The sequence below is a fragment of the Molossus molossus genome, unplaced genomic scaffold, assembly GCF_014108415.1.
Source record: "Molossus molossus isolate mMolMol1 unplaced genomic scaffold, mMolMol1.p scaffold_m16_p_10, whole genome shotgun sequence".
Taxonomy (NCBI): Eukaryota; Metazoa; Chordata; class Mammalia; order Chiroptera; family Molossidae; genus Molossus; species Molossus molossus.
Window position 1 is genome coordinate 12,462,853 of NW_023425345.1, and position 261,664 is coordinate 12,724,516.

A 261,664-nucleotide genomic window follows, 5' to 3' on the forward strand; every position below is an offset into this window, starting at 1 on the left:
TGTCAGAATTGAATTGAACGACAGGACACCCAGGTGGTGTTGAAGAATTGTTTGTTGGTGTCAGGAAAAAAAAAAAATCCACCAGCCCTGGCCAGTTTGGCTCAGCGGTTAGAGCGTCGGCCTGCGGTCCGGAGAGACCCGGGTTCGGTTCCCGCTAAGGGCACGTACTTCGGTTGCAGTTTGTCCCCGGCCCTGGTTGGTCATGCGGGTGGCAGCCACTCGATGTGTCCCTTCACGTCAATGTTTCTCTCTCTCTCTCCCTTCCTCTCTCTCCCTCCCACTCTATCTGTACAAAAAATGGAAAAATATCCTCGGGTGAGGATAAAAAAAAAAAAAAAAATCCACCAGAGTTTTTTTTTTCAATCCATTGTGAATGATACCTTTGTAAAATACATTAAAATATATTCTTTCCCTGGCTGGTGTGCTTCAGTTGGTTGGGCATCATCCCAGGCACCAAAAGGTTGCTGGTTCAATTCCCAGTCTGGACACATGCCTGAGTTGTGGGCTTCTCTCTCATATTGATGTTTCTCTTTCCCTCTTCCTTTCTCTCTCTCTCTCAATTTAAATACTTTTTTTTTTAATGTACTACTAAATCAGTGTGATAGTGGCATAAAGAAAAACATATTAGATAAATGGAACAAAATTAAAAGTCCAGAAACAAACCCCAATACTTATGGACAATTGGCTTTCAGTAAGGGTGCCAAAAAAAATTCAATGGGGCCCTGGCCGGTTTGGCTCAGCGGTTAGAGCGTCGGCCTGCGGTCCTGAGAGACCCGGGTTCGGTTCCCGCTAAGGGCTCATACCTCGGTTGCAGTTTGTCCCCGGCCCTGGTCGGTTGTGCGGGTGGCAGCCACTCGATGTGTCCCTTTCACGTCGATGTTTCTCTCTCTCTCCCTGTTCCTCTCTCTCCCTCCCACTCTACCTGAACAAAAGATGGAAAAATGTCCTCGGGTGAGGATTAAAAAAAAAAAAAAAATTCAATGGGGAAATAGTACTCTTTTTAATAAATGGTGCTGGAACCTGGATATTCACATGTGAAAGATGAAGCTGGACCCCCTTCCATACACCATGCACAAAAATTAACTCAAAATTGATCACAGACCTAAAGGTAAAGGTTTTTCTTAGAAGAAAATATAAGAGTAAGTTTTTGGAAACTTGGGTTAGACAAAGACTTATTAGATTCAACACCAAAAGCACTAGAGACAAAGAAAAAAAAAATAGGTAATTACATACATTTCATTAAATGAAAAACTTTTGTCTTCAAAGGACACCATCAAGAGAGTGAAAAGACATCCCATAGAATAGAAGAAGATATTTGCAAATCATAATTTGATCAGGACCTTATTCTTAGAATATATAAAGAACTCTTACAACTCAATGAGAAAAAAGATTAAGTGGCCCAATTTAAAAATGGGCAAAGAGTCTGAATAGATATTTCTCCAAAGAAGATATACAGGTAGCCAAAGATATGAACAGGGTTTAGGAAAACTAATAGGAAACCGTTGTTTCCCTGGGGTTAACAAAAGCAGGAAACCATGAGCACTCCTAGGTCTGCTGCAGCAAGGGAAGGGAGTAGTTTCAGAACCTATGGAGAGTAGTCAAATGCACAGGGCTGCCCAGACAGGAGGTAAACGGAGGCCGAGAATTCACAGCTTCCAGTGGGAAAGGAACCAGGGTATAAATACCCCAACCCCACTCTCTTCCCACCTTTGATCTCCTGCTGATACCACCCCCACTGGCCAAACTCAAGAGTGGAGCTTGACCTCCACGGTTGGAAGAAAGTGGTGGAAACAAGTGAGCAGAGGCAAATGTGTGCTAGAGAGTAGGAGGTAGAGGTAAGATTTATGCCATGGGCTATGGACATGGGAAATCAAAATGAAATACAAATTAAGGTGAGTAGCAGGGCAGGAGCAGGGAACCAGATGTCCTGCCGATAGATAGGGTAAGGACAAGGCTGCTCACTGGGCACCAGGATGTTCCCTGATGGACAGATCCATTGGGCCAGTTCACTTTGGAGCAGATGTGGCTGAAAAACTGTTGTGACTCTGGATCTGTTGTTTCAAGCATTGCCCTAGGCTAGAGGTCAGCAAATTTTTTCTTTTTCTTTTCTTTTTTAATATGTTTTATTGATTAGAGAGAGAGAGAGAAAACAACCACCACCACCATCAATGGTAGAGAAACATCTGTCAGCTGCCTTCTGCATACCCCTACTGGGGGTCAAGCCTGCAACCTGGGCATGTGCCCTGACCAGGAGTCCTACCAGTGATCTCTTGGTGCATGGGTCAATGCTCAACCAACAGAGTCACACCCGCCAGGGCAGCAAATTTTTTTCTTAAATGGACAGGTAGTAAATATTTTAAGTTTTGCATCACAATGACTCAGTGGGAAAACAGCCATGGTCCATACGTAAATGAACTGTGTGGCTCTGTTCCAATACAACTTTATTTATCCAAACAGGCAGCAAGCCATAGTTGACCAACCCCTGCCCTAGACACTTAAGAACTTTTTCATCATTTTGCCTTCAGATAGACTTTTGATGTGTCTATTGGAATGGGCCTTCCCCCAGTTCTGGCTTCTGACAGATGAACAATCTGGACCTCTTACAAAGTACCAGGAATGAGTGAGTCAGGAACTCCTGCTTTAATTCCTATGGATGTCTAAGAAAGGATGCATCTGTAGCTGATGAATCACTCATAATACATATGGGGCAGGAATTTCCAGCTCCAACGCCTTCATTTCAATATTTTCCTGAAAATATATTGAGTTAAAGGAAGGTTTCCTTTTCTTTTCTTTTAAAATTTATTTACTTATTTATTTTTGTTACAAATGGTTCTCTTTTTTCTTCCCAATCCCGCCCCACCACCAGCATTGTTGTCTATGTCCTTGTCTACCCATACATGCATATAAGTTCTGTGGTTTATCTCTTCCTTCCCCCTACATCCACCTCTTCTGAGGTTTGTCAGTCTGCACCCCAATTCCATGTCTCTGGGTCTATTTTGTTCCTCAGCTTGTTTTGTTCATTATATTCCACAAATATGTGAGATCATGTGATACTTGTCTTTCTCTGATTGGCTCATTTCGCTTAGGATAATACTCTCCAGGTCCCTCCATGTCAACTCAAAGGATAAGAGATCTTTCTTACAGCTGCATAGTATTCCATTGTGTACATGTACCACACTTTTTTTATCCACTCCTCTATTGATGAACACGTGGGCTGTTTCCAGATCTTAGCAATTGTAAATAGTGCTGCTATGAACATGGGGGTACATATATTCTTTCTGATTGGTGTTTCAGGCTTCTTAGGGTATATTCTTAGAAGTGGAATCACTGGGCCAAATGGCAGTTCAATTTTTAATTTTTTGTGGAAACACCATATTGTTTTCCATAGTGGCTACACCAGTCTGCATTCCCACCAGCAGTGTACTAGAGTCCCCTTTTCTCCACACCCTTGCCAGGACTTGTTGTTTGATGATTTGTTGATGGCAGCCATTCTGGCAGGTGTGAAGTGATACCTCATAGTTGTTTTAATTAGGAAAGTTTCCTTTTCATGTAAGGAACATGCCGTAGTCTGGTGAAATGAAGAGTAAGCTTTGAAATCCTACAGACCTGAGTTGAAACCGGTCACTTAGTCGCTGTTTGGCCTTGCTGAGAGTTTTCTCACCTGTAAAATGAAGATGATACTCACCCCATAGGTAACAAGAGCTACTATTATTACAAGGAGTAACAAAAATGTTCATACTGTCCAATTTTATCTCTCTCGCTCTTTTTCTACTGCCTTCCTGAAGACTGTTGGTTCTTAAAGTTTGTTCCCAATCTACAGGCTTTTCATGTGGGTTCTCTAAATGCTCGTCAGCCCTGGCTGGGTAGTTCAGTTGGTTAGAGCATCATCCCGATAAGCCAAGGTTTGGCGTTTGATCCCCAGTCAGGGCGCATACAAGAATCAACCAATAAATGCATAAATAAATGGAATAACAAACACTGATGTTTCCTTCTCTCTGTCTCTGTCTCTCTCTCCCCTTCCTCTCTTTCTTTCAAATTAATCAATCAATAAATTTATTAAAAAATAAAAATAAATAATTGCTCCTCAGGCATATCCAAAACAGATCCCAGACAATTTTTTTTTTTCATCCTCACCTGAGGACATTTTTCCATTTTTTTGTACAGATAGAGTGGGAGAGGAAGAGAGAGAGAGAGAGAGAAACATCGATGTGAAAGGGACACATCGAGCGGCTGCCACCCGCACGACCCAACCAGGGCCGGGGACAAACTGCAACCGAGGTACGTGCCCTTAGCGGGAACCGAACCCGGGTCTCTCTGGACCGCAGGCCGACGCTCTAACCGCTGAGCCAAACCGGCCAGGGCCCAGACAATTTATATATTGATCACGAAGGAGTCTTTGAATGCCAGCAATAAAAACGGAATTCAAACTCATGCAAGGGGAAAACAGGACGGTGGGGGAGGGGTGATTTAGAGGACACAGGAGCAGTTCTGCGAATCGAAGCCTAACAACTCAGCCTCAGGAAAGCAGGACTAGGAACGCCCAGGAATTTCAGAGGCTGAACTCAAACCGCCCTCTCTTTCTCTGCATTTCTTTTTCTTTGTGGACTAGTCCTTTTTTAAAAAATTTATTTTAGAGAGAGGAAGGGAGAGAGAGAGAGAGATGGAAACATTGATGAGAGAAAACATCGACTGGCCGCCTCCTGCATGACCCCCACTGGGGATCGGGCCCACAACCTGGGCATGTGCCCTGACCAGGAATCGAACCGGTGAAACTATTGGTGCATGGGTCAAGGCTCAACCACTGAGCCACGCCGGCCAGGCTGGACTAGTCTTTTCTATTGTTCAAGGGACTTGCCAATTGAGAACTCTTGGTGACATAGTTTTATCACCTACAAAGAGAGTTCTTCTTCCCCTAGATCTTTAAAAGTCCCATGAAGGGTCCTGTCTACTCTGATTTAGGTGGCATGTCCACTCAAGCTAAGTACTGTGGCTGTGGAGGTGGCGTCCTAAGACCTGCTTAGCTTGTGCCAACTACCACATGTTGCGCTTGGCCACACACCTGGTTGCAGCAGGGGAACAGCCACTGCCCCAGAGGCGGAGAGTGACGTCCCTGGAGAGAGTGGAAGGGCACGCTGGGCAGCCAGGTGCGCACTGTCTTCGCAGATGGTGTCAGCACAACAGTGTTTCCTACGTGCCTGCCGTGATCAGTGCTAAGGGCCTCAGAGTGAGCTGCAGGACCGCCCTGGCCACCTGACTCCTGCCCTCCTCAGTTGTCCGAGGAGGGGGCCGTGAAGAGGACATCTGGAACCATTCAGTTTAAGGTACAGCGTAGGTATTCCAATGAACAGTTTTCCAAGTGATCAAGCCAGACCTGTAAAAATTGGATTCTGATGCCATAAAAAATTTAATTTTCACCTGAAAGTTTTAAAAAATGGAAGTCTAGTTCACTATGTCTCCCTCTTTGGACTTTCTTACTGTGTCTCTCACTCTCTGTGTACCTCCTTCCCCCTTTCTTGGCTCTCTCTTGAATACTAGTCGGCCTCCCTACTTACAAGCTTTGTAATGATTCTTTGCATTGGATATCACCTGGGGTGCTGGAGAGGGGGCATACAGGGTGGGGCAAACGTAGGTTTACAGTTGCAAGTATGAAAAACACAGAAGTTAGTCCTGGCTGATGTGGCTCCATGGTTAGAGCATCAACCCATATACTGGAGGGTCACAGGTTAGATTCCTGGTCAAGAGCAAGTACCTGGGTTACAGGTTCGATCCCCGGCCCCAGTCGGGGCTGGTTCGGGAAGCAACCAGTCTCACATCAATGTCTCTCTCTCTCTCTCTCTCTCCCCCCTTCTTCCTCCCTTCCACTCTCTCTAAAAATCAATGGAAAAATATCCTCATAGTCCATCCAGTGTGGCTCAGTGGATTGAGCATCCTCCCATGGACTGAGGTCCCAATTCGATTCCTGGTCAGGGCACATGCCCGGATTTCGGGCTCGATCCCAGTTGGGGGTGTGCAGGAAACAACCGATTGATGTTTTCCTTGTATCGATGTTTCCATCTCTCCCTTCCTCTCTCTCTAAAAAAAAGTCAATAAAAAAGTTTAAAAAATATATCCTTGAGTGAGGATTAACAAAATAATGATAATAATAATAAAATAAAAAACATGGTTTATCCTTGAATTATTATTTATTCATCATCGTATTATTTTCCATACAAAGAACTGTAAACCTACTCTGGCCCCACCCTGTACATATTAACTCAGATGAACTTCCTCTTTGTGGTTATGACGTGTGGGACTGTGCTAGACACAGGATGCATCACTCAGGACTCAATTTCAAGGTCAGAAACCAGCGGACACTAGCTCAGACAAAAGGGAGAACCAGAGACTAGAGCTCTGTGGGGACTGTCCTCTGTGCTCTCTGCTTCCCTCTTTGTGCTGGCTTTCCCCAGGGCTCCTCCCAGCTTTGACACCAGAGGGAGGCTGACATTTGCTCTCCTCGGTGTCCAGTTTACAATCCTGGGTAAGGGTTTTTACTTGGGATGGGTTGGAGGTTGAACGAGAGCGTTGTGAGCAAGGGAGCATCCCCAAAGAGAGTCACTCAACATGTCTGTGTCTCTCCACAGTGCCAGGGTTACTAGGGGAGACCTCCCCAGTAAGCCAATAGAGTCACGCGCAGGTTACACAGAGAGAAGCAGAGTGGGAGAGGAGGGGGCGGGTCCCAAGCCAGGCGCTGCAGCAGCTGCACGTGATGGTGGAGTGGAAGCCGGCAGGGCTCTGAGCGTGACCTGTGGTACAGCCGAGCTCCAGCATCGAGTGCTGGAAGCTCCGAGTTCTCCTAGCCCCCAAGGGGTGGGGGTCCCACTCATACCGGTGTCCAGATGGAGTCCTTATCCAAGTCCGCAGACTATGTTTTTGGATGTTTCGGGCTATGGGCGTTCCTGTTACATCCCATTCCCTTAGTCTTGATACAGCACTTGACATAACAGTCATGGCTGACTGTGACTCCAAGTTGGATTGTCAAAGGTGTCCAGGAAGTCTGTTCTTCTCTTGCTCTATACACAGCAGCAGTGGCCAAATCTCAGAGCTGTCTTCAGAGGTCAGGCGGGTCACATAAATATGATAAATAGCCTGGTAGGAGTCAGGGGTTGGTGGGGTGAGTGGCAAACAAAGGAAGGCATCTACCCTAAACTACTTACGTTCCTCCTCCCCACTCCAAACCTTGTATGGGTGAAATGAAACCGTGTGCTGCCTCCGAAGACCACACTGGCTGGGTAGGAGTTTGCAACCTTTGAGCTGGAAGATCTCAAAAATTTCTTAGCAATTTTGCAAATGAAACTGTGACTTTGATTATAGGTAAACAAAAGTGGGAGGTGCTCTGGCCGGTTTGGCTCAGCGGTTAGAGTGTTGGTCTGCAGTCCAGAGAGATCAGGGTTCAGTTCCTGCTGGGGGCGCATGCCTCGGTTGCAGTTTGTCCCCAGCCCTGGTTAGTCATGCGGGAGGCGGCCACTCGATGTGTCTCTTTCACGTCAATGTTTCTCTCTTTCCCTCTATTCCTCTCTCTCTCCCTCCCACTCTATCTGAACAAAAAATGAAAAAATGTCCTTGGGTGAGGTTAAAAAAAAAATGTAGGAGGAAATTTTCCAGATTGGGGAAAACCCCAATGATAATTGCCACCCTGGACTCATAGCTCAGTTAGGGCATCATTTGGATATTCCAAGGTTGTAAATTCAATCCCTTGTCAGGGCACATACTAGAATACAAGAATCATCTAGTGAATGCATAAATAAGTGGAACAGCAAATTGATGTGTCTCTCTCTCTCTAAAATAAAATTTTTTTTAAAAGGTCCTTTAAAAAAAGCCCTGGCAGGTGTGGCTAAATTGGTTGGGTGTTACCCAATGCACAGAAATGTTGCTGGTTGATTCCAGGTCAGGGCACATATCTGGGTTGCAGGCTCAATCCCCAGTAGGAATTATGTAGGAGGCAGCCACCTGACATTTCTCTCCGACATTGATGTTTCTCTCTCACATCAGTGTTTCTCTCTCTCCCCCTCTCCCTTATTCCCTCTCTAAAAATCAATTTAAAAAAAAATTTTTTTATCCTCACCCGAGGACATTTTTCTGTTTTTTGTTCAGAGAGAGTGGGAGGGAGAGAGAGAAAAACATCAATGTGAAAGGGACACATTGAGTGGCTGCCACCCGCACAACCCAACCAGGGCCGGGGACAAACTGCAACCGAGGTACATGCCCCCAGTGAGAACTGAACCTGGGTCTCTCTGGACCACAGGTCAAAGCTCTAACCAATGAGCCAAACCGGCCAGGGCCAATTTAAAAATTTTTTAAAGAAAAAAAGAATAAGAAGAAGGATAATTGCCAAGTTGGAAGTGGCATTTGGCAAGGTATCCTTTACATTTCATGAGTGAGGTTAAAAATGCCCTTTTTTAAAAAAAATAAAACTGTACCACTCTAGGCTCAGAAAATTCAGTCATGTAATTCAGTATGTGCTTTATAATTTTGTATCTTTCAGTTAGTTTGGATTGTCGTTGGACTCAATCAGCGTCAAATCAAAGGCATGGGGGAGGGTCTCTGACTCTGGCGGGGGGTGCAGGATAAGGGTCCCGGAGACAGGTTGGAATGACCGCCACAGGGCTGGCAAATAACTTTGTCCAGGCGCTTGTTGGGGTGGGACTGGAGGAGGGGAGTCAAGGGGGCCCGGGGGCGGGGTGGGTCACTCATTCAGTGATTTCATCATTCAGTAAGCATTCAGCTTTGAGGCGGGCACTGTTCTGGGGTGCAGTGATGAACAAGGAAGACATGGCTCTGTGCTTACAGAATCTACATTCCAGAGGAGGTTGTGCTTTAGTAGACAAGATGCATGTAATTCTAAGGCGTAGAATTAGGGGTGAAATCTAAGTTAAATTCTGAAGGATGTGTGTCAGCCAGGTAAATGGCTCATTTGTTATAAAGGATATTATAACGAAAACAGTTGAACAGCCAGATGGAAGAGATACATAGGGCAAGATATGTGTGGGAAGGCAGCCAACTGATGTTTCTCTCTCACATGGAAGTTTCTATCTCTCCCTCCCTTCCTCTCTCTCTCTCTAAAAAATCAATAAAAATATATTTTAAAAACATTTTTAAATAAAATAAGATAAAAAGGGGATGGGGACTGGATGAAAGAAGGTGAAGAGATTAGCCGAAGAACATATATGCATAGCTCATGGACACAGACAGCAGTGTGGTGATGGCCGGAGGAAGGAGGAGTGGGGGCTGGGAGAGATGGGCAAATGGGAAAAATATAGGGGGCATCTGTAATAGTGTCAACGATAAAAATAAAGTAAAAAAGAGAGAGAGAGAGAGAGAGAGAGAGAGAGAGCGACAGGTTGATCAAACAAAAAACAAAGAAAATGAGAGAAATTTTTTAGGAAAAAAAATTAGATCAAATTTGATCAATAGATCAAAGTGCCCATTTTGGAGACAGCAGAACTTTGTGAGACTGCCATCCATGTATTTTGCAGTGAAACATCCTTTTTATTTTGAATTACATACAGGAGACATGGCATCATAATTTTTTTCGGTCCGCAGGTGCTGTCCCGGTCCCAGGGGTGGACAGAGGTCCGTGGCCTCCCATTTCCTGCCTTCGGTGCCTCCCTCAGCAGTTCCTTCCCCTCCCGGCTCAGCCTTCCTCACCCACCTCCCCTATAGGACCATTTCCTAAAGTCCCCATTAAAATTTACTGCCTTTTATTCTTTCCCCAGGCACCTCTAATCCACAATGACGATGGGTGTTAATGATCACATTGCATATAAATTACTCCCATAACTGGGTAAACCAGAAAACCTTTAAACATGGCATCACTTCATTGTAATAACAAAAGATGAATAACTGTTACACTTCCTAAATACTCACAGTCATTCTTAATTTTGATTTTTTTTTCAGTCATCCCCCTTCGTAATAATCATAACAATGACTATAATGGCTAACACTTTTGGCCATTTTTCAAGGTGCCGGGCACTCTTCTGAGCTCTTTATACTAATGTGTGCCTCCCAACAACCCTGTGAGTTAGGTTGCTATCTCCAAAATGGATGAGGAAAGGCATCACTTCGCAGATGAAGAGATTGTGGTATACAGAGATTATGTAGCCTGCAGACCCAAATTCACTCAGTTGGTAGTTGATAACACCAGAATTTTATACCAAGGAATCCAGCTCTAGAGCCCATCCACCCAACAGTAAACCCTATTTACTCACTATTCCTTTTTGGCACCAAAAAGGCCAACCCAAGCCAACCACCCAAGAGTAAACCCTATTTATTCACTATTTCTTTTTGGCACCAAAAAGGCCAACCCAAGCCAACCACCCAAGAGTAAACCCTATTTATTCACTATTTTTTTTTTTGGCAACAAACTGTTCTCCCTCTAAAATGTATCGCCAATCTATCCACTACTCTCCATCTGTGTGTCTCCAGCCCTGCCACCATAGAAGAAACCGCCATGGCTGACACATTGGAGGTAGTCAATAAAAACGGACTAAATAAATGATTTCCTAACTGAAATCAATAAGCATGCATTGAGCAGTTATTCTGTTTTTCAAAGAAAACTGTGACTTTCAACAGAATTACTTGCAGATCTTTGCTGTTGATTTTCACATAGACTTACAAAACTGGGTTTGTATTATATATCATTTCTGTAGTTTGCCGTATTTGCAATATTCTAAACATCTTCCCATGTTATTAAAAAGTCTTTAAATTGTTTAATAGCAGTATAATATTTTATTTCATGACATAGTTTATTCAACCATTTTCAAATTCTTAGACAATTAGGTTGTATTATTTATCTGTTGCTGTGTAACAGATTACCCCAAAACTCAATGGCTTAAAACAACAAATATTTTCTATCATAGTTTCTATGGAGCAGGAATCTGGGAGAGCCTTTGGCTCAGGGTTTCTCAAGGCTGCAAACAAGGTCTCAGGTGAGATGCAGGCACCTTGAAGTTCAACTGGAGGAAGACCCACTTCCTAACTTCCCTGGTTATTGGCAGAATTTGGTGCTTTGCTGGCTGTAGGCTGGAGATCTCTCTCTCTCTCTCTCTCTCTCCCCCCCCCCTCTCTCTCTCTCTCTCCCCCCCCCTCTCTCTCTCTCTCTCGATATTTATATACATATCTATAAATATCTATATTTATATCTCTATATACCTATCTTTATATCTATTTATCTATCAAAAAGTTACCCAAGATGGAACTCATAGTCTTTCTGTAATCTAATGTCACCTGCTGTATTCTATTCATTCAAAGTGAGTCAGCCCATGGCCGGTTTGGCTCAGCAGTTAAAGCGTCGGCCCACGGACCAGAGAGGCCCGGGTTCAGTTCCCGCTAAGGGCACGTACCTTGGTTGTGGTTTGTCCCCGGCCCTGGCTGGGGTTGTGTGTGTGGCAACCAGTCGATGTGTCTCTCTCACATCAATGTTTCTCTCTCTCTTCCCCCTCTCTCTCTTCCTCCTCTCTCCCTCCCATTCGATCTGAAGGTAAATGCAAGAATGACCTCGGGTAAGGATTAAAAAAAAAAAAAAAAGTGAGTCAGTAGGCCCAGCCCACACTCCAGAGCAGGGGATTACACAAAGGTGAGAACACCAAGAGGTGGAGTCATTGGAGGCCATGTTAGGGTTTGCCTAACTACTTAGTTTTTCCTATTTTTTCCCTACTACTAACAGCGTTCTTCTGAACATCTTATTACCTAATTGTCTTATTACCTGCATTACAAATTATTTCTTTATCATACATTTATTGATGAAAAGGGTGAGAACACCTTAAAGGCTCTTCATGCACACTGACTAATTGCTTTCTAGAAAGCTTCCCATCATCAGCATGTGAAAACACCCATCTTGATGCATCTTCATCTTTGTTGTAACATTTTTTGCCTATTTCATCGGTTTCTCCTTTTGATTTGCATTTGAGGGTAAATCATTTTTATCAGTCATTTGCATTTTTATATGAATTTTCTATTTTATGTCCTTTGCTCATTTTTCTATTGGAGATAGTGTTTTTCTTATCAATTTGTATGTGCTTCGCACATAAAGATATTAGCTATGGGTAAGATTTTTTGGGTAACAGTTTTATTGAGATAGCACTTAAACACCATACAATTCACCCATTTAGAGCATACAAGTTAATACTTTTTAGGTTATTGACAGATTTGTGCAATCATCACCACAATCAATTTTAGAACATTTTTATCACCTCGGAAAGAAACCCCGTGCCCTATAGCTATCATCCCCACGCTCCCCTCCCCTCCCCCAGACCTAAGCAACCACTAGTTGACTTTCTGTCTCTATGGATTTGCCTATTCTGGACATTTAAAATAAATGAAATAACATATTCGGTGGCCTTTTGTGTCTGGCTTCTTTCACTTTGATAATGTTTTCAAGGTTCATCCATGTTGTAGCAGGTATCAGAACTTTATTCCTTGTTTTGACTGAATAATATTCCGTTGTACGAATATACCACATGTGTTTATTCATTCATCAGTTGATGGACATTGAGTTTTCCCCACATTTTGGCTATTAGAGATAATACTGCTATGAACCTTCATGTAAGAGTTATTGTGTGGACATTTTTTAATCATCACTTGAGGATATGTGTGTTTTCTGTATTTTATTTTATAATTTGAGAGAGAGAGAGAGAAAGGCAGAGGGCGAGAGAGAGAGAAACATCAATGTGAGAGAGAAACATGGATCAGTTGCCTCTCGTACGAGCCCTGACCGGGGGTGGAACCCACAACCTGGGTATGTGCCCTGATTGGGAATCAAACCCTCGACCCTTTAATGCACAGGATGATGTTTCCAACCAACTGAGCCGTAACAGCAAGGTCTGGACATATTTTTACATTTTTCTTGGATTTATACCTAGGAGTGGAATTAGTGGTCTCTGTGTTTAACTGTTTGAGGAAATGCCAGACTATTTTTCCACAGTGGCTGCACTATTTTACATTCCCTCCAGAAGTGGATGAGTGCTCAGATTTCTCCACATCCTCAACAACACTTGTTATCATGTCTTTTTTTATTATAGCTAAACTAATGGGCGTGAATTAGTATCTCATTGTGGTTTTCATTTGAGGTTTTCAACACCTTATGATGAATGGTGTTGAGCATCTTTTCATGTGCATACTGGCCTTCTAAATATCTGCTAAAAGCAGCAATTTTCAACCTTCTTCATCTCATGGCACCTATAAACCACCAAAATTCTGCGGCATATCAAAAATATATACTTTTTGCCGATCTGAGAAAAAATAGACACAATTTTGATTCATTCACACAGAAAGGCTATAGTTGTGTTGCTGTTATCATTATTATTACTATTATTTTTTATCTGACAATAAGGGAAAAGAGGTCAGTACCCCTGACCAAATAGTCAAGTATTGCATGTTTTAAAATTTTTGCGGCATACCAGTTGAAAATCACTGGCTGAGAGAAATGTCTCTTCAGATCCTGTGAATGTATAAGATTTTTATAAGAGATTAGGGCTAGCCCTGGCTGGTTTGGCTCAGCAGGAGGAACGTCAGCTCTTCCTTCCTCCCTCCCTCCCACTCTATCTGAAGATAAATGAAAAAGATATCCTTAGGTGAGGATTAAAATAATAATAATAATAATAATACAAATAAAAGGTAGTAACGTGATAAGAACTGTGTTTTAGAAAGATTAATCTGGCCATGTTACAGTAGATTAAAAAGAGATTGCAGACAGGGGCACCAGTTCAGAGAAGAAACCAAAGTTTAAGCAAGCCCTGGCCAGTGTGCTCAGTTGGTTGGGCGTTGTCCTATGCACTGAAAGGTTGCTGGCTCATCTGCTGTCAGGGTACATGCCCACATTGCAGACTTGATCCTGGGTTGCAGACCTGATCCCAGGTAGGGGGTGTGCAGGAGGCAGTGGATATAGATGTTATGCGCTCACATCGATATTTCTCTCTTCTCCCGTCTTTTCTCTCTAAAAATCAATAAACTATTCTTTTTTTTATCCTCACCTGAGGACATTTTTCCATTTTTGTTCAGATAGAGTGGGAGGGAGAGAGAGGAAGAGAAAGAGAAAGAAACATTGACGTAAAAGGGACACATCGAGTGGTTGCCTCCTGCTTGACCCCAACCAGGGCCAGGAACGGATCGCAACCGAGATACGTGCCCTTGACTAGAATCGAACCCGAGACTCATTGGTCCACGGGCTGATGTTCTAACCACTGAGAAAACTGGCCATGGCAATAAACTGTTCTTTAAAAAAAATTTTTTTTAAGCAAGCCTGGCAGGGTGGTTCAGTTGGTTGGAGCCTAGTCCTGTATGCCACAAGGCTGCAGGTTTGATCTCCTGGTCAGGGAGCATACGCCAGGCAACCAATCGATGTTTCTCTCTCTTATTGATGCTTCTCTTTCTCTCTCTTTCCCTTCCTCTCTCTAAAATCAACAAAACTATATTCTTGGGTGAAGATTAAAAAAAAAAAAAGAAGTTTAAACAAAAAGCAAACAAAATGAGAAATGGATGCTCTCTGGCTTTTCTTTCTATTAAAGACCAGTTTTTCTTCCTGTTCTTCGCCTGAGCAGCCTTAGAAAGGAGAGTGATCTTGTTGCTTTTTCAGGATTATCAAGGATGTTTTAATCATTTTTGTATTTTTAACTCATCTAATTCATGGCGCAATGGTAATTAGTATGTTTTAAATATTTTGATTAACAATTTATAATAACTTACTTAAGCTTTAAGTTTGCTTATTAATTCTGTTTCACTGGAGAAAGATGATACAAAGATTTGGTGATTGAAAAGTCATTTACATTATCAATTAAAATACAGTTTTCCAATGCCTGCTCATGCACTCATTTCATACATATTTATGGAGAGCCTACTCTGTGCCAGGCACTGTGCCAGGAACTGAGTATACAGTGGTGAACACAAGGTCTTTGCACTCAAGAAGTTCATATCCCAATAAGGTGAAATATTAAAAATCCATGCGTTCAACAAATGTTTATTGAGTTATGCTTGGGATGCATTAGTAAACAAAACAAAAATCCTTGTCATAGAGTTTACTTTCTAGTAGGAAGACAGACAATAAAACATAAACAAAATGAGTAAGAATGTCTAGTTTGTTAGAAAGTGATAAGTGGGCCCTGGCCGGTTTGGCTCAGCGGTTGGAGCGTCGGCCTGCGGTACAGAGAGACCCGGGTTCGGTTCCCGCTAAGGGCACGTACCTCGGTTGCAGTTTGTCCCCGGCCCTGGTTGGTCATGCGGGTGGCAGCCACTCGATGTGTCCCTTCACATTGATGTTTCTCTCTCTCTCTCTCTCTTCCTCTCTCTCCCTCCTGCTCTATCTGCACAAAAAATGGAAAAATGTCCTCGGGTGAGGATAAAAAAAAAAAAAAAATCTGTGAAAAAAAAAAGAAAGTGATAAGTAGTATTGAAAAATAAAATAAAGTAATTAACATCCAATCTGACTTCCGGTCAAGATGGCAGTGTAGGTAAGTGCGGTCTTGTCTCCTCCCACAACCACATCAAAGTTACAACTAAACTACAGAACAACCATCATTCAAAACCGCCCGAAATCGAGCTGAATGGAAGTCCTACAACTACGGAATTAAAGAAGCAGCTGCATTGAGACTGGTAGGAGGGGCGGAGGCGGAGGGGCTGGCCCCACACCCACGTGTGGTGGATAAAAATCAGGAGGACACCTTGGCGGGGAAGGTCCTCCCTGAGGAGTGAGAGGTCCCTGTCCCACACGAGGCACCTAGCTCAGGGTTCCAGTGCCAGAAAGAGAAGTTACCATAACTTCTGGTTGTAAAACCAGTGGGAACTGAGGCTGAGGGAGGCTGAGGCTTCTGGAGCCCCAGGCAGATCCTCTTAAAGGGCGTGCACAGACTTACTCAGACTTGCACCCTCCAGGCTCCAGCGTGGGAAGGCAGCTTGAAAGGCACCAAAGACATACCAACAAGAACTGAGTTGTTTGGCACTGGGGCAAGAGCTGGAGGGGCATCTTTCTCTTGGAGAGACGTGCTGGCAGAGGCTGATGTTCCCTTGGTGAGTCATCCCTCACGAGGCCAGCAGACAGCCACCATATCTTGGACTCCAGCAACCTGGCTCATACTGTTGGCCCCACCCTGGGGATTCCCTGAGGCCCTGCCCTACCCAACTTTCGGGCCCACCCAAGCTGTTTCCAAAGGCTTTACCACAGGATTGGCCTGTCTTGGATCCTGCTCCAGAGTTTCCTAAAATATCTCAAACAAGCAGCATCTGGTCTCAGTGAGCCCTATACCTCTCATTAAGTGGCATCAGGTCCAGCACTAGAAGCAGCCAACCTTGGTTCACAACTTGGCTTTTCCTGGGCACCTCTAAGCTCAGCACAAGAAGCAGCCATCAGCAGATCATTTTGTAGCTTATGCCGGGTGGCCCCGGGTAGAACAGAGGCAGTGGCTGGCCTTTCCCCAGAGCCAGCACACCCAGTAAACAGCTCAGACCACATCCAAGCACCACCACCCAATCACCTCCACAGGTGACACACTCAGTGAATGGACTCAGTGGGTACCAGAATCCTGCTGAAGTCCGTCTTGCTCTGTGTGGTAGGCCCCTATATAGCTGATCCTCCAAGGTAGTCAGAGGCCAGTGGTCAGTGGGCATAGCCAGTCCTTGTAGCTAATCAGCCTGAGTAAATCCCTCCCATTGATGTGCTAACATCAATCAAGACTCAGTTACAACAGAAGGTGGACAGTCCACACTAGGGGTACACCTCAAGGGCACAGCTGGGGTGATCAGGGAGGCTGTGCCACTGGACCCTAAAGGACACCTACAATAATAGGCCACTTAGGAGACATAGCAACTCTACTTAATACATAGAAACAAACACAGGAAAACAGCCAAAATGAAGAGACAAAGAAACATGTCCCGAATGAAAGAAAAGAACAAAAGTCCAGGAAAAGAACTAAATAAAATGGAGATAAGCAATCAATTAGATGCAGAGTTCAAAACACTGGTTATAAGGATCCTCAAGGAACTTAGTGAGACCTTCAAGGAACTTAAGGAGCACTCTAGAGAACTTAGTGAGAACATCAACAACATAAAAAAGGACCAGTCAGAAATGAAGGATGCACTAACTGAAATAAAGAATAATTTCCAGGAAATCAATAGTAGAGTAGGTAAAGCCAAGAAGCTAACCATTGATTTGGAATATAAGAAGCAAAAAACACCCAATCAGAACAGCAAAAAGAAAAAAGAATTTTAAAAAATTGAGGATAGTGTAAGGAGCCTCTGGGACAACTTTAAGCACACTGACATTTGCATCATAGGGGTGCCAGAAGGAGAAGAGAGCGAGCAAGAAATTGAAAATCTATTTGAAAAAATAATGACAGAAAATTTCCCTACCTTGGTGAAGGAAACAGACATACAGTCCAGGAAGCACAGAGAGTCCCAAACAAGATGAACCTAGGAGGCCCACACCAAGATACATCATAATCAAAATGCAAAAGGTTAAAGACAAAAAGAGAAGCTTAAAAGCATCAGGAGAAAAGCAGTTTGTTACCTACAAAGGAGCTCCCATAAGACTGTCAGCTGATTTCTCAAAAGAAACTTTGCAGGCCAGAAAGAAGTGGCAAGAAATATTCAAAGTGATGAAAAGCAAGAACCTACAACCAAGATTACTCTATCCTGCAAAGCTATCATTTAGAATCGATGGATATAAAAGAGTTTCCCAGACAAGAAAAAGCTAAAGGAGTTCATCACCACCAAACCATTATTATATGAATTGTTGAAGGGTCTTCTTGAAGGAGAAGAACAAAAATATGAACAATAAAATGGCAATTAATACATATCAAAATTGAATCTACAAACAAAATGAACAAGCAGAACAGAAACAGACTCATAGATACAGAGAACTTTTTGTTGCTTGCTAGATGGGAGGGGTTGGGGGGATGGGTGAAAAAAATGAAGGGATTAAGAATTACAAATTGGTTGTTAGACTGATGAACCTCAAAGGGAAGTGGGGAGGGAGGGTGGGAGAAGATAAACCAAAGAACTTCTATGCATATATGCATAACCAATGGACACTGACAATAGTGTGGGGAAGGCAGGAGGGGGGCGGGATTGGGAAGGAGGGGTCATTGGGGGAAGAAAAGAGGGGACATCTGTAATACATTCAACAATAAAAATTAGTTAAATAAATAAATTAAATTAAGCAATTAAAGGAGAGTGGGGTAGGGGCTGAAATTACTATTTTTAGATAAGTGATCAGAGTTGCCTCATTAAGAAATAGAAGTAGGTGAAGTGAGCTATGTGGATATCTGAGGGAAGCATGTACTAGGCAGATGGAACCACCAATGCAAAGGCACTGAGGCAGAAGTGTTCCTGCCTGAAATAAGGACAAAGAGTAGAGTGAGGAAAGGAGAAACTAGGAAGAGATTAAGTTAGATGGGGAGTAGAAAGGGGACAGATCATAGATGCCATAGGGCTTTGTCCAGTGAAGAAGCCACCATTCATATCTGAAAGAAACAAAAAGTGCCCAGCTCTGGCCAGTTTGGCTCAGTGGTTAAAGCATTGGCCTGCGGATCAAAGAGTCACAGGTTCAATTCCAGTCAAGGGCACGTACCTCTGTTGTGGTTCAGTTTCTGGCCCTGGTCAGGGTCGTGCAGGAAGCAAACAGTCGATGTGTCTCTCTCACTTCGATGTCTCTCTCTCTCTCTCTCTCTACCCCTCACACTCTGTCTGAAAATAAACGGAAAAATATCCTCGGGTGAGGATTTTAAAAAAAAAGTGCCAAATACATTTCTTGCTAAGCAGCATTGTAAGGCAGAGTATCTCTGAACAAACAAATCTGTGGTCTTAGTGTTTTGGGAAGCATGGAGTTTAGAGATTAGCACTTTCAGAAGCTGAACTGTTTCGAGTTGAGTTGAACTTTAGGAAGCAGCAGGATTATTAGAGTGTGGCGATTGCTGATTCACTAACTTTCCAAAGCAAGGACTGTCACTGGGAGTTTGTCACTGATTGATTAAAATAGAATCTGGCACTGGCCAGTTTGGCTCAGCGGTTAGAGCGTCAGCCTGTGGACCAGAGAGTCCCAGGTTCGATTCCCGCTAAGGGCACGTACCTAGGTTGCAGTTTGTCCCGGGTCCTGACTGGGGTCGTGTGGGTGGCAACCAGTCCATGTGTCTCTCTCACATCGATGTTTCTCTCTCTCTCTTCCTCCCCCTCTTTCTGAAGATAGATGCAAAAGTGTCCTTGGGTGAGGATAAAAAAATAAATAAAATAAATAAATAAATAAATAAATAGAATAGAATTTGGGGGTTACCTGTACTATGACCAAAGGACAATTAGTTTTTTCCCTTTGTTCAACTTGGAAGGATCACTCTGGTTGCTGTGTAGGCCAGGGCCGAAGCAGAGAGACACATTAGGAGGTGAGAGATGTGTTTTGAACCATGGTGGTAGTGGTGGGGGTAATCAGAACTGTTCCCACTTGGGATATATCTATGCCAACAAAACAAACAAGATAATCCAGTTAAGGGTTAGTGTGTTGGCGTGAACATAATATTTGCCTTCACATAGGATGAAATGACTGGATGACGTACAGAGAGTAACTGGGTGGGGCTGCTTCAGGAGTCAGAGAAAGCCTTTTTGAAGAGGTGAGGCCTCGAAGATGAAAAGAAGCCAGGTAAGACCTTAAGGCAAGAGGCTGGTGTGTGTATGTCTAGAAGGTGGTGAGGTTAGGGGCAGGGGAGAAGGGAAGCAGGAGCCAGATGCCTCCAGGCCTTTGATGCATAGAATGGATTGCGAAGAGGGGCGAGAGTCCAATGGAGACAATACTGTAATAGACACCGTCATCATGGGAATTCTATGAGGCCTCACTAAAGTAATAAAGTAAAACCCAACTGAGAAGTCTTCATTGTGCCAGAGATTGTTTCATTGTTTGCTAAATTATGACTCATAAATAATGGTATAAACTAAGGGGCAGCTGTGGTGTGCATACACCATACAGTCACCTGTCCTTTGTCCTCTGACTTTAATGCAAGGTCTAGATTAGCTATGTCTTTCCCAAGGCTAAATTGTGATCCACATCTCTCTTTCCCCAAGTGATCATGGAAAATGGTTAACATTTATTGGGGGCTTTCTGAATACAGGTAGAAAAGGACAGGTGTCAAGGCAGGAAGACCTGGGATTCAACTGCAGAGAGGGTGTGGATTAGGTGCCCTGGATAGCTCTCAGGGGAAGGAGAGTGCTTTATTCACTTTTTAGCCCTAGGGTTCCTAGCATAGTGCCTGGTAAACAGTAGAAGCTGAATAACCTTTTTGTTGAATCTGAATTAAGCATGTACATTAGATCAACGGTACTGAAATAATACATTAACTCAGAGAAAACAGTCATCTTTGCATCTTTTGGTTCATCATCCAGTGTGTGGATTAGTCATACTTCTGATTCTACTACTTTGTTTTTGTATTTCCTGCCTTTGAGTACATCATTTCACTCCAGAAACTCTACTTTATGGGTAATCTTAGAGAAAGGGAGAAATGAAACGCAGAACAATTTTACTTACTCTCTTTCTTTTCAGTAAACAGCTATTTTAAAAAGTTTGGAGATTAAAATTCATATCACATAAAGATCTTGAAATAATGAGCCAAAAATCTCAGGGCTTTCTATGCATATTTATGTTAATTCCAAACAAGCTAAGAAGTCGCTAGTATTACCCCCATTATGGAGGTGAGGAAACTATCACAAAGAGGTAAAGTTATATGGCCAGAGTCACATTCTTCCAAGAGGAGCTGGAATTCAAATCAGGTTGTCTGTTTCCACAGTGGCATTGCTCCACATTGCTCTTGGAGTAATTTGGAGACTTTCATTTGTCTTTGCTTCTTTATTTGCTCCGGAAATGTTAAAATATGCGGAGAAACAAAGGGGCTCTATAAATAAAACATGGCTATATATTTCTAAATGATTAAAGCTGGAAAGTTTAATGTGGCACTATGCCACTTGTTTAGTGGGAGTAAAGGAAAGGCAATTCCCGGCTCCCTTTGCAGAAATCCTGCCCCCCTTTGCAGTGAGTGGCTATTGGCTCCGCGCCCATCGTGATGGTTGCAGCCCAGGGAAGTCCGACCCAGACTGCAGTCGGGGAAAGACAGCGGGAGAGCTTGGCTGCACCGAGGAAAGCACGGGCCATGCATTCTGGCAGCCTAAATGTCATCTGGTTGGGAAAACCCACATGTCAGATTGCAACTACTATGGGTGGAGTTGGGGGAGGGTGTGGACGCAACATTTTAAGTGGGGGCGAAGGCAGGCTAGGCATCGTCTTTGGATTAAATCTGAAATGCGAACACCGAAGCTAGTGACCAAATCAGAGGGAGTGTTGTGCACTTGGCAAAGTTAACAGGGAGGGACACAAGGAAAACACGAGGTGCTGAAGGCGGTCCAGGAGATAACTGCCATTCAAATGCACCCGGTGGCTCAGGTGTCGCCCTGGCCGGCAGCTTCTGCCCTTGGTTTCCCCTTTTTAAGAATCGAGGCGCAGGCCGGCTGCACTCAGGCAGGTGAGACACTTCCACGTGGGAGGAGGTGGGGGCTGGAGAGAGAGAGATCTGAGAAATCACGCTTCGCAGAGGCCCGGGGAAACACCGTGGGAAGAAAGCCCGCAGAGACCTTAGCAGCGAGCCGGATCCTGGCCCCTGGAAGCCCCGGCTCCGCAAATAGACCGCGGGCCTCCCAGACCCACGCCCCGCGGCCCGCACCCGCTCCGCAAGCCCGCGCAGGGGTGGCGACTCCGCGCACGCGGCGGGGCCGGGGCGGAGCCAAGGAGGGCGGGCGCGCGGGAGGAGCGGAGGGAGGGTGTCGGGCCGAGGGAAGCGGCCCGCGGCGGAGGGAGGGGAGGCCGAGTGCTGGAAGCGGAGCTCCGCGCTGGGACTGGTTCCTTCGCAGCCATTTTCTGTCCAACCAAACAGCCGATTGGAGACGGGAGCCAACCAGGGCTGCATTGGAGGTTTGTGTCTCGCTTCGGCCAATGATCGCTCCTAAACCGACTCCACTTTAGCTCGAATGAAATGTCCGTCTCCTCCCGGCGCCGTCCCCGCCGCCAACGCCGCTGCGGCCGGGGGCACTCGCCTCCCTCCCGCCCGCCTCCCGCCCGGCCGGGGCCGGTTCGGCGCCTGCGAGGCCGCTCCCGCTGCGGGCCCGGTCGGGGAGCGGGCGCGGGGCCGCGGCGCGGCTCTTTGTGCGCCGAGCCGAGGAGCGGCGGGACGCGGGCCAGGCCGCCTCCCGCTCGCCGCTGCTGAGCTCCGGGCCGGAGGCCGAGGAAGGGGCACGGGGCACCGTCGGGCCCCCTGTCGGCGGCGCCCCGGCCGGCTCCATTTTGTGCGGAGAGCCAGCCAGGGGGCGGGGGGACGCGGTTCGGACCCCCGGCCCCGACCCTGCCCCTTCGGCCTGGCAGCCGCGCGGGGGTCCCCGGGAGCGCCCCTCTTCCGCCCGCGGGGCCGTGCGGGGCCGGGCCGCTTTGTCTGCCCGGGCGCCTGGGGCACCGCGCGGCGGGCGGGCGGCAGGCGTTGGGCGCGGGCGCGGGCCCTGGGCCGGGCGAGTCGGGGGGATGCGCGCCAGGAGCGTCCGCCCCGCGCTGGCGGGACTGACAGATCGGCCGGGCTGTGGGGCCAGGGTCGGCCCGCGCACCTTCGTGGGGAGGAAGCGCGGTCCCGGGAAGGAGCCATGGATGTGGTGCCCCCGCAGTCCGGCTTGCACGTCAAGAATGCTGCCTTCTGGCGGCTTGCGGTCTCTGGGCTTGCCCCGAAGGTGGGAAGGAAGCCTCTTGGATTGGACTGAGGTTTAATCTTGGGTGGGAGGCGGGGAGGATGTGTCAGGCCTTAGGAGCAGTCGTCTCCGAGAACAAAGAATTACTGAGCACCCACAAGTCGTAATCTCCCCCAAAGTACTACAAGATAATTTAAACAAGCCTAGGTAGTATACGACCTTAAAAAAGGCAGCATCCCACTAACCCTCTTGGACTTCACAGTCCCGTAGGTCGTGCCACCAAAGACGGGTGGTTGGGCCCTCAGTATGCAAACTGATCAACAGAAAGTGATGAGGTAAACCAGTCAATATAATTGGCATTAATAGGGTTTTTTAAAAATAAAGTAAAGTTTAACCAGCGTTCCTTAAAAGGCAGTTCAGTTACTCCTTTTCCGCACTGCTCTTGTAGCTTAATGTAAGGACTATTATTGATGCAAAACTCTGGTTGTTGATGCAGAGGAAGGGAGGGTGGAGGAAGGGTCTGCTGCTTTTCTTGGATACAGATTTGCATTTTTTCAAACATTAAACAGATGTATGCATTCCCTTGAGCTTTCACATATATCATAACCTGCCTTTAAGAAAATATATACCATATGAGGTGATAGCGTTTTTCTTTAATATACTGAATCTAAATACTCAACTATTTGGGTGAGTGACTGTGGTGAGGTGTAGACCCACCCCCACCCCCAAGCACAATATACAAATATATATACGGCTCTTAAATTTTAAGTGTTGTGAGGATTTTTTTCCCCCAAAGACATCCTTAAAAAAATACTTCTAGCTACAGGAAGGGATTTTCTGGGCAATTTGGGGGAGAAAGAGGACAGTATTTGAAAAGAAATTAAAAATTGCTTTTACAATTATAGCAGGAAAATGTCAGCTTGTCTTTGCTGCCTCTACCCTTGTAATGGCTTTTTAAAAATTCAGTTCAGTGGCTACAGTTTTTTTCTGTTTACTGGATTTCATGCTGGAATGCTTATGATTATTTTTTATTCCCTTAAAATGAACACTAAAAGGGTGTTTTTGTTTTGACACCCCTCCTTTATTGTTTCACTTGATAACAGGAAAAGAACAAATGAGAATGAAGATTGTAACATTAGTTATTGATACCAATTTATTGAGCTATTTACAGTGAGAATGAAGAGCTATTCAGATGCAATTTTAGTCCAGAATGATAGTGCTTTAGAATTATAAATAGAGGTCTTAATTGATTGTGTTGTTGTTCTGTGTGTGTTCTCTGGGCCGCATGTATCTTCTTTCAGTATAATCTGAGATATTTAATTTAAAAGCATTATATTCTGAGATAAATTTGTCTCCCCCATTGAGCTTTTGGACCTCTGAATCGCATTCTAAAACATTAAGAAAACCATCCCCCCCAAATTAAGTCAATATTGTGTCTTGGGGGTTAATATTTTAAGTAGTTTAGATGTATAATTTTTGGTCTCTTGCATATTATATAATTTGGCATGTTGTGATGAATATTTATGGTGAGCATGACTAAATTCAGGGTTATGTTGGAAAAGCAATCCCCACCCCCCAACTCCAAAATAGAATCAACTTTTTAAATTTGAATTCTCCAAAATAAATCTTCCAATTTAACATACATTTATTGGGTGCCTGCTTTTTGCACCATTTTACACCATGCACTCCATTGAATAAGAATAGTAGGTAAAATTATATGTGCCTTTTAAAATTTTACAAAGAAGAAAGCTTGTAGGCTATACATTTTTACTACTAATACATGTTTATCTTCTAGGTTGAAATTGGGCAAAGATTAGATACCGATTTAGACAGGTGTTCTTGAACACCACTGAAAACACAATTCTGACAGTATTTCATGACAGTAAGTATGTTTTACCTTTTTGGTTGTTAATTCGATTGCACAGTAATTAGCTGGAAACAAATTATAACTGATTTTATATTGGAGATTTCCTGATAGGATGAATGCCTTTCAAGTCTAGACAGACAGTACTTATACTTATTCTCGATGCTTCCTTCCTTTTAGTGACTTGGCACGTAGTGTTTTCAGTGGGCCCCTAAGTGTTGTAAAAGCTACAGGATAAAAAGCTTGTCCCAGCTCTTCAGAGGCTGTTTATCTGGTAGGGCTTTAGTCGAATTGAATACTTCGAGGACAGTTATTATGTGCGGAATGGCAAGTGCTGGTTGTAAGAATAGTAGGAGTGCACAGATGAGAGGTGTGGTAAGCCTGGGTAGTGGAGATGTCATGGAGGGAACCTGTAGGCCTCCACAAGAGCCTTGAAGAATGAATGGGATTTGGATACAAAAGAATGAAGATGAGTAACTTATTTATGTTTAGGGAATGGAGAGTAGATCTGCATGGTCCAACTGGGGATTTCACAGGATAATCCAATGAAGAGATGCCACTTGGCCTGTCTGGGTGCTTAGTACTGGATCTGCTACTGGATCTGTGACATCAGGCATGTCACAATTTCCTTAAGCAGCGATTGCCTCACTGCTCAAATAAAAGAACTGCATCCACTGATCCCCGAGTAAGGCACATTCTAGCACTAAGATTTTTATCAGCTCTTAAGATAGAGTAGGTAGGTTAAGTTGGGGATCCATTCTTTATGCCTGGAAAGAATAATGAGAACTGTATTTGAAGGGACAATAATCATACAAGGTTTCATTTGTTGAGTTTTTACTACGTATCATGCTCTTTGCTAAGTGCTAAAAAAAAAAAAAAAAAAAAGGCACAATAACTTCACTTTTCATAGCAACCCCATTTTAAAAATAGGGAGACTGAAGCACAAAGAGGTTGGTACATAAAGACATACAGCTAGTAAGTGGGTGGCCCAGCTTCAAACTCAGGGTCTGTTGTAAGAGCCAGTGTTCCATCACTGCCTCCTGGTAAGATGTATCCGAAACCAGGTGCATTTCTCACCATTTCACAATATTGTCCTTGTTTGAGAAGCAACTTTAAATGTTTTCAATATGCAGTCAGTAGACTTCGAATTTAGAAGGGGCAAATTAAAGATTTAGCATAAGGACTACTGGAAAAACTATCAGGAACAAATACTGTAAAGTACTGGCATCTGACACTCTGGATTTTAGTCCCATGTACTGGGTCCCCTTCACAGGGTTGTGAACTTTGCCTGAGATATTTAGAAAGTGTTCAATAAATGTTAAACTTATTAAAGAGAGCACTGTTTACAACAAATTATTAGTATAGTTTAAATGAAAAAATTAGAATAAAAATTTATTAGCTTAGCCAGCTGACCATTAATTTCACATATTTTAGAGAACACTGTTTTCAACTAAATAATTAGAATAGTTACTAAATTAATTTAATGAGATTTAATTACTCTTTGTTCATAATTACCAGTTCCCTTAAACCTAGCGATTCATCATTTTACCCGTTCTCTTCATTTTCCTACATGCTGTTCCCTTTTTGCTGTCTGCACGAGACTGAGTACTTTAGCTTCTCTGTTCTTGTTCCGGGCCTGTAAGTGTCACAGTAGACATACTGGTCCCACTGTAGTCATGGTCACCAACGTCAGCCAGGCTCTTGTCACTGCCCAGCACTCACGCTCTTCCTTTCCATTCTCTCAGTGGTGGCCATCTGTCTCCCCGGCTGTAAGAATCCAGCTTTACCGTTGGCTCTTCCTCCAGCTCTGGTTCAGCCAGTTACCATGTCTGCTGCTGTAACCTACTGCTAAAATCTCTTCAGTCTCTCTCCATCTGCAGATACTTGGCATGACCATCATCTTGCCTGAATTCCTGCCCTGACTGCAGCATTGTGGTTCTTACTGGTCTGCCCCCTTCTCGCTCCCCCTTCAGTTCATTTTTGCACTGGACTGTAGCCAGAGTGATCTTTTAAAAAAGAAATCTGATTTGCCTCTTTGCTAAAACTCTTCTTGGATTTTTTTTTTTTTAATTCTCACCCAAGGACATTTTTCTGTTTTTTGTTCAGGTAGAGTGGGAGGGAGAGAGAGGGAGAGAAACATCGATGGACACATCAAGTGGCTGCCACCCGCACGACCATCCAGGGCCGGGGACAGACTGCAACAGAGGTACATGCCCTTAGTGGGAACCGAACCCGGGTCTCTCGGGACCGCAGGCCGATGCTCTAACTGCTGAGCCAAACCAGCCAGGGCACTCTTCTTGGATTTGCTCGTGTCCACAGGCACTGCTTGATCTAGCCCCTACTTAGCTCGTACTAATCCACCAGGACTGTGTTTCCCTACTTCCTCTTGCTGGAACATTCTTTTCTCATCTTTCCTTGCCTGACTGATTTCTGTTCATCTTTTAGTCTCAGTTTAAATATTATTTCCTAAGACAGCCTTCCCTAACTCCTCAAGACTAGTGAGGTCCCTTTCGAAATAAACTCCCAAAGCATATAACAAAACATCTTTGTTTTCCTTAGCACTAACAATTAATTATTTAATAGCTATATATAACATTTACTGAGTACTATTGTACGACGCTGTCTTTACATGGTAAGTTCTATTCTCATTCTACTTGCTCAAGGTCTCATGACCAGTAAGTGGAAGGGAATTCAAACCAGGTGATCCAATTCAGTACCTGTTCTTGAAAGTACTGATAGGCTATGCTTGCCACCCCTTCCCCTTGCCCCCAGTTTATGTAGCAATTGTCTTCTCTGCAAGATGAGGGCAGAGGCTTGTCTGTGCTGTTGACTGCTTCACCACCAGCACATAGCACGGACCTGTTAAGTACTAAGTGTTTATTTGGTAACTGTTTGTTGACTGGCTTACCTACAATCCATAATCTATTTTGTAAATTTTTATAGGATGTTTTAGACCTAGAAAAAAACCTTTGGGATATATGTAACAAGTTTTTCCCGTCATTCCCTATATATGGGTAGCATATTTTAAGCATCAAAGATGAGGCTAATTTATTGATTGGAAGATACTAAGTGTCTTGGGGATGGAGAGAAGGGAACACTAATGTTTGGCTTGCAGAATGGAGTAAACCCAAAAGATTCAGGAGGATGGGGGAACAAGGTTTAAAGTGTGGGGCACAGGTTGTTATGGTGGAAAGCTAGAGGGAGGAAGACAGAGGCTGTGGTGAAATGACAGGAAAGCTAAAACTTGTGGAACCAAAGACACAAACAGCTAAGTAGGTGATGGGGTGGCTTATCTTCAAAGGCAGGAGGGTGATATCTGATGTCTCCTGAGTATGTGCCAAATACTGTCCTTAGCAGGTTTCTGTTCTTTAATTCTGACAACTCTGAAATACAGTCAGAAGTATTCTTTAGAAGACTGAGTTTTCGAGGCTAATTCTGTTAATCCAAATGATGCTCTTGCTGCTCATTCCAGTGCATGACAAGATAATGAGATTTAAACTTTTTGCCTTTAATATTTTTTGTTATATGTATAAATTAATCTCCCAGATCCTGGTTATTTGAACAGGGTCCTGCAGATCAGCTAATTTAAAAAGACTCATGGTATCCTGTGGACATTCATTTTAGAAAGAATTTGTTACTGTTGTTGTTTTCTTTCCCATTAAAAAGATTTATTTTCAGTTGTATGTTCTGAAACAACCACTGGTCCTGTCTCCTGCACCTCGATCTCCCCTAGGGTATTGTAAATTCACAGTCAATTCACAGCTATTTTAATTGAGATCTTTTTTATGGTTTATAAAATCCATCATCATATTTATCTGTTAAAGATTACACTCCCTGCCCTGACCAGTTTGGCTAAGTGGTTAGAGGGTCGGTCCTCATCGGGTTTGACTCCCGGTCAAGGGCACATGCCTGGGTTGCAGGTTCAATCTCTGGCCCCAGACAGGGTCGTGCAGGAGGCAACCAATGGATGCATCTCTCACATCCATGTTTTCTTCCCTCTCCCCACTCCCTCCCTTCAGTTCTGTCTAAAAGTCAATGGAAAAATATCCTGGGGTGAGGATTAACAACAAAATCAAGATTACTCCCCTAGTAGCTTGTTTGCATTTTAGGATCGATGTAGCATTTTATATTTGGGTAATGTTCCACATTCATTTATTTAGCTGTTTAAGATGGGGAAGGTGATGTTATTTCCATTTTATATAGAAATACATTTAACCAGTAGGGATGCTTGTTTTCAGAGATCAGTAGGAAAATCAGAGTCAGAGCTCACTGACTGTTTATCAATTCTGAGAGGCCCTGGCTGGGTAGCTCAGTTGGTTAGAGCATCATCCTGATACATCAGGGTTGTAGGTTTGATCCCCGGTCAGGGCACATACAAGAATCAACCATTGAGTGCATAAACAAGTAGAACAACAAATCAATGTTTCTCTCTCTCCCTTCCTCTCTCTCTAAAATGAATCAATAAATAAAAACAGTTTTTTAAAAAATATCAGTAAAGCCCTGGCCGGTTTGGCTCAGCAGTTAGAGCATTGGCCTGTGGTCCTGAGAGACCCGGGTTCAGTTCCCGCTAAGGGCATGTACCTTGGCTGCAGTTTGTCCCCGGCCCTGGTTGGGTTGTGTGGGTGGCAGCCACTCGACGTGTCCCTTTCACATCGATGTTTCTCTCTCTCCCTCCCACTCTATCTGAACAAAAAATGGAAAAAAATGTCCTCGGGTGAGGATAAAAAAAAAAAAAATCAGTAAATAGGTACCTATACTTTCATAAATTATTAAAGGTAGGTGAATTCTGTTCTCTGCCCCCTTAAAACAACTATATAAATTATGGAAATGTATATGTATCTACAATTAAATTAGATACCTCAGTCAACAGATGCATCAAAGAAATGCCATGTTATTGAAGATTTGGAAACTAGCCTGGTATTTTAGTATTAGGTAAAAATTCAACAGATGGAAAAGAAGACGTGTTACACGAGGAATCAAATACTGCAATTAATAACATTAAGTGTGAGCTGGATCCTGGGCCTTGATGAACATTTAGGATCAAGTGTCTCTTGATTTGGCCTGAAAGCATGTATAAATTACACCTAAATTTTGCGACACTGTTTATTCAGATAATGCATTAAAAATTTTTTTACCTACAACTAGCCAGTCCCTTGGTTTTTGTTTTTTTCTTTCTCTTTTTTCAGTATTATCTGCAGAGCAGGTAGACTTTCAGGATTTGCCATGTTGATGAAATGGAAAGTATTCAATTTAAAACTAATGGTTCTGTTTTTTTCCCCAGATTTTCCCTCTTAAAATTTTTTTAGCTCTGAGCAAAATTAATTAAGCAGGCATCTTTTCAAATAGTCTTTTTAACTCTCACTCTTGCCTGTGGTTAAAGTTTTCCTATCCTTATATGCAGATCTCCAATCTCCTTGGCCTCTTCTTTTCTCATTTCTTTAGAGAATCAAAAGTTTGAGGGTAGGGGAAAGAGAAAACAAACTTTTGGCTAGAATTAGAGGTTGATGGACTTATTCACAATGTTGGGTGTACGTTTGGTTACATGGGTACAGATTGTGCAAGGAATCCATATGCTTCTTATCCTAAATGACAGGTTGAACCAAGACATTGTCTATTATGGAACTTCTGTGAGACCACAAAGAAAATTTGCAGCAAGAACAAAAGGGTTTTCTGGGAATATTAGGCTTTAGCAGGAGAGCGCTGAAAGTGATGCATATATGTAGGTGATTTTCAGGAAACTACTAATTTTGATTTTTCTTGTTGATCCAGGGGTAAGTTAGGGTATAAATCAGGGTTGCCTATACTATACTTGAGGATTATACAGTTGAAAAGGAAGAGGTGTGTGTTTTAGATTCATTCCCTTATTTTGTTGCCCTTTTGGTCTTAAGTTTATCACTTGCGGAGGATGGATAGGGGACTCTTGGATACTTGGCAGATTATCATAAGGTTTCCAAATAAAGAAATGTGTTTCTTTTAGTAAGTTCAAGCTATGAAAAATGTAATCGACCCATCCTATGACCTTTCATGAGCACTGAATCTGTTGTTTTTTTAGACAAGTTTTACTGAAGAATATTGAAAAACTTTTTCCTCATAGATGGATGGTGACAGTTCTACAACAGATGCTTCTCAATTAGGAATTTCTGCAGACTACATTGGCGGAAGTCATTATGTTATACAGCCTCATGATGGTAAGACAGCCAGTTACAACAAGTGCACAAGTAGAAACAAGTTAGGATGTGGACATCTTATTAATATGTTCTAGGTTACTTTTGTTTTTACAGGGAAATTAGCCATCTTGCATCACTGTTCAGTTAAAAAGTCAAAAAAGGTGTCCTGTGCTACTTTAATTAGCAATAGTCTTCAAAGAGTGATAAGCTGTAGAAAAGAATTCTGTAAAAGTATGCCTTTTAAAAGTTTCTTTAAACAGTTGTTATTGATTTCCTATTTGAGAATTAAATATGGAAAAATTTTACTCAGTTGATACAGTGAATAAAATAGTTCTTTAGAGGGTGAGTTGCTAGCTATTATTTTTAGTACTTATAAACAGATTTTTGTTTTTTATTCAATATTAAGTTTGAGCTATGCAGGTATTAGAATGGCAGCACTATGCTGGCCTATCAGAAATAATTTAGCTTTGTGGCATTCTGATTTGTAAGATTAAAAATGTTAAGACAGGCTTCCAGTCAAGATGGCGGGTAGGTAAACACGGTATCGTCTCTTCCTACAAACACATCAAAATTACAACTAAACTACAGCACAACCATCATTCAGAACTGCCTGATATTGAGCTGAATGGAAGTCCTACAACTTCTAAATTAAAGCAGCAGCCACACGAGACTGGTAGGAGGGGCGGAGGCAGACAGGCTGGTCCCACACCCACGTGTGGCGGATAAAAATTAGAACACCTCGCCTGGGAAGGTCCTCCCTGAGGACTGAGGGGTCCCCGTGCCACACCAGGTGCCCCGCTCAGGGTTCCAGTGCCAGGAAGAGAATCCCCATAACCTCTGTCTAGAAAAACCAGGGGGAACTGAGGCTGAGGGAGGCTGAGGCTACGGGAATCCCAGGCAGCTCCTCTTAAAGGGCCCGCGCACGGACTTACTCAGACCACTCCCTCCAGGCTCCAGCATTGGGGAGGCAGCTTGAACAGCACCAGAGACATACCAACAAGAACTGAGTTGTTTGGCATTGGAGCTGTTTGGAAGAGCTGGAGAGGCAGCTTTCTGCCTCTGGGACAACTTCAAGTGTACCAACATTCCCATCATGGGGGTGCCAGGAGGAGAAGAGAGCAAGAAATTGAAAACCTACTTGAAAAAATAATGACAGAAAACTTCCCTAACTTGGTGAAGGAAACAGACATACACGTCCAGGAAGCACAGAGAGTCCCAAACAAGATGAACCTAAGAGGCCCACACCAAGATACATCATAATCAAAATGCAAAAGGTTAAAGACAAAGAGAAGCTTAAAAGCAGCAAGGGAAAAGCAGTTCATTACCTACAAAGGAGCTCCCATAAGACTGTCAGCTGATTTCTCAAAAGAAACTTTGCAGGCCAGAAAGGAATGGCAAGAGATATTCAAAGTGATGAAAAGCAAGAACCTATAGCCAAGATTACTCTATCCTGCAAAGCTATCATTTAGAATCAATGGACATGTAAAGTTTCCCAGACAAGAAAAAGCTAAAGGAATTCATCACCAAATCAGTATTATATGAAATGTTGAAGGGTCTTCTTGAAGAAAAAGATGAAAAATATGAATAGTAAAATGGCAATAAATACATATCTGTCAACAGTTGAATCTACAAACAAAATAAACAGAACAGAAACAGACTCATAGATACAGAGAACTTTTTGTTGCTTGCCAGATGGGAGGGGGGTTGGGGGGAATAGGTAAAAAAGGGGAAGGGATTAAGAAATACAAATTGGTTGTTAGACTGACAAACCTCAGAGAGAAGGGGGAGGTGGGGCAGGAAAGATAAACTAAAGAACTGACATGCATATATGCATAGCCAATGGACGCAGACAGTAGTGTGGGGAAGGCAGGAGGGGGCCAGGAGCAGGGAGGAGGTGGTCAGTAGGTGAAAAAGGAAAGACATCTGTAATGCATTCAACAATAAAGGTAAGATTAAAAAATATATAAATAAATTAAAAATAACGTTAAGATACATTTTTGTAGAAGGCAATTAGAGGAGGACAATTACTTCATTCTAAAACATACTTAAACAAGTTAATTTTGATAACATTTTAAACACATAAAAATGTATATTGAATCAGCTTAAGTGCCTTTCCTATTTAACTCATATAAAGAATGGGAAGTTTCTTTTTTTTTTTTTTTTTTTTTTTTTTTTTTTTTTTTTATCCTCACCTGAGGACATTTTTCCATTTTTTGTACAGATAGAGTGGGAGGGAGAGAGAGGAAGGGAGAGAGAGAGAGAAACATCGATGTGAAGGGACACATCGAGTGGCTGCCACCCGCACGACCAACCAGGGCCCGGGACAAACTTGCAACCGAAGTACGTGCCCTTAGCGGGAACCGAACCCGGGTCTCTCCGGACCGCAGGCCGACGCTCTAACCGCTGAGCCAAACTGGCCAGGGCAAGAATGGGAAGTTTCTTTACAAGATAATGCATTTAATCATAAAAGGATATTATTGGTACTGTGAAAGCTTCAGTTATATCTAAATACATAATTTAAAAATTCATTTTTTATATGATCACTGATATAGCTTGTTCAAACACTATTACTATATTAGTAATAATCCAATTGAGTCAGTAATATTCAAGTCCAGTTTTTCCTTTCTATATAAATTTGGCTTTGGATAAGCATACAAACGCTCAATCCAGCAATATTCAAGGAGCCATCATCATAGGTCAAGGTCTGTAAGTTTTATAGCTCGGTCATGTGACATCTTTATGAGCACTCCTCCGTGGAAGGTGCTACCAAGTGCTAGGAAGGACACAAAGCTGACCCCTGGTCTCAAGTAGGAAAAATCTAATTGAGGGAATCAGAAATGAAAATTTCACAATGTGCCAGAGAAGGTGCAGAGAGGCACTTGTGTGTGTGAAAGGAGAGAGCACTTCTGGAAGCGCTGTGAGAGATTTTGAGCTTTTTGGAGAATGAGCAGGTGGGATTGGAGTAGGCAGAGTTGAGGACCAAAGTGTGTTCTAGACAGTGGGTTTGAAATTATGAGTAGGTTGAGCTCTGGCCCTGAGAGAGTGGTGAAAAGAACTACTATCCTAATCTCTAAAGAGGGTTAGGAAATGAGCAGAATGGTTGTCATCTTAGATCACTGTAGACAGTCTTTCTTCCCTACCTTGAAGTAAAACTTATGAGAAGCCTTAAACTAAATTATTTTTATTTCTTTAGATACTGAGGATAGCATGAACGATCACGAAGACACAAATGGTTCAAAAGAAAGTTTCAGAGAACAGGATATATATCTTCCCATTGCAAATGTGGCAAGGATAATGAAAAACGCCATACCTCAGACGGGAAAGGTAACGTGGGGAGGACAAGCTTAAATAGGCTCTTTGGGGGGTGGGGAGGATGTAAAACTACATGAGCACATAGTTTATGAGTACAGTTAGCTATTGATTTCAGTCTTTCAGCAAATCAAATATTTCTTTCAGTTCTAATACTTACTTATGGAACTATGTTCCATATTCAGTTCTGTCATGTCCCCAAAATGTGTCCCCTCCTCCACCTATTAGAAGCAAATGAAATATAAAAATCTTAAAAAATAGGTGCATTGTCAGAATTGAACCGGCAACCCTTGGTCCTCAGATCAACGCTCTAAGCACTTAGCAACACCAGCCAGGGCATAAACAACTATTTTTTAAATTTATTTTATTTTTTTTATCCTCACCCGAGGATATTTTTGCATCCATCTTGATAGAGCGGGAGGGAGAAAGGGAGGAAGAGAGAGAGAAACATCAATGTGAGAGAGATACATCGAGTGGTTGCCACCCACATGACCCCAACCTGGGCCAGAGACAAACCGCAACTGAGATACGTGTCCTTAGCGGGAACCAAACCCAGGCCTCTCTGGTCTGCGGGCCAAGCGCAGCCAGTCAGGGCAACAACTATTTTCTTTTTTTTTTTTTTTAATCCTCACCGGAGGACATTTTTCCATTTTTTGTTCAGGTAGAGTGGGAGGGAGAGAGAGGAACAGAGAGAGAGAGGGAAACATCGATGTGAAAGGGACACATCGAGTGGCTGCCACCCGCACAACCGACCAGGGCCGGGGACAAACTGCAACAACTGAGGTACGTGCCCTTAGCGGGAACCGAACCCGGGTCTCTCAGGACCGCAGGCCGACGCTCTAACCGCTGAGCCAAACCGGCCAGGGCAACAACTATTTTCTAAAAAAATTTTTTGTCATCATCTTATGTGAGAAAATATTTTTTAAGTTGATTTTTAGAGAGAGAGGAAGGGAGAGAAACATTGATTAGTTGCCTCCCATAAGCACCTTGACCAGTATTTGAACCCACAGCCTGGGCTTGTGCCCTGACTGGGAATCAAACACAAAACCTTTTGGTGTACAGGACCATGCTCCAGACAAATTGAACCACCTGGCCAGGGAAAAACAACTGTTTTTTATAAAATTATAGATAATAACATACATTTAAATTCAACTGGTATTTTTTTAAGTAGTTTTGTTAGAACAGCTTTAAAATCTCATTGTCACTGTACTCATCACTTGGTCTTAAATAAAATTCACACTTTATATATTTTATATTGCATAATCAACTTTTCTGTCATTTTATTGTAGCTTATAAAGTACGTAAGAAAGTAATAAATTTTATAAATTCATTATTAAAATACATCACCCAGCCTACAAGTTCGTTTGAGAGGTCCTCGTTGTTTTAAGGGGGGCGAGCACAACTGCTGCTTATGGCTGAAGGAGGTGAGGCCTGCGCTGTCCAGCAGCACCGCCCCAGCCACAAGCAGGCGTTGAGCAGTTGAAATGTTATGGAGCGAATTGAGGTGTGCTTGTACAGGTAAACGTACACCAGACTTTAAAACTTGTATGAGCCCTGGCTGGTTTGGCTCAGTGGTTAGAGCGTTGGCCTATGGTCCAGAGAGACCAGGGTTCGAATCCCGCTAAGGGCATGTACCTCGGTTGCAGTTTGTCCCTGGCCCTGATTGGGTCGTGTGGGTGGCAACCACTTGATGTGTCCCTTTCACGTCGATGTTTCTTTCTCTCCCCCCCCCCCCCCACACACACTCTATCAGAACAAAAAATGGAAAAATGTCCTCGGGTGAGGATAAAAAAAAAAAAAAACTTGTATGAAAAAAAGAATGAAATATCTCAATTAAAAAAATTTTTTTTTATTATTTAGAGAGAGAGGAAGGGAGAGGAGAGAGAAACATCGATGAGAGAGAACATCAGTTGGCTGCCTCCCGCATGCCCACCACTGGGGATTTGGCCCACAACCTGGGCATGTGCCTTGACCAGGAATTGAGCCGGTAACCTCTTGGTGCATGGGTTGACGCTCAATTACTGAGCTATACTGGCCGGGTGAAAATATCTCAATTTTTAAATTAACTTGTGTTTAAAGAATACTTTAGGTTTATTGGGTTAAATAAAGTGTAATTAAAATTAACTTACCTGTTTCTTTTAACATGACTACTAAACAATCTAAAGTTCTATATATAGCTCTCATATTATATTGCTTGACTGCCTTATGCAACTCTTGTTTACTTTTCTCCTGGATGTCACATAGGCATGGGGATGAAAGGCAGTATGTTTCAGCAAGGATTTTGAGTGTTATTCCTGTTAGAAGTGGCTTTGGAATTGCATGATTTAGTCCATTAGAGTTTTACTTTCAAACCCCAGGCCCTTACGAGAAATAATTGTTTTTATGAAGTGTGCTTCTTTAGGTAGGCTTTTTAATAAACTCTAAACCTATACCTGACACTTGGTATCTTCAATAGGAAATAGTCACCAGATGTCATTATTTCACTCCCTTGTAAGCCTTATGTGAATTCAGTGTTCACCTTTTTAAATTCTGGTGTCCTCATTCATGGAAATGGTAGCGCAGAGAGCTGGTACCTAAGTCTGTAGCCCACTACACACCTAATTACATCTGTTTTCTGTGAATAGTTGTCAAAGCTTCTCTCGCTTATATTTGAGTTTTTAATTCTCATTCTGAGGATTGAAATTTTAATAGCACAAATTGTGTTATTAGCATATATTTCAAAGATTAAAGGTTAACAGTCGTAAACTGAAGTTTGTATTCTTCTGATGAGCCTTTTACTTTTGCAGGTTGTTAGGCAGATGATGATTATATTCCTGCAAATCTACCTATGATTTTTCTCTCCAGATTGCAAAAGATGCCAAAGAATGTGTTCAAGAATGTGTGAGTGAGTTCATCAGCTTTATAACATCTGAGGCCAGTGAAAGATGCCATCAGGAGAAACGGAAGACAATCAATGGAGAAGATATTCTCTTTGCCATGTCTACCTTAGGCTTTGACAGTTATGTAGAACCTTTAAAATTATACCTTCAGAAATTCAGAGAGGTAAGCTTCCATTATGCCTTTAAGAAAACAAGGTACACTATTCACTAGCTTTTAAAATGTATTATTAAAAATTCATTTTATAGCAAATTATGTAACATTTCTCAGATGTATGTAATCACGTTACTGTACTTAAATAGTAAATCCTTTTTCCTTTGTTTATTAATAATGGCAGCATACTTATGTAATGATTAAGAACGTGGACTCTGGAGGGTGAATCCCAGCTTCACCACAAGTGAACTCTGTGACCCTGGACAGATTGTTTAACTACTTTAGGCCTTGGTTTCCTGGTCATAAAGTGAGACTAATAATAGTACCTGCCTCCCTGCATTATTGAGAGGACTAAGTAGAACAGTCTATGTACTGCACTTAACTTGGCATATAATGAATGCTCAGTTATTGTTATTGTTATTGTTATCAATTCGCAAGAGGTAGCACCTCAAAGCTTGGGGCCTTTTAGATAAGAAAAGTAGGGAATTATAACTATATTCCTTTCTTATTGATTGAATTCTTCTACACTTCCTAGTTAGTTTATCCTTGCCTATGAATTTTGTGAAAATGAGTTCAGATCAGGGTATTTATTTCCATACTACAACGTGAGTGTAAGATTCACATTGCTTTCCAAATATTTTCTTAGTATCTTTAGTGTTAGGATACCATTAAATTAGGGATATCTGTGTGGAATGATTAGGAAGAGAATATGTAAATTCTTCACAGTATTTTTCCAAATATTCAGCGTTATAGAACCTTAGAGTGGTTGGTAACATAGAGGTTTTTGTCCAAACTGTAATTTTGATTTAGAAATTTTAAACTCCATCTACCTGAGGAAAATAAAGTCCTAGAAAGGTAAATAAATCCTCCTCCCCCCTATCTTAGTTCATGTAATAAAGGTGTTTGTTTAAAAAAAAAAAAAGAGCCCTGGCCGGTTTGGCTCAGCGGTTAGAGCGTCGGCCTGTGGTCCTGAGAGACCCGGGTTCGGTTCCCGCTAGGGGCACGTACCTCGGTTGCAGTTTGTCCCCGGCCCTGGTCGGTTGTGCGGGAGGCAGCCACTCGATGTGTTCCTTTCGCATCGATGTTTCTCTCTCTCTCTCTCTGTTCCTCTCTCTCCCTCCCACTCTACCTGAACAAAAGATGGAAAAATGTCCTCGGGTGAGGATAAAAAAAAAAAGAAAATTTAAATCCTAAACTTGCTGTTACAGTACTGCCCAGTTGGCTGAGAGCTGTATATATAATTGATAAATTAGATTATTTGTAGTAGATTCATAAGCTGAATTACTTATAGTATTTTACAGACTATTTCATCTGTAAGTAGAGTTCTGTTTTCCTTTTGATGTAGTGTGGAATTAGAATAATTTCTTTAATTTTACCCACAAATTTTTTAGATTTTCTAGGTCATTATTAAGACTGTCTTGTGATGATTACTATTTCTATAAAAAAGTTAGCATTTTGAAGGACCTCTTCATGTGTAATTAACCAGAAGTGTTGATAAATACTCTGTGTAGTGTTTGTAAAAATGGAAGCTCCTAATTTTAGGAATATGTTCTCATTTAGAAACTTACTGAATAGCAATGATTATTTGTTTGGTTCTCCTTCCCCAGGCAATGAAAGGAGAGAAGGGAATCGGTGGAGCAGTCACAACCGCAGATGGACTAAGTGAAGAACTAACAGAGGAGGCCTTTAGTAAGCAGTGTTGTGATACGTTTATGCAGCTGACTGTCTGTAGTGGTACTTTAGGAATATCAGCACTGAGTGTTTTGACATAGGACTGTCTTGAATAGTTGCTTAGTTAGTGTCTGTATATTTCAAGTCAGTACGGGCTAAGTGTAAAATTTAACTTCTGCAGACATAATCTTTCTCCAATAGTTCTGATTGCCATAGTCCCCGCTTTTTTGGTTTAAGATTCACACAAGATAGGAATGTTGAGAATTGCAGTTTGCAATATAAAAATCTTGTGATTTAAATAAAATTGAACTGGTTTATTTTTTTTAAATTGAGTATCATATTGTCGTATGGTAAAATAAAAGGTCTATAGTGGTTATTTCTCATATAAACTTTATACGCATATATTTTATATTTCTCATATGTAAAATACATGCTGCTTAGTTATATAACGTTGCTTCCAGCTAACCCTCATAGTGTAGGTCTACCTGCGAATCAGAAACTCAGTTCTGCAGATTTCTACACATGAGTAGTTAGCTTAAATACACTGTAGAGAAATGAAGATTCAGAAAATAAAAATGCTATAAAAGAAATGTGCATTTTAGGAAGATTTTAAAAAAATATATAAGTATGGGCCCTGGCCAGTGTGGCTAGGTGGATAGAGCGTCTTGGCTCGTACACAGAAGAGTTGAGGGTTTAATTCCCAGTCGAGGGCACATAACTGGGTTGCAGGTTCAATCCCCACGGGCCCTGGTCCCAGTGTGTGCAGGAGGCAACCAAATGATGTGCCCCCCCCCCCCCTTAAAATCAATGGAAAAAATATCTTCAGGTGAGGATTAACAACAACAAAAAGTTAAAAAAAAAAAGAAAATTTGGGGGTTTATCATTTGGCCCAAGATTACATTGATAAGTAGCAGAACTGTAATGAGACAGTTCAGGTCAAAAAAGTCAATGCAGGTCTTTTCTCACTTTAACTTTTTTCTGTCTTTTAGCTAACCAGTTACCAGCTGGCTTAATAACTGCAGATGGCCAACAACAAAATGTTATGGTTTACACAACATCATATCAACAGGTAGAGTACCTTCTTTGTATTTTAAATTATTTTTAAAACTGATTAACTTTTTAAAAGCTAATTGATTTTGATCATAGGTTGTTAATTTCAACACATTATTATTATTATTATTATTATTATTATTATTAACCTGATTTAAAAAAGGTTAAATAGCTCTGGTCGGTTTGGCTCAGCAGTTAGAGCGTCGGCCCATGGACCAGTGAGTTCCAGGTTTGATTCTGGTCAAGGGCACGTACCTCAGTTGCGGTTTGTCCCTGGTCTGGGTCGTGAGGGAGGCAACCAGTCGAGGTGTCCCTCTCATGTCGATGTTTCTCTCTTTCCCTTTCCCTCCCTCTTTCTTCCTTTCCCTCCCGCTCTCTCCCTCCCACTCTATCTGAAGATAAATAGAAAAATATCCTCAGGTGAGGATTAAAATAACAAAAAATAAATAAAATAAAAAAGGTTAAATACTGTTTTCTCAAATATATATAACTATTTGGTATTCTTTTAATGGTTAAAAATATATATACACACATGTTCATATTTTCACAGAAGATTTATAGAAAGATACATAAGAAATTGATAAAGTAGCTCCCTTGGGTAGAGAGTAGAGATTTGGGGAGAGAAGTAGACTCATTTTTCATCTTCTGTTGCTTTTTATTTTTTATTATTGTTTTTATTCATTGAATGTTTATAATATGCATGTTATTATTAAACTAATTTTTCCTTAATTCTTCTAATATTAGATTTCTGGTGTTCAACAAATTCAGTTTTCATGATCTGAAGAAATGGTGGAGTGTGGAGTATAGAGAAGCAAGTCTGCACGATACCGAGGCTGAGGCAGCAGGAAGGACTGGAAGGGTGTCTCTCTGTACGTTAAATAGCTGTAATGTAGCTTCCTGATGCTTGACTAATTGAGGTGTTAATTCTGACTTGAGAATCTTTTTCATGAATGATTTTAAAGAAAAATTTGGATTTTAAAGGTATTAAAATATTTTTGTTTTGTACGAGAGTTTGTTGCTCTGTATGACTCCTGTATGCATTGTATATTGCAATTTATTACTGTCAGAGATTTGTAGACAGTTTCTTATTTTCATATTGAATCATGTTACTTTTGTAATTCAAGTAAGCAGCTGGGTTAATTCATGATGTTTACCCTTTTAATAAAATATAAGGGTAGAGTTCATTTTGAATGCAAGTTGCCTTTATTATAAATTTGAGTTTGTCTTGGTTATATAATATCTTGCATGGTAACCTAGCTAGATTTTTGGCATTTGCCATATTTATTAAAATTAATTTTTTGTAAAACATTCATAGCTGAAGCAGCACCATTTTTTAAAAATGTAATTGAAAAATTGTGTGAATGCAGAAGCAAATATTGTCTGCCCTATTAAACTTTGTGCCCATTAACAGTGTTTACACTGTTCATGTGCCTGTTAAGATAATTTTTGCTTATTGGAGCTTTTGTTAAGACTACACTTATTTATTATGAGTGTTGGAATTCATTTAAGTTAATGTAGTCCTAGTGCTCTTGAAATGGTGCCCCTTTCATTTTGTGTATGATTTTTCCAAAACATATCTTCAAATACCATAGTATCCCTCCTCTCTTCCAGAAGAGGAATTTTATAGTCTGATGGTAAATGTCCTCATTTTACCTTTTTAATTGAAGTGTCAATTCCCTATTATACTATGGGAACCAAGAAACATCAGACATCACTGTCTGTATACTGGCATCTTTTGCATGGGCGAGCGAATGAGATGAAGAATTGAGTGAGTGCTCTGAATGATGTGAAACAGAAGCCCCAACTTCTAGTGTGCTGTCTCAATCTTTGCAATAAACTAAACTTAGATAATATAACTTTGTATAATTTAGTATTATGTACTTAGGTTGTTCCTTTTTTTTTTTAAAGTGAGGATTTGTATTCTTTCATCTTTTCTTTTAGGTGATAATTAACTTGAGTGTGGTTATATATTATAAGTAATTGCTATTGTACAGTTTGCCTAAAAGGGAGAGAGTTTGCGTGAATGTGATCTTGGAAGGACACTCATGTATAAGGTAGAAGCAGTTTCCCAGATGCAGGCTGAACAGAAAACATTTACTTTGCCAGAAGGCACCTTTGGGAGCATATTTGGGCTAATCTGAGGTTAATAACTCCCTTCCTACCCCTCCCATTTAAAAAATCATCATCATAGAGTTCAAATAAGAAAAGAAAAACAACGGGAGAGGAGGGGTGGTTAAACAAAACCAACCATTATCCTACTATGTTGAAATAACCCGTGTTAATATTTTGTATCATTTGTCCTTTTACTTTGCTAAATATGTATATTTTTATACAAATAGGCTCATACTTGCTTGCATACTGTTTCATAACCTGCTTTTTTTCACTGAATATATTGTGAACATCTTTTCCAGGTTATTAGTCTTCTATTTTTATTCCTCTATTCTGTCATATGGCTGAACCATAACTTATTTAATCCTCTATAGGACATTTTGACTGTATACATCTTTTCACAGTTATAAATAACACTTCACCAAACCTTGTGTATATCCATGACTGTTTTCTTAAAGAAGTTGAATTGCTGGCTTAACAGATATACAAACTTTTTAGGCTTCTGATACTTACATGAGAGTGTATTTTTTAAATATCTTCCATTTGATCCAGGCAGTATGTCACTATATAATTGATAAAAAGCACTTGGTCTTTGGTTATCAGATTCTTTCTCTAAAATTAGTTTAAAGATTGGGTTACATTTAAGAATCAAGAAAAATTAGATGATTTTATAATTTATATCAAATATATACCAAATCATTTCTAAATTTAATAATTCGCTGGTAGTACTAAAAGCTATAAAGTAGGTAAAATCAGGTCAGCTTAGGGTTGTGTGGCTTCATGCTCTGAAAGAATCTTAGCATTCTGCATGTGTCAGGTACATAATACCCTTCTATGCATGTGAGAGGTAGTGATGACTTCTTTCCTGGCTTATGTTGCACCGAACTGAATGTCATGTTTTCTTTCTCTCTGGAACTTTGTAAGTATATAAGTTCCTACACTAACCTAAAAGTGTGTGTTTTTAAAAAAAAAAAAATAACTTTGTACATACTGGTTTTATGAATATCTAAGAGAGAAATGGGCTTCAGAGACTGTCATAGATAGATTATATATAATAATTAATATATAAATTATCTATTTCAGGAAGAACAAAAATATGCATTTAAAATAGACTAGCTTGCCCTGGCCGGTTTTGCTCAGTGGTTAGAGTGTCAGCCTGTGGACCAATGAGTCACAAGTTCAATTCCAGTCAAGGGCATGTACCTTGGTTGCGATTTGTCCCTGGCCCTGGTTGGGGTCGTGTAGGAGGCGGCTACTCAGTGTGTCCCTTTCACATTGATGTTTCTCTCTCCCTCCCACTCTATCCAAACAAAAGTGGAAAAATGTCCTTGGGTTAGGATAAAAAAAAAAACAGACTAGCTTTTGGTGTAGATCTTACCCAGTATCACGTATTTGAGTGACTCAGAAGTATATTTTATTTTTTAAATTTTTTATCCTCACCCGAGGACATTTTTTGTTCAGATAGAGTGGGAGGGAGAGAGGAAGAGAGAGAGAGAGAGAGAGAGAGAGAGAGAGAGAGAGAGAGAGAGAGAGAGAAACATTGACATGAAAGGGACACATCGACCAACCAGGGCTGGGGACAAACTGCAACCGAGGTACGCGCCCTTAGTAGGAACTGAACTCGGATCTCTCTGGATCGCAGGCCGACACTCTCAGAAGTATATTTTATCACATAAAGCAACAAATACTGTCTTGTTTCAAAGTGTTCATAAAATAACTTTCCCTAAGAGAAAAAAAATACATATTTTAAAAAAATCTTGAACAACAAGATTTCACTTTTAGCAAATGGTAGAAGCCTTTTTTCCCCCATGTTTCATGTCTAATTGCTAACTGCTGTAGAAATTCTTTTAGTAGAAGCTTCAAAATTATATTCAGTTAGCATTATTAAAGGTAACTGGTATCCCTTTAACCCACCAAGGCAATCCAGAAAACAGGCAAAGAGGCATGTTTTTGAAGAAAGGAAAATATTAAATATTATACTGTAGGTGAAAAGGAAATAAGAAATTGCTTAAAATAGCATCATCCCCACATTAAGCAGGTGAAAGTCTCTCTGCAGTCAAGTGTCTCCAGTATAATGAGGTAGTGAGGGGTTAGATAGGAGCTACTAAAGAAGCTATAGCCTCAAGGCTGTGTTTTTATTTATACCTGATTTTAAGGATTTTAAAACCATAAGGCAGAATCCCTTCAAAGCATGTGCCACAGGTGGCACTGGGAGGGAGTCATTTCTCTGGCTTCTGGTCGTTACTTTCAAGATGCCGAATAGTACAGTTACAGCCCTCTCTGACTTACCTCCAGAAACAGATTTCTTTTGCACTGCATATTAAATGATACTTGTGCAACGCAATGTGTTATAAGAACTCCTATGCAAGGTTAATGCCAGCAAGTGTGCCCAAAAAGTAAAGTCAGTGGTGGCTCTGTCTGTAGTAACCTCTGATGGCCATGGGTTAGTTTTAGGGGGTGGAAGTTATAAGTTGATAGGTAACTCCTACATCTTCCACAAAAATACATAAGATTAAAAAATTTGGACACAGCATAAACTTTTGCCTCTTTAAGTGTAAGTTAGGTCTTCTTTGAGTGTTCTCTAGAACAAAATAACAATTTTGTGTCTTACTTTTGCACCTGTTTTCCAGAGTTCAGTTTCAGAGGACGTGTGAATGAAAAGATATTTTTGAACCTTAAATGTTGGGTAATTGATGGAAAACAAGTTGTTGGGCAAAGATAAGTCATCACAGACAGTGCCTTTCAGCCAGGACAGGTTTGCCCAGAGGTTTATTCATGCATATATAATCCTAATGCTAGGTTTACAAGAAACCAAATCCTTTTTTCAGGCCAAAGCAATGACTAATCAAAGAACACAAAGGAGTAATATTTGGACTAACAGCCATTTAAGGAAATGGCTGAGCTGTTTCTTTGGAGAAAGAATACAACTTTAAAAAAATGATTTCTTGTCCTGGCCAGTTTGGCTCAGCGGTTAGAGCGTCGGCCTGTGGTCCAGAGAGACCCGGGTTCAGTTCCTGCTAAGGGCACATACCTCGGTTGCAATTTGTCCCCAGCCCTGGTTGGTTGCGGAGGTGGCAGCGACTTGATGTGTCCCTTTCATGTCGATGTTTCTCTCTCTTCCTCTCTCTCCCTCCCACTCTATCTGAACAAAAAAGGGAAAAATGTCCTCAGGTGAGGATTAAAAAAAAAAAAGATTTCTTTCTGTACATTTCTAAGCTTGCAAGTAGCAGTTGCATAAGAGTGCTATCATTTTGTGTGTTTTTTAAAAAATATTTTCTTTACTGATGTTAGAGAAAGAGGAAGGGAGAAATAGAAACATCGATAAGAGAGAATATCTATTGGCCGCCTCTTGCACGCCCCCCACAGGGGATGGGGCCCACAACCCAGGCATGTGCCCTGACCGGAAATCAAACCAGCAACCTCTTGGTGCATGGGTCGACGCTCAACCACTGAGCCACACCGGCTGGGCAAGAGTACTATCTTGCAGGACAGTATAAAGCAGAGAGCTTGGCACCCTGCAATTCTGTATAGACTACAAACTACCATGTTTCCTACTTATATCAATGCCAAAGTAAAGCAAAATTTTAATTTAGACTTCATTTCCCATTGTAAGGCAGTCTAGATACCCGCAATAACTCTCAGTTCACCAAACCAAATGCTGGATAAAATATAAACAATGCAAAGTAATAATAATACATAATATCTTTTAAAATGTTAAAATATATCACTGAGTTGACATGAGAGTAAGTCATCACAAAACTCTAAAACTGAAGTGAAAATATGAAACCTGTGAGGTAATTCTGTTCAACTCTGGAAACCGTGAAACAGCGGTCGGGGGGGGGGGGGGGAGTTTGAATCTAAAGCCTGAGGCTCCCTGGAGTCTAGAAGGGCCACCACAGAGAAGTGTCCATTTCGGTGCTGGGTGGAGAGGGATGAATCACCAACACCCTCAAGTTCACACAGGCCAGCCCTCAAGGTTTGTGATCTGAAATCCCAGAACCTTCAAGCTGATAGTGTTTTCAGGTTGGTAGCCCCACAGTGTCTGGCAGAGCAAATTCTCTCAAAGATCTCAATTTCAGTCCATGCTTCAGTTCCTATTTTCCAAGGAAAATAAGTTTAAAATATCACTGAACTCAAAGGAATATGGCACTACGAGTGAAAACAGTTTATACAACAGTGGCTCACCCACAAAGACTCTACAGGAGAAAGTAATGATGGGTAAAGGAACAGAAGCATGGAAAATAGGAACAATGAGCAAAAGATTACACAGAGAGCAAACAAGGAGATTTGTAAACCACATAGACTCATAAGAAAAAATATAATTAAAAAGAAAGACTTGGCCAAGTGGCTCAGTTGGTTGGAGTGTCATCCCATACACCAGAAGGTTGTGGGTTCAATCATTCCCAGTCAGGGCACATAACTAGGCTGTGGGTTTGATTCCCGGTCAGGGAACATACGGGAGGCCACAATTCAATGTTTCTATCTCACATCAATGTTTCTCTCCCTCTCTCTCTCTGAAAAAATAATAACATCTTCCAGGGGGGATTTAAAAAGAAAAGAAAAAAACCAACAAACAGAGAGAAAAAATAATAATAATAAAGACAACACAAAGGGGGGAAAGTGGATCAAAACTAAACAAAAAACCCCAAGACAATTTATTATGAGGACCTAGAAATAAACCCAACTTATATTTGTAATAACAATAAACACAAATGTACAAAATTACCCAGTTAAAACGATTCTCTTTGGTCTTTTAAGGGTGTCTGCTGCAAATTCAAAATATAAAACCAAAGAAATCTAAGACATTCAGATAAAGACCAACCCAAATCTTGCTATAGTAATAAACAAAACTAAGGCAAGAAGCATTCATAGAGACAGAGTCACTGCATGATTATAAAGGCTTCAGTTCACCAGGGAAGATGGAATACTAAATTAATATGCATCTAATAATAAAGCCAAAAAAGAAAGCAAGCAAATGATGACAACTTCAAGAGACACTGAGATCTTCAAGAGATAATGAAATCTTGAGACTTCAGGAAATAAGCCAAGTTAAGGTGAATCAGTACAGAGAAGATCTGCACAGCACAACTGACAAGTCTGATCTAATGGACACTGGACTCCACAGCTGGGGAATACACATTCAAGTAGAAGTGGAACACGTATGAAAACTGATCACATGACAAATCATAAAGGTATTCTCAAATTTCAGAAAACTGAAACCTTATAGCTCATATTTTCTGGCAAAATAAAGATTAAAACAAATATTAACACTTCAGTCCCCGGCATCTCCACCAAGAAACAAATAACTATAACACACCTGGCATTTGGGAATAACTTTAAAATGAACTAATGGAGCCCTGGCCCATTTGGCTCAGTGGTTAAAGCATTGGCCCACGGACCAGAGAGTCCCGGGTTCGGTTCCCACTGGGGGCACATACCTCGGTTGCAGTTTATCCCTGGCCTTGGTTGGGGTCATGTGGGTGGCAGCCAGTCGATGTGTCTCTCACATCGGTGTTTCTCTTTCTCTCTCCCTCCCACTCTATCTGAAGATAAATGCAAAAGTGTCCTCTGGTGAGGATAAAAAAATAAAATGAACTAATGGATTAAATATTCAAAGCCCTGGAATGATTAATTTTTTTTTAAAGAAGGCGCAAATAAACTAACAGGAATGAGAAAGAGTCATAACTACAGATGCTGTAGGAACTAAAAAGGTAGATAATATGGCTAATTTCATATAAAAAATGTTAAACTAAGATGAAATGGAGAAATCACTAGAAAAAAAATCAAAACTGATTCTGCACGCTTGGTTCGGCAGTATATAAAAAAAACTCACTATAAAACCCTAATGATGCTATAACTCCTGACCAAGCAGTGGTTAAAATTCTTCTCTTAATGACAAATGGCTTTAAAGACAAGGTCCAATTTGATACTCTTCCAGAAAATTGAAAAACTCATTTTATGTGGTTAGTCTAACCTTGACACCACAACCAGACATGAAAGGAGTATTACAGGCCGATTTTACTCACCAATATAGGCGCAAATATCCTAAACAAAACATTGGCCAATTGAGTCCAGCAATGTATTAAAATGCATGAGCGTGCACACGCCCATGACCAAGTTAAGTTTATCCTAGGAATTAAGGATTGGTTGAATATTTTAGAAAGTCAACTGTAAGCCCAGCAGGTGTGGCTCAGTGGTTGAGTGTTGACCTATGCACCAAGAGGTTGCCAGTTCGATTCCTGGTCAGGGCACATGCCCAGGTTGTGGGCCCAATCCCCAGTGGGGGGCATGCAGGAGGCGGCCAATCGATGTTCTCTCTCATCAATGTTTCCATCTCTCTCTCCCTCTCCCTTCCTCTCTAAAATCAATAAAAGAAAAAAAACTACTTAAAAAAAGTTAACTACTATAATTTTATACATTAATATTAAAAAGAAAACAATTCCACCATTTAAATAGATGATAAAAAGCAATAAAATTCAATATCCATTCTTAATAAAACTATTAGCAAACTAGAATCAGAAGGGAATCTCCTTAACTCGGTAAAGGCCTTTTGTGGGGGAATGGGGGGAATACTGAATTGAAATGTTGAAAGCAGTCCCTTTAAATCAGGGTTAAGACATGGATGTTCATTATCAGTTCTTTTTGACTATACTGCAGGTCCTAGCCAGTGCATAAATTTAAGAAGAAATTTTAAAAATATGTTTTTAATGATTTTTAGAGAGAAATAAAGAAACATCAACGTGAGAAACATTGATCGGCTGTCTCCTGCACGCCCCCCTATTGGGGATTGAGCCCGCAACCTGGGCATGTGCCCTGACTGGGAATCAAACCGGAACCTCTCAGTCCACAGGATGACGCTTAATCCACTGAGCCACACTGGCCAGTCAGAAGAAATTTTTAAAAAGGTATAAGGATCAGAAAGGAAGAAAACTTCACTATTTGCAGATGATTATATAAAAAATCCAAAAGAACGTCTAGATACATTATTAAAACTAATAAAAGTTTAGCATGGTTGCTGGATCCAAAATCAACACATAGCAACAATATATCTATAATCAGCAACAACCAGTTAGAATAGAAAGTATAATTTTTAAAAACTTACCACAGCATTTAAAAAATACAAAACTCCTACAAAGAAATCTAATGTAAGACATGAAGGCTTTTATGGAGAAAAATTATTAAAGTTTATTGACAGATATTAAAAGACCAAATAAATGGAGAGACATACAATGTTTTTGGCTAGGAAGACTCATTATTGAAAAGATAAATCAATTTTCTCCAAGTCGGTCAACAGATTCAATACAATTACAAAAGATAATACACAAATTGGGAGAAGATATATGCAACATGTTTCAATAACAAAGGATTGGTATCTGGAATATATAAAGAAATCATATGAATCAATGAAAAAAGACACACACCCAACAGAAAAATGGGCAAAAGACATGAATAGGTATTTCACAGAAGAGGAAACATTTTTATATATGGGGGAAAAAATACATTTCATTAGTAATCAGGGAAATGCGAACTAAACCCACAGATACAATAGCCATCCAACTGACAAGTATGAAAGACAGTCAAGACCAAGGGGCTAAGATGTGGAGAGAGGCCCCTCAACCACGCCAGTGGGAGTGAGAACTGGGCCAAGTGCTTTAGAAAACAGTTCAGTGTGGCTGAGTAAAACCTGCTTCTTAGAGCAGTGGTTCTCAAATTTTTGGTCTTAGGACCTCTTTACATCCTTGAAAATTACTGAGGATCTCAAATTGCTGTTGTTCACATGGGTTATATTTATCAACATTTGCTATCAGATATTAAGAGACATTTTCAAAACACAAAAATACCCAAGTACACACCTGATTAGCTGTCAGCATGATGATGTCACCATAAATCTGGAAAACATTTAAACTCGTGAAGAATGAACGTGAAAAGGACAAATAATGTCTTAGTATTTTAAATAATTTTGTCCTCACAGACCCCCTTAGAGGTCCCTGGACCACACTTTGAAAACAACTGCCCTAGAGCAACTCTTGCACATGTGCCACGAGGATACATGTACAAGAATTCATTCATTCCTCAAATCTATGTGGAGCATCTACCATGTGCCAGGCTTTGTTCTAGACATTGTGAAGGTCTAAACAGACAAGATCCCTGCCCACACGGAGCTTACATTGTAACTGGGAGAATGTTTATAGCAGTATTATTGGTAATGGCAAAAAACTGGAAAGAACCCACATCTCCATGAACAGAACAGCTACATTGTGGTATAGTCATGAAATGGAACACTATACAGAAGTGAAAACAAATGAAATACAGTTACATGCATAAACATGAATGGGAATCTCAAAAACCGTTGTTGGAAAAAAGTCACAAGAATACATACTGCATAACAACACTTACATAACGGCCAGAAACAGTCAAATCTAAACAACATATTAGGGATACAGACACAGATGGTATAAGCATAAATAAAAACATGGGAATTACTAACAAAAAATTCAGAATGATGTTTACCTCATATGGTGTGTGTGGACAATGGAGGATTCTAGGCATCTGAGGATGTTCTAGTTCTTAAGCTGATGGTTGAGCATATGCATGATCATTTATTTCACAACAAATATAAAAGAAAAAAGGTATAAGGTTATGTAATGCATAATTTCATCAACAAAGAAAGGGAACATCTCCCCACCGTTTAAGCCGCTGCTGTGCACTGCAAATGAGCCCACTATTGTAACTGGTGGGGAAGAAGTACACGATCATGTGAAAAAAGGAATGAGCATGGGCGATTCCTCACAGAGGTTAACTGAGCTACCATAGGGTCAGGATCCTACAAGATTCTATTATAAGCAGTGTTACAGTACTACTCTGCAAGTAGTCTCGGAGTCACTGGGATCATTCTGGTGAACTAGTTACTTTTCACTGGGTATAATTATTTGTATAAAGCAAGAATAAAATGATGGATGGTGCCAAGTCCAAAGTAAACTGACAATGCCTTGGCCGGTTTGGCTCAGTGGTTGGAGCATCGACCTGCGGACCAGAGAGTCCCGGGTTCAGTTCCCGCTGGGGCACGTACAAAAAAAAAACCCAAAGTAAACTGGCAAGGACACCGCCTCCTTACTGAAATCTGTTGACTTTCGAAAGTACAAATTCCCTTTGGCACATTCTTCCAATAATGCATTTATGTGTTAAGTAATCCAAAAACACAGAAAGTGCACAGCTATCGACAGTTTCTCCACATCGATCGGTCACAGGTGCCAGGCTGGTCACACAAATGTCATAAACAATTTTGCAATCATGTCTTTTGCCAAGGTCATCACTGGCAGTAACACTTTGTGGATTAAACAAGACACAATTAAGGTGCAATTTCTCCTGATTCAGGGTATTAGCTCTCAATTTCAGTATACAATTTAAAAATCTGAAAGAAAGAAAAAGATCTTGATACATTTGCTCTATCCCCTGTACCCAAGAAGGGCAGGCTCAAGTTATAACCTCGAGTTAGGGAGTTCTTGCAAGAGGTAGACCAAGCCCAGCAGCAAACGGCTGGCAAACCACTCTCTGGAAATGGGGAAGTAGAAAGTAGATATCTCAGGTCCAGTTTCCCCAACTGGGTCTAACACAAGGGTGTCAACTCATCAGAAAGTTCCAGACACTGCTATAGCTATTTTTAAAAATCTCAGGCGGCTTCAAATCTTGCCCTATTTAAGCTGGAATGGGCAATGCCACCAGGGGGTGCTAGCCTGCAATTGATAGCAAGATGATTTTGGACCATCAGTTGGACCTTCAAAACAATGCCCACTCTCTTACAAGCTCTGCTCCCACGAGGGGCACACACACCCTTTTGTTATACTGGATGGCAATTATCACACCTGTGGCTGTTCCCTCCCTCTCTTATAAAGAAGAGAGAAGGAGGAGGGAACTTTTCCCAAGTTCTCAGAGAACGTCTACTCTATCTCCCAGGAGAGGAGCAGGAATGGGTAATACTCTTGGTCAGAGCTGGACATCTATTGGACCATGACTTACTAGTGGAAAGAGTTAACTCTATGTCCAAAAACAAACAGCAGCTGCTACCTTTTATTTTTAACTTGTGTATGCTCAGACACAGAGGGTTCTTTCTCTTTGTACTTTCCTCAATCCTTATGCTGAGGGATGAATGAAATCTCCTTTAGCTTCTTGTCTCTGGGTGGTAAGGAGACCAGGGAGGTGGAGTGGATAGGATAAGGAGCCATTTCCTTCTCTGTTACAGCTTTCATACTGATATGCCACTATTCATACTTTTTACACTTGTATCTTCAGAGGTTGTATGTAAACACCCTGACATCTCTGAGTACTCTGCAAAGACTTCTTGCTGAACCAGGCAAAAAAATCAAATCAGGAGATAGGAAATCCTTCTGTTGCCTTCACAGCCTCATACCTATGACTTCCTAGCCTTTTCTCTATTCAAAGCCAAAGGCTTCATAACTTTGTATTCTCAAGACTTTTGAATTTGAAGTACTGGCATGAGCAGTAGTCAGACTGTGAATGTGATAAAACTTTAAGTCACTTGCTCAATTCAAGTTATCCAAGATACCAACTATACAAAACAAAAGAACCTGATCACACTCATTTCCAGATGCCTTTGCCGAGAGTAACCGTCCCACAAGTGGGCATTTTCCTGATTCTAGTTCTGGAGAGGTCAGAAAAGAAGCAAATGGATACTAAGAAGATAAATTTATTTTGAACAAGGAGACTGGTATCCTTGCATTTTATAGCCTTTTCTTTCTTCATTCAGTTTGTGGAATTTATTGTTTCTACCCAGAATGCTGTAGTTCATGTTTTTTAATCCATGCATGATAAAAAATAAAAAAAAAAGTCTTTTTGTGAGTTACAGGAATATATAAGTATAGGGATTCCCAACTGTAACTGGGAAAATTGGAAGGAAAGTTGTGCCAATGTTATTTTGTTTTCCAGTAGTGTAAGCACCCTTTGTCCCACAAGCTCAGAGATGACAACAGTGCCCTGACTTGATATGTGTCAGAATCCAGGGTGGTTCTAATGCTAGTTCTAGTGTGTTCTGTGTCCTCCAGCAGTTCCCTGTGCTTAAGTATTACAAGTACATAGTGTTTTCCAATGTTAGACAATTTCCTATATGGAAATCTGAAGATTAACTTTGAAAATAGTCTTAGCTCACTCTCCTGCTCATCCAATGTTAAAAATCATACTTCAGCAATCCCCACTGATTTCACTAAATGCTCAGATCTTTTTAGACCAAGGACTTCTTCTTGAGACCTATACATACCTATATTAAATCCCCTTTAGCCTAGTAAATATGTGACATATCCCTTATTTATCCCCAAACTTCTCCTAGGAACCTAAGTAGTAACAGCAGGACAGGAGAAGACAAAGCTGGAAATGACATTTCCTCCGAAGCCTTATCAAATCTGCTAAAAACTCCCTTTCAAAGCCTCCCTTCCATTTTGAGCCCAATTTGAGAAGGAGGAGTGAGAGTACGGAGAGATGTAAAGGCAATACCTTTTTTCAATAGTTTGTTAAAATATTTATTATCATTATTATTTTTATCCTTACCCAAGGACATTTTTCCATTTTTTGTTCAGATAGAGTGGGAGGGAGGGAGAGAGAGAGAAACACCGCACGACCAACCAGGGCCGGGGAAAAACTGCAACCAGGGCCGGGGACAAACTGCAACTGAGGTACATGCCCTTAGCGGGAACCGAACCCAGGTCTCTCTGGACTGCAGGCCAACGCTCTAACCGCTGCGCCAAACTGGCCAGGGCTGTTAAGATGTTTAAATGCAAGCTGAATGCGTGACATGGGAGAGACACAGAGACCCAGCCTCTGCCTCAGAGACGGACCATCTGACAGAGGGAAGGGACAATCCTAACCAATACGGGCACACAGTACAGAGGCTGCTGTGAAAGCAGGTTTAACAAAGGACAGTGGAGAACAAGACAAAGTGGTCAACTCCACCTGGAAACGGAGTATGTCAGGAGAGGCTTTATCAGGTTGGCAATATTCGACCTGAATCTTGAAAAAAAAAGGATGGGGTTCAGCAGGGGTGGCAAGGGGCTGGAAGGTGCATAAAGAAAGGCAGAGCACAGTATCACAGAAACTGTGCAAATGTCAGAGAGAGAGAGAGAGAGAGAGAGAGAGAGAGAGAGACAAAAGTTTCAAATGACAGGAGTAGTATAATCAAAGAATTCACTGCATTTGGGAAATGAGACGTTATCCCTGACCTTTGCTAGAGCCATTTTGATGCTGTAGCAGGACAGAAGCCTGGCTGCTGTGAGTTAAAAACGGGTGAAAAGCCTGGCTGGTGTGGCTCAGTGGACTGAGCGCCGTTCCATGGACTGAGAGGTCCCAGTTCCATCCCCGGTCAGGGCATATGCCGAGTTGCGGGCTGGATCCCCAGTAGGGGGCGTGCAGGAGGCAGCTAATCATGATTTCTCACATTCATGTTTCTATCTTTTTCTCCCTTCCTCTCTCTCTAAAAAATCAATAAAAACATATTTTTTAAAAATGGGTGAAAAGCGTAAGAAAAAAAACTGAGATTAAACAGATCTCACTTGTATCTGGAATCTAAAAAAAAGTTAGAACAAATGAATAAACAGGACAAAAAAGAAACAGACTCACAGATAACAGAGGACAAACTGATGGCTGCCAGGGGTGTGGACATGGGTGAAAGGTGAATGGGAATAAGAGGTACAAAATTCCAGTTATAAATTAATATGCCACGGGGATGTATAGTGTACAGCACAGGGAACAGTCAATTGTGTCCTAATGACTGCATGGTGACAGATGGGTACTACTTCTCTTGGTGATCACTTTGTAAGTTACATAAAGGTCAAAGCACTGTGTTGTACACCTGAAACTAATATAATATTGTAGGCCAACTATACTTTAAACAATGTAAAGAGTAAACAGAAAAGAGCTGACAAGTATAGACTGTTTTGGAGACATTTGCCTTTTTACTTTCAAACATACTAGTTCAACTACAGTTAGAGTTAGGCTTTACATTTCTATAACAAAACGACTCCCTAACACAATCCACTAACTTAAAAACAAGTTTTTAGCCACAATCCACTTTTTTAAAATCCTCACCGAGGGATATTTTTCTATTTCTCTTCAGATAGAGTAGGAGGAAGGGAGGGAGAGAAAGGGAGACAGAGAGAAACATCGATGTGTGAGAGACACATCAACTGGTTGCCTCCTGTACGACCCAACAGGGTCAGGGATAAACCGCAACGGAGGTATGTGCCCTTGACTGCAATCAAACCCACAACTCTTTGGTCCATAGGCCAATACTCTAACCGCTGAGCCAAACCAGCCAGGGCCACAATCCATTCTTTATGAACCTGCCTATTACTTTAAGTGACTAATATAAAAATCAACATTTCTACAGATTTACTCTGCTATCACTACTTTTTCTTTCATAAAGATCAAAATAAATAACACCTATAATTGGTTATAGTAGAAAAGGTGCTTTATTTTACATATCATTGGTACACAATACATAAAACTGCCTAAAATAAGTCTTGGAAAACATAACTGTCAGTTATACCTTAAGTGCTCAAAGACCAAGTCTATTTTGCAACTTACTTCATTTACGACCAGATGACTACAATAATTTTAAATACTAACAATTAACAATCTCTTCATATTCAACGTTACAAATGATTTTTATGCTACAAGTGCTGTAATTTTAAAAAATAAAGACATCTTCAGTTATAATAGACCACATCGCTAATCAGAACAAATCTTTGCTATTCTACAAGTCTTTGAAATAATGGATCAACAGTTTCACCTTCTTATAGATGATTATATTTATGTAATTGGGTTATAGGTCAAGGGGTGCCTTATACATATAATCAGATTATTTCCATTAAAAAAAAAATGTAGGTGAAAGTGAGTTTCTAATGCCCTATTTATAGTTAAAATGCCAGAAGTTTACTAAATCAAAATAAAACCAATTCAATATTTTAGAAAACATAATTCTAACAGCATGCAACATCAAAATCTTTTTTCTACATATGTGAATTGTTTACTCAGCTGGGAGATATAAAGAAACCAATTTAACTCAGTGTAAATGCTCTTATGACACCTGCATAACAAAGCCCACTGCTACTCAAAGGGATCTCCACCTACAAATATGCCAATCATAAGAAGTTAAATATACTTCTCTTATTTTTTACCCCAATCCATTCTAGTCATGAACACACAACTCAAAGATCTCTTATTAACATTCATGTCAAAGCCACAGAGATTTCTCAATGGCATCTTTCAGTTACCAGTCACTTATTAGAGAGAGAAATATGACTAGTACTTAAAGTATGAATGCCAAAAAATGGTAACAGATTCTGGGCTAACTCTCAAAGTAAAAACATTAGTTATTTTAACAAATCCCTTGGTAGAGAAAGAATGCCTTTCTCTCTAGAAAATAAGATAGATGTTAGAACCAAAGGTTCATATTCACCTCCTGGTCTAGAACAGTAGAGGCATATAAGCAAAGTTAACTAAACCAAATACTAAGTAGGTATAAATATGCACACTCAAACAAATACCCCATTTTTTGCTCAAAATCAGCTTATTCCTTGTCATTAAGAGAAGTGCTTCAAGATGCAAACTGCTAATTAATGTAGAGAATAAAGAGTTAAAAGCCAGATCTTTTTCTAATAAAGCAAACAGATCATTAAAATAATTGGGCTTGAAACATATTACTTACAACTTTCCATTCTTACTTTTTTATAACTAAACGCGCACACATACATAATAAACCCTAGCATATAATATGTGCAAAATTGCTTACCATTTATTTTAACTTTGGTTAAGTGTTTGTTTAGCCTATATCAGACACATTATGGAAGCTATACAAATGATTACAAACATAATAATGAGGTAAGTTAAAATTCTACTAGTGCAAAAAGCAAGCATATGCCAAAAGCAAAGCATATGAGTTAAACAGATGCAGAATGAAGCTCTCATCGAGGGAGGTGCTGGGATAACAAACCAGAGAAGCTCCTTGTAAACATTGTTTGTAAAGTACACATTTAAAGATTAAGGATTCATACAGCCACAAAAAAGGTATTCTAATAACACCAAAGTAGTGCATTTATTTTACCTTTAGAGTTTGGAAATCACTCATTACACATCTAACAATTTGCATATTTTCTTCAAGAGAAAATTAGTGAGACACATTAATTACAAATACTGTAGTATAAAAATCCCAGTTCTTTACAAAAATTATATATTAAAATATTCTATACACTTTAAATTAGTAACTGGAACATACATATATATCAATTCTGCACAATTAAATCTATCTTTGCTGGGAATATTATACATGAAGTTGGAGAACATAGCTACTCAGTCAACCTAAACTGGCATAAGGTTATATGGTATAAAAAAGACAGACCTGTGCCCCTGCATTAACTGCAGCACTTAGTTTGAAATATCTTTTCTGCCATTATTGCTCTGTATCTATTCCCAATTTGAACAGGCAGTGAAACCATAAAGTTCCTAAAAGGTTTAAAACAGGTTACCTGTAGCAAAGTATCCATAATGCCTATCTGCATCTTTAAGGTTGTAATGGAACCTGAGTAAGCTATCTAATGCTTATATTTCAGTTGTAAAAAAGTTTATACAATTTTGAGGTAAAAACAATGCAAAAATAAAACATTTAGAGCATTTACAAAAATCTTACAAATGTTTAAAACACTATTTCAAAATTTGTGTCCTTTTAAGGTGCTTCTTTCTTTCTGCAATAAGGGAGATATATACTTTAATTTTGAATTTTAAATTACGAATGTTTTAATTTCAGCAAAAGCAAAGTTAGGGCCATGACAACAAATGTTAAAATGTTCAGGGATATACTTTACTTGTGATAAGAGTATAGAATTTAAGTGCTGAAAGGGACCTTAAAGGTAAATTTTTAAAACTTCCTCATCTATTGACGAGGAAATTGAGGGCCAGATAAGTGCTTTGGCCAAAAATATTTTCCAATATATCACCCTGGTATGAATCAAGAAAACCCATTATATTTTGCCATCATTCTTGGAAAATAATAAAAATTCAAAAGCAGAGTTTCTGAACTTGTCTCTCTCTTCAATTTCATTAAGTTCTGTGCTAACTGTAGATAAACAAAGAAATCAAATGGCTGCTAAAATTAGTATCACAAATATTATCCAGTAGAAGATAGTTGTTGGAGGATCAGTGCTCATACACAATAAAGTTAGAGGGAATACTCGTAGACAGGCCTTTACAATGTAGAGAACATTTACTGTATAAGACAGCACACTGTACAGCCAGTTACTAGAATCACCTCAATAACTCTAGGATGACTGAGTTACATGGCCTTTATAAAATATATCCGGGTAATAATGCCTTCTAGCTTTTATCTTAATTTTACCATATTCTTTTATAAAAGAGCTAAAACTAAGAATCCATATACTATAACAAAGAATCCATATACTAATTCTCAGAGTCTTTGCTTCTTTTCTATTTTTATTTGGATCTAGAAGTGAGCAAATACATTTTAAGAATGACTTACAAATTCAAATTCATAACTGCCAGAAATACAAAGAATACTCTTTTAAATGACAAATCTTCATAACCAGTTACTAATAAATAATCATAATCACAATAGCTTTAGTAAAAACAATTTAATTTAAAGGTGCTTTTTTATTGTTACCTTGAAGCCATCGAACTTGTGTAGCTGGTCCATATCCCTTTTCATTCTTTGCTGATATCCTGAACACAATGGCAGGTCTGGATGTATAATCAATATGTGCATTTGCAAGTTGCCCAGCAGTCACTATACAGGATGTCTTAAGACCACAATAAATCCTCATAAACACAAGTTGACTTGGATTATCTTGTATTTGTGCTGTGCGAATCGCCAAGTAGGCTGAATATTCCAAAATATTTCCAGACGGTGAAGTTGGAGGTTCCCAGGAAAGGTGGATACCCTCAACATTCTTGAAGAGAGGAGAGAAAAAAACAGGTAAAAGTTCTGAAGTTTTCTCTACTATCACTTACGTTGATTCTATCTTTAGAACACAAAATGCTTTTTGCATTAGATGTTAGAACTTTTATTGCTGAGTTTTAAAAACCTACCTTAATTGAATATGCAATATTTAATTCATGCCCACTTTTCAAAAACTTAATTTGGCTTAAATGTCTGCCTGTACTATCCCAAGAAAGGGACTTTTCTTGCTTGAAAGCAGACATTTTCTTCTCTAAGGAGGGGCAGGACCTTAGGATAAAATGTAATCCAATTTCATGTATTTTATTAAAATTTTATAGCACAAACCTTTTGGTTCCATAATCAACAAGAACAAAATTAATATTAGGAAGCATACAGATTTCCCTGACTTTCTGTAATTTGGATGCTATAATTCTGCTTAATGTTTTGTCCTTAAAAACACTGTGATTGATTAGCAAAAAATATTTTTTAACCTTTTCATCCACTCCTTCCAAATCTCTCTCATTTCATCAGACACTAACAAGACTCTCTAAACTGACAGTTTTACTTCATGTACAAAGTTCCAAATAATTTAAATCACCAAGTCTTGACCTGACATCTCACCTTTGAAATTCTGACTGCAGAAGGAGCTCCAGGGAAACCGGGAATACAAGTTTTAAATTCACTAATTTTGCTGAAAGGGCCTATTCCACAACCATTGATAGCAGCAACCCTGAATCTGTATCCTGTGCCTGGAACAAGATCTTGCTTCTTAAGTAAACTGTAGTCAGGTACGTCTGCATTTCCTATCTAAAATGCAATATACGCAAAAGTAAAGAAAAGGTGTAATTAATTATTTTTTAATTAAACACAACTTTTAAAGAAGGAACTGCTTTAAGGTTCAAGTTCACATTTCTGTATTTCCACACATGGAATGAGCTCTCCAATACAAAAACAACTAAGCCCATAAATTGGTGATTCTTATTCAGAGGAAAAGTGCCCTTCCAGTTGAGAATCATTGATTATAAAAAGAAATGGAAGGGTATTCTGCACATGAAGAGTATGTAGGTAGTAAAAATTAACAACTACTATAAACAAAGTAACAACTATCTCATCTCCACACTGCATAAATATTAAATAATCGAGTTTTATACTCTAGGTAAGAACATTACAACATTTACAACTTCCAAACAATTTTTACATATTCTCTCTCTTACTACACCTCTGTGAAAACATGTAGCACCAATGAATCATTCCATTTTAAGGGAGCTATGTCATCTCCATGTTATAGATAAGGAAACTGAATCTCAGAGAGGTTAAACCAGTGTCCAATGTCACACTGTTGAGTGCTGGAACTAATCATGCAAACCCAAGTTTAGTGGTTCTAAATGTTAAGCTCTTTTTACTTTTTGGAAAAAACAGGTGTAGCTGCTAGGACCTTATATGGCTACTTCCTTATATATGGAACCAAACTGCATCCAGAAATTTCATTAGGCATAATACTAACAAATTACTAACCAAGATTTCTATTTTTTTCCATAAATTGAAAGAATTCAATATGAAAAAGAGGAATATCAGAAGTAATATAAGAAAAGCTAAAATACAAAGATAAATGATATATTCTCCATTTCTGCAGATCTTTGGGAGATTCGAACTGAATATCTATTTTCTTGGCAATTCCCTCTCTGAAATTCCCCATTCTAGATAAAAATTAATTCAATATGCTTTGAGGCTGTTATCTATTTCACAATTCTCGGAGGGTTAATGTCTCATATATATGAGGTCCTCTTTAAGGGATTTCAGAATCAAGGGAAAATTAAATTGTATTCACTAGCTTACAGGGGCTTTTAAATTTGTTAAATTGTGAAATCAGAAATAAAGTTCAGAGTAAAAAAATATTCTATTTTCTAAACACATCACATAACAAAATTAGAGATATTTCAAAAACCTCTTATCTGTACTGGCCAGATTATATTATTTACAACTCAAACTCCATCCCAGTGATTGTACAAGATTTTTAAATGACCTGCTTGTGATATCCTGTAAAAAGATCCTTTAAAAATGATACAACATAACTAGGTATATGGCATTCTCAATTACACATTGTGAACAGATCCCAATTCCATGCATTCAAGTAACTTCAATCAAAAAAAAAAAAAAATCTCATTCTTGAGGCTTGTAACTTACAGTGTAGAAATTTATCAATAGCTACCTTTGAGATGCTTTGCTTCCCTTTTGGCAGCAAATAAAACTGGCTCACCAAAGCTGTATTATTTTTAAAAATTCCTACATCACACCACTGTCGTTCTCCTGCTTTCATTGTGGCCACTGGATTTGAAGGAGTCTCTTTCTAATTTCAGAGAAAGAAAATTTTATGAAGACTCTTATTGAGCATATAATACATTTCAAGATTTAATAAATCCATGCAGTGATCTACAAGTAGGTATATGGGTAAACACCACAACATTAATAGTTCATAAGTAAATAAACTCTTAACAGATTAGGTCACCTGAAAGTGAGACAGGGATGCCAATTCAAACACAGGGAGTGACAGGCATTCTCCAAGTCAACAGCTCTGTACTATCAGCCTAGCTGGAGTTAGCATGCTTTCCAATCAGTGATATGTTAAAATGCCAGCTGTTTTATAGAACATTGTCATTTCAGAGACTCTCTCAGAAAACATAATCCCTTTAGTGTGACAATACAACTTGCCCCAAAAGGAGCTAATAAGAAAAAATTCATTCCAAGCTGGCTTATTTCTAGATTCCAAAACAACTAGCAGAAATTCAGTGATCTTTGCACTTGAAATACCTGTGATTCTCCAAACCTAAAAGGAGAAAAAATGTTCAAAACTAAAATGCAATTTGAATATACTTTAGTATATATACTAAAGAGGAGCAGATTAAACAGCTTTACATTTTTTTACCTTACTTTAAAACAAATAAACTTCCTCTACCTTAAGCTACTTTTAGTGGTAAGTGAGTTATACTTATTCCTGGAACTAACCTTTTTAAGCCATCTTCTTTATAAATGAGACACTGTTTCCAGAAGCTCAAAACAAATGTGCACTTCAGTTATTAATGTCTGTCTTAAATATATAACAGCAGAGGTACATACTTATAATTGACATTATTTGTTATTTAGGCTATCACACATGACAAAGTGAGCTAAAACTAAGAGTCTTTAAGGTGTTTTATAAAAAAGGAATAGCTTTGCCCTGGCTGGTTTAGCTCAGCAGTTAGAGCGCTGGCCCACAGACCAATGAGTTGCAGGTTCAATTCTGGTCAAGGGCATGTACCTCGGTTGCGGTTCGTCCCCGGTCCTGATCGGGTCATGCAGGAGGCAACCAGTTGATGTGTCTCTCTCACATCGATATTTCTCTCCTTCCCTCCTACTCTGTCTGATGATAAATGGAAAAATATCCTCAGGTGAGGATTAAAATAAATAAATAAAAAATAAATAGCTTTGAACTTGTCCTCATTTTTAAAGTTGCATAAATGCTCTTCAACAACTTTTATAAAACAACTGGCTCCACCTGAAACAACAAATACCATTCTGGCTGATGCATTGCAAAATAGATTTAAGAGGGAAAAAAGTTCATTTTAATAATTCTTCCCTGAGTGGAGTGTAAGAACACTAGGACTTAATATTCTGTAAAGGTAGAAGCTGATGGAGGTAAATATATGATCAAAATCCATAAAATCATGATTGAAAAAAAACTGAAACTATGGAAAATGCTTGTAGACTCTAAAAAGTAAATATTAGGTAAAATAAAATCTCTTATTCATAGCAACAAAGTTGAAATGACTAATAATTTAAAAATAAATTAAAAAGTATAGACACACACATGCACACAAACATGTATTGTCCTTATACTTATCTAATGAAGACAATCTTGGTATATTTGTGAGGCACATTCCTAGGGTTTTAAGTTTGGTGCCACGCAGACCAATTCTGGCTTTCCATAAAACAATCCAACATCAGAGAATATTGGGCTACCCTATGGGTATGTCTAACCCAATACTGTAATATTCTGTTGTTCTCCTATTAAGTAGCTAGCTATAGAGCCATTCAAGTTTTATGTCCCATAACATTTCCTTTTACTCTTAAAACCATTAATGCAATTTACATATATACATATATATGCACACACACATTCCTAATTATGAAAGTAACACATTTCATTATAAATAATTATTGAAAGCATAAAGAGGAAAGTAAAATTATTTGTGGCTTCACAACCTGGAAAAATTCATCTAGCATTGTAGTGTAGATGTGTGTAAACTCATGTGATATATGAATGTATATACTGGGTGTATTTTTTAAATAAAATTGAGACCACAGTATGTATGTATCTGTGTGTGTGTTTGTATCATTTTTATCCAGCTTTTTCACTTAACATTACTGTGAACATTTTTTCTAATCAACCCTCCATTTCTCAATCTATGTCAAATCATTACTAGAGAACACGCACAAATCTTTCTGTGAATGTATGTCAAAGCTGTGTAGCTTTTAAGGAATATGTAACCATCCGTAAACACACATCACCTCCAGGTCATATACTTACAGAAAATGGCATCGCTGCAGCATGTGCCTCCACACGGCTGATCTTAGTTGCAGGCAATGCACATGTTTCATCAACTGGAAATTAAACAATTCATCAGATAAGACTTACATAATCACTTATCAGACACATTAAAATATAATTTATAAATATGCAAAAATAGCCAGAGGGAGAATAATCAATCACAATAATTAGAAAAATATGTACCCTCTAATTCAAACTAATTTAAAAGTTGATTTTTCTATGGTTTGATAACCAGCTAGAACTTCAGAGAATGTCTACCAAAGATGAAACACAATTCATAACTGCGAAAAAAAATGAGAATTTACAAAATCAGAAATCAATCAAGCTGGGAGAATTGTTACTCCATGGTCTAGAATGAATCTTTACTAAGAAAAAATTTTGCTGAATATATTCACAGTATTAAATTTCAGTGTGTGCTGATTTAAATATTTTATGTAAGAAAGCAGAGAATATATTACATAAGGATTTTAATTGAAATGCTTTATATGTTTATATATAATTCAATCCAAGGTGAAATGCAACTGCCATCAAAACAAGTCTGATGAATTTATATACAAATAAAGGTTCAAAATACAGTACGTGAAACATTTTATTTCCTATTTAAAACAAGTAAGTTTGATAAATTTATATTTAAAAAGTCGTTCAAAATACAGTATGTAACACATTTCAAACCTTCAGATTTGGTACTGAATGTTGTTAGTGAAGTTTCATCTTTAACAACTGCCCCATTTGTACTGGATGATTCAGTTTTAATGGTCTGCTGGGTTACCATAGTTTGTGCGCTGCAAACAGTACTGGATACAGAAGTTTCAGGAATTACTGTTCTTAAGTCCAGGCAACTACTTAGAACACCTATATTTGCTGAAGTGTGAGGACCTAAAATTAAAGGGAAAATATCCATTATTAACATAATACCTGTAGGTAATTGTTGAATCTTAAAGTTCTTGTCATGTAATTCTTGGTATTTTTCCATTTTAAAATAATAAACACGAGCACCTCAAATGTCATTCATATTAATTAACCATTAGGCATAAAAAGTTTTGAAAAATAATGTGTATTGTATCCATAATCTCAGCTCTCTCTTCCATCCTAAACACTGAATCACTGTTCTCAAACTCTATTAAATCATACATCAAATGTCCTTGCCTCCCATTTTAGGGGGGAGGTCATTAGGCATTAATGCCATTAATTTTATGCCTTCTCCTGCCCTAAACTAGAAAGGTATTTATGTCTGTGCCCATCCTCTCCGTCTTCTCTTCCATTTCAGAGGATGAGCTGACTTCTCTCCTAAGGAAGTTTAAGCTCTCTTCCTGTGTTTTTGGTCCCATTCTTCCCCAATACTTTGGGACCTTCCTCTCTCTTCAGACTTTACAGATACTTTTTCAATAGTTTTTGGCTCTCAGCCCATAACGATATCACGCAAACAAACACGCATCTTCCTTGACCTCACAAGTCTTCTCCAGTTACTATCTCCCCTTGGTAATTCCCTTCAGAGCAGTTTCTACTTCCTTAATCTCTCCATTAGTGGTTTCTAAAGCACTATGTACTTTCATGAAATGGCTCTGGCAAACATCAATGATTTCTAAGGGGTACTTTTCAATTTTCATTACCTCACCTTTCTGTAATGTAAACTATGCTAACCACATACTTCATTTTGAAGCTGTCCTTTTTGTGACTTACAGTCATTCACTCCACAATACTGAGGATTTATTATCTACCAGACTTTGTGCTTGTTTCTACTGAAACAAAGCAGGCATGGCCATACCTCATGAATGTATAGTCACGTAGTAGAGAGAGACATGCATACGCTAGTCACAAACTGTGATGCCCACTATAGAGGGGGAAAAATGATACTAATCTCTTCAGTTCTTTTCCTAACCTGCTGGGAACCCCTTTTCAATCTCTTCAGCTAGATTCTCTTCAAATGACTCTATAAAGGAAGGTATTCCTAAGTCTTTTCTTTTCTCCCTTTATAGATTTCCCTGTGCTTTAACTACCATTCACGATCATACATGTCTCTCAAATACATGTCATGGGCACTGTGCAGGTGTTGGAAATACAGCAGTGAACACTTCAAACACAGCTTACATTTTAGATACCCTTCACTTCTAAATATACTTCCAGACAAGAACTGCCTCCTAGACTCCAGATCCAAGTATCCAACTGCCCATTAGAAATCTTTACCAATATGTGCCTCAAAAACAGTTAAGTTCAAAGTTGAACCTATCTTTTCTCCAAATTCTTTCTTGCTCCTGTATTTCCTCTCTTGATGAACAGTATCATCATCCACTGACTGTCCAACCCAAAAAACTAGGAGTCATGTTCAACTCATTTTTATTTCTCATACCCAACTAGTTTCTAAGCCCAACAGATGCTACTTTTCAAGTCTCTGAAATGATGTATTCTCATCTGTCCAACCCACCCACTGCTTTAGTCTGTATGTGTCTCTCAGAGCCCCCAAAGAACCCCCCAACAAGTCTCCCAATCATTTCCTATTATAGTTCTTTCTGATGGTGAGACTAGAGTGCCCTTTCCAAAAAACAATCTAATCATGTCACCCTTCCATTCCAGAAAAATACCAGCTACTCCAACCTGCAGAGAAAAAGCCCAACTTCCTCATGTTAACCTGAGACTGAGTAGCCACTCATTCACACTTTGAGCGTCTATGATGTGTCAGGTACTCTGGTCTTCCAATTTGCCTAATATTCATTTTATCCAAACTGCCTTATAATGTATTATTTAGAGTGCATTAAGATTCTGAAATCTCAAAGCTCATATTTGTTTTCAAGGGTATAAACTTCTTTATAAGATAGACATAGAAAATCACTACAAGAAAAAAATATAAGTTCAGGTCTAAGATCTACTTTCTGCCCTGGCCGGGTTTGGCTCTGTGGTTAGAGCGTCAGCCCACGGACCAGTAAGATCAAGCTTCTATAATTTTGACCAAATGATTCCCTTACATCAGAAAATCAATAAAACAAAAGCATTCTCCTCTTCCACAAGTAATAAAATGACAAAAATTATAGGAAATTGTTTTCCTTGAACATTTTTATATACCATTGACTTATAAAGAAAAATGGAAATAAAAAGAATATCCTTCTTGCTAAGTTTGAATCATTAAAGAGGAATTAAATTTAATCAGATATCATGATTTTTTCAAATTAAAAATAAAGCCACTTGTTCCTATGTAAGGGATATATCAGACTGAGATTTATAAAATAATTTTAGATATTAAAATCAGGGGCAATGCTTAATATATCTCAAATGGCTTCAGAATATTCAAATGAACTTATTTTAAACATAAGGATCTCCAAATTACAAGCTTTCCATGAATGCAACTGCCTAATCAACAGCTCTTATAAATAAACTTTCTGAGGATAACCCAGTTACTTGCTAAACAAATATTTACTAAGTGACTACTATTTACCAGGCATGAATCTGGGTGCTCAGAAAACAGAGGTGAACAAGACAGACAAAATCCCTGCCCAAAATAAATAATATCAAACAGTTATAAATGCTAAGAAAACAGAGTAATAAGATATTAACACTGAATACACTGGCTCATACTGTTCAGGTAAGTGCTTGCTTGGTATCTTGATATCACTAATCACTGTAACTAGGATCAACATGGTAGGTTTACTATTATTTTTAAAATGGATCAAAACCATGTAACATTTACTTTTTCAGAGATTCTAACATTCCCTACCACTATTATAAAGAGCTTTAGCTTTACTTAAAACACTTTCTTTATACCTTCATTTTTCCTTAGCATATCCACCACACAACTATTATGATTAGAAGCATTAGTTGCCGAAGATGAATGTAAAATGGCATTAGAATCAGTCGATGTTTTGAGATCGGCTTTGTTTTTCACTGAAGTTCCTTTCATAGCTGTATGTTCAGTTTTTGCACTGTTCATTGTATCATTGATCTATAAGAAATAAAATAGTTTATTGTAGCAAGCAATGTTCAATTACATAGAAATACATGTAAAAAAAATCAAGTAAAATAAATCATTAAAACTTAATGATTTTGAAAAAAAGTTAACCAAAATATAAAATAGTTTAAATTGTATTCTTAATTTATATAGGATTATTTTTTAAATTTTATAATAGTTTTGCCCTGGCTGGTTTGGCTCAGCAGTTAGAGTGTCGGCCTGTGGACCAAAGAGTCGTGGGTTCAATTCCAGTCAAGGGCACGTACCTTGGTTGCAGTTCATCCCCATCTGGGGTCGTGCGGGAGGTAGCCAATTAATCATCTGGGTTTCTCTGTCTCTCTCTCTCCACCACCCCTCACTCTATCTGAAGATAAATGGAAAAATATCCTCAGGTGAGGATTAAAAGAAATTTATAATAGTTTAAGAAAACAATTTCTTTTCACTTAATTTCCAGTCTCAAAAGGCTAGTTTAAAGTGAAAAGAGAGGGTACATTTTGAGGGGGGAATCTACATTTTTATAAGCTGTAGTTAGTAGTATTCAAGTACATATATATGCAACATAGGAGACACCACCATCGCTAATGAGTTTAACACCCTGGTCAAATTTTCTTAACAAGGTCAGACATGTATACTACAGATCTGATGACTCCTAAAAATAAAAACTCAGTTACGTGGAATATTCAAGCAAATAAATTATTCTGTATAACTGAGTTTTCCATACAGCTATCAAGATTTAATACATAAACATATCAATATGCTTTACCATTAAACATTTTAGATAGGAATAATCCTAATTATATTTTCTTTGTCTTCTTAAACATACTATAAAGAACAAATCTAAACTTCTTGCTATTTCAAGTATTCAATGTGAATATCAGTTATTATATGGCAATACCTATAGGTTTACTGATTCATAAAAATGATCTGACTTCATTCAGATACCCCAATATTGCTGCTTTTTAGTTACATTTTTTTTTGTTACTTTTCTGTTTCCACCTTTATTTACTGTCAATTATAACTATATTGTCAACTATAATGTCTCATGGCTCTAAGGAGGCTTGTCCATAACATGCCCTTTACTTCTCTTCTAATTGATAGTGATGGTGCTACTGTTAATAAATGATGATGATAGCCCTGGCCAGTTTGGCTCAGTGGTTAGAGCATTGGCCCTCAGACCAAAGAGTCTAAGGTTCGATTCCAGTCAAGGGCACGTACCTCAGTTGCGGTTTGGTCCCGAGCCCTGGTCAGGGTTATAAGGGAGGCAAGCAGTCAACGTCTGTCTCTGTCTCTGTCTCTCTCCATCCCTCCCCCTCTCCCTTCCATTCTATCTGAAGATAAATCAAAAAATATCTTCAGGTGCGGATTTAATAAATGATAATGGTAGCCATAACCATTATAGGGGGCATTATACTATGTGACAGGCATTGTAATACATATTTATAAAGTCTGTATTTCAATTAATCTTCACCGGAATTTATAAGTTGATAATATGACCCCTATTATACATGAAAAAAAAAAAAAATAGAGACTCAGAGAGCTTAAATAATTTACCCACAGTCAGGTAGCCAGTTAATAGCAGAACTTGAATTTGAACCTAGGTTTATTTCACTCCAAAGACTCCATGTTATAGTATCTCTAATGTACTCTTTGCTTAAAATCAAATATCTAGCCCTGGCCAGTTTGGCTCAGCAGTTACAGCGTCGGCCTGAGAACTGAAGGGCCGCAGGTTTGATTCCCGGTCAAGGGCACGTACCTGGGTTATTATAGGTTCAATCCTGGTCCCTGATAGGAGCTGTGCAGGAGACAGCCAATCAATGTGTCTCTCTCACATCAATATTTCTCTCTCTCTCTCCCTCCCTCCCTATTATTCTATCTAAAAATCAATGAAAAAATATCCTTGCGTGAGGATTAACAAAACAAAAAAACAAAAAAATCAGATATCCAGTCTAATTAGAATTGTGTACAAGGAAAATAAATAAGCCCTGGGATTTTTGTTTAAATATAGTAGATTAAACACATATATTTCATGAGATTCCTCCAAAATCCAACTTAAATAATCATAAATGAATATTTTTAAAAAGTATAAAGGTATTTACTTATTATGAAAGAAGATAACAGTAGGTTAGAAGATATAAAACACAAAAAGCTGAAAGCTAAGAGCCTGTAGGTGGAAAGTCACTAAGAGGTAAATCGTTTGTGCCGAACAGCCCAGAAAGGCTTGGGAATTGGAGGCACTGTGTTCTTTGGAAGCCGAGGTGCAGAGTGCAAGTAAACACCAGAGGACAGTCACGGAGAAGACTGTAAAAAGTAGCTGTAGCCCCAGCTCTGCTCTTCCAGCACACACAGGCAGACACATTTCTCTCCCCGATTCTAACTAAAGCTGAGGAACAGGTAGAAAGATTGAAATGTGAGGCTGTGGACTGGTTTAGTGTCTCTCAGGTGAAGATGGAGGAAAGGCACACACGCTGAAAATGAGGACTAAGTGAAAGTCTGCATGCTGAACAGAGACACCAAATAAATTTCTGTTTATAAGCCACACTTATATGGGAATTTGTTATAGCAGCTCAAATGGACTAGGACATCTTCCAAGTTCCTTTTAATGCCTCACTTTAAACATGAAAGGACAGCCAGGTGTCACCAGACATTTGAGGACAGCCTAACATGAAAGTCTAAGACCAAAATAAATTTTTTTTTTTTTTTATCCTCACCTGAGAACATTTTTCCATTTTTTGTTCAGATAGAGCAGGAGGGAGAGAGAGGAAGAGAGAGAGAGAGAAACATCGATGGGAAGGGACACATCGAGTGGCTGCCACCCACACGACCAACCAGGGCCGGGGACAAACTGCAACCTAGGTACGTGCTCTTAGCGGGAACCGAACCCGGGTCTCTCTGTACCGCAGGCCAATGCTCCAACCACTGAGCCAAACCGGCCAGGGCCCAAAATAAATTTTTTAAGAAAAGAAGCTTCAACCCTGGGCCATGTGGCTCAGTTGGTTGAACACTGTCCCATGCACCAGAATGTTACCAGTTCAGTTCCTGGTCAGGGCACATGCCTGGATTGCAGCTCAATCCCTGTTAGGGGGTGTGCAGGAGGCAGCCAATTGATGTTTCACTTTCACATTGATGCCTCTCTCTCTCTCTAAAACCAATAAAAACATTTTGTTTTTTTTTAAAAAAAAGAAGCATGAACAAAAACAAATATTGCTGATAGCAGAATGTAACTCCAAAAAAAGTTTTAAAGTATAATTCTTAAAAAGATAAGGGACGATATTACATTTATAAAGAATAGATGCTATAAAAAAAGAGTAACATCAAGCTTTTAGAAATTAAGATATATTTGAAAATTGGATTTATAACATAAGTAAAAATTTTTTTTCAGAAAGTAGAACATACAGAAAGATAAAAAAAAAAAAGGAAATAAAATGTAAAATCAGAGGACTAGTTCAAGAGGACCATCATTCAATGATTAACAGGAGTTTAAAAATAAGAGATAGAAAATGGAGGGAAGAAAGTTATCAGTAATAAAAGTCATGAGTTTCCAGAATGATGGGATCTGCTGAGTGCACAGCACAATGAATGAAGACATAGGCCATCACTGTTGAAATTTCAGAATACTGGGGATAAAAAGAAAAAATCAGACCCTGGCCAGATAGCTGTTGGTAAGAGTGCTGTCTCCATATGCTAAGATTATGGATTCAATTTCCAATCAGGGCATATACAAGAAACAACTAATGAATGCACAAATAAGTGGAACAACAAATCAATATCTCTGTCTCTGTCTCCCTCCTTTCCCCTCTTTCTCTAAAGTCAATAAAATTGTTTAAAAACGAAAAAAAATTAGGTCACATATAAATGATCAGGAATCCAAGTGGTATCACACTTCTCAACAGCAATAGTGGATGCTAAAAGGCAGTAGGAAATTGCCTTTAAATTTCTCAGGAAAAAGTTTCTAAGATAGAATTTTACAACCCAGCCAAACTACCAATCAGATGTGAACAGACAAAAGCATTTTCAAATATATAAGTTCTCAAAATGTTTACCTTTCATAAACCCTTTCTCAGGAAACTACTAGAGTGAATATTACAACAAAACAAGGGGAAATACCAAGAAAGAAAAAATGAGATCAAGAAGCATGGGCTCTAACACAGAAAAGGATAAGAGAAATTCCTAATATGAGAAAAATGAAAGTTCTAAGACGACGGCTATGTAACAGGACTAGAGAAGAACCAGTAAGATTGGAGGATCAAGACAGAGGGCTCAGGAGGAATGGGTCCAAGGGGGAAAAAACTATTTTATATGTTGGATATTTTCAGAGGAGTTTTACAATTTGGTGGAGAATATGAGTATGACTTAATGACAGGCAAGAAAAAAAACTAAGCAAATGAAAAAGTGAGGCAGGTAACAATGCCAGGAAAAAACAAGAAGTTATGTAAGGAATAAAATTCTTAGCATAGTACATGGCTCAGCTGTGAATATTTCATCATTATAATGTAAACATCAAACAATAATTCATCTAAAAATATTTTTAAATGTGGAAAGGGAAAGGGGAGAAAATGGCAGCATGTTAAGAGATCATCAAATTTTCATCATCTGTTACTGAAAACAATGAATCTAAAACTAGAAAGTTAAGTGTCAGTATAAGGATTTTATTTAAAAGCATAAAAGTGGGTATCAGAAGAAAGCTAAAAAAGTTGAAAGTTATTTCTAGAGAAGTGTAATCAAGAGCAGGGAGAAACAGAGTTGGAAACTACTGTTATTTCATTATAAACCTTGTAGTACTATCTAAATTTGTAAGAATATATATATAAAATACACAATCAACATAACATATAACATGTGTGTGTATAGCATCCCCTTAGCCACAGTTTCATTTTCTAGGTTTCAGTAACCTGCAGTCAATTATGGGCCAAAAATATTAAATGGAAAATTCCAGAAATAAAGAATAAATAATTCATATTTCTACACTGCATGCTGTTCTGACTAGAATGAAGGAATCTCCTGCTGTCCCACTCTATCCTGTCTGGATGAGAATCAACTCTCCATCCAGTGTATGCATGCTGTATACACTACTACCCCTTAGTCACTTAGTAGCTGGCTTGGTTATCAGATGGACTATTGTGCTTCTCTTCAAATAACCCTTATTTTACTTAACAATGGCCCCAGAGTGCAAGAGTTGTGATGATGACAATTTGGGTATGCTGAAGAGAAGCTATAAAGTGAGTGTTCCCTTTAAGTGAAAAGATGAAATTTCTCAACAAGGGAATTTTTTTTCTTGTTGTTCAGGTAGAGTGGGAGGGAGAGAGAGGAACAGAGAGAAAAGAACAGAGAGAGAGAAACATCGACGTGAAAGGGACACATCGAGTGGCTGCCACCCGCACGACCAACCAGGGCCGGGGACAAACTGCAACCGAGGTACGCGCCCTTAGTGGGAACCGAACCCAGGCCTCTCGGGATCGCAGGTCGACGCTCTAACCGTTGAGCCAATCCGGCCAGGGCAACAAGGGAATTTTTAAAAATCATATGCTGAGATTGCTAAAGATCAATGGTAAGAAAAAAATCTTCTATCTGTGAAATTATGAAGGTCAAAGAAATTCATGCTAGTTTTGCTGCCACACCTAAAACTGAAAAAATTACAGCCCGTGTGATATGTGCTTAATTAAGATGGAAAAGACTTTAAATTTGTGGGTAGAAGACATGAACAGAAAATGTGTTCCAACTGACAGCTACATGTTGTACCAGAAAGCACTGAGTCTATAGGAAGACTTCAGCAAGGGATCCCTGAATCAAGTGATCACATTCACATAACCTTCATTATGGTTACAATTCTATTTTATTATTAACTATTGTTGTTCATCTCTTATTATGCCTAATTTGTAAACTAATGGTATCATAAGTACGTATGGTTAGGAAAAAACAGAATATATAGCATTTGGTACTATCCACAGTGTCAGGCCTCCACTGGCAGTCTTGAAATGTACCCCCACACCCAGATAATGGGGGACTACTCTGTGTGTGTGTGTGTGTGGTCTAATGAATATGAACTACTCAAAAATAACTGCATGGGCTTTACTTGTTATATACCCTTCTTGACGTAATAAGCCTTTTTTGCTTATTACGGGTCCTCTGCCATGTTCAGAACATGTGAGTCTATACCTACAACATTTCCCTTGAAAAGAATCTAACGTAAATGTAAACTACAGTTCGCCAGATAAAAACAGTGTAAATCCTAGTAAGCTTATTCATTAGTCTCCACAAATACCTGTGAAGTACTTCATAAATAAGAAATAACCTCACAAACACAGGTGCTCAACCTAGCAGCTCATATTCTTTGGTAAACAAAATACATAGTCAAGAAATACATTTCATATATATTTTGAAAGTACACCTTTAGAAATTTAAAATGTGTAAGATATTTAGACATGTCAAAATATAGATGTCAAGATACTGTACCTATAAACAATGGATTAGCCTCTGACACTATGATGAGTAATGAGGCTAGACTTTAATCTCCTGGCCAGACTTTAATGTCAGGCTACTGTCACAATGATCTATGAAGCTTTCTTTAAAAACAGAGCTACCTGGGCATCATCCTAAAGATTCTGCTACTACTAGATCTGGGGAAAGGCTTGGGAATCTGTGTGTGAGTTTTAATCACAGAGGTGATTCTGATGTGCAGCCAGGACTGAAAACTCTTGTCCTAAGGTAATATGTTAATTATAACAATATTAACAAAAATGGGGCTATAACCATAAACATTCATTTACCATCCTAATTCTTTTTTAACTTACACTGTTAGGAATGATGCTATTACTGTCTTGTCTGTGAGGGTCCATCCTGACTCCTGTAAGAATAAGAGAGTTCAGACTGATATGCTCTAAATTAGTTTCAATAAAATATACTATAATAAAAAAAATTTAAGTTACATGTTAAAGATTAAAAAGTAGTATATTTATCAAATTTCATCTGTTTTCTTAATAACTGACCGAAATCCTTTCTGGAAGAACATGTAAAATTAAATTTGTTTTTACTTTCCAAGTGCTCGTAAGTAAAAAAACATTTCTGGAAAAAAGCCAAAATATTTATGAAAGCTAATTAAGTCCATCAAAATGAACTATAGAAGAAACAGTTTACTCTTCATATCTATGAGTTCTGCTACATCATAATTGTAAAATAGTCAAGTTTCAGAGTTGAACCACAACATATTTGATTTACTAGGCAGGAAACATCACATGAAATTTCTTAAAGCAGGCCTATTCACAAGCTTTTCTGTAGTGTGTGTGTATACACACACGCACATGCATGTTTTAGATGTGAAAATTATGTTACCTTGCATATTTGGGGCTGCTGAGGAATCTGATGATGCAGCTTGGTACGGCAAGTCGGTATTCAACTGCAAAAGATAGCCCTCAACTGTAGGCACTTCATCCCATTTGACATGAAAAGAGTTGGTAGTGGCTTTGATCAGTTGTACTTGTGAAGGTGCTGGTGGTTTCTCTAAAGAACAATATTGATATTGATATTATGAGCTTCAAATATATCAGTAGTTTGCCAGTAAAGTTTGTGTGGACCTGGAACTCTGAAAATGTCAGCAATGAATATTTCATCTGTTTACCAACAGGGAGTAAATTTACTCAGATAAACATAGCTTTGGTAGGTCAAATGAAAATAGTTTAGAGTTCCGATTCTATTTATGTACTTAATTCCTTATATAAATAAATCTATAAAAAATGTAGTTCCAAGCTATTTGAGTCACCAGAGTCAGAAAAAAATGTTTAAGCCTAGAAGTGAGGGAAAAATCAAGTATTATATAGTTACAGCTATCTAATTTTACCTTCCCTAAGTTTTTAATTTTACGAGCCAATTTTTAGCCAACAGTATACATAATACATGTTAGAAATACTGTTAATGCTAGGTGATTTGGATATGATATTTTGGAAAAACACAACCTCTTTGAAGTTAATATCCTCTTATCAAAACTTGTATTATCCAAAACAGGTAATTACTTTGGTATAAAATATTACCAACATTTCCAAACAAAACAAGTATAGACTCTCAGAACAGGAAAAAAGGACCTGAGATTATTTCTATGACATCCTTTTTCTCTTTTAGTTTATCTACCAAATCACAGAACTCAAAATTCCAGAGACAGTACCATCACACCTTTAAAGTTATATAAGAAAATTATTCTTCTATTGAACACATCAATCCTTATTGAACACATCTAATATCTAGTCCTTTCTATGTTTTAGAGTAGGGGTTAGCAAACTATGGCTCATGTGCATGTTTTCTAAATAAAGTTGTATTGAAACAAAGGTATGCTCCTTTGTTTATGCAATGTCTATGACTGCTTTCATGGTATAACAGCAAAGTTGAGCAGTCATAGCAGAGGCTAAATGGCCTGCAAAGCCTAAAATATTTACTACAGAAATAATTTGATGGGCCTGTTTTAGAGGATAATTAAACCTAGATCCTTTAACTATTCCCATGTAAATTTTCCATGATCTTATTCACAATCCAGTTTATTTATGTTACTTGAAGTAAAGCAACCCACACCTGAACAAAGCAAACAATAAGACAAGTCCAGGAGGTACATCACCCACATAATGAAAGTTATATAAAGAGAGAATAGAGAAAACAGTAGGTGCAAATCAATGAAACAGGTCAACAAAATTCCCAGAACTAAAGACCATGAAATTCCAGACTGAGTACTCAACACAATGGGTTAAAAATAGACATACAACAGAGGAATTATCACGAAAATTAAGAACAAGGGGGGACAAAGAAAAAAATCCTAAAAGTTATCAGGAGTAAGGGGAAAGGTCACATTTAAAAGGAATAAAAATCATGCCCTGGCCAGTTTGGCTCAGCGGTTAAAGCGTCGGCCTGCGGTCCGGAGAGACCCGGGTTCGGTTCCCGCTAAGGGCATGTACTTCGGTTGCAGTTTGTCCCCGGCCCTGGTTGGTCGTGCGGGTGGCAGCCACTCGATGTGTCCCTTTCACGTCGATGTTTCTCTCTCTCTCTCCCTTCCTCTCTCTCCCTCCCACTCTATCTGTACAAAAAGTGGAAAAATATCCTCAGGTGAGGATAAAAAAAAATAAAAAAATAAAAAAAATAAAAGGAATAAAAATCAGAAGTGGTTTGGATTTCTCAAGAAAAACAATAGAAGGTTGAATACAATATAACAATATTTTCAAAATTCTTAAAGGTAAGGGGGGTGATTCTTAAAGGTAATGATTTCTAATGTAGAATTCTATTTCCATGCAAACCGCCACTTAAGTGGGAAGGAAGACTAAATATATTTTCAAACAATACAAGACCTCAAAATACATTTGTCACCTATGCACCCTTTTCCTGGGATGTGTTCCATAAAAAATGAGGAAGTAAACTAAGATAGGGAAAAATATGGGATCCAAGAAACAGGGAATCCAGAACAAGTGAGAGGCAAAACATATCCCAGGAAGATGATGAAGGGAGACTCCAAGATGATAGCTGAGCTCAATTTGTGGAGGGCAATCATCCCAGATTGGAGCAGAAGTAATCTCTTCAAGATGATGAAATTTGATAGAACATCTGATGCATCTAACCATGAGATGAAAGAAAATTTAAGCAAATAACAGAGTATGGACTGAATTAGAAGTAAATACATACAAATCTAAAGCAAACACAAGTGACAATTACTAATGATGGCAAATTAAAATGGTATAAGGCCCTGGACAGTTTGGGTCAGTGGTTAGAGTATCGGCCCGCGGACCAGAGAGGCCCAGGTTCGGTTCTGCTAAGGTACGTACCTTGGTTGCAGTTTGTCCCCGGCCCCGGTTGGGGTCATGTGGGTGGCAACCACTCTATGTGCCTCTCTCACATTGATGTTTCTCTCTCTCTCTCTCTGTCCCTCCTGTTCTATCTGAAGAAAATGCAAAAAAATGTCCTTAGATGAGGATTAAAAAAAAAAGGTAAAACATAGAATGAATAAAATGGTATAAAGGAAGGTATTCATAATATTCTATATGGCTCACCTGTGAACAGTGTTTATATAGTTATGATGTAAACACTGAATATTCATCTAACAAAATTATGGTATACTTATATTGAGAGAATAGGAAGTAGGGAATGGTGGGAAAAAATAAAGCCTTAACTTCCATAGTAGAAAGTGAGCATATTATGCTTAAACTGAAAAAAATTAAAGTAACAATATATTCATGTCATATATAGATATGGAATTGAAATATGTTTTTTTATTTATTTATTTATTTTTTATCCTCACCCGAGGACATTTTTCTATTTTTTGTTCAGGTAGAGTCGGGGGGAGAGAGAGGAACAGAGAGAGAGAGAGAAACATCGACGAGAAAGGGACACATCGAGTGGTCGCCACCCACACAACCGACCAGGGCTGGGGACCAACTGCAACTGAGGTACGTGCCCTTAGCGGGAACCGAACCCGGGTCTCTCAGGACCGCAGGCCGACGCTCTAACCGCTGAGCCAAACCGGCCAGGGCTGGAATTGAAATATGTTAAAAGAATTGTTTAACAGAGTTAAAAACAGATGCTTGTAAAGCAAGGAAATGGGAGGAGAGTGGAAGCAAAAGACCACTATTCATAAAAAGCCTTACAGAATTATATTACTCTTTTAAATATTAACAAATGCACAAAGTTTAAAAGTGAAAAAAGGTAAGATGAAGAGCCCTCATTCCCTACCCACAAAATTGATGCTAACTTATTAAAAGGAAAAGCAAATGTCTAAAACCTTTTATGGAAAGATTTATGGTAAAATTGGCCATTTAAAGCCAATGATCCTTTTAAAAGTCACAGATCCAGGCCCTGGCTGGGTAGTTCAGTTGGTTAGAGCATCATCCCAATGTGCTGAGGTTGCAGGTTCAATACCCAGTCAGGGCACTTACAAGAATCAACCAACGATGCATAAATAACTGGAACAAGAAGTCTATGTTTCTCTCTTTCTCTCCCCCCTACTTCCTCTCTCTCTCAAAAATCAGTAAGTAAATAAAAATAAATTTTAAGAAAAGTCACAGATCCTTTAGAGAATCTGCTTCAAGTGACGTATTTGCTAGAAAAATTAATATGTGCTCATTTTTCTTCCAATCTCAGAGACTGAAGCTTATCCTTGGACTTCAGTTAATAATTCCTGATTTCAAAGATGATCAGTATGTTGGATTTTCTATATGTTTCTCCCACATGCTAATATATGCTTCTTTCATGGTATAACTTTGTTCCATTCATTATTTTTTCAATTATCTTTTTTTTTTTTTTTATCCTCACCCGAGGACATTTTTTCATTTTTTGTTCACATAGAGTAGGAAGGAGAGAGAGAGAAACATCGATGTGAAAGGGACACATCGAGTGGCTGCCACCCGCACGACCCAACCAAGGCCGGGGACAAACTGCAACCGAGATACGTGCCCTTAGCAGGAACCAAACCTGCGTCCCTCTGGACCGCAGACCGACATTCTAACCGCTGAGCCAAACCGGCCAGGGCAGTCAATTATCTTAATTTTAAAATAAATTTTTTTTTACATTACCAAAGTAATTTATACTATTGTAGAAAATGTAGATAAGAAAAACTTTTAAGAAAATGTCTGATCTTACCTCTTAGATAATACTTTGGTACACAGTGTAGCCTTCAAAATTTTTCTGTCTATAGGTATCACAGGTATGTTTTATCATCTGCTTTTCTCATGTTACAACACATATTACACCTCCAGGTCTGATTTTTCTATTGGCCTCCAGACTTCTTTATTCACTAACCTGCCTACTTGATCTTGTTATTTCATGGTCTTAGCATGATTTAAAAGGAACTCAATTTTCCCCCAAAAGCTTGTTTTCTCATCAGTCTTCCCCATCTCAGTAAATGGAAATCCACTCTTCTCTGTCACTTGCCATAGCCAATTCATCACTCAGTTTTGTCAACCAGAACTCCAAAATATATTCTGAATTTATCCATTTCTCCTCATTTCCACTGTCACCACTGTCGTCTATGACTTCCTTGACTACTGCAAAGGCCTAACTTGTTTCCCATGTGTGCACTTTTGACCCCTATAATTTACTTTCCACATAAGTGACCATTCCAAAATATTCAACAGATCATGGCATGCCTCTCCTTCAAACTAGTAAGCAACTTACCGTTGTACTTTAAAAACAATTAAAACTCTACTACGACGTTGGAGGCCTTCATGATGTCCAAAAGTTATGTCTCTAACCTCCATTCCTGCATTTTCCACTTTTCCTCAGCTCAAATCTGTTCCCAAACATGCCAAGTATTTCTGTCTCCGGGCCTTTGCACTTGCTGTTCACTCACTCCTCTGGTAGTTTTCCTCCAGTTTTTTATATCAATAGCATCTTCTCACCATTTGGATTATATCCCAAATGCCATCTCATCCTTTTCTAACTAGACCCCTCACTATCTCATTGTTCTTACTGTCTCCACATGCTGACCAGAAACTGAACTCATTTTGTTACTTTGTTTGACTATTGTCCATCATCTCCCTGCTCTCATACTCTCTTAGAATAGAAGTTCTCTGAAAGCTGGGACATTAACAGTCTGGATCACTGCTATAGTTTCAGCATTTGGAACAATTCCTCATACATAGCTGTCAATCAATAAATGTTTAGTAAAAGAACAGATGCGAGTTCCGCATTTAAAAATTTTTGGTGTTATAATACTTTTCTTAAAAATCTTTTTATTTTGGCCCTGGCTGGTTTGGCTCAGCAGTTAGAGTGTCAGCCATGGACCAAGTATCTCGGGTTCGATTCCAGTCAAGGGCACGTACCTTGGTTGCAGCTTCTCCCCGGCCCTGGTCGGGGTTGTGTGGGAGGCAACCAGTCGATGTGTCCCTTTCACATTGATGTTTCTCTCTCTCCCCCTCCCTCCCACTCTATCTGACGATAAATAGAAAAATATCTTCAGGTGAGGATTAAAAAAATTCTTTTTATCTTGGAATAATTTTAGATTTATAGGAAAACTGCAGAGGATTCCCATATACCCTTTACTGTTTCCCCCTAATGATAACACATTTGTTAAAACTAAGAAATTAACATTGGAGGCCCTGGCCAGGTAGTTCAGTTGGTCAGAGCATCACTGCGATACACCAAAGTTGTGGCATCGATCCCTGATCAGGGCACATACAAGAATTAACCAATGAATGCTAAGTGGAACAAGTCAATGTTTGTTTCTCTTTCTCTCTCTCAAAAATCAATTGCCTAGCCAGTGCGGCTCAGTGGACTGAGTGTCATCCCATGGATTGAGAGGTCCTGGTTTGATTCCCAGTCAGGGCATATGCCCAGGCTGCAGGCTCAATACCCAGTAGGGGGTGTGCAGGAGGCAGCCGATCAATGTATCTCTCTCACATTAATGTCTCTCTCTCTCTCTCTCTCCCTTCCTCTCTCTCTAAAAAATCAATAAAAACATTTTTTTTTTTTAAAAAAAGAAATTAACATTGGAGTAATACTATTAACTAAACTACAGACTATTCAGATTTTACCAGTTTTTCAATTAATGTCTCTTTTGTTCCAGGATCCAATATACAGTACCATCTTGCTTTTAGTCTTCACGTCTCCTTCGTCTCCTCCAATATATGGCTATTTCTCAGTCTTTCCATGTTTTCAACACTTTGAAAATTTGAATAGTGCTGTTCACACAGTCTGTAGAATGTCTATAATGTCCCTTAATTTGGGTTTGTCTGATAAGTTCTTATAGTTAGAGTGGGGTAATGGATTTTTGGGAAGCATATCACAAAGGTGAAGTTTCTCCTGATCACATGGCGTAGGAAGGAGGGGCAATGACATCAACATGACTTATCACTAATAATATTAACCCTGATTACTCGATTAAAGTGCTGTTTGCCAGGTTTCTCCACTCTAAAGCTTCTATTTTTCCCTTTCCATACTCTAGTCTTTGGAAAGGAGTCACTAAATCCAGTCTACCCTCAAGGAGAGGGAAATTAAGAAACTCTTCTGGAGTGGGAAGTATCTACATATATATATATATATATTTTTTTTTTTTTACCCTCACCCAAGGACATTTTTCCAATTTTTTTGTTCAGATAGAGTGGAAGGAGGAAAGAGAGAAACATCGACGTGAAAGGGACACATCAAGTGGTTGCGACCCGCACAACCCAACCAGGGCTGGGGACAAACTGCAATCGAGGTATGTGCCCTTAGCGGGAACCAAACCCGGGTCTCTCTGGACCGCAGGCTGATGCTCTAACTGCTGAGCTAAACCGGCCAGGGCCACATATATTATTTCTTCCATGCATTTTTTAAAATTCTCACCTGAGGATATGCTTACTGATTTTAGAGAAAGGGACAGAGAAGGAGAAGAGAGAAACATCGATGTGAGAGATCAGGAATCAAACCCACAACCTAAGTATGTGCCCTGACCAGGAATTGAACCCACAACCTTTCAGTATATGGAATGGTGCTGCAACTGAGACACAGTGGCCAGGGCTGTTTCATTTTTTTTTTTTTTTTTATTGTTGACAGTATTACAGATGCCCCCCATTTCCCCCCTTTTTTGCCTCCCTCCATCTTGCACATCTTGCATGTATTTTTACACCCATCTTGCATGTATTTTTAATTATAGCAAAGACAAGCAGTGGCATTTATAGTAAGTCTCAAAACACAGACATTATTCTAATATTTACCTAAAGGAAAAATACTCTGTTAAATACTCTTACCTACCAGTATCAAGATACCAAAGATCCTTGCAGCAAACTTGACTGTTCAGTGCTTTCCTGTAGCCATCTCTTCCACTCCAAAAGTACAATCGGGTGCCAATTGCAACAGCACAATGCCCAGCTCTTGGTCTTGGTCTTGAATTTTTTTTATCTTCCTGAGAATCGGATACTAGGGTGGTCCACTCTGCTGTATCTAAAAAGATAGAAATATCCATGACTAATCTGTTATTCTTAAACAAAACAACAATTCTTTTGTTAATAAATTTTATTTCAATAAGTAACTCTTAAAAGACTTACCCAGATTTAGGTAAGAAAATGAACTGGTACATTTCCATTCACAATCATGAGGTGAAGCTTCAATATTTTCCCCCTTATGTGGAACCCATCCTCCAAAAATGTACATCCTAAAAAACAAATAAACAAACAGAATATAAAGCAGCTGAGTTTTTTCCTAAAGCTTTTATTTTTTTAGATTTAAAATGCTAATGGACTTAAATGTCTTATTTATTGACACCAAGCAATAGAACTATTCACTTACTTGTCAATGTCAAGATAATGGAAATAAGATATTGAATAAAGTGGTCTTTTTTCAAGAGTTTACAATTTTATGAAGCAATAAAGAATCAAAATTATTTCTCTCTGGCAAGTTATTTAAAGTTGGGAATATTTCAATTATTATACATTTGAAAATCAATATGGCATGTAATATATTAAGGGTATCACAGTCAGAAAGATACTCAAATGACCCATGACATTCAAAGTCAAATTTAGAATTGTATACATATAGTAACTAAAGAGTAAGTTTCATATAATTCTGGTCAATGATACCACTCAAATAAAAAACTTAAAACTATGTTCCTCAGGGCCCTAGTGGTTCTTGAGACATGCCTAATGAGTACTGAAGGAGAAAGGCTCATCCGATAGAGCTTAGCGTCCATGTGACCTCAAGCCAACCAGAGAAGCTCTATTTTTAATCTCATAAATTAGCGTTCCATTGAAAAGCTGCATTTTATAAAAGGGTCCTGCTGTTTTAAAAAAAATGTCTATTTTGTTTATGTCTGTTTTTTAGAAGGAACTGATGAGCCCCGGTCAGGCAGCTCAGTTGGTACGAGCATTATCTGGATGCACCAGGGTTGCAGGCACAATCCCTAGTCACGGCACACACAAGCATCAACCAATGAATGCATAAATAAGTGTAACAACAAGTCTATGGTTCTCTCTCTCTCTCTCTCAAATCAATCAATAAAAATTTTTAAAAATTAAAAGAACAAGATTCTAAATTACAACTAGTTGTTTCCTAAACATTATATTTTGTTTGTCTAGTTTTAAAAAAGAAATAATAGCCCTGGCCAGTTTGGCTCAGCGGATAAAAGCATCGGCCTGTGGTCCGGAGAGACCCGGGTTCAGTTCCCGCTAAGGGCACGTACTTCGGTTGCAGTTTGTCCCCGGCCCTGGTTGGTCGTGTGGGTGGCGGCCACTCAATGTGTCCCTTCACGTCGATGTTTCTCTCTCTCTCTCTCCCTTCCTCTCTCTCCCTCCCACTCTGTCTGTACAAAAAAAAAAAAAAAAGAAAGAAATAATAAATATGGTGAGAGAAGGAGACTTGACTTTGGGTGGTGAATACACAATGCAAAATACAGATAATGTATTAAAGTATTATGTACTTGAAACCTATATAATTTTATTAACCAAGTCACTCCAATAAATTTAATAAAAATAAAAAACTAATGAGGTTCCAAGTTAATACTAGTTTCCTAAAACATTACTTTCAGGGTAAAGTCCCTATATAAGTAAATACTTAATTAAATTCTATTTTTAAAAATACTCCTAATTCTGGCCCAGCATTGCACAAATAAGGGCACTTACTGATTGATGACAGTAACAGCTAACCGTTAAAGAGTGCTCTCTATGTACCAGGCACTCTTTGAAGCATTTTATATGTATTAATCCATTTAATCCTCCTGACAACTTTGTGAAGTAGATTTTATTTTATTTTTATTTATTTATTTATTTTCTATGCACCGTTCCCAGGGGTACTGCAACACTAGGTCAATGTGTGGAGTGGATGGAGTGAGCTCCTATTCCCTTTCCCTGCTCCAAAAATCCATTTAATATCAAGATCTTAAGCTGATAAGAACAGATACTACACTTGACCTTAGCCAAAAGGCTGAGAAGCAATGTGAAATAGATGTTATTATTATCGGCATTTTATATTTCAGGAAATTGAGGTACAGACAGGTTAAGTTTCCTTGCCCCAGGTCATATAAGGACAAACAGCAAAGCTGAGACTTGAATTCAAGCAATGTGGTTACAGAGTCTGTAGTCTAATCATAACTCTATCAAAAGTATAACCACTGAGTGTACATACTGAGAACAAATCAAATACTACCAAAAATAAATAAAAAGAAAAATGAGATGTGTCAAACCTGTAGCTGACAACACTCTGTATTACACTCATGTAATACCTACTCTGTGCAAGGCATTGTAAGGAATGTAAAGAAATATAAGAGGAAGCATGATAAGAAAATGGCACATTAAGCATTTAAACTTCTGGAGGAATTTTTTTTAGCTTCAGTAAGCACATTATTAAATTCAGTAATATATTTCTAAGAAACTAGTAACATCACTCTTCTTTATGTGTATCTTTCTCAGATTGTTTTAAAATAAAATAAAAACAAAAACTACCATACTTGTTTCCTATAACACTGGCTGTGTGAAGGCTTCGTGGAAGTGGCACTGTCCCTTTAGTTTCTGGTTTTGACCATGTCATAGTTTCTAAAAAGTAAAAACAAGTATATTAGCAATTTGATCTAATAACAGCAAACTACCTCAACTTTTAGAATTTTAAAAATTAAAACCGCCCTGGCCAGTTTGGTTCAGTGGTTAGAGTGTCGGCCTAGAGACCAAAGAATCGCGGGTTCGATTCCATCAAGGGCATGTACCTCAGTTTTGGTTTGGTCCCCAGCCCTGGTCCCAGCCCTGGTCCCTGGCCCTGGTCAGGGTCATGCAGGAGGCAACCAGTCAATGTGTGTCTCTTTCTCTCGTAGATGTTTCTCTCTCTCTCTCTCCCTCCCTCCCTCCCACTCTATCTAAAAATAAATGGAAAAATGTCCTTGCATGAGGATTAAAAAAAAAAATTAAAACCAAAAAGGACTTACTAAAATAAAGCTAAAATGTTTTAAAACTGTTACTTGAATTTCATCTTAAAAATAAATATTTCCAATTGACATAAATCGCCAGTCACAGAAATCTAATTACACTTAAATGTTAGTATTTCTGTAATAGAGAGGTATTATCTAGAGTGCCATCAATTTTTAATTGAGACCAGATTAAGAATTTTAACATTTTAAGAGTACACTAAGTAGAAGATAGTCAAAAGTGAGAGGCACACTTACTCTCCAATTATTCATTCCTAGGATCTCTTTTATTTATTTGTTATTAAAATTTTTTAATCCTCACCCATGGATATTTTTTCCATTGATTTTTTTTAGAGAGAGAGGAAGGGAGGGAGGGAGAATGCGAGACAGAGAGAAAGAGAAACATCAATGTGAGAGAGACACATCGATTGGTTGCTTCACGCACGTACCCCAACCAGGGCTGGAGATCAAACCTTCAAACTAGGTATGTGCCCTTGACCAGGAATCAAACCCATGACTCCTTGGTCCACAAGCCAACACTCTACCACTGACCCACACCGGCCAGGGCAGATCTCTTTCAAAAAGAATTACCCAAGCCCTGGCTGGGTCACAGGTTCAATTCCTGGTTGAGGTACATGCAAGAAGGCAACTGATCAATGTTTCTCTCACATTTCTCTCTCTCTCTCTTCTTTCCCCTCTCCCTCTCCCTTCCTCTCTCTCTAAAATCAGTAAAGAGCATATCCTCAGGTGAAGATTAAAAAAAAAAAAGTTACCCAAGGATTTTTCACTAACCAGCAATAATATTACTAATGCTACATTTCCTGTAGCAGAGTAACCATATAAATTTGATCATCCCCAACTGGGACACTTTACAGAGTGAGAGTGGGTACTACTGATAATTACATGGGACAATAAGCATGAACCAGGACCATCACAAGCAAACCAGGATATATGGTGATCCTACTTATAGGAAATACAAAAGAGTCACTGGCATAAATCAAACATTCATTTGTTCAACCTGATTGATCAGCAACCATTCACATCACACCCAGGGTGCCCTTGGTGATGGCTATAGTGCTAATAATAATAAATCTGTGCTAATAATAAATCTGTGCTAGAAATAAATCTAAGGGCAATTCCATAAACACTGTAACCAAAAATATTTTTCAAAGCAATTTTTATATTTGCCCATATAAATCATAACCAATTCCTGGGCCTGAATCAAGTTAAGCTTACCTAAATCAAGTTGCCATAGGTCATCCAGGCGAGCACCACACATTCCACCAAAAACATACATTTTAGGACTCCCAGAATCTTTTTTGCAATATATAACAGCTGTGTGGGATTCTCTTGGAGAAGGCACAATCCCTTTAGTCACTGGAATGCTCCAACCCACAACACCAGAACCATGCTGTAGCTCCAACTCATAGAAGTCATTTAAATATCTAGGACATCATGAAAAAAATGAAAACAGCATAATATATATCTTTCATTTTTTTGTTTCTATCTATTAAGATAATGTATGCTTACTATGAAAAATTCATACAGTCCAGAAGGCATCCATACCTAATTCATTCAATATATTTGTCAAACACTACTATGTACCAGACACCCTTCTGGGGATAAGTAGAACTGAAGAGATCTAAAAAAATTCCTGCCATCATTTAGCCAACACTCTTGTCCATGACAACAACCATGATGGTTTCAAAACATAGCCATAAATTCTGTGACACCCTTCCCACCAGGAGGTAGGGTCTATGTCCTCTCCCTTGATTTCTGGGCAGGCTTCTGACTGCGTTGACTAATAGCATATAATGATACTATGTGACTTATCAGGCTGTCACAGAAGGCCAATAAAGCTTCACTACAGAATCCTGAACCACAATGTAAGTTCAATGATCACAAAACCACCATCTAGAGAAGCCATATGTAGGCACATAGGATGACAGTCCCAGTTTAGTCCATCCTTCAGCCATCTTAGCTGAGGAATCATGTATGCAAGTGATCATTCATTCATTCCTGTCTGAGGGCCTAGTTATTACTGCTATGTTCTGTCTGAATTCCTAATGCACAGAATCCATAAGCATAATTAAATGGTTGTTATTTTGCATCACAAACTCTTGGAGCAGTTTATTACATGGTATGAGATAACCAGAAAAATCACTATTGACAATTGGTAAGACCTCACTCTATGAATATCCACAAATGTATAAATGAGGCCTACTACAAATGTTCCTTTGCAAGTTCTCTTTCTTTTCAAATTTTCACTCTATAATGTCATGACATAAAAGTTATGTTCTACATAGCTTTTTTTCACTCCAGAAACTGGTATAAACTTATCTGTGACACGGATATCTTAAACAAAATGATGTTTATAGAAACCTACCTCCTATCAAATTACTACTCAAGTATGAGGGAAAAATTAAACCATTTGAGGTTATACAATACTTCAAAGCTTAGATATATAATTGTTTTGAGGAAAAAAGTGATTCTAGATGTCAATCAGGAAAAATAAAAAGAAATTCAAGAAAAAATACACTGAATAAGAGAAATGGTAGTGCAAAGAAAATAATTACATTTAAATTGATGTTGATAACTGTGGTTGTGAGGGCTAAATAATCAATTGGAAAGACTGACCAAAAATTTAATTTCTTAACATTATTTTAATCTAAGATTCAAGAATATACGGAACATACAGGAAAAGGAGGTAAACAAACAAAAAAAGGCCTAAGTGTAAAGATAGTAATCTATTCCCAAACGATTTTTAAGAAAACCACCTTAATCTGATTAAAGACATATACTAGAAGCCTACAGCAAACATAACAATTAATAATTAAAAGGTAAATATATTAATGAAACAGAACAGAGTCTAAAACAATAGTTGACAAACTGTTTCTGTAAAGGGTCAGGAAATATTAGGCTTTGCAGGTCATAAAGTCTGTCACAACTATTCAATTCTGCTCTTTCAATAGAAAGCAGTCAGAGACAATATATAAATGAATGGGCATGGCTATGTTCCAATAAAACTTTATTAACAAAAACAGGCAGTAGCACCCTGGCCAGTTTGGCTCAGTAGTTGGAGCGTCTGCCTGTGGACCAGAGAGTCCTAGGTTCGGTTCCGGCTAGGGGCACGTACCAAAAAAAACAAAAACAAAAACAGGCAGTAGTGCCCTGGCTGGTTTTGCTCAATGGTTAGAGCGTTGGCCTGCATTGTGCGTTCAATTCCCAATAAAGGGCTCATACCTGGGTTGCAGGTTCGATCCCTGACCCCAGTCAGGGGGTCATGTGGGAGGCAACGAACTGATGTGTCTCTCTCGCATTAGTGTTTCTTTCTCTTTCCCTCTCCCTCCCTTCTACTCCATCTAGGAATTAATAAAAAAATATCCTCAGGCAAGGATTAACAACAACAACAAAAAACGGGCAGCAGACCAAATCTGGCCCGCAGAGTAAATAGAGTTTGTAACTCCTGGTCTAGAGAGCCTAAAAAAGACCCATTTATATGAGGATAAATATATGACAGAGATGGGGCTTCTGATTAACAAGAAAAAAATGGTTTATTTAATAAATGGTGGTGGGAGAACGTTAAATCCATTAGGGAGAAAGTAAAAGGCCTCACAGCAATCACAAAAATATGTTCTAAATGTATTAATGTTTTAAACAAAAAACAAAGCTGTGAATGTACTAGAATACCTAAAAAATTATTTTTATAGTTTTGGGGTAGAAGAGTCTTCCTAAGCAAGATTCAACACCAGAAAGCCATAAAAGAAAATAATGTCAAACTTGATAAACAAAAATAAGAATACTTTAAAAAAAAATAAAAAAAGGAAAAAGAAGGCTTGGAATGAATATTTGGAATATATTAAGCAAATATATAAAAAACTCCTAAGACTCAATAATAAAAGCTGAAATCTATGAAAATATGATTAAAAATAATTAATGAATTCAGCAGAGTTACAGAAAAAAAGATCAGTATACAGAGACCAACTGTATTTCTGCATACTAGTGATGAACAATCCAAAAATAAAATTAAGAAATCAAACCTACTCATAATGTCATAAAAAAGAATAAAAATTAGGAGTAAAATGAACAAAATAACAGCATGACTTGTACACTGAAAACCTCAAAATATTGCTGAGAGAAATTAAAGATCTAAATAAAAATTGCCCTGGTCAGTCTGGCTCAGCGGAGTGTCGGCAGACCAGAGCCCCAGGTTTGGTTCCCGCTAAGGGCATGTACCTGGGTTGCAGTTTGTCCCAGGCCCCATTTGGGGTCATGTGGGTGGCAGCCAGTCGATGTGTCTCTCTCACATCGATGTTTCTCTTTCTCACTTCCCCCCTCCCTCCCTCCTGCTCTATCTGAAGATAAAATGCAAAAATGTCCTCAAGTGAGGATAAAAAAAAGAAAAAGTAAAAAGATCTAAATAAATGAAGAGACATTCCATATTCATGGATTGGAAAACTCAATATTAGTAAGATAGCAATTCTCCACAAATCAGTTTCTATATTCAACACAATTCCTATCAAATCTCAGCAGAAGTTTTTGCAGACTGGCAAGCTGATCTTAAAATTTACATAGAAATGCAAAGCACCCAAAATAGCCAAACATTGTTGAGAAAGAATGAAATTTAAGAACTTACATCTTCCGATTTCAAAACTTACTACAAAACTACAGTAAGCAAGACAGCGTGGTACTGGCATCATAAAGCCATGCAGATCAATGGAACAGAATTGAGAGTCTAAAAATAAACACTTACACTTTGGATCAATTGCTTTTCAACCAAAATGCCATTAGAAAAATGCAAATTGAAACCACAATGAAGGGAGAGGAGGGGGGAATCAGTGGGGGAAAAAAGGAGAATCATCTGTAACAAAAATTAATCAATAATAAAAAAAAAAAGAAACCACAATGAGATACTACTACATTGACTACAATAAAAAAAGTCAGACAACAGGTGTGAGCAAGGATATGGAGAAATTAGAGCCTTCATACATTGTTGGTGGGAATGTAAAATGGTTTGGAAGTTCTTAAGTTAAATATAAGTTTACCATATGACCAAGCAATTCTCCTGTTTCTAATAAAGAGAAAAGAATACATGTGCATATAAGGACTTGTATGCAAATGTTTACAGCAGCATTATACAGAAAAGTCAAAAACTGGAAACAATCCAAATGTCCATTAACTGATAAATGGATAAAAAAATGCAGTATATCCATGCAATGATTATTCAGCCATAAAAAGGAAGAAATATTTGATACATGCTACAACATCGCTGAACCTCAAAAACATCACACTAAAGCAAAAGAAGGTAAGTGCAGAAAATCACAATCATACTTATATAAAATGTCCAGAAAAGGCTAATCTGTGGATGAAAAGTAGAATAATGGCTGCCTGGGGATGGAAGTGGGTACTGATTACAAATAGATAAGAAGTTTCTTTTTGGAGTGATGGAAATATCCTAAAACTAGATTGTAGTGATGGTTATACCACACTGTAAATTTACTAAAAATCAGTGAATTGTATATATTTAAAAGTTGAATTTTATGGTACGTAACTTTAATTTTTTTAAAAATAAAAATGAAGGATGTGAACAATTTCAAACAAGAATTGCAAATGTCCAATAAGCAATTAATCAAGCTCGTTCCCAATTTTTAAAATAGCAAAATAAATCCATGAAATGTATTCATCTATTAGCTTGGCAAGAACTAAGAAGAGTGATACAATTCAGTACTGTCAAGGGTGCTGGCACTCTCGTACACTGTTATTAGGAATATAAATGGTTCTGCCTCTTTGGAGGTTGATTCAGAAGTATCAGGAGTATCTAACAAATTTAAATATAAGTACCCTTTGACATCTCCCCAAATTCCACTTATAAGTATCAATCTTACAAAAATATTTATGCATGTGCAAAGACTAATAGCAAAAAAAAAAGGAACTATTTAAATTTAAATGTCCATCAGTAGGGGAATGGTTAAGTAATTTGCCTAATTCAGACAACATTTCAGCCTTAAAAAAATAAGGTCAATATATATCATCTACAGCCATGACAAGAGCTCCAAGATATATAAAGAAACAAAACAACAAAAACAAACAAGTAAACACCCAAAGCTGCAAAGCCAAAGAAAAAGATGCCATTTCTATAAAAGAAAATAAATGTCTGTGTAGGATCAGATTAATGTTCCCAACTCTGCTCTCCCAGTAAACAGAACATATATCCCCGGATCATGACTGAGGGTTTGGCCTTATGGCTTGCTTAGACTAATGGAATGTGAACAGAAACGAATGTACTAGCTTTAATCAGAGGCTTCAAAAAGCATTGCAGCCCAATCAGTGTGGCACAGTGGATTGGGTGTCATCCCATAAACTGAGATGTCCCAGTTCGATTCCCGGTCAGGGCCCATGCCAAGATTTCGGACTTGATCCCCAGTAGGGGGTGTTCAGGAGGCAGCTAATCGATGTTTCTCTCTCATATCGATATTTCTATCTCTCCGTTCCACTCTCTCTCTAAAAAAAATCCATAAAAACATATTTTTTAAAAAATGCCTGGCCCTGCCCTTGCTGGTTTGTCTCGGCAGTAGATCGTCAGCCCTCAGACCAATGTCACAGGTTTGATTCCAGCCAAGGACACATACCTCTGTTGCGGTTCATCCACGGCCCTGGTCCGGGTCGTGAGGGAGGCAACCTGTCCATGTGTCCCTCTCTTGTCAATGTTTCTCTCTCTCCCTTTATCTCCTTTCCACTCTATCTGAAGATAAGTAGAAAAATATCCTCGGGTGAGGACTAAAAATAAAAAAAAATTTTTTTAAATGCATGGCCCTGGCTGGTTTGGCTCAGCAATTAGAGCATCGGGCCACAGACAGAAAGGTTGTGGGTTCAATTTCCAGTCAAGGGCATATACTTATGTTGTAGGTTCGATCCCTGGCTGTGGTCCCGGTTGGGGTGAGTGAGGGAGGCAACCAATCAATGTGTCTCTCTCACACTGATGTCTGTCTGTCTCTCCTCCCTTCCTCCACTCTCTCTAAAAATCAATGGAAAAAATATCCTCTGGTGAGGATTAGCCAACAAAAAAAGTATTTGCTTGTGGGAACTACTCTAATAGCTTCCTGTATGAAAAATGGAAATGATGGTCTTCATTTATAGGCAGATTTTTGTCACCAAATTCCCAAATGTGAAACTAACCATTTGTTACTTTTCTCGATCACTTATGACAACTAAAATACTTTAGCAGGCTCAAAAGATACAAATATATTGTTACAAGCAGTTATATTAGTATCAATTTAATAAGGATTTCTAATTACAAAAGTTTGCATAGTTTTGAAAACATATATTCCAGGAACTAAGGAAAACACAAATGCACACAAATTTGTTCTCTGTTAAGTTTAAATACAGAAAAGGCTAAGCTTCATCCATTATAAAAGTGAAGATGGAAGAAATTACATGTTCTTAATCTAATTCATAAAATAAGCATTTGGTCTGAAAAAGGGTCAGCATACCTGGGAACATTATTGTTTGAATCTTCACTTTCATTTGCCAGGCCACCAAACAAATAGCATTTGTTACCATACAAAGAAAAGCTATGTCCAAGCCGAGGACAAGGAGGTAAACCAGAAGAAGGGGCATGGGGTTTTACTTTTTTCCATAACCAACGACTTGCCTAAAAAAGAGCATAAATACACTCAGACAAAATCAGGAAAGTATTCCTGTATTGCTAATAGTGTTAACATTATACTAATACATTTAAATCTGTATCCAATCAGAAGGCTCCAAAAGGTACTTTTGGGACAAACGACAACTAAGCAGATAACTTCTGGAATTAAAATAAACGTTCTAATAGAAATTTAGTCTAGTCTTGCCCTGGCCAGTTTGGCTTAGCGGTTAGAGCGTCAGCCTGCGGTCGAGAGAGACCTGGGTTCGGTTACCGCTGAGAGCATGTACCTCGGTTGCAGTTTGTCCCTGGCCCTAGTTGGGTCGTGCAGGTGGCAACCACTCTATGTGTCCCTTTCACGTCGATGTTTCTCTCTCCCACTCTATCTGAACAAAAAAACAAAACAAAAAATGTCCTCAGGTGAGGATAAAAAAAAGAAATTTAGTCTAGTCTTCTATAGTCACAACTTTCCACAATGGCAAACTAAACCTATAATAATAAACACTAACAGTCCTAAAATATTTTCCGAATGAAAAATTAAATATTACATATAGCTTTAAGGTTAAATGTAATTTATGTAGTCTTACTTTCTGAAATTAGGTAATCCATTAATGGTATATATTTTATCCTTTAAGTAAGCACAAAGATCATTTAATAAACCAAACTCCCAAACTTACTCTCTGGCTATAAATGTTTTCTTTATCTAAAACTATTTTTTAAACGAGTTGCTTGTAAATAGGTATAATCCAGCTACATCTGCCAATTACCAGATGCCCTCATGTTATATATTTAGGCTTTTGTATTTTAGTGCAGTTCTTCAACTTCAGTCCACAACAGAAGTACCTGGAGGGCTTATGAAAACATAGATCACAACCCTGAGAACATATAAACAGTTCAGGAATAAAAGTCAAATAGGGCTGTTGCGGAGGGCTCTTCATGTGGTTTAGTAGAGAGTCAAATTTAGAAAGGATATGTAAAACTGCCATTCCTCATTTGTATGTCTTGCCACACAAAAAAATATATATATATTTTTTTGAGTGTGAGGGTAATGATTTCTATAACTAAGAGGTTTTCAAAGTATTGTCTGGGGACCGGCAGCAGCAGGTGAGAACTTGGCAGGAATGCAAATAGTGAGTTCCCACTACAGACAATATTGATCAGAAACTCTTGGAGGCAGGGCCCAGCAATCTATGTTTTCACAAGCCATCCAGATGCTTCTATTGCAGGCTGAAGTTGAAGAACTGCACTAAAATACAAAACCATAAACATATAACAGGTACAATGAGGCTAAATAACAGATATATTAATGTTACAAATGTTCCACTGGGTATGGGGAAAAAAGACTTATATTAGAAACTAGTTTTTTAGTGAAGTGGAAAAAATTTCTTCTAAACTATAAAAGGTGAAGCTCACACTATTTTGTTTGTTAATGAAATATTTTGCAGTCTGTTGAATTATGAGCAATATCATTATTACAGCTTCAGAATGAAACAATAAATCTGAAACACACTTACTTGTAACTCATATAACTCATTGCTGTATCTTCCATATTCAACCATTCCCCCAAATACTAATATTCTGGTACCATCACAGACAAATCCATGGGCAGCGCAGCCTGGAGGGATGTCTCCTCTAACAGCTGGTAGGAACCACTGATTTGTAACTAGTTGCCAAAATAAAATTAAAAGCAATTATTTTTTTATTTGTTGATTTTTTTTTTTTTTGAGAAAGAGAGAGAGGGAGGGGGAGAGAGAGAGAGGAAAGGGGAAACAGAGAGAGAGAGAGAGAGAGAGAGAGAGAGAGAGAGAAAGATCAATTTGTTGTTCCACTTATTTATGCATTCATTGGTTGCTTCTTGTGTGTGCCCTGACCAGATATCGAACCTGCAACCTTGGCATATAGGGATAACACTCTAACCAACTGACCTACCTGGCCAAGGCCTAAAAGCAGTTATAATAAACAGTTATTACAAACTATGAGTATGTACTTTATAGGTATCATCTATATCAGTGGTTTTTAATTGGGGATTATTTTGCCTCCCAGGGGTAAACTAAAATCTTTCAGTTGTCTGAACGAGGGTGGGGGATGGTGCTACTAGCTACTAGTGGTTAGAGGCTATGGATCCTGCCAAACTTACATTTAAGTACAGTGCGGCCCCTTCAACAAAGAATTCTCTGGTTCAAATGTCAATAGTGCTGCTGTTGAAAAACCCTGATCGATATCATTTAGTTCTTACAAAAATTCTGGTGGTTATCATCATCTCCATTTTACAAAGGAAAAATCTGACATTTAGCACTGATGCTGGGAAACTGGGAGAACAAAACTCAAACCAGGTCTAACTTATTCCAAAACTGAGGTTTCACACTACACCAAATTGTCAAACAACTTTTTAACTTCATACGCTGGGGTACCAGGAGAAGGAGAGGATGAACAAATAAAATTTCCCCCACTGCACTGTTGTATTAACCTTTAAATGGCCACTGTGATTAAGTTGTTGGGTCAAAGAAAAGTTATTATGGTAGAGACCCAAAATTCAGTCATTAGCCTTACACCAGGAAACAGGTTTCTCACGACAGCTGGAGCATTTACAAGTGGGAAAAAAATGAAATTCCAGCTTCCTTTCTAATCCACGGGGGTACTCAAGGCAGGGCCCGGCCAGCGGCACTTGTGATTTGCAGTGGGGCTTAAGTGACAGTCCTCTTCCCGAGCGAGCGCAGCGCGGCTGAGCGGCGGCGCACACACCCAGCTGTGCAGACAGGCGCTGGTCTCACCCGCCAACCACTTCCCCGACAGTTAAGAGAGTTACCGGTGGGGTAAAAAATCCAAACTGACACCTGCCAGAGGCCGGGCTGTATTGAGGGTGAAAGTACCGGGCTGGTTTTTCCTCCGCACTCCAGCCCCTAGATTTTTCTTCCTCTTAAGGAAGGAAAGAAGGCAAAGACGGGAGAGGTCCGGAGGCGCTTCGGTTTGGAGTTGCTTCGGGGCTTTGACAGGAGAGGGATCTCGGAGCCCCGGGGTGGGATGAGGCCCAGGCGGTTGGAAAGAGTCTCCCTCGCGCGCCGACGTCCGCTAGGGATGGGGCGGGGGGGTTCGGGACAGCTCGCCGGAGGGCCGGCGCGTCCCGCTCCGGGGCCGGTTCGCCCCGCGGGCACCGGGGAAACGGAGCTGCCGCCGGGACAGCGCGGGAGCGGGGCCGCCCGGCCGAGCCGCGCCCCTCGCCGCCGCGGGAGGAGGCACTGGCCCCGTGGTGACAGCTGTCAGGGCCCCGGCCGCCGCCTCGCCTCCCCTCCCCCTCCGCGGCTCCCACAGGCGGGGCCGAAGAGCCGCCGCCGCGCCTACCCGTGTTGTAGACGTGCAGCTCGTCCGCGATGCCCTCGTTGCCCCCACCAAAGATGATCATCAGCTCCCGGATGGCCACGGCCCGGTGTCCGTGCCGGGCGCGGGGGACCGGCCCCGTGAAGGAAGAAACCCGCCTCCAGTTGAGGAGGCTGGGAGCCGCCATCTTCCCAACCCCCGCCCCTCTGCCCACAATGCAGCGCGCCCGCTCCGGCGCCTCTGCTCCCGGGGGAGGGCGGGGACCCGCCTCCAGCTGTGAGCGGTCGGGGGGGGGGGGGTGTCACGTGACCGCGGTCGCCATAGGCGAGGCTGGAGGCCTGCGGGAGCGGAGGGGTCCTGGCAGGAGGGCCCCGCCCTCGCCCTCGCCCCCGGGCGACGTGGCCGGCCCGGGACCGGAGGCAACGGGTCTCTGGGTAGAAGGACATGTTCCACGGACCAAGTCTGCCCTCCCCATCCAGAGCCCCCGTTTTGTATCTGCGAGAGCAGGTACAGCGTTTTCCTCTACCGCCACTTCGAGCATCTGTGATGTGCGGGCGAGTCAGACCCTTGAAGCAGTTACAGCTCCGCGGGAGGAAAGCCGCCTCGGAAGATGCCCGCGAACGCAGGAGGGAGGGGGTCTGGACCCGGACCCAGCGGGCGCGCAGCGCTGCGCGGGGCGAACCAACTCCACCCCAGGGAACGTCGGGGCTGAGCCTGCAAAGGCGAATCAGGCCGATCAGGTTTTGAGGTTGCCATGTCAAGAAGTTTAGGAACGGAGAGCTAAGCAAGGGTTTTTTAAAAAAATTCTGTGTAAGAAAGTGAGAGGTTATATAGAGATTTCTGTTTAATGACTAACGTTTGAGCATCTTCCATTGCCAAGCACTGTCCTAATTACCTTAGCTGTATTAACCATTTGATCTCCCAACAATCCAGGGAAGCGGGTACTGTTACCTCCTTTTCGTGGATGGGAAAATGAGGAACAGAGAAGTAAAGTAATTGTCCCCAGGGCACAGCAGAAAAGGATTGGGAGCAGGATTCAAACACAGGGTTTCTGATTCCAGAGTCCCTACCTTTAACCACACAACTGCTTCTGATCACGGTTATATGTAACCCTTGTGATCTGGTCCTACACAGAATCACACTCAAAGAGATACAAGTCAAGCTGAAAAAAAAAAAAATTGAAAGCAGTTTAAATCCCTACCTTACACTATCCAGAATGAGTAATCATACAACATACATCAAATTTCCTAAAATTCCTTTTTCCTCCTCTTTTATCATTTTCAATTTCCCTCCTATGCCTAGCTCAATCCCCTCTTCCAACTCCCTTAAACCGAAGCTGTCTCTCCCTCCACCTTCTCATCCATCTAATCTTTGTTTTTTGTTTTTTATCCTCACCCCAGGACATTTTGCATTTCTCTTCAGATAGAGTGGGAGGGAGAGAGTGGGGAAGAGAGAGAGACACACACACACACACATCAGTGGTTGCCACCCACACGACCCCAACCGGGCCCGGGACAAACTGCAACCAAGGTACATGCCGTAGCGGGAACCGAACCCCATCTCTCTGGACCGCAGGTAGACACTCTAACTGCTGAGGAAGCCCTGGCCGGTTTGGCTCAACCGTTAGAGCGTCGGCCTGCGGTCTAGAGAGATGGGGTTCAGTTCCTGCTAAGGGCATGTACCTCGGTTGCAGTTTGTCCCCGGCCCTGGTTGGGTCGTGCAGATGGCAACCACTCGATGTGTCCCCTTCACATCGATGTTTCTCTCTCTCTCTTCCTCTTGCTCTCTCCCACTCTATCTGAACACAAAAAAAACAAAAAAATGTCCTCAGGTGAGGATTAAAAAAAAAATTAAAGACTGTACTGTCCTTTGAAAGTTCAATGTTAAAATGTCCTAACTTTTATGAATGATGCTGTAAGTAGATGGTGGGTTTTTTTTGTTTTTTTGCTTAATATTTTTTTAATCCTCAACCAAGGATATTCTTCCATTTATCTTCAGATAGAGTAGGAGGGGGAGAAAGAGAGAGAGAGAGAAACATTGACGTGAGAGAGAGACATTGATTAGCTGCCTCCCACATGACTCTGACCAGGGCTGGGGACTGAATCACAACTGAGGTATGTGCCCTTGACCGGAATCGAACTTGTGACTCCTTGGTCCAAGACCAAACTGCTGAGCTGGCTCAAACCGCTGAGCCAAACCGGCCAGGGCTTGTTTAATAGTCTTAAAGAAAAAGATTAAGGGCAAAATTTAAAAGTTGCAAACCCAATGTTAATATTTAAGTTAAACATACAAACTGGTCTATGATATTTGAAAGTCCAAAAATGCCTGAACTAGGAGAAAGATGAAGGCAAAATAGTCTTCAAACAAAAGAGATTGCAAGTTATAACTGGCTGGTTAGATAAGTAGCTGCAGGACAATGGAGGAAGTGTGTATGTTTCCCAGGTCTGCTGTAACAGAGTACCACCAACCAGGTGGCTTAAAACAACAGAAATTTGCTGTTTTACAGTTTTAGAACCTAGAAATCCAAAATCAAAGTGTCAGCAGGGCCATCATCCCTCTGTAACCTGTAGGGGAGAATGCTTCCTTGACTCTAGCTTCTGGTGGTGACCATTAATCCCAGGCCTTCTTTGGCTTGTGGCTGTATCATTCCAGTCTTTGCCTCCATCACCACAGGGTATTGTCTCTGTGTATCTGTGTCTCTTGTCTTCTTATAAATTCATCAGTCATATTGGATTAAAGCCAATACTAATGATCTCAAAAAAAAAAAAAAAAGATCTCATCTCGACTTGATTACATTTATGTTCAAATAAGGTCACATTCACAGGTATTGGGTGTCAGGACTTGAACATACCTTTTGAGGAGTACACAATTCAATCTGTGACTTAAGTGCTTAATCCAATAGGAAAGATATTTTACCAGAGCAGCTTTGACTCAACTCTGCTTAAGTGAGGAATCTAGATTAGGTTCTTCAGTTCTCAAGGAAGCCACCTTCAATCTTGGAAACTACAGAAATAGAAGTTACTACCTAGGAGGAGAATGTAGAAAGGGAAGAGAAGAGTGAAACAAAAAAGCACCCTGAAAAAGCCAACATCTAAGAGATACAGACAGAAAGAGGCACTCATGAAGGAAATAGAGAATGAGGAGCCAGAGAGGTCAAAAGGGAACTGAGGAGGGTGATGTCTAAGAAGCTACCGGTGAAGGGGGTTTCACAGAGGCGGAAGTGGTTATCAAATCCAAAAAAAGGCATAGAGAGGTCAGAAAGGAAAAAGACGAAGTGTTTATTTGATTTGAAAATTAGGACATTATTAGTGGCTTAGATTAAAATACTGAGTGGTGTGGGATGAAGGAAGGCTAGAGAAGATCGAAGAATCAGTAACAAATGAGGAAATGCAAATAACATGAATAGTCCACTTTATACAGAGACTTGCTCATGACAGGAAAGAAAGAACAGTGGCTGGAGGGGAGAAATGGGTACAGGGCAAGCTGTTCTTATTATTTTGAATACATGAAACTTGACTGTGGCCCTAAATAAGATCCAATTGAAAAAGAAAGACTGAAGGAACAGTCAAGATATTTGATACTGTTTGAGCTGCTCTAACAAAAATACTATAGACTTGGTGGGTTATAAACAACAGAAATCTATTTCTCACAGTTATGGAGGCTGGAAGTCCAAGAACAGGGTGCCAGCATGGTGAGGGTCTGGTGAAGATTACTTGCAGGTTGCAGACTGCTGACTTCTCCCTGTATTTTTGCACAATGGAAGGGGCCAGAAAAGTCTCTAGGGTTTCTTTTATAAGGGCACTAATCTCATCCATGAGGGCTCCATCCTCATGACCTACCTATACACTAAAATGCCAAAGGCTCCACTTACTGCTAACATTACCTTAGGGATGAGGCTTTCAATGTATGAATTTGTGGGCGGACATAAACATTCAGAACACAGCAAGAGAAATTTCGTTTGGAAATGCTTTCTGCCACAGGCAGCAGAGTATTCAACACATGGTGGCTAAATGATAAGGCTCGTAATTATCTTGCACAAGAAATCTTGGGTAGGTGGCTCCAGGGTTAGTTCAGCAGTTCATTGGTGTCATGGTTCTGGGTAGTTGCTTTGAATTTCTCTTGACCTTTCCTTTGTGGTCATAAGAAGGCTGTTGTTCTGGTCATTGTGTTCTCAGACAACCATGCCCAAAGACATGAAGTAGGAGGACAGCTAGGATGGGGAAATAGAACCCTCCTTTTACAGGGAGGCAAAGCATTTTGCCCATAAGCCACCCAGAACCCTCAGTTTCAGAACTGGGGCATTTGGTATATTAAGATTACATTAGCTGTAGTGACAGAAATACCAAAATGATAATGGCTTTAAAAATGGATGTTTCTCCCATGTAAATGAATTTTGGAGGTGGCAATCCAAAAATGGCATGGCAGCTCTGTTTCACCAAATCCTCAGGAATTTGTACATTTTTATGGCTTGGAATCCCCCCTTCCAACACATGGCCCAACATGGCTGCTTCAGCTCTAGCCATTACATCCACATTCCTGCCCACAGAAAAGAGTAAAGAGAAAGGAACATTCCCCTCTCCAGAACACATTCTAGAATTATACATACTTTTCCTGTTTATATCCCATAAGCCAATATTTAGTCACAAGACTAGTTGAAGAAGTTTGGGAAATGTAGTTTGTTTGATTTAATCCTCACCTGAGAATATGTTTTTATTGACTTTTTTTTTTTTTTTTTAAGAGAAGAAGGGAGAGTGAGAGAGAGAGAGAAAAAAGAGCATCAATGCACCCAACTGGTATGGTTCAGTGGACTGAACATTGTCCCATGGACTGAGAAGTCCCGGTTCAATGCCTGGTCAGGGCACATGCCTGGTTGTGGGCTCTCTCTGCGGTAGGGGGCGTGCAGGAGGCAGCTGATCAATGTTTCTCTCTCACTTTGATGTTTCTATCTCTCCCGCCCTCCCTCTCTCTAAAAAAATCAATGAAAACATTTTTTTTAAATCAATGCAAGAGAGACACATCATTAGGTTGCCTCCCGTACACACTCTGACCAGGGATCGAACGTGCAACCTTAGTATGTGCCCTGACTGGGAATCGAACCTCTGACCTTTTGGTGTATGGAACAATGTTCCATCCAATTGAGCCGCACCAGCCATGGCTGGGAAATTCAGTTTTTATTTAGAATGGCCATGTGCCCAGGTAATATTCAAGATTCTCTTACAGAGAAAGAAGAAAGCAGACACTAGGAGTCATCTTATAAAAGGGTGGCGGCTACCAGAGTCTGGGAAGGTGGTTTGTTTGTTTTCAGTCTCAATAATGAGAAGCAGGCAAGGAAAAAGAAGGTTGGAAATGAGAGTTGGTTAGCTAACCAACTAGGCCTGCCTCAGGAAGAGCTGAAACTTGATGGACCAAGATCTCAGAGGACCGAGAAAAGATAGATCAAGGAGTACGTGTAGATTTACATGTATACTAAGGCTGAATATATTATATTTCTATATTATATTTTACAAATGATATAAATACTTATATTCTATAAATATATAATAAAAAACAGAAAGCTCTTTTGGAAAATGCTATTCTGGCCTTTTTAGGTTACATTAGAGAGGGTACCTTTATCCCTCACCACTTTCTCTCCTTCACACCTGCTCCCCCATATCAACTACTCATCATGTACCTGGACTCACAGTATAGCATAGGGGTTAATATCATGGGATTTAGAATCCAATAGGAGCAGCCTTTTACTTGCTATGTGGTCTGGGCCAAATTATTTATCGTCTTTGAACCTCAGATTCTTTATCTATAAAATGGGGATGATAATAGCATTGCTTAGGGTTACTTTAAAGATCAAGTGAGAGAATATATGTAAAACACAGGCAGTCCTTGCTTTGCATGGTAGTGCAGTTCAGTAAAAAAAAAAAAAAAAAGACTATGTAAGCTAAAATGCTGTAAAGTGGGAAAAATCGTAATTGTTCCGTGACCTTTAAAATTTTGTCAAAATATTTAAAACTTTCTTACTATTGGTTTTATGTCTAGGGAAATTAAAAATATTTATTTGTCATGCTGTAATTTAAGACATGAGAAACATTGAGAACGAAATGTTCTAATTTTTGTATGAAACTTACCAAGGGCCCCTTCTTATGTAACTTACTGTGTGCATAGTGAACATCTTTTCTGAGCCTTGGCAAATTGCTGTATTCCTTTCTAAGTGTGGACCAGCTTCCCATATTTTATCCTTTGCACTTTTGATGTCACAAAACATCTTTGAGAGTCCTGTTAGTGTTAATTTTTTGCTCACTCACTTTCTCTGAAATATCTGCAGCCTTTTCATCACAACCACTATCCTCGTTTGTGTTCATAAATTCATTTTTACTAACTTGCCCTGGCTGCATGTCTAGAGTTGAACAATTATATCCCAATGTCCAGCTGTTTCTTCTCTACCTCCATTTACCTGTGATTGGAACTTCACTCCTACCATGATCACTTTTTGTTTCTTTATTACACTGTTATCTTTGTTGGTCAATTCTCTCTGTTACCCATTTTTGTAAATATCACATGGACTCATCACTGGGTATTGAGGAAGCATCACAACTACATGCTTTGCTGTCTATATGTAAACTGAGTAACAGATTCCAGGGACTGACCATGATGTAGATCTTTGATTTGCATGGATATTTTGTGGACTGAAAAGCCAGCAGCAAAGTTTGTACTTATGAAATTACAGTGGTACTGTGGTAAGAGATTTGAACGGGGTTACCTGGGGGCTGGTGCTATTAAACTACACCGCAGAAACTGAAATGTGTGCTCTGGCCATGCAAAGCATGCACAGTGCGGCACTTAAGCCATGCCTTGCAGGTAGTTAGCATTTAGTAAGCAGTAAATTGTTTTACTTCTATCATCATCATCATTTTCATTCTATTGCTACCGTTTCTACTCCTCCTCCTGAGCTGCAAGCCACCGAGGAGTCAGCCTCAGAGGGAAGGGCTGGTGCTGGGAGGCGGCAGACAGTGCTGTTTTCTGCCAAGAATGTAAATTGCCATGTCCAAGGGATACCTTAATCTCAGTTGAGGATGCAGGCCAAGGGTTTATTGGCAGAGTTCTGAGAAGACGTTTTGGGGAGTGCCAGCGGGTAGACTGGACTAACCAGCAGAGAGCCTGGGCAGGCACTGTTCCCGAGATGGAGGAAGCAGATGGTGTCTGAGAGGTCTGTTCACAGATCGCAGGGCTCTGGCCATGGGTCTTGGCTAGAGCTGTGGCCAAGGCATGGAGAAGGCAGACTTCTAGGCCAGGTAGAGTCTACACCAGTTACAAGAACAGGAAATTGGCTCAAGAGCCAAGAAAGAAAACCAGTCATCATACGTGGGAGAGAGGGAACCCAGGTACAAAGAGTAGGATGCAGCTCAGGGCAGCAGGGAAGAGCCCAGCGCACCTAAGCTCCAGACAAAAAGATGACCCATCATTGAGCTCCACCAGGCAAAAGAGAGAATTGGGGCTCCTATAACTGAATTTCTGCCCCCACGTGGGTGATCTTGGAGCCTAGCCCTGGGAGATGGAGGCAATAAGTAGAGGCTTGTCAGCCTGATCCAGTTAGTGAGTCACTGCTACTATAGAATGCTTCTTCCTTTCCTTCCAGTCACCTTTATCGCCCTTAAAGGCCTTATCTAAACTCAACAAGGCAGGCCCATTGGGTAAGAAGGAATGAACATTTGACTTTCAACTAATAAGAAATAAATGTGGAATAATAATGATTCAGATATACATTGCATTAACTATTGACACCACAAATTTAAAATGCTTGTGAGATGCATGTAGATCACACAGGACTGTATTCAGGCATAGAACTGAAACCTGACCAAAGTGATTCAAGCACATGTGGATTTATTTTCCTCACACAGCAAGATGGTTCATAAGTAGTTAGCTGAGCTGCTGTGGTGACATCTGATGCCATCAAGGACTAAGGCTCCTCCTGTGTTCTTGCTCTGCCTTCTTAACATGTGCAAGGCTGCTGAGTCACACAAACGCAAGCAGACCCGAGCCACCCTGTGCAAGGATAATCTGTTTGCTTATACAGGTCAAGCCTGCACTCTTCAACCTGTTCAGTGCTCTGAGAGGCTGACCAAAATGGATTACATCACTTGAGCTCCCTTGTCTCCTGACTTCCACTTGGGTTTGGGAGGCACCACCAAGAGGAGATTGTAAGGTTGGGGGAATTAGCCCCCTAGTCCCTTTCCTCTGGGTCAACACAGGCTGCCACTGTTGGGCTGCCCTGTTCATGCAGTTACTTCCTCCCAGTCCTGCTAATTACTCCTTTCCCTTACCCTTCAGGGCAAGAGGCGATAATGGCTCCCAGCAAATTCTAACCCCAGGCTACTGAACCATCTCTTAACTAAGTTTCCTTTAGGCTGACTACACCTTTTCAAATAGCCTTCTTCTTTTTTCCACCCAAAATATCTACCATTGGCCTGTTGGATTGAGCTGTCTGTGCCCTGCCAGGCCCCTGACTGATTCAACACTGCAGTCTCCATGCACAGCTGCTGTGACCATATGCAGCAGCCCAGCCTGGACCTTTATCCTCGGAGCTGCAAGATGCTACTCCACCTCCTGGCATCAAAGGTGGATTTCAGACAGGAAGAAAGGGCAAAAGCTACCAGATACTTCGCCAGGAAATGTAGCTTTCTAGGAAGTCACAGACAGCTGATTCTGCTCACATGACACTCTAACTTAGGATGTCTGAGGTGAGTATTTTTTATTTTATTTTTTTTATTCTCACCCAAGGACATTTTTTTTTCTATTTTTTGTTCAGATATAGTGGGAGGGAGAGAGAAGAGGAGGAGGAGGAGGAGGAGAAGGAGGAGGAGGAGGAGGGGGAGAGAGAGAAATATTGACGTGAAAGGGACACATTGAGTGCATTGAGTGGCTGCCACCCGCACAACCCAACCAGGGCCGGGGACAAACCGCAACCAAAGTACATGCCCTTAGTGGGAACCAAACCTGGGTCTCTCTGGACCTCAGGTCTTTGCTCTAACCACTGAGCCAAACCAGCCAGGGCTAAGGTGAGTATTTTTAAAGGGGCACCTTACTGCCCCAAAAGATTGTGTTTCTATTTGAAGGGAGGAAGCAGAGAAGGTTAAGTAGGCTACCAGCAGTGTTTGCAACATAATATAACTTGCTTGGACTTTTTGTTGTTGTTGTAAACATCATACTGTTCTACTTTCTTTCCCTAGTCCATACCTTGGTTTCCTCCAGACAATACTCATTATAACCTCCATGTATTGAGCCCTTACTGAGTATTTTATATGCATGATGCCTTTTAACCCCAGCAAGGGTCCTATGAGGCTCCCCCACTTTATAGATTAAAAAACTGAACTGAGCCCTGGCCGGTTTGGCTCAGCGGTTGGAGCGTCCACCTGCAGTCTGGAGAGACCCGGGTTCGGTTCCCGCTAAGGGCACGTACCTCGGTTGCAGTTTGTCCCCGGCCCTGGGTGGTCGTGCAGGTGGCAGCCACTCGATGTGTCTCTTTCACATCAATGTTTCCCTCTCTCTCTCTTCCTCTCTCTCCCTCCCACTCTATCTGTACAAAAAATGGAAAAATGTCCTCGGGTGAGGATTAAAAAACAAAACAAAAACAAAAACAAAACTGAACTGAGATTTTCAGTTATGTGTGAGTATAAGGCTTGAGCTAATACCTATACGTGTCTGTCACCAAGCCGATGCCGGTAGCCACAGCACTTATATCCTGTATCTTTCTGTTCTCCTCATTTCTTCCCCAGGGAAGAATATGTACATACAGTATAGAAATCTAGATCATGGATAATAAGCTCCTTGCATCCTTAGGACATGGCCCAGCAGAAATAAAGGAGAAAGAATCTGGAGTTGAGGGTAGCAGGGGTTCAGGGAGAAAGTGTGCAAAGATCAACGATGAGAGAGATTTGGATCCATGTAAAGTTAATATGGATAGCAAGCAGGGTCTATGAAAACCACATAATTATTATTTCAATTCTGATTTCCCCTCTTGGGTGCTTTAGTTGTCCTACTCTCGGAACCTACTTATTCACCAGCTCTTACTCTGGGTCAGGCATTTTGCTCGGTGGATGAGAGATACACTGGAGGAAAAAACACGATCTTTGGAGGAAACTGGAGCGGGCAGGAGTTCTCTTGGAGTGTTTTCCATCACAATGGCTTGGGATGTGCTTGAGGGATTGTCCTGCTGCTCCTGACAGCATATAATTCTGGAAGAGCAGTGGCGAGCCCTGGGCTAGGAAAGGTTGATGCTATTTTTGCTTATGTGGGTGCAACAAGGACTAGAACATGAGTACTTAGAGCACAGTACCCTGTGCGCCACGGAACCTTCTGACTTCCCACAAGGATCAATGTATAAAAATGCTTTTGCCACACCTAGAGATAAGTATCTTACAACCATGTCTGTTAGCTAAAACAGTGACTGGAGTTGTGGTTTCAGAGTACACCTTGCTGGGAGTCAAGAAAGAAGAGGAATAACAATGTCAAGCCAGGTCCAAATAGAGTTGCATGCTTGCTGGGTAAGGGAATGCCTCCAGGGCAGTCAATTACTTTATACAGTGACGTGGTGTCAGTGGTGCTAGTGAAGAGCACAGTAACTAGTTTAACCCTAGAGTTGCTGCCAGAAATCCAAGGACCTGAAATATGCCTCAAGTAAGAAACAGTTGGGAAATGCTGAATAGGAACTTCGGTCCTGGCTTCGTCTCTAATTTGCTCTGGGAACTTGTACATTAACTTGCTCAAAGCCTGGTTTGCTCATCTGCAAATTGGGGCAAACCACAATGCTCAACTTACTTGACAGGAATGTTGTGAAAATAAAACAGAAGACATGAATCCCTGGCCGGTTTGGCTCAGTGGTTGGAGCGTTGGCCTGTGAACCAGAGAGTCCCCGGTTCGGTTCCCACTAGGGGCATGTACCAAAAAAACACACAAAAACCGAAGACATGAAAACCCTTAGTTCGTGTTCAAAGTTCTATGCTATTGGAAGCCCACTCTTCAAGTAAAAGCCTGAAAAACAATACCTACTAAATCTTTTTTCTTACAATTACTGTTCATTCAGAACAGTAGCCACTAGCCACACTGGCTCTTGAGCAGTTAAAATGTGACTAATGCCACTAAGGAAATGAATTTTAAATTTTACTTAGTTTCAATTAATTAAATTGAAAAACCAATACTCAGTTATTGGAAAACTTTTAATTATGATTGGAACAACCTGGGTATGTGAATTTACTTTTAAATGGTACATTTTATGAAATATAAATGAATATCTATTGTTTCTGATGAAATTTAGTACTTAAAATGAGGTGTGCTCCAAGTGTAAAATACACATCACATTTCAAAGACTTAGTTCTTCCAAAATATAAAATGTGTGGTTTATAATGTTTTGTATTGATTACGTGTTAAAATAATATTTTGTATATATTGGGTTAAATAAAATATGTATATCATTAAAATTAATTTTTCCTTTTTGTAAATTTCCTAAAGTGACTACTAGAAAATTTAAAATTACAGTGTGGCTTACATTATATTTCTTTTTGGCAACACCATTTATTTATTTATTTTAATCCTCACTCGAGGATATTTTTCCATTGATTTTTATTTTTTATTATTATTATTATTATTTTTTTTTTCAGATAGAGTGGGAAGGAGGGAGGGGAGAGAGAGAAAGAGAAAGAGAGAGAGAGAGAGAGACATCGATGTGAGAGAGACACATCATTGATTGCCTCCCACACAACCAGGACTGGGAATCGAACCCACAACTCTTCAGTCCTTGGACTGACACTAACCACTGAACCAAACTGGCCAGGGCCCAGCAACACCACTTTAGAAGGAGGCAGTGAGCAGGGGGCTCCTCATTTCCTTCTAGGAACTAGAGAGAGGCCATTGCAGAAATAAATTCCCTAATTCTAGGTAGACAGACTGTCGGCAGGCACCATTTCCTGGGTTTCTGAGAATCGGAGACAGAAACACAAAACAACACAGCAGGGTGGGGTTGATTCCTTTCCACGTTCAAGCACAAACCTTCTTGAAACCTGTCGATTATCATTGCCTTGGTAGAACGAGACCATAATTGTTATCTGGGCTTTGATTTGGGGACAACAGCATTTTAATCACTAGATTTCAGGAGAAGCTAGTTATAAAGTTATTCTTAAAATCACTCTGAACTTTATTTTCCACTTCTGCTGGACAGTTTACCTTAGAGCCAACATGTGGTAGAAATTCACCCTCCAAGCATTTGCTCTTCCTCGGTCTCTGATCTTTTCCTCCAGAGCAGCCTTGTTTCTGGCGTGGTTTTTGCGCAGACTCCTGGACGAGGATGCCAGAGGAAGTCAGGCCCATCCCAGCTGGCCTGCCAGCACATCTGGAAGTGGTTTCAGGGGCCGCCAGCGCAACGTCTGGATTCCCAGCTGCTTCGCCCAGGGTGGAAGAAACCTGAGCTGCTCCAGAGTCAACGCAAGCAAAGGGGGGTGCAAGTAGGGGAGGAACACTCTCTCGGAAATATTGGCCTTGGGCTCTCCAGCCCTTTGGGTTTCCCAATGGGATCTTAGAAGCGGCAGCAGCAGAGTGAAGGGCAGCAGCCTGGGGCCAGCCGCTATTTGAACACTCAGCCCTGAAGCTCTTTTGGACGGAGGAGCCCAAAGCCCTGCCCTCGCCAGCCACCAGGTAAACAGAAATTTACAAGCAGCGTGGCAGCCTTTCCATTTCGCCCTGCACCAGCCCTTTATTTTGCTATAGGTGCAAGAAAGTAAATCAGAGGTAGGCTGGCCCACACAAGCTTTGCCTTCAGAACCCCAGCCAATGTTTGCAGCATTCCAACCAAACTTGTGTTTTGTCTTGGGGTTTGTTTGGGGTTTTTTTGCCATTGTAGCAAATCCAGTATCCTCAGTGTGCAGTGTGCAAGTTGTTCACATCCCGGGTTTATTCCCACCAGCCCAAAATGTTGTGATTGACTCTTTGCATCATATGTGAAACATGGAAATCAGCAGCTAGCTAGGACACATAAATGCTAGTCCAGCATTTAATGCAAGTATGTTTCTGAGCCACCAAAGATTTAATTCATGTGTGATTCATGTTTTCGGAATCTGTCCCAGGAAGCTGTTCGGAGGTTCCCCAACCGCCCCTGTCCCCCAAAGGACTGGCAGTTGTGGAAATCTAAATGAAGCGCGTTGTCAATACAGAGTCATGAACAGGACAAGAGCTTGGTCAGTGTTCAAGTTGAAAATGCTTTTTAACATTCGAAAAATGTCTTCTTATGTTCACTTTATGAGCAAGTTTAATATGTTGTATAATATGCTTGATAGATACATATATAACATGATATAAGAAGGAATATCTATCTAATCAAGAGTAAGAGAGAGAGAGAGAGAATCAGAGAGAGAGAGAGAGAGAGAGAAGATGATGATGTCTAAACATCTGGCTGTGCTGTGGGGGAAAAAATCAGTACTCTAGCTGTTTGGCTCTGTGCAGTTAAATATCCAAAGTGACATTGGTTGGTTTGCTTTGTCTTTTCCTCCACATGATTTGGTGTTGCATTTCTATACAGTATTCTTTTGGTGTTACTACTGAAATTCCAGTCCTCCACCTCATGCAGTTAGAAGTAGAGCAGTGCACTGCAGTGGTGAGAATGTGGGCTCAGGGGTCAGGCTCCCAGAGTGGAATCGCTACACTGCCCCTTACAAGCTTTATAAGCTCTGACTCTGGAGGAGTTAACTTGTCTATGACTCTATTTCCTCACCTGTAAAATGCTAATTAAGTGACTTTATATGTTTCAAGGATTTGCAGAGTAGCGAGGCTACAGGGAAGGTTAGTCTCTGGTGCTGCTGCTGCTGATGGTGGTGGTGATGATGACAAGTGGCCACACATCCTGCATTGGGTCACAGCCATGATTTTGACACATCCTTCTCTCTGACAGTCAAGTCATCCACATGTTCCTCCAATCCTCCCATGTCTTTCCAGGGCCTTGCTTGCTTTCTTCTTCCCTTCAAACACCTCTGCTTTTTCTCCGCAGTGGGTCTCTTTATTTCTTCTTTGTTCTCCCTTTTTCCCTGCCGAGAGAAAGTCGTGCTCATTAAGCCACAGCACTCATAGTGTTCATTTCCAGTTGCCAGAAAGCATGATTCTAAAGACTTCTTTTAGTTCAGTATTTGCCATGGAATGTTCTAAAGAAGATAGTTTCATGGGGACAATGAGCTTTGGGAACCATATCACCTTCTCCGAAATCTCACAGTATAATGGCATTTTAAAGGTCCTGAGAAATCCTGCAGTAGAGAAATCTGCTTAAAGTCATTTAACACTGTGGTTCCCAGTTGACCATTTTATCACATAACATTGGTTAACGTTTCCCGGCACACACTCTGCCATATCCTATTCTGGCCACATCTGTTTCCATTTTGGTTCCTCTAATGGACATCCTACTTCATACCTCCCCTGGTGAATACCCAAGGGGACATCTTGATCTTCCTTCCCTGGTCAAGGACCTAAGATCGATTACATGTGCCATATTGATATTTAGAAAATCTAGCCAAATATGGAAAGCAGGTATCAACAAACTTTCTGCAAAGTGTCAGTAGGCAATTTTGCAGGCCCTGTGTTCTCTGGTGCAACTACTTAGGTCTGCTGTTATAGTGCAAACACAGCCGTAGACAAAATGTCAAAGAATAAATTCATCTATCTTCCAACAAAACTTTATTTACAAAAACTAATACTGGGCAGGATTTGGTCTAGGGGCCATAGTTTGTTGATACCCAGTCTAAAGCCAGTTTGTGTGTGTGGGTGTGGGGGAGCCTCATTCCCACACAGGAGAAAGCAGGACGGGCTCTCCACATACTGAAGACTCCCTCACCCGGCTTCCCTGTCCGGAGTATTTTGCTGGATCTTGAGTAAACCTTTCATGCTATAGGAGAAAGTAAAAAGGCCTGAGTGTTTTGTTAGAGGCCAACTTCCTAGGCCCTGATTTTTTACCCCTTTCTCTCTCTTCAGGTGAACCCATGCTCTTGTCCTGTTTGTGAGTCTGTAGTTGGCCTGGTTTAAGATGAAGTGCTCTATTAAATGGGTTTTGTGCATGAGCAGACTTCAGGGTGCAAGTCTTACGGAGCTGAGTTAAATCACAGAACTTGTCAGTTGCTTGGTGCACAGTGGTAATCATCTGCAATGGAAAGTGGTTGGCTCGCAGTAGCTATTAAGGTAGTGAAGAATGTGAACTCAGAGCCAAATTGCCTGCCTGTGAATCCTGGCTCTGTCACTCATTAGTTATGTCACCCTTGGCAAGTGTCTTCACCTTCCTGAACTTTAGTTTCCTCACTGGCAAATTGAGGATAATTTGTTGTTGTGTGAATCAAACAAAGTAATGTTTTTAAAGGTGTTAGAACCATGCCTGGCACATAAAAATTGCTATGTAAGTGTTACCTACTATTACAGGTTATTTAATTTAATCTGCAGAACGGTCCCATTTTAGAGTTTGGGAGAGTTTTGCATATTGCTCAAGATTACATAGCTACGAAATGGGGCAGAAGGCAGCTCTGTCTAATGATAAAGCCCATGGTATTTCTACTCAGGTACATGGCCTGTCAGATTTAAGTCATTCAATAATGCCTTTTAGGGACTCCTCTTTTATGTTCCCCTTTGATTCCCAGGTCTTTTTTTAATGCCTCTCTACCTAAACCCATGGCAGACATGATTAATCAATCACAGATTTTTATTTTTTTAACTTAGTCTGGTGATAGCATTAGATTCCGTCTCAATTTAGCAATACAGAAAGTCCTACCAGTTAATCAGAGTTGGCATGTAGAATAAAATCTATTAGGAGCTCTCATTTTAAAAATATTTTTCTGAAGAATCTTTCCCACTTTTGCCTTTCCTTCTAGGGCAGAGCTAATCCCCTTAGCCACTGCCAAGTCTTAAAACATTCTTTCTAGACTTTACCACAAGCCCAAACTCCGTGGTATCTGGTAAAATAGCTTCCCATGCAAGGTCTTCAAGGGTTTTTAGACTTAATGGCCGCTTGTCAGGTCCAGGCCAATTTCGCAAGTTCTCCTTTTTCCTAGTCACAGGCACTGGGACCTCAGCCCTCTTCCCTCTCCTCTGAAAGCTGCCGCGCCCCATGCCTCGCCTGGGGAGTTCCTCTGTCCCACACTGGCTGCCAGGTGACTCCCCAGCTCCATCCTTCTGCTGTCTTGAAAACAAGCCTATGGGCTCTTTAATGCTCAAGGATTGACTACGTATTACTATAGGGTCACTCAGCCTAGAAAAGCTTACAGAGATGCAGGGGACACAGCTCTGGGCTCCTCGTTGTGATGGTCAGAGGAAGGCTGATAAGAACACAAGAGCCCTCTGTTTTTATTCTGGGGTAAGACCATCAACAGTGCTTTCTTCTGGCTTTCTTCCTTAGTGAAGGAGTGCCAACGCCTTTCTTCCTGGGGTTGCAGAACAGAACCAGAGCCCCTTTCTCTTTCTTCCTCTCTGCTGTTTCTCACTCCTTTACTCCACACACTTTTTTTGTTGTTGTTAATCCTCACCCAAGGAAGAATATTTTCCCATTGATTCCTAGAGAGAGTGGAAGGCGGGGGCGGGGGGGGGGGAGGAGAAACATCAATGTGAGAGAGACACATTGACTGATTGCCTTCCACATGACCCCGACTGGGGCTGAGGATCAAACCTGCAACCCAGGTACATGCCCTTGACCAGACTCAAACCTGCAACCCTTCGGTCCATGGGCCAGTGCTCTCACCACTGAGCCAAACCAGCCAGGGCCACACATACTTTTTGAGGCACACAGAGGTAGGTAAGCCATAGTGCCTGTCTTCAATACTCTCATGATCCCAGTGGAAGAGACAGGAACACTCATAATATTAGAACACAGTGTTCTGAGTGCAGGGATAGGGATAAGAATGGCAGTTAGGGGTGCACCCAGACGGGTTAATCATGGAAGACTTCCTGAAGGAAGTGATAGCTGAATTGAGTCTTTAAGGCACAAGTAACAATTTACTGGGGAAAGAGGAGGGGAGAGGGCATTCGAGGCAGAGGGGACTGCATGAACCAAAGTCCAGAGGGAAGAAAAGCATAGACTTGGGTGTGGATGGCAGGGGAGGGCTGGATTCTAACCCTCAAACAGTTCAGCTTTTGTAGAAGGTGTGGCATGGAGGACCTATGGGCATCTTAAATTCCAACCTTAACATTTTGGTAGGTTTCTAGTGAAGGGCTTTAGGCAGGAAAGGGACACTCAGAGTTGGGTTTTAATCAGTCAGTAAAATTCTACAAGACAACTGGCTTGTCTTCTCCAAAAAAATTTAGGTCAGCCCAGCCAGTGTGGCTCAGTGGTTGAGCATTGACCCATGCACTAAGAGGTCACCAGTTTGATTCCCAGTCAGGGCACATGCCCAGTTTGTGGGCCCAATCCCCAGTGGGGTGACATGTAGGAGGTGGCCAGTTGATGTTCTCTCTCATCAATGTTTCTAACTCTCTCTCCCTCTCCCTTCCTCTTGCTCTAAAAAAATCAATAAAGAAAAAAAAATTAGGTCATAAAAAGTAAAAAGGCAGTGTGGGTGGGGTAGGGTTGATCAAAAGTCAAAGAAACTAAAAATATGACAACCAAACTATAAAAGACGATGTTGGAACAATGGGAGAAATTTAATAACATCTGCTTCCCAGATGCTATTAAATTCACGTTATTTTTCCTAGGTGTGATAATGGCATTGTGGTTGTGTAGGATAATGTCCTTGTTGTTAAGAGATGCGTGCTGAAGTGTCATGATGTCATAATGATGTATGTATATTTTGGGGGAAGAGGAAAGAAATAAAGCAAATATAGCAACATGTTAACAAATGATGAATCTGGTGCAGGGTGCATGAGGATTCATTCTTTCAACTTTTTGGTAGACTTGAAATGTTTCAAGTGAGAAGAAGAAAAGAAAAAATCAAACCAAAAAAATTAAGGGTGCTCAAATGGCATGTATGTTGCAAATTTATTTAATATGATGATCAAACAACAAAAATGGTCACTATTGTCACAGATACACCAATGATAGATTGAGGAAGGAAAGGGTGCAGACATCCTGGAGGCGAGGAAGGCCAGGTGGGGTGTGCCTGCAGAGTCTGCGATGAGTGAGACGAGGCAGGGGATGGGTTTAAGGAACATTTAGGAGGTGAAATTGTAGGCATCAGTGATTGAGGGAGGGATTAGGACGGAGAAGTTGAAGAGGGTGCTCCAGAACACCCGAGGAGGAGTGTCTCTGGGAGAGGCGCTGTGACGTAGGCGGTTTGAGGTGCTTGTGCAGCACCCTTGAGGATATGTGCACACCTTCGGTCTGTAAATATTTTTGAGGGATTAGATTGCCAGGCACTTGTGCAGGGCGTCGGCAATGAACAAAACAGCTCAAATTCCCTGCCTTCTTGGAGCCTATAATCTATGATTGGGAGGACCAACAATAAACCAGTAATAAAATAGGGAGCATGTTGGATGGTGGTATTTGCTGAGAAGTAATATGTGTACTCTTGGGGTTAGGGTTGTTTTTTTTTTTTTTTAAGGACTAATTTAATTAATTTAAATATGTTTTTAATGACTTTTTAGAGAGAGAGGAAGGGAAAGAGAGATAGTAACATTGATGTGAGAGAGAAACATAGATCGGTGGCCTCCAGCATGCTCCCCACTGGGGATCGAGCCCGAAACCCGGGCATGTGCCCTGACTGGGAATCGAACCGGGACCTCTCAGTCCATGGTACACTGCTCAATCCACTGAGCTATGCTGGCCGGGCAGGGTTAGGAGTTTTTGACTAAGAGTCTGAGGGAAGTGAAGGAGCAAGCCATGTGGATACCTGGGAACAGCGTTTCAGGTGGAGGGAACAGCAAGTATAAAGGCTCTGAGGCAGGAGAATGTCTGGCAAGGAGGCCAGTGTGATCAAGTGAGATTGTGTAGGACAGGATAGGACTTTTGTTTTCACTCAGAGAGAGACAGGGAGGCCCTGGTGTGGCGTCCTGCAGGCCACGTAAGGATGTGTGTAAAGGAGGAAGGAGCCCAGGAGGGAGGGGGTCTGCACCTCCCATGCACCCAGGCCTCTCAGGGGTGAGTCCTGGGGTGCATTTCCTCCATGCAGGAACCATGTCAACCCAGATGATTCTCTCCCAGGCTCTGCCCCAGACATTCGCGTTTCTCTTGGCCCCAGGTCTCTGCCTCTTATTCTAGGTGTCCCATGGCCGGTCCCTTCAGCTCTTATCACTGACTTCCTCCATCAGTTTTCTACTCTTGACAACTCCGATCCCTCTACCAAATCCACATGATCTAGGAGTTGCAAACATTCCTATTAAAAAGCCTTTTTTATTTTTTAAATTTTTTTCCTTTATTGATTTTAGGGAGAGGGAAAGAGAGATAGAAACATCGATGAGAGAGAACATCAATTGGCTGCTTCCTGCATGCCCCCCACTGGGGATTTGGCCCACAACCTGAGCATGTGCCCTGACTAGGAATCAAACTAGCAACCTCCTGGTGTATGGGTCGACACTCAACCACTGAGCCACACTGGCCAGGCTATTAAAATGACTTGACTGACCCTGGCCAGTTTGGCTCAGTGGAAGAGTGTTAGCCCATGGACCGATGAGTCTTGGGTTCAATTTTGGTCAAGGGCATGTACCTTGGTTGCGGTTCATCCCCAGCCCTGTTTGGGGTCGTGCAGGAGGCAACCAGTCGATGTGTCCCTCTCATGTCATTCTTTCTCTCTCTCTCCCTTTCTCTCCCTCTGTCTCCCTCCCACTCTGTCTGAGGATAAATAGAAAAATATCCTCGGGTGAGGATTAAAAAACAATGCTTTTGACTGCAAGTACTAGAAATACCAATTTATAGCAGCTTAAGCAAAAAGGACCACTGTCATAGATGAGATGAAACTGTGAAGAGGGAGAGAAGGAAGACAATCAGACTTCTTTATACAACTCTTTTTAAAACACATGCTTCTCAGGGACTTGACTCTACCTTTTGTTCTAAAGGTGGCTAAGGTTTCCCACAAGAATCTGCTTCAGGAATTTCCCTCCTTGACTCACCACTGCTGTGCCTTGCAATTAAATATGCTATTCTCAATTTCCTGAAGCCTCCTGTTTTATCTTAAAGAGATTTTAGACTTGGCAACATGCTGAACAGGGGAGAGATGGGCCCCCCTTCTCAGATGAGTCAACACTTTCGATTTCTCTGATTCTGTCATGATCTCAGCAGTTAGAGTAACCAAGCACTCAGGGGCAAGCAGACCAACCTTGCCTGAATCTGCATTGATATCTGTTACCTGGAGCTCAATTCACCTGCTTCCTAGGGTAGCCAAAATAGTCTTTCAAGAGCCCCAGCACCTGTGGTTAAAGAACATAGGCTTTGAAATCTGAGAGCCCTAGACATGTAAGCCCAGGAAGCACAGAGAGGCCCAAACAAGATGAACTCAAAGCGGCCCACACCTAGACACATCATAATCAAAATGCAAAAGGTTAAAGACAAAGAGAGAATCTTAAAAGGAGCAAGAGAAAAGCAGTTAGTTACCTACAAGGGAGCTCCCATAAGACTGTCAGTTGATTTTTCAAAAGAAACTTTGCAGGCCAGAAGGGAGTAGTAAGAAATATTCAAAGTGGTGAAAAACAAGGACCTACAACCAAGATTACTTTAGCCTGCAAAGCTTTCATTTAGAATCGATGGACATAAAAAGAGTTTCCCAGGAGTTCATCACTGCCAAACCAGTATTATGTGAAATGTTGAAGAATCTTCTTTTTATTTATTTATTTATTTATTTATTTATTTATTTATTTATTAATTAATTTTTGTTACAGATGTTTCTCCTTTTTCCCCCACTGATTCCCCCCTCCCCCTCCCTCCCTGCCCTTTCCCCAGTTTGTTGTCCATGTCCACTGTTCATGCACACATGCATATAAGTTCTGTGGTTTATCTCTTCCCCACCACCCCCCTATTTAGGGGATTGTCAGTCTGTATCCCATTTCCGCATCTCTGGGACTACCCCCTTCCTCAGACTGTTATGTTCATTATATTCCACAAATAAGTGAGATCATATGAAACTTGTCTTTCTCTGTTTGGCTTGTTTCACTTAGGATGATACTTTCCAGGTCCCTCCATGTAGTCTCAAAGGATAAGAGGTCTTTCTTTCTTAGAGCTGCGTAGTACTCCATTGTGTATATGCACCACAGCTTTTTTATCCATTCGTCTACTGATGGATACTTGGGCTGTTTCCAGATCTTAGCCATTGTAAATAGTGCTGCTATAAACATGGGGGTACATATATTCTTTCTGATTGGTGTTTCAGGCTTCTTAGGGTATATTCCTAGAAGCGGGATCACTGGGTCAAATGGAAGTTCAATTTTTAATTTTTTGAGGTAACACCATATTGTTTTCCATAGTGGCTGCACCAGTCTGCATTCCCACCAGCAGTGTACTAGAGTCCCCTTTTCTCCACACCCTCGCCAACACTTGTTGTTTGATGATTTGTTGATGGCGGCCATTCTGACAGGTGTGAGGCGATACCTCATTGTTGTTTTAATTTGCATCTCTCTGATGATTAGTGATGATGAGCATTTCTTCATGTGTTTCTTAGCCATTTGTATGTCCTGTTTGGAGAGGTGTCTATTTAGTTCCTCTGCCCATTTTTTAATTGGATTCTTTGAAGAATCTTCTTGAAGAAGAAGATTAAAAATATGAACAATAAAATGGCAGTAAATACATATCTATTAACAATTGAGTCTACAAACCAAATGAACAAGCAGAACAGAAACAAACTCATAGAAAAAGAGAACATTTTGTTGGTTGCCAGATTGGAGGGGGTTGGGAGATGGGCAAAAAGGTGAAGGAATTAAGAAGTACAAATTGGTTGTTAGACTGATGAACCTCAAAGGGAAGGGGGAAAGGGGCATGGGAAGAAATAAACCAAAAAAAAATTATATGCATATATATATATATATATATATATATACACACACACACACATATATATATAACCAATGGACTCACAGTAGTGTGGGGAAGGCAGGAAGGGGACGGGAGCAGGGTCAATGGGGCAAAGCGGGGGGCATCTGTAATACTTTCAACAATAAAGATAAGTTTAAAAACAAAAAAATTATTTTAAACTGGCAGAAAAAAAAATAAAGAAAACAAAGAGCCCTTAATTTCATGTCCCTGCTCTGCCATTTACTAGCTGTGTGATTTTGAGCAAGTTACTGAACCTCTCTGAGCCACAATTTCCTCATCTGAAACGTGTAAATGGTCATGTATCCACCTGAAAGGTGTTGTAAGAATTAAAGGAAATAATGTGCCTAAACGGTTAGTATAGGCTGAGTGCAAATGACACTTTCAATAAATGGTAGCTACTGTGTTATTATTATCTGGCCCCTGCAAACTTCTCCTTATATGGGTACACCATTCTAGCCACAGAGAATGTATTTGTAAGGAGTCTTGATTGCAAAACACTGAACCTCATTTCAAAGTAGTTTAAAGAAAAAGGGAGAATTTATTGGCTTGGCTAACTGGGACACCCAAGGAGGAGCTGGCCGCAGGGACTTGGAGCTGGGATCTTTCTGGTCTTTCTCCCTTATTCTCTGCCCTGGGACTAGATGGCCTTCCTTCATGGAGGTGGGGGGCTGGGAGGGAGGTGTCATGTGACCAAAGACCATTCTAGGCTTATATTGTCTCAAAAAGTTAGCTGAATACATGTCATCTAAAATTATAAATGGATAAAAAGTACCTGAAACCAATCTCAGAAGAATCCTAAGTAAAGTACTGGCTCGACTCTTTCCCAGGTGCAAGAGGGGACGAGGACAAGGGTCACTGCAAAGGAGCTCAGTGCTCTGGGCATCCTGTCTCTATCCCTGGAAAATAAAAGACACATTGTGGTTGATTGTTTACAGTGAATTAAAGACTTGAATCAAATCCCTGTTGAAAGTTTCCCTAGATCACTTCCAACAAGTTCTCACAACACTGGTTCATGAAGAAACCCTGGGGTACTATGACATCCCGCCTATCTTGACCTCGTCCTACAGGCTCTGTCATGTTGCTAATTTGCCTACTGCTGCCTCCAGCTAGAAGTTCCTTTGAAGGACCATAATTAAGAAGAATCAGCTTAATTTAAAATATACTTTGAGTTTGCAAAACAAATTGTTATTTATAGCAAATTAACATATTTTCCCCTAACATGAAGGAAATCATTTTCCAGCTCCTGGGGTGATTGGCAAAATGTTACAAAGAAAGGAAAGAATGTATAAATGTGACTAAATTTAGTTTTAAATGTACAGACTCAACTAAATTTTATCATCTAAATTTTTTTTCTAATGGTTAACTTCATTTTTTCATCAAAACTGCTCGGCTAACCCATGTTTCTCTTAATTCACACTTCTTCTTTGTAAGGTTATTTATTATTCAGTTTTAGAGAGAGGAAGGGTGGGGGGGTTGTTGTTCCACTTATTTACACATTCATTTGTTGCTTGTTTAAAATTTTTTTATTGATTATTTTTGTTACAGATGTTTCTCCTTTTTCCCCCATTGACACCCTCCTTCCCCCCCCCACCCCCCCACCCCCGCCCCAGCATTGTTGTCTTTGTCCTTTGGTTATGTATATATGCATATAAGTTCTTTGGTTTATCTCTTCCCTCCTTGATTGCTTCTTATATGTGCCCTGACTGGGGATGAAACCTGCAACCTTGCTGTATCAGGATGATGCTCTAACCAACTGAGCATTATAAGGTTTTGTAATAAACATACAGACAACTGTGAACTGGGACAACCAGGAAGCAAAATGGTAACAGCTATATTTTGAGAACAGTTTGTTAGCTCTCTGGGTTTCAGAGCACAAATAAAATATTCCAGAATATTGTGAAAAACTGAACTGGCAGTCTCCTGGTGCATGGGCCAATGCTCAACCACTGAGCCACACCAGCCGGGCCTGAATATTATACAACACAATTTGTGTTTCCCCAGATAAAGCACTCTTATTAATCATGAAAGTTTACAACAGGAAATTTATGGAAATCTGGGAGACCACAAAGAAATTACCTTCTCGATATGTATCAAATATCTTGGCAGAAAAATAGTTCTCATAAGGCCAATTCTTTATTTGCTGAAGAAGCAGTTGGCCTCTTCAGTTAAAAGTTGTTCCTGGATTATATTTATTTGATCGGCCTCTTGGAATTCACCCTGAATTTGTCTCATGCAAAGCCAAGGGCTCTATGTAAAAGTAAAAAGTTGGCTTTATCAGAATATAATACATCGTGTGTGTGTGTGTTTAGACTCTCCTGTCTTTAACTATTTGTTTTCTTTTTTGAATACATAAATACATTCACATGATTCAACATTCTGTAGATGCCAAGGGTGCTGTTTACTAATCAGAATACACCAGTGGGACACCAGTGATGCCCATTTTAATTGACCAGTGCCAAGAGTCATAGTGGTTATTAAATAAGTTCTGTATAAGTCCTAGAAGAACATCAGGATGTTTTGTGTCCAGGCCCTTTCTTTATTTTTGGTATTCTTCAATATAGAGTCAGAAGGGCTTTTGAACATGGATCTATAGGAAGTTGTGAAAAGGTGGGCATTTTAGTTACTTTTGACAGTGTTTAGCAATGCAAAACTGGAAAATCTTATCCCAAATCTGTCTTTGGCATCTCTGCAGCCTTCCTTTGAAGGTGTCCTCCTCCTGATCAAATCAAGCTTTTACCTGATTTATCTTCCTGATACACTGCCCACCTCTGTTGATCCAAACTCCTTTGCAAACACCACTGTTTGTCTCCAGCCTCTTCTGGTCAGCACCTCCCTTAGTCTACTGCATTCCAGCCATATTGACCATATTGTAGTACCTAGAATACTCAGAGCTCTTTCAACCACAGGGCCTTTGTACTTGCTGTTCCCTTTGCCTAGGATGCTCTTCTGCATTCTCTCCACTTGACTGAGTCCTGCTCTTTCTTCTGTTTAAATGCCAACTCTTGGATAAGGTTTTTCCTGATTTCTCTTCCTGATGTACTCCCCAACTCTGTTGATCTTTATCCCAGCACCTCTGTTGTTTCTTTCCTAGCACTTACCGTAATCAAATTATGTTATGTGTTACATCTTAGTACCTGTTTTCCCCACTGGGTTGAGAGCTCTGCGATGACAGGGAATGGGACAGATTTGTTCAGTGGTGCATCCCCAGTATGTGGCACGGTGCAGGGCTTTTGTTAGTATCATAATAAACAATGAATGGATGACTGGATTGAATGTAGGTGTGCCCCTCTCAGGGATGGTTCTGTATCCACAAGGGATTCCTGAAGATATGAAAGTTTCCTTATCAAAGGAATGACAATATAATAGCAGAAATAAAGGCATGGGGTTGACATTTTACATCAAGAGACTTTCTTGTGTGACATTTCTTCCCGTTAGTGAGTGCCACCTGATCTGCTAGCCCAGAGGGCTCACAGGGCTCTTTTTGCAAAAGGTAAAAAACCCTGAAGACAAAAGATTACCTCTTGGGGGCCCTTTGTACGGTCTATACAACCAGAGAAATCAGTTTGAAGAAATAAACTACACAGTCAAGAAATGTTTCGTTTTCAAAATTCTAGGTTCATAACAGTAAAGAATGATTGTACAATTTGTCACATATCAGATAGTCAAAGACATAGTCTTCACAAATTGTATAATGACTTTTGGGTTGATTCTGTTTTAAACAATATTTTATTCTTTAATTCACAGGTCACAGTTTTTATCCACGTGAACATACATGGCTTTGTTACGAAAAAGTAAGATTGCAACTTTTGAATATCGTGATTAAAAGATATTTTGGAGGGCTGCTATGATGTTGGGTCTTGGCCTTTTTTTCTTCTTTCTGAAATCTGCTTTGATTATCAGGGATGGTTTTCCCATAGGCAATTCTTGGCATCATTTTCCAAGGAAAGTTGTTAAGTATTTTGGTCAGAGGTGGACTTACTATGAGAGGGGTCATATGTTTCTATAAAACTTGCAGATATTATTTATTTTTATCTAAATAAATATTTATGTTCCCATTTAATTTAATATCTGTAATTTTGTATTTTTATTATTGAAGCGTTACTTCAAATGATATAACCTCAGACCCCATGAAAACCTGGGTTTGCCCCGATTTTAGAGCCAGTAGTTCATGACCCTGGGGGGAAGCATAGTAACCCTAAGTGTGTCACTGTTACCCTTAGGGCAGAGTTGTCTGATGGAGCAGATGAAAAGTCAAGATACCCAGTTAGAATTGACTTTCTGATAAACTATGAATCCTTTTTTATTATAAGTATATCCTAAACATTGCATGGGACATACTGATACTTTAAAAAGTATTTTATCTGTCAACCTTACATCAGCAGTAACAGCCATGGTTGAAAGGGTCAGATGGTCATGACATTGGGCCACTTCCCCAAACTGCCTGTGGCAGGTGAATGTTAATCAGATGTATTGATAAACCATAGAACTTTATCCCTTATCTTCTGCTTCTCTGTAGTTTTATTTTAAGCTGAGGAGTGTCTGGTTGTGTCTGGCTGAATCTGATAACCCAGAGGCAGAGAGGAGCTGCAGGTCAGCAAGGTAGAACCACAGAGCCTTGGAATGTAGCCCTGGAAGGCATCCTTGGCACTCTTCAACTCCTTCCTTCTACAGATTCTACAAATGTGAAGACAAAAGCCTAGGGGGCCAGAAAATAGATTAGTATAAGGCCAATATAAGTTAATATCCTGATGCACAAAAATAATAATACACAACAACCGTAAAATCTTTGTTGGGATTATATTGCCTTTGTTAACTCTCAAAATACCCCTGCAAGGTAATGATTATTATTACAATCCCTATTTAGCAGATGAGCAAACTGAGGCTCAGAGAGGTTAAGTAACCTGTCCAAGACCACACAGCTAGAAGGAGTAGAAATGAGATTTGAGTTTGACTTCAAATCCCAGCCCTTTCCCCTCCTATCAGCATTTTCCAAACTGCAGGCATTTGTGCCCCACATATAGCAATGTGGCACCTTCTGTTTTTCATCATCTGTGTTTCTTCTCTCCTATGCATGACTATTTTTTTAATTGACTCATTTTTAAAATTATAAGTGTACTATATAATAGACAGTTTATGTCCTTACTGTAAATAGAATACCAGTTATCTCCTATCATAAAAAGAAGGTGATGGTACAACTGTATATGATTAGAACAATGTTATTTAATTCTGAGTAGCTTTTGTTACCTGCCTGAATATGCAATTAAGACTGATTTCTGCCCTGGCTGGTTTGGCTCAGCAGTTAGAGCGTCGGCCTGCGGTCCCGAGAGACCCAGGTTCAGTTCCCACTAAGGGCATGTACTTAGGTTGCAGTTTGTCCCTGGCCCTGGTTGGTACGTGCGGGTGGCAGCTACTCGATGTGTCCCGTCCCTTTCACGTCGATGTTTCTCTCTCTCTCTCTCTTCCTCTTTCTCCCTCCCGCTCTGTCTGAATAAAAAATGGAAAAAAGTCCTCGGATGAGGATTTAAAAAAAAAAGACTGATTTCTCACGCTACAATTTAATGTGACTTAATGCTATGAACACAAACCCCTTCCATCATCTCTGGTACAACCCATGGACATGCTTCATACTTAGGACAGCACAGCTCTTTGTCCCTCCGCTTCTCAGGAGCTCCCAGGGGAAGGGCCACTGTTCTGAACTAGAGGCTCAGAACTGGAAGGCAGGTGTGGGGGGCTTCCAATCCCTGCCCAGGGCAAACATGTTCTGTATGTCATTCTTTTTTGTTTTTTTTATCCTCACCTGAGGACATTTTTCCATTTTTTGTTCAGATAGAGTAGGAGGGAGAGAGAGGAAGAGAGAGAGAGAGAAACATCAATGTGAAAGGGACACATCGAGTGGCTGCTTCCCACACACACGACCCAACCAGGGCCGGGGATAAACCGCAACTGAGGTACAGGCCCTTAGCGGGAACCGAACCTGGGACTCTCTGGACTGCAGGCCGACGCTCTAACTGCTGAGCCAAACCGGCCAGGGCTGTATGTCATTCTTGACCAGTGATTACATTAACTGAGAACTAGCCAGGTTCAAATGACTAACAACAGTACTCAAAATCAGTACTGGCTCATCATGGGTGTTATATAAATGTCGGCTATTATTCTAAACAAAGTTCATGCACAGAAAAGGCAGTGTCATGTAGTCATTAAGGTGGTAGCCTCTGCCATCCGGCCTCTGCCAGGGTAGCCTGGGGTTATCCCTGGATCCTCCTTAAACTACATGTGTGTGTCCTTGAGTATCAACAGGACCACAGGCGAACTCTTCACCGCTCATGCCATCTGCTTAAAGAAAGGTCCCAGACCACCACTCCTGTGTATGGCAGGGAAGGCACCTCCTTACATGGCTGTTCTAAACCCTTCCACAGCTTCAACGCGATAGGTTAAAGCTGAATGTGTTTCTTTTTTTTAATTTCAGTTAATCAGGTGTTGCTGTTCCTTCTGATTGTGACCCTCTGTGGGATTCTGTATAAGAAAGTTCGCAAGGGGATGGTGCTCAAGAATGAAGCAGGTATGCTAAGTGAAATAAGCCAGTCACTGAAAGACAAATAGTGTGTGATTCCGCTTATGTGAGATACTTAGACCATCAAAATCATAAAGACAGCCCAGCCAGTGTGGCTCAGGGGTTGAGCGTTGACCCATGCACCAAGAGGTCACTGGTTTGATTCCCAGTCAGGGCACATGCCCAGGTTGTGGGCCTGATCCCCAGTGGGGGGCATGCAGGAGGCAGCCAATTAGTGTTCTCTCTCATCGATGTTTCTCTCTCTCTCTCTCTCCCCCTTCCTTTCTAAAATCAATAAAGAAAAAGAAAGAAAGAAAGAAAGAAAGAAAGAAAGAAAGAAAGAAAGAAAGAAAGAAAGAAAGAATCTATTTTAAAAAAAAAATCATACCCCTGTCCAGTTTTGCTCAGCGGTTAGAGCGTCAGCCCACGGACCAGAGAGTCCCAGGTTTGGTTCCTGTTAAGGGCACTTACCTTGGTTGCAGTTTGTCCCCGGCGCCGGCTGGGGTCTGTGGGTGACAACCAGTCCATGTGTCTCTCTCACATGGATGTTTCTCTCTCTCTCTTCCCCCCTCTCTCCCTCCCACTCTATTGAAGATAAATGCAAAAATGTCCTCGGGCCCTGGCCGGTTTGGCTCAGCGGTTAGAGCATTGGCCTGCGGTCTGGAGAGACCCGGGTTCGGTTCCCGCTAAGGGCACGTACCTCGGTTGCAGTTTGTCCCCGGCCCTGGTTGGGTCGTGTGGGTGGTGACCACTCGATGTGTCCCTTTCACATCGATGTTTCTCTCTCTCTCTCTCTCTCTCTCTCTCTCCTCCTTCCTCCCCCCCTCCCTCCCTCCCACTCTATCTGAACAAAATATCAAAAAATGTCCTCGGGTGAGGATAAAAAAAAAATGTCCTCGGGTAAGGATAAAAAAAAAATTATAAAGACAGAAAGTATAAAGGAGGTTGCCAAGGACTGGAGTGGGGAGGGGGAAAGAGGAGTTATTGTTTAATGGGTAGAGTGTCAGTGTTACAAGATGAAAAGATTGTGGGGATGGGTGGTGGAGATGGTTGGACAACACTGTGAATGTATTTAATAACACTGAACTTTGCACTCAAAAATGGTCAAGATGGCCCGGCTAGTGTGGCTCTGTGGTTGAGCGTCGGCCCATGCACTAAGAGGTCGCCAGTTTGATTCCAGTCAGGGCACATGCCCAGGTTATGGGCTCAATCCCCAGTGGGGGAGGGGAGGCATGCAGGAGGTGGCCAATTGATGTTCTGTCTCATCGGTGTTTCTATCTCTCTCCCTCTCCCTTCCTCTTTCTCTAGTATCAAAAAGAAAAAAAATGTTTTTAACGGTCAAGATGGTAAATTTTATGTTGTGTATTTTACCACAATTAAAAAATAAATTTTTAAAAAACGAAGAGGTAACCCATCAAGATGGGATACCTAGAAACTCAGTTTAAACATTTTCCTTTGAGTTTCTTTAATAGCTGGGTTCAGAGACAAAAATTTAATCAGCTCCCAAGGACCTGCTTAAAGAGTATCCACCCAAGGCCAAGTTTTCAGCTGTGTCCTAGAATATCAATGCTTCTCAGACTGTAGCACACAGAAGGGTCACATGGAGGGCTTGGGTCCCACCAGGAGAGGTGTTGAATCAGTAGACTTAGGGCAAGGCCTGAGAACTGCATTTCCAATGAGCTCCCAGTTGATGCCGACATTGTGGGTTCTTGGACCACGCAGGGGGTGGCCTGCTCCACATCCACCCCTTCGGAGTCTCAGTAATTTTGCTTGTGCACATTGCCCTCTCTCTTGCTGATTCATTCTCATCAGTACACAAACAGCCTTATAACTGTCAAGTTCAAAAAATACCCTTCGCTGACCCCGTGTCCTCTCCCAGCTGTCCGGAGGAGCCAGCCGCCCCCCTCAGGGGTGGCCTGGAGGAGAGAGCACTGCCGCAGCCACAGAACGCACACAGCCAGCTCACACACGTCAGCTCTGGGAGTGCGCTCATGATAACTGAACGGAGTCACTGTATTAGCCAAGCACATACACTCGTTTATGAAAAATACACAAGAAGAAAATATGACCTGTAGCTGTATCAGCCAAAGACAAGCACGATTCCTATTTTGGTGCTTTATACACATTCATTTTATACTTTTTAAAGCCAGACTTAGGCACTCGGTGGACACACAACAATGAGCAAAGCCATGTCCCTGCTTTCACAAAGCTGACTGTTTTCTTATAAAAATTCACCGCCCTGGTGGGTGTGGCTTAGTTGCTTGGGTGTCATCCCATGCACCAAAAAAGAAAAAATAAGTTGCTGGTTCATTTCCCAGTCACTGCACATGCCCAGGTTGCAGTCTCAATCCCTGGTAGGGGGCATGCAGGAGGCAGCCAATCGATGTTACAATCTCACATCGGTATTTCTCTCTCTCTAAAAAAAGTCAATTAAAAATATTTTTTAATTCATAAAAAACAATTAAGAATATGTGTAATCTGGTTTAAATAACCATCAGGAGCAGCTGGAAAAGAACGCAGTTTCTACACAGACATGCATGCACATGTTTGTAGGGCATCATTCATAGGAACCCCAAACTGGAACATGAACTAGTGAAGAGATGAACAGAATGCAGGAAATCCATACGATGGAATACTTGTCAGCAAGAAAAAGGAACAAACTCCTGCTATATACTACAATATAGATCAACCTCACAAACATTATGCTAACTGAAAGAAGCCAGGTCCCGCTCTGGCCGGTTTTGCTCAGCAGTTAGAGTGTTGGCCTGCGGTCCAGAGAGACCTGGGTTCGGTTCCTGCTAAGGGCATGTACCTCGGTTGCAGTTTGTCCCCGGCCCTGGTTGGGTCGTGCGGGTGGCAGCCACTCGATGTGTCCCTTTCACCACGATGTTTCTCTCTCTCTCTGTCCCCCTCCCACTCTATTGGAACAAAAAATGGAAAAATGTCCTCGGGTGAGGATTAAAAAAAAGAAAGAAGCCAGGTCCCACATATTGTGTGATTCCATTTGTGCAAACTTTCCAGAAAAGGCTACTATGTGGAGACAGAAAGCAGATTAGTGGTTGCCTGGGGCTAGGAGCGGGAGTGGGTTGACTGCTGACTGTCTCAAGGGAACATTTCTGGATTGATGGAGATATTCTAAAATTGGATTGTGGTGATGGTTGCACAACTCTATACATTTACAAAAAGAATCATTGAGCTATAATAAATCAATAGAAAGAAATCTGTATTAGCTTGGTAGGACTGACAGAACAAAGTACCTCGGACCAGGTGGCTTAAACAGTGGATGTTTATTTTCTCACAGTTCAGGAGCCTGGAAGTCCAAGAGCAAAGTGCCAGCAGGGGTGGTTGTCTTGAGGCCTCTCTGCTTGGCTTGCAGACGGCTGCCTTCTTGCTGCGTCCTCATACGCCCTTTTCCATGCACGTGTTCCTGGTATCTCTTCCTCTTCTTATAAGGACACCAGTCATATTGGATTAAGCACCCCTCACCCCAAATGGCCTCATTTGAACTTAACTGACTCTTTAAAGGCCCTATATCCAAATACTGTCACATTTTGAGGTACTAGAAGTTTGGGATTCAAAATATACATTTTAGAGGTTATAGACAATTCAGGGTCTAAATTATACCTCATTAAAATTGCTTTTAAGTAGAGAGAGAGGCCCTGGCCAGTTTGGCTCAGCGATTAGAGTGTGGGCCTACAGTCCAAAGAGACCCAAGTTCGGCTCCCGCTAACGGCACATACCTCGGTTGTAGTTTGTCCCCGGCCCTGGTTGGGTCATGCAGGTGGCAACCACTCAATGTGTCCCTTTCACGTTGATGTTTCTCTCTCTCTCTCTCTCCCCCCCTCCCACTCTATCTGAACAAAAAATGGAAAAATGTCCTCGGGTGAGGATTTAAAAAATAGAGAGAAAGGCCCTGGCTGGGTGGCTCATTTATTTTGAACATCGTCCTGATGCACCAGGGTTGTGAGTTTGATCCCCCATCAGGGTACGTAGAAGGTCAACTAATGAATACATGAATGAGTGGAGCAACTGATCAATGTTTCTCTCTCTCTTTCTTCCTCTCTTTCTCTAAAATCAATAAATAATTTTAAATTTTTTTAAAAAGAGAGAAAAGCCCTGATCAGTTTGGCTCAGCAGTTGGGGCGGTGGCCCTTGGACCAAAGAGTTGCAGGTTCAGTTCTGGTCAAGGGCACATACCTGGATTGAGGTTCAGTCCACGGCCCTGGTTGGGGTTGTGCGGGAGCCAACCAATCAATGTGTCTCTCTCATATCAGTGTTTCTCTCTCTCTCTCTCTCTCTTCTCTCTCCCACTCTGTCTGAAAATAAATGAAAAAATATCCTTGGGTAAGGATTAAAAAGAGAGAGGGGGAGAGAGAGAGAGAGAGAGAGAGAGAGGTATTGGTCATACAAGGTCAAATGTTGTCTGAACTTTGAGCTCTTTATCTCTCACATTTTGTTCCCTGCCCATAAACCAACACATTCGATCAGCTGATCCCACTGCAAACTCCTTTCTCTATGGAATGAAATGAGTAGCTCTTCTCACAGTTGTTAAAATGACTTTAAGGAAGTGCATATCCTGACTGATTAATCAGCTGTATACTGACTGATAGTGTTTGGACCACATGAATGGATCCAAAATTGCAATTTTTATTCCATTTGGTGTTAACATAAGACCAGTATTATGAAATTCCATTCAAAAGAATGTAATGTTGACATGCAAAGATGTCCATGGTGTGTTGGATGAAAAAAAGAAATTTGCAGAAGACTATGAAAAGTATGGTTTTATTTTGGTTTTAAAATAATACATGTATGTGTTATCAGTATTTTATACGATAGCCAAGGCTCAAAAGAATACTCAGTTATTAATTTTGTATATTAGTCATGCTTGTCATTTACCTTTTTCTCTTTCTGCCAACTTTTGAGACATGTGACTAGAACATGAATAAGGGAAAGAAGATCGCAAGCAGTATATTTATAGCAGTATAGGCGAGGTAAATATCCAATTCAGGAAAAAAGGTTGAGGAGTTGAGGGATTGTTGAATCAAATGAGGCTTTTCATTCTTCACATATTTTCAGCTGTGTGTATGTTAGGCTATCTGATTGGCTTCTGTAGGAGAGCTCCAAAAAGAAAAATAGTGGCTTAAGCAAAATAGCAGTGGAAAGTCTGATATGTCAGTTCCACAATGATCTAGAGCAAAATTCCATCTATCTTATGGTTTTGGTGTCCTCAACAGGCAGCTTCCATCGGTGGTCCAAGGTGGCTGCCATCATGTCAACATTCCAGTCAAGGCGAAGGGGAAAGGAAAAGGGAGGGTAAGCACATTTCTTTATCAAAGGAAACCCAGTAGTTGCACACATTACTTGCACTAACATCCCACTGGTCAGAACTTGATGACATGGAGCTGCAAGGGAGTCTGGAAAAACATTCTTAGTGGTTGGCTATGTGCCAGCTAAAATTCCAACGTTCTGTTTCTAAGGGAAGAAGGAAAGACTGGATATTGGAGAACAGTCAGCATCCTCTTCCATGCTATGCTATCTTCCCCTGGGAGTGTGGAAGACAAATGTAACTGGCTCTACTGTGGAATTCCTTCATGTTCCAAGACACTGGTTTTTATGTTTCTAGGTGATGACTCCGAGACTCCTGAGGAACTGGAAGATGAGATCCCCGTTGTGATTTGTGCAGCAGCAGGGAGAATGGGGGCTGCAATGGCCGCCATCAATAGCATCTACAGCAACACTGATGCCAACATTTTGTTCTATGTTGTTGGGCTCCGGAATACTCTTTCTCGAATACGGTAAGTTGTGTACTACAGACTTTGGAGTTTTCTACTTTCCTTTGATCTTCTTTGTCTTTCCTTAAATGGATTTCCTTTTTTTTTTTTTTCATTTGAGAAATGTCATTTGAATTAAGAAGGGGATGACCTGAGGTTTACTTGGTGACCTGACAAATGTGTTGCCTCACTAAAGAGTTTTTAGCAAAGCTTCACTAATCTGTTAAGGCAGTGCATCATTCTGCAGAATTCAATTTCTGATGAACTGAAGGACCCCTATCCTTAAGCAGTTTATGTGACAGGCACCTCTCACAGACACCAGCGAGATGTTATTGGACAGCTCCCCTGAATCAGAGGCAGCAAGCTGTCCCCAACCTCAATCCTTGTCTTCTCATTTAAATGAATTTATAGGAAAGACCTTGATTGCATTGTGTAGTGTATTTATTAAAACATTAAGGCAAGTGAATTTATTTTAAAATATTAAAGCTCCCAGCCAGTGTGGGACTCAGTGGATTAAGCATCATCCCATGGACTGAGAGGTCCCAGTTCTATTCCTGGTCAGGGCACATGCTCAGGTTGCAGGCTAGATCCCCAGTAGGGGGCGTGCAGGAGGCAGCCAATCGATGTTTCTCTCTCACATCAATGTTTCTCTCGCTTGCTCTAAAAATAAATAAATAAAAGAATTAAAGCATGCACATTTATTAATGAAGCAAAGTAAGCAAACTTATACATATGGCTTCTGAAACACAGACTCTCAGCTAATCTGAAGAGCAAGTGGGGTGAGGGGTTTCTGCCTTATATACCCTCCTGTCTATAAGTGTTTTTTTAAAGTTCCTCTGCTAGATATTTTGGTACAGATTAACACTCTCTCTATGTATATATTTTTGCATTTATCTTCAGACAGAGCAGGAGGGAGAGATGGAGGAAGAGAGAGAGAGAAGCATCAATGTGAGAGAGACACATTGTCTGGTTGCCACCCACAGGACCCCAACCAGGGCCAGGGATGAACTGCAACCCAGGTTTGTGCCCATAGGCTAGGGGAACCAAACCTGGGTCTCTCTGGTCTGCGGGCCGATGCTCTAACCGCTGAGCCAAACTGGCCAAGGCCAAATTAACTCTAAAAGTCTCTCCTTTTCTTTTATTTAAAATTTTTATTCTTTATTGATTTTTAGAGAAAAGGGAGAGAGAGAGAGAGAGAGAGAGAGAGAGAGAGAAACACTGATGAAAGAGGACATTGATTCACCATTTCCTGCATGCTCCCCACTGGGGATTTGTGCCCTGACCAGGAATCGAACCAACGACCACTTGGTGCATGGGTCGATGTTCAATCACTGAGCCACACTGGCTGGGCAAAGTCTCCCCTTTTCTTTACTATCACTTTTATACAATTTATGGGAAGCACCTGGCCCTTTTGTTTATGCTCCTCTTCTCCTCCTCCCTGCTGCTCTAATAACTTCAGGATGATTTGCACTAATGGACTCCGATTCCCTCCTGTCCTGCGCTGTTATGTAAGGAGAGGTTTTAACCTTTTGTTCTCAAGATAAGGTCCCACTAACGGTGGCTTGCAAAGCCTTTTGGATTTGTTGAACTTTCCTGCCTCGGTTTCTCTATTCCACATGTCCCAGAATTTTCCTAGCTTTTCATTGCTCTACAACAGTTTATATGAAAGTCTTTCTTTTTAAAATGGTTTCCCTTTTCTTTGCTTTCTTAACCTGAAAGAATATTAGTATAACATAATCATTTTAACATGGCTCAGAATCATCACTAATTATAATTTTTGAACTGCCAAGTGATATCTTTCGTATCACTCACCACACTAAGAAATAAATTGGAGTTGTAGTGAGCAGAAATAAACAGAAACTCAAATTTTAATGTATTGTAAAATATAGGATAATTGTATAATTTAGGTATGGCGAGTGACTCCCTGAGTCCAAAACACTTAAGGAAAAGAAAAACTGATAGATTTGACTGTATAACATTTACAAACTTAAAATGATTTAAAAAAGTATAAAAAGTTAAATTAATCACACAATAGATTAGGCAAAATATTTTCAACAGGTATTATAGACAAAGGATTACTATCCAAAAATATGTAAAGAATTCACAGAAGCATCTAATAAAAAATGAGCATAGAATTTACAGAAAAAAATACAGTCAACAAACATGAAAAAATGTTGCATGTTACTAATAGAAAATTTTAAATTGAACAACGACATACAACTTTTCACTCATCAGGATGGTAAAAATTAACTAGGACAACACTATCTGGTGCAGGAAAATGGACATGCTTATTTATTGTTTATGTAATGTATACTTTGTAAATTGGTAAAGCATTTTTGAGAAGGTAGTGTAGTAATATTTATTAAAATGTTACATACATATATAGTTTGACTTACCATACTATTTCCACTGCTAGAAATCTGTACTACAAAATTTCTAGTACATAATACCAAAATATATGGACAACAATATTCATTTCAACCTTATAGGAAATAGTGAAAAATGGCTAAATGCTTAAATGTCATCATCAATGGAAGGATATTTAAGTGAACTATGGAATATGACCCAGCTATTAAAAAAGAAAGAAGGCAGCCCTGGCCGGTTTGGCTCAGCGGTTAGAGCGTCGGCCTGTGGTACAGAGAGACCCGGGTTCGGTTCCCGCTAAGGGCACGTACCTCGGTTGCAGTTTGTCCCCGGCCCTGGTTGGGTCGTGTGGGTGGCAGCCACTCGATGTGTCGCTTTCACGTCGATGTTTCTCTCTCTCTCTCTTCTTCTCTCTCCCTCCCACTCTGTCTGAACAAAAAATGCAAAAATGTCCTCGGGTGAGGATAAAAAAAAAAAAAAGAAAGAAGAAAGAAGGCAGTCTGTGTACACTGACACAGAAGATCCCCAGGGCAGATTGTCAAGTGGAAAATGCAAGTTGTAGTACACCTCACACAGTATGATCCACTTTATAAACATCTGAATCTGTTCCGGCTGCTGTAACAGATGCCACAGACTGGGTGGCTAATAAACAATAGAATTTTATTTCTCACAGTTCTGGAGGCTGAGAAGCCCAAGATCTAGGCACCAGCAGGTTCCTTGTCTGGTAAGGACCCACTTCCTGGTTTATAGATGACTGCCTTCTCCCTGTGTCCTCACATGATGTAAGGGGTAAGGGAGTTTCCTGCGTCTCTTTGATAAGGAGACTAATCCCATTCACAAGGGCTCCATCCTTGTGACCTAATCACCTCCTAAAGGTCCACCTCCCAGTAGCGTCACATTGGGGGTCAGGTTTTAACATATGAAATTGGGGGGGAGAGGGATGAAAACATTGAGTCTATAGCAATGAAAATCAAAACCCCCAGGTTATAAATGTGTACATGTACATATATATGTTTCTGTAAAGAAAAAGACCAGGAAGATCTCCAATTGTTATCAGTGACTATCTCTGGGGAGGATGGAAGATTTGGGAAAAGCAGTGATGAAGGGAAGTTGAAGGTATTTCAAGTGTTGCTCCCATCCATTCCAAGGAGAATGTATTCATGTGTGGCTTTTATCATTATATTTGTGGGTAATCGCACCATCAGGAGATACTGAGATCTGTAAGACATTTGCTCCTAATCTGAATCGTCCTTAGCTGCTGTGGGTTTTGGGGGTTTATAAATGCTTTTCTAGTTGGGTTTTTTTCTGTCTCATTTGTCACTCTTCTTATCAGTTATTGTTGGAGATTGTTCACTTAGTCTGCCCTTTAGTTGTCTGTGGGTATAAAAACCAGATAGCAAACCCAAAAGGATGGCATGTGTAACATGTTCTGAATGAGGATTTGTACTCGAACAGAAGCCATGAGCTTCAGGACTACTACATGAATATTTGAGTGGGAAACAATCCCCAGTTCACCATCCCTTATTTTAAAATATTTTAAAAACTCATTTCACTGAAGTATAACACAAATATAAAAAATTGTATAAATCCTGAGTGGAGCTTAGTGAATCATCACAAATGTGTAATAGACACACCCATAAAACAACTGCCATGCCAACACTTGGTATGGCCAATTTTTTTTTAAATTAATTTTAGAGAGAGAGGAAGGGAGAGGGAGAGAGGAATAGAAACATCAATGAGAGAGAACATTGATTGGCCACTTCCTGTATGCCCCCCACTTGGGACTGGGCCCAACACCTGGGCCTGTGCCCTGACTGGGAATCAAACCAGCAACCTCTTGGTGATCAACCACTGAGCCACACTAGCTGGGCATGGTCAGTCCTTTTAACTTTGCCATTCTGATGAGTGCCCAGCAGTATCTCATTGTGGTTTTCATTTGAGGTTCCTTTATTTTTAATGAGGTTGAGCACTTTTTCCACACATTTCTTGGCTGTCTGGGTATGCATGTTTGAGTCTCTTGTCAATTTGTTGGTTGGGCTGGCTTTTTCTTATTGGCATGACTGCCTCCTGCCCCCAGCTTTACTGAGATATAATTGACATAAAGCATTGTGTCACACTGGTTGGTTTGGCTCAGCAGTTAGAGCGTCAGCCCATGGACCAGAGAGGCCTGGTTTCAGGCCTGCTAAGGGCACGTACCTCAGTTACAGTTTGTCCTCGACCCCGGTTGGGGTTGTGTGGGTGGCAACCAGTCGCTGTGTCTCTCTCACATCGATGTTTCTCTCTCTCTCTTCCTCTCGCTCTCCCTCCCGCTCTAACTGAAGATAAATGCAAAAAAATGTCCTCGGGTGAAGATAAAAAACAAATAAATAAAGCATTGTGTCAGTGGCTGATTTTCATGGTTCAAATTGTGCAGATCTAAATTTTATTGGAAAGGTTTAATTCTTTTGTCAATTTTTGTTTATCAAGAAATGCTACTGAGAAACATCTATAACAAAAACAAATTAATAATAAAAAAAAGAAATGCTACCATGTGTGGCTTAAGTATCGGACATTTTATTTTGAGATGATTTTCTATAAGAAACTTATTATGAATTAGATGAAAAGAAAATAGAAGGTCTGTAAGACTGAGAAAATGCTAGGGGAGAAGGCCAGGACTGAGGAGGGATGGGGAAGCCTGAGAGAGAGGGAGATGGGAGGGAGGAGGGGAGGAGGGGGACGGGAGAGGGAGAGGGAGGGGGAGTGGAAGGGGATAGGGAGGGGGAGGGGGAGGGGGAGAGGGAGAGGGAGGGGGAGAGGGAGGGAGACAACATCGCAGAAGCTTGAGAAAATCCCGCTCATAACATTAGAGAGAGAGAACATGGCAGAAGCTTGAGAACACCCGCTCATAACATGGCAGCGTGGCTAACGTGTGGCGGAGCTGGTACTGGCAGCCACAGATGCTGCTTATTAAGAAAAGGGGATCACTTTATGTTCTTTCAGTTTCCTGTGGAGATTAGGTGGATCCAGGGAGATATTTGGTTATTACTATTTTATTTTATTTCCTTTGCAGAAAAAGTTATCTGAATAATAATTTTTAAAAAAGGAAAGATTTTAACCAGACCAGATGGTAAAAAAAGTCGGAATTTATAGACTGAACTCTACTGAGGTTACACACAGTTTATTTTTGACTTTCTAAGGAGGCAACACGTTGAGGCAATAGGCAAATTGAGGAGAGGTGGGGGCATATACTAGAGGTTTTTTGTTTGTTTGTCTTTCATCTCTTTAGAAAATGGATCGAACATTCTAAACTGAGAGAAATAAACTTTAAAGTTGTGGAATTCAACCCTATGGTCCTCAAAGGGAAGATCAGACCAGACTCATCGAGGCCCGAGCTGCTGCAGCCTGTGAGTAGGGCCGTGCGCGTGCCGGGATGGTCCTCGGGGAGGCCCTTGTTCAGGATGGAGTCCCAGCCACTGAACGGAACCGTTGTGAAGCCCAGCAGTTGCTAGAGCTTCACTAAACCCTCTTGTTTGTGATTTGTAAGCCACCTGCTCCCGAAAGGACCGAAGATGGTTTTCATAAACATAACAAAGTTATTACAGGAGAAATGAGCATAAGAAAATGTAGGATGCATTTATGTGTGTGAGTATGCCTGGGGGTGGGTAGGGGCCATGTAGTGAGGCCAGGAAAATATATTCCCAACCCCACAGGTTACTGTGTGTACTGGGACTGGACATAACGTTTACCTTGGAGTATACCAGCAGCCAAAGAAAACCAGTAGCATGACGAATTATATACTTCCTAATACTGACTACGATAATATTTTCAGAAGACACCAACTCTTTTTCCGAGCTTCGGAATCTTAAGGTATTTTACCGCAAGAGTTCTCACGAAAGGGACCGACTCTCTCCTGCATCAAGAGTGGTGTTGATGGCGGATTTACAGAAAATGTGGCCACCTTCCACATATAATTTTTACTTAAATCCATCCTTGAAAATGTGCTAAATTCTAAGCTCTGTCTGACGACATGATCTTTCCCCAATTCCAGATAGTTATTAGCGGAGCACAGCTGAGCTGGGATTTTGGATTAAGCCGTGTTGTGGCTCTTGAAACGCTCACCCTCAGCCAATGCTTCTCTGACTTTTTTCTGGTTCAAGGAGCTAAGAGGTTGAGCCCATTGTTGGGGATGATGCCTGTGTGTGTGTGTGTGTGTGTGTGTGTAAGGCTGATTTAGTTAACAGCAGTCAAGTTACTGAGTGTAGCCCTGGCTGGTTTGGCTCAGTGGTTAGAGCGTCGGCCTGAGGTCCAGAGAGACCCGGGTTTGGTTCCCACTATGGGCATGTACTTTGGTTGCAGTTTGTCCCCGGCTCTGGTTGGGTCGTGTGGGTGGCAGCCACTCGATGTGTCCCTTTCACATCGATGTTTCTCTCTCCCTCCCATTCTATCTGAATAAAAAATGGAAAAATGTCCTCGGGTGAGGATTAAAAAAAAAAGTTACTGAGTGTAGCTGAAGACAGGCCATTTGTGGCCTAAGAGGAAGCCCTGGCGACCCCCACTGCAACAGGTCAGAGGTGACCGTGGCGAGCCTGAGAGCAGGGGCACTGGGACGAGGGCCAGCGCGGGCTCAGCCCCAGCGCCCGGAGGAGTAAGCCCTGGAAGCTGGGCGGGCATCTGTGCAGCCCCTGTATTACCTGCTCCAGCCTGGGCGGGGCCGAGGCCAGGCCAAAGCCGTCTTTCCAGCACCCCCGGGAGACACTGAACCATATGCCTCTTCTCCACCGTTGCTTCCTTTGTTGTTTTTACAGCTGAACTTTGTTCGATTTTATCTCCCTTTGCTTATCCACCAACATGAGAAAGTCATCTATTTGGACGACGATGTAATTGTACAAGGTATAGTCGCCGACTGCCAAGACCACTTGGAAAAGGAGCCGCTGATAAGTAGAATGACTGTCTCTCTTCATTTTCCAAATAGTTAGCTGCCCACTGATTTTTACTGCGTATTAAATCTGGGGATGTAGTGTTGTTGTACTTTCAGGAATATTTTCAAAACGGGTTGGTACTGACTTCCCTGGACAGCCCAGCTGACTTTTGAAAACCACTCTCAGATTGTCAAATTCTGAGATAAATAGCTTGGTAGCTTTTCCTTTCTTGCACCCCTAAAACATAAGGCGAGATGGTTTCACTAATGACATTCTTAGAAGTGAGCTAAGTTTTGGTGTTTAAATGCAAGTAAGATAAGTATTGGTGTGGTGCCTACAGAGCAAATAAAAGGAACAGACATTTGACCGGTGCCCCGCTGAGCTTCTTATCAAGTGGCTTTCTCAGTTGATCTGAGCTATTCTTATTAAGTAAATCGCCAAGCCACATGAATCAGGGGTCACACGCTTCTTCCCCATAGCCAGATCAGGGATTACTTTAAGCTCTAAGGCTGCATTCGGCCCTAACACAATGCTGCAGTCTCTGAACTCCGGTGTTTCTCAATTCAGGTGATATCCAAGAACTATATGACACCACCTTGGCCCTGGGCCACGCGGCTGCTTTTTCAGATGACTGTGATTTGCCCTCGTTGCAGGACGTGAACAGACTTGTGGGGCTGCAGGTAAGCACACGGTCCAGAAATCCCGCCTCTGCCCTGCCGCTCTCGCCCCTTCCCCTCCCACAGTCCAAAAGGGTGCAAAGGACACCTCAGCCCGCCAGGCTGGATTTCTGGAGGCAGAAACCAAGGGCCTGGGCTTCCACCTGCCACCCCAGCTCCACTCCGTAGCCACTGCGGGCCAACTCACTGAACCAGCAACGGCAGCAATAATGTGTCTTATCTGAAACGGCAGCGATAATGTGTCTGTTGTCGTGTTTTTATGAGCTGTGACGAAATAACGTGTTGTCAATGCGTTTAGCCTGCAGTAAATGCACCGGAAATGATAGTTGTGATCCATGTCACTCTTAGCCGCTCCCTCTGTCACAGTTGGTGTTTTCTGTAAAAGAGACTTGCAGGGTCTTTGGTTCTGTTTTCAGAGTTTTAACCATTGCTTCCCCCACTTAGCAGCAGAGGAAAATATTGATTTTGTTTAAGGGTAAAGAGCTCCTTACCTGGTGGAAATGAGAAAAGGGGAAGCTACATGTAATACTGAAACCAAAAGAATGGCTTTAAAATACAAGGTGCTATTAAGAATCAAATGTTGTTCTTCAAAAAAATAAATTCCAAGGAATACCTTTTCAATGTGTGACATTTAAGATGTGACACACTTTAAGGCCCAGGCTCTGGGCTAGACCCACTGTGCCTAGATCTCAGCTTCATCACTTAGTACTTAGTAGCTTTGTGACCTTGGGCAAGTTACTTAACCAATAGTTTTCTCCTTTATTTGCCAAATAGAGGAAGAGTCATTGTGAGAATTAAATTAGTTAATACATGTAAAGTTATGGCAGGCAATTAATGAAGTAAGGCTTGTACAGTTCTTAGGTGCCTGGCACATAGAAGGTGCTCAAGTATTTCTACTACTTCCATGTCACATTCAAGCATCCCCCTCAGGTAGATATGGCAGCCTGTGTGGGTGGACAATATGTCCTGCCTGGTGTTACATTCATTCAACTACGTACTGAGTGCTTACTGTGTGCCCAACACTGTTTTAGGTACTAATAATACAGTAAACAAAACTAAAATTCCTGCCTTTGTGCAGCTTACATTCTAGTGGGAAGACTAGTAAAATACTTATCAGAGCCCGGCTTGTGTGGCTCAGTGGATTGAGCGTCATCCCATGGACTGAGAGGTCCTGGTCAGATTCCCCCTCAGGGCACATGCCCGGGTTGTGGGCTCCATCCCCAGTAGGGGGTGTGCAGGAGGCAGCCGATCAATGTTTCTCTCTCACATCAATGTTTCTATCTCTCTCCCTTCCTCTCTCGAGAGGGAGAACAATGGAAGCTGGAGAGCAAGTGGTGTAGGGCAGGGCAGGCCCTTTTAGGAACTCTGGCTTTTACTTTGAAAGAGATGGGAAGGCATTAGGGGGTTTGGAGCAGATGAGAAACATAGAGACAGAGTGGGGTTGAAAGGGGTGGAAGAAGCAGGAACATTGGTTAGGAGGAACCTGCAGAAATCCAGCGAGTGGTAATGAGGGCCTGGACAGGGCAGGCAGCAGTACAGGCAGTGGGGCATGCTTGGTTTCTGGATATATTTTGGAAGTTGGGACCAACAGGACTTACTGACAGATTTGGATGAAAGGTGAATCAAGGATGTCTTAATGACCCTGGGTTTTTGCCTGAGTTACTAGGACAGGGTTGCCACTAACTGAGCTAGGGCAGGTTGTAGGAAAACACGTTCGGTGTAGGATCGAGAACACTTTTGGATATAAGTGGAGCTGCCTTGTGAAGCATCCAGAAGGAGACGCTGAGTTGGCAGATGGAGCAGGCGTAGGAATCCAGAGGGAGGTCAGGGCTGTCTATACAGATGGTAATTAGAGCCTTGAGACTGGGTGAGGCTGTCAGGGAGTCAGTGCTAGAGAAGGGAACAGGTGCTGGAAATGAGGCTTGGGGCATTCAGCTTTTTAGGAGTTGGGGACACAAGAGGAAACCAGCAAAGGACACTAGGAAGTGGCCAGTGACACAGGAGGAAACCCAGAGACACCACACACTGGTTTCAACAAGATGATCGTTTTCCATGTTGTGTGTAAATCCTGTTCCTTTGCAGAACACATACATGGGCTATCTGGACTACCAAAAGAAGACTATAAAAGACCTTGGCATAAGCCCCAGCACGTGCTCTTTCAACCCTGGTGTGATAGTTGCCAACATGACAGAATGGAAGCACCAGCGTATCACCAAACAACTGGAGAAATGGATGCAAAAAAATGTGGAGTAAGTGCAGACCTCTCCACCATTTCTCTGTGCTTGGGACAAAATTATTCAGTTATCTTTCTATGCATAGCTCAGGTGTTATAAATATTTTATAGACATCTTAGGTCAGACTTTCTTACAAAGAAATGGGGCAGTAAGTGAAAATATATTCTCTGATTATATGTCAGAGGAAGTAAGATCCTGCAGAATCCTTACAATACAAACATTTTTCTAAGAAAATCTTTAATAGTGTAACTTTAAATCTTTTCCCAGAATCCTAGTGAACTGTTTCCACTGAAAATCATTTATCTTAGTCGAGTTTCTCCTTCTTACATAGATTTGTTAAGGATTATTTTATGAAGTCAACTTTGTTTCTTAGGGTTGAGTTTTTTTTTAAGTATCATTTTTCATTATTGACGTTTTAAATAGAGGAGATTAATGCTAACACAATCACTATGATCATGTCATTGTATTTCCTTTTCTGATTTTTTTCCTGGATATTTTTAATAGCATCATAACCTTGAGTTTATAAGTAAGTTTATTCTAAATAATGGAGGATCAGAATGTGGTCTTCTATGTTTGCCATGAAAAAAGCCTGAGAATTATAGTGGCAAAAGAACACTCTGTGAAACTCGGTGTAGTACATGAACGTTCATGGTTTTCCGCTTACAATTTTGTGTAGGTTTGACCATTTTAAAAATATAAAGTTGGGGAGAAATGAAAGACCATAGTCTTATTACATAGTGAGAGACTGTCCTACATCTTTTAAAATGATTAGATTGTACTTTATCTGAGTCTGTGGGGCTCCAGGCCAAATGTTGCTTTTCCATTCCTTTGCGTAGGGAAAATCTCTACAGCAGTTCCCTGGGAGGAGGGGTGGCCACCTCCCCAATGCTGATTGTGTTCCATGGGAAATACTCCTCCATCAACCCCCTGTGGCACATAAGGCACCTGGGTAAGTACTTCAGAAAAACAATGCAGCCCTGGCCAGTGGCTAGAGTGGGCCTGGAAAAGGGTCTCCGGTTTGATTCCCATTCCAGGTCAAGGACATGTAGGTTGGGGTTGCAGGTTCCATCCCTGGCTGTGCAGGAGGCAACAAATTTATGTTTCTCTTTCTCTCTCCCCCTCCCTCCTCCCATTCTGTCTAAAAAAATCAATGGAAAAATACCCTTTGGTGAGGATTAACAACAAAAAAAGAAGAAGAAGAGAGAGAGAGACAATGCAAATATGCACTTTATAGACCCAATGTGCACCAAGGTGGGGAACATGTGCTATAGCACCTGCTTCCTGAATCCAAACGCTCCAGGTGACCACGGACACATTATTTAACCTTCATTGCTCAGATTTGCAAATGCAGTTGATGAAAATGGCCTGCCGGAGAGGTGTGTCTCTAGGAATTCATGAAAAGCTGTTAGACTCATGCTCAGCCCACACAAAGTGGGTGCAAAATAAACATGAACTGTTGCTAGAATTTTCACTGCCAAGCTTTTTTAAAAAAAAATTTCATTTATTTATTTTTGTTACAGATGTTTCTCCTTTTTTCCCCATTGACACCTTCCTCCCTATCCCCCCTACCCCATATTGGGCTTTGTTGTCCGTGTCCATCAGTTACGCGTACATGCATATAAGTTCTGTGGTTTATCTCTTCCCTCCCCCCACCACCCCCTCTTCTGAGAGTTGTCAGTCTGTACCCTACTTCCACATCTCTGGGTCTACCCTGTTCCTCAGACTGTTATGTTCATTATATTCCACAAATAAGTGACATCATATGATATTTGTCTTTCTCTGCTTGGCTTGTTTTGCTGAGGATAATACTTTCCAGGTCCCTCCATGTTGTCTCAGAGGATAAGAGATCTTTCTTTCTCACAGCTGCATAGTACTCCATTGTGTATATGTACCATTGCTTTTTTATCCATTTGTCTACTGATGGACTCTTGGGCTGTTTCCAGATCTTAGCTATTGTAAATAGTGCTGCTATAAAAATGGGGGTACCTACATTGTTTCTTGTGTTTCAGGCTTCTTAGGGTATATTCCTAGAAGTGGGATCACTGGGTCAAATGGCAGTTCCATTTTTAATTTTTTGAGGTAACATCATAGTGTTTTCCATAGTGGCTGCACCACACTGCCAAGCTTTTTCATGTGCTTCCACTGAACCCTTGTGGTGGCCTCCAGTGGACAAAACCAAGTTAATTAGTATAATCGCTGATGATGCATTTATACAGCTAGCAATGTATCTTTTTTTTCCTCCTCACCCGCAGATATGCTTTTTTTGATTTGAGAGAGAGGTGGGGGGTGGGGAAAGATCAGTTGCCTGCTATACACACCTTGACTGGAGACTGAACCTGCAACCCGGGTGTGTGCCCTGACCAGGAATCGAACTCACCACCGTTTGGTATACAGAACGATGCTCCAACCGAGCCACACTGGCCAGGGCTGGCAATGTATCTTTTAAAACGAAGTTGTCTTCTGATTGTGTCCTATGTGCATTCACTCTTCACGACAGGAGTGCAGGCACTGGGGCATGGGCTGGAATCCCAGTTCTGCTGTTACCTGCGATCCTGGGCAAGTTACTCAACCTCTCTGTGCCTTCGTTTCTTCATTTGTAAACTGAAGCTAATAGAACCTTTTAACATTTTGATAAGGCATAAATTACCTAACACATGTAAATTGCTTAGAACAGAGCCAGGCACAGAGACATTCACATTCACTCACACACGGACACAACCCATTAGCTAAAACCACTGAGCCAGACCCGTTCAGAATTGAGAAGGGATTTGAATCTTAAAAAGGTAAAGTGGTACACATAAATGTTATGCAGTACCCTAAGTGAGATCTAGGTTTTTTTGTTTTTTTTTAATCTTCACCTGTGGACGCCTTTCCATTTTTTGTTCAGATAGTGTGGGAGGGAGAGAGAGAGAGAAACATCAACGCAAAAGGGACACATCGAGTGGCCACCACCTGCACAACCCAACCAGGGCCGGGGACAAACTGCAACTGAGGTACACGCCCTCAGCGGGAACCGAACCCGGGTCTCTCAGAACCGCAGACGGACGCTCTAACCGCTGAGCCAAACTGGCCAGGGCAGGGATCTAGGTTTTGATGCCACAAAAGTTATTAAAAATCCTTTTGTTTTCACACGTATGGGGATTATTTTAGAATTGGAGACCGTGGATTATGGATTTATATTTACCAAGTGCCCATTGTATTTCCAAGCACTGGGCTAAATTCTGATGATAAAGGTGAACATTGTTTCTAATTTTGAGAACAGTCCTATTTCCCTTACTCTTCCTTTTAGAAGAAAAGACAGACAAAACTGTGGAGGCTGGATCCCTTTCTCCTCCTAAGATCCTGTATGGATTGCGTCTGCCTCACTACCGCTCTTGTAGTTGTCCTGAGGGTCTGCATGCACATAAAAGTGACACAAGGAACTTAAGGACACTGTTGTTCCATCTGATTTGATTTATTTTAATGCTGAGTTCACTGTTAGGTCACATATCAACATTTCAGCATAATGAATGTGCAGAAAATCTCATTAGAGTGTCTATAAGAAATGTGTAGAAAGTTATGCGGAGCTTAGATCGATATGGTTAGAGTATTTTATGATCTCGGAACAGACTCAGAATTACACTTTATGAAACATCTAACTTATTCACGAGTGGAAAGGGGCAGAATCCTCCCAAGGGAAATGTCATTTTTCTTTGTACAAAACCCTCAGAACCTATTCTGTGCTGAGGGTTTTGGAATCAGGGATGGTCTGCCAAGTAAATCTACACAGTGATCATTTGAAAAATACCTCGGTTTCAGAGTGTTCCGAGAGCAGAGAGCAATGTAATGCTAACGGGTATTAAGTCAGGGAGGTTTAACATATTCAAAATTTATGAAACATATTTAGTTAAAAGCAAAACTGCAAGCCCCTCCAGTCCTGTCAGAGCTGAGAGATGATGCCCGACGTAGTGAGGCATCTCCCAGGAAGGTCCCTCTTCCCAGATGAACATTCCCTTTGTATAGACTCTACAGCCGCCCGGAATGCTGAGCCCTCCTACAAGCACCTTCATACTGTGTGTGAAGGACAGAGGACAGGCTTTTTGTTTTTTCTTACATTATATGTTAAAATAGAATAACAGTCCTAGCTGTTCACCCTTTCTTTACTCAATGGACTGTTATTTTTCAGAAATACCAAATTTCAGCCCTGGCTGGTGTGGCTCAGTTGGTTGAGCAAAGTCCAGTGCACCGCAACGTTGACAGGTTAGATTCCTGGTCAGGGGACATACTGGGTTTCCTGCTCAATCCCAGGTAGGGTGTGCAGGAGGCAGCTGATCATGTTTTGTTCTCATATCAATGTTTCTACCTCTCCTCCTCTCTATCTAAATACTAATAAAAAAGTCTTTAAGCCTGGTCGGTGTGGCTAAGAGGTCAGAGCGTTGGCCCATGGACTGAGGGGTCTTGAGTTCGATTTCCGAGAAAGGGCACGTACCGGGGTTGCAGGTTTGATCCCCCACCCCAGTCGGGGCACACGTGGGAAGCAACCAATCAACGTGTCTCTCACATCAATGTTTCTCTCTCTCTCTCTCCCCCCTCCCTCCTCCCTTCTACTCTCTAAAAAAATCAATAGAAAAAATATCATCAGGTGAGGATTAACTAAAAAAAAAAAGAAAATCAGTTCCTCTTGCTTAGAAAAAATTTTTAACACCATAGAGGATATTTAAAAAAAGATTTAGTTTCAAGATCTTAACGCACTTCTGGAAGAGCTATTCTAAAACACTGAACAGCGGCAGTATCAGGGTAGATGCATAGTTCCAAGTGAATACTTACGGGGGAATAATATTCAAATGGAGATAGCTATTTGTTAAAAAGCAGATTGTTGCCCTGGCTGGTTTGGCTCAGCGGTTAGAGTGTCAGCCTGCGTACCAGAGAGTCCTGGGTTTGGTTCCTGCTAGGGGCACCTACAAAAAATAAATAAAATTTAAAAAAGCGGACTGTATTCTTGGTCACATTTCATATAGTAAAAATAAGACTGGTTAAAAAGAAAATGTTTCCATATTGTGGGGTGATGTAGAAAGACAGGAACTATAAACTCTAGGTGGGAGGCAAACTGTTACAAGTTCTTTTGAGGACAATTTGGCAATCTCTTATCAAAAATTAAAAGGCACACACCCTTCAATTTAGCAATTCCACCTACAAGATTTTTTTCCAGAGGATGTTTATTAAAGCTGGGGACAATGATACAAGAAAGGGCTGGGAAATAAGCCCTGGCTGGTCCTTTGGCTCACTAAGAAGACTGAGAAAATGGGGCCTTGGGGACAGATTTAGGAAGTTTGCCCAGGATGAACTGCAGCTGCCCTAAGTGCCCTGGCTGCAAGCCTCCTGGGCTCCCTAGACTTCAGGAGACGCACGCCTATGGGACAGTGGGGGTGGCACAGGCGTCTTCCTGGGCCACCTACAAGATTTTTATCCCATGGATATATGGGGGGGGGGGGCGGTTTACAGTTGTTCATATGGAAAATAATACAATAATTAATAAATAATACAAGAATAAACTTGTATGTTTCACATACAACTGTAAACCTACTTAAATTTTTTTTTAAATTACCTTTTTTTTAGAGAGAGAGAAACCTCGATTTTTGTTGTTCCACTTATTTACGCACTCATTCATTGGTTGATTCTTTTTTTTTTTTTTTTTTCTTTATCCTCACCCGAGGACATTTTTCCATTTTTTTGTTCAGATAGAGTGGGAGGGAGAGAGAGGAAGAGAGAGAGAGAGAGAGAGAAACATCGACATGAAAGGGACACATCCAGTGGCTGCCACCCACATGACCAACCAGGGCCGGGGACAAACTGCAACCGAGGTACATGCCCTTAGCGGGAACTGAACCCGGGTCTCTCTGGACTGCAGGCTGATGTTCCAACCGCTGAGCCAAACCGGCCAGGGCTTGGTTGATTCTTATATGTGCCCTGACTGGGATCAAACCCGCAACCTTGGCATATCAGGGATGACACTCTAATTAACTGAGCTACCCAGCCAGGAATGTAAAACTACATTTGCCCCACCCTGAATGTATATACCTGCACAAGACATGCTGAGAAGACTGTTCCTTATAGCACTGTTTATTCCAGCGAAGGGACAGAAACAAACTAAATGTCATTCAGAAGGAACTCGCTAAATAATCACAGATGCATTCTGTGTAGTCATTAAAAATGATTCAAGCCCACCTTGGCCCATTTGGCTCAGCGGTTAGAGGGTCAGCCTGCGAACCAAAGAGTTGCAGGTTCAATTACAGTCGAGGGCACGTACCTCAGTTGTCCTGGCCCTTGTCCAGGTCGTGCAGGAGGCAGCCAATCGATGTGACTCTCTCACATCGATGTTTCTCTCTCTCTCTCCCCCTCCCACTCTATCTGAAGATAAATGGAAAAATATCCTCGGGTGAGAATTTATAATAATAATAATTATTATTATTCAAGCCTGGCTGATGTGGTTCAGTGGTTGAGCATTGACCCATGCACCAAGAGGTCACCGGTTCGATTCCCAGTCAGGGCACATGCCCAGGTTGTGGGCCTGATCCCCGTGGGGGGCATGCAGGAGGCAGCCAACTGATGTTCTCTCTCATCGATGTTTCTCTCTCTCTCTCTCTCCTTCTCTCTGAAATCAATAAAAATATATTAATAAGTAAAAGGCAAGTTACAAATAAAATTTAAAAATACATATATAATATGTATGTGTAGGTATATGCACAAATATATAATATATACACATACTAACATACATACTGGTATACAGGTACACTATTACTGAAAGGGTTTCATGAAAAACTCAAACCATGGTCATTTTGGAGATTTCGGATGGGTGGTAAACTTCACTGTATACCTTTTGATTTTGTTTAATTTTTGCTTTATTATAATGAACCTATATTCAATTTTAATATACAAAATTTTATTTTCTAACAAGCCTGTTATTTTTCTGTAAACACATTAAAGGCTGGAATCCAGATACCAGATATTCAGAGCATTTTCTGCAAGAAGCAAAATTACTTCACTGGAATGGAAGACATAAACCTTGGGACTTCCCTAGTGTTCACAACGACTTATGGGAAAGCTGGTTTGTTCCTGACCCGGCAGGGATATTTAAACTCAATCACCACAATAGCTGATATAACTTGACATTTTAAATATTTTCTGTGTAAAAATGTGGAATTGTCCATTTGTAGCCTACTATAACATAATTCTTTTTGTTGTTGTTAATCCTCACCTGAGGATATTTTTCCACTGATTTCTAATCCTCACCTGAGGAAATTTTTTTCCATTTTTTTTTGTTCAGATAGAGTGGGAGGCGGGGGGAGAGAGAGAGAGAGAGAGAGAGAGAGAGAGATCGACGTGAAAGGGACACATCCAGTGGCTGCCACCCGCACGACCAACCAGGGCGTGGGAAAAACTGCAACCGAGGTACGCGCCCTTAGCAGGAACCGAACCCGGGTCTCTCTGGACTGCAGGCCGACGCTCTAAACGCTGAGCAAAACCGGCCAGGGTGTCCACTGATTTCTAGAGAGAGTGGAAGGGAGGGAGGGAGAGAGAGAGAAAACCATTGACATGAGAGAGACACACTAATTGGTTGGCTCCTGAACGACCGTGACTGGGCCAGGATTGTACCTGCAACCCAGGTACATGCCCTTGACTGAAATCAAACCCCAGACCCTTCAGTCCAGGGGCCAGTGCTCTAACTGCTGTGCCAAACTGGCCAGGGCTAGCATCATTCCTTATGAATAGTATCTTTGATACATATGATCCACAATATAAAAAAACAAAGACTACTATGTGCAAATAGTACCTTGGATCATATAGGCATTGATTTACTTCCTTAAATACAAGTGGTGACTATGGAAATCAAGATTATGTGAGTAAAATATATTTTTGGAAAAAAAGAAACCCATGTAGGTTTCAGCAATCAATTTGCTTATCCCAGTGGCAATTATATCTAAAATTTTTTAAAAAGTCTATGTGGCCCAGCCAGTGTGGCTCAGTGGACTGATCTTTGTCCTATGATCTGAGAGTCTGCTGGTTCGATTCATGGTCAGGGCATGTAACTGGGGTGCCAGCTTGATCCCCAGTAGGGGACATGCAGGAGACAGCCGATCGATGTTTCTCTCTCATTAATGTTTCAATTTCTCTCTCCCCTCCCTTCTTCTCTAGCTAAAAAAAAAAAATCAATAAAAATATGTTAAAAACATTTCTACATGTATTTTTCACATGTAGGTATTTTTTAACAGGTTGCCAATCTTGTGTTTTGTATTACATTTAAAACATGAATGTCTGAAAAAATAAAATACTCATAAATCTTTAATGATTTTCATTATATATAGTATTCTGTATGTTAACTATAATAGAAGGTAAACTGATCTCAGGTTTAAAGGATGAAAGAATACCAGTAAGTCTCACCATAGAAAAGCCTGCAACCTAAGGATAAGCATTCTTAATATTTTTTTATTGTGAAAACCATCAGACTTTCAAATGAGTTTAAAAACTTTTTCAATATTATTTAATGAAAGTCTCATATTGTCATGTATAGGATAAATCAACATTTACTACTCATCTGTCATATTTAATGAAAAACACCATTGTTGTATGCTTGGAAAATCCTGAAACCCATTCTCTAGTGAGTGTCCATAATTTAAAGGGTATTTTCTCCACTTAAATAGAAAAAAAAATCTTATTGTAAGACTACAAATTATTATATACCAGAGCAATACCTAGTTACATGCTTTACAGTCCCATGAAAAAATATTCCATCGTTCCTAGTCCCTGATGCAAGGCACTTCGAAGCACCTGCACAAACACCATGTAAACAGCAGTACAGTACATGATTTAAATAACATGAATGACTTTACACAGCTGGATCTAGACTAAGGGAAAAGTAAAACCCATCACAGCCACAGCTAAACAGCATGGTAAGATTCACAACAAGGATCTGTTTCTCTCGTTATAAAAAAAAACAGGTCATGTAATAATCTTTTAGAAAACAAAAAACACCTGATAAATATGTTCCTATTGAGAAGCATGCTCCTTGGGTATAAGTGATCAGGAGTAAACGCAAATGGCATTTCCAAATACCCAGCTTTGTATCTGCCAGGCCTAGCAGTCTGGGCTATTTGTAGCACCTTGGAAAATACATTAGAAAATCACAAAGGTACATTACTTCAAAGTAACCTTGCCATAAGGTTAACTTAGTACACAGTAACCAGAGTAATGATGTAGAGAAATAATTTTAAAAATTACTAGCTTATTAAACTAGCAAGAAAAATTCTGCCTTATTTATATTAGTACATCTCATGTACATAAAGCACCGATTTAAATAAGATTATCAAACACCTCCAGCATCTTGTTGCTCAGCCTGAAAGTTCATTTCTCATCACTTTCCATGTTACATCCTTAAAGCCAAGGAGGATAAAATTCATACGGTAGTAGATACTGAAAGAGAAATTCAGTTCCTTCTCTATCAAATGTATGTCTTTCAAGTAAAACACAGATGAAGTAACAGAATTTAAAAGGTCTACTGCATTCTCTGGAGCCCACCATCCCAGCAGAATAGTTTCTATTAGAAGCTGAACACACAGGGGTGAGGGCTGCCAAAGCTGGGGTTCAGTGCCCCGTCAGGTAAGGCCAGGTTAGCCTTGCTGCTGGAAGGCCACATTCTACGTCTGTACTAGTAAGCAACCCTCACAAACAACCACCGGTGGTGAAGAGGTCTGACGGTGAACAGGACTCCACTGAGGCTTGATGCACATGAAGATCAACACATCGCCTCCTACCAGCGGTCATTCTTATCATTAGCATGCCCTTCTCAGGCATAACAGGGATAATGGTGAACCTAGGTTTATGCACAGTTACTAATCAAATATAAATATTCAGACTGTTGCATTTTAAAATTACAGATTAAAAGTGACTCCCCCCCAAAAAATCAATATCTTCATAAATGAAAAAGGCTTTATAAAATGCTGGAATGATGGTTAACTCAAATACAAAAACTCATATTCGTACAAAAAACCCCTAAATTTTTCTTTCAAACTACTTAGGTTCATACAGTTGATTCTACCACACAACTGTACTATGATTACATCACCAGAGGAAAACACTACTAAAACACTTCAGTTAGCAAACTGAGGGCCACTTCTTGACAACTGCATTAAAACTGCAGCATTGGAGCAGAGCCGAGAAGCACCGTTCTTAAGCATGGGTTCCTTCCTCCTGTTCTTGCGTCCCACAACGAGTCGTGAAGGAGGGAAGCTGGTCTGGAAACGACTGGCTCATCCACTGCCCATTGGGAACATCACTGAAAGCTGACTCTCCACTGTCAGCTGCTGGGGGGTGGGGGAGGAAGAATGTTAGTTTATTTCACTGAAAAGCTTTAAATGATCAAATTAGGAGATTTTTAACTGTCCAGCGAAGGAGAACTGTTACTGTGAGGCAAACTTCTTGAATACACTAAGTTTCTATTTTCAGATATAGGACTAATAAAACCTCACTTGTTATTCAAGGAGGCAAATGCAACTAAGATGACTTTATTAGAGTTAGAGACAAAGAAAATGAGCTGTAAATTTGCACAGTCAAACATTAAATATTACATTTTCTCTATAAGTCACTAACCAGATTTTATATTATAATTCCCATTCTTTAATAATTTACTCTTTTCAAGCCCCCTCCCCCCCCATTCTGACAAAAGCAAGCCTTTGGAAGAACAAGCAGGGGAACATACTTAGCCCATTTGAAGAGAAGCCGCAAGGCTCACTGCTGCCCGGGTCTGCGCCATAAGCACCACCATATGCTGCTTCATAACCCGGATCATATTTTTCTTCCTTAACAGCCATCTTCTTTGCATCCTCTGTGAGGAGGAGGAAAGGGATTTAAAACTGATTTTGTACAACAATTTTAAAAGACAGCTTTATTCAGAAATCAGGATGAAGAAATCTTTTTCTTGAATGTTCATGTATGCTGAGACATCTTTTGCTATATATAATCTTTTGAACTCTCCCTAACATATACTACACATTAACTCATAAGAACTGTCACAGCCTATAAGGTTTAATTTTAGGTGGGTCACAATGTTTCGTATCTCCTCATTAGCAGGAGAACCAGAGTTAAGACCCTAGTAATAGGAGATTTCAACAGTGACTAATATCCATGATTGGCACACTCTGACTGCAAATACAACTGCTTTCCCTTCTCCTGCTTTTAAATCCACAATAAACTTTCTGTAGTATACAGATACATGAAATGAAAACGAGGAGTGATAATGGTGACACACCTTGGGCAAGCTGTAGGTCAAATGTATATTGAACCTCTTGAACGTCTGTGTTTCGTTCAATGCCTTTCAACTGATCTCTTAAGTCTTTCAGCTTAATGTAGTAATGAACTTTGTCCTGGGCGCGAGGAAACTGGGCACATCTTGCACTGGATGACGGCATCACATAGCAGAGCTGGAATCAAAAACTGACGGTTACAGAAATCCACTTAATCCACTCCTCTTCAGACGAGAAACTTTGTCTTTCTTTGGGCTAATGACTTGATACCACATAGCAATGTATGCAAAATCAATAAAAGTAGTTGTGTTTGAGTTCAAATTTGTAGTATTTACATATTACACAGTTAATAAATAAAAAACATGTTCATCTCTCAATTAAACTGGTTTCTTTTCTTTTCAATCGTAAACATGTGGTTCACAATTGCAAAGGCAGAAAAGGGCATGTGAGTTTCAGCCTTCCCTCCCAGTTCTGTCTCTGCCATCTAACTCTCTTCCCCAAGGGCAGCAAGGTTGCAAGTCTCAGAGGTAGTCCACAATGATGCACTCAAATGTCTGAGTAAATATTCTCCCTCACCTCCCACTTTTTTAAAGGTTATTATTGATTTTTTTAGAGAGAGAGAAATATTGAAGAGAGAGAAGCATCAACATTGATGGCCGCCTCTGGCACATCCCCCACTGGGGATCAAGCCCACAACCCGGGCATGTGCCCTGACAGGGAATTGAACCAGTGACCTCTTGGTACATAGGCCGATGCTCAGTCACTGAGGCACACCGGCTAGGCTCCCTTACGCCTTTTAAAACACACACAAGTGGTCTCACACACGCACACAGCACCCCCGCTCCGCCAATCGCTGACGTTTTCACCCTCTCTCTAATACTGCTCCATTCTCCATCCTGCACCTTGCATCTGAGATAATTCTGTATCAGAGTAAAAAGAGCTTCCATTTTTTAAGTTTATAGTGCTTTTCATATTTATTTAGCCAGAGCCCAACTGTGGGCATTAGGTTGTTTCCAATCTTTTAATATTGTAAGCTGTGAAAAATGTTGTACATGTTTAATTTAGAATATATGTGCATTTGTCTGTTGGATAAATTCCTAAAAGTGGAATAGCGAGGGAGAAAGATATCTGCACTTACCATTTTGGGTGATGGTGACAAACTGTCCTTCACAGAGCATAACAGAATATGTAATAACATATCTCTTATACATAAAAGAGCGAGCCTGCCAGATAATGGAATTTCCAATGACAGTTTTTGAGATTTTTAAATTGGCCTCCTTACCATGTATTACAGAAAAAAACTATTTCCTTACTTCGTTTATTTCCTTATTTCCTTATTTTGCACTGATAGGTAGGTGCAAAAGGGGTTTGTAAGAGAACACTTTCCATTCTCAAAATATTCTTCAATTAAAGTGATCCAGAAATTTGAAAAAGTAGATGTGTTTTTTTCAAAGCTGAATAACCTTATCAGTAACTGAATATTTCATGATTAAAGATGGCGGGTAGGTAAACGCGGTATCGTGTCCTCCCACAACCACATCAAAGTTACAACGAAACTACAGAACCACCATCATTCAAAACCGCCTAAAATCAAGCTGAATGGAAGTCCTACAACTAAGGAATTAAAGCAGCAGCCACATCCAGACTGGTAGGAGGGGCGGAGGGGACGGGCTGGTCCCACAACCACGTGTGGCGAATAAAAATCAGGAGGCTCCTGCGGCTGGGAAGGTCCTTCCTGGGGACTGAGGGGTCCCCGTCCCACACCAGGTGCCCCGCTCAGGGTTCCAGTGCCAGGAAGAGAAGTTCCCATAACTTCTGGCTGGAAAAACCAGCAGGAACTGAGGCTCAGGAAAGCTGAGGCGGCTGGAGCCCCAGGCAGCTCCTTAAAGGGCCCGCGCACGGACTTAGCAGACTCTCTCCCTCTAAGCTTGGAGGGGAGGCAGCTTGAGGGGCGCCAGAGACATCCAGGGAAGAACTGAGCTATTTGGCACTGGAGCGAAGGCTGGAGAGGGGGCTTTCTCCGGGACAGACGTGCTGTCGGAGGCCTTTGTTCCTTTGGTGAGCCCTTCCCTGGGGCGGCAGACAGTCTCCATACCTGGGACTCCAGCAACCTGGCTCACACTGGTAGCCCCGCCCTGCTGACTCCCTGAGGCCCCGCCCCGCGCCACACAACTTTCAAGCCAACCCAAGCTGTTGCCACTTGCTTAACCATAGGATTGGCCTGTCTTGGATCCTGCTTCAGGTTTTTCCTAAATTCTTTCAAACAAGCAGCATCGGGTCTCAGCGAGCCCCATACCTCTCATTAAGTAATACACTGAAACAAACACAGGGAGGCAGCCAAAATGAGGATACAAAGAAACAGGTCCCAAATGAAAGAACAGAACAAAACCCCAATAAAAGAACTAAGCGAAAGGGAGATAAGCAACCTAACAGATACTGAGTTCAAAATACTGCTTATAAGGATGCTCAATGAACTTAGTGAGAACCTCAGTGAATTTAGGGAAGGCCTCAAGAGCATAAAAAAGGACCAGTTAGAAATCATGGATACACAGTTAGAATTGAAGGAGGCATTAACTGAAATAAAGAATAATTTACACAGCTTCAATAATAGAGTACGTAAATCCAAGGAGCAAACCATCGATTTGGAATATAAGGAAGCAAAAAATCCCCAATCAGAACAGCAAAAAGAAAAAAGAATCCAAAAAAAATAAAGATAGTGTAAGGAGCCTCTAGGACAACTTCAAGCGTGCCAACATTCGCATCTTGGGGGTGCCGGAAGGAGAAGAGAGAGAACAAGAAATTGAAAACCTGTTTGAAACAATAATGGCAGAAAATTTTCCTAACTTGGTGAAGGAAACAGACATACAAGTCCAGGAAGCACAGAGAGTCCCAAACAAGATGAACCCCAAGAGGCCCACACCAAGACACATCATCATCAAAATGCAAAAGGTTCAAGACAAAGAGAGAATCTTAAAAGCAGCAAGAGAAAGGCAGCTAGTTACCTACAAGGGAGTTCCCATTAGGCTGTCAGCTGATTTCTCAAAAGAAACTTTGCAGGCCAGAAGGGAGTGGCAAGAAATATTCAGAGTGATGAAAACCAAGAACCTACAACCAAGATTATTCTATCCTGCAAAGCTGTCATTTAGAATTGATGGACATATAAAAACTTTCCCAGACAAGAAAAAGTTAAAGGAGTTCATCACTACCAAACCGTTATTATATGAAGTGATGAAGGGTCTCTTTTTGAAGAAAAAGATAAAATGTTTGAACAAACAAAATGGCAATGAATACATATCTATCAACAATGGAATCTACAAACAAAATGAACAGGTAGAACAGAAACATTCTCAGAGATACAGAGAACATTTTGTTGGTTGCCAGTTGGGAGGGGGGTTGGGGGAATGGGTGAAAAAGGTGAAGGGATTAAGAAGCACAAATTCATTGCTAGACTGACAAACCTCAAAGGGAAAGGGGTTGGGGGGGTGGGAAGAAACAAACCAAAGAACTTATCTGCATAACCAATGGACACAGACAATAGTGTGGGAAAAGGTGGGAGGGGGGCAGGAGTGGGGAGGAGGGGGTCAATGGGGGAAAAATGTGGAACATCTGTAATACATTTTACATCCAACAATAAAGATTTGAAAGAAAAAAAAAGAAATGTTAAAAATAGATGTAGTCACAGCTCATTTTAAGAGCTGAAACTTCCTGCTGTGATATGATTTAAAATTCACTTACTACTGCACCGCTACGACCACATATCCACGCCACTCATACACCTCGGCCTCATCTGGCGTTTAAGGGACAACAATGCAGAACTCCAATCACATTTTTATAAGAAGTTAAAAACTGAAGCAATTTAAAAAGGAGAAGTACAAATATATGTAGGTGGCAGAAACTTTATTCTAAGGTGTCCACAAAAAACTGTCAGCACACTGGCTTCTCCATGATTTAAAATGCTATCTATAACACAGGGGTCTGCGCATGGATACTGTTTTTTTTAAAAGTTGTAAACAAAACTTAAAACTATTGCCCTGGCCACTGTGGCTCAGTTGGTTGAGCACTGTCCTGTGCACCAAAAGGTCATGGGTTTGATTCCCAGTCAGGGTACATGCCCAGGTTGCGGGTTTGGTCCCCAGTCGGGGTGTGTGTGGAAGACAACCGATTGATGTTTCTCTCTCTCTCCTTCCTCTCTCTAAAACCAATAAAAACATATTTTTATTTTTTATCCTCACCCAAGGACATTTTTGCATGTATCTTCAGATAGAGCAGGAGGGAGAGAGGGAGGAAGACAGAGAGAGAAACATCAATGTGAAAGGGACACATCGAGTGGCTGCCTCCCGCACGACCCAACCAGGGCCAGGGACAAACTGCAACCGAGGTACGCGCCCTTAGCGGAACCGAACCCAGGTCTCTCTGGACCACAGGCCGACGCTCTAACTGCTGAGCCAAACTGGCCAGGGCAAATGTTTCTTTCTTTTTTTTTTATCCTCACCCGAGGACGTTTTTCCATTTTTTATTCAGATAGAGCGGGAAGGAGAGAGAGGAAGAGAGAGAAACATCGATATGAAAGGGACACATCGAGTGGCCGCCACCCACATGACCCAACCAGGGCTGGGGACAAACTGCAGCCAAGGTACATGCCCTTAGCGGGAACCGAACCTGGGTCTCTATGGACCGCAGGCTGACGCTCTAAACGCTAAGCCAAACTGGCCAGGGCCAAATGTTTCTTTTTCTAATAAAACTATATCAGTATCTAATTAATTTATTTATAACTTTAGTTCAAGTTGATATAGTGTGTTTATATACAGTGTGTTTCTTTTCATGGCATAAATCAAAATGGATAGAACAAATAAAAAAGGCAAGCTAGCTAGATAATAATTCACATTTAGCTGATTTACAAATGTAACTTTAAGGACTTACAGTTTCTGTGTCTGGGATCTTATGGGGTTGCAGTCCAAATTCTAAGTTCTTAACCTTTACTCCAAAAACTTCTTTACTAAAAATTTCATAAATACCTAAAATGAAATACAAACATATTTACATTGCCCATAATGTTAGCAAAGAAAAAAGATAAAATTTAAAAGCAAATCTTACATTTTCCATTAAACACTGCTATTCGTGGCTGATATTTCTGTAATTTCTGCACTAGAATACGTCCTCCTTCACGAAATTCTTTACTAAAATTAAATTAAAAAGTCATCAAAATATAAGTATGGCGGTATTTATAATTTGCTAAATTAAGAGAGCTTTCAATGAAAGATCAATTCACATATGTTTGTTACACTTAGCTTGCACTAGACACATATGGTATTCCTAGAGTATACAAGGCACCAGCATGGTTGAGGTTCTAGCCTATAAAAATAAATGCTATATAATTACCTGGAAAGATCCTTGCTGCCTGGTGTTGTTCTTTCCACCATATTGGTAAATCCAATACCATACTTCCCTGGTAAAGTGTGATCATCCATATGGTTCAGTTGGACCTCACTCAGTCCTGACATAAACAGACACTTCCCTATAACAAAAAAGAGTATAATTCATTTCCATAGAAGGTCAAAGGTTTCTGCCCTACAGATTGATGTAGTAGTCTATTTTTTAAAATTGTTCTGCTCTTTTATTTATTTATTTTTATTGTTGACAGTATTACAGATGTCCTCCGTTTCCCCCCAACTACCTCCCCTCCACCCAGCCCCGTCCCACCCCAGGCCTTTACCACACTATTGTCTGTGTCCATGGGCTATGTATAGATGCATATATATTCTTTGATTAATCTCTTTCAATCGCCTCCACCCCCCTCTCCCCTGAGATCTGTCAGTCTATATGCTATTCTTGAAATTAAAAAAACAACCGATTATAACATAGGTCAAAAACCATATCAAGCAATTACTATATGCTAGGTACTATGCTAAGCTCTTTGCAAGTATTATCTCATTTAATCATAATTATCTTAAGAGATATTACTAATATTCACTTTCATAGGGAGGTTAAAGTAAATGCCTGTCGAGAATACACAGCTAGGTAGTGTAGAAAACTTTAAAAACAGTTCTCCTTTCTAATAATTGGTGCTATCACCATCTGCCCCAGAATATGTCCAACAGATAAACATATACTGATGGACTCAGGACATTCAAACACCTTAACAGTGGAGAAAATTAAAAGTTCAAAATTCGCGCCCTGGCCAGTTTGGCTCAGCGGTTAAAGCGTCGGCCTGCGGTCCGGAGAGACCCGGGTTCGGTTCCCACTAAGGGCATGTACCTCGGTTGCAGTTTGTCCCCAGCCCTGGTTGGTCGTGCGGGTGGCAGCCACTCGATGTGTCCCTTTCACATCGATGTTTCTCTCTCTCTCTCTCTCCCTCCTGCTCTATCTGAACAAAGAATGAAAAAGTGTCCTTGGGTGAGGATAAAAAAAAAAAAAGTTCAAAATTCGCTAGAAAAAAAATTTTAAATAATGGAGAGAATATACTATCCATTCCAAAAACACATTACTATCATTTGCCCTAATGTTTTTCATGTTACTCTTAGATAATTAACTGGTATTTCCTGAGGGCCTACTGCATGCCTTGTTCTATTAAGTGGTGCTGTAAGACGACTTCTATATACAACGATACAACAGTGGTTATACTTGGTTTTAAAGCTCACTCTACAAGTATGAAGGTCTTTAATCCTATTTCCTGCTAGAGAATGCCTCCAATCACAGCACTTCTTAACCTGATGGCCAATCACTGAGCATTTCGTCGCTCCTGGGAAACATGATCAGCAGAAATCAGGCAAGGTCAGTGCTCTGGCTGCACTAGCAAAATGATGTACTATTGCTGCTACATCTGTAGATGACAACTAAAAAAAAACCCTTAAAAAGTAGTAAAACTCATTTAAAACAATTCTAACAAAAGAGGAAGGACTCCTTTTCATGCCTCTCCACTCTCATAAGCCAAAATGCTAACAGTGACATGTCATTCCAAACTTTGTGTATGTACACATAGAAAATATGAACATTTAAAATACAATCTCTCTTATTAAAAACATAATTTGGTTTAAAAAAACAACAAATCCTGACCTGGCCAGTTTGCTCAGTGGTTAGAGCATCAGCCCTCAGACCGAAGAGTCTCGGTTTCCATTCCGGTCAAGGGGCACGAACCTTGGTTGCAGTTAGGTCCCTGACCCTGGTCAGGGTCATGCAGGAGGCAACCAATTGATATGTCTATCTCATATCAATGTTTCTCTCTCTAGCTCTCTCTCCCCCTCCCACTCTATCTGAAGATAAATGGAAAAAATATCCTCGGGTGAGGATTTAAAAAAAACAAACCCTAAACTATTAACAAAGATATCTAGTTTAAAAGTAAAATAATAGTACAAAAGTAACCACTTACAAAAATGGTTTCCAGGTCCAGGGTAATGATGTCCTTTGTAAGCAGCCATCAGTCCTGGGTTTATGCCAATCTAAAAGAAAAGTGTATACATTTTAGTAGGGTTTAAGCCGTAGGCCTTCTGTGAAGGAGTGGTGGATAACACTGAATGTATTAAAATAAAAATTTAATCTGGCATCATAAGCAGTATCGTTTAGCAATGACCTACTCTTGCTCTGAGCAGGGTATTCCATTATGAGGAAAGAAATTTCCCTTTATATTGAAAGTTTAGTTGTTATATTTAAAAACCAGTTTGATTCCCTCATATCTCCAGGTCCTCACCCCCACCCAACTGGGCTGGAAAGAAAGAGGTTCTGGAGCAATGAGTCAATCTGAGCCCAGGACCAGCCACAAGTCTGCTTCTCAAGTCCCAACAAGCAGCTTGCGCCATGGCATCCACACAGCTGTTCACATGCTGCTGGTTTCTTACAATTAACAGACAAAAGTCAAAGTTCAAAATCAGTGCTACTGTTTATGGAGAACTCATAGATGTCATGCAATCTAATTGAGTTACAGGGATTATTTAATTTAATTGCAACCTCTGAGGGAGATACTATTATCACCTTTGTTTCACCAAGGAGGAAACTGGTGTTCAGAAAGATCAGGGCTTGTCTAGGGTCGTACTCATGTGGCAGGATTGGACACCAGACAGCCCACCAAAAGGATTCTTAGAAACAGTTCTTTTCAGCAAAATTATTAGCACAGATAAAGGTTACGCTAATACACCAATGCTATAACTTATAAAACCAAATGAAGACAAAAGCCCTTACAATCACAATATCCAGATTGAAGGTCAAAATGTCTGGGAGTGTCTTGGTCAAAAGTTCGGCTTCTGAAACACCATTAAAACGGTCAACTTTTCTCTTCACTTTAAATGTGTCTGTAATTTTTTCTTGCTTTTCTTTTGATTTTGTGGACTTGGCAGATTTTTTGGCCTCGGCAGGTTTTTTGGCCTCGGCAGGTTTTTTGGGTTCCACTGGTTTTTTTGGTTGTGTTGTTCTGGGTTTTCTTTTCCTTCCTTTTGGAGGCTCTGAAACACAATGGTTTCCAGGATGTGACACAGAAAATCATAATTACAAACTTTAGGCAGCTTTCCTAGAAAAGTCACCCTATCAACATCCTTTTAGCTTTGTCTTCTATTTCCCAGCATCAGCTCCTCTATAATGTCTTCCCCTTGTTTCACCCTAGAACTGGGTTGACATGGCCCCATCCCCTACTCTCCTTCTTCTGCTGGCTGTTCTTGCGATGACACTTCCATAATAATCACAGACTGATTTTCCATGCAATTTTACCTGGCATCTTTGCCTCTCCATGGATACAAAGTATCTATGTACTACTTTATAGGAATTCTAAATTAAATACATAAATAGTTAAGTAAACAAATAAAAGAATAAGTAGATAGCAAAACAGGAAGAAAGTGAAACATTTTTAACTCAGTTTCCCCTAACTCCAGCAGTAGAAAGCCTCAAATGGCTTGTGGGCTTATTTTAGAGATGATGAGTGTATATTCTGTTCCACACATAGCCAAAGAGGTGAATTCAGAGGTGCTGAGGATGAAATCTCTGGCTGACAGTGTGAATCTGATCTCAGGACCTAAAGCTGAGTATCTGTCTCAGCACTACTGACATCTTAAACTGAGTAATTTTTGGTTGTGGCGGCCTGTTCTGAATATTATAGAATGACTAACATTCTATACTCAACAGCAATCTTGGCCTCTGTCCACTAGATGCCAGTAGCACCCTGCCAGTCATGACAATCAAAGGTGTCTGCAGACAATGACAAATGTTCCTATGAGGCAAATCACCCCTGGTCATGAACCACTGTCCTAAAGTATCCAACAGGAAGCCTTGGTTTTCTTACCCTTAGTTCTTTAATATCTCTCTTATTATTTCTCAGGCTCCTCCCCCATTCTACTACTATTTGGTGTTTCTCCACCCTAGCCTCCTGTCCTTTTTTCTACCTCTCTCTGCCTTAGCCATCCCTATGCCAAGGGATCCACCTCCACCAGCTTGTAGCTGGGGAAGTCCTAGTGCGGCCTGCCCAGAAAAACAGGAGTCAACAGCAGGGGTATCGCCAATGTAGTGGAGTTAGATGAGTTCCTGGAATCATGAACTGGAACTCCGAATACATTTTTCATACGATACTGCTACACTGGAGAAAATCATTACCCTCTCATCCCCCCAACCCCCAAATCTATTCTCTTTTAATTCTCTATCTTGGTGAATAGTACCTCCTTCATCTAACTGCCCGGGAGTTACCCCCAGATTCCTCTTTCTCTCTCGTCCCCCCATGACATTATTTACCATGGCCAGGTAATTCTGCCTCCTTCACCACCCCCACCCCTTCAGGTCCTCCTTATTTCGTCCCCAGATTATTCAGAGTCTCTAATCTACTCCTCGCCCCCAAATTCTGCTTGCTCTCTACCACCCAATCTACCCTCTGGAATACTTCCAGGCTGGTATTTTAAATGCCATTATCCTTAGGTCACTCTGCTTACGTTCTCTCAACAGCTCCCTCCTGCCTTCAGGATAGGATATACAAGCCTCCTGGTTCCCTATCCAGCCTCATCTCTCACCATTCCTTGGCTATACCCCAGACTCCAATGACACAGAATCACTATTTTTTAACTGTCCCGCTTCTCCTTGTCTGTGCTTTGTGCATGCTTCTCCCCAGGCCTGACATTCTCCCCGGCCCATTCTTCATGGGGCTAAAGTCTCCTCACCCTTGAGGTTCTGAGCGCTGAGAAGCTGCCTCTGAGCCTCGGTCTGAGTTAGGTGCCCACCTGTGACCTCACAGAAGCCTGTGCCCCTCTTCACTGCGCTGTGTGCTGAGGGATGGCGTCCATGTGTTTGCTTGCTATTTTTCCCTCCTGGATGATGAGATATTCCAGGGCACGATCCATGTTCTTTGATCCCCCCAAACCTATCACAGTGCCTGGCACATACTAAGAACTTAAAAAATGGGTTAAAAACTTTAACACTATTTTAGTCATCATCAATCCCTTCCTTAAACAAGCTGGTGACTCCAACAGCTAAATTCCTACACCATCCTGGTGCAAACTACCTTGTGCAGGTTCCTGAGCGGGGGCCAGCTCTGGGACTTCCGCGGGCGGGGGCTGTGCATCCGCCGCTTCCACGTGGGGAGCTTCGGCCATCATGTGTGGGAATGGAAATGTATAAAAAGCTTGAGCTTGCTGAAGGGAATAGCTGAAAGAACAATGACATGTAAGAAGGTAAAATGACCCAAATGGAAGTTTAAATGATCAGCTGTAACTTTTCAGGATCCAAGTATTCTGAAACCAGACTGTAGCATGTATTTAGAGTTGACAACAGGTGTGAAGTGAGGAGGAAGGTCTAGTCTCATCTGTACACATTCACCCAACCTTTACTCAGTGCCTAATAACCAAACATTAATTCCTTCTCACACCGCTTAATGACAAGATGTGTCACCAATAAAACTTACCAGTCCTGTCGAGTCAGCCTGCACTTTCTCTGCAATGAGATCATGGGACTCTTCTAGTAGGGAGACATGAAAGGCCCACTCGTCCGTACAGGAACACAGAAACAATTTGTGCTCCTACCTTCAGTGTTTAATCCTCTCGCCCCAAAGCTTCCCTCCAATCTAACCCTTCCCCAGCCTAACCCCTCCACCTCAGTTTTGAGATAAAACTGACATATAATGTTGTGTAAGTCAAAGGTGTACAATATGTTGAATGATACACTTACATATAGGGTGGGGCAAAAGTAGGTTTGCAGTTGTGAGTAGCAAAATACAGTTTATTCTTGTATTATTATTAATTATTGTATTATTTTCCATGGAATAACTGTAAACCTACTCCCCCCCCTATATTATAAAGTGATTATTACCATAGCCATAACTACACCTCCATCATCTCACATAATTACCACACTTAGTTTTTGTGGTGAGAATATTTAAGATCTATTCACTTAGCAACTTTCAAGTAAATAATAGCATGGTGATTCTGTCCATTAGTCCCTAGAATTTGTCCATGTTTTTTTAAATTTCTTGAATTTATTGGATTGACATTGGTAAATAAAATTGTATAAGTTTCAGATATAAAATTCTATAATACATCAGTGGCATATTATAGTGTGTTCACCACCCCAAGTCTCCTATCAACACGTATCTGCCCTTTACCCTCTTCTATGTGGAAGTTTGTACCCTTTGGCCAACATCTCCCCATTCCCACCCCTCCTCCAATCTAATTTTAAGTTCTTTTGGTTTATTTGCCTGTTCACTTACTTATTCAGAATTTGTTATTATTTTTTTATTAATTTATTTTTGTTACAGATGTTTCTTTCCACCCCATGGACACCCTTCTGCTGATCCCGCTCCCTGCTCCTCACAGCATTGCAGGATTTGTTTTATAATTGTTGCTGGTTTTTGCTTTTCTGCCACTAAATGAGAACTAGAAATGAATATTTTGTAAATGTCTATGAATTTATGGGGGAAAAAACACTCTAGATCTTTCTTCTCTACATGAGTTAAACTTTGTTCAAAGTGTTCTGTTCAGTGTAAGGAACAGAGGCCTTCACAGTAAACAATTTCCCAAAAATATTTCTGATGACAATAAACCACTATTTCAAGCTGTTGCCACCAGCACAAAGCTAGGGAAGTAAACACATTTTATGAAACTCAAGTTATGCTAACGCCAAATGATGCCATATGATATACAGTAGGGAGAAAAACACTAGGAAATAAAGTGGATGAGTGCCACGTACTATTTAGGAGAGAAAAGTCGTATGTTCTGTGGCAAGATACTCTACTTACTAGTTTTCTTTCTCTTTGCATGTGGAGAAAGAAGACAGGGAGCTCAGAAAGCAAAATTTAAGAGGCAAATTAGTTATACTTTAAGTGGGTCAACTTTATACTATTCAAATTATCTTAATAAAATGGTTGTAAGAGGAGGCAAACTAAAGCATTCCCTGGAAAAGTATAACAGGCTGGCACAGACACAAGGTAAGGTCTACCCATGAGTGGCTGGGCTAGAATGTTAAGATTAGCAAAGAAAAACAGAGGCTCAATCCCATTTTTCCAATGGATAAACCACTGAAGAGGCATTTTAATGTCAAGCTATCTTTCAGGATAAACTGATTTTAAAAGACTAAGAATTAGTGCCCTGGCCAGTGTGGCTCAGTGGACTGAGCGTCATCCCATGCACTGAGAGCTCTTGGGTTCGATTCCTGGTCAGGGGGTTTTGGGTTCCTTCCCCTTTAGGGGGTGTGCAGGAGGCCGTGGATAGATGTTTCTGTCTTATCAATGTTTCTATCTCTCTCTCCCTCTCCCTTCCTCTCTCTCCCTAAAAAAAAAAAGTCAATAGAAACATATTTTAAAAAGTAAAAAGGTTAAGAATTAGTAAGAAAGATATTAAACTAGCCCAGCAGGTGTGGCTCAATGGTTGAGCACTGACCCATGCACCAAGAGGTCACTGGTTTGATTCTGGGTCAGGGCACATGTCTGGGTTGCAGGCTTAATTCCCAGTAGGAGGTGTGTAGGAGGCAGCCAATCAAAGTTTTTATCTCTCTCTCTCCCTTCCTCCCGCTCTAAAAAAAATCAATAAAAACATATATATTTTTTAAAAAAGATACTAAACTACATCTTTAGAATTTTATTTCTTGCCTGGCTGGTATGGCTCAGTGGTTGAACATCAACCCATGCACCGAGAGGTCGCCGGTTCGATTCCCAGTCAGGGCACATGCCCAGGTTGTGGGCCCAATCCCTAGTTGGGGGCATGCAGGAGGCAACCAATTGATGTTCTCTCTCATCAATGTTTCTATCTCTCTCTCCCTCTCCCTTCCTCTCTCTCTAAAATCAATAAAGAAAAAAAAAATTTTTTTAAGAATTTTATTTCTTTGCCCTGGCAGGTTTGGCTCAGTGGTTGGCGTGTCAGCCTGCAGACCAGAGAGTCCTGGGTTCGGTTCCTGCTAGGGGCACGTACCAAAAAAAGAAAAAAAAAAAGAATTTTATTTCTTTAACTATATTGTCTCAAATTATGCTAAAGAAAAAAAATACGATACAATGACTTAGGAAACATAAGAGTATACTATGCAGCTCCTAAAAAAGTAAATGTACTGATATTCTGTAAAAGCACAGAAAATGTCTGATATGCTTTAAAGTAGAAAAGAATACAAAACAGTACTGCAAACTAAGGCCACACACAGGGAAAACATGTAGCCAAGGACTAGAAGTCAAATGTAAAAATGAAGAGAAGTGAAGCACTTAAATTGCACCAGGCACAAAGTAAGATGTCCTCTCTTTCACTTTCCTTTAATACTATTTGTAACTCCTTTCATAAATTGTCAAAACATTGGCTGTTCAATTTATGATTTCAATATTCTAATGAGAAGTTGGGTAAAGCTAGGCTACCTTGGGAAATCATGTGCAATTTACTCTCTGGAAATTGTACTAAAATAAACTACAACTTTTGGCTGCGGCCAGTGGCAGCTTCCAAGAGGCTAACAGGTCCTTTCAGCTGGAATATATAAAAGGGCAGACATGTGGTCACAATAAACGAGTGGCCAAAGAATGCACGAGGTCTGTTCTTAGTCTGTCACCGCCAGGAAGGCAACCTATCACCCTCCCTCCCCCATGCTTCTTACTACCACTCTCAGAGTTCAGTAGATGTGTTCTATTTTGAGTACTTCACAAAAATCCAAACTTAAGCTCTGGCTAGATAGCTCAGTTGGTTTTAATGTTGTCCCAATATGCCAAGGTTGTGGGTTCGATCCCCGGTCAAGGCACATATAAGAATCAACTAACGAATGCATGAATAAGTGGAACAAATAGATGTTTCTCTCTCTTTCCCTTCCTCTCTCTCTCTAAAATCAATAAATAAAAACTTTAAAAAATAATAAATTATTCAAATTTAAAACACATAAAAATTAGGGAGACACCCTTCACATTATAAAAGGACTCTGAACTTTAAAAAATAAATTTCCAAAACGTGGCTCCCTTAGCATATTTGGGGGGGTCATTAAGAATCTTCAGCCCTGGCTGGTTTGGCTCAGCAGTTAGAGCGTCAGCCTGCGGTCCTGAGAGACCCCGGTTCGGTTCCCGCTAAGGGCGCGTACCTCGGTTGCAGTTTGTCCCCGGCCCTGGTCGGTTGTGCGGGTGGCAGCCACTCGATGTGTTCCCTTCACGTCGATGTTTCTCTCTCTCTCTGTTCCTCTCTCTCCCTCCCACTCTACCTGAACAAAAATGGAAAAATGTCCTCGGGTGAGGATAAAAAAAAAAAAAAAGAATCTTCAGAAATTCTGGGGCTTGGAAGTTGAAAATTAATATTTTCAAAATCAGTTGACGAAAGTGAAAAATATTGAAGAAAAATACTGGGAGTTTTATTTTCTATATCAATTTTGAAAGAAATCCAGAAACTTATCTAGAATATTGATGTGTCCCTTAATCTTCTAAAAATGATTTCTTGCACTTACGGTAAGTTAAATTAGAACAGAAAGAAAAATAAGCTATGGAAAACAGAATGTGTAAATTCTGCAGTAACATACTATCTTTGAGTATTCAAATTAACCTGCCCTCTTACAGTTTCTAACAACCAGAACAAAAGGAAAGAGGGTGGATTACAACAGTCATATTAGTTGGCAGAAAAAAGCATGACATCTGTACAAAAACCTTCATAGATTTGAATGCTACAGTTCTGGGTAATCTCATTTTTTAATCTAATAATAGTTAAATTTGTAAGCAGCATAAACTTCTTTCATCCTTAATGTTAAAATATTTCTTAAATACATTTGTTGTATTTATATATGGTCAGTGCCACTTCATAAATCAGAATTCTTCAGTGTTTATGAACAATAATGGTCTCTGAGCTTACTCAAGTCATTCATCCTCGCAAGAGCTCAGCTCTTTCACCATGAAAATGACAGGTACGATCTGGTGACTTCTACACATACGGAAAATGTGTAGAAAACAGGAGCAAATCTGTCCAAACTCCAGACACATCCCAAAGAGTTTTTATTTTCTATAGCTCCCTGATATCACTTATAAGTATGAATGACTTTATTTTCCCTTGTTCACTTTTCCTTATCATTTATGTTCGTGCCCATCTGTTGGGTGCCACTGCCTCCTTTTCCTGCCGCTAACCCCCTGCTCTCTCCTAGCCTCCATGTACGTGCCTTCTCTTGAACAGCAGTGCTCAAAGGGTTGGTTTTTACAGCTGTCTGAAATTGATAAACTGAGTTTTTCCTGATGAACTGTGTATTTTCTGACAGCCTTTCTCAAAAGATATACACATGCATGCGCGCACGTGCACACAGACAGTGCTAAGGAGTCCAGTTAATTCAGATTTTGCTGTAGTTCAAAAAAACTAACTCTTGCCCTGGCCGGTTTGGCTCAGCAGTTAGAGTGTCGGCCTGCGGTCCAGAGAGGCCTGGGTTCGGTTCCCGCTGGGGGCACGTACCTCGGTTGCAGTTTGTCCCTGGTCCTGGCTGGGTCGTGCAGGAGACAGCCACTCGATGTGTCCCTTTCACGTTGATGTTTCTCTCTCTCTCGCTCTCTCCCTCCCACTCTGTCTGAACAGAAAAATGGAAGAATGTCCTTGGATAAGGATAAACAACAACAAAAAACTAACTCTTTAAGGTTTTCCCTAAAAGGAACAACTCCAACCTTTCATCTGCAATTATTTTCCACTATTTTAAAGATTAAAGTGGCTCTTTCTAAATATACTTGTCTTAGACCATTCAAGCTGCTACTACAAAATACCATAGACTGGGTGGATAAGGAACAACAAATATTTACTTCTTTGTTATAGAGGTTGGAAAGTCCATTTTTAAGGTGCTGGTGGATTCAGTGTCTGCCTCTGGGTTCACAGAGGGCCCCTTCTCCCTGTATGCTTACACTGCAGAAGGGGTGACGGAGCTCTCTCAGGCCCCTTTTATAAGGGCACTAACCCGATTTCTGTGGGCTCTGCCCTCATGACCTAATCACCTCCAAAAGCTCCCCTCACCTCCAAATACCATCACACTGGGGGTTAGGTTTCAACACTGAATTTTGGAAGGACACAACCATTCAGTCTATAGCAACATTTTATCATCTTCATTTAAATAAGCATATACAACATAGAATACTTACAAACATAACAACCAATGCTAAATAATCCACATGCTCAAATAAAAAGGACTAGTTCTATAAACTGTGATGGAATACCATCATCGCTATTTAAAGACCACATTCAACATTGCTTAGGCAGAAGTGTGTGTGTCCACCATGCACTACTGGGTGCTTGCTGTGCAGTCTACTAGAAACTGTAAACACAGAGATACAGCATCCCCTGAGTCCCCAGATCATTTAACTACTCTTCATATAGTATGACTTCAAGTTTCCTCACTATTGGGCACTTTTAGTGCTCAGAAGCAAACAACATAAAGCTACTTCAGATATAGCCTCATCATCCTGAAACGGAGCAGGGCTATCGACTTCCTCATTCTGGAGACACATTCCAGAACCCAATACGTTCACTTTACTGGCACTCACAGAATGATTCATACTGAGTTCACCATCAGTGAAAACTGCCTTTTATCACCTCTCCCTCATCGCACACTTGTGGCATTGATTTTTTCCACACCTCAGCAAAGGATTGTGCCTCTTTTTGTAAAAGATGATTCACCATCCCAGGCAGTTGGGATGGATTCTGATTCAACCCATCAATTCCACAAACCGGTCCCAGAGTTAGGACATGGACAAATTTTATCATTTCATCAGGACCTTGAAGTTGTTAAACTTCTGAAAAGAACAAAGTTGGGGTAGAACTAAATGGCACATCAGTACAGACCTCCCTTCAGCCTGCTCTTGACTCTCTCAGTAGTAGACCAGTTTTGTTTTGTTTTTTTTAACCCTCACCTGAGGATATTTTTCCATTTATCTTCAGATAGAGAGGAAGGGAGGAAAGGAGGGAGGGAGAGAGAGAAAGAGAGAAACATCGATGAGAGAGAGACACATCGACTGGTTGCCTCCCACACGACCCTGACCAGGGCCAGGGCCAAACTGCAACCGAGGTACGTGCCCTTGGCTAGAACCAAACCTGTGACTCTTTGGTCTGCGGGCCGATGCTCTAACTGCTGAGCCAAACCAACCAAGGCAAGTAAACCAGTTTTGATTTCACCTAATTAGACTGCTATCAGTCCACCTTCATTTTGCCCACACAAAAAGAGTAGTATGGCACAGCTGTTAGGGAGGCAGGCTTTGAAGCCACACTGCCTGGGTTCAAATTTCAGCTCTGACATTTACTAGCTCTGCAGGCAAGTTCCTTAACCGCTTTATGTCCACATTCCACATCTGTAAAATGGGAATAGTTGCACCTAATTCATTGGTTTTAAGGATTAAATTAGTTAACATGTACAAAACACAACAGTACCTTGTATGTAATAAATCAGCTAATAACAATAATAAAAACAGCAGATGATTAAAGATTTTAGGTACCTCCTGTCATCCTCCTCCTGATGTTGTCTAGCCTAGTATCAATCATTATGTAAAAGGAAATGGCCTAGTTTTGTAGGTCTTGCTTTTTTCTGAACTTATACTATAGCTTAGTGGTTACTAGCTCCTTTTAAATATGCTCAATAATAACTGAGAAGTAAACATTTTTTTAGGACCAAAGTCCATATATTAAAAGAGCAGATTTCACCTCTGGAAGAAACAGGAACCCACATATTTATTTTCAGGCTTCAGGTCCCTCTCTTGTTGTCTACAAAATCCAGCCTCTCAGTTGAAATCCAACTCATCTAGGCCAGGAAATATGTTTTCTGCTAGACTAGAGCAACTGAAAGTTCTCTTAAACACCCTCATCGATCTTGAGTTTTAAATCTCTTACATTCATTCCCCCATTTCCAGTCTATAATCATTTTTCTTCTTCTTCTTTTTTTTAAATCCTAACCCAAGGACATTTTTGCATTTATCTTCAGATAGAGCAGGAGGGAGAGAGGGAGCGAAAGACAGAGAAACATCGATGTGAGAGAGACACATCGACTGGCTGCCACCCACACAACCCCAACTGGGGCCAGGGATAAACTGCAAGCGAGGTACGTGCCCTTAGCAGGAAATGAACCCAGGACTCTCTGGTCTGCAGGCCGACGCTCTAACTGCTGAGCCAAACTGGCCAGGGCTACAATCATTTTTCTTAACATAGGACATGAAAAATCAAAATCAGAACTAAGTGCTTATGCTTCTGTCACTATTAACACCACTCAGTAAACTAGGCAGAAAACCCAAACCTTTCTGTCCTTCTCATTGTCCACACCCAACTAAAAAAGTTCTTGCTCTAACATTTCTAAAATGTTTTATTTTTAAGTTTTTATTGATTTTGAGAGAGAGAGGAAGGGAGAGGGACAGAGAAAGAAACATCCATCCATTGCCTCCCACGAGCGCCCCATGGGGGATTGAATTGTCAACTTCCTGGTGCACAGAATGATGCTCAACAAACTGAGCCACACAGGCCAGGGCTCTTTAAGATTTTCAGAATGCCTGATTTCATTTGAGGGTTAATCTTTTCTATCTGTATTCTCAGTGGTCGTTGTCACACTTCTCTAGTCATCTTTGATTTGGCATCATATTTGCATCTTTGGTAAACACCTTTTTCATGCTTGATCTCATTAGAAACACACTGGCCCTCTTCTTTCCCCTCTCTGGTTAGGCTTAAGTTCTTGTTGTGACTCTCGAATTACCTTCTTTTTCAAAGAGTTTATATCCATGAAGTTTTTTCTTTGAATTTTTTTTCTTTTCTTTTTAAATTTCTTAACAGTTTAAATTGTTTTATTTATTTTTGTTAATCCTCACCAGAGGATATTTTTCCATTGATTCTGAGATAGAGTAGAAGAGAGAAGGGGCGAGAGAGAGAGAGAGAGAAACATCGATGTGTCTCACTTCAACTGGTTGTCTCCTGCACAACCTCCACTAGGGCACAACACCCACAACCCAGGTATGTGCCCCTGACCGGGAATCGAACCCATACCCCTTTGGTCCTTAGGCCATCACTCTAACCATTGAGCAAAACTGGCCAGAGCTGTTTTTTTCTTTAATCCTCATCCAAGGATATGTTTTTATTGATTTGAGAGAGAGAGGGAAAAAAATTGAGGAGAGAGAGAAACATCCATTGGTTGCCTTCCCTACGCACTGGACTGGGGATGGTACCACAACCTAGGTATATGCCCTGAATCAAACCCTCAACCCTCCGGTGTACAGGACAATACTCCAACCAACTGAGCTACCCAGCCAGGGCTCTTGGAATGTTTTGAAGTTACTCTTCCAAAATAAAAAGCAAATTCATTACTACCCAGCATTCCAGTCCATTCCTTGATTGGCACAAAGAGTGACAGACAACCACTTTCTCTAGGTTATCTGGGCCTGTCATTTCAGAATTCCCAAGGATAAACTCCTTACAGTATTAACACAGAATGCTCCACATTTCCTGGCATTAACATTTTGCAAGTCAAAATTAAAATATGGTCTATAACTCCATTGATTAAGTGACCACAGAATATAAGTGAATTTTGAGCTAAACAGTGCACCAGAGACCTATTACTTTGCTTTACAAGGCACTCAATAAGGTCTTATGATATGGAATTCCTTTGATGGTAGGCTTTACCCAAGTTTCAACCCTGATCTGAAGTAGATCGCAAAGGTGCCAGTGACTTCCACAAGTTCTGGTGAATCCTTTTTTTTAGAAAGTTGTTCTGGGAAAGAAGTGGAGCACTTTCTTTACTTCAGCATTCCATCTACAAAGTCAGGATAAAGTTCCCACTTCACCTACATGTTATCTCCTTTACTAAACCCTAAGACTATTTTGGTTACTTAACCCCTTCCACATAACTGGGATTTGCAGCATGTCAGCCCTGATTCCAGAGATTCCTTATTTTATAGACATGAACAGGCCCAGAGCACTAAAGTCAGGATAATTCTTCATAGTTCCAACAGTATTTTATTCCAATACAGATCATCAGTTTATTTTTTTTTTTAAAGAAAGAAGAGCCCTGGCTGGTTGGGCTCAGCTGTTGGAGCGTCGGCCTGCGGACCAGAGAGTCCTCCCGGGTTCGGTTCCCGCTAGGGGCACGTACCAAAAAAAAAAAAACAAAAACAAGAAAGAAAGAAAGAAAGAAAGAAGAAAAAGATCCTGTTATTTACCATATCTAATTATTTTTTCACTTGAGTTTCTGCCAGTTCAGATCTCGAAATCTCTACGTTCCAAGCTCGTCCCCAAGACCCCTGGATGGCATTTTTGATGACTTCTTGGGAGTGCTATTCATAGTCTCAGAATTCAAGAGCTCGAGGATGGCAATGCGCTACCTTGGGGTCCCTGACGTTGCTTTTAGTAAGCTCTGGAGGTAGGAAGCCACATAAATCTAACTCTAAAAGGAAAACTCGTGAAGGGATGCGAGGGCTACTCCACGTTGACGGCTCTTTGCATGATCAAGAGGGGTGAAGGGAAACTGAGCCAAGGCGACCAGAAATATAACAGGAGACCGCTGAGAGGTTACTAACGAATTTTAAAGCCAGCTAGATGCGGGGAAAGACTGAAGAGGGGGGCAGGTGCGCAGAGCAGCCGAGGTGAGGAGGGGCCACGGCAGGCCGGCAGTGCGCACGCGCGGCTCCGGCCTTTGTATCGGGCAGCGGCGCTTCAAGACCCCAGCGTGCGTGCGCGCGCCCGCCGGCCGGCCCGCCGTGAGGGGCGCGGGGGGAGGGGCGGCGCTCCGCCCCGGCCTTACCTGCCCGCGTTCTCCGCTTCCATTGCCTGCTGCCGCTGGCGCAACGGCTACTCCTGCCCGGCGAGCGAGCGACTGGTCGCTGTAATATCGTGGCGTCTGTGCAGCGGAACGGCAATAACCAGAGACTTGGACACGATTGCTGGCAGAACTGGGACAGCGGCTAACGCTCAAGCTCCTCCCCCCAGCTCCCAGTTCCCCCTCCCCCCAGTGCAAACCCCTCTTTTGCGCGGCGCTTCCGTTTGTTCGGAGCCAAATCCCACGACTTGTGGGCGTCACGTGTGGCAGGACAGCCCAATCAGGTTTGTCCCCTTCTGGGTTCTTCTTCTTGCCGCTTGGCCTTTCGGGAAGGGTGGAGGACAAATAGGTGGGAGGGGGAACGCTCCGCTGACGTAAGCCCTTGCTCCCCCCACCTCCGCCTCGCGCCTCTCCGGTGGTGGGCGGGTGGTGGGGTGAATGGGTGTCGAAGGCCTCTGGGGGCGCTGTGTAGATGAGGCTGTTTGGCTTAACAATCAGGATATGCGGGCCTTTCCACCCAAAACTGTATCCTGATAAGAACTGTTTTGAGCCCTGGCTGGTTTAGCTCAGCGGTTGGAGCATCCACCTGCGGTCCGGAGAGACCCGGGTTCGGTTCCCGCTAAGGGCGCGGACCTCGGTTGCAGTTTGTCCCCGGCCCTGGTTGGTCCTGCGGGTGGCAGCCACTCGATGTGTTCCTTCACATCCATGTTTCCCTCTCTCTCTTCCTCTCTCTCCCTCCCACTCTGTCTGTACAAAAGATGGAAAAATGTCCTCGGGTGAGGATAAAAAAAAAAACAAAAAACTGTTTTGAATTAATTATCAAGCGTGATGTGGGAGAAAAGAGTCTGGAATAAAAAAAAACCTGGGAGTTTAGGCCACTGCACCATTCCGAGCCTCAGGTTCCAAATCTGTAAATTGAGGTAATTGTAGAACTGCTTTGTAAAATGTAAAACTTGACATGAGTCATTGTCTATTTTGGATACATAAAAATATTAATGTTTGGAGTCTGTGATAGTAGATGCCATTTGGGCGCGGTGATCACGTTTTCTTTAGAACCTTCCAGACTACCCCTGTTTTCTTTCTCAGTGGCTCTTACAGCTAGTTTTTGCCTCAGTAGTTCTCAAGTTGTCACTGGTGTTTCCACAAGGACTTCATTAAATAATTCTTAATGGAGACAGCTTTTTATCTTTCTCTAGTTGGCATGGTGAAAAACATGGCTGCTGGATTAGTTCGCTTCCCCTAGTTAAGCTGTAGTAACAGATGATTCTAAAATGCCACTGGTTTACAGAAACAAAGGTTTATTTTTTACTAATGTAACATGGCTGGGAGATGGCTGTGGCTCTGTGCTTCATGTGGCTTCTTCATTCTGGGATCCGAAAAAGGGCTTTCATGAGTTAATACAGAGTGATTAATTTGTATTATGGAAATTGTTTAAAACTTAATTTTTAATTATTTTTTAAAATTCTCACCGGAGGATATTTTTCTATTTGTCTTCAGATAGAGTGGGAGGGAGAGAGAGGAAAAGAAAGGGGGCGAGAGAGAGAAACATTGACACTAGAGGGACACATCAACTGGTTGCCTCCTGCATGACCCCCACCAGGGCGGGGACGACCGCAACCAAGGTATGTGCCCTTTGCTGAAATTGAACCCGCAACTCATTGGTCCGCTGGCTGACGCCCTGGCGCTGAGCCAAACCGGCCAGGGCCAAAACCTAATATTTTGAAACTTTTCAGAACTTTTACAAATACTGTGTCCCTTAGTAGGTACTACTCAGAACCTGACTCATGGTAGGTATATGGAAACCCTGACAATTGTTTCTTTTAATTCTTTCTTGTGTCTTGTTTCTTTTTCTTGTAAAGCAAGTGCCTAACTTAAGCTTTGATGGCCAAGGCATTTATTTCAAAGAGGCATCCACATCATAGACTGGCTATCTATAGTAAACACATTGCCACACACAGACGCGCACGTGTACATGCACGCGCATACGCACGCGCATGCGCCTGAAGAGCCAGTCCATCGTCCCGTCCTCCCCCCCCCCCCCCCAAGTTCCTTTGTTTTAGAAATCTTGGTTGATTTCAGTAAATGGCCATTTGGGCTACCTGTTTGTTCTTTTCCTTTTCCTGTACTTTAAATTTCCTCTCTTTTGTTTTTTATTCTCACTGGAGGACATTTTTTTTTCTTTTTGCATTTATCTTTAGATAGAGTGGGAGGGAGAGAGAGAGGAAGAGAGAGAGAGAAACATGGTTGTGAGAGAGACACATCGACTGGTCGCCACCCACACAACCCCGAACGGGACCAGGGACAAACTGCAACCGAGGTACATGCCCTTGTGGGAACTGAACCCGGGTCTCTCTGGTCCATGGGCCAACACTCTAACCGCTGGGCCAAACCAGCCAGGGCGTCCCTTTTGTTTTAAAGTCACTGATAAAGAGTGAACTCTGAAATCCTAGGCCCCCAACCTTGACCCCAATAAAAGCAGAAGCTGAGGCCTATGCACAAGTACATTTGCTCTCTCTCTCTACCTGTGACCTTGCTGTGGGGCCCCATGTGTGTTGTGTAATTTCCAGGTCTTTTTAAAAAATTTTTTCTTTATTAATTTTTAGAGAGAGGGGAAGGAGAGATAGAAACATCGATGGCCCTGGCCGGTTTGGCTCAGCGGTTAGAGCGTTGGCCTGCGGTACAGAGAGACCCGGGTTCAGTTCCCGCTAAGGGCATGTACCTCGGTTGCAGTTTGTCCCCGGCCCTGGTTGGTCGTGCGGGTGGCAGCCACTCGATGTGTCCCTTCGCATCGATGTTTCTGTCTCTCTCTCTCCTCTCTCTCCCTCCTGCTCTATCTGAACAAAAATCGAAAAATGTCCTCGGGTGAGGATAAAAAAAAAAGAAACATCGATGAGAGAGAACACTGATGAGAGAGAACATGGATTGGCTGCCTCCTGCATGTCCCCCACTGGGTATTTGGCCCACAACCTGGGCATGTACCCTGACCAGAAAACGAATTGGCAACCTCTGTGCATGGGTCAACGCTCAACCACTGAGCCACATTGGCCAGGCTCCAGGTCTTGTAAATAATAAACCTGTATCTTTTCAAAGTTTCCTGACAGTTATTGCTGAAGGGTGTCCTGCAACCATAATAAGAACCATAAAGGTTGGTTCAGTCACAACACTGGTTCTTGGTAGACTGAGACCAGTACAAAACAGTAGGTTTCCATAGAATATTTCTTGAATTAATGAACAGTATCACATCCTCTCTTTCTCTGGTTTTTTAACCACTTAGGATCACAATCTAGAAAAGTTTCAAAGCAGGTGGCTTGCCTCACTGATTTCAAAGAGAGAATTCTGGTGACTGAAAATATGTGTAAAGAGCTGCAAACTTTTCTCAAGAGGTTTTCACTCAGGAAGAGTTACCTTTGGGCAGTCAGGATCTCATTGTGGGGTGTTGCACTCTGTGGGTCTGCCAGCTCCATTCACAACCTCAGCAGACCAGGGGCCTCTGCTTAGTTCTGTCTTACAAAAGGAAGAGTTTACTGGAAGAGTTGTCGAGGAGCAGGGCATTGAACTTGGGAATGGTGAAGCAATCAACAAAGTGGCTTCTAGTCTATCAGGGTCTCCCACCACCCTGAATCTGTCTGGAAAACAAACTTATTCATCTCTGAACCTTGCTTGGGGAAGCCTAGGAGAAATCTCCTATCTTTGCCAAATATGTCTCAATTATTATTATTTTTTATCCTCACCGGAGGACATTTTTTTTATTCTCTTGTTCAGATAGAGTGGGAGGGAGGGAGGGAGGGAGAGAGAGAGAGAGAGAGAGAGAGAGAGAGAGAGAAACATTGACATGAAAGGGACACATCAAGTGGTTGCCACCCGCACAACCCAATCATGGCCGGGGACAAACTGCAACTGAGGTACGTGCCCTTAGCGGGAACCGAACCCAGGTCTCTCTGGACCGCAGGCCGACGCTCTAACCACTGAGCAAAACCGGCCAGGGCTATGTCTCTTTAAAGAGACCTTGTATGGCTCAGCCCGTGTGGCTGAGGTTGGGCATCAACCCATGCACTAAGAGGTCACTGTTTCAATTCCCAGTTAAGGCACATGCCCAGGTTGTAGACCCAGTCCCCAGTGGGGGGCCTGCAGGAGGTGGCCAATCGATGTTCTCTCTCATCGATGTTTCTATCTCTCTTCTCTCTCTAAAAATCAATAGAGGAAAAATTTTTTTAAAGAGACCTTGTATGATGGGACAACAAAAGAAGGGCCAAGTCACTTCACCTTGTTTCCCTCTTCTTCCCAATCCTCCTTTCCCTTTCAAAAACCTAGTAAGCTTGCTTGCAGTGGTTGCCCAGGAAAGGAGGCTATGTGGGGGCATTAAAAGAGGCACAAAGAAATGTTTTGGGTGTGATAGATAAGTTAATTATCTTGATTGTGAGAATGGTTACACAACCATATAAAACCTCATCAAATTGTATGCTTTAAATATGTGGTTTAGCCCTGGCCGGTTTGGCTCAGCGGTTAGAGCGTCGGCCTGTGGTCCCGAGAGACCGGGGTTCGGTTCCCGCTAAGGGCACGTACTTCGGTTGCAGTTTGTCCCCGGCCCTGGTTGGGTCGTGCGGGTGGCAGCCACTCGATGTGTCCCTTCATGTCGATGTTTCTCTCTCTCTCTCCCTTCCTCTCTCTCCCTCCCACTCTATCTGTACAAAATATGGAAAAATATCCTCGGGTGAGGATAAAAAAAAAAAAAAAAAAAAATATGTGGTTTATTTTATGTCAAATATACCTAAGTGTTTAAAAAGTGAGTGTATCATCCATGATTCATCTTATGCATACAACCATAATCCTTCAGAATTGTCCTGCATTAACCTTTTGCTTAACAAAAGTCAATCTATAACCAAAGCACAACCTAAGAATGCATAAATATTGTCTATTTCAGGTTCCCTCTCTTCCAGTAGTACCATAGCACAAGGGTATAGCTGTCTCAGTGGGGCTGTTTCAGTATCAAAGGATGCCCAGCACAAGGACAGAGGGTTTTTTAAAAATATTTTTTTCTTTATTGATTTTAGAGGAGAGAGGAAGGGAGAAGAGGAGAGAGATAGAATGTCAATGAGAGAGAATATCGATTGGCCACCTCCTGCATGCCCCACACTGGGGATTAGGCCCACAATCTGGGCATGTGCCCTGCCCGGAATCGAACCAATGACCTCTTGGTGCATGGGTCAGCACTCAACCACTGAGCCACACCGGTGGGGTGGACAGAGGGGTTTTAACTTCACTCACTCGTGTGTGACCACCTGAGCACTCACTGCTCAGTGTGCCCTTCTCCACCGGCTTGTAAAAGGTAGTTAAAGCAAGCAATTTGTTGGTGCATGTGAAAGGACAAATGAGGCAGTACTCTAGCCAGAGCCAGCCCAAGACTCGACATTGGCCAGGGAAATCTTGCTATAGGGGAGTGATGAGGGGGACCAAAGCCTGGGCCGGGAAAGTTCTGGGGATCCGCTTTTAAAATAACTCTGGTTCCGGCCCTGAGTCCCATTTCCGGCGGGGTCACATGCCGGCGGGGCAGTGCACCCGGCTTTCCTGTCCGGCGGGGCCCCAACGCCAGCACTGAGAGTCGGGCGCTGGCCGCCTGCTGACCTGAACGCACTTCCGCCGGCGCTGAGCCGTGCTCTCGGCGCGCCTGAGGGCCAGTGGGTCTGCCGTCTGCAGTTCCAGCCCTAGAGTTTGAGGGGCACGGGAAACCTCGCGAGGTCACCTTGCAGGGTCGGCCTTTTGCTTGCTGCCCCAGAGCTGCTTTTAAATTCTGAAAGCCCAGCCCCGGAGGCTAAGAAACCCCTGAAGGTTGGTCTCAGGCCTGGAGGGGACATTTGCCTTCTCTGTGCCCTCGTTTCATATGCTGGGAGGGGGGGGGGGGGAGAGAAACTCTGCCCCCGCCCCGCCCCCACTTGATGTCTGCCAGGGAAATCCTGTGAGGCTTGTTTCTCAACTGGGCTTAGTCGTGAGCTGAAAACCTAACAGCGCCCCCATTTCCCTCCCCTCCCAGCCAGCCGACCATGCCCGCAGGTGTGCCCTGGACCACCTACCTGAAGATGGTCACCGCCAGCCTCCTGGCCATGTTCGCGGGGTCCCAAGTGGTGCACAGGTACTACCTGCCGGACCTGGTGAGTGCAGGAGGGTCCTGTCCCTTGCTCTTGGGCCACTCCATTCTCCCCACAGCAGCAAAGTGACCTTAAAACGAAATCAGGAGCACATCTACCTTGGGGCTAAAACCTAATGATGGTATACAGTTGTATCCAATGCCATTTCCTGCTCTTACAGTCTTATGCAGAAATCATACAGTCTTGAGGTCTTACACAGTCTGGCACCTACCTGCCTGCCACTGACCTTACCGTATACTATTTTCCCTCTGTTGCAGCCACACCAGCTTCCTTGCTGTTTCTCAAACTCATCAAGCCTGTTCCCACTTCTAGGCCATGCTTTTTCTTTTTCTTTTTTTAAAAACCCTCATTCAGGATATTTTTCCATTTATTTTCAGATAAAGTGGGAGGGAGGGGAGAGAGACATCAACTGGTTGCCTCCTGCACAACCCCAAAAAGGGTCTGGGACTGAATAGAAACTGAGGTATGTGCCCTTGACTGGAATTGAACCCATGACTCTTTGGTGCTCAGGCCCACACTCTAACTGCTGAACCAAACAGGCCAGGACAAGGCCATGCTTTTTCTCTTCTTGGAGTGTCTTCTCACAGATCTTGGCTTGGTTTTCTTCTTCAAAACTTAAAGTTTCAAGGAGAAACATCTGTAACAAAAATAAATAAATTAAAAAAAACAAAAACAAAGTTTCATCTGGCTGGTGTGGTTTAGGGATTGAGCACTGACCCATGCACCAAAAGGTCACTGGTTCGATTCCTGATCAGGACACATGCCCAGGTTGTGGGCCAAACCCCCAGTGCTGGGGCATGCAGGAGGCGGCCAATCGATGTTCTCTCTCATTGATGTTTCTCTCTCCTCCTCTCACTTCTTCTCTCTCTAAAAAAATCAATAAAGAAAAAAAAATTTTTTTTAAACCTTAAAGTTTCTGCTCAAGTATCTCCTCCAGCAATGAGGGACCTTTGGGTAGCTTCAGAAGGATTGCTCCTCTGCTATTCTCTCTCAGGTCTCAGTCCTTTGTTTCCATAGAGCACTTGTTACAATTTGAAATTATTTTATTCCTTTGTCTCTATTTTGTTTCCTCCACTAGAATACAAACTCCACAAAAGGACTGTGCTACAATCAGATAGCACTTTATAACCACTATGGTGGCTATTAATTTTTGAAAAACCCAACTAGTGACAAGTTGGTGAGGATGTGGAGAAACTGGAACCCTCACTCTGTTAGGAATGCAATATGTGCTGTTAGGAATGTAAAAACATACGGCTGCTGTGGAAAATAGTCTGGCAGTTCCTCAAACAGTTAAACAGAGTTATCATATGACCTAGTTATTATACTTCTAGCTTTATACCCAAATGAAAACATATGCCTACACAAAAACTTGTACCTGAATATTCATAGAAGTATTATTTATAAGAGCCAAAAAGTGGAAACAATCCAAACTGTCCATCAACTGATAAATGGACATATAAAGTGTGGTATATCCATATAATGGAATATTATTTGTTCCTAAAAGGAAATGAAGTACTTGTATGTGACAATATGGATGAACCTTAAAAACATGCTAAGTAAAAAAAACTAGTAAAAAAAAAAAAAAAAAGACTATATATTATATAATCCCATTTATATGAAATATCCAGAATAAACAAATATATTGAGACAAAAAATAGATTAATGGTTGCCTAAGGCAGGCTTGGAGGTGGGAGGGCTGTGTGGGAGTAGGAGTGAATGCTGGTGGGTAGGGGTTTCTCTAGGGGTGTAGTTCTAAAATGAATTGTACTGATATATGCACAACTTTATGAATATACTAAAGGCCATTAAACTTATACTTTAAATGGGTGAATGGTGTGGTATAGGAATTATTATCTCACTAAAGTGGTTACCCCAAAAATGTTAGCATCTCAGGTTTTTCCTAAAGTCAGTTTTATATATTTTTTTGCTCACTGCATTATGCATGGTGGAGAGTCAGTAACTAATATAAGAATAAATTTCCAAATATGGAAAACCTTATGCAGATTTGTGATCTGTCAGTTGACAGTGATGCAGACTCTCCCCCTGTAGAACTTGACATAGCCTGGATAATAGAGTCATAAATATAGGACTAGAAAGGGACTTACTTAGACCAACTGTGGGTTCTCATAATAAAGACTTGTCATTGAGTAGCAAAGGACTTTTTTTGTTGTTGTTTTTTTACTCTTTACTTGCTTTGAAGTCTCACAGGTTACATTTAATTACAATCTAAGAAGCACTGCCATCTGTTTTTTTGTTTCTCATTTTTTTAATAGACAATACCTGAAATTCCACCAAAGCCTGGAGAACTCAGAACGGAGCTTTTGGGACTGAAAGAAAGACAACACAAACCTCAAACTTCTCAGCAGTAGAAACCTCAAGATACAACTCTGCCAAGAACTCTGTGAATAATAAATCTCAAATACCTATTTTTGAAATTTATCGAGTCAAACTGCTTCTCCTCAAGCACCTTATACAATGCTAACTACAAGACGAGATACACAGTAGATTTTAACTGATTCATTGAGATTTACTTATGGTTTGACTAATGTTTCTTGAAAACTGCCAAAGGTTTCTTAACTGTGGCTTGATAGATAATTTAGTTGTGAATATCATGTGAGATAGAGTATTTGCAAAGATTCCTGCTCTTAGAATTCTTATATATATATATATGTACTTCCATGTTTATTACAGTATTATCCAAGGTACAAAAACAATGTATTTGAATGGATGAATGGATAAGAAAGACGTTATACATACACATAATGGAATATATTCAGCCATGAGAAAGGAGGAGATCCTACCATTTGCAGCAACTTGGATAGACCTTGAGGATATTACACTGAAAAGTATTGTTAAGATATAACCTATGTATGGAATCTAAAAAAGTCAAACCTGTAAAAACCAAAACAACGGAGAGTAAAATGGTGGTTAGCAGGGTAAGGGGAGGATAAGAGTGATGGTATTTAAGGATACAAACTTATGACAAGTAGTAAAGAAGCTATAGAGATCTGATGCACAGTATAATGAATCTAAACCAGCAATTTTCAACCAGTGTGCTATTTAAGAATTTTAAAAACATGCAGTACCTGACTATTTAGTCAGGGCACTAACCTCTTTCCCCTTATATTATTAAATTAAAAAAAAAAAATTGACAACAGCCCTGGCCAGTTTGGCTCAGTGATGGGAGCATTGGCCCGTGGACCGAAGAGTCTTGGGTTCAATTCTGGTCAAGGGCACATACCTTGGTTTTGGTTCAGTCCCTGGTCCTGGTCAGGGTTGTCTCTCACATCGCTGTTTCTCTCTCTCTCTCTCTCTCTCTCCCCCCCCTCCCTCCCTCCCTTCCTCCCTCCCTCCCTCCCACTTTATCTGAAGATAAATGGAAAAATATCCTCAGGTGAGGATTTAAAAAAATGACAACAGCCAATACAATAGCTGTCCGGTGTGACTAAATCAAAATTATACCTATTTGTTTGTCAGATTGGGAAAAAGTATGAGATATTTTTGGTGTGCTACAGAATTTTAGTAATTAGTTTATGTGTGCCATGAGATGAAAAAGGTTGAAAATCGCTGATGCAGACAATAATATTATATTGTAATTATGTAATGTGATAAATATTGCTACAATGGCAGTCATATTACAGTATATAAATGTATCAAAGTAACACATTGAATACCTTAAACTTAATGTTTCATGCCAAATTTATTTTTTAATTTTTCTTTATTGATTTTTAGAGAGAGAGGTTTAGAAAGAGAGGAAGGGAGAGGGAGAGAGAGATGGAATCATCAATGAGAAAGAATATCAATTGGCTGCCGCCTGCATGCCCCCCACTGGAGATTTGGCCCACAACCTGGGCTTGTGCCATGATCTGGAATTGAACTGGTGACCTCTTGGTGCATGGGTTGATGCTCAACCACTGACCCACACCGGCTGGGCTGTGTCAAATTTATTTTTTTTTTAAATTTTCAAACTACTAAAAGTCACACTGCTATATAATTTGCAGTCATTGGTGACTATTAACTACTAGGGAAAGTAGTCATTACAGGGAACCCCTTGTAGATTTCTGTTGATAAAAGTTTAAGATGAAACACTAGTTAGTTCAACAAGAGAATATCTCTCTTTGCCTCTAGATAAGATTAACCATGTGCTCTTGGACTTGAACCCTGAAAAGACTCCAGGAACATGCTCTCATGCCCCACAGGTTCTAAAAATATACTACTCACCACCACAATGGGTCCTTTTTAAAGTTAGTTCAAAATTAAATTATAACAACCCTCACACACCTTCACACAGCCATGTGGTTTGTGATTCAATAGTATACATAGACTTCCATATGAAGTCTCTGGAAACTGAAATATTTATTCATGTAATTGTACAGCTTTATAAAGAAAAGTAACAAAGGCAAATGACTTAGAGCTAGAAATTTTTAAATATTTTAGAATCTACCAATTTTAATATCTGCTGAATAGGGCAGGCTGAAGGGGGTAGGTAAATTGCCTGCTGGTTTCCCTTTTCTTCCTTAGTAGCTGGATCAATGGGTGTTTTTATAAATAAAGTTATGTTGAGTCAGCAAAGGTTAATTGTTTCATAGGACTACATATGAAACTGGTCATCTCTGTACTAGTCATCTCTGTCCTGGTTGTAGTTATACAAAGACCTCACCACATTTACATTTTAATTCACTAGCATCTTAGGGAACATATTTCACTAAAAATAAAAATCAATTCTCTATCAAGGAGGGTATTGGAGGGATAAATGGTGATGGACAGACACTTGACTTGTGGTGGTGAACACACAATACAGTATATAGATGATGTGTTGTGGAATTGTGCACCTGAAATCTATAGTTTTGTTAGTTAAACTAGTGTCACCCCAATAAATTCAATTTTTAAAAAGGTAAGAAACGTCTAGAAGAAAATATAAACAATCATTGTAATCATAGAGCAGAGTAATAAGACAATGGATGCCTTTCTGGCTGGAAATAACAAAACATTTAAAATGATGACCAGCCCTGGCCGGTTTGGTACAGCGGTTAGAGCGTCGGCCTGCGGTCCAGAGAGACCCGGGTTCGGTTCCCACTAAGGGCGCGTACCTCGGTTGCAGTTTGTCCCCGGCCCTGGTTGGTTGTGCGGGTGGCAGCCACTCTATGTGTTCCTTTCACATCGATGTTTCTCTCTCTCTCCCTCCTACTCTATCTGAACAAAAAGTGAAAAAAATGTCCTCGGGTGAGGATAAAAATAAATAAATAAATAAAATGATGACCAAATGGATGCCAAATATACGCTTTTCTTTTTTTTTGTAACCGATTTTTATAATTTCATTTTCATATGATTTTTTATTTTTATTGTTGACAGTATTACAGATGTCCCCCCTTTAGCCCCTCTGCCAAGCCTCCCCTCCAGCCTTCACCACATTATTGTCTGTGTCCTTGGGCTATGCATATAAGTATATAAGTTTTTTGGTTTTCTCTCTCTCATGTTTCCCCCACTCCCGAGATATGTCAGTCTGTTCCATGCCTCAGGACTTATTTTGTTGGTCAACTCATTTTGTTCATTAGATTCCACAAATAAGTGACATCATGTGATATTTGTCTTTTTCTGACTGGCTTATTTCACTTAGCATAATAGTCTCCAGGTCCATCCATGCTGTCTCAAAGGGTAAGAGATCCTTCTTTTTTACAGCTGCATAATATTCCATTGTGTAAATGGAACATAGCTTTTTTTATCTATTCATCTACTGATAGGCTGTTGGGCTGTTTCCAAATCTTAGGTATTGTAAATAACACAGCTATGAAAATAGCAGTGCATATATTCTTTCAGATTGGTATTTCAGGGTTTTTTAGGATATATTCCCAGAAGTGGGATTGCTGGGTCAAATGGCAGTTCCATTTTTAATTTTTTGAGGAAACTCCATGCTGTTTTCCATAGTGGCTGCACCAGTCTGCATTCCCAACAGCAGTGAACTAGTGTTCCCTTTTCTTCACATCTTCACCAGTCCTTGTTTGCTGATTTATTGATGATAGCCATTCTGACAGGTGTGAGGTGATACCTCATTGTGGTTTTAATTTGCATTTCTCTGATTAGTGACTTTGAGCATTTTTTCATATGTCTGTTGGCTATCTGAATGTCCTCTTTGGAGCAGTGTTTATTCAGGTCCTTTGCCCATTTTTTAATTGGATTGTTTGTCTTTCTTTTGTTGTATGAGTACTTTATATATTTTGGAAATTAATCCCTTATCAGATGTATCATTGGCAAATGCTTTCCCATACAGTGGGTTCCCTTTTTTTTTTTTTTTTTTGATGCTGGTTTCTTTTGCTGTGCAGAAGATTTTTAGTCCAAATCTACTCTTAAATGATACTTAACATAGAAAATTTCACTCCATTCAAAGAACTTCTGGGTTTGTGAACATGTGGAGATGCTGGGAGAGCAGTGCTAACAGGGAGGGCATGGAATCTCCACACCCCTATTCCAAACCTTGCCCCGTGCATCTTTTCTGTCTGGCTGTTCCTGCATTCAGCTGTTGACGAAATAACATCCAAACCAGCTTCTCTCCTTCCTTGCATGGTCACTCCCTTAATTAGTAAGCCCTCAGGACAATTAGGTTCTGGTCAGCATCAGTCTTAGAAACAAAGCTTTGGGCCCTGGCCGGTTTGGCTCAGCGGTTAGAGCGTCGGCCTGCGGTCTTGAGAGACCCGGGTTTGGTTCCCGCTAAGGGCGCGTACTTCGGTTGCAGTTTGTCCCCTGGTCGGTTGTGCAGGTGGCAGCCACTCGATGTGTTTTTTTCACTTCGATGTTTCTCTCTCTCTCTCTCTCTGTTCCTCTCCCTCCCACTCTACCTGAACAACAAAAAGAAACAAAGCTTTGGGTCTTAACAACATGACTATTTTTCTTTTTGTGTATTTTATGCAATTTCCCCAAATCTCCAGAAAGGTAAGATATGCTTTTCTTGTCCAATCATTCTAATCTGACTCATGTGTATAGAATCAGCATTTTTCATAATTCAGGTGAAACCAATTGTAGCTTTAGCAGTTGTCTGTATCTTTCAAATGACTCTAGTGCTCTCTAGTTAACAAGGAATCGATGGAATTTTTAGCCGTTCTAGTCTTTACACAATTGAAATCCCTTATCAATGGCAATGCAACAGCCAGATGAAGAGATTCCTAGTGCAAGGTCTTGAACAAAGAGCTTCTGTCATCTTGGAGCTTGAGGCCCTGGCATACTGACATGTAAAACATTCTGCTTCCTCCTCTTGTAATTCTTGATGGCTTCTCTGTATAAGCTTGACTAGAACAGCAAATGGAAATGATAAATTAACTGTAATAAAAGTGACATTGACAGTGAGTGCCTATGGTGCTAAGTTAATGTTTCTCTAAATATTAGAAAGTACCACTGGAGAGATCCAAGATGGCGGCAGAGTAGGTGGAACCTACACTCACCTCCCAAGTCCAAATTGGAATTACAACGAAAATACAGGACAAGCAACCTGAATGAACAACTGAAGACTAGTTGAACAGAAGTCTTATAACTAGTGATTTACATAAGCCACATAGAGACTGGTAGGAAGGGTGGAAACACAAAAAGGGCTGGCCCTGCTCCCAAGGGTGGATGCTGAGACCGCAGAGGGATATCTCAGCTGCAAAGGTTTCCCCTGAGGATCATGGGGTCTCAACCCCATGTCCAGGCTCCCTAGCTGAGAGCACCAGAGTCAGGAAGAGGCACCCACAGAACACCTGGCTGTGAAAATTAGCAGGGATTCTATCTGCCAGGGAGAGAGCAAGTCTGCTAGAGACATAGGCACCCTCTTAAAGAGCCAACACACAAAATTTCATTCACAGCAACTCACCCTGAGCTCCAGACGGAGAATGGAGCAGACTAGAGTTGTTTGAGGAGAGATGGGGATTTGTGGCTCTGGGGAGAGAGCTGAAGGGACAACCGCCAGGATCCCTGTGCTGAGTCTGTCTCTCACACTGCAGACACCATTTTTCTCGGTGGAGCAATCACCTCCTTATGGAATCAGCCTGGGGATGCTATAGCCCCACTTTCTGGACTCCCTGCCACCCCAGCTTGAGCTCACAACCTGCTGAGGATTCAGCTGCCTGGGCCAAGAGTATAGAGGTCCCGGCAGACTCAGAGGGTGTCAGTGACTTAGTTGTGTGGTTCTGGGGTGAAGGTCATTCCTCCCTCCTTCACCAAGCCTGACCAGCACTCCCCCTCATGGGGGGAGATTAACTAGCCCCACCCTCTCAATTCCCAGGGGCCCTAATCTGCTGAACTCGGACAGACTGAGTTGTGTGGCTCTAGGATGGGGACCATTATTCCACAGCCAAATATTGGTCTTTTGGGGTCTGATAAACTGCTGCTTCATCCTGATGATTCCCTGAGACCCTCCTCCACCACAAAGATCTGTGGGCATCTGGCAGGTGCCAGCTAAACTTGGTATACCCTGGGACTTTTGATGAGTGTCCTCGGACCTACCACTGGCACCAAGATTGACTCTGGTGAACACTACTTGCCCCTACCTGGTAATACATCAAGAACCTTCCTCTTGCAACTGAAGTACTGCCAGAGGCTCTTTCAATGACCAAGTCTAACAGGCAGCCAGCAGACAGAGGCAGGCAGAGGCGGATCTTGGGGTGGCTTGTGCCTTTTGCTGGCATGGCCCTGGACTTGATGCTAATGGAAACCAGCCTTGGTACACAGCTTTGCTTTTCCCATGCATACCCAGGCCCAGCAGAGGTAGCCACACATTTGTGGATTGCTTTGTAGTGCCAAACAGGTTGCCCAGGGCCAGTCACAGGCAGTGTCTAACATTGACCTGCACCAGAGTCCCTCCCAAGAGGCCCCAGAACCAACACACCCAGTGGCCAGCTTCAGACAACATCAAAGCAGGATAATTAGCTTCACAAGTGGCATATACAAAGGGAGATCTTGGCAGCCACCAGACCCTGCTGAGGTGAATTCTGCTTAGTGTGGTCAGCAGTTACACAGCAGCTCATACACTGTGGTCGAGGTTGATCCACACAGTCGGCCAGCCTAAGGGTCGAACCCATGCATGAATGGGCCAATAGCAATCAAGACTCAATTACAACAGGAGAACTCACATAGCCCACACAAGGGACATTCCTGGAGCACCCAGCTCAGGTGATCAAGGAGACTGTGCTACAGGATACCACAGGACACCTACTACATAAGGCCACCCTACCAAAACTGGGAGACATAGCAGGTCCACCAAATATCCAGAAACAAACACAAAGAGGCAGCCAAAGTCTGGTGAAAAATATACCCCAAATGAAAGAACAGGAGAAATCTCCAGAAGAGATAAATGAAATGGAGGCAAGCTATATACCAGATATATAGTTTAAAAATGGTTATAAGGAAGCTCAAGGCTACAACAGCATGAAAGAGGACATAGAAACTATAATAAAAAACAGTCAGAAATGAAGAATACAAGATCTGAAATGGCCCTGGCCGGTTTGGCTCAGCAGTTAGAGCGTCGGCCTGCGGTCCGGAGAGACCCGGGTTCAGTTCCCACTAAGGGCACGTATCTCGGTTGCAGTTTGTCCCGGCCCTGGTTGGGTTATGTGGGTGGCAACCACTCGATGTGTCCCTTTCACGTCAATGTTTTTCTCTCTCTCTCTCCCCCTCCCTCCCTCCCTCCCTCCCTCTCTATCTGAACAAAATATCGAAAAATGTCCTCGGGTGAGGATAAAAAAAATCTGAAATGAAGAATACACTAGAAGGAATAAACAGTACATTGAATAAAGCAGAGGATCAAATCAATGATTTGGAGGACACAGTAGCAGAAAACACCCAATTAGAGCAGCAAAAAGAAAAAAGAATTTTAAAAAAATGTGGATAGTAAGGGAACTTTGGGACAACATGAAGCATAACAATATCTGCATCACAGTTATAAAGAAATGGCTGCCCTGGCTAGTGTGGGTCATTTGGTTGAGCATCATCCTGTGTGCTGAGGTTGCTGATTGGATTCCCGGTAAGGGCACATGCCTGGGTTGTGGGCTCTATGCCCAGTGGAGGTGTGCAAGAGGCAGCTGATAAATGTTCCATTCTCACATTGATCTTTCTTTTTTCCTCCACCTTCCTCTCTCTAAAAAACAAAAATCAATAAAATTATTTTTTAAAAAAGGAATAAAATGGCAATAAATACCAGAAGAAGAGAGAGAGAACAAGGACTCAAGAACCTATCTGAAAAAATAAGGTTGAAACTTTCCTAACCTGGTGAAGAAAAAAGACACACAAGTCCAGGAAGCACAGTTTCAAACAAAATGAACCCAAAGAGGGCCATACCAAGACACATTATAATTACAGTGGTAAAGATGAAAGACATAGAGAGAATCTTAAAGACAGCAAAAGAAAGCTATCTACAAGAGAGCTTCCATGGACTCAACTGATTTCTCAACAGAAACATTTCAGGCCAGAAGGGATTGGCAGGAGATGTTCAAAGTGAGGAAAGGCAAGGACCTACAACCAAGACTTATCATTTAAAATTGAAGGAGAGAGAAAGAGCTTCCCAGACAAGGAAAAGCTGAAGGAGTTTGTTTTCATCTAACCAGTATTACAAGAATTTTTTACAGGATCTTCTTGAAAAAAAAAGAAGAAAAAAATAAAAACAAAAAACAGAGGAACATAGTTATAAAAAATAAAATGGCAATAAATACATACCTATCAATAATCACTCTAAATGTTAATAGCGTAAGTACTCCAATCAAAAGACATAGGGTAGCTGAATGGATAAGAAAAACAAGACTCAGCCCTGGCCAGTTTGGCTGAGCGGTTACAGCGTCAGCCCGTAGACCAGAGTTGTGGGTTCGATTCTGGTCAAGGGCATGAACTTTGGCTGTGGTTTGATCACTGGCCATGGACGGGGTCATGTGAGAGGCAACCAATCGATGTATCTCTCTGACGTCAGTGTTTCTCTCTCTCTTTTCCTCCCTCTCTCACTCCCATTCTATCTGAAAATCAATGGAAAAATATCCTTCAGTGAGGATTAAAAAGAAGCACAAGACTCATATATATGCTTCTACAAGAGACCCACCTCAGAATGAAAGATACACACAGACTAAAAGTGAAGGGACGGAATAAGGTATTTCATGCAAATAGCAATGAAAAAAAAAGCTGGGGTAGCAATTCATATATCTGACAAAATAGACTTTAAAATTAAGGCTATAATAAGAGACAAAGAAGAACACTACATATTGATAAAAGGATCAATCCAACAAGAGGATATAACCCTTGTAAACACTTATGCACCCAACATAGGGGCATCTAAATATATAAGCAAGTCTTGATGGCCATAAAGGGAGAGCATGATGGTAATAACAGTCAGAGTGAGGGATTTTGACACCCCACTGGCATCAATGGATAGATCTTCTAGACAGAAAATCAACAAGGAAACAACAGCCCAAATGACACACTAGATCACATGGATTTAATTGATATCTTCAGAGCATTTCACCCCAAAGCAGCAGAATATACATTCTTTCCAAGTGCGTACCCATGGTACATATTCTAGGATGGACCACATGTTATGACACAAAACAAGTCTCAATACATTTAAGAAAATGGAAATCATATCAAGCATCTTTTTTTTTAAGAAATGTTTTTCTTTATTGATTTTAGAGAGAGGAAGGAAGGGGGAAAGAGAGAAAGAAACATCAATGAGAGAGAACATCGATTGGCTGCCTCCTGCATGCCCCCCAGTGGGGATCAGGCCCACAACCTGGGCATGTGCCCTGACCGGGAATCGAACCGGCAACCTTGGTGCATGGGTTGACGCTCAACCATTGAGCCACACTGGCCTGGCTCAAGCATCTTTTTTATTTATTTTTTTACCATAATGGTATGAAACTAGAAATCAATCACAAGAAAGGAAAACAAATAGCCCTGGCTGGTTTGGCTCAGTGGTTAGAGCGTCAGCCTACAGTCTGGAGAGACCCAGGTTCAGTTCCCGCTAAGGGCGCATGCCTTGGTTGCAGTTTGTCCCCGGCCCTGGTTGGGTCATGTGGTTGGCAGCCACTTGATGTGTGCCTTTCACGTCAATGTTTCTCTCTCTCTCTTCCTCTCCCTCCCACTCTATCTGAACAAAAAATGAAAAAATGTCCTTGGGTGAGGATAAAAAAACAAAAACAAAATAAAACAAACAAAATTCACAAAGACATGGAGGCTAAATAACATGTTAATAAACAATGAATGAGTTAACAACAGGATCAAGAAAGAAATCAAAAGGTAACTTGAGCCCTGACCAGGTTGGTTCAGTGGTTAGAGCGTCAGCCTGCAGACCAGAGAGTCCTGGGTTCAGTTCCTGCTAAGGGCATATACCTTGGTTGCAGTTTGTCCCTGGCCTCGGTTGGGTTATGTGGGTGGCATCCACTCAAGGTGTCTCTTTCACATCGATTTTTCTCTCTGCCTTTCTTCCTCTCTCCCTCCCACTCTACATGAAGATAAATGCAAAAAAAAAAAAAAAAAAAAAAAAATGTCCTCGGGTAAGGATTAAAAAGAAAAAGATAACTTGGACCAAATTAAATGAGAACACAACAACCCTAAACCTATGTGACACAGCAAAGAGTCCTAAGACGGAAATTCATAGCATTACGGGCCTATCTCAAGAAACAAGAAAAATCTCAAATAAACTATCTAACTTTACACTTAAAGAAACTAGAAAAAGCCCCGCTGGTGTGGCTCAGTGGTTGAGCATCGACCCATGCACCAAGAGGTCACTGATTTGATTCCTGGTCAGGGTACATGCCCAGGTTGTGGGCCAAACCCCCAGTGGGGGACATGCAGGAGGCGGCCAATTGATGTTCTCTCTCATTGATGTTTCTATCTCTTCTCCTTCTCCCTTCCTCTCTATCTAAAAATAAAGAAAATAAATAAATAAACAAATAAATAAATAAATAAATAAATAAATAAAAGGAAACTAGAAAAAGCCCAGCCAGTGCGGCTCGGTGGTTGAGCATCAACCAATGGATCAAGAAGTTGCCAGTTCAATTCCTAGTCAGGGCACATGTCTGGGTTGTGGGCTCAATCCTCAGTAGAGGGCATGCAGGAGGCAGCTTATTGATCTCTCATCAATGTTTCTATCTCTCTCTCCTTCTCCCTTTCTCTCTCTAAAAAATCAATAAAACATTAAAAAAATAAACTAGAAAAAGAACAACACACAAAGCCCAGTGTGAGTAGGAGGATGGGAATGATAAAGATCAGAGTAGAAACAAGTAAAATAGAGTCTAAAAACCAATACAAAAAACTGATGAAACCAAGACCTAGTTCTTTGAAAAGATAAGCAAGATTGACAAATCTTTTTTTTTAAATCCTCACCCGAGGACATTTTTTGATATTTTGTTCAGATAGAGTGGGAGGGAGAGAGAGAGAGAGAGAAACATCGACATGAAAGGGACACATCAAGTAGTTGCCACCCGCACAACCCAACCAGGGCCGGGGACAAACTGCAACTGAGGTACATGTCCTTAGCGGGAACTGAACCCGGGTCTCTCTGGACCGCAGGCCGACACTCTAACCGCTTAGCCAAACTGGCCAGGGCAAGATTAACAAATCTTTAACCAGATTTATCAAGAAAAAAGAAAAAGAAAGAGAGACATACAATCTCTCAAGACTGAATCAGGAAGAATTAGAAAATCTGAATACACCAAACAACAAAAGAAATTGAAGCAGTAATGTAAAACCTCCCAACAAAAGTTCTGCACCAGATGGCTTCACAGGTGAATTTTACCAAACATTCAAAGGAGAACTAACATTTACCCTTAAACTATTCCAAAAAATTCAAGAGGAGGGCCCAGCTGGTGTGGCTCAGTGGTTGAGTGTCGACCCATGCACCAAGAGGTCGCCGGTTGGATTCCTGGACAGGGCACATGCCTGGGTTGTGGCCAAATTCTCAGGAGGCGGCCAGTCGATGTTCTCTCTCATTGATGTTTCTGCTTCTCTCTCCTTCTCCCTTCCTTTCTCTCTAAAATCAATAAAGGAAAAAAACAATTTTTTTTTTTTTTAATTCAAGAGGAGGGAAGACTCCAAAGCTTATTTACAAGGACAGCATTATCCTAATTCCAAACCAGGTAAAGAAAGAAAATTATAGGCCCAATTTCTGACAAACATAGAAGCTAATATTCTCAACAAAATATTAGCAAACTGGATTTATTAATACATTAAAAAGATCATACACCATGATCAAATGGGATTTATTTCGGAGATGCAAGGTTGGTACATATCTGAAAAGCAATTAATATGATACACCATTTCCTAAATAAAATGAAAGATAAAAATTTTATCATTATATCATAGATGCAGAAAAAGTATTTGATAAAATCCAGCCCCTATTTATGATAAAACTCTCAGCAAAGTGGGACTAGAGGGAACATACCTCAACATAAAAAAGGCCATATATGACAAACCCACAGCCAATATCATACTCAGTGGGCAAAAACTAAAATCATTTCCCTTAAGATCAGGAATAAGACAAGGATGTCCACTTTTATTCAGCATGGTACTAGAAGTCCTGGCCACAGCTATCAGACAAGAAGAAGAAGTAAAAGGCATCTAAATTGGAAAGGAAGAAATAAAACTGTAACTATTTGAAGATTACATGATGCTGTATATAGAGAACCCTAAATATTCCACACACACACAAACCCCAAAAACAAAACAAAACAAAAACTACCAGAACTGATCAATGAATTCAGTAAAGTAGCAGGATACAAAATTAATGTCCAGATATCAGTTGCATTTTAATACATCAATAATAAACTATCAGAAAGGGAAACTAAGAAATAAATCCCATTTACAATTGCATAAAAAATACCTAGGTATAAATTTTTGTTGTTGGTAATCCTCACTTGAGGATATTTCTCCGTTGATTTTTTAGATAGAGTGGAAGGAAGGGAGGGAGGGAGGGAGGGAGAGAGAAACATTGACATAAGAGAGACACATCTATTGGTTGCCTCTCGCATTAACCAGGGCTGTGGATCAAACCTGCAAGCCAGGTATGTGCCCTTGACCGGGAATCAAACCCGCAACCCTTTGGTCCATGGGCTGATGCTCTAACTGCTGAGCTATATGGTCAAGACCCTAGGAATAAATATAACCAAGTATATAAAACACATGTACATGGAAAATTATAAAACACTAAAGAAAGAAATTGAAGAAGATACAAATAAGTGGAAGCACATACTGTGTTCATGGATAGGAAGAATTAATATCATTAAAATGTCCATACTACACAAAGCAATCTATAGATTCAATACAATTTCGATCAAGATACCAATAGTGTATTTCACAGAGCTAGAGCAAATATTAAAAAATTTTACATGGAATCACAAAAGACCCCGAATCTTGCCTGGCTGGTGTGGCTCAGTGGATTGAGTGTTGTCTCATAGACTTGAGAGGTCCTGGTTCGATTCTCAGTCAGGGCACATGCCCAGGTTGTGGGCTTGATACCCTGTAGGGGACATGTAGGAGGCAGCCAATTGATGTTTCTCTTTCATATTGAGGTTTCCATCTCTCTCTCCCTTTCTCTCTCTCTAAAAAAAATTAAAACATATATATATATGTGTGTGTGTGTATATATATATATATATATTTTTATCCTCGCTCGAGGACATTTTCCCATTTTTTGTTCAGGTAGAGTGGAGGGGAGAGAGAGGAACAGAGAGAGAGAGAAACATCGACGTGAAAGGGACACATCGAGTGGCTGCCACCCGCACAACCGACCAGGGCCGGGGACAAACTGCAACCGAGGTACGCGCCCTTAGCGGGAACCGAACCCGGGTCTCTCAGGACCGCAGGTTGACGCTCTAACCGCTGAGCCAAACCGGCCAGGGCTAAAACATATATATTTAAAAAAAGACCCTGAATCTTGAGAGAACAAAATTGGAGGAATCACATTACCTGATATCAAACTACACTACAAGGCCATAGTAATCAAAACAGTATGGCACTGGCATAAAAACAGACATTATAGAACAATGGAACAGAATAGAGAACCCAGAAACAAACTATACCTTTATGGTCAATTAATATTTGACAAAGGAGGCAAGAACATAGAATGGGTTTGACTCAGTGATTGGAGTGTCAGCCCACAGACCAAAGGGTTGCAGGTTCAATCCCTGGCCCTGGTTGGGGTCATGTGGGAGGCAACTAATCAATGTGTCTCACTCAAATTGGTGCTTCTCTCTCTCTCTCTCTCTCTCTCTCTCTCTCTCATGTGGGAGGCAACTAATCAATGTATCTCACTCAAATTGGTGCTTCTCTCTTTCTCTCTCTCTCTCTCTCTCTCTCTCTCTCTCTCTCTCTCTCTCTCTCTTCCTTTGCATGAAGAAAGGTCTGGCCCCACAAATCAGTGTTTGCACAAGGGGTGGATCCTCATGCCATGGATGAATGCAGTGGACCATACTTTAAAAGCAATTCCCCTCCCTACCTTTCTTTTATAGGTACATGGTGATTGGTATGGCTATTGAGGAAGAGTCATGATTTGAACCCAATCCTCCTATAAGACAATGGTTCCATGAAGGTGAAAATTCAATTTTAAATTTTAAAATAAAAATGTTAGTATTACAATTAAAATTTACCTAAAGTAAAAAATGGCATTATTTCAATAATTCCTGATTTTCAGTGACTTTCACCGATATATACTGTTTTCCTTCTTTGACATTGACCCCCATCCCCCACTTTGAAAAATACACATTGTGGTGGGCATGGGAATGTGCCATCCAGATTCCCTAGTGCAAGTGCTGTCAGTGAGCAGCCTTCGGAGGTTAGCTCCTGCTCCTGCGGGGATTGCCTGGTAGATGGTCTTACTCAAAGTCACACCTCCGGAAGGGGCCACATCTGATGTGGTAGAAAGGCGTTGACTGAGGGTGCCTTTGGGCCTGCACTGCACCTCAACTTCTCCCTCTGCTCAATCCCATTTCCTTTCCTTCCACACATGTTGTTCTAAGGGCACTTAACAAACATCCTGTATACGAAACTCCATCTCACTGCTTCCTGGAGAACCAAGTACGTGGCATGTACAAGCCAAAAACTAGTACTAGATTGTTCCTTAATAAAGCTGGGGCGGGGGGCAAGATAGACCAGTTGCAACCTGTTCGGTAATTAAATCAGTTAAACAGTTATTGTGCAAAGTATGTATGACACAGCTGCTTGTTTTTAACAAAAACTGAGGGAATATGGTGTTTTAAAAACTTTTCTTTGAGAGGGAGGGAGATAGAAACATTTATGAGAGGACAGAACAATTGGCTGCCTTTTGTACACCCCCACAGCCTGGACATGTGCCCTGACTGGAAATCAAACTGGCCACCTCTTGGTGTGTGGGTTGACGCTCAAACACCGAGCCACACCGGCCAGGTGGGAATATGGTGCTTTATATGCATCCTGCTGTAAACAATGGAAATTCAGAATTTGTAATTGGAGGATTCTAAGGAGCATGTTTCAGATGTCACTATTTAATGCAAGCCAATGGCTTTAACTTCTGTAACAATCTTAAACTGGTAATTTTTTGTGGCCAAAAAAATGGAAATATTACAATAAATGGCTAATTAACAGTATTATGAAAACTTATACCTTCATTATAGCATGTTTCTCTGGCTAAATTCCCATTTTAATTCTTATAAGGGAAAAGCAGCAGCACAGCTTTTAGAAAGATGAACATTTAAGTAGATAATTAGCTGGAAATTTCAAAATGATGATTGCAAATGAACTGTAGAAAAATCTCTTGGGTAAGGGCGAATGGTAGGAAGCATCCAGTGAACAGAAATAGCAGCCTAGAAAGACACCCTAGATTATTAGGAAAATTGTAAAGTCTGATAAAACTTCCTAGTACATAAGCTTATATTCCACAGAATTTCTCACACACGCATGACCTTTGAATATGCAACTGACTATTTTCTCTTCCTAGCCCACACTCAAAAAAGATTAGACTCTGCCTCCTGGAAAGGGGAACATCTACAGACTTATTTGGAATTCTATAAGGAGGATTATCTTTTTTGTCTATAAATAACTTTTTAACAGTTTTTTAATAAATAAAAAAAAAAAGATAGGCAAGACACCAAGTATTTGGGATCTTTTTATTTTTATACACGACAAGATTTTACACCAAGAATAGTCAGTTAAATAGTACAAATTTACATTCATGAGGAATGTTAAAAAAAAATTCAACTAAAAAACCCTCTTCTTCTTGTGACCCAGGATTTCAACATTTTACAGTGCAGGAAAGAAGGGAGTTGGGGGAAGCATCCAAAACAAGTCTCTCCCAAAAGAAATGACTTAAACTTCACATTCCCTCTCCACACGGGATCCAAATGGTGAGAGTGTAATTTACAATTCATCTTTCTCAGCTGTAGATTTCTGTAAAAACAAAAATCAGAAGACATTAAAAACTAGCAGACGTAAAATCTTTAGCTCACAGAAGGTTCATATATGGAGAAAGCAATGAATGGGCCAAGCCTATTGCCATTATTTCAGCTATAGACTAAAGTGCTACCTTACTAATGTGCAACAAATTTTAGATAATAATTTAGAACCTATCACCAAGATCAACGGTCCTTGAACATAATCAAAATGTAAAACACCCTAGCCCTGGCCGGTTTGGCTCAGCGGTTGGAGCGTCGGCCTGAGGTCGAGAGAGACCCGGGTTCGGTTCCCACTGGGGGCGCACACCTCGGTTGCAGTTTGTCCCCGGCCCTGGTTGGTTGTGCGGGTGGCAACCCCTCGATGTGTTCCTTTCACGTCAATGTTTTTTTTCTCTCTCTGTTCCTCTCTCTCCCTCCCACTAAAAAAAAAAAAAAAAGTAAAACACCCTAATGTTACTATATCGTAAGGCAGAGCAAATGGCAGAGTACACAGGCATTGTGGAATAAGGGAAAATCTGTTTAAAAAATCTCAAGAATGTATGACTAAAATAAAGGAATAAAAGAAGTGGGAAGACCAAAATATACTTTAAAAAAAAAGAGGTTTGCTCCAGCTTTTGAATTTGATGAGATGCCTATCTTGGGACAGATTTCTGTAATCTGACTTCTTTATGCTACACAGTCCTATCACTGCCAGAACTAAGAACGCAAGCCCCATTCTTGACTGGCTCTACCTCTGTTTCTTCATCGTCTTCTGTTCCGGCATCCATTTCTTCGTCTTCGTCTTGCTCGGTGTCTTCTGTGTTGTCCTCTGTTGTTTCTTCAGGTTCTTCTTCAGGTTCTTCTTCGACCTAAGGGCAACATTTATGAGCCCATTAGTGGATCTATTTTAACTTTATTCATTTAAATGTAAAAGATCATGATTAATTTCATAATCCTCCAATTAGAGTTAACAAAGGGAGGTAAGACAAAAAAAAATGTAAAGGAGATTTTCTAGCACAGTACATGACACTGAGGATTCAACTATTTAGTAAATTATTTCTAAAAAGTAAAAATTAGTCCAATTTTTCAGAGCTATTATCACTTAATCACGGGAAGTCACTTCTTAAACAAAGAAAAAAAATGAAGCCTACGTGGGAAGGTTGGGAATACAAACCTTTGCATCAGGGTCAATGTTTAAACTGAGGCGAAGCATTCTTTCTATTCTATCTCCATATGCTTTAGTGTCTGGTAAAAGATATCCTGACCTCAGTGTTGCTGTTTCAAACAAAACCACAGCAAGATCCGAAACTGTTTTGTCATCTTCGTCTTCCTGAAATGGAAGAAATCACACTCGATTAAAATGTACAAAGTATTGCCCTGTATAGTTTGGCTCAGTGGTTAGTCAGACCCCAGACTGAAAGGTTGGGGTTTCTATCACCAGCCCCGGTCAGGGTCATGTGGGAGGCAATCAATCCATATGCCTCTCTCACATCAATGTTTCTCTCTCTGACCCTCCCCACCCTCCCTCCCACTCTTCTAAAAATCATGGAAAAATTAACAATAACACAAAAAGTACAAAGTATTCAAGATGAAGGAGCATGGCTTTAATATTACCTTAACTCGTCGAAGCATGTCTTTGATCAGTGGATGTCTGGGATTGATTTCAAATGTTTTCTTTTGGCTGGCATAATAACTGTTAAGGGGTAAAAAAATGATATTTAACAAACATCACATTTTAGGGTCCATACATTTCCTTTTCTCTATTACTAACTTTCATAATTACAATGAACAGCTCTTGGAGAGACTAAGATGTACTTAAATTGCTACACCATGCTATACCTTTTAAAGTGGAGTGGACATGGTTAGATGAAGAGTTAAACAAAGAGAATTATTTTATTTACTAACGAATCCCAAGCACCTAGAATAGAACACTTTGTTGAGTGGATGAACTGATTTAATGTCTTGTTCATCCCCACTCAACTTATTCTCACTACCTTAATTTTAGCTCTGTCTCCCACAGAGTTCTGAGTTGTCTAGGCAGACTCTGAATATGCTCAAATAACACTTCACGATGCCTTCACTAATATGGTTCCAAGAAAAATTAAGTGCTTCTTTTATCTGAGCTCAGTTCCCAATTCTGAACAAACTTTTATATAATCTCTAGCATTTTACTGTCAGCTGTGGCTGTTCTCCCTCCTACAGCTGCATGCTGAGGACGGGGGGGGGGGGGGGGACTACATCTGTTCCCATCTTGGTATGCCCATGATCTGTGCTAGGCTTGGAAGATTATGACTTGATTTGTTATCCCAACTAGTTTGAATGGCACAGAGAGTAGTCAACTTTAAACCATCAAGGTATAACAAGTAGGCTCTCAAATGTTTGTTGAATGAAAGGTAACTTCCTCTTAATGAATGATTGAAATAGGTGGACATTTATTAAATGACTGCTATACTGTTGCAATGGAATAAGCAGAAACCTGTTCTTCTCCACCTGACATTTATAATCTAGTTAGGGGACAAAACAAACAAGCAAGATAGCACCTTAGCCTTTTATTGTGTAAACATACATTAGTGAGACGTGCTAATTATGAAATGTTGTGTGTGTGTGTGTGTACTTATTTATTTATTTTTGGTACGTGCCCCTAGTGGGAACTGAACCCGGGACTCTCTGGTCCATAGGCCGATGCTCCAACTGCTGAGCCAAACTGGCCAGGGCTGTACATATTTATTTTAATAAATACATTTGCGAGAAGAATCCTTCAGCTAGGCCTTGGGGGAAAAAAGTATGATTAGGTAGCAAATAAAAGAGTTATTCTAGGTGGAAGAAGAGAGAATAAAAGCAGGGAAAAAGCTATTTTCAAGGCCACTGCTGTGACAATAAAACATAAGCTTGAAATATTTATTAAAAATAAAGGGTACCAAAGATTTGCTTATCTCCAATGTTGGATCTTGAGTTCAAAATACCTGTTAACTCATGGGGCATATTTTACCTTTAATTTTGTGGGGCATACCATTTGGGGGAGGGGTGTGATGGTTAAAAAAAGATTTGACTCATTTGAGAAGTATAATGGTCACTGACTTCATCTGTAACTACATCTAAAAATTTAAAAGTTTAGATACCAGGCCAAGCATACAAATTGAAAAAGACAATTTATGTGTAATAGATGAAGAATATTTGCATCTGTATATAAAATAAATCATGAGCCCAAGACCTTTTCTTTATCAATCTAATGTAGGCAAAATCCCTTTGTAAATTTGTTATCTACCTAACAGATAACGGACACGTAAAACACATCAGTTCTTTAGAAGATAACGCCAGCTTCTACAGGCAGGCTGGACAAGAGCTAACACTGTGGCAGGGACATTCCTCTTCCCGAGGACACTTACTTGGTAGAGATGTCCTTGCCGGTTTGGTACGCTTGAGCTTTCATGATCCTCTCCATGTTGCCAGACCACCCGTACTGGCTGGCCACAAGAGCGCATGGAGACTCTGTCAGGCGCTGAGACACCACAGCCTTTTCAATCTTAGAATAAGAAACCGAAGTTAGATACATATAAATATCAATAGTTAGGTTATTCAATAATTGCATTTCAACTCTTCAAGGATTCATCATTTAAGATCATAAACATAGAGGCAGGCCATTAAAGGACCTCTCATTTAGATTCGTAGGAGACACTGTCATTTAATAATCTGAATTTTTCAAGCAGAAATACTTAACCACCAACTTTTAAAAACATATAAAACTTAAACTTAACCTGTAAAAATTTAAATTATTGTAAGATCAATATTAAACTACAGAAACTTTCAATTATAAGAAAAAACCCAGCACCTACATATAGAATAACCACTATTATCCTTTTAATTCTTTGTAGTTCCTAAATTTTAAGATTGTCCTCCCAATAATTTAACCACAATATTAAATGTCGTCTTGGTAAGTTTTAATGGTTACAAAGTAACCAGCTGCAAAGTTTGATTAGTTGACAAAACTGTTTTTTTAAAAAAATGCAGATACTAAAATTTTCACTTTCCAGAAAAATACCTTATCCTTGAGGGCTTTATCTTTCATCCAGGTGAGCAGAGGCTCAAATTCTTTCTCAACTGCTTCACGATTCTCCTTAGTTTTCTCACTTTCATCAAACTTCACTCCTTCCTTGGCCACATTCTGGAACCTCTTCCCATCAAACTCAGGAAGAGCCTGAATGCAGTATTCGTCCACAGGTTCTGTGAGATAAATCACTTCATAGCCCTTTTTCAGAAGCCGCTCAACAAAAGGAGAAGATTCGGCCTACAAAATAAAGAGAATTTGAGTTTTCCACGTCTGGCCTGATATATTCATGTGTTCATCTCAGTAGCTATGTTTACATACTAGTAACAACCTAATTTACAGGTAGAGAATTAAGAGGTGCAGAGAATATAAGCGGCTGACCAGGCCTCATACCTACTAGGCCTCATACCTACTACAGTTCAAAATTCAACTAAGTTTTCCTTTAAAAAATAAAACACACACACACACACACACACACACATACATTTTTACTGATTTTTTAGAGAGGAAGGGAAAGATAGAAACTTCCATGTGAGAGAGAAACACTGATTGGCTGCCTCCTGCACGCACCCCCACCAGGGATGAAGCCTGTAACCCTGGTATAGGCCCTGACCGGGCATTGAACCGGGACTGATGCTCAATCCACTGAGCCATGCTGGCCAGGCTCCTTTTTGTTTTCAAGAGTTGGCTATAACTTCCCAGCTACAAACCACAATCCCTGACAGTTGGGAGTTCATCTCACCTCTTTTCTGCTAGATCCAGCCATGAAGTAGATTTTGTCCTGTTTCTCCTTCATCCTTTCCACATACTGGTCTAGACTAGTAATGTCACTTGGATGATGAGAAGACTGGAATCTAAGAAGTTTAGCAAGACGTGTTCGATTTGAGTGGTCTTCAATCACACCAAGCTTGATGTTGGTACCAAATTCTTTCCAAAAAGTATCATTATATTTCTCATCAGCAATCTTTTTGATCATGTCCAGAGTTTTACGAACAAGTTTTTTTCTAATCACCTAAATAAAATTAAAGAATAACTGATTAGAAAGCTTCACCTCACTTTCGAGACCCTACAAGATGAAAGGTAGCAGGTAAGTAGTGGTGAAAGATACAAAGTCAGGTGCGTTGGCATTGCCATTTATCAAGGGGCAGGGAATGGTGAGCACTCCTATGCTGGACTGAGCAGAAACTAAACTGTCAGTGGAAATACTCACAAAGTCGCTTTAATGTTTGTATTCTAACTTTAGACTAGATAGTGTGTGTTTGTGTGAGTGTGGGTGTGTGTATGTATATGTATGTATGTGTTCACTATATAATTCTTTTGACTTTTCTGTATGTTTGAGATATTTTTATTACCTAATGGGGGGAAATAATCAGATTCTCAGGATTTGAGAATTCTAGAGTAAAATTAAATTCATCTGAAGGAAGGACTAGTCTCAAAATTTGATGACTTTACTAATGGAAACTGTCCTCTGTAACCCAATCAAACAGCAAAGCCTCTTCCCAGAGACACGCACCTTAAGTAGTTTATGTTGCTGAAGAGTCTCACGAGAAACATTCAGAGGGAGATCATCTGAGTCCACCTACATATAGAGAAATAAAGTTCAGTAACAATAAAAGCACTGGAAAAAAAATAGCCCCCACTATAATCCCTCTTTCTCCCAATCATTGGATACTTACAACACCCTTAACAAAATTAAGGTACTTGGGCATCATATCATGGAAGTCGTCTGTGATGAACACTCGGCGCACGTACAGCTAAGCAGAGACAAAAAAAAAAAAGGTTATCTTCTGGAATTTGTACTTTGAAACTTAAAATTCCATTTACATTTCTTAAAAACCCACCTTAATGTTAAGCGAAACAAGCCAAGCAGAGAAAGAAATATCACACGATCTCACTTATTTGTGCAATATAATGAACTAAACAAACTGCTGAACAAAAATTAACCCAGAGACATGGAGGTGGGGTACAGGCTGATAAGCCTCAGAGGAGGGGGGGATTTGTGAGGGAAGAGATAAACCACAGAACTTACATGCATGTATGCATGACCAATGAACATAGACAACAAAGCTGGGGATGGGGTTGGGGGGGAAGGGGAGGAGAGTGTCAATGGGGGAAAAATGAGAAACATCTGTAACAAAAACAAATTAATTAAAAAAACAAACCGTCCCCCCCAAAAAAACCCACCTTAATGTAATCACTCTTCTTGGATCCATATTCATCAAACAGACCACGTGGAGCAGATGTAGGTACGAATAAAATTGACTTGAAGGTAACTTCCCCTTCAGCAGTAAAGTGGATATAAGCCATGGGGTCATCACTTTCCTACGGAAAGTTGGTACTTAGTTATTCAAAAGGCACAAAAATGACAGTTGAAAGGCTAAGCAATTTATTACGTGGGATAGTCCAGTTTAGCATTTAATTAATAAAAAGGTTATCTTACCAAAAAAGGAGTGGGGGAGGGCCTGGATGGAAGAAGAAACAATATTGCAATTTTAACTGGCTAGACGTGGTTGTTTTGATTGTGACCGTCAATAACATTACTCCTACACTTGGGACGGTTACACGTGTGAGAGAACAGGACGGGAAAACCACCATCCTACCTAAATGACAAAACTATCTAAAAAACTTCATGAGTGTACTTAATCAATCATTAAAAGCACCCAGGAACAGATTTTCTCCCATGGAATATGGACTATAGTAGTAGATATAGAGGAAAGGAAATAGCTACAAAAGTGTAAAGACAGAAATCCTCTAGATTGCATTACCCATCCCTGTACCCCATGTGGCTATTCCAAATAGAGATGTGATTGATGGTATGTATAAGTACACAAACAGACTTTGAAGACAGTACCAAAAAAACCCTCCAAAAAGTAAATTATAATTTTTTATATTGATTACATTTTGAAATATTATTTTGGGTATGTTGGGTTAAATAGAATATATTGACAATTAACTTCACCTGTTTCAACTTAAAAAAGTGGCTTCTAAAAATATTTAAGATAACATTACGTGGCTCACATTATATTTCTAATACAACTGCCCTAATGAAGTACCTTTATATACACTAGGACTTTAGAGAACCAAAAAGGTTTTAGAGGTGAAGCTTCAAGATGGTTGGATATTAACACAAGGAAAACAAAGAAGGTTAAGTAACAAATCAACAGATGGAATAAAGAGTAAAAAACAAATACAATTGTAGAATATTAAGTTTTATCTAGCCTTGCTAAGTCTATTAAACTCCTCTATTTTGTACAAAATGTGGCTTGGGGAAACGTTAATTTGAAACAATTTTAATCTCTGCTAGTTTTGGACTCTTTTTTTTCTTTATCCTCATTCGAGGACATTTTTCCATTTTTTGTACAGATAGAGCGGGAGGGAGAGAGAGGAAGAGAGAGAGAGGAAAGATCGATGTGAAAGGGACACATCGAGTGGCTGCCACCCGCACGACCAACCAGGGCCGAGGACAAACTGCAACCGAGGTACATGCCCTTAGCGGGAACCGAACCCGGGTCTCTCCGTACTGCAGGCGGACGCTCTAACCGCTGAGCCAAACCGGCCAGGGCTAGTTTTGGACTCTTAAGAGTTCCAAGAAGGGATCAGTAGAAGAAAAAAAAAAAACCACTTAGTAATTATTCCCACCTAGGCATTATGACTTTACCAGTAATTGTTTGATGTTGTTGTAAACAAGCTCTTTAAAGAATATTTTAAATACAACGTTGTTTTATGGATTCTATAGTGGAAACCAAACATGTACCAAGGAGGTACATATATATATTTTTGGTGGTACGTGCCCCTAGTGGGAACCGAACCCAGGACTCTCTGGTCCACAGGCCGACACTCAACCGCTGAGCCAAACTGGCCAGAGTGTGAGTAAATTTTTTTAAAATGCATAATATAAAATACACAGGATTAAAAAGGAAACCAACTGTAAAGTAGTTACAAAGTGTTTTAAACTTATTTTGGAATTTTGTAGTGTTTTATTACCACATTTTCCTAACTATTATTTACCTTTGAAAATGATTTGTAGAAAGCTTTATATTCATCCTCTTCTACTTCTTTTGACGGTCTCTGCCATATGGGTTTGATATCGTTCATAAGTTCCCAATCCCACACAGTTTTTTCAACCTGAAGTTAACAGTATTTAATTAGTCTCTCCCGGCAGTTACATTAGTGGAAATCATAGCTTAGGACATTTTAGAAGAGAATATGAGAGGAACAAAGGATACTTCCAATCTAGATCCTGACAACTATACAAAAAATTTTTTTAAAAAGGGCAGGTGTGTGTGTGTGTCTCAACATTTAAGACTAATTTACGATAGATATTTAATACAAAAAGGTAATTAGTTACTATAATGATAAAAAGCCAATTTCTTAATTCTTTTTAACTAAAATTTCATTTCTTGAAAATATAATTTGAAAATAGAAGGATATATATCTTTTGTGACTTACAGAAATCCAACATCTTGTAATAAACATTTCTTAAAACCCACAACCACAACATCTACCTACTCTGCTTCCTGAGCAGGTCAGAGAACTACTTTCACAGTTAACACCTACATGACAAAAGAAGATTCAGAATGCTTTTTTTTCAATCCTCACCCGAGGACATTTTTCCATTTTTTGTTCAGATAGAGTGGGATGCGGGGAGAGAGAGAGAGAGAGAAACATCGTGGTGAAAGGGACACATCGAGTGGTTGCCACCTGCACGACCCAACCAGGGCCAGAGACAAACTGCAACCGAGGTACATGACCTTAGCGGGAACCGAACCCGGGTCTCTCTGGACCACAGGCCAACACTCTAACCGCTGAGCCAAACCGGCCAGGTTGAACGCTTCTTACTTACTTTTTTAGTTTTTGGTTTCTTTTCTTCTTCTTCTTCTTCTACTGCAGCTTCATCATCAGATTCTTCTTTTGCTGTTTCTTCTTCTTCCATGGGTTCCTCAACAGTTTCAGTCTATTGAAGTAGAAAGTAGAATTATGGTTAAACTAATTTCTGTAATGATTTGGATTTCATCTATAGAATATGAAACAAAATGAGAGCTCAAAAAAATACATCTTCTGTAAGAAAACCCCAAGTATCCTGAACTAGAGAAAACAACATTTAACTTTCTTTATTAAATATTTAAATATGTGCAAAGGTGGTACATATAAATTTTTAGCAATATAGATTTACCTTGCTACTCCATACATAAATAGGAAAGTTTATGAACTGTGAGTACTTTTTGACAAGATTTTTAATTGTATCCAATTCAAGGTAATCAGATGCTTCTTCTTTTAAAACAAGGCTGCAAGGAAAATAGGACATTTTAAAGACACATCCACGGTTTAGAAGTGTTGATTATAAATTCACCTTCATCACGATGCTAATAGCCAGTAGTTCTGTTTAATCCAAGATATCCTTTTAAGATGATATTAAAAATTCTTATCACCAATAAGGGTTTTTGAGTTAAATACACCAAATATAGGTATAATAAAAGGAAGATTCTTCCTTGCATTCCTTCGAGTGGAGAATACCCTTAGTTCCAAGTAGAAAATGAACATGTTCCCAACCTTCTACATACATTGGGTTTTTTTCATTTGAAGAACTGAAATCTTAAGATAGCTAAAGGTGAGAAAACATTCTGGAGAAAAGTGGAATTATATGCAATCTGAAAGTCTAGAAATTAAATGATTATTTATAGATAATGAACTCCTAATAAAAATGTTCCTTAAAAAAGCTAGAAAATTAGCCCGGTTGGTATGGCTCAGTGGACTGAGCGTCATCCCATCGACTGAGAGGTCCTGGTTCAACAACCGGTCAGGGCACATGCCCAGGTTGCGGGCTCAATCCCCAGTAGGGGGTGTGCAGGAGGCAGCTGATGGATGTTTCTCATTTTGATGTTTCTATGTCTCTCCTCTCCTTTCTCTCTAAAAAGTCAATAAAGAATAAAGAAAAGAAAAAAAAGCTAGAAAAGTAATCTAAACTATTGTTATATCTGCACCATCCAAAACAGTAGCCACCAGTCAAATAAGTATTCAAATAAGATTTAAAGTTGGTTCTTTAGTTGCACTGACACATTCCAAGTACTCAACAGTCACATGTGTGGCACATGGCTGCCATATTAGACAATGCAGAGACAGAACATTTCCACCAGAGTTCTCCTGGACATTGTTTTATTTATTTATTTATCCTCACCCGAGGACATTTTTCCATTTTTTGTTCAGATGGAGTGGGAGTGAGGGAGAAAGAGAAACATCGACATAAAAGGGACACACCGAGTGGCTGCCTCCCGCACAACCCAATCAGGCTGGGAACAAACTGCAACCAAGGTACACGCCCTTAGCGGGAACCAAACCCAGGTCTCTCTGGACCACAGGCCAGAGCTGGACACATTGTTTTAGCTAACTCTAACACTGAAAGTTGTAGCACTGCTTTCTCTTCTTCCTTATCCATGGTTCCCTTCCTGCCTTGAAAAGTTTATAGTTTTGTAGAATTTGCCAACAAATAGACAGTATGTATGTCACAGCCTAATGAGGTGACTAAGTTTATGGTCTTGGAGCAGAGTACGTCTTAGAGATGCTGGGTTGGAGAAGTTTAATTTTGGATGCAAGCTGAAGTCGCTGGTTTGACAGCTTAGAGATATTTAAATGGCAATTAGATATATGAACAAGGCCTGGTAGTGAGATCTAGAGCACAAGTCAACACACTATGTATGGCTGGCACTCTTAAGAAATTGTATCAGGACACAACTTCGTCATGTATATTATCTATGGTTGCTCAGCTAGAACAGCAGAGTTGTGACATGGGACAGATCCTACAGTCTACAAGCTTCAATTATTTACTATCTGGCCTTTTGAGAAAAATCTGGAACATGAATCCATCACAGTCATAAGATTAAATGAAGCACACAAGGATAATAAGAAAAGGGCTCAAACTTAAATTTTAAAGAAAAAGAATATTAACATTTAAGAAATGGGCAAAGGAAATACACGGAAGCTAGATAGTGGATTGTCTTAAGGAGTGTGTAGTGCAAAGCCAGTTCTGTAGAATGCACCACAGTAAAAATAAGAAAAAAAGAGCATCTATTGCTGGGAACAATGTCAGTTAAAAAAATACATGCATCGCTCTGGCCAGTTTGGCTCAGTGGTTGGAGCGTTGGCCTGCAGACCAGAGTCCAGGGTTTGGTTCCTGCTAGGGGCACATATCAAAAACAAAACAAAACAAAAACAAAAAAATGTGCATCCATTGGCTTTAACAAGGATTACTGGTGACTTGCTATAATGGAAGGGTGGCTGACAAAGCAGGCATGACAGAAGATGGAGAAGCGGCAAAGGCAAGTGTACTTCTTTAAGCTCAACTGTGGAGGGGGAGAGAAATGGTACATTCTCAGAAGAGGATGGTACCACCTGCCTTCCCCCTACCTCAGAGACCAGGACATGCTTACACTTGGATGGGAAAGAGGTAGGTGTGTGGGAAAGGCTGACTTTGAAAGATGGGGTAGGAATTAATTTATGCTTAGTCTCTGAGGAGGTAAGATGAGCGATCACAAGTGGAGGCTAACTTTAGGGGAAAATGTAGAATACAGCCCTCATTATGGCAGGAAGGACAGAAGCAATCCTATTTCATGATCTCATCTGATCTTCACAAAATAGTATACAGCAAAGGCTAATTTAGGGGCACACACAGAGACGGAGTCATGTATGTAGGGCAGGATCTCAACCTCATCACTTCCTTGGCCTTCACTGTTTTCCTTTGGCCACTCTAGACTTTCAGTTCCTCAAATGAGCTCCTCGTCTCTGAAACTTTCAACATGCTGTGCTCACTGCCTGGAATATCTGAACTTAGCACAATTTCAGAACGGCCTCTGGAAGGGGGGGTATCTCTTAGCTTCCTTTCCAGCAATTGCTACTCTGAAATGACTTCATGTGTTCCCCTTTACTAGATGAGCCACGTGAGAGCAGGACCCCCATCTGTCTTACTTTCCACTACAGCTTAAACCCTAGCAGGTAACAGGAACTCAAATAAGTGAGTATCTGTTAAGTAGGAAGACTTGAGGGAAAGGCAATTTTGCCCAGAAAAAGCAGAACCTGTTGTGAAGTTTCATTTACTTATCAAATAGCTATGCTACTTGCATACAACTGTTCTGATGACCTTATTCATTCACACAAATATTTGCCAGTCAAATGGTAAGCCCTGGGAACACAGTAGTGAACAAAATGTTTGCTTTCATCAACTTTCCATCTAGGTAATCTTGCCTGTCCCTCAGCACCCTACGACATCAGCATCTCTTGGGACATCATTTTCTATCTCTTTCTAGTTAAGAGATGGGATTACCTATCCTCTAACACCTAATGGGGTAAGACTATTAGTGATGCCTCCTAATGAGACCAGATGTCAATGTTAACAACAAAGGCAGGGAAAAGTAAATTGGGATGAATGAATTAGTAAAAACACTAAAATGCAGTCCTCTAATTAGCCTTCATTAAAGGAACATCTGTGACCAAAAAGACAGAAAATATTGCCTTTTGGGATGAAGAAAACTGGTCAAAATAATAAGATATATGCTTCTTTCCTAGTTGAAATTTAATGTTTAAAAAATTTAACACTGGGGAAAAAAATTTAACACTGAATTAAGGAAAAAAAAAACAAGTGAGGCCTCAGGCACATTTCCACTTGGCAGGACTGGACAAGTCTGTTGACCTTTAGAAAAAAAGCTGTCCTGTCTACTTCATAGTGCTGGTTTAAGCACCAAGCGATACTGGGTCTAAGATCTGTCTCATCTATATGAACAACAGCTACTGCCTAAAATGAATTCAATCATTTCTAATTATCCTGAAATGAGACATTTTCTTCCCAACAACCTGCCCCAACCCCAGTAACTACCACAGATCTTGAATATTTTCAATTGGTCGCCCAAAGAGTCTCCTTTCATCTAGTCCTGCCATCCTTCAGAAAACTTGAATCCTGTGGTCATGCTGTTCCTCCATGCCTTTATCTATGATGCTCCAGACTGAGAATACTTTTGTAAGTCTTGCTTCCCTGGAAAACTTGGACCAAGCCACTTCTCTGTAAAGTCTCCAATTTGCATTCTCCCCTGGAAGAGCTAATCCTTCCCACTTATGTCCTTTATGTACAACAGCCACCATAATTCTGTGTGTCTAGCCCTTAGTAGGTCCTCAAAACACTTCTTCAAGTGATGAGAAAAATTCAGTCTCCTCATTTTAAAGGCAAGGAAATTAAGGCCCAAAATAAGCCATTTGCTCAGAGAGTCCGAACTGGAGAATCAAGATCCTCATTGCAACTATTAATTATTATTAGGATTTAGTAACACTCACGTAATTGTTGTTCCTCGTCCCAGAGTGTTTCCTCTTGGGTCAGCAATTACAGAAAATTCATTGGAGTCAGATTCCCAGATGTGCTGGGTATCGTTGTTGTGCTTTGATGTGACAATAACCTTATCTGCTACAAGAAAGGCAGAATAGAAACCGACACCAAACTGGCCAATCAATTCAGAAGTTGACTGGCCGTCTTCTTGTGCCTCAGTCATTTTGTTTAAAAACTCGCTCGTCCCAGATTTGGCTATAGTACCAAGGTTTTTAACCAACTCTTCTCTGGTCATTCCTACACCGGTGTCTGTGACATGTAGCAGGTTCTTTTCCTTGTCACACTAAAAGAAAGATGAAAATAAAAGTTATATTTGCTTAATATTGATGGTATAACAAGTACATACTGAGCTATTATTGAAAAACTCTCAGCTCTGGGCAACATCAATTCCAATACAGAAAACTAAATTGAGATATTTTCCTCCACATAACTTTGATGGCCTTTTCAGAAAATGCACATCTTAAGTATAAGCATCTTTCCTTATAGAGAACATTTTTAAAGTTCAGTGCATTTGAGAAAGTATCAACATAAAGAGGGCAGAGACTGATTTAATTGTCAAAGGGCAGAGACAAACTAAACAAAACAAGTTGTTTTGAATAAAATATTCAAGAAAAATAAATTTTATGTTTTGTCTATTTCTTTGATAGAAAATAAAAATTCAAAACTTGGAATGACTTCTGTGTTTGGAATCTTAGTGATACTTTTATTGAATATTCCTGACTGTCTTCCAGAAACATAATAGGAATATGCTTCCTCTACTGATGGTTGGGTGAGGCCATTTGACTAGTTCTGGCCAGTAAGTTGCAACTGAGAGTGTGGCTTCCAGTGTGGAGCCTTTAATTGATATAAACCCCTACAAACTCTCTCTACGCCATGGCAACCAGCTATACTCCAGATGGCGGGAGCTCTATCAGCCTGTGTCCAGGAGTGAGGACGATTCAAAGCAAAGGTCACAGGCAGCCTGTGACTGCTTTAAGTCAGAAGGTGGCAAACATTTTTGGAAAAATGTTCTGGAGAATAATATTTTAGGCCTTGTGGGCCATATGACTGATCTCTGTCACAACTACGTAACTCTGTCATGCAGCACAAAAGCAGTCACAGATAACATATAAGCAGGCATGGTGATGTTCCAATAAAACTTTATTTTTAAAAACAGGCAGCAGGTTGAATTTGGCCCACTGGCCTATCTTGTTAACCCAATTTAGTTCCCTGACCCTCGGAGGGTTGTCACTATAGCATAACCTGCTCTACCTTGACCAATATGTATTCTGTAACTAAGGTTCTTTTTACTTTAAAAGGAAAAAAAAATGTTTTAAGCTTACCTTAATTTTGACTGTTAGCTCTTCATTTCCAGAAAGAGCATTTTCATCAGTCAGTGATATTAGCCTTATCTTATCTAAAGCATCAGAAGCATTTGAAATCAGTTCTCTCAGGAAAATCTAAAATGCAAGCCAGATTTAATACAGTTAGATTAGCCTCAAGATACACAAAACATTAAATTTAATGTCAACCTCATTTTATTTCTCTCCTGTACTCGAAAAAGTGCTTTGTGGTAAAGAAGTGGCTTTCCTCTCTTGGTAAAAGGAGGTACAGCTCTTTACACCAAAGACTGTAGCAACTAGAAAAGATACCTGAACTGGAAGAGTAGTAACACTATTCTACCAGTGATCTTAAGGTATACAACATGAAGCTTGCTTAGTAATGGTCCTTAAAGACACAACTGTTTAGCAGGCCATGAATATATATGGAGGGAAAAGAAAAAAGAAGGGAAAATGTAACAATCCCTCCCACCACCATACCACACACACATTACAACTAGTAGAAATTCTGTACATACAGTACTGCGCATTAAACTTTACTACTTACCTGGAATTACTATTAAGGTGCATTTACGATGAAAGTAAACACATGTGTTACCATACAGAGAAAAATAATTATCCTAGCCAATGTTGCTTACCTCCTTATTTTTATACAATGAATTGATGATAAGTTTCATCATTCTGTTTACTTCAGCTTGGAAGGCAAACTTTTCTGATTTCTCTCTAAGTTCTCTTATTTGGGATGCATTCAATCCATCCAACTGTATAGCTTCTTCTTCCCTAATAAAGTAAATTTGATAAACAAATAAGCATTGCTTAGTTCCCTCCAAAAATATAGGATCTGTGATGATGAGAGCACAGTGGTCTCTTAAGATGGTCTTAAGGGTTAAAAGGCTAAAATGGAGACTGTTTCCAGTGTTCAGAAGGGCTCATCTGTAGTTTTAAATGCACACAAACCTCTGTACTACTTCATCATCTGTCCTTGAGCCTTCTCTACTTTTACCCAGATCCTCTTCTACTGTGCCATCCACATCGACTTCATCATCAGCTCGGACTGACCCTGAAGGAAGATTTAACATCAAAAACCTCTTAAAATATCGCTGTTTCATGTACTTCTCAGAGTAAACAGGGCAAGGGTAGGAGTTGCAAAATTCAGTTGGTAAATATCGGAGATGGGGATGGGAGAATGGATCCACTGGTTTAAATACCCAATGTAAACTCAAGTCCGAATACTTCTTATTTAAGTTCAGATACTGAGGTTCCCCAGTACATCACTTCTAAGGAGCCGCCCTAGTTCCTTTATAACGTTGAACAGATTTGATACCAGGCTCCTACATTCACACGTGTTGCGTGCAGGCTATGCCAAGGCCTCCAAACTGACCATGCCAAAACGTAAGGCCTTCAAAATCACAGGTCTGAATACAAGTAGGATTTTGTGCACCCTCTGGCAAGGAGAACTAAAATTGGGCCCAGGGGCCTAAGATGGGGAAGAGATGTTAAGATTTTAAAGACGTTAAGGAGCTGGAGCACAAGCGAATCAAACACGTTGACAATGCCTTTGCAGTGATGCAGGGCCCCACGCTCCACAGACCAGCACCCAAGAAAGGAAACACGCGTCCTCGCGGAGTTGCAAGACACAGGGGGTGGGGATGGGGCAGGGGTCCTCAAGCTCCGATGGCCAAAGGTTGAAGCGTCGGCAAAAGTCCTCCCGAGGGGGCACCCGCAATACTCTCGGGGGAGCGAGAGCTGGAGGGAGGCCCCACCTCGAGATGGCTGAGATCTCCGGGCGCGGTACAAGGAGATCTGCAAGGGATTTAAATAGCCACGTTCTCTTTCCCTTTGCAGAGAAAGAAGAGTAAACGAAAGCCCCCATGCCTCTTTCGAGGAAAGGAGATGGTCCCCTCAGCCCAGCGTAGGCCCCGTTATTTTATCCCCCTCCTAAGCTCAACGGCCCAAGAACCTTCGAGAAGAGGTCACGCTTGAGGGGGGGCCTCCAGGGGTGCCCGCTTCTCTGGGATCACTCACCGAAGGTCAGCAGTACGCAGCAGAGGCCCAGCACCCACAGGGACCTCATGGCGCGCGGCGGGAGAGTCTCAAGTCCCTTTTAATCGCAGGAGCCGCCTCCGCCCCGCCAACCCTTGGGATCAGGTCCTCACACCTCACGCCGCGCGGTCCGCCCACTACCCCCAAAGCAGGTCCGGCTGCTTTTCACCCCACTTCTAGAGGGCGGGGGACGGGAAACACAAACCCACCAATCGTGCCGCACCACGCACTCTCTTTATCCAATGGGGACTCGTGGGGGGGACCTCAGTCCACCAATCGGAGCTGTCCAGGTGCGGTGCCCAATGCCCGAAGCGTGGCTCCTTCAGATTGGCCATTGGTAGCTTCTCTTCTCCAATCAAATGGCTCCGCGGGCCCCTCTCACACGGGACCGCCCCTTGCCTGGGAAGCTTTGGCCTCTGTGGGAAACTGTCCAATAAACGTCAGCTCAGGACACATCCCTCTTTTTGGAGAGGTCGCAGAAGAACTACTTCCGGATCCTAGAGAGCGTTTATTTCGTGACCAGAGGGACGGTAGCCATGGCAACGCATTCTTCACCTTTCCCCTTTCTACGCTTAGGGTCACGTTGGGAGGATTCCAGTGCGACTTTTCTCAGTCGGCTTTCTATGTGGCAGTGCGTCTCGGAAAAGAGAAACACGTGAGAGATTGAAAAATCCCCGGAGCGCTTTTAGATGGGGTGGTGAGCGACTATAGTTCCCGGCATGCAACGTACTGGGGGTACACTGCACGGAACACTGGGAATCGTAGTCTCTGACCAGCTGCATAGTTTGGCCTTTTCTTCTGCATTTTCCCAGGTTGTCTCGGCGTGAACTCTGTGCTGCCTGTTTTAGAATTTACATTTTGACCCCGGCCGGTTTGGCCCAGCGGTTAGAGCGGCGGCCCGCGCACCAAATAGAATGTACATTTAGTTGTGATTGTAGTAGCATCCGTACCTGTTCCGGGACTCCGCGGGGTACACAGCCTTCAGAAGCGGGACTAAAAGCCGCCGCGCCGGGCTGAGGCCGCCCTGTGTCGCGCGGCTCGGCCGCTCCGACGCTGCGTTGCCTCCGGCTCGGACGCGCGTTTCCGAAAGTGGCTTCTCGTGAGTCACTTGGGCGGCCGGAGCCTTCGCAGAGCCTTTCTCTGCGTGTTCCGCTGCCGGAATCCCGAGGCCTCCCTAATTTGATTTTCAGAAGAGAGTAGTGGGGCATGTTTTAAGTTTAGTTTTATTTTTTAGTGAAACTGCGAGCAAATTTGATGCCCTGATGCCTCCTAAAATTCAAAAGCGGCAGTGGCCCGCCGGCCCTAGTCTGCTCTACGTCAGGTGGAGGACTTGGTTGTGAAGTCCGGTCTGGCACAGAAAAGAAAAAAAAACAAAAACCTCTTCATTTAACGGGGACAGGAGGATACACCTGCAAGTATTTGAAAGCAAAACCGGTGGGGCTACAAATAAGAGAGGGAGTGCAACTTTGTAACCTCCTAGAAATACCCAGTCCGCGTTCAGGAGGATACATAAAACACCAGGTGCCTTTCCTGTGAGGGAAGCCCCTCACCCCAGCTTGTGCCTTTGGACATATTTTCTGTGTCTCTAACCTAGTCTACATGCCCCTCACCCCGACCCCCACACCCCCTCGTTTCGAACAAAAACACTCCCTTTCTTATTGCTAGGAAATGTTCAGATAATCATGCAAATTCCTGAAGACAAGCTTTCCAGTGACAGTCTATCATAATCTTTGATAACTTCCCCTATTTAGGTTTGCCTCTGTGGTTGGCTTTTACACATTGTGGTGGTGCCTTATTTACATCCTCCCAAATTACCTACATTTGTTATTAGTAAGCAAAAGGTAACTTGCAAAACTTTTTTAAATGCCTGGGTACTTGAAATTTTTTTTTTTTTAAAGAATATACTAGGGTGTGAATTACATTCAGAAATCTCAAAATTGCATTTTTGTGTGTTTTAACTCCTGTTTATTTTTTTGAAGATTTAATTGGCTTTATTAAGAAATTCATGAATTGAACAACATCCCATCTAGCAATTCGAAGGAGGCTCCCTCCCCCCCCTTTTTTGTATTTAGGAGAAGATGAGTTCCTTCACTTTTCTGCATTTCACAGCTCAACTTATTTACATTTTTCTCTAGCTTTGAACAAGCAACTAGTTCTGAAACTGCAAATTCCACCTTAACTGCTCAGTAATGGGTAGTTGGCGCTGCACCTGGAGGGAACTGAGAATGAGACATGCCCTCCAAAATAGATCCATTGTTTGAGGCTATACTTTTCTGCAGGTGATGGTGGGAATTCATGAGGCAGATAGACACAAGACAGTAGAAGATGGCCAGCTGTTGTCTGGCTTAGCTCTGTCCCTTTAAGACAGGATCCTTGGCTGCACCTACTGTAAAAGAATGGGCAGCTTACTCAGTTCCCAGACTGCTGTTTCTCACCTGTTCTCGTTTTTTTATCATCAGTTCCCGTCTTCGTGTAGCTTCTTCAGAACTTACACTCTAGATTGAATATTAAAACTAAATACCTTTGGCCCTGGCCGGTTTGGCTCAGCAGTTAGAGCGTCGACCTGCGGTCCTGAGAGACCCGGGTTTGGTTCCCGCTAAGGGCATGTACCTCGGTTGCAGTTTGTCCCCGGCCCTGGTCGGTCGTGCGGGTGGCAGCCACTCGATGTGTTCCTTTCACGTCGATGTTTCTCTCTCTCTCTCTGTTCCTCTCTCTCCCTCCCACTCTACCTGAACAAAAAAATGGGAAAATGTCCTCGGGTGAGGATAAAAACAAAAACAAAAACAAAAAAAAACTAAATACCTTTGGATCTGATTCTTTTGCTTCCTAATTTTAACTTGTCCCTTTTGACACTACGTGTCCATGGACATTACTAGAGACAGCTACTTTTGTTGTTGTTAAGCTGCTTCTTAGAAGAAAAAACCAGATAGGAAAAGGGGTGCCATTAGGGACAGTGGATTGCTCACCTGGTATACTGGTGTAGTCTGGCAGTGAAGAGTCAGGAAGAAGGTAGGAGATCATGGCAGGAAAGCAGTCAGTGTCAGGGAGCATGAAGGAATGGGGCTGAGCACCAGGGTGAATTTGTTGGTTGGTTGATTGGTTCGCTTATTCATTCATTAACTCAGAAAGTGTTGAAAATCTGGTATGTGCCAGGTATTCTGCAAGGTGCTGGCAATGTAGGAATAAGCAATATAGATACAATCTCTTCATGCAGAGCTTGAACAAATATTGACAGTGGAGTTGCAGCGTAAGTGCATGTATCTTAATTAAACTAAAGCAAATATATACAAGAATGACTGCAAAAGAGTGTGAGGAAACTCTTTTTGGGTGATGGAAATGCTCTTGATCTTGAGTTTGGTGGTGGTTAAAACTCATCAAACTGTACATTTAAAAAGTGAATTTTCTGCTATGTAAATTATACCTCAAACCAAAAAACAAAAATAAAAACTAACAGCAACTATCATTCTAAACAACCAAACACTAAACACCATTTTAGTAGGAATCAGGAACCAGAAATGCCTGTTGTCAGTATTGTCCCATATTGATTAAGAGTGTCTAACAGTATGATGATAAAATGAATTAATTTTAGGAAAGTTGGAGTCTTTTATTTTGAAATTCATTCTTACTGATGAAATGATTGTATACCCCAGAAACCCAAGAGATTCTAGTTAGAAACACACACACACACACACACACACACACTCTCTCTCTCTCTGAGAGAGAGAGAGAGAGAGAGAGAGAAAGAGAGAGGGGAAAATATGAGAACCTGGTAAATTATTGACTATAAGATAAAAATATAAACATCAATAGACTTCTCTAATCTCTCAAAAACACATAAGTAGAAATTTTTAATAAGTTTCATTCATTAGAGATAAAACCCATAAAAATACTTGGGAATAGACTTGATAAAGACAGCTCCTATATGAAGAAAAGGATAAAATATTAAAGAATATAAAACAAATAGAGAACGTGGGGTCAGGTGCCATACCCTATGTATTATCTATTACTGTGTAACAAATTACCCCCAAACTATGTAGGTTAAATAACAAATATTTATTACCTCACACAGTGTGTGTAGGTCAGGAACCCAGGAGCACTTAGCCGAATGGTTCTGGTTCAGGGTCTCTTAAGAGGCCACAGTCATCCAAGTTGACTGGGCTGCAGGGTGCTTCCACCACGGCTCACTCAGATTGGCTCACTCAGATCGCTGTTGGCAGGAAGTCTCAGTTCCTCCTCACAGGGACCTCTCCATCGGGCTGCTTGTGTGTGCTCATGGCATGGCAGCTGGCTTTCCCCAGACTGAGGCTGATGCCAGCCAGAAAACAAGGCAGGAGCTGCAATAATTCCTGACCAACCTTAGACATCACACGTCATTTCTGTAGCAAACCTTACCCAGTGAGAGAAGAGATTCCACCAGGTGTGAATACCAGCAGTCAGAGATCACGGGCGACTTCAGAAGCTGACTGCTGCCACACCCTCGCTTTAAGGGAAGCTGAGAAAGGCTCTGACATTTTCAGCTTCTTTTGTGAGGGAGGTGGGCTCATAAACTGGGGATAAGAATCATAAGGTGGGGATTTCCCCAAATATAGGAAGGGGATTCAGATGCTGCAAAGTCCAAAAGAATAATAAATGTCCTCTACATGTTTGAGGATACAAACAGGTCAGTGCAACAAAAGAGAGAATCTAGAAATAGTTTCAATTTAATACATGGCAAAAGTGACTATTGATTTGCAGGGAAAGAATAGTTTGTTTTATAAATGATGCTGGCTTTGACTGGATATCCATCTCTAGAAAAAAAAATGTTGAGTCCTGTCTTATACCATATAGAAAATAATACCTTGTAGAAGACAATAAGAGAGCCTGTGAGTAAATGCTTGGGGTTAGGGAGTTCTTAACCAAGATTGAGCATCCAGAGAATACAATGGGAAGCCTAGGTTTACCAGGCCGCCTCGTTGGTAGGCCTTGAGTTCTAATTTTGTCTTTCTAGCACTAGCATTATGAGGCTGCTGAGCTTTGCTTAGCTGATCAGCCTTGCACCCTCTTCTAAGAATATTGATTTTGTGTGGCATAAGAAAAGCAAGTAGTTGGAGGGGAAAAGCAACGGAGAATGTAGGGCTGGCTCACTTCTGCAATTTCCCCTTCTCTCTGCAATCTTGTTTCCCAAACTCTGTGTTGCCCAGGTCTCCTCAAACCCTGGCCGCCTGAGTAGCTTTCTGACGCCTTTAAATACATTCTCAAGTGCCTTATCCAGCTTTTCTAGTTATTTTGGCAGGATGGTTAGTCTGCTTCAAATTGTCTGTCATAGTTCAGTTGACCTCTGAACATCATGGAGGTTGGGGCACTGATCACCTGCACAGTGAAAAATCTGTCCTTACCTTTAGACTCCCCCAGAACTTAACTACTAAGAGCCTACATTGACCAGAAGCCTTACCAATAACATAGACAGTAGATTAATGTAAAGGACAAACACATGCTATGTGAATGTACAGTAAATTTTTTTCCCATTAGGCAGACCTTACCCCCTGGATTTTAAGAGAATGGCAAGAACTTTCTGCTAATAGATAACCACTGCATTGTATAGATAACCATTGCTTTGTGTACACGGAAACTGCTTGCTCCCTCAGGCATGACAGCTAACGGCAAATATCTGCTTCTGTGTGTGCTTGCTCACAAACCCTTAACCCAAATTCCTTAACGGGGGCTAAGACAGCTATATAAGCAACCCACCCCCTGAGCTCGGGGCTGCTCTCTCCTCTGAGTAGGATGGGACAGTCCCGCGCGGCTAATAAAGCTCTCTTCATTTGAACCCAGTTCGGAGTCTGAGTCTGGTCTGTCTCGTTCGTCTACGACATTAACATGTTTTGTACATTATATGTATTATATACTGTATCTTTACAATAAAGTAAGCTAAAGAAAATAAAATGTTATTAAGACAATCAAAGGAAGAGGAAATATATTGACAGTGCTGTACATACTTACTGAAAAAAATCTGTGTATAAGTGGACCCGTGCAGTTCAAACCTGTGTTGTTCAAGGGTCAGCTGTAGAATGTAGATGTAGGTCTACATAATAGAAGTCCTTGGTCCTATTTTAATGTTTCGAAAATACAAAGGTTTCAGCTAAGACAAACAACCACAGTTGTTTTCTCATGTTAACCTTTTGGTGGCTTTTCATCAAGCAGTTTATATGATATTTAATGTTTCCAAATTATGGACTTTGTATTATTTTTGGCTATAAAAAAATTCATGTGTTTCTAGATATTTAATGTAATTGTAACTGTAGTTTATACTATATCTTCTTTTTGACTAGTTTTATCTGCAATTTTGGATTGTTCGTGATCTTCTCCTTATCCCTTGCCCCAACTCACACCACATTACCCTGCTTGAGAACTGTCAACATAAGAAACATTCAAACCTGTAAAGAATATTTGTGAGCTTATTAGAGCCAAACTCTCGACAATCACCAGGAAGCAAAATCTCTGTGGATTGAGATAATGCTCCAGAGAATGTCAGTTTTGCAACTTATTTTATACATTATAATCAAAAGAGAAGACATAAGTGGGTTATATGAAATTCATTGATGATCAATTAGGGAGGCAGGAGAAAGCAAAGCAGGGTAGGGGGTGGAGAGGGGACCTCTGGGATTGCATAAATGATAGACGTATACATCTTTTACATAGGTGGGTACAGGATGTAGTTTATAGTCAAAATTAACATGATAAAAATAACAACGAGAGGATTTGTAGTCTCTGTTCTGGTGCATTGGTTGTGCCCTGAGGGGTTTGGAAAAAGAGAGCTACCCTGACATTCCAAAGGTACGTTACAGTAGATGCAAAAGACAATGGACAGGCCCAGTCAAGGTAAAGATTGACATTTATCAGGGAAGATTCTAGCCTAGGACATGACTACCTGCTATAAATTGCTTTTAGTAAAAAGTTAATTTCAGACCATTTTTAGTGGTTATTTTAGGTCCCTGCGTTTGCAAGGCCGCCATGCAGGCCTTCTCTGAGCCTGTCAGGTTAGTATGTGGTCCTTTTTGTCCACAGACTTGACCTTGAATTTATAAAGTTTTATTACCTGTATTTGCTAATAAAATCTCTCGGTGCTCTGACTCTCTTACATGTAGTCAGAAAGTTTAAACCTTATAAATTAAATCCACCTTCCAGATTTATAGTTTACATTTTATTTTCTATTAATTAAAAACAAGCATCTCCTTAGAGTCTGCCTTAATTGAATTTCAAATGAGAGATTTGTTAATTTTTAAATTGTGAAGATAAATTTGATATTTTACATGAGCAAATTAGCCATGTTGATGATAATTTACACTAGGGAGTTAACAGAGTTTTAGAGCTGGAAGGAATCTTAGAGATCATGTAGCCCCACAACTCTCCCTTTCGGTTTTAAATTACATAACTAAAAACCCCAATTTGTATAGAAAACTGTAAGATCAAGGTAGAAGTTCCAGGTTCTCCCCCCCCCCCACTCTTCCCATTCTTTATAGGTCACTGTTGGTAGATTCCTCATGATTCCTTCCAGAAATGTGTGTGTGTGTGTGTGTGTGTGTAATAAAATTAAAGATGACATGTTTAATTTTTTAAAGGTAAATGGAATAATACTCTACATATTAGCTTGTTCCATTTAATATACCTTGGATGTCTCATTCCCTTTTATCTACTCCTCTATTTGATAGGCATTTGTCTTGTTTCCAGTTTATTGTTATTATAATTGGTGCTTCGGGGAATGTTTTAATATGCACAGGTTTTCATATTTGTGCAAGTTTATCTGGAGGGTAGATGTTTAGGTTTGGAATAGTTAGGTCAAAGAGTATGTGTATTCAAAATTCCATGGATATTTAGCAATTCCTCTACAAAAAAAGCTCTATCAATTTATACTCCCATCAAAAGCCTCCCTAGCCTCCCTTAAAAATAAATAAATAAATAAATAGCTAGCTAGCTTAGGAAATTTGCCTGGCTGGTGTGGTAGCTACAACAAAGTAAGAAATTTTTAAAATATGAGTTCCGCTTTGCTCTGCCATTACTGAACTCTGGGACCTCATTTAATTTCTCTGGACCTCAAATTTCCTAAGCTTTTTTTTTTTTAGAGTGAGAGGAAGGGAGAGGGGGGGAGAGAGAGAGAGAGAGAGAGAAACATCGATGAGAGCCCAGCCCGTGTGGTTTAGAGATATCATTATTAGCATCTTGATGTTTTAATTAATATTTAACATATATATCTTAAAACTAAATTAGGGTCACATAACTGCTGTTTTATAACTGTCTTTTTCACTTGCCAATATATAGTAAACATTATTAGAAATACATTTTTTACAAGATATCTTTTAATAAGTGTGCACTATTTCATGTCATGACTATTTCATAATTATCCAATTTAGTTTGTTACCAATTTTTAAACCATTATAAATATTGCTGCAATGAAAATCCTTATAGACAAATTGAATAAATTCTTAAAATTAGAATGCTTGGCAAAAATATATGACTTGTTTTAATGGCTTTTTATATACACTGACAGATTGCCCTCAAGGAAAGTTGTACAAATTTACATTCCTACTGATTTACACTTTAAGTAAAAAAGCTTAAAAAAAAAATACACGCCCAGCCGGTGTGGCTCAGTGATTGAGTGTCCACCCAGGCACCAGGAAGTCGCTGGTTCGATTCCCGGTCAGGGCACATGCCCAGGATGTGGGCCCCATCCCCAGTGGGGGTCATGCAGGAGGCGGCCAGTCAATGTTTCTATCTCTGTCTCTCAAATCAATAAAGAAAAAAAAAAGCTTTATAAAAAAAAAAATACAGCTTTGGGCTTTCAGTAAAAACCATTCAAATTAGATACTGTGGTTTTGGGGGAGGAGGGTGGAAGGTGTAGCATTTGAATATAGAAATTTCTAAGCCTTAAAATATAAAGAGAAGTTTCTGAAAAAGTTCAGAAGGACATTTGACCAGTTAATAGTTGTTCACATAACTTTTAGTTATAAAGTGCAGTGATAAATATAGTAATATAATTGAGGCTGCTTTATCGAAAAATATGAAGTCAAACATTTGCGGTAGAGGTAATATTAACGTTGACAACAATAGGAATAGCAAACATTTACTGAGGGCTTAGTATGTTCCTTACAGATTCTAAAATGTAAATTAAACAGTGATAACTTGTTTAAGAAATCTTTTGGACCTGGCCTTTGTGGCTCACTAGTTGAGCTTGGACCCATGCACCAAGAGGTCACTGGTTCGATTCCCAGTCAGGGCACATGCCCAGGTTGTGGGCCCGATCCCTAGTTGGGGGCATGCAGGAGGCAGTCAATTGATGTTCTCTCTCATCGATATTTCTATCTGTCCTTTGCCCTTCATCTCTCTAAAATCAATAGAAGAAATACACACACACACACACACACACACACACACACACACACACACAGAAATCTGTTGGGATGAATATTTTTTAAAAATTATTTTGTTATATTTTAAAAAATATTTTTATTGATCTTTTAGAGAGAGAGGAAGGGAGAGAGATATATAAATGTCGATGTGAGAGAGAGAAGTATCTATCAGCCACCTCCCGCATGCTCCCCACTGGAAAGTGAGCCGGAAACCTGGGCATGTGCCCTGACCAGGAATTGAACCGGGACTCCTCAGTCCATGGGAGGATGCTGCATCCACTGAGCCACACCAGCCAGGTCGAATATTTCTTAATGAGAAGCCCACCTTAGCAACAGATTTTTATTTGATAAGTTTATTATGAGTGTATTATGCAAAGTCTCATTAAATCCGGCCAGATGGGTGTGGCCACTATTTCAAGATTTCCAGCTGCAGGAAGTAGTGTCAGAGTCAGACCCTGAGGCAGGGTTTATATAACTCCAAAGCCCCACTCAACCTCTGTGAGTGTACCCGACAATGTGGGAGGTGCCACTGGGATGTCACCTGCTGCAGTCAGGTGGACCAGGGACAGATCTTACGAACTTTGATTCCCGGGTGCAGATGTTAGAGCCTTTCAATTCTGTTTCAGTCTGATTATGCCAAGAGAAGGTCAGTTTGGTGGAAGTTTGTCTTAAATGTCTCTCTAGTAAGTACAGGTTAATCTATGTTTTTAATAAGAGAACTGTATTTAACTGGAATTTATTTACACTGTTTGCCTTTTAATGCATTTATTTTTATGATTACTATCTATTTATGGCATATGATAAGGGTTTTCACTTATGGTAATAGTGAAAAGTTTCTAGCTAATTTTTTTACTTAAATTGTTTTAAAGAAAAGTAAAAAGACGTGTCCCACTTTCTGGTATCTTCTTTCCACTAAAAAATAACTCCTTCCATTTAGGTCCGCTATATTTTCTGTTTTTGTTTATTTCCCAGTTAGTCCCCTCTTTTTTCAAAAATTGAGAAGGTTCTTTATCAGCAGTTGTGGAGCAGGGTATGGTGATTATTATTTCTTAATTAAAATTTTTAATTATAAAATAATACAGCTATAATTTGCAGCTACTGTATTGTTTTTCTTTCCTGTTGTTTTCCTCATGTGCATTTGTTTTAATTTGGTGGTTAATGCTCATTGAATATTTGTTAATAGGCACTGTTCTTAGCATTTCACATCTAATAACTTGTTTAACCTTCTCAACCATTTTAATGATATCGATACTGTTATCTCTGTTTTGCAGATGATGAAACTGAAGCACTGTAAATTGAAGAAACTTACTGTAAAGACGTGAGTCCAGGAAATTGGTCTTCTGAGCATGTAGAAGACCTGTCTTGTGCTGTTTCCCATAGTTAGCTGTGTTTTATTAACACTGTTGTTATTATGACCTATTTGTATTTTTCTTCCTTTTCACTTACCCCTTATAAACATTTTCCTCTTGCTATGTAGTTCTTAAATTTTTTAAAAAATTAACTTTATTTTGTATAATTTACATAAAATAAAATGCACTCATTTTAAGTGTTCAGTTGATAAGTTTTGATGAATGCCTACACTTAACCGCCACTATAATTAAGAAAGAACATTTCCATCACCCTACAGGGTTCTCCTGTGACTCTTCCCAGTAATTTCTTCCCTCATCCTTCTGTCACTATTCTAATACTTCTTTTGACTTCCTGTTCAACACGTGTTATTTAGAAGTTTAGTTTCTTTTTCCTGTTTTCAGTTTTAGATGCTTGATTTAAACACACTTATCTGTTTTTATTGATTTTAGAGAGTGAGAAAGGGAGCAGGAAAGGGAGAGAGAAACATCGATGAGAGAAGCGTCAATCGGCTGTCTCCTGCATGCCCAGAGTGAGGACTGAGCCTGCAACCCTGGCATGTGTCCTGACCAGGACTCTAACCAGGGAACTCTTGGTGCGGGGATGTTGCTCAGCCAACTGAGCCACATCAGTCAGGCTAGAAATGTACTGTTCAATTTCCAAAATCTGTGAATTTTTCAGGTATTTTTCTGTTATCATTTTCTAATTTAATTCCATTGTGGTTAGAGAACATAATGTATATGATTAAAATTCTCTTATATTTGTTGAGTTTTAGGTTTATGGCCTAGAATGGAAGTTGGCAAAGTTATTGTTTAAAGGGCCAAATGGAAAATATTTTAGGCTTTGTGGGCTATATGATCTCTGTCAACTTTGCTGTTATAGTGTGAAATTCATAATATGAATGGGAGTGGCTGTGTTCCAGTAAAACACTTTTTTTTTTTTTTTAGTTTTTTTTTTTCTTTATTGATTTTAGAGAGAGAGTAAATGAGAGGAAGAGAGAGATAGAAACATCGATGAGAGAGAACATCAATTGGCCGCCTCCTGCATGCCCCTCACTGGGGATCGGGCCCACAACCTGGGCATGTGCCCTGACTAGGAATCGAACTGGCGACCTCTTGGTGCATGGGTCTATGCTTAATCGCTCAGCCACACCAGCCAGACTAGCAAAACATTCTTTATCAAAATAGCCAACAGGTGGGCTTTGGCCTTCAGGCTGTAGTTTGCTAACCCCTGGCCTAGAATATGGTCCTTGTTCTGTGGGCACTTGAAAAGAATCTGTATTCTGTTGTTGCTGAGTGGAATGCTCCAAAAATGTCGGTAAGGTCAAGTTATTTTTGATAGTGTTTCTCAGATCTTGTATATCCTTGATGACTGTCTACTATCGATTACTGGGAGAGGAATGTTGAAATCTCTAACTATATTACTCGTTTATCTATTTCTCCTTTCATTTCTGCCAGTGTTTTTCTTGGTATATTTTGAAGTTCTGTTGTTAGGTTGATATACCGTTAGGATTGTTATATCTTCTTGGTGGTACTTTATCATCATGTAATGCCACTCTTTAGTCTGAGGAATAGTCTTGTTCCGAAGTCCACTTTTTCTGATGATAATATAGCTCCTCCAGTTTACTTCTCTCGGGATCACTCCTGTATTGTCTAATGTCTGAAAGTAGATATTTCATATATTTTGTCCAGTTTTCTAATTTTTTGAAGAGAGTAGCATTTGGGTGACCATTGGAAATAGGCAAGGGAGGAAGCTATGTAAAGATGGATTAGAAGGATGGTCCAGACCGAGGGACCAGCAAACACAGAGGTTCTGAAGTTGGAGGAGTGGCAGGGAGGCCCGGCAGCTGGAACAAGTCAAGCTGTGGGAAGGATGGGGGGGTGAGGTTAGAGATGTAACAGATGGGGGCAGGATGTGGGTGTTGTCTGGTCTCACGGATCATTGTAAGGACTTGGGCTTTTACTACTTAAAAAAAATTTTTTTTCTTTATTGAGTTTAGAAAGAGAGAAAGGGAAAGGGAGAGAGAAATAGAAACATCAATGAGAGAGAACATTGAAATTGGCCGCCTCCCGCATGCCCCCCATGTTAATGCTCAACCACTGAGCCACACCGGCCAGGTGAGCTTTCACTACTTTTGAGCAGAGCAGTGACCTCGGTGACATATTTGACAGGCTTACTCTGGCAGCTTGGCTGAGGATAGACTGAAAGAGGACAATTCTGCCATTCAAATTTGATGGCGAAATAATCAAAACAAAAAGACACTGGTTTCTGATTCATATTAATGGAGATGGAATTCTCTCTCTCTCTCTCTTTTTTTTTTATCCTCACCTGAGGACATTTTTCCTTTTTTTGTTTAGATAGAGTGAGAGGGAGAGAGAGGAAGAGAGAGAGAGAAACATTGACGTGAAAGGGACACATCGAGTGGCTGCCACCCACACGACCCAACCAGGGCCGGGGACAAACTGCAACTGAGGTACATTCCCTTAGCAGGAACCGAACCCGGGTCTTTCTGGACCACAGGCCAATGCTCTAACAGCTGAGCCAAACTGGCCTGGGCGAGATGGAATTCTTATGGAGTAACTAGCTGTTAATGATCCTGCTATAGGTTTCCTATTTTAAGTTTTTTTTTTTTTTTTTTTTTGGTACGTGCCCTTAGCGGGAACCGAACCCGGGACTCTCTGGTCCGCAGGCCAATGCTCCAACCGCTGAGCCAAACTGGCCAGGGCGGTTTCCTATTTTAACGGGTTTTCAGACTAATCCTCTTGCTTTGCTAAAGCTGAATGGCAGGCTTATTTATTTTATTTATTTACACATTCAACAATTTATGGCCAGGTCCTGTGCCAGCCACTAATGATTTAATAGTGAGTAAAATAAGCCTGGTATCTGCCTTCATGGAACTTGCAACAAAACATTACTAAACACATATTTATTAAATCACAGTGTGCAGGGAGCAGTTCTAGAGTCTATATGCAGTGATTCCCACAGACCTGGGCATCCTCTGTGTATCCAGAAGCTTTTCCCTAAGAAAATAAAGCAAGGGCCAAGTTATATCATGCTCATGCCAGTTCATAGAAACCATAATTCTGCTGTACTACAAGCCAAAACACTCTAGTGGAGGAGCAGGCTGCTCCTCAGTGAGTCAATAGCAGTTATGTTCATCTCACTGAGTTTCTTTCTTTTTTTTTTTTTCCTTAAAAATTTTTTTTTCCTTTATTGATTTTAGAGAGAGAGGAAGTGAGAGGGAGAGAGAGATAGAAACATGGACGAGAGAGAACATCGATTGGCCTCCTTCTGCATGCCCCTGACTGGGGAGCAGGCCCACAACCTGGGCATGTGTCCTGACCGGGAATCGAACCAGTGACCTCTTGGTGCGTGGGTCGATGCTCAACCACTGAGCCACACCGGCTGGACCCAATGAGTTTCCCAAGTCATGGTCACCCTGATGGGTGGGTATCCTCGGCACATGAAAGCTTCAGTGTTCTATCCTATTCTAATATGATGTTTTATGGAGGGCCAGTCTGGTGGTGTGGCTGTGACTCTGGGAAGGGATGAGCAGGGCAGATACGAGGGCAGCAGGCTGCCTGGGTAGAGTCTCCCTCCCTGGGCCCTTGACAGAACCCCAGGTTCATTTTGGACAACCTCTGTGTCGCTGAAAGGGCCTTCTGAGGTTACCGTCTCTCTGCTGTCCTAATTTTGCATAGGGTGAAACTGAAGCCCAGAGGTGAATGACTTATCTGGAGCCAATTGAGGCCAAAGTTGAGAGAGTAGAATTTCATATCTTTTAGAGACAAGCATATACAAGAAAAAATTTCTTCCCTCCCTCCCTCCCTCCCTCCCTCTCTCCCTCCCTCCTTCCTCCCTCTCTCCCTTTCTCCCTCCCTCCATTCCTCCATCCCTCCCTCCCTCCCCCCCTCTAATGTTCCTGACCCACCACACTGGCTGGCATTCTCAAGGTCACCTCATGCTCATGACTGCTGGGGCTCCAGCCATTGCATTTCAGACAACAGGGAGGAAGAAGGGGTTGCATTTCCTTCTAAGGACTTTTACCAGAAATTTTCTACCAATATTTCCACTAGTGTCTCTTTGACCCAGAACTTTGTCATTTGGTCACAGCTAGATACAAGGGAAGCTGGTGAACAGAGGTTTCAACTGGTGCATTGCTACCTGAAGCCACAGTGGTGATCTGTCACGAACAAAGAGGAAGGGAATGGATATTGGGTAGGAATTAGCAGTCTCTGCCCTAATTCTGAAATCAAATCTTTTTTAAAATTCTCATTTGAGGATATTTTTCCATTTTTCTTCAGAGAGAGTGGGAGGGAGAGAGGGAGAGAGAAACATCTACATGAGATGGACTCATCGACTAGTTGTCTCCCGCATGACCCCAACCAGGGCCGGGGACCGAACCACAACTGAGGTATGTGCCCTTGACTGGAATCAAACCCGCAACTCTTTGGTCTGTGGGCCAATGCTCTAACCACTGAGAAAACCAGCCAGGGCTGAAATCAAATTCTTATCCTCCTTTGAAAAAGACAGCAAGGCTGAATCTGAGGAACTATGGCGATCACAGACCCTGAGCTAGAAGCTGAGCATTTGATGACAGTTACTCTGCTTCAAGTCTGAGGACTCGAAGAACCTTTACATCACAGCCTCTGGAAAGAGTCTAAGCTGTGCAGATTTCCTTTTAAATTTACTATGTCCTTTTGCTTTTTTTTTTTTTTTTTTAAAAAAAACAACTCCAATGTACTGTTTCCCTCTTACATTGTAATCCTTCCCACTATCTCTTAAGTTACATAATACAGGACGAGAGCAGGGTGAGGAATGAGGCTGTTCTCAGGTGTAATGTCAGCTCTTCTGTCCACTTGGTCTATGATGGGCTGCAATATACTCAATTTCTCTACTTCCCCAAGAACGATAACAATCTTGGAGGTGCGGGGACTAAAGGGTCATAACGTGCTGTTAAAATTCTGGATACAGGCTGCACCCCTCCTCTGTCCCGTGAGCCCCCCAAAAAGCACTGCTGGCAATATTCACTGTTGTCAGGAAAAACCCAACAGGTTTTCATGCTGCAGAATCAGGCTGCGGACACTGGTCTTTGCGAGTGGCCCCAGGAATTGCATTCGCCGTCGTTCACTTCCGTGTTGCGTGGGCACGAGAAGGAGCCAGGGCCACAGCGATGGAAGAGAACCAAAAGCCAGGGCTATAGGACTTGCGTCTGCTGTGATAATTTCTGGTCAAGGGCTGTCTTTCGACATCTTTTGTCTAAATGTCATATTGATCATTTGGAGGCAAACTGGTCTCGTAGCCATATGTACCTACATAGTTCTTCCCTTTGAGATGCATCTTCTGTCTGGTGTGGTACTGGCTGATCTGAAGAGACACGTGGATTCTGAGCTGCGATGGACAGCTTCTTCCCCCTGTGGTTACTAAAACTGGGGATTGTTGGTCTTCCGTGCTGTGCGCGCATCTGCATACACGCGTGGGTGCGTGGGTGCATGTCGTGGGGCGGAAAAGGGAAAGGGAGGGAGCTGGGAAGCTGAGAACCGCTCTTCTAGTGGCATAGACCGTTAGCATATCCTGTTACTATTGGCCCGAACAGCCCCCACTTTTTTTTCTTTTAGTACTTTCACTATGACAATCACTTCAGATACATTATTTCATGTATATGTTGTGCAACCAGAACATTCTCAGACTGGCTAGGTCATATCAGGCCTATTTCCCAACAGCCTCCTGAAGTCCGCACCTGCTCCAGGTAAGCGGACAGTGTCCCATGGGCTCCTCCATCGCTGGCTACAGGCACCACATAGTCTCTCCTGGCTTTATGCTGGCTAGTGTGGGTGCCTCACATCTGCCCTGCTGGGTTCACCATGAGCAAACAGACCTCCAGCCCGGGCAGCCAGACCTGGAGGTGCCAGGGTGGTGCTGGTTCCACGGAAGTGGGAGAAGTCATCGTGGCCCTGAGCCACGTGCGCCCTCCCCCCAAGCCCCACCCTTGTCAGGCTCTCAGGGAGCCCCTCCTGCAAAGAACCCTTTGTTTTTTTCTGTAACTCCTCACCTCAGAAGAGCTCCCCAAAATCCAGTCCGTGAAGCCCATTTTTTCAGCCTATGTTGAGTGGAAGGAGTCAGCAGAGCCCAACAGTTAGAAGTGGGTCCTGATGCCGGAGGGGGTGAGCCTGACTCTCCCACTTCCTGGCCGATGACCTTGACTATGTCATTTTACCACTCTGTACCCAGGCCCCCCATTTGTAAACGAATACATGTCCCAAACTCAAAGGGTGGTTACTTGTGAACATTCAATGTGTTCATTCATGCCGCTACAAGCACTTAGAAAATAGAAAATAGAAAAAGCACTGGCCCATAGAAACTTCTCAAGAAATAATAGCCATTATGAGTTCCCTTCTTTTCCTCACCCATTTCCCCTGTGGCCTCCTGCCCACTGCCTTTCCCAAGATGATCTGTACACATTAGCTGGGGACCTTGACTCCTGCTGGCCAAAGGATGATTCCGTTTCATCACATACCCCCAGATTGTCTGCGTTTCCTGGGAGCACTCCAGGCACACTCAGTCCATGCTTGCTGGATGGAAGCACAGCTATCCTGGCTGCTGCTGTGGGCCTGCCGTTTCTAGAAGCCTCCACATCTGCGGTTTTGGGAGCCAGTACCGAACCCTGTCCTTTCGTGTCTGCTTGTGGTAGAATCAGGATCTGGAGGGCCGAGCTCGGGAGAGGAGGCGAGAGCCCGCTCATGGGACCCCGCTCACGGGACCCCGCTCACAGGACCCCGCTCACGGGACCCCGCTCACAGGACCCCGCTCACAGGACCCCGCTGTCGTGGGAGAGGAGCGGCCTTGTTTCACCCTGTCCTCACCTCTCTCCCAGACCTCATGCCGTTTGGCAGACGGAGTCCACCTTCTCTCCTACTGCAAACCACGTGGCCTCTACTATAAATGATCTCTTGTTAAGAGCAAGAGCTTTGGAGTCTGACAGAACTGATATGACCTTACGCAAGGTGTTTAAGTTTCTAAGACTCAGTTTCTCACCTGCAAAATAGGGATAATTACAGAATTTACCATGAGGGTATTAAAATGCTAAGTATAGCCCTGGCCAGTTTGGCTCAGCGGTTAGAGCATCGGCCTGTGGTCCTGAGAGACCCGGGTTCGGTTCCCGCTAAGGGCACATACTTCGGTTGCAGTTTGTCCCTGGCCCTGGTTGGTCGTGCAGGTGGCAGCCAATAGATGTGTCCCTTCACATCGATGTTTCTCTCTCTCTCTCCCTTCCTCTCTCTCCCTCCCACTCTATCTGTACAAAAAATGGAAAAATATCCTCGGGTGAGGATAAAAAAAAAAAAAAAAAGCTAAGTATAGCCCTGGCCAGTTTTGCTCAGCAGTTGGAGCATTGGCCTGTGGACTAGAGAGTCCCGGGTTCGATTCCCGCTAGGGGCACACACACACAAATTAAAATAAAATGCTAAGTATAGTTAATGTGGGTGCTTAATACGGCATCTGGCACAATGATAACTGTGGTGGTGACCATTTCCTCCAATTGCCAACATTCCCAGCTCCTCCCCCTACCATGGGAAGCACTTCCTGGTCCTCTCGTTGGGTGGCCTAGTGACTGGTTCTGTCCAATGAGTCATGAGTGGTACATGGACGCTTTCAAGGTGACAGCTGCTCCATCAGGCCTGGAGTGGGGAGACCTGGACTTGGCGGTCCATCCAATCTGGGATGGGCATGATAAATGTTTGGTGTGTTAAGCCACTGAGATATGGGGGTCCATTTGTCCACACAAGCAAAATCTAGCCCATTGTGAGAGATAACAGCACTGTGTAAAAGTCAGCCAGTGAGTCTGCCCTAAGAACTGCTGAACTTTGTATGCACAGAAGCACCGTGGCTGAGCTATTCCTCACATCCCACACAGGACACAGTGGTGCCCTGTGTCATCAGAGGAGGACTGGAACTGAGTGAGAAGGCTGGACTCCTGCTTCTGCAGGTATAAGTCATGTGCTGACCAGAGGCCAGCCACCTGGGCTCTCTGACTTTAAATAGCTTTTTTTTAATTGATTTTTTTTTCTTTTTTTAGAGAGAGAGAGGAAGGGAAAGGGAGAGAGAGATAGAAACATTGATGAGAGAGAGAAACATCAACATTGATCGGCTGCCTCCTGCACCATAAAGATCAAGCCTGCAACCCGGGCATGTGCTCTGACTGGGAATCAAACCAGAGACCTCTTGGTGCACAGGTCAATGCTCAGCCACTGAGCCACACCAGCCAGCCGATTTTAAGTAGCTTTGTTTGTCCTGTGGGGTTGTCCTAGTAGAGGTTCACCAGAGAAGCAGGACCGGTAGGAAATATATAGGAAAATATTACAGATATATAGGAAAATATTTATCATGAGGGATTGGCTCACATTATGATGGCTGCTGAGAAGTCGCTGGGTCTGGCTGTCTGCGAGCCGGAGGCCCAGGAGAGCCAGTGGTGCAGTTCCAGTCCAAGTTCCGCGGCCTGACAGCCAGGGGCGCCATGCTGTACACGCCGGTCCGTGAGGGAATGAGAACCAGAAGTGATGAGAAGAGAAATGTTCCAGCTCAGGCAGTGAGCAGATTCGCCCTTCCTCTGCCTTTTACCCTATCGGGACTTCAGTGCATTGGGTGATGTCCATCTGCACCAGTGAGGGTGATCTTTGCTCAGGTTCAAATGTGAATTGCTTCCAGAAACACCCTCACAGACACACCCCAAAATAATATCTCACCAGCGATCTGGGCATCCCTTAGCCCAGTCAATTGGCACGTAACATTAACCATCACAGGGATTTTCACATCCTCCTCACGAGATTGTAAAAAGATAAAATCGAACATGGCACCATATAGTAAAATGTTGTGCACACTTTAATCATCGTATTTAACACTCCGGTCTTGGACTCAAGGTAGTATTTGTTGTAGCTCTCCTTCTCTCTCGTTCCCCACCCCACTTGCCCAATTTCTGACCCACCAGAGTGCCTGAGCTACACGCAGTGTGTGTGGGGGGGGTTCTTTTCCTCCAGCAGGTTCCTTAAGCACTGCACACACCACCCGGGCACATTTGCACATTTTCGACCTGCTAGCACAGTCTCCCCAAACGGGTAGATGACATGGAAGAGCTGGGCTTGCGGTGCCCTTCAGCTGTGCCACCCATTCATCTTGCAAGAAAGTGTCAAGCAGAAAATTAAAAATGCTTCTATTTCAGGTTTCAAGGATAAATGTCTCCAAGAGTTAATGAAACAAAACACTTTTGGTTTTGAGAAGCTTGCTTCTGGGTAGCAGAGCCTGTTGGAACCATTTCCCTTTGGAAATGAAGGTATAGTAATCTTGACTCCAATATCCAACTTGCCATTAGTTTGCCCAGCTACCCCGTGGCCTATATGAGATCCAGACAGTGGATTGATTAACTGCTTTGAAATGCATGCCCTCAAATAAGTGAAAGTGCTTATTTAAGCAGTAACCATGGTGTACACTTAAAATAGAAAAGTAGGTCACAAATATTTCCTTAGGGGAGGGGGAAGACTCAATATGAAAAGTCAACACGTTCACAAGCTTCTTAAAATCTAGATCAGGGATTATAACTGTAAATAACTTTTGGTAAATTCAGACTGTTTTATAAGGAGAATCATTTTAAATATTTCAGGTTTTTTTTCAAGCTACCTTATGGTCTCTAATTATGGCCACAGAGCTTTTAATCTGTTTGCTGTTATGTTTTCATATAATAAAAAGTCAGATGCAGTCAACTGTAATTTCTTTTTAAAATATTTTTTTATTGCTATTTTATAGAGAAAAGAAGGGAGAGAGAGAAACATCAATGTGAGAGAGCAACATCCATCGGCTGCCTCCTGCACGCCCTCTACTGGAGATTGAGCCCGAAATCCGGGCATGTGCCCTGACCGGGAATTGAACCAGGACCTCTCAGTCTATGGGATGAAGCTCAGTCCACTGAGCCACACTGGCCTGGCTGTAATTGATTCTTGAAATAGATGTAACCGCCCCTGTCTGAGAAAGCAGTCCACATGCCTGCAGAATCCAGCAAATCACAAGAAACCACATTTTTACCGAATCTTGGTCAGATACTTCCAATGGCAAATTGCTTCCTGGAGAGTGTACCAAGAGCTGCCATGGCGTTTGAAATCAAGCAGCTCCTGGGAGGATTTGTGCAGCTTTCTCTCAAGTCCTAGGTAAGTCGTGTTCCTCTTAATACAGTGCTTGGCAGGTTTAGCTTTTCCTTTTGCCAGCTCTGCATTTACTGAGCTGTGGTTCCCAATCTTCGTTTACTCGTTCTGAAGGGACCATCATCTGGTATCAACCTCTGTGGCCGATGGATCCCCAGGGTTGCTCCGTTTGATCATCTGGCTCTGCAGAGTGTTCTGTTCCCTTCTTGACTCCCATGGATTCCTCTAAGAGTGAAGAGGCATTCTGGAGAGAGGAGGACTCGTAGTCAGGCAGGGATAAAGGATTGGCCATGTTCTCCTGTGAGACCCTCTTCCCTTTCTGCCTTCCCTTTTTTCCTCCCCTCCACCCCTGTCTCCTCCATTCCTCCCCTTCCTTCTTGTCCTCTTTTTTGTTCCTTCTGCAAACATCTATCGTTGACCCACTCTGTCTCCCATGCTGTTGTAGGCACTGGGGGATGCATGAGTGACTGAGATACAGCCCCAAGAGCTGGTGCTTTCCATGTAGTGGGGAAGATGTGCAGCCAGAGAACTGCTCCACGGGTGGTGACATGCATGCGTGGCCTGGGGAGAGCAACCACCCAGCTGTGTGAGAGCCCGGAGGGGGCGGGGCTGGCTCTGCCTCGCTCAGGGGAGGGGCCTCCTGCACCATGAGTGGCATTGGCTGACTGCTGAAGGGTGACAGGTTCATATTTATCTGTTGACCTATCTAAGCCATATTAGTTAAGAAGTTGTTGAACAGGCTTATGGAATATAAACAGAAGACTAGCTCCCTTCCAGGCATGAAATGCTAAAATGATGGACATTGATATATTGTGTTACAAGTGTTAAAGACTTTGTGTTAAAGATCCAAAGCCAGAGCCTCTGGATAAGGCTGCGCCTCCTTCACTTCACTCCCAGTATGTGTTATTGGAAGCCGAGTATGACCCTGCCAGGGCCTGTTTGTGCTCAGTGGCCAAGATGAAAGAAGTTAAATGCTATAAAGTGAGGAGGTGTGCGCTCTCAGGTGCGCTGAGTAGTGAGTGATGCTTGCGTAGCCTGTTTTGCTGGGATACAGAATGGCCAGGATGGACGGTTTCCTCACATCCTTCTGATCAACCCAGCAGAGAGCTCTGAGCCCTCCTCCCCACAACTTATGCCAACACTTTCCAAAGATAGGAAACTGGGGGAAAAGTGTTAATTTTGAAATGGCTCCTCTTTACTGTCTTGCTGTGGCTGTTTTCCAAGGGTCTGTCCTTAGCATTTTTTCTCTCTATACTTTCTCATGGCTTCAACCGCACCCCTAACTTCTTCCTTATCTGTATTTCCAGTTTAACCTCCTTTTGGGGTATCAGGGTGCATACCCCACTTCCTGAGAGCTGCTAATGGTGTTGTTGCTTCATCAACAGCTTTCCTGAGTGACCAGTGGACAGTTCAAATTAAGTAGATGCAAGTATTTCAGGGTTTTCCCCAAACCTTATTATTCTATGTTCCTTCAATCTACTGATGTTGCCACAAAACTCCTCCCTCACTCAGCTCTGGAGTGTGTAATTACTGTGGAGGGTGACCTCCCAAAATTTTTTTATTTTTTATTTTTCAATTACAGTTTGCATTCAATATTATTTTGTATGAGTTTACGGTGTGCAGCATGGTGGTTAGACAACCAGGGATCATCCTTCTTTGATATTCTTCTGCCTGATGACTGGGTTTGGCCAGCACTTTGGTTAATATTTTTTCCCTTTGTTCTCCATGAGTAGCTCCCCTTGCCCCCCCCCCCCATCCTGGCTTATTAAATAGTAATAGCCTTCATTAATTCTTCCAACAAATAGTCACTGCATACCTTCCTTGGACCATGGACTCACTGGGCACTGCTGACGCAGAAAACAGAATCCCTGCCCTCAGGGGCTTACAGTAGGGACCATGATAACAGATTTTGGGCATTTGTTATGTGCCAGACTTATGTGTCAGCTACTTTATGTCTATTATTTTGTTTAATTCTTATAAAACCTGAGTCTCAGAGAGGTGAGGTGAGTTGCCCAAGGTCTTCCCAGATAGGAGCTGATTTGGGCTCTTCATGCCTCCATCCACTTTGGTCCTTAGACATGTAGCCTTTACCTGTATTCTGTGACCATGTATGACTGATGTGATTTTGGGATTTGTTGTCACTGGTCCTCCAAGTGGAGGGACCCAAGTGATGCTCGTGAAGATACCAGAGGGTTGAATAAAGCCAGGTCCATCTGGAAAGTTGTCAGTGCTCAGGGACGGAGGGCAGAGGAAGGAGATGGGGTGAGAGGTGGGGTTGGGGGTTCTGTCTGCCAGAGGAAGCTGGCAGCTGACCAGAGAAAGCTTCCATCTCTAAGGTGGGGTAACAATTCTTCCTGATAATGCCACAGCTGCTGGTCATAACGTGGTTATCATGGTGATGGAAGCGGCTGGGGCTGGGGGTCGAAAGTGGTGGAAATCGCCTCATATTCCAGAATGTGAGGATTTTCTGGATGTGGATGAGCTGAGTTCAGAGCGCATCCCTTTGGTCTGGGCTAGTGGTATCCATGGGCTCTTCTGGTCGTTCCCTGAGCAAGGTGCCTGCGCTGTCTGACAGGCATCTGAGATGTGCTGGCTAGTCTGTGTGACTCTGGACCCCAGCGGCTCCTTAGCAGGCAGTCCTGCCCTCTGTCAGCGCCGTTGACACCTCCCACCTTCCTTACCACTCACGCGAATCGAGACCGATCCTGTAGTTTTACCTCCATCAAGCCTCTCGCATTCATTCTCTCCTATCCCCCAGGCCCTCATGTCCACTCTGATGAATCTTCAGAACACCAGGCTGTGACCTACTCACTCTGCCTATCGCTGTCCACCTTCCTGTCTCACCTGCCGCCCCGCTGGCAGTCAGCCCATGCCATTTGTTGGGGGTGGGGGTGGGGGGCTCCCTGGAGTCCCCCCAGTACTGTGTAGGTTCACCTTTCTTGTTTTGGGTTGCTGAAAGTAGAAGTCATAAGGCCAACAGAGAACCAGGTTTAATTGCAGCAGGAGTCCTGTGTAGCAGCTGCAGGAGGCGGCGCAGTGGGCGGGTTGGTGCCGGGCCTGCTCAGACACGTTTGTTTCTCCCGTGGTCATGTAGCCGCGTCCCTGAGCCCACCTGCGCTCCCGGGTGCTGCTGGAGGCAAGGCCCTTCGCTGGAACAGCTTTCAAAGAGGTTTTCCGGGCTGCAATCTCAGCAACTGCCGGCGAGCACCCCGCCCTTCTGTCCGATGAAGAGGCCTGGGCACCCGCTCGCTCCTGCGAACCGAGGCGGCAGTATTTACTGCGCCTGCGCCGTGCCGAGCAGGGCGCCGCCTGCCAGGGACACAGCGACGGATGCAGCGGTCAGGGTGCTGCCCTGACGGAGCTCCCAGGGGAGTGGGGAGGACAGACACCCTGGAGCAATTCGGCCCGAGAAGAGCGAGGCCCAGAGGTGGCACGGAGCCTGGAGCCGGGCGGTGCGGCCTTGTCTCAGGAACAATGGACATCACCCTGAAGAACTGACATGTCATGTGACGCCAAAGGGCCGTGGGAACAGCATGGTCTTGGATCCAGAGTGGAGAGGGAGGGTGGTGAGTCTGCAGAACCGAACCCGTGCAGTAGGGGCGCAGGAGAGGCGCAGAGGCCGCAGAAGCCCGCCCCGCCCTGGTCCTGAGCGCAGTGGGAAGCCCCTGGGGATTTAAGCAAACTGGCCACAGGTTTGGTTTTGAATGGTCACTCTGGGGGTGATGTTAAGAATGAAATGGAGCCCTGGCCATTGCTCAGCGGTTAGAGCGTCGGCCCGTGGACCAGAGAATCCGGGTTCGGTTCCCGCTAAGGGCACGTACCTTGGTTGCAGTTTGTCCCCGGCTCTGGTTGGGGTCATGTGGGTGGAAGCCACTCGATGTGTCTCTCTCACGCTGATGTTTCTCTCTCACTCTTTTCCTCCCTTTCTCCCTCCTGCTCTCTCTGAAATGCAAAAATGTCCTCAGGTGAGGATAGAAAAAACACAAGAATGAAATGGAAAGGGACAGGCAGGTGAGAGGCAATGCTGGCTTAGGTGAGGGGGTGGCAGTGAGGACACAAAGGTTTGGACACAGAATCTATAAGATTTGATCATCAGGTGGGTACAGGAGCTGGGGGAGTCAAAGATGACTCTTGCCGGTCAGCCTCGAATGCCATCAGCCCAAACAGCAAACAGCCCCACAGGAGCGGGTGTCGGGGACAGAGCCATGTTGAGTCTGGAGTGACAGCGGAACGGGGGTGAGGAGATAGTCTCCGGGCTCAGAGAAAACTGGCCAGGGATACACGCAGGTTGTGGGGACGCACGCCTGGGGAGGGAATGAGAACATCCAGGGACCGGAAGAGAGGGTGGTCTAGGACAGAGCCCCAGGGCTGGGCAGAGGAGAAGGATGCAGCAGGGAGAACAGGAGGGAAACCAGGGGGCGAAGGAGTCAGAAATTCCACAAGGGGGTGGAGTCAATTAAATTCATTGCGTTAAATGTCTGATATTCCCTTGTAAATGACTGTCTTCTCTGTGCTGGGTTGAAACCCTCCTCTGACACCCTTACATCTTTAGTCAAAGTCTGTTAGATTGTTTGGGGGCATGAGTTGCACAGTTGTCCCATATTTAAGGCAGCGGATCAGAGAGGAGATGCAAGCAGCCCAGGAAGTCAGCACCGGAAGCGCAAACCCAGGTGGGACAAGGGGCCCAAGTGGGACGAGGGGCCCAGGTGGCACGAGGGGCCCAGATGTGAGCAGGAGTTGAGGGCAGACAGCACAGGTAGAGCCAGGCATCATTGGAAGCAGGACTGGCCTGCAGGGTCAGAATTCCCTTTTCGAGGCGCATTCTTCATTATCCCCCTTTTGTTCTGAAAGGTAGATAGGCTACTTGCACTTTTGACTCACTCCTGCCTCAGAGTGCCCGGTCTGTTTAGTTTGATGGAGGAGCCGAGGTGCTTCCGATGTATCTATCTCTAGCTGCAGGAGGCTGTTGGTACCAGATGGAGTGCACTGCCCAGCTTTCCAGTTCTTCCCTCTGGGCTGTGTGGTTTGGCTCCCCCTCGTGGCTGGAACAAGCAGCCCAGATGCACAGTTCCGAACCTGGAACTCCCCTCCCCAGGGGCTTGTTGGTGTTGGAGTTTGCCCTTCCTTGCTGGAGGCACTGGGGAAGCAGCAACTCCGACTGCTGGCCAGCAGAGGGGTCAACCTCTATGGCTGAATCAGCTTTTATAGATTATCTGAGACATGGTGCTCTTGTTTTTGGCTGCAGCCCTGGGTCACATCAAAGTGAAGAAACCCCATTTCTGTATGTAGTCATACTTTCTGGACAATGTCGAAGATGAGAAGAGACAGAAGAGAGTAGATGTGGCAGAAGGAAGGGTTCCCAGGGTGGCTCCAGGTGGTGGATATGGTGGAGTAGGAGAATTGTCTTGACTTTAAGGGTCAGACTATCTTATTACAGCAAAGGGCAAATGAATTACATTACAAGAGCTTGCCAGAAGGTTGTAGTAAATGGGTTAATAGCAGCGTTTCATGACTGATGTACAAAGCTTTGCCCTCAGTACCTTCAGAAACCTCTACATATTTTGGGTAAATGTAACAAAATGTTTTACTAAAAAATGTTTGAAAATAGGTCTACAGAAAAATTAAAAGAACAAAAGATACAATTCACAGTGGCCACAGAAAACATGAAATATCGAAAAATAAATTTAACAAGAAATGTGCAGATTTTGCCCTGGCCAGTTTGGTTCAGTGGTCAGAGCGTCTGCCTGTGGACTGAAGAGTCACAGGTTTGATTCCTGGTCAAGGGCATGTGCCTGAGTTGCGGGTTTGATCCTGGGCCCTGGTTGGGGTCTTGCGGGAGGCAGGGGCTGGGCAGGAGGCAGCTGATCGATGTGTTGCTCTCAAATCGATGTTTCTCTCTCTCCCCCTCCCTCCCTTTAATTTTCTCTGAAAAAAAAAAATAAATAAAATAAACATCCTCAGGTGAGGATTAAAAAAAAGAAAAAAAAAATGTGCAGGATCTTGTATTTTTATAAAATTTTCAAAGTACAGAAAATAAACTTTTCATATATAGAGAGACAGAACAAATTCTTGGATGGGGAAACTCTGTTGTCAAACTACATGTTCTTCTCCAATCGGTTTATAGACATAAGACAATTCCGATATCCCAATGGGATTAAAGCATTTCTAAATTTTCAAAACGAACGTTCTTGGAGAAAAGAATATGTGAGAATAACAACTTAAGATAATGAGGGTTATTTTGAATATCAAGTTATTTAAACCTATTATGAAGCTATCATAATTTTAAAAACACTGCTGGGAATAAAAACAGCTCAGTAGAACACAACAGCAAGCTCGGGCACAGATGCAGCTATAGATACAAGAGATTAGTAAGTGAAGGAAGCATTTCAAATCAGGTAGATTAGGGAATAAATAGTGCTTGCTAATGGTGCACTATTTGGTGAAAAGTTGTTACATGAAACATTATACCATGATAAATTCCAGAGGATTAGAGTTAAATATAGGAAAAGGAAATTCTATCTATAAAAAACAGTAAGAAAAATGTAAACGTATCTAGCAAGTAAAGAGTAAATCATGGAGAAGATACTTGATAAATCTGTCTAAATAGCCCTGACCGGTTTGGCTCCGTGGTTAGAGCGTCGACCTGCGGTCCAGAGAGACCTGGGTTTGGTTCCTGCTAAGAGCACATACTTTGGTTGCAGTTTGTCCCAGGCCCTGGTTGGGTCGTGTGGGTGGCAGCCACTCGATGTATCCCTTTCACGTCGATGTTTCTCTCTCTCTCTCTCCGCCTCCCACTCTATCTGAACAAAATATCAAAAAATGTCCTCAGGTGAGGATAAAAAAAAAATCTGTCTAAATAAACACATGAAACTTCTATATGTACAACAAAACAAAATAACACAGAACTCTGAGAAAATCAGAAACACAAAAGGCAAGTGAATAACTGGGGAAATATTTGTAACACACATAACTGGCAAAGGATTAACATTTCTGATATAATTAATGCTCTTAAGATCAGTAAGAAGATGAACACTTCAATAAAATCAGACGACATCCTTGTCTGACTTTGCTGCTCAGTATCAATGGCTGTTTTTCTTTCTTTCTTTTCTTTTTTTTTTGTGGTATGTGCCCCTAGTGGGAACCAAACCCAGGACTCTCTGGTCCGCAGGCCGATGCTCAACCGCTGAGTCAAACTGGCCAGGGCTCAATGGCTATTTTTTGATCATGTCTTTCTCATCCAGTCTGGGCTCTTGGCTTTGCCAATACACACTCCCCTGGCTCATTTTCCATCTCTCTGGCTGCTCCTTATCTGTCTCTTTTGCTAGTTCTTCCTCTTCTACCTGGCCTCTAAGTGTTGGAGTCCCTTAAGGCTCTTTCCCTCTCATGCTTCAATTTCACAGCAAGCACGTTGTCTATGTTCACGGCTTCAGTAACTGTCTGCGTGCACGTGATCCGCACTTTTATTTCGCCAGCCACACTTACCATCTGAGCCCCAGACCTATGTGTCCAAATGCCTATTTAACTCTCCGCTTGGATGGTATCTCCAAAGCTCCTCAAACCCAACACGGTACAACTGAACTCACGAATATCCCTCCAAATCAGATTCTCTTCCAGGGACTGTCTCTCTATTTACCACCTTGGAGCAATCCCTGACACTTTTCTCTCCTTTACTTCCTCCCCAAATGCATTTCATCACTGAGCCCTGACATTTTTTATTTCCTAAACATTTTTCGAATGTGTTCACCTACAGCTGTGAAGATTACTAATAGGCATTTAAGGTTCTCGGTGTCTTCATGGCCTGATACTGCATTTCTGTTTATTGTTGAATAATATTCCTTTGTGTGAATGTACCATAGTTTGTTTATCTGTTCACCTATTGAAGGACATTTTGGTTGCTTATAGTTTTTGGTGATTATGAATAAAGCTGCTATAAATACTTGCATGTAAATTTTTATGTGTATATAAGTTTTTAAATCAGTTAGGTCAATATCTAGAAGCATGATTGCTGAATCATATGGTAAGATTATATTTAGTTTTATAAGAAACAGCCAAACTGTCTTTAAACTGCCAAACTGCCTTTCAAAGTGGCTTTATCAGTAATCTATAGATTCAGTGCAATGATTTAGTTTGATGGGACTGCAGCAAACTAAAAAGCTTCTGGATAGCAAAGAAACCATTAACAAAATGAAAAAAATACCCACTGTATGGGAGAACATATTTGCCAATGATATATCAGATAAGGGTTTAATTTCCAAAATATATAAAGTACTCATACAACTCAACAAAAGGAAGAAAATTCAATTAAAAATGGGCAGAGGACCTGAAAAGACACTTCTCCAAAGAGGACATGCAAATGGCCAAGAGACATATGAAAAAATGTTCAATGTCACTAATCATCTGAGAGATGCAAATTAAAATGACTGTGAGGTATCACCTCACACCTGTCAGAATGGCCGCCATCAACAAATATCAAATAATAAGTGCTGGTGAGGGTGTGGAGAAAGGGGACTCTAGTACACTGCTGGTGGGAATGCAGACTGGTGCAGCCACTATGGAAAACAATATGGTGTTTCCTCAAAAAATTAAAAATGGAACTGCCATTTGACCAAGTGATCCCATTTCTAGGAATATATCCTAAGAAGCCTGAAACACCAATCAGAAAGAATATGTGTACCCCTATGTTTATAGCAGCACTATTTACAATAGCTAAGATCTGGAAACAGCCCAAGTGTCCATCAATAGATTAGTGGATAAAAAAGCTGTGGTACAGCCCTGGCCGGTTTGGCTCAGCGGTTAGAGCGTCGGCCTGCGGTCCTGAGAGACCCGGGTTCGGTTCCCGCTAAGGGCATGTACCTCGGTTGCAGTTTGTCCCCGGCCCTGGTCGGTTGTGCGGGTGGCAGCCACTCGATGTGTTCCTTTCGCATTGATGTTTCTCTCTCTCTCTCTGTTCCTCTCTCTCCCTCCCACTCTACCTGAACAAAAAATGGAAAAATGTCCTCGGGTGAGGATAAAAAAAAAAAAAAAAGCTGTGGTACATATACACAATGGAATAGTATGCAGTCATAAGAAAGAGAGATCTCTTACCCTTTGAGATGATGTGGAGGGACTTGGATAGTATTATGCTGAGCAAAATAAGCCAATCAGAGAAAGACAAGTATCACATGATCTCACTTATATGTGGAATCGAATGAACAAAATAAGCTGATGAACAAAATAGATTCAGAGACATAGCAGTAGGAAACAGATGGACAAACCTCAGAGGGAAAGGGGGTTTAGGGGGTGAGAAGAGATAAACCAAAGAACTTATGTGCATATTTGCACAACCAATGGACACAGACATGGGGGGAGGGGGCAGGAATTTTAAAAATTTTAGCCATTCTGATAGGTGTGTAGTGGTATGTTATAGTTGTTTTAATTTACAATTCTGTAATGACAAATAATGTTGAACATCTTTATTATTGTTGAGTTTTAAGAGTTCTTTGTATATTTTGGATAGAAATCCGTTATCAAATACATATTTTATAAATATTTTCTCCTAATCTATAGCTTATTTTTTCATTCTCTTAACAGTGCTTTTCACAGAGCAGAATTTTTTTTTAATCTTCACCTGAGGATATTTTTCTATTTATTTTCAGATAGAGTGAGGGGGTGGGGAGATTGATTGGTTTCCTCCCGCATGACCCCGACCAGGGTGGGGGACCAGACAGCAGCCGAGGTAACGTGCCCTTGACTGGAATCGAACCCGTGACTCTGGTCTGAGGACTGATGCTCTAACCTCTGAACCAAACCACCCAGAGCAGAACTTTTTAATTTTAATCAAATCTAACTCTTGTCTGCCTGCTCTGAGCAGCTACTTATAGTTCTTAGGGTCCCTGTCATTTGACTGGACCCCTCAGTTCTCAGACCCACCTCAGGCCCCTTTGCTCGGACAGCCACTGTGGACACATGCCTTGGACCCCAGCGCTCCCTCTCCCTGGGCTCTGATTTTGTTTGCGGTCCAACTTCAGGCACCGCAGCTGTAGGTCACAGCCTCCCCGCCTCCCTGCAGGCTGAGGACCGCAACCTCAGCGGCTGTGCCGAGGAGCCGAGAATGCTGTCTCACACACAGATGCTCAGTAAATGTTTACTCTGCGCATGAATGTTGATCCACGGAAAAGTTGGCAGAAAGAAAGCAGGAGGGAGCTCAGGTCCGCTTGGCCCACAGCATATGCCAAGGCACGGATGAGGAACAAGGAACATACCTATTTGTGTCAAACACTTTAGGTGCAATAATTGGAAATGCAACAGATGGACAAATATAGAAGCTTAGATACTGGAACATTTGGAAAGAGAAATTCTGAAAATAAAGACTTGGTAGTACCATGTATTTCATTGGGTCTTCAAGTAAAATTCTATATATTTTCATTTGTGTATAGTAGGTATAAACACACACACACACACACACACACACACAGAGTATGCTCCTTATTTTGTTCTTTTAACATTCTGTTCTTTCTGTTAAAGCCACTAATTCAAGATCATTGCACGAGAGGGCAGAATTGTGTGAGAAATGGAAAAACTTTTCTTCTTCTTGCCTGAAAATCACCCCCAAATAAAAATTACAGCATGATACAGATTGAGCTATAGAAATACTCTTCTTTGCCCTGGCTGCTTTTGCTCAGCGGTTAGAGCATCAGCCTGCAGACCAAAGAGTCAAGGGTACGCACCTCCGTTATGGTTTGTCCCCGGCCCTGGTCAGAGTCGTGCGGAGGTAACCAGTTAATCTATCTCTCGCACGTTGATGTTTCTCTCTTCTCCCTCTTTCCCCCTCCCACTCTATCTGAAGATAAATGGAAAAATATCCTCCAGTGAGGATTAAAAAAAGAAGAAATACTCTTCTTTGATCCTCTGGTTTTCAGAATTTACATACCAAGGTTATTTAAAGCCATTAAGAGTCCTTTTTCATGTCATTGTTTAGAATACTTGGTGATATATGTAAACCTTAATAAAAGCAAAGTGCTGATCCCTTGAGAGAGAAACAGTAACACATAGATAATGTATTTAACCCTCGTATCAAGATTCAGCGATGGAGACCCTGTGTTCCTTGCTAAGTGGGATTTAGGACTGCTTCCTTTCCATCCTGGTGCTGGATGCGGGCCTCTTGAGGTTACTGCCTCTGGCCGATGCTGATGATGTTCTTCACTGCGAGGGTTTTGAAGCTTGTGGGCAAGACCACAGAAGCCGGAGAGCTGTTCTTGAGCGTTGAGGATGTGTTAGTGCAGGCAGCATGGGGGATCATTTTAAAGCTTCAAGCACATTCCTTTTCTTGTTTTGTTAGCTATTTCTAGATATCATTCACCTTTGTTCCTTTACAATGTAGTCTACCAATGGAGAAATCAATTACTTATGTTTATCTGTGAGGAAGCAATGATTTTAGTCCATGCCCCAAACTATGTATAAATGACAAGAAGCTGTAAATAGATGGGAGTCAATATAAAATGAATGAATACCAACAGGTGCCATTTTTGGGGGGGAAAAAGGGGAATTGAGTAGTGGATTGAAGTGAACTAATAAAAGACTGGTTATAGACTTGGTCATACTTTTCATAAAGATGTTGGGGGAAGGTTGATTGATGATCTTGTCTGTATTGATTTACTTTTTCTGAAATATGAGCTTTTGGCTTTGTTGAATGAAATGAAACTTTCACTCATAACATATAGCCATACTTAGGATGACATTTAATTGCCCTTTAAGAAATTGTAAATTTTCATTGATTTCAGTATAATTTGTGGACCAAAGATAGTGTAACCCAAAACAAAGCTATGTTTATTTTTAAGCAAACACCTTCAGATTTTCATAAAAGACTGCCTCTAACCCACTGATACACATCTCTATAGAAGGAATTCTATCTAAAGAGATTTATAAGATTCTATATTCCAAGTCCCTTTATGGCAGGGACCATTCTTAGCTATCAATTTTTGTAGCCTCCATGGCATATTACAACTTTGGATGCTTAATAAATGTGATCAATGAATCAATGAATCAATCTGAATCTGCTAATAGTTCATGTCCTTAGAAGGTAGCGTGGAGTAGTGAACAGAGCGTGGGCTGTTTTCAGCCAGACCCAGATTTAAAGTTCTGTGGCTCTCACTGCTGTGTGACCTTGGCAAGAGTGTTGACCTCTGACTCAGCGAGTTCTCGCTGGTGAGGGTTCTAATGCCCGTTGTGAGATTTAACTGAGAGTGACAAAGCACTTCATGCTGGCTCATGATGAGGTCTTCAGACCTGACAGCCGGTTTGTTAGTACTGTCTATGGGTTACAAAGTAATTGAGGCTTCAGTTACAAATAATAAGAGACTTTGATCTAAGCTATTTTGCCTCCTCTTTCATCTTTTGGAGAATAGAGTCTAAGGATTCTCTGCTGTCTCGTGATGACTGTGGGATTTCCCCCTGTACCCGGTGACTTTTTCCGAGAGGTCCAGTTTCTGTCACTGGCCTGTGTCTGTCTGGAAAGCACCAGCTACTCTGAGAGGTGATCATGGATGGAGCATCTGGTTGCAGTGTCATTCAGTCAGCTGACATTCCCTGAGGGCCCTGCCTCGCCAGGGCACCGTGCCGGGAGCTGGGGGGACAGCGCCAGCCCACGGGCTCAGGCTCTACCCTCATGGAGCGCCCAGGCTCGCTGGAAGTCCTGCAGCATCAGTGATGAAGCATGACTTGTGAGCTTCATTGGTCACGAAGGGATAAGGCTGGCGACACGGAGGCGTGCCCAAGCTCAGACCTGCAAAGGGCATTCCCCACCGCAGAGCACTCCTTTTGGAGGCCTCCGTCTTCGGAGTCCCTTTCTCAAAATATTTTGAAGCAGTGTTTTTGAGACTGGCCACCATGGAGACTATTAAAAGGCTCCTCCGAAAGAGACGTTCTGAAACTATTTTGGGCAATGACGGCTTCTTTGAAATATGTGCTTGACGGCCAAGATCTTGCTATTTGTGATGTGTACATTCTACTATACCACTTTAAAAAGAAATGCTTTTTTCTTTACTGATTTTGGAGAGAGAGGAAGGGAGAAGTAGGGAGAGATAGAAACATCGATGAGACAGAACATCGATTGGCCGCCTCCTGCATGCCCCCCACTAGGGATCAGGCCCACAATCTGGGCATGTGCCCTGACCAGGAATCGAACTGGCGACCTCTTGGTGCATGGGTTGACACTCAGCCACTGAGCAACACTGGCTGGGCACTATACCATTTATAATCTCTTCAGCTTAGGACATTTGAAAATAATTTTTTTTTTTGCACTGAGATTTGTGATAGGTTTAATAATAATAATTATAAAATGTATATAATATACACATATATGTAAATACATATTCTCAAAATTCAGAATACTTGAAAATTTTAATGCAGTGGTTTTCAGCTGGGTGGGAATTTTGTCCTCCATGGGAATATTTGGCAAACCTGGAGACACTTTTGGGTGTCACAAACTGGATGGGGGTTGCTAACGGCACCTAGTGGGTAGAGATGAGGGATGTGGCTGAACACCCTACAACACACAGGGCAGCCCCCACAGCACAGAGCTAGCCTGCCCCAAACGTCAATGCCGAAACTCTGATTTAAATAGTATGTTCGTTAAAAAAAATTAGGTCTCGCCCGGCCAGTGTGGCTCAGCGGTTGAGTGTCGGTGCATACATCAAGAGGTCACTGGTTCGATTCCCAGTCAGGGCACATACCCAGGTTGTGGGCCTGATCCCCAGTGGGGGGCATGCAGGAGGCGGCCAGTAGATGTTCTCTCTCATCGATGTTTCTATCTCTCTCTCCCTCTCCCTTCCTCTCTCTCTAACATCAATAAAGAAAAAAAAAAAGTAGGTCTCATCACTCTCCCCCCTACTATTTCACGGTAGGCGCCCCAGGCAGCAGGAAAACCAAAGTATACATGTGTGAAGGGCCCTGTGTTCACACATCAGAGATTCACTTGTGAAGAAAATGTACACAGCAGAGCTTTGGAGTTAGGCAGGTCTGGGTTGGACACCATTGCTCTCCTACTGACCAGCCATGTGAGCTTGGGTGATTTATTTAACCTCACCGAGCCTCAGTTTCCCCATCCTGTAGTAGGGAACTAATAATCCCCATATCCTAGGGTTTCCATAAAATCCATCGAGGTCATCCACAGCAAGAGCTCAGCTCGGTCAGTGGTCTCCAGATGGTGGCGGGCAGTACAGACCGTGACCCGAGGATGAAACCAAATCTGTGCTTTGCAATCACTGTGAATGTCAATGAGTCTTTACTGAACGCTCGCGGAGCCCAGAGCTCCGCGCTTGGATTGTCACTGGCTCTCACTTCTTGCACTGGACATTTAAAACATCATAACCAACTCGTGTATCCTTATGTGTTGATAAAATAGAGGAGTGATTATGTGTCGATAGAGGAGTGATTTGAGGAAATGAAGTTAAGTATCCCTGAACTAGCCCTGAAATAGACATGCTAACCCAGTAAAGGACATTTAAATTCAAGTTGCTAAGCGAAAATGTGTCAAGCATAAAGTTGGCAGATCTCTGGTCACACTTGAATTCAAGGGCCATGTGGGCAGGGTTCGTAGGTGTTCATTTGAATTCTAGACACTATTTCCTCTGGGACCTTTAACATACGCAACACATAATCACGCTATTCTTTTCAAAATTTGATTACCATTGACAACCTGTGAAAACATTTTCCAAAATTTATTTTCAGTTTGCAATATCTCCCAAAAAGTGTTTCACTATAATCAACACTTTACAAATGTTTAGAATTCCCTGAGAAATGATATAAAGCTTACAGTCTTTTTTTTTTATACTCACCTGAGGACATTTTTCTATTTTTTGTTCTATTTTTTGGGAGGGAGAGAGCGAAAGAGAGAAACATCGACATGAAAGGGACCCATTGAATAGCTGCCTCCCGCACAACCCAACCAGGGCCGGGGACAAACTGCAACCGGGGTACGTGCCCCCAGCAGAAACCGAACCCGGGTCTCTCTGGACCGCAGGCCGACGCTCTAACCGCTGAGCCACACTGGCCAGGGCAAGCTTACAGTCTTTTGCAAGTTTATTATGAAATGAGCCTCTCTTGGGCAGAGTGTGATGGCTGTGCTTGATCTAAGGCTGTGTCCCCTCAGGAGTGGTGTCCTTTTCGTTTGCTACAGAGTCAGCCCGTGACAGAAGTGCTACTGCGAGGACAGACTGCTGTTGGGGAACTCTGTCCTGAAGTAGGGACGACTCGGAAGGGTTCCGCCAACTCTGGGGAGCATGGTTGAAAGGGATGGAATTTTCACTTGGTGACTTGGAGGACAACCAGGACTCGGTGAGGCACTAGGAGGGTTGGATCCGGGCACAGGGCATACCTTCTTGTGTTTCAGAGTTAGACTCCTGGGCTAGTCCCACCCACAAAGGAAGGGGGGTGAATGTGTGGCTCTGCCTATTTGATTATTTGGCGGTAGGTGGAGGGGTGAGGGTTGACCACAGAGCACTCCTCGTGTGACAGGCCACCCTTCCGAATGTCAAAGGTGTTGTGATGCGCCTCAGGAAAGAGGGCGTGGAGCAGGAAGTGGAAATTCAGAGCTGGCCTCTGAAGCCAGCCTCCCTGGGTTCAAGTCCTACCTCTCCACTTACTGTGCCCTCAGGCTCATGACAAACTTTCTGGGTCCCAGTTTTGGTCCCAGTTCTTATGTGTGTAAGGCAGGGGTAAAAGTGGCATCTACGTTGCGCTGTTGTGGGACTGCAAGGTTCACAGGGACTGGAAAGCACGCAGAATGGTGCCTTGCACGCAGCTAAGCCATTATTTTAGGCCCCAGTATTTCAAGCCCGAGGCTCTGTGCTGCCTCTGACGGAGCAGAGGAAAAGGGTGCTCAGTGAACGAGATATTGGGCATTTTGACCCACTGATTGACTGTCAGGCTAAAAGGACACTAGACTTAAGTTTAATTTAAATGGCTATTTCAAAACCACTCACAACTCACAGGCTTCAACAACAGCCATTTGTTATTGTTCATGGGCCTGGGGGTGGGTTGGGGGTTCCACAGCCCAGGGTGGGCTCAGGCAAGCCCGAGATCAGCTGGCAGGGCCGATGGGCAGGCTGGTCTCAGGGTTTCACGGAGGGGTCTGGTGGCTGTCTGGCCGAGGGGACAGGAGGCTGGGCCACGTGTTCCTCCCCCGCCAGGAGCTAGCCTGGCCTGTTCTCATGGTGGCTGGCAGGATCCCCAGAGGACAGCAGATGCCCCGGCCTCGATCCAGAACCAGCAAGACATGCTCTTCTGCCTCTGGCTGCTCTCAGCATTCGGGCAGTGTTGGGATTTCGTTCCCGTGAGGGGGAGCCATCGCAGCGAGTCAGGGTGGGGACGATGTCATTGATCCGTGTTCCGAGATCGCCTTTGCTGCTGTATGGAGAATGGATCCTATGGTGAGTAAGAGTGGACACAGGGAGATTAGGTAAGTGGTTGTGCCTCCCAGATGCCCCAGTGCAGAATGTGAGGCCCTGGATGGATGGCGAGGGAGGGGTGCAGTGGGCACTGGGCAATGAACGTCATCAGTACTATTGAGACGGGGAAGAGGCTTCTTGATAATTTTATGGTCGTCCTTTGTAATTAAGACTGAATTCACCCGGCCTGTGTGGCTCAGTGGTTGAGCATCGACCCATGCACCAAGAGGTCGCCAGTTCAGTTCAAGGTCAGGACACATGTCCAAGTTGTGGGCCAAATCCCCAGTGGGGGACATGCAGGAGGTGGCCACTCGATATTCTCTCTCATTGATGTCTTTCTCTCTCTCCCTCTCCCTTCCTCTCTCTCTAATATCAATAAAGAAAAAAAAAAGACTGAATTCATAGCATAGAGAGTTAAATCTGCTTTTCTTCACTACTAGTAATGCTGCAACGACACCTTCTGGGAATGTTGTTATGGTTTTTCCCCTTCCCAACAAAGCATGGCTTAGAAAACACTTTCCACTTTCCAGAAGTCTCTATTATTGTCAGAATACATAACTCTCAATAAACGACAAAATGTGGGCCTTTGCAGAGGGGACACCCCAAGGAGGTGTGCGTGTAGGTGGAGCCGTCATTTACTGACCGGATGCGTGGGGCCCTGTCCCGTGCTTGTTGTTGCAAGGCTGTCCCTCTCTTGTTTCTGGTGGCACTGGCCACCTGTAGGACTCGGTTACCACAGTGACGGCTGGTCGGGCCACATCTCTGTTCTCATTCTGTTTCTGACCTGTTCACCTGCAGAACAGACCCAGGCTTTGGTTTCGATCTATTTTCCTAGCTCTTTGCCCAATAACTGCTGTGTACACACAAAATATGTTATACGAAAACCAAACCCCATGCCACATGGGTCAGTAATTGATTTATTAAGAACATAACCCATTGGCCGTGATGAAGAAATGATATTAAATGACGGTCTTTTGTCACCTTACCTCTTCTGTGGAAAAGAAAACCTTAAGTATCATCTTCTTTGCCAAAATTCCTCCCCTGCAGGCCAAGTCCTGAACAACCTGGCGACGTCAGCCTCTGACGAGTCTTAGAAGAAAACCCCATTTGGAGCGAGCTACTGGAATGTTCAGCTTCCGGGACAGTCACCCGTGGCCAGGCTGCCACGGAACACATTGAGGGTGTTCCCATGTGAGCATGTAGTGTTCCTTGAAAAATGTTTGTTTCTGTTCTAGCTTTATTGTTATGATTAGCATACTTAACCCACAGGCGCAAATCCATGTCGCACCTCTCTGATTATTGGGTTAAGAAATGCTGAACTGAAGTATTTCCATCCTCTGGTTCAGTGGTTCTCACCCAGGGGCAGTCTTGCCCTGCATGGGACCTTTGCCCATGTCTGGAGATATAATTAATTTTTTCCCTTTTTTTCATTGCTTTGAGAGAGAGAGAGAGAGAGAGAGAGAGACAGAGAGAGAGAGAGAGAGAGAGAGAGAGAGAGGAAGGGAGAGGGAGAGAGAAGGAGAGAAACATCGATGAGAGAGAACGATTGGCCACCTCCTGCATGCCCCCCACTGGGGATCAATCCCTGACCAGGAATTGAACTGGTGACCTCTTGGTGCATGGGTCCACGCTCAACCACTGAGCCACACCAGCCGGGCTGGAGATATTTTTGGCTGTCATGGCTTGGGGGGGGGGGGGGGGGCGGGGCTTGCTATGGGCATCTAGTGGGCAGAGGCCAAGGATGTCACTAAACTCTACAATGCACAGGACAGCCCTCACAACCAATTATCCAGCCCAAAATGTCAGTAGTGCTGGGACAGAGAATAGTGCCCTAGTTTCTTATAAAGATGTGTAAACATCTTACAAATCACTTTGAAGGCCTTGAATCTCTGCTATTATGAACTGCTCTGCTGCTCTGTGTCTTCCTATACAAAATGCAGGACATTTATGAGAATTATTTTTGGTAGCACAACGAATATAGCCAACGTTCATCATGCCCAGTAAATAACACAAGCGTGTTTTATTTTCAGATTTGCGGCTGGAAACAGTTCTCTTGAATAACACAATTTCAAGGCTGCTTAAATATCAGGAGAAATTTGGGGAGAAAAACATCCTAGTTGGAAAAATTATGAAATTTTGAGCAGATTTACTAATTTTTCCACAAAGAGCTGGTGAAAGGTACGTTTTTATGAAATGTTTCAAGTAGTGTATTTCCCTCCTCTGCCCCCCCAAAACCCACCAGTGGCAGGGAGGTCTGGGGCCACCCATCAGGTGTCTCACTTCTCTGGTTCCAGCCTCGGAGGGTCACCCCGTGCCTGACAGTTCCGTCCCAGTCAGTTTGTCAGGACACTGACCATGATGTGTTTGCACATGTGCAGAGGTTTCGGCAGCAGGAAAAGCACAGAGTACGATGTTTCCCTGCATCACTCACAGGCCTTGTGAGAACGCCGGACGGACTCCAGGCCCCTGTCCACTGTCCACAGCTGGTCTCTCTTCCGCACCTCAGCAGAGCCTGCAGTACCGCAGGCCGTGCGTCCTGCTCCCTGTTCGGGCTGGGGACGTCCTCTTGCTCTCTTGCGATGCGGGGGGCTTTCCTCAGCTCCCCACCCGGGGCAGACACCATGGCATCCTCTCAATGATCCACCTTCAGGATACTTATTATCAGGCACGCTGCTAAACACATCACATGGATTTTTCCTCATTTAATCATCACACCAACTTTATCGTCCCCATTTGAACATAAGAAACGGAGGTTTAAGAGATTAAGACGTTTGCCCAGCTTTTCAGTGGAAGAGGCAGGATTAGCACCCAGGAAGTCTGACTGCAGAGCCCCAAGCCTAACCACTGTGCCACTACCGGGCTTCCTGCCTTCAGAGCTTCAGCCCTAACCATGTCATTGTACTGCGCGTGTGGATGCCCCGGTGCCCCAGCCCCAGGACCCCCGTCCAGTGTGACGCCAAGCCTCAGCTGGTCCCCTGTCACCTCCGTGGCCACTGCATCAGCTCAGACCCTCATCATTTCCTCTGGACTAACTGGTCTCCCGGCATATAGCCTCGCCTGTTTCAGTTTATCCTCCGTTCGTCCACCCAGATGAGTTTTCTAAAGTGCAAATTAGATCACAACATTCTCTTAATGAAAACTCTTCAGTATTAAAGTCTCAAACCCTCAGGTTTGTACTCCGTGCCCTTCCCGAGGGGTCAGTCCCCTGTTTCACTGTTCAGTGACTCCTTCTACTTCTGGAAGTCCTCTGCGGGCAAGGACTGGTCTTATGTTTGCACTCCAGCCCTGGCACCAGCGTTCCGTGAGTGTTTGTTGAATGAATGAATGACGCGGCCATGTTTCTTTGATAACGCTAATTAACTTTCTCTTTTCTAGACTCCAAAGGAAGAAAGTAATCGAATATTATAAACAAGTGATAAAAATGAAGGAAAATGCAAGCACTCTGGCCGACTCTTGATGCTTGAGGAAGCCGCCGAGCATTGTGGTAGTGACAAGATGGTAAACTAGGTAATGACTTTGCTCTAGTCCCGTCAGGAGCAGGCGGCTTTCCCCAGGGTCTCACCTGCACACTTTGCTTGTTTAAACGCCATCTTCAGTTTTGAAGCAAGAACTGTTTCACGTACTTTCAGCTGTTTTTTTAATTTTATTTTTTAATTTTATTTTTTTTATCCTCACCCGAGGATATTTTTCCATTTTCTGTACAGATAGAGTGGGAGGGAGGGAGGGAGAGGAAGGGAGAGAGAGAGAGAAACATCGACGTGAAGGAACACATCGAGTGGCTGCCACCCGCACGACCAACCAGGGCCGGGGACAAACTGCAACCGAAGTACGTGCCCTTAGCGGGAACCGAACTCTGGTCTCTCCGGACCGCAGGCTGACGCTCTAACCGCTGAGCCAAACTGGCCAGGGCTCAGCTGTTTTTGCTACCTGTTTACCTTCCCTCATTCGGAATGTGTCTTAGTCGGCTCGAGCTGCTTCAACAGAATACCCGACAACAGAAATCTGTTTCTCACACTCTCGGCAGCTGGGAAGTCGGAGATCAAGGCTCCCGCAGACTCAGTGTCAGGTGGGGGCCCACAGATTGTCATTTTCAATGGGTTATACGTTTCTAAGTGCTCCTGCTTGCAAACAGCTCTCATGAACTGGGAAAACTTTGAAACCTGGAAGGGACTCTAGATATTCTTCAGCTAATTTTATTTATTATTATTTTTCTTTATTGATTTTAGAGAGAGAGGAAGAGAGAGGGGGTGAGAGATAGAAACATTGATGAGAGAGAACATTGATTGGCCGCCTCCTGCATGCCCCACAGTGGGGATTGGGCCCACAACCTGGGTATGTGCCCTGACCGGGAATCGAACCGGCGACCTCTTGGTGTTTGGATCAATGCTCAACCACTGAGCCACATTGGCCAGGCTCTTTAGCTAATTTTAAAGCTGAAGAAATAGCAGATATGTCATATGCCCCACCCCAGTGCAGATGATCAGAGAATCCTATAGATTAGATATTAGAATCACTGAGGCTCGGAAGGACCAAGTGGCAATCTGCAACCTTGACGGTAGGACATAGTAGACTTAGGACTTGAACCCAGTCCTCTGACCTACATCCCTTACTCTTTCCACTGTCTGTGAGCTTTTGGAGTTTGTGGTCTTGTTGGGAAGGTAAGCACAGAAGAAAGAGATAACAAGTTTGGAGAAGCACATACAAGAGGCAACAGGAAGACTTTCCAGGGACGGTGACTTGGCTGTGAGTCCTGGCAGGTGGTTGGGGACGAAGCTGAGGAGGAGCATTTCAAGCCAGAAGACTCAGCATGAATAAAGGCAAGGAAGGGAGAATCAGGGTGTTTCCTGTTTCCAGAGGAAAGAAAGATACCACTTCATTAAGTGTTGAAAAAAGGGGGAAACCAGGAAGACTTACCATTTAAAATTTGAGAAGAGATTGTTAAGGAAGTTAGCTGGACCTTCCCCTCATCTCCCCTCCCCCTGTCCACACCTGGTGGAAACAGGTGGGTGTGGCTCCGTGCAGGAGTACAAGATGGAAAGGGTAACTGACGGTTCCGTCCTGGTGGTATTTTTTTGGGAAAATCTCCTACAGAACCAATGTGGCAGCTAGAAATTATACTCCTTGGATCCTAGAGACCTGGATTTGAATCCCATTTCTGCTATTTTTTGGGTTTGTATTTTTTAACCTTTCTGAGTCTCAATTTTCTTGCCAGCCAAAGGGCATAATAAGATCTGCTTGTTTGGTTATTATGAAGATTTAATGAGCTGAGGTATGCAAAACAACCAACAGCATACAGATCCACAATGAAGGTTTGAAGTGGGAGAGGTGTCAGTGACCTCTCTCCAATCCAAGTAAGCCCATCCTGGTATTTCCCTTTTCCTGGGTTGGGAGGACTTACCAGGCTGGATAGTGCTGCCCAGCTAGTCCTGACCCAGAGGGAGGACGGGGTGGACTGGGGTTGGGCCTGAGGCAAGGATGTCCTGTCCTGGCAGCTATGATGCTTGAGCCAGTAAGAATAATCAGATTGTGTTCAAGAACATTCTGAAGTCAAAGCTGTAGGTCCAGGTCCAGAGTGGGTCATGAGGGTAAAGATCCCGAGGAGCTAAGGGGTGTGACCCAGAGAGTCGCGGGAGCACGAGGCTGAAACAGCGTGTGCCCAGGGCACCAGCGGCTGGTCCGTGCGACAATCCCAATCCCACAGCAAGTCAGAGCCGCTGTGGGGCAGAACGAACAGTCTGTGGAAGCCGGTTACCATTGTCGGGAGGGTCTCTGGGAATGAGGTCTCGCTCAGCCACCCCACGAGACATTCTAGTTCTGTTGTTCTTCACTTTTACCTTTTAAGGCCAGCTAGTAAGGCCTGTGCAACGTGGCCGTCCTGAGCAGGGTACCCACCAGAGCATTCTGCTGAGCTACAGTGGGGCAACTGAGAACATCAGAGGGAGTCATGAAAATGATTCAAAAAGAGGAACAATGGCCACAGATGGCTAAGTAGAGACAACAGCTGAAACTCTTTATCAGATTTTCCGTAGAAGCTGTGGGTAATATGTGACCTGACTGTGACTCGAGCAGAGCTACAGAGAGAGAGCATCTCTGCAAACAAGCCGCAGCGGATACTCAGGACAGTCACGGGAGGAGGCAGCCTAATGTAGCAGTCAAGGGCTGGGGCTTGGGGATGAGGCAGATTTGGGATTGTCCTCCCAGGAACTGGAGCAAGTTCATGGCAGGACATGGACTTTGTTTTCTCGTCTTTGAAAGACATTGAATACGCACTAAAAATTCCCTGGAAGGACACACAATTTAGGAGAAGGTTGCACAGATGGGCAGCAAGATGGGAGAGACATTTTTAATCTTTATACGTTTTTATTTTTGAACCATGTAGATGTGTATCCTGTTAAAAAGAGTACATGAGAAAAAAAAAAGACAGGTGATGATGGCTTATATCTTTTAGGATTATACAAGTCTGACGGATGGTAATTACTCACATAAATTTGCTGTTAGTGTTAGAAGTACAGGGATGTTGGCTGGGTCATCTGTAAGTATTTTTTGCCCTTAGATACCCAGCAGTCTCTGTTACGTATTCAGATCAGTGCCCTATGCAGACATATACAAACATAGTTTTATCTGAAGCATTTAGAAGTTGCAGGCATGATACTTTTATCTCTAAATACTTCATCATGTGTCTTCTGAGTACAACTACATTCTCTTACATAACAACACAGAAATCAAAGTCTAGGAATCTAACCATTATGCAAGACTCTTATCTAATGTATAGTCCATATTCAAATGTCCCCAGACGTCCTTGCTATTTGCTTTTTGATCCAGAACCCTATGTAAGACCTTCCCTTGCATTTGTTTGTGTTCTTTAGTTTAGAGCATTTCAGTGGGCCTGTTTTGTCTTTCATGACATTGGCATTTTTGAAGAATTTAGTCCTGCCCTCTCTGCTCCAATGTTTATATCTGTTTCCTTATATGTAGACTCAAATTCACTGTTTTGGGGAGGAATATTATAATAGGTAATGTTCCAATGCAACCTTTGATAAAATTTTTTTTTCTTTTTAAAAATCCTTTTCTTTTACATGTGTGAAGTCAGGAGTAATTTTTAAAAATTCTAATGTTTTTATTTTCAAATATCCAGCAGGATATTTGACAAATGACTCTTGCCAACACATCATGATTGAGGTACTGGGCTATTCGTACAGATCACTCGATTTAAGAGAGACTTACCTGGGATCTTCTCATTCATCAACCCATAGAATCTTGCAGTGAGTTGCCATTCCATGTCTCAAAAATAAATATGCTTCTGGTTATTCATGTTCTGTGTATGACCTTTTGACAATTTTTGATCTTTTGCAGCCTTCTGAAGGAAATCTGAGCAGATCTGGGAAGGAGATATTGGCCTCAAGGTGCGAGGCAGCAATATGCTGAGGGTTCTAGGAATGGCACCTCATTATGGGAGTGCTTGCTGAAATTAAAATACCACAGCAGCCCTGGCCAGTTTGGCTCAGCGGTTAGAGCGTCGGCCTGCGGTCCGGAGAGACCCGGGTTCGGTTCCCGCTAAGGGCATGTACCTCGGTTGCAGTTTGTCCCTGGCCCTGGTTGGTCGTGCGGGTGGCAGCCACTCGATGTGTCCCTTTCACATCGATGTTTCTCTCTCTCTCTCTCCCTCCCACTCTATCTGTACAAAAAATAGAAAAATGTCCTCGGGTGAGGATTTAAAAAAAAAAATAAATAAATAAAAAAAAAATAAAATACCACAGCACCCAGTGTTCTAATATAGTGAGTTCTGCAATGTGCACTAATGCAGATAAACTACAGATGGCTCAAAGCACAGACTTAGCACTTCAGACAATTTCAGATAAATCAAAAGGTGCTTCCGGAAAAGGGAAAAAGGTCTTGAGACCCATTATTTCTCTTTCTTCTGAGGAAAACACCCAATGGGAGACACAAAATAATGTTGAAATGTGGAATGGCTCAGAAAAAGAAGCATCAAAGAAAAAGAAAGATTTATTTCTCTAATATTTTATCTGTGGTTACAATGGATGATGCAGTCAAGCTTTCATGACAAAGGGTTTTGTCAGCTGAAGAGGAGTGGAACAGGCCAAATCACCACAATTTACCAGCACCGCCTGCTATGGCCTCTTAGCACAAATAATCCCTGCGGATCCATAACTGAGCTCATCTCAGAAAAGTGGCTTTTTCATAGCCCAGATTACAGTTCAATTACTCAGAATTGTTTTTTGCAGAGAATATCTCAGTTTGAAAGATATTTGTTGAAGACCTAATATGATACTAATAAAGAACAAAAATGATTATGGGCTCTTTCATGTCTGTAATTTTTCTCTACTTGCCTTTATTTAGAACTCTGATGAGATGAGATATTGTCTTTTATAACTCCTAGGAGTGATTTAAAAAACATTTTTTTTCTTAATTGATTTTTTTTTTAAAGGGAGATAGAGGAAGGGAGAGAGAAATAGGAACATCGATGAGAGAGAACATTGATTGGCCGCCTCCTGCATGCCCCGGCACTGGGGATCAGGCCCACAACCTGGGCATGTGCCCTGACTGGGAATCGAACTGGTGACACCTTGCATGGGTCGATGCTTAACCACTGAGCCACACTGGCCGGGCTTTCTTAAAAATTTTTTTTCTGCGGAGTGATGCTAATCAAGGTCTAGGGATTTGATTTTTTTTTTTTAGCTGCTTTAAAATATTGTAACGGATTTTTGCCAAGAAGAAAACTTTTTAAGTGATTCACATTTTTATGGTAGGTATGTGGATGCTGATCTCACAGGGTTCCATATCTAAAAGTATAGTGAAGCAATATTATAAAGTTCTGATTGGTGTTACTTTTACATTGCTATAGTTTACCTATTTTGACTTTATGAGTTAATTTTTCATGTAAACAATTGCTATCACCAAAACTTTTTAATGAAACATGAATAAGAAAAGATTTAAATTGGGATAAACTAAGACCATAAAGTACCAGAGTCCATGGACATAATATATATGTTTTAAACATTTTAATTGCCTCTCATTTTATCAGTGATTTGTCTAACATTACCCATTAACATTTAAGGATTACGTACTTATTGGCTACCGTCTTTCTTAACACCCAACTGAATCCCACCTAGTGCGTTAGGAAGCCAAATGGAAGAATGAGCTCAAATGTGTGACCTTAGGAAAGTTATTTCACTTCTCTTAGCCGCAGTTTCATTATTTATGAAATGGGAGAAATTATGCACCTACTTTTCAGAATTACTGAGAGGAGTGCATGAGATAATACACACAGCATATCCTTCGATAAATAGTAGTTATCATCTGTCATGGTTTAACCCCGAGGCCACCTTTTTTCATGAAGCATCTCCTTACTCCTCCAACCCACAACCTAAGCCTACACTAATGCTTTGTTATGTGTTTGAAATCGTTGTGCACCTATCTCACATACGGCAATATGTTCTCCCAGGCAGAATGCCAGCCTTGAGGGTTATTCCCCATACCTCATCCAGCCCTGCTCAACAGTAACCACAGTAACCAATAGCTTGGAAGTCCTCACAGTTCAGTGATTCTCAGCCAGGTCCTGGGTGAGAATCAGTCTTTCCTGCAGGAGCTGAGACTGACTTAGTCACACAGAAATGTGGCATGGTGGGAGTTACTGTTTATTTAACTTTGGTGGAACCGCAATACACACAACAGGTGCAGCCTAACAGGTGCAGGTGAATGTGGTAGTGCAGGAGCAGGAGGTAGGTGGCAGTGTCCGGAGGGCATTCCTAGCGAGGCAGAAACCTCTTGAGGGGCAATGGCCTTCTAGGCTGTGCAGTGGGGAGTGCCCTTCAAACACACCAGCCCGGGTGTGGTACCTCGGCCCAGCTGCCCCCTCACGGGCAGCACTGGAAGGATCCAAGCTGAGGATCCGGGAGGTTCCAGACTCACCCCGCAATCCAGGGGAGATCCTGAATTCAGAGGCTATCACTGTGGGGAGAGGTCACCTCCTGAAGTGGCAGCCAGAGGCACTGTCAGAGC

At 41.6% G+C, this 261,664-nt stretch overlaps 6 protein-coding genes and 1 pseudogene across 14 annotated transcripts; 3 read left to right on the forward strand and 4 right to left on the reverse strand.

The window, feature by feature from the left end:
- The first annotated feature begins 21,853 nt into the window (after nt 1-21,853).
- NFYB (nuclear transcription factor Y subunit beta) lies at nt 21,854-41,121 on the forward strand. Of its 5 annotated transcripts, none has more exons than XM_036252649.1 (8): nt 21,854-21,964; nt 24,518-24,604; nt 30,681-30,774; nt 33,947-34,077; nt 36,907-37,104; nt 38,700-38,781; nt 39,753-39,832; nt 40,558-41,121. In XM_036252649.1, the coding sequence occupies exons 2-8, from the start codon at nt 24,599-24,601 to the stop codon at nt 40,588-40,590; spliced, it is 624 nt and encodes a 207-aa protein (XP_036108542.1). In that variant the 5' UTR covers nt 21,854-21,964; nt 24,518-24,598; the 3' UTR covers nt 40,591-41,121. The 5 variants fall into 5 exon arrangements, with proteins under 5 accessions (XP_036108542.1, XP_036108547.1, XP_036108544.1 ...); XM_036252654.1 differs by having other exon boundaries at nt 30,639-30,774; nt 40,558-40,960; XM_036252651.1 differs by lacking the exon at nt 21,854-21,964 and adding an exon at nt 22,746-22,764 and having other exon boundaries at nt 40,558-40,958.
- Nucleotides 41,122-50,398: 9,277 nt separating this feature from the next.
- HCFC2 (host cell factor C2) lies at nt 50,399-96,389 on the reverse strand. 2 transcript variants are annotated; one of them, XM_036251470.1, is made up of 16 exons: nt 96,201-96,371; nt 94,376-94,524; nt 92,710-92,870; nt 86,456-86,664; nt 84,773-84,857; nt 82,380-82,486; nt 82,087-82,275; nt 74,725-74,892; nt 74,187-74,239; nt 67,215-67,392; nt 64,134-64,337; nt 63,441-63,514; nt 61,086-61,223; nt 59,498-59,683; nt 58,601-58,886; nt 50,399-50,495 (listed from the first exon to the last, which is right to left on the reverse strand). In XM_036251470.1, the coding sequence occupies exons 1-16, from the start codon at nt 96,361-96,363 to the stop codon at nt 50,491-50,493; spliced, it is 2,355 nt and encodes a 784-aa protein (XP_036107363.1). In that variant the 5' UTR covers nt 96,364-96,371; the 3' UTR covers nt 50,399-50,490. The 2 variants fall into 2 exon arrangements, with proteins under 2 accessions (XP_036107363.1, XP_036107362.1); XM_036251469.1 differs by lacking the exon at nt 50,399-50,495 and having other exon boundaries at nt 58,390-58,886; nt 96,201-96,389.
- Nucleotides 84,094-84,261, reverse strand: LOC118624917 (annotated as a pseudogene).
- A 12,158-nt stretch (nt 96,390-108,547) lies between the features above and the next one.
- GLT8D2 (glycosyltransferase 8 domain containing 2) lies at nt 108,548-147,758 on the forward strand. The gene is made up of 10 exons (XM_036252137.1): nt 108,548-108,851; nt 121,870-121,916; nt 124,592-124,684; nt 130,299-130,470; nt 136,076-136,193; nt 137,595-137,679; nt 138,276-138,388; nt 140,468-140,634; nt 141,456-141,568; nt 147,586-147,758. The coding sequence occupies exons 2-10, from the start codon at nt 121,898-121,900 to the stop codon at nt 147,756-147,758; spliced, it is 1,053 nt and encodes a 350-aa protein (XP_036108030.1). The 5' UTR covers nt 108,548-108,851; nt 121,870-121,897.
- Nucleotides 145,422-173,134, reverse strand: TDG (thymine DNA glycosylase). Of its 3 annotated transcripts, XM_036252135.1 has the most exons (11): nt 173,028-173,134; nt 162,364-162,506; nt 160,071-160,330; nt 159,265-159,334; nt 157,278-157,413; nt 156,993-157,075; nt 156,819-156,913; nt 151,904-152,075; nt 151,355-151,480; nt 150,821-150,959; nt 145,422-145,556 (listed from the first exon to the last, which is right to left on the reverse strand). In XM_036252135.1, exons 1-10 carry the CDS (start codon nt 173,048-173,050, stop codon nt 150,826-150,828), a joined length of 1,242 nt encoding a protein of 413 aa, XP_036108028.1. In that variant the 5' UTR covers nt 173,051-173,134; the 3' UTR covers nt 145,422-145,556; nt 150,821-150,825. The 3 variants fall into 3 exon arrangements, with proteins under 3 accessions (XP_036108028.1, XP_036108029.1, XP_036108027.1); XM_036252136.1 differs by lacking the exon at nt 145,422-145,556 and having other exon boundaries at nt 149,566-150,956; XM_036252134.1 differs by lacking the exon at nt 145,422-145,556 and having other exon boundaries at nt 149,566-150,959.
- An 85-nt stretch (nt 173,135-173,219) lies between these two features.
- On the forward strand, nt 173,220-181,821 carry CUNH12orf73 (chromosome unknown C12orf73 homolog). 2 transcript variants are annotated; one of them, XM_036252139.1, is made up of 3 exons: nt 173,220-173,326; nt 179,071-179,188; nt 181,459-181,821. In XM_036252139.1, the coding sequence occupies exons 2-3, from the start codon at nt 179,081-179,083 to the stop codon at nt 181,552-181,554; spliced, it is 204 nt and encodes a 67-aa protein (XP_036108032.1). In that variant the 5' UTR covers nt 173,220-173,326; nt 179,071-179,080; the 3' UTR covers nt 181,555-181,821. The 2 variants fall into 2 exon arrangements, with proteins under 2 accessions (XP_036108032.1, XP_036108031.1); XM_036252138.1 differs by lacking the exon at nt 173,220-173,326 and adding an exon at nt 178,712-178,868.
- Nucleotides 181,822-197,253: 15,432 nt separating this feature from the next.
- Nucleotides 197,254-214,470, reverse strand: HSP90B1 (heat shock protein 90 beta family member 1). The gene is made up of 18 exons (XM_036252231.1): nt 214,286-214,470; nt 213,218-213,320; nt 212,899-213,040; nt 212,264-212,380; nt 210,893-211,224; nt 206,751-206,862; nt 206,421-206,531; nt 205,586-205,702; nt 203,762-203,899; nt 203,254-203,331; nt 203,091-203,156; nt 202,320-202,589; nt 201,572-201,817; nt 200,919-201,055; nt 199,147-199,225; nt 198,707-198,862; nt 198,285-198,401; nt 197,254-197,548 (listed from the first exon to the last, which is right to left on the reverse strand). Exons 1-18 carry the CDS (start codon nt 214,332-214,334, stop codon nt 197,519-197,521), a joined length of 2,400 nt encoding a protein of 799 aa, XP_036108124.1. The 5' UTR covers nt 214,335-214,470; the 3' UTR covers nt 197,254-197,518.
- Between the last annotated feature and the right edge of the window lie 47,194 nt (nt 214,471-261,664).

What these genes read in the sequence shown, in the direction of transcription:
- NFYB (XM_036252649.1), top strand. An exon ending in ACTAACAGAGGAGGCCTTTA is followed by an intron (nt 38,782 to 39,752) that starts GTAAGCAGTGTT and finishes TCTGTCTTTTAG; the next exon opens with CTAACCAGTTACCAGCTGGC. An exon ending in ACACAACATCATATCAACAG is followed by an intron (nt 39,833 to 40,557) that starts GTAGAGTACCTT and finishes TTCTAATATTAG; the next exon opens with ATTTCTGGTGTTCAACAAAT.
- HCFC2 (XM_036251469.1), bottom strand. Translation starts at nt 96,363, where the DNA reads ATGGCGGCTCCCAGCCTCCTCAACTGGAGGCGGGTTTCTTCCTTCACG. An exon ending in TCTTTGGTATCTTGATACTG is followed by an intron (nt 74,893 to 82,086) that starts GTAGGTAAGAGT and finishes ATTGTTCTTTAG; the next exon opens with AGAAACCACCAGCACCTTCA. An exon ending in TATGCTAAGGAAAAATGAAG is followed by an intron (nt 64,338 to 67,214) that starts GTATAAAGAAAG and finishes CTTTAATTTTAG; the next exon opens with GTCCTCACACTTCAGCAAAT.
- GLT8D2 (XM_036252137.1), top strand. An exon ending in GGTGCTCAAGAATGAAGCAG is followed by an intron (nt 124,685 to 130,298) that starts GTATGCTAAGTG and finishes TTATGTTTCTAG; the next exon opens with GTGATGACTCCGAGACTCCT. An exon ending in TGGATGCAAAAAAATGTGGA is followed by an intron (nt 140,635 to 141,455) that starts GTAAGTGCAGAC and finishes TCCTTTGCGTAG; the next exon opens with GGAAAATCTCTACAGCAGTT.
- TDG (XM_036252135.1), bottom strand. Translation starts at nt 173,050, where the DNA reads ATGGAAGCGGAGAACGCGGGCAG. An exon ending in CGCTCAGGAACCTGCACAAG is followed by an intron (nt 160,331 to 162,363) that starts GTAGTTTGCACC and finishes ATTGTGTTTCAG; the next exon opens with AGCCTCCAAAAGGAAGGAAA. An exon ending in TCAATCTGGATATTGTGATT is followed by an intron (nt 159,335 to 160,070) that starts GTAAGGGCTTTT and finishes CTTTTCTTTTAG; the next exon opens with ATTGGCATAAACCCAGGACT.
- CUNH12orf73 (XM_036252139.1), top strand. Translation starts at nt 179,081, where the DNA reads ATGCCCGCAGGTGTGCCCTGGACCACCTACCTGAAGATGGTCACCGCC. An exon ending in GGTACTACCTGCCGGACCTG is followed by an intron (nt 179,189 to 181,458) that starts GTGAGTGCAGGA and finishes TTTTTTTAATAG; the next exon opens with ACAATACCTGAAATTCCACC.
- HSP90B1 (XM_036252231.1), bottom strand. Translation starts at nt 214,334, where the DNA reads ATGAGGTCCCTGTGGGTGCTGGGCCTCTGCTGCGTACTGCTGACCTTC. An exon ending in CTGCGTACTGCTGACCTTCG is followed by an intron (nt 213,321 to 214,285) that starts GTGAGTGATCCC and finishes ATCTTCCTTCAG; the next exon opens with GGTCAGTCCGAGCTGATGAT. An exon ending in GGCAAGGACATCTCTACCAA is followed by an intron (nt 199,226 to 200,918) that starts GTAAGTGTCCTC and finishes ACCCCTTAACAG; the next exon opens with TTATTATGCCAGCCAAAAGA.